Source organism: Microcaecilia unicolor, chromosome 5 (assembly GCF_901765095.1).
Source record: "Microcaecilia unicolor chromosome 5, aMicUni1.1, whole genome shotgun sequence".
In the NCBI taxonomy this organism is placed as follows: Eukaryota; Metazoa; Chordata; class Amphibia; order Gymnophiona; family Siphonopidae; genus Microcaecilia; species Microcaecilia unicolor.
Genome location: NC_044035.1, coordinates 297,284,209 through 297,509,989, shown reverse-complemented (window position 1 = coordinate 297,509,989; position 225,781 = coordinate 297,284,209). Strand labels below are relative to the sequence as shown.

Below are 225,781 nucleotides of genomic sequence, written 5' to 3'. Positions count from 1 at the left end.
GGCATTCCAAGTATCCACCACTCTTTCCATGAAAAATACTTCCTGACATTTTTCTTGAGTCTGCCCCCCCTTCAACCTCATTTCATGTCCTCTAGTTCTACTGCCTTCCCGTCTCCGGAAAAGGTTCGTTTGCGGATTAATACCTTTCAAATATTTGAACGTCTGTATCATATCACCCCTGTTTCTCCTTTCCTCCAGGGTATACATGTTCAGGTCAGCAAGTCTCTCATACGTCTTGTAACGCAAATCCCATACCATTTTTGTAGCTTTTCTTTGCACCGCTTCAATTCTTCAATTCAATTCAATTCAATATGGGTGTTTCTAGCATTTAGCGCACGCTAATTACACTAGCACTCCTTAGTAAACTGGGCCCTTAAACCGCAATTAGCTCAGGCACAAATTTAGATCATTAGAAGTCTGGAGACATGGAAATGTCTACACTACCTGAATGTAACTTGCATTGAAAAAACATCAATTAAATTCAACTGTGACACACACACACTCATTCTCATCCCCCCCCTTTCACACACATTGAGCACGCAGATATACATACAGCTACATTCATTCAGGCAACACAGATATGTAGAGTGTCATCTTATAAAGGATGTGCAGAAGGGAATTCCAGCATCCAAGTCAGGACATGTGAAATTGCCATACTATTGTACAAAAGGATCTGCCAAATGTCAAGTCTCTTGAAAAAGAGGAGCAGGGCTGCATGTCCCAGCTTCTCCATGTCCAGAGGGAGCAGCAATAATAGAATGCTAGATGTATGAGGGGAAGGACAATGTTTCTCTCCCCCTCAGATATGGGAGCACCTTCCTTTGCAAAGGGCATTGATCGTAAGATCTGTGCTCCCTCATAGCCAGCCCCCATCTCCTTCTCTGACAGTACACCTAACTGCCCAGTTTTACAGTACTTCCCTCAAGACATCACCTGAACCCTTCAACATAACAGTTTCCACTCCTAGCATCACCGAAGCCCTGCCACCGACATAACAGATTCTCCTCTCCATATCACCTGTCCCCTCTACCATCACCCAACCACCTGACATTGCTGCCCCCCTCCCGCAGAAGTCTTCGGATGTGGGCACAAGCCCAAACATGGTTACTTCCCTATACTACCTCCCCAGCCCCCCCCCCCATAAAATAGGCCAGGTGCCACAAGCCCCCTTACTCCCCAACCCTCTGACATAGTCCTTGGGCTTACTGAGGATCCATAGTGCCTAGTGGGTTGGGAGTGATGCTCTCTTGCTCCCACCTTGAGGCTGCTGGAAACCAAAATAGCCACCGAAATCTGTAGCCTGACCCCTACATAGAAGTCGCTATGGGGTGGGTGCCACCCCAAAAATTGCCTTACCCCCCCCCCCCTTTCCATCCCAAATAGTACCAGGGGCTGCTCTGAACCAGCACTGGGTTACATAGCAGTTCCTTGTTCTTACAGGGGATAGACCACACAATTTAATCCCACTCTTTGAACCACGGGGCTTTGTCTACGGATTCTTGTGCAGTTCAAACATCATCTGTTTGAAGCAAATGATGTTCAAACTGCACAGAGCTCCATAGACACAGAGGTCCATGGTTCAAAGAACAGGATAGAAATTGTGTGGTGTACTGCATCCCCTATAAGAAGAAGGAACTGCCATGTAACCCAGTACTGATTCAGGGCAACCTCAGCTATACCAGCTTAGGACCATCTGATACTGGTTGGGGTGGTGAGGGGGGGAGAGGCAAGTCAATTCCTTCAGTTCAGTTGTTTGTCTTCATGTCTCTGTTACTGATATTGTGGTCCCTTGTGTCATATTTGTTGAGGGTCTGTCTGTGTTTTTCATGTATGATCAAGATATTGTATTCTGCTAGCATGTAGTATCTTTAGAGATCTGTAGCAGAATTGTTTGTTCTGTTTTCTTACTGGATGATATATTGGCATTTTAGGGCCCAGTGTAATATTTACAGTGCTGCCTTTTCACAGATAAAATTGTTGCTGTTTTGAGTCCTGGGAGTTAGTACTGCTATGGTATGGTAAGAGTCTAACAGGCAGATGATCAAAAGCAAACGCCGGCGCTAGAGGCTGTTAGCACCATACTAGCTCCGGCGTTTGCTACCGCCCCTTGATCAGAGCCCTTGAGCGCATGAAACAACGCACTCGAGGGCTCTTATTGCAAGTAACATGCAAATGCATGCTAAACTGGGCTCTTAGCGCAAGTAGCCTGCAAATGCATGGTAATCAGCGCTTAACGCATTCATCCCCAACGATCAGCATCCAGCGTGCCAAAGATTGGGTCGCTGGCCTCGAGAAACCCTATGCCAGCTCCGAGCTGGCGTTAGAGTTTACAGATCATTGGGGAGGAATGGTGAGCCCTGTCCAGCATGCATTTGCAAGCTGGCAGGCCCCCATTCCCCCCTACAGCAAACCTGCCAGTGAGGGCAGTTGAAGACATCCAAAAATTTGGCTGTTTCTGTGATGGGGCAGTTGAGGACATCCAAATTTTGGACGTTTCTGCAATGGGCAGTTAAGGACGTCCAAAATTGGATGTTTCTATGAGAAAGACGTCCTCAACTGCCCTGTCGCTATACCTCTGACACCCCTTTGAAATTTAGCCATCCCTGCAACAGGGCAGTTGAGGACGTCCATCTTCCGATTTAAAGATGGGCGTTTTTCTCTTTTCATTGGTCTCCAGCCCAGACCTGTCAAACAAGTGCGGGAGGATTGTGCTGAGCGCATGCTCAGGCACAATTCTCCCGCACTTCTACCCATAATCAGAGATAATTGCGCTGCTTAAATTTGCATGCATTATTTATTTTATTTATTTTATTGCACTTGATATACTGCTCTGTGATCATAGATCTAATAGCGCCCCGCGCTGTTCCAGCGCTATTTTAGAGCGCTGTTTGGAACAGCGCAGGGCTTTTGATCATCTGCCTGTAAGTCAAGTTTGTGTGTACTGTTTTGCAGTGGAGGAATTGGGTGTTGGCCTCGCTGAGGTGATATCAAAACTATAATGAAATTTTAGTCTGTCATAGTATCAGACAGGGTTTTAGAACATTTTGCAGGAGCTGATATGTGTTGAGGTGGTTGTCTTTAAAGCATGAGACACTGCCTTGAGAGATTTTAAATACAATTGCATTGTTTCCATAGATGAGTGAAACCTCTTCAAAGTAAGGGAAAGGAGTTGGGAAACAGAAAATTTGATTTACTAGAGTAGACTGTTTGGGGAGATAAAAAGAAGAGTTATTACTGAAACTGCCAGCACTGCAGAGCAGAAGATACAAGCTGCAATTTGATACATCAGTGGGTAACTATTGTTGCATCAGGTCAGAGGGAACAGTGAGTGGGGGGGGGGGGGGGGGACATGCAAATTACTGGTTTTACTGTTGGGAACAGAATCACAAACCACTGTTATTTGCATACCTAAATAACAGAAAATTTTAAGGCTGATGGGTAGGAATGTATGCATTGAAGTATACATGTTGAACAGAGGTGGAAGGAATGAGTGCAATGGGGAAGATAAACTCTCTACTCTATGACTATAAAGAGTAGGATTTTGCCTAACCCCCCAGAGCTACGTGCCAAGTTCAGGAACCCCAAGAAAACAGAACATTTAGAAGTCAGGCATTATACTGTCTTGCTATATTTAGCTCTTGGCAAGTTGGCTCTTTGGCTAGTATGGGATTGGGGAGAAAGTTTCTCTAGGCTGGGCAAGCTGAATTGAAGAGTTATGGACCTAGCAACAAAGAATCTTCACATCTGGAAAAGGAAAGCTGCTACCAGTGCAGGTGTCACTGCAAGGTAAAGTGGCAGATAGAAGAGAGGCCTGATAGCGAGAAGGCTGAGAAATAGCCTCCAGACCAGAAGTAGAGTTTGAGCAAGCACAGCTTTGGGATCAGACAACAAAGCAGTGAAGGCTGGCCAGGTCAGGCACCACAGAAGTCTCCTGGGACTCCAGCAGCCACTGGTCCAGTTGTATTTTGAACTCTGGGTGAGACTTGGCCATGGTAGGGAAGGAGAATGGGGAAGACAATTAGTGATGGGATTGGGCTGGGCTGGGCGGGGGCAAAAAATACAATTTCTTAACTAGTTGGTAATGTTATGTTGGAATGACTACCATAACTTACCTGAAGGGTTAACTGAGGTATGACTGAATGTATTGCATAGGAGATGCTTATTATTCCTTATAATAGGCATCTTTTTTTAGCACTGATATTTCTACTGTTTGATAGACCATTACATAATTTATGTGAGTTGAATAATCCTTTACATACTTTTAGCCTGCCTTGTTCACAGTCATACTTTGGTTTGGATTGTTCCTTGAGAAAAGGGAGAGAAAACCCCACTTGCTGACATCCTCCTTCCTCAGGTGGAGGCACTAGCAGGGGCGTAGCCACTGGTGGGCCTGGACGGGCCCAGGCCCACCCATTTCCCCTCCAGGCCCGCCCATCCGCATCTATCCCTTTTGTCCCACGGAGGCAGCGCTTCCTTCCTGCCCTGTCTTCTCCCCGCTCCGCTGCATCGGTCCCTCCCTGCAAGTGGAATCCTCCTTCGCCGGTCGCGCTGCGCTGCCTGCCAAGCACACGCAGCTACGCTCCTCCCCCTGCCGCATCTATCTGGCCCTCTGTGATGCACTTCCTGTTTAGGGCCGGATGAACGCGGCAGGGGGAGGAGCGAAGCTGCATGTGCATGGCAGGCAGCGCAGCGCGACCGGCGAAGGAGGATTCCACTTGCAGGGAGGGACTGATGCAGCGGAGCTTGGGGAGAAGACAGGGCAGGAAGGAAGCACTGCCTCTGTGGGACAAAAGGGATAGAGACAGCGCGCGAAGGATGCGGATGGGCGGACCTGGAGGAAAAATGGCTGAGCTGCTGGGACATGGGAGGGAGAAGAGGAAGGGGCTGGAGGGAAGGGAGAGAGCTACTGGACATGGGAGGGAGAGGAAGAAGGAACTAGAAGGAAGGGAGAGAGCTACTGGATATGGGAGGGAGAGGAAGACGGGACTGGAGGGAAGGGAGAGAGCTGCTGGGACATGGGAGGGAGAGGAAGCAGGGACTGGAGGGAAAGGAGAGAGCCGCTGGGACATGAGAGGGAGAGGAAGAAGGGACTGGAGGGAAGGGAGAGAGCCGCTGGGACATGGGAGGGAGAGGAAGAAGGGACTGGAGGGAAGGGAGAGAGCCGCTGGGACATGGGAGGGAGAGGAAGAAGGGACTGGAGGGAAGGGAGAGAGCCGCTGGGACATGGGAGGGAGAGGAAGAAGGGACTGGAGGGAAGGGAGACAGCTGCTGGGACATGGGATGGAGAGGAAGAAGAGACTGAAGGGAGAGAGCCGCTGGGACATGGGAGGGAGAGGAAGAAGGGACTGGAGGGAAGGGAGAGAGCTACTGGACATGGGAGGGAGAGGAAGAAGAGGGGTTGGAGGGAAGGGAGAGAGCCGCTGGGACATGTGAGGGAGAGGAAGAAGGGACTGGAGGGAAGGGAGAGAGCTACTGGACATGGAAGGGAGAGGAAGAAGGGACTGGAGGGAAGGGAGAGAGCTGCTGGGACATGGGAGGGAGAGGAAGAAGGGACTGGAGGGAAGGGAGAGCTGCTGGACATGGGAGGATAGGGAGAGAAAGAGGGGAAATGGATGGAAGGATGCAGAGAGAAAGGGGAGAGACTGGAAGGATGTGGAGAGAGAGAGGGGAGACAACAGAAAAGGGTAGAGAGATAGAGACACTAGATGGAAGGATCAGGAGAGAGGGTAGATGGGTGGAAGGATGAGGAGAGAAAGAGGGAAGACACTGGATGGAAGGGTAGGGAGAAAAAGAAGACGCTGGATGCAAAAGAAAGAGGGGAGCTGCTGGATAGAAAGAGGGAGAGGACAGAGTAGGGAAAGACAGGAGAATAAGAGGAAGGGGCATGTGGAGAACAAGGGTGAGGAAAAGATGAAAAGGTGAAAAGATGGTGGTGAATGGACAGGAAACCCTGGCAAGAGAAAGACGAAGGAAAGCAGAATCTAGACTGGGAGCCACACAATGAGAAAAAGTAAATGGCCATACAACAAAGGTAAAGAAAATAATTTTATTTTAATTTAGGATAAAGTAATATGGTACCTGTGTTAATAAAGTTTCAGAGACCAATACTTCCTTCCTTAGGTCAGGAGAGGATACCATAACAGCGTTATGCTGACCTGAGGCAGGAGGTTTTGGCCTCTGAAAGCTCATTGAAAAGGGTGTTAGGCTTTTAAATAAATTTTCTGAAATCTGATGCACTGAAAAGCAGCACTTTACCCCTATGTGACAAATGCATCTGATTAGTGTGACTAAATTTTGCTGGGGAAGGGGGATAGAGAGAAAATTTTGTGCCCACCCACTTTAGGTTCAGGCCCATCCAAAATTGGCAGTCTGGCTACGCCACTGGGCACTAGGCTCCAAACATTAGGGACCAACAGATTTTTCTCAGGGGAGGGGGGACTTCTGCCAGGTTGGCCCTGTTCCTAGGGACACTCACAAAGGACTATTACACATGTATCTGGTTTAGTGTTGATAAGTGCTTGAAATAATTGGGTTTAAACCAGTGGTGTGCAGGGACATTTTTAACAATGGGCTTTCTCTCTCCAGGCAAACCCAGATGCAATTTGGGGAGCCCCTAGGTGGACAATGCATTCCTCTCTCTCCCCCCTCCCCCCATGTGAGCACACTAGGCATACCTTTGCTGGCAGGAATGTTGAGCCCAACCAGCCAAATAAATGGACTACTGGCTGCCACTCCCCACTGCTTGTTTCTGGCTCTGAGCAGCATGTCAGGAATTCTCATACTTGCAAGAGAAGTCCTGGCATGCTGCTTAGAGCCAGAAACAAACGGCAGGGAGTGGTGGCAGTCCATTTATTTGGCTGGTTGGGCTCAGGATCCCTGCCAGTGAAGGTAAAGGAATTCAGAGACAACAAGGGTGGCCCATCTCAAAGCTGGAGATTTACCATCACTATTCTGGAGATTAAAGGTCAATGGCTGAGGTTTATCTTGTGGGTTCCAGCCATGTCTAAAACCAGTTCTAGTCAATGCACATTCAAAAAACTGACACATTCTGATCGATAAATTAAAAAAAAAAAATCGTTTTTCTACCTTTGTTGTCTGGTCATTTTACTTTTCTTATTGTGTTGGTCCCAGTCTCTGGTTTCTGCTTTCCTTTTTCTTCTCTTAACTGTTTTGTCAGATTCTCCTTGTCCATTTGGCACTTCCTTTCTCTTGTCCATCTTTTTTCTCCATCCCTATCTATCTGACCTAGCATCATCCCCTGTCTTCCCACCATGTTGAGCATCTCCCAGCTCTGTGTTCTACTCTTGCTCTGTTCAACATAATTCTTCTGTGTCCCTTTGCCCCCTGCCACATGACAGCATCTCTCCCTCTCTCTTTCCTCCCCTGGGGGTCCAGTAAGAGTTCCTCTTTCTTCCCTCACTCCTATTCTGTCTCCCCTTTGCACGCTCAGCACTTCTTCCTTTCTTTCTTTCTTTCTTTCTTTCCCTGCAGGTCCTGGCACCACTCTCCTTTCTTGTCCTTCCAATCTCCTCCCTAAGTCCAGCACCTCTTTCCCTCTATGTGCATAAGTACATAAGTATTGTCAAACTAAGAAAGACCAAAGGTCCATCAAGCCCAGCATCCTGTTTCCAACAGTGGCCAATCCAGGTCACAAATATCTGGCAAGATCCCGAAAAAGTTCAATACATTTTATGCTACTTATCCCAGAAATAACCAGTGGATTTTCCCCAAGTCAATTTAATAATGGTCTATGAAATTTTTCTTTAGGAAGCCATCTAGTCCTTTTTTAAACCCCGCTAAGCTAACCGCTTTTACCCGGCAAAAGATATAGAGGAATTAGAAAAGGTACATAAGTACATAAGTATTGCCATACTGGGAAAGACCAAAGGTCCATCGAGCCCAGCATCCTGTTTCCAACAGTGGCCAATCCACTCTGGCAATGAATTCCAGCGTTTAATTACACGTTGAGTGAAGAAAGATTTTCTCTGATTCGTATTAAATTTACTACTTTGTAGCTTCATTGCATGCCCCCTAGTCCTAGTATTTTTGGAACGAGTAAACAAACTATTCACATTTACCTGTTCCACTCCACTCATTATTTTATAGACTTCTATCATATCTCCCCTCAGTTGTCTTTTCTCCAAGCTGAAGAGCCCTAGATGCTTCAGCCTTTCCTCATAGGGAAGTCATCTCATCCCTTTTATCATTTTTGTCACCCTTCTCTGTACCTCTGGGAACTTGCCGGGTATTTGTGACCTGGATTGGCCACTGTTGAAAACAGGATGCTGGGCTCGATGGACCTTTGGTCTTTCCCAGTATGGCAATACTTATGTACTTATGTACCTTTTCTAATTCCTCTATATCTTTTTTGAGATGCGGTGACCAGAATTGCACACAATATTCGAGGTGCGTTCACACCAGGAACCCAATACAAAGGCATTATAATGTCCTCACTTTTGATTTCCATTCCTTTCCTAATAATACCTAACATTCTATTTGCTTTCTTAGCCGCAGCAGCACACTGAGCAGAGGGTTTCAACGTATCTTCCACAATGACGCCAAGACCCCTTTCTTGGTCGGTGACTCCTAACGAGGAGCCTTGCATTACATAGCTATAGTTTGGGTTTCTCTTTCCCACATGCATCACTTTGCACTTGCTCACATTAAACATCATCTGCCATTTAGACACCCAGTCTTTCAAGGTCCTCTTGTAATTTTTCACAATCCTCTCGCACTTTAACAGCTTTGAATAACTTTGTGTTGTCAGCAAATTTAATTACCTCACTAGTTACTCCCATCTCTAGATCATTTATAAATATGTTAAAAAGCAGTGGTCCCAGCATAGATCCCTGGGGAACCCCACTATGTACCCTTCCTCATTGAGAAAATTGACCATTTAACCCTACTCTCTGTTTTCTATCCTTTAACCAGTTGTTAATCTACAATAGGACACTACCTCCTATCCCATGACTCTCCAATTTCTTCAGGAGTCTTTCATGGGGTGCTTTGTCAAACACCTTTTGAAAATCCAGATACACAATATCAACCAGCTTGCCTTTATCCACATGTTTGTTCACTCCTTTAAAGAAATGTATAGATTGGTGAGGCAAGATTTCCCTTCACTAAATCCCCCTTCTCTTCCTCATTCCCCTCAGTTAATCTCTTTCTTTCCTACCTAACCTCCCTGTCCAGCACCTCTCTTCCTCCTTGCACCCCTCCTGATGCAGCACATCTGTCTCACTTTGCCCTACTCCTTATGCAGTACCTCTGTCCCTAACCCTCTTGATGCAACACTTCTCTCCCTCCTTGCCCTCCAATGCAGCACTTCTCTCCCTCCTTGCCTCCCATGCAGTACCTGTCTCTCTCGTTGCTCACCCCCTGAATGCAGCACCTCTCCTTCCCTACCCCCATGCAACACCTCTCTCCCTCCTTGCCTTTATGCAGAACCTGTCTCCCTCATTGGTCTCCCCCCATGCAGCACCTCCTCCTTCCTTACCCCCCATGCAGTGCCTGTTTCCCTCATGCCCACCCCCTGACTGCAGCACCTTTCTCCTTCCTTGGCCCCCAAGCAGCATCTCTCTCCTTTCTTGGCCTCCATGCAGCAACTCTCTCTCCCTCTTTGCCCCCTGCAGTACCTGTCTCCCATTTTGCCCACCCACGAATGCAGCACCTTTCTCCTTCCTTGCCTCCCCATGCAGCACTTCTCTCCTTCTTTACCCCCCCCCCCCCATGCAGCACCTCTCTATCTCCTTGCCCCCAATGCAGTACCTGTCTCCCTCATTGCCCACCCCCTGAATGGAACACCTCTCCTTCCTTGCCCCCCCATGCAACATATCTCTCCTTCTTTGCCCCCATGTAGCACCTCTTTCCCTCCTTGCCCTCCACCCCCCCCCCCCCCGCAGTACCTGTCTCCCTCATTGCCCATCCCTGAATGCAGCACCTTTCTCCTTCCTTATCCCCATGCAGCACCTTTCCCCTTCCTAACCCCCCCCCCCCCCCCATGCAGCACCACTCCCTCCTTGCCTCCCATGCAGTAGCTGGTGATGGCTGAACCAGCCATAATAGCAAGCAAACAAAGCAAAAATGGATGGTGTGCTTCACTCATTAAGAAAATTACAGGGTGCTGGTGCTACTGCTTGTCATAGAGAAATACATTGTGCTATTTGGGAGATATTCCACAAGGGAATCCCTGGCAGCACAGGGCACATTTGGAAACAAATAGGAGCTCAGCTATGCTGAATATAATAAGACACTTTAAACTTCATTACCAGGAAATTAAACCAAGCATCTGTGAAAGGAATGCCAAGATTCATGTTTATTGGAAGAGGAGAGGATGTGGCCACTGGACAAATGCCTTGAAGAATGTTAGGTCCAGACATATTTGCCAGCCTCTCACAGTCCAGAGTCATGCATCAGCACTACATTAGTGGTGAGCTGGTGAGTAGAGTACCTGCATTACAACACAAATTAGGAATAATACCCAGTAAGAATTCAATAATGCCCAGCTCTCCCCAATGTTTCATGGTCCACACACATGCATGCACACTTTGTTCCACTCACATACACATTTCACATGCACCACCAATCATACCACACATCATATACTTCCCCACATAGGCCCTGCCACTCTACAGCCATACTTGTCTATGTCTCTCCCTGCTGAGTCCTCCACACAATCCATACTGGATTTTCATAGTGATCTGTTACAGCTGCTTTAAAGATGTTGTCCACAGCCTGGCCATGAGGTGAGAGGAGGATCTAGGAGGATACAAACACGTTTATCAATTTTGACTGGTATCTATGTTCATTTTACATTTTACTTTTTATTTTCTTATATTAGTGGGATTTGGATTTTATTATTTTTGTGTTTTAATTTTAAATGCATGCTATTGTTTATTGTTTTTTGTAACAGACCTGTTTTTGTAACAGACCTCTAATGCAGGCAATAGCCAAAACATGGGTCATGTCAGGTTTGAATAAAAGTGAAGATACTTACCTGTAGCAGGTATTCTCCGAGGACAGCAGGCTTCATATTCTCACGTGTGGGTAGACGCCGATCCACGTCATCCGGTCTGGCATTTATGCGCAAGTAAAACAGAGCTTTGTGAAGCGCAAGCTGCGCTCCACTGTGCATGTGTGAATGCCTTCCTGCCTGCCCTGAGATTGCAGTCCTCTCAGTTTAATTTTAAAGCAAAATCATGAAAATAGAATAATGAAAAAGAGAACTCCAAGGGTAGGTGGGCGGGATTGTGAGAATATGAAGCCTACTGTCCTTGAAGAATACTTGCTATAGATAAGTATCTTCACTTTCTCCGAGGACAAGCAGGCTCTCATATTCTCATGTGTGGGGAATCCCTAGCATCCAGGCTTACCCAAAACAACAAACAGTGGTGAATTGGGCCTTGCAACAGCGAGGACTTAACACAGATTAACCTGAAACTATATACAATCTGTATGAGAATGCAGCCTGGAACAGAACCGGCCTAGAAGAGTGGAGTTAGATTCTAGACCCCAAACAGATTCTGCAACACTGGCTGCCCAAACCGACTGTCAAGTCGGGTATCCTGCTCAAGGCAGTAGTGAGATGTGAATGTGTGGACTGAAGACCATGTTGCAGCCTTGCAAATTTCCTCAATGGAGGCTGACCTTAAGTGGGCTACTGATGCAGCCATGGCTCTGATATTATGATCTGTGACTTGACCATAAAAAGTCAGCCCAGCCTGGGCATAAATGAAGAAAATTCAATCTGTCAGTCAATTAGAAATGGTGTGTTTCACGATTGCGACCCCAAACCTGTTGGGATCAAAAGAAACAAAAAGCAGGGTGGACTGTCTGTAGGGCATTGTCCATGTAAGTCAATGCTCTCTTGAAGTCCAAGGTGTGTAAGCTGTTTTTGCCAGGATGGGTATGAGGTCGGGGAAAGAATGTTGGCAAGACAATCGACTGGTTCAGATGGATCTCCAACACCACCTTCGGCAGGAACTTAGGGTGCGTGCGAAGGATTACTCTGTTGTCATGAAACTTAGTATAAGGTGCATCCACTACTAAGGCCTGAGGCTCACTGACCCTATGAGCTGAAGTAATAGCCACCAAGAAAACGACCTTCCAGTCAAAAACTCGTCCATTGCTTTGACTGGGAAGCAGTAGGCCTTAGGTGCACGCTGTTGATGAGAATGAGCGCGCTGGGGCTGAGCCTGAGCAGGCTGGTGAGACAGAGTGTACCTATGCCTAGAGTAGTAGTAGTAGGGACCACTTCTGGACTTGCCAAAAAATCTCTTAGATGAGGAGGTAGTTGCGGAAGACATCCAGCGGGAGAGGGAAGAGATGGTATCGGTGTGTTTCTTGATCTGGTCAGCGACCTCCTCAACCTTCTCTCTAAAAAGATTATCTCCCCAGCAAGGCACATCCACCAACCGCTGCTGAACAGAATGTTCAAAGTCAGAAACACGCTGCCATGAGTCTGTGCATTGCTATACTTTGAGCAGAGATCCTGGATGCTACATCAAAAGTGTCATATGTGCCCCTGGTCAAGAACTTTCAACACGTCTTCTGCTGCTTGACCAACTGGTGAAAATGCTTGGCCTGCTCCAGAGAGAGCATATTGACCAAGTCAGACAGCTATCTCACTGAGTTCCGCAAGTAAATGCTCATGAAGAGCTGGTATGATTGAATGCGTGAGATGAGCATAGAGTCCTGGTATATCTTTCTCCCCAAAGAATTCAGGGTTCTAGCTTCTCTGCCTGGGGGAGCTGAGGCATAGTCCCTAGTACTCCTGGCTGTTTTGAGAGTGGATTCCACAACCATGGAGTCGTGAGGCAACACAAACCCAGGCTCATCGTGGATCTGGTATTGGGTGTTGATCTTCTTGGGGACAACAGGGACCGACAGGGGGGATGCCCAGTTCCGTACGAGGACTGCCTTGAGTACCTCTTGGAGATGAGCCATCACAGCCTCCTTAGGAGGGAAGGTACAGTTCAGGACCTCGAGCATCTTGGCCCTGGGCTTATCCTCCACTTCAACAGGGAATGGAATAGCATCAGCCATTTCCTTAACAAAATATGGGAAAGAGAGGCTCTCAGGTGGCGGAGAGGGCTCAAAATGGATCCCATAAAACTCGTCGGAAGAAAAGTATCTGGGATGCTCCTCTGCTTTCCATGAGCACTCCTCCTCGGTGTTGGATAAAATCTCGCTACGAAATGACCGAGACTGAGCTTGCATCGATGCCAAGGAACCATGTCCTGGAGAGCGGAGACGAGAGACTGGCTTCCACTTCGACTCCGGCAAAGCTTCCTCTACTGATGTCGGAAGGGTGCTAGCCTGGGTGGCAGTCAACACCTCTGCCACAAGTGTCACCAGTGTCAGAGGCCGCACCTCGGGCTAAGGGCCAGGTGGGGCCACAGTGGGAGGTATGGCAGGAGCAAGCACTCCCAATACCATAGCATATCAATGCATGAGGCCATCCCGCAGCTCAGGCAGCAAGGCCTGTATGCGCTCATCAAGGATCGACATAGGGAAAAGCTGGGGCATCGGCTGAGGCACAGGTTGCAGAAGTGCTGGGGTCAATATGGGAGCAGGATCTTGGCTGCCTGGAGACAATCACATTAGCACCTCCTGGATGGAGGGAGAGTTGTCCTCCTGGCGCTGATGCTTCTCGGGTGCCATGCCCCTCGGCACCCCAGAGCTCCCGGCATCGTGTATTGAGGGTGACCAGTGACGGTGCTTCTTTGCTTTCGCCTGAAGCACGTCACCCATTCTCCTTGGTGCTGATGAGTACAACGTTGAATCCTCATGTTGCCTTGGGATGTGGTCCAATGATAGACAATCCCGGTGGGCCTACATAGCAGGTGGCCTCAAGACAGGTGGAGACCCACTCGATGCCTCACTGCTTTCAGTGTCTTGAGGTCTTGAAGCAGCTATGCTTACTGATACTCCCGATGCCAGTGCGACATTCAATGTCAATGCTGACGCCCCAGACCTTGATGCTGATACCGACGTTGAAGAACCGTACCTGGCTCCAAACATCTTTTCACGTAGAGCCTCATGGGAAACCTGGGTTCTCTTCTTCATACAAAGGCAGAGAACACAGTTAGCAGGGCTATGGTTGGGCCCAAGACAGTGCAGACATAAAGAATGGGTGTCTTTTCCCAAGATGGTCCAGTTGCACCAGGTACAATGCTTGAAGTCACTGAGAGTCTTTGTGGACATTTATGGGATGACCTTGCTGGCCAAATCAAAAGGCTTGATGGTGCCTGAAAAAGGGGCAAAGGCACAAAAAAGGGAGTTCCCAACCAGAGTCGGGGCCTAAAGGCATCCCACATTAAAAAATAATGGAATCTTAAATGTGGGCAAAAGAAACTAAGAAAAATGAAGGGACTTTTTTTCCCCTAAAGAAACAAGGCAAAAGAGGGTACAAAAAAAGGCTGAAAGCACTCAAAAGCTAAAAAAAAACGGATGTGTGAAGAGACATTGAAGAGCGCAGCTTCTCTTCACATGGAGAAAAAGAAACTGAGGGGACCATGTTCTCGTGGTGTGTGGGAAGTCACTTGTGCAAGCGCAGTGGAGCACAGTTTGCACTTCACAAAGCTCTGGTTTTCTTTTACTTGGGCATAAATGCTTGTCCCCAGAGAAATATTACTTCCTTTGATATCTGAGTCTGCCTTGTTTGTCCCATCTGTGGCCTGATACATTTTCCTTACTTGATGATTTTTGTGTGTTGTTATTCCCTTTGATTTGTCTGCCAAAAAATTAGAAAAGGCAGGATTCCAGGTTTTTATGTATGCCAATGATACCACCGATCTTATCCTAATACACACCAATATACAGTGGGGGAAATAAGTATTTGATCCCTTGCTGATTTTGTAAGTTTGCCCACTGACAAAGACATGAGCAGCCCATAATTGAAGGGTAGGTTATTGGTAACAGTGAGAGATAGCACATCACAAATTAAATCCGGAAAATCACATTTTGGAAAGTATATGAATTTATTTGCATTCTGCAGAGGGAAATAAGTATTTGATCCCTCTGGCAAACAAGACCTAATACTTGGTGGCAAAACCCTTGTTGGCAAGCACAGCGGTCAAACGTCTTCTGTAGTTGATGATGAGGTTTGCACACATGTCAGGAGGAATTTTGGTCCACTCCTCTTTGCAGATCATCTCTAAATCATTAAGAGTTCTGGGCTGTCGCTTGGCAACTCGCAGCTTCAGCTCCCTCCATAAGTTTTCAATGGGATTAAGGTCTGGTGACTGGCTAGGCCACTCCATGACCCTAATGTGCTTCTTCCTGAGCCACTCCTTTGTTGCCTTGGCTGTATGTTTTGGGTCATTGTCGTGCTGGAAGACCCAGCCACGACCCATTTTTAAGGCCCTGGCGGAGGGAAGGAGGTTGTCACTCAGAATTGTACGGTACATGGCCCCATCCATTCTCCCATTGATGCGGTGAAGTAGTCCTGTGCCCTTAGCAGAGAAACACGCCCAAAACATAACATTTCCACCTCCATGCTTGACAGTGGGGACGGTGTTCTTTGGGTCATAGGCAGCATTTCTCTTCCTCCAAACACGGCGAGTTGAGTTCATGCCAAAGAGCTCAATTTTTGTCTCATCTGACCACAGCACCTTCTCCCAATCACTCTCGGCATCATCCAGGTGTTCACTGGCAAACTTCAGACGGGCCGTCACATGTGCCTTCCGGAGCAGGGGGACCTTGCGGGCACTGCAGGATTGCAATCCGTTATGTCGTAATGTGTTACCAATGGTTTTCGTGGTGACAGTGGTCCCAGCTGCCTTGAGATCATTGACAAGTTCCCCCCTTGTAGTTGTAGGCTGATTTCTAACCTTCCTCATGATCAAGGATACCCCACGAGGTGAGATTTTGCGTGGAGCCCCAGATCTTTGTCGATTGACAGTCATTTTGTACTTCTTCCATTTTCTTACTATGGCACCAACAGTTGTCTCCTTCTCGCCCAGCGTCTTACTGATGGTTTTGTAGCCCATTCCAGCCTTGTGCAGGTGTATGATCTTGTCCCTGACATCCTTAGACAGCTCCTTGCTCTTGGCCATTTTGTAGAGGTTAGAGTCTGACTGATTCACTGAGTCTGTGGACAGGTGTCTTTCATACAGGTGACCATTGCCGACAGCTGTCTGTCATGCAGGTAACGAGTTGATTTGGAGCATCTACCTGGTCTGTAGGGGCCAGATCTCTTACTGGTTGGTGGGGGATCAAATACTTATTTCCCTCTGCAGAATGCAAATAAATTCATATACTTTCCACAATGTGATTTTCCGGATTTAATTTGTGATGTGCTATCTCTCACTGTTACCAATAACCTACCCTTCAATTATGGGCTGCTCATGTCTTTGTCAGTGGGCAAACTTACAAAATCAGCAAGGGATCAAATACTTATTTCCCCCACTGTAATTGAGACTAGACCTAGAATAGAGATGTGCATTTCCTTGATTAGCAGTTGGATGACTAATAGTCATCTAAAACTAAACAGGGATAAAACTAAATTGCTTTCTGTTGGAGCTAAGGGTAAGAAAGACTTGGATAACTGTAACTATAGATAACATATCATATAAGCTAGAATCTTCACTACAAATTTTGGGTATAATGTTGGATCAGAATTTCAAAATGGAATCCTAAGTGAATTCTCTTGTAAAAAGATGTTTTTGGATTTCACGTAACTTAAGAAGGATCCAGAAATATTTACACCAGGAAAAGTCAGATTGGTTGTGCAGGCCTTACTGTTATCCAGATTAGACTACTGTAACATGGTCTATTTGAGATGTTCAAAGTATTTATTGAGGAGACTACCAACAATACAGAATACTTCCATTCACTAGATCTGTTCACTGAACAAATTTGATAGAGTGACATTGTGCATTCAATTACATTGGCTGCCTGTAGAAGCTGGAATTTATTATATTATTTATAGAATTCAATTTACTGTTTTCAAGTCTACCTCATTTAGGGGCCCTTTTACAAAGGCACATAGGCGCCTATGCACGTCCAACATGCATTAAATTGGCACTACTGCCTGGCTAATACGTGGCCTGGGTGGTAATTCCATTTTTGGCATGTGCCTAAAACACACAGTAGAAAATATTCTCTAATTTCTACCGCGGGGCCCTTATCCAGCGATAATCGGCAGTTGGTGCGCACTGCACACTTATCACCTGGTTATCGTGTGATACCTTACCGCTAAGTGAATGGGTGGTATTAAGGTCTCAGGACGATAATGGACACCCGCTGGTTTTCATTTTGCCGCACATCCATTTTCCGGCACATTAAAAAATCCCCTTTTTCCAGGCACACTCAGGAAATGGACCAGCGTGTGTCCAAAACACATGCCTACACAGGCCACTTTTGGGCGCACCTTACTGAAAGGGCTCCTTATTGTATTTATGTTTATTCTTGGTTATTTTACTATTGTTATGCTGTTAACAAAATTGTAAGTTTTATGTTAAACTGCACCTGCTGTACACCACCTTGGGTGAATCTCTTCATAAGGGTGGTTAATAAATCCCAATAAATAAATAAATAAAAATATTTCAGGCTGTAAAGAAGGGGAGATAATTCATTGCATTACACTCTACATATGCACAGCTTTTTGTCAGTTAGAATTGAAATGTTCCAAGTGATCACAACCTCTTCATTCTCCACAATGTTTTTTGCCACAACAAGGTTATAGTGTTTACAGCACCGTAGTTCAGTAGATAAACAGTGCTAACTTACTGTGTTTTTCTATATACAAGCCTTCATAGCCAGCAATATTATGTGCAAGAGAAGCTCCATGGCTGTTTTACTGCTTTTTTTCTCTGCTTGTTGTGAACCATCTTGTCCCTAGTTCACTGTCCTATGTTGCATATATCAGTCTCTCAGCTTCAAGTTTAGGTTCACCTCTTCTTAACTATTCTGGAGTCAGATTTTGATCAACATATGGTTCCTGAATGAATACTCTGTATTTCCCATTTAATCTGTGCATTTTCCTCTTGTTTATTCCCTTGTATTTTGAATTCTGTTGCTTCTTTTTCTGGCTTCTCACTCATTCCTTGCTCATTGAAGTTTAAGGATAGAGACCAATTCAAGATATGTACATTCATTGACACTTTTTGTACATTGGGTCTGTTGATGCTGTTAAGCATTCCAGAAGGCCTATGATAGTAGCTCTATGTCTAATAGGAATATGCATTCCTTAAAATGCACTTGGTTCGTTTGTGCACCTTAAAAGATTTAGGGCCCCTTTTACCAAATGGTGGTAAAAGGGGCCCTGTGGTGGCATCGGCCCGTGGGTTTGCTGTGCACCAAGGCCCCCCTTTACCACTGCCTGTAAAGGACTTTTGTCCTTTTAAATAAGGAAATGGGTATGCGGTATGTAAAACACTTTTTGTGTGGCCATTTCTTGGGGGAGCCCCTATTGGCTCCTAGTTAGGAGGCAGTAGGGGTGCCAGCAGTTGCGTGCTGCCCAATTACTGCTGAGCATGACCCCAGTGCTACAAAATTAAAAATATTTTCTAGCACCGGAATTGGCACACAGTGGGACTCAGAACTACAGCCGGGCTCCCCTGGGAGCCCAGCAGCAGGGCCGAATTGCCAGGTGCCATTCTGACGCTACCCCTACCACCCTTTTGTAAAAGGACCCCTTAGTGAGCACATGCATTAACCTATGAATTAACAGGTGTAAAGTTGATTTGCATGTATTAAAAAGTCTTATGGGGAGACTAACATTTACAGAGCATTGCTCTGGGTGTCTTTCTGATCTATCCCTGATCTACTCCTTGTGCATTGTTCTCTCAGGGTGAGAGAAGCATCAGTTACAGCTCTGCTCACTATAATTAGCAGTTTCCTTTGTTTCTAGTTGTGCAATAAACTCTGTCTTTGTCATTTCTCTCATGGCATGCTGCCCAGAGAAAAACACATATGGCATACTCACTGCTTAAATGCACATTATAACCACCTACCCTAGCATGTATATCAAAAATTTGCAGTAGGACCTTCATGTCTAAACACCACGTATTTACGAAGACTTTAAAAACAGTTGCTCTACCACTGACCCAGTAGTGTTATTCTACTGGATCAGCCAAACCACAGCATGAACTCTGTTCCCTTAACACTGTCATCAGTGGGCATGATGTGAGTAACTTTATAAGTGACTTGAAACTGTAGAACAACATTTTATATGCTCAGCTAGGTACTGTAATGTAAATTTACTTGGAAGCATACACATATAAAAATAAACACTAAGAAAACATAAAGGGGCCAATATTCGGCCCGTGGTGGTATGTGGCTGGCCAGCCACTTCCAACTTCAGGCTGAACTAACCCTGCAGCTCCTGGCACTGAATATCTGGCTAAGACCTCTGTCCTGGAAGTTATCTGGGCACAGGCCAATATTCAGGCCAGTGTCCGATTACTATGCCAGCTAAAGTTAAGAGAGCTTTTTTGCTGTCCCAATTTTATGCAGTTACTTAACTAGATAGCAGCTGAAAATCACCAGTAACTGGCTAACTTTCCACTCTGTCCGAACACTACCCACAGACCTCCCACAAACAGGGCAGCTGCCCTGGACCCAACAGCTCCAGGGGGCCCCACGGTTAAGGCATCTCTTCCCTTCTCCCCACCACAGTCTATTTTCTCCTCATTTCCTGATCTTCTTTAAAAATTTATTTCCCTTCTCAGAGGGGCCCCAGCACAGCAGCCATCCTCACAAGCTGCCTCTGGCTGTCTCGAAGCTTTCCCTCTCTGCTGCGATTCGCTCCCCTCTGTCGCAATTTCCTGTTTCCACCTGGGCGGATTGTGGGCAGCAGAGATGGAAAGCTTCAGGGCAGCTAGAGGCAGCTTGTGAGGGTGGTTGCTGCACTGGGGCCCCTCTGAGAAGGGAAATAAATTTTTAAAGACCGCAAGTTGAGGGGAAGGGAGATGGACCGTGGTGGGGAGAAGGGTAAGAGATGCCTGAACCGCGCAGTAGCAATGCAGATGGGGAGATCGGAGGGAGGGGAAGGAAAAGGGATCGGGGCCCTTTCCTTAATTTCTGCCCTGGGCCCCACCATGTCCAAAACCAGCCCTGCTCACAGACTAGCCAGTTACAGCATAGGTGGTTAGAGGGGATATTCAGCAGCACTATCTGGTTAAGTGCCACTAAATATCCCCAGATAGCCCTGCACAAGTAATTTAAATGGCCAGGAACCACTTTGAATATCGATCCCAAAATCTACTTTTATGTGAATATACACATTGGCTTTTGTGGGGGAAGGGAATGGGCAGAACTGGGGTGGGATTAGCACTATGCATTTTATTCATACATACACACAGAAAGTTACTGTTCCTCAGAGCAGGAGCTTTCAGGAAAGTGCCTACGTTGCTTTTATAAAACATGCCAACATATGTTTTTTCTGATTAGGTGCCCAATTGTAAAATTACCCTTCCTGCAACCCTCATTGGTCAACAAAACACAAAACAAACTCAGGGCCCTGTTTACTAAGGTGCGCTAGCATTTTTAGTGCGTGCTAAACACTAAAGACACCCATTTATTTCTATTGGTGTCCCTAGCATTTAGTGTGTGCTAAAAACACTAGCATGCCTATAGCACAGCTTAGTAAACAGGGCTCTCAATTTACAAAAGAAAAATTGAACAAGCTCCTTGATGCAAGCTAACACTGGTTGATTGACCAACACCTGCTGGTAAAAGCCCACAGCTCTCATTGCAATAAGCTCTGGCACCCACAAAAATCAGGACTGATCTCCTTCATGGCTTGAAACTAGGGGTGTGAACAGTGGAAAAAACTTTGTTTTGTTTTTTAAAAAATGTGGCTTTTCTCCACAATTTTTGTTGATATGTTTGGTTTGTTTCACATATTTATGCTAAAATATTTTTTAACCATGTTTGAACTATTTTTGTTTGCAATTCTTTTTATTAACATCTATCAAAGAACCAATCATCATAAAGGCTAGTCAAATGTGTGAACTTTCTTTACATAAACTAACGATTATAGCTGGGTTGCAATAAAGTGTAACAATATATCATGATCTACCATATAAAACTACGGCTACCATGCAGACTAGAGCCCAGCCCATCCTAGCCCAGACACACACACACACACACACCCTATGGCATAGTATGCTACATTACAACGCCAACACAATACACAATAAAACATTTTAATAGACAGCATAGGGTGTAAGCAAAGATGGAACATATAGATAAAATAAAGGATTAGTTAAAAAGAATTGTGAATGAGGTCAAAAAGGTGCTTGAACATTATCTTGGCTAGGGTAGGAGTGGATCAACATGTCTTGCTATAATATGTACAGTCGGTGTCATTTACTTCTTCCGTTACAGGCCTGATTGAAGAGCCAAGCTTTCACCTGCTTCCTGAAGTAGAGATAGTCTTGTGTTAAACAAAACCTTTCAGGGAGTGCATTCCAGAGCATGGGGGGCTACTCCGGAGAAGGCTCACTTGCAGGTATCACATCCTATGATATCCTTTAGAAAGGGTGTGGTTAGGGAACTTAGGAGGCCTTTACTAAAGATTAGCTCAAGTTATCTACAGCAGGGCCCATAGGAATAAAATGGGCCCTGCTGCAGATAACTCAAGCTAATCTTTAGTAAAAGACCCCCTTAGTGACCCTGAAGGTGTGTAAAGGAAGATCCTGTTCTTCAAATATTCTGGGACCATGTCCTTTAAGGGCCTTGAAGGTCAAACAGAGAGTTTTAAATTTGGCTCTGTATTGTACTGGTAGCTAGTGAAGTTTATGCAAAAATGGTGTGATGTGGTCACGTCGTTTACAACCTTTTAGTCTTGCTGTAGCATTCTGAATCATTTGAAGCTAGTGCAAACCCTTTGTAGTCAGATCAGTGTAGATTGCATTAGAATAATCCAGTCTTAATGTTATCATGGCATGCACAACTGAGACAAGGCTTGCCTTCTCAATGTAAGGCAACAGGCAGCGTAGTTGTTGCAAGTGAGAGAAGTTGCTCTTGAAGGTTGCTTGGATTTGGTGGATCAGAGTAAGTGTTCAATCAAACTGTATTCCAAGATTCTTGTGATTTGAGGGGGAGTTCATGTTTCCCAAAAGAGATTTTGATGTCAGGTATGTTGCCACGGAATCAAGCGAGTTCCCACCCGGACAGTTCCCATCCACCAATTCCCCCCAGGACAATTCCCACTTATGTGGACAATTCCCACCAAGGACTCTCCCTCTGCCCGGACATTTCCCACCCTCCCTAGCCTTTTTTTTTTTTTTTACCGACTGTAACTTTTCTTGTATCGGATCCCATAAGTCCTGGTGGTGTTTTTTTTTTTCTTTACAGCACCTGAAACAAGGAGGTTAGAGTAGCACATGGATGTACACAGAGGACGTATAATAACGGAATAACTTTTCATAGGTAGATTAGTAATTTGTTATAAACCATAATCAGTGTGTCATTTTGAGGGACTGAATTAGGTTGAAAACTAGTTTGGGAGGGATGTGGGGGCATTGCCCCCCCCCCCCCCCCAACATGAACTGCAGTTTGGATTTATCTATTTATTTATTTATTTATGACACTTAGAACCCAGATTAAACATGAATTTGGTTGAAACCTAGTTCCCCCTCACATATCTGGAAGGGGAAAGGGATATATAAAAGATAATGTTGTGGGGGGGATGTGAGGGGGTACTGGCCCCCCCAAACGATGTGGAAGAGAAAAGGGAGGAAGATTATTTGTCCTAGTGTGTTTTGCATTTTTTGGGTTATGGGTGGGAATTGTCCTCCCTGGTGTGGTGGGAATTGGTTCAGTGGGAATTGTCCAGATGGGAATTGATGGGTGAGAACTATTTGGTGGGAATTGACCTAGAACTGTCCCCACTTGTGTTAGGGTCCCATAGAAGATCAGTTTTACTTGGGTTCAGGCAAAGTTTGTTGTTTTTAGCCCAATCTTGAATTGATGTTAGACAGGTAGTCAGTTTATTCAGGACTGTGGATAAGTCAGGTTCAGTGGGTATGGGTAGCTGCATGTCATCCGCATAGATGTAGAACAGAGTGTCCATTGACTGAATCAGCTATCAAACAGCACAATTTTGGAATTCTCTACCTCTGCCATTAAGAATAGAATCCTCTTATTTAAGATTTAGGAAACTATTAAAATCCTACCTATTTAGGAAAGTCTTAACAATTTAAGTTTTGTTTTTTAAATCAAATATGATATTTGACCACACTTATTGTACAATCAGGGATGATTATTTCTCATTTTTATATACGTTTATTGTAATCTGCACTAAGTCTTCTGCGAGTAGCAGAATAGAAGTTCTCACATTATATTTTACTTGTGCAATTGTTCCTTAAGTTAGTCACTCTTCTTTCTACCTAACTCCTGTTCCTCTATCTTATCTGTCTGCATGTTCTACCTCTGCTGACAGCCTATGCTGTCTTATTAAAAGTCGCCACATCTCAAAAAAGATATAGTGGCATTAGAAAAGGTGCAGAGAAGGGCGATGAAAATGATAAAGGGGATGGGACGACTTCCCTAGGAGGAAAGGCTAAAGCGGCTAGGGCTCTTCAGCTTGGAGACAAGGCGGCTGAGGGGAGATGATAGATGTCTATAAAATAATGAGTGGAGTTGAACAGGTAGATGTGAAGCATCTGTTCACGCTTTCCAAAAATACAAGGACTAGGAGCATGTGATGAAGCTACAATGTAGTAAATTTAAAACGAATCGGAGAAAATTTTTTCTTCACTCAACGTGTAATTAAACTCTGGAATTCGTTGCCAGAGAATGTGGTAAAGGCGGAGTTTAAAAAAGGTTTGATTGGCTTCCTTAAGGAAAAGTCCATAGACCGTTATTAAATAGACTTGGGGAAAATCCACTATTTCTGGGATAAGCAGTATAAAATGTTTTGTACATTTTTGGGATCTTGCCGGGTATTTGTGACCTGGATTGGCCACTGTTGGAAACAGGATGCTGGGCTCAATGGATCTTTTGCCTTTTCAGTATGGCAATACTTATGTACTTATGTACTATTGGGTTGACAATGTAAGTACCATACTGTGCCAAAGTGTGCAATATTATTTGAATATGTTTACTGCTGTAAATGTCTATTCCCTAGGGACCCTGTTTAGCGTGAACTAAATGCTAGAGTCGCCCATATTTTCCGATGGGTGACTTTAGCGCACGCTAATCATTAACATGTTCTAAAAATGCTAGTGCGCCCATACCGCGGCTTCGTATACAGCGCCCTATGTTTGGCTTATTCCTCCTGTACACTGTCTTGGTTGAAACTCTTTCAAAAGATGGTAAATAAATCCTAATAAAGTATCAAAATCATAACAATCTCTTTCTGCATCCAAAAAGGTCACAACCTAAAACTAACCAGATTATTAAAAGAAAGAAGTTGCAACACTATCTTCTTATGGTCTGTGCATTTATTTGATGAAAGAGTTCCAATCCTTATCAAATTGTTCTTTTCACCCATGTAATTTACGTAACCTTCTCAATTAGGTACACTTGTCATGCTTTATTACACCAGTCTGTTATGGTTATACCTAATTGAGAAGCTTATTTATGAATTATGTAGTCAAAAAACAGTTTGATAAGAATTGGGACTCTTTCATCAAATATAAACACAGATCATAAGAAGATAGCTTTGCAACTCCTTTCTTTTAGTAATCTGATGTTAGAACTTTTTAATGTGTGAAAATCAATGGTGCACATTTTAATTCATAAAATAACGTGCATTAAATCACAACTCAACCCTTCCTCCTTATTCCCTGATGTGTTTATCCTACACGAACCTTCTACATTGTCACCCTGTATTTGCTATACCGGAACTGGCGATCGCCATCATGGTTAGTATGTAAGCCACATTGAGCCTGCAAATAGGTGGGAAAATGTGGGATACTAATACAATAAATAAATAAATTTTGTACAAACTTTTTTTTTAAGGTGTTTTAATAAACTGAATGTGTGCTACTGAAGGTGTACCACTACTTGAAATCTCCACCGGTCCAGAGTAGTAGATCACACTGGGGCCACTGAAGCAATGACAACTATCCTCAGATATAAGAGGTGGTGGTCTTTGTTTAATAACTAGGTGTTCCCTTTATTGTAGGAACTTGTCAGTTACCGAACATATTATAGAACAAAAATTAAGATATCAAAAATAGAGAGGGAGAAAGTGCTCTTCCTTTGTACTGTATGTTATGCAGGAATAAACCACAAATTTACATCTCATGCTTTCCACACACAGTATCAAGCTGGCAGATTAGATGTACCCAAATCTGATTACATCAGTACAGTCCTCTGATACAGAATGGAAATTGGTATAATCATCTTTAAATTATTTAGTCTATAGTGCCACCTAATGGATGAAACCTTTGCACACATTTCCAAAAGGTTTTCCAGTCTTTTTAATTTTTGTAATAGGGCACCTAGGCTGTGATGGATATTGTGTTATCGAAACATATGTGCTGATGTACCTTTATAAATAGCCTCCAAGAAATCAGGTATAACCACAATGTCTGAAGTAGGCACAAATACTCTGCCTAAGTGCATGTATGCATGGACCTTGCAATTCTACCCCAGCTTGGCCTAACTTCTGCCCCCAAGGAAGGCCTATATGTAAAAGTTATATGTCAATAGCATGGAATTTTATCTAAGTATACCTCTAGGCACTTCTATGAGATATTTTTGTCTGTAGACTGCTGTTTTACATATATTTAAAAAGGCTTATTAGATTCAAGATAGGCAGAGTAGGACGCTGTATGACAGATCTCCTATCTCCTTTGATTTTTTTTGTCTGCTTAGTTTACTTCTGATCTTTGTGAAATGGTGAAGAGGAAAAGGAGAATCATGGGGGTACCTCCATTCCTGAAAACCAGGCCAGTAGTCCTCAGTTGGTCACAGCCTTGAAGCCAGCTTCTGCATTAGGAGTGAGTCTTGCTATCTGGTCTGGTGAGAGTTCACCAGTCAGACGTGAGGCAACTTTGAGCTCTAAGAGGCAGGAGCTCATCTCCCTGACCAGAGTGAATAATACATTGGTAGCTGTTTCTGCAGAAACCAGCAGTGATGGACTGAGTAAGCAGCTTGTTCTAACCTCACGGCAACTTATTTGGTGTTGACCCTGACCCCGTCTAATCGTGTAACAGCCAGTAGGCTCTCGTCGAGTCAAATGCAATGTGAGGAGGGTGCAAATCTAGTGGCAGCTGTTGGAGGACAAAGAACCGGCTTAATCCATTCAGATCTGGCATGCCCCTCAGCGGGCCAGAGATCTTTGGAGCTGGCCAAACCTGCTGTAATTGCCATCTAGACGGTGCTGATAAAATTGGAAAAAAATGTAAGTCATTGAATTACAATTGTGGAGGGAGACCTTGGTTATTTGTTGAATCAATTCAGTTGAATGAAAAGTGGTTGAACAACATGAAACAATGAGGGATCTAAGAACAGAGGTAACATCTTTAAATGAAATTAAAGTTGTAATGTAAAAAGACTCTTTGTCCCTACATAACACTCTTGACGCTTTGGAGAACAGATCAAGATCTTTGACTTTAAGAGTTTTAAACTTCTCTAAGTCCTCCCTCCTATTCCCCTCTGGTTGTTCAAGAGGTTCTTGCAGGAATCTTTGAGGTTGCCTGAAGGAGCCATTCCACCGTTCCACAAAGCTTTTCATATTCCATATAGGAGAAGAATTGAAGCAAAGAGATCAGATGGCAAATTAAAAGCAGTATCACCAAATAAGCTGCTAAGTTCAAACTTTCTCAAAACATCAACAGATATTTTTCAAGAGAGGGCAATTGCTTGCAACTTTTGTCTTCGAGTCTAATAACCTGTGATGAGACTTTACTTTAATTTGGATCTTCCCAGATGTTTTCAAGCACACACATGAAAGACATAGAGCTTTTCTTCAATTAAAGCAAGAATTATTATCCCTGGATAGATCGTTCTTTTTGTGAGTTCTTGTTAAGTGTCTAATAAAATTTGAATATCGTAGTTGTTTTCTGAGATCCAAAGCAGCTGAGGCTATTTTTAGATTCCAAGAAAAAATATTTCTGTACAGGTCTTGGGGTGAAGACCATGGCTAAGACTTATAGAACTGTTTGTGACTATTTCCTTTCCTTTTTATTTTGTAAGGACAGTTATTTCCAAAGAGATTCTATGGCACAGCAAGTCAACAAGCTTTTCCTGAACATCATAAACTAGGTCTCAAGCCCAGAGCCAGGTAAGCCTTCAAGCACCAATACCCATGGCAGATCTCAATAGCATATCAAAAATATAATTGGTAACCTAAACTATATATTTTCTACACTTGGAAACTAGTGAACAGAATTGCTTGGAATTCTCCCAAGGAATTGTCTGCAAACTCCCTGATACTGCGCACAGTGATTCACAAGCATGTGCTCCTAATGAGCTGGTAAGAAGCTAGGAAGGGAGCATAGCATTTTGAAAAAACTTCCTTCCAAGACTTCAGTTTCTGAGCTTCTCTCTCCTGGGGCACTGAGAAACAAGTCTTGGAACTTTTGGCGCTTTTGAGATGGATTTGACTACCATGGAATGCCGAGGACACTGTTGCTTCTCAAATCCAGCAGCTTTCTGAACTCTGTAAATAGAGTTGTCCTTGCTAATAGATGCTGCAGAGAAGGGGGCTTCCTTCATTCATCTGTATGTCCTTCAGGATTGTGTGAACAGGTACTCTGTCTCCTGGGGGGAAGGGATCAAGGAATTGGGGGTTGCTAATGTTCCTGCCCTGGGTTTCTACTCAGTCTCTAACTTAAATGGAATAGCCTCATCCATTTCTCTTACAAAATCAATGAATGAGAATTCTTCTGGTGGGGATTCTCTTCTGTCATGAGGGAAGATGGGCTCAAATGGCTTTCCATCAGACCCTCTTCAGAAAATACACCCAACTCATAATCAGAGAGTGGTGGATGCTTGGAATGCTCTCCGTGGGAGAGGAAAACGGTAACGGAATTCAAACATGCATGGGATAAACATAAAGGAATCCTATTCTGAGGGAACGGATCCTCAGAAGCTTAGCTGAGATTAGGTGGCAGAGCCGGTGGTGGGAGGCGGGGCTGGTGGTTGGGAGGCGAGGATATTGCTGTGCAGACTTATACGGTCTGTGCCAGAGCTGGTGGTTGGGAGGTAGGGATAGTGCTGGGCAGACTTATACGGTGCCCTGAAAATGACAGATACAAATCAAGGTAAGGTATACACAAAAAGTAGCACATATGAGTTTATCTTCTTGGGCAGACTGGATGGACCATGCAGGTCTTTTTCTGCCGTCATCTACTATGTTACTATGTTACTATCCAGCTTATAATCGAAAGTGATCGCCGGCCATCTTCCGACATAAATCGGTAGATGGCCAGCGATTTCTTAAAAGTGGCGAAATCGGTATAATCGAAAGCGGCATTTTTGACAGCATCGCCGCTTTCCCGTTGCTTCGCTGGCGAAAGTTCAAGGGGGCGTGTCGGTAGATTAGCGAAGGTGGGACATGGGCGGGCATGGGCGGGGCTACCAGATGGCCGGCTTTCATCAATAATGGAAAAAAAAAAGCGGCGTTAAGCAGTATTTTGCCGGCTTTACTTGGTCCTTTTATTTTCACGACCAAGCTTCAAAAAGGTTCCCCAACTGACCAGATGACCACTGGAAGGAATAGGGGATGACCTCCCCATACTCCCCCAGTGGTCACCAATCCCCTTCCAAACTAAAAAAATAAAACTAAAAACCTTTTTTCCAGCCTGTATGCCAGCCTCAAATGCCGTACCCACCTCCATGACAGCAGAATGTGTTGTATCCTCCGACAGCCTTTCCCTGGTTGCGATGTGGCTCTCGGGTGAGTGTGACACCTTTTCTGTTAGGTGCCCTGCAGAGAGTTACATTAGCAATGCATTGTGGTGGGTGTAGGGTACTGGGCTCTACTCCCATGGTGCTTTTCCCCCCTTCTAACTGGGTCAGAGTGTGCCCTGTTTTGTTTCCTGTTGTAGTCCATGCGGTAGTGGCCATTTTTGTAAGCCAGTTTTAGTTCCCTTTCCTGTGTTACCCACGTTAGAGAACGTAGTTCTTACCTTGAATGGTGCTGAAAGAGGGCATTGTACACCATTGTGCCAGCTCTGACCTACTGCTAATCTTAGTACCAGGGGACTCTTTGCCAGTGGGGCACAACCTCTGATCTGCAGTTAACTGTGAGTAAATGTGGTTATTTCAAGAAAGGAATTTTTCAGAGAGATTAGTCTTCAGGTGTGAACTGGTGTGCCAAAGTTATACAGCAGCAATAAGTCCTAGAGGCTGTATGCAGGTCCCTGGAGCAATTTTAGTGGGTGCAGTACATTTGTGGGTAGTGGGTTGGGGGGGCTCAGCTCCCAAAGTAAGGGAGCTATGCACGTGGTTGGAGCTTTTCTGAAGTCCACCGCAGTGACCCCTAGGGTGGCTGGTTGGTGTCCTGGCATGTCAGGGGGGCCAGTGCACCAAAAATGCTGTCTCCTCCCACAGCCAAATGCCTTGAATTTGGCAGGGGTTTGAGATGGCCGACATAACTTTCGTTCGATTATGCCCCTCCACGTTACTCAGATTTAGATCCTGACAAATACTCCAAAGTAGTCTGGGTCTGTGTCTTTCTCTGCATAATAGCATTGGTGTCGGGAAATCCAAGATGGCATTTGGTGCAGACAGGCGTTTGTTGAGCTCCTGAGACTCTGTGATTGAGCTAGACGCAATGAAGTCTTTCCCCATGCTGGATATGGGGGAAAAAAAGGGAAAACCAGGGCTCTTCCCTCCTCTTGCCCTGGAGAAAATCCTACTTTGCATCCAATCACTCTGGAGAGATTCAGCGTTCAGACGCTGGAAGAACAGACACTCGCTTCAATTGGTTCTGCAGTCTTTTCGGCGGATCGCAGCAGAGGGAGTTTCGCTCAGCCGTCCCTCCAACGCAGCTCCCCCACGACCTGGAAACAGATCGGTGACGGCAGAGACACAGCACGGAGAGACGCCCGAAGTGGAGTTGGTCTCCCTTGCTGCAAGAGGAGGACCTGTTGCTACTTCATCCCCAGGGATTTCAACTTCAGAGTGTGCAGGCTGTTCAGCCTTCTTTTTCCCTCAACCTGGGAGCTGCTTCTAGTGGTAATGGAGGATTTAAGAAACCGGCTGTGGTGACTATGGAGTCCTTGTGGGATGCAATTCAAGGTCTGAACTCTACCCTTCTTCAGGTAACTAACTCCTTTAGGGGAGAGGTTTCTGATATAAAACAGTCATACCAGGTTCTGTCTGGGAAAATGGATCTCCAAGTAACTAAAACTGATTCACTAGAAGGTGAAATTAAACAATTACAGAGCTTTGCATTAACAGTTACCAGGGAGAGAGATATTCAAGCTCGGAAGCTTGAATATTTAGATAATCATGGAAGAAGGAATAATTTGAGATTTTTTTCATTTTCCTAAATCACTATTAATTCCTGCTCTGGAAAAGCTGAAAAGATATTTTTGTGAAATACTGGGAATTCCGGCTGAGGGTTTTCCACCCATAGTCAGAGTCCAATATATAACAGGATCTTTGAGAACTTCATCCGTGAATCCTCAACCTGAATTAAATCTGACTGAATTCTTGGAGAGCTCTCTAGAAGTTATAACCGAACAAACTACTCTTCTAGTGACTTTTGCTTTAGAGTTGGACAGAAATAATATATTTCATTTACACTTTTGTCATATGAATGCACTATTTTTGGGATCTAAGGTTCAAATTTTCCCTGATTTAGCTGGAGACACGTAAAAAAAAGAAGACTATAATTCTTGGCTTTAAAACCGAGAGTTCTCACCTGAGGTGGATCTTTTGCATTAAAATTTGCTTGTTGATGTTGTCTCTTAATTTGATTAATTTTCTTATCTTTGACCCAAAGAAATTGCAGGAATTTATTATTTCTAAAGAAGGTGTAAGAGATGTCTCCTTGAATGTTCCCACCTGTTAATAATATGCTGTTTAAATTGGCTGTGAGTGTTTGTTGCTCTTCCCTGCTCCATTTGATTTAATTAATCTATTTATTTCAGTATTTCCTTGTATCTGGATCCAATATATTGTGGACAATGTTTGAAGGCAATTTCTTTTTTAATTATAGGTTAAATCATATTCTTTAATTCTATTGCTGATATTGCTAAACATTTATGTTTGTTACATGAATTTATAATTAAATCTATATATTAAAAAAATAACATTGGTGTCATACCTTTTGGCATGGGCATCAAAACACAGAAAATGACCAATGCCTCATTGAAGCTTCCTCCCCAGACACACTGGAGATAAAGGTGCAGCAAATATAGAGTAGGAGGCTCTCTGAGGTCTCAGTGTTGAGGCCTCCTTTGCAGGTAGTGTGTGAGGCTTGAGGACCAGTTGGATGTCTCTCTGTATCAACATTGCATTGAGCAAAAAAGTGTTCCATTCACTCATCAAATCTCCTCATGAGCTGCTCCTCAAGGGTTGCCATCAACAAAGGCACAGGGAATGCAGTAGGAGTAGCCATGTTCTCCTGAGTCACTTGTGGAGTATCAGAAACCAGGTCTCAGGTCCTTGAAAGCTGTTTCACCTCCCTTCCACAATGCAGATGAGGATGAGCAGTCCTCATGTCAGGGCACTTCAAGGACACCAGTGACCTCAATTCCTTGGCGTCATGCTCTGCTAAGATATGATGCAACTGTAGCTGGCCTCCATCTGGTGCTCAGCACCATGACGTCTTGGTGTTGCTAAAGTCAAGAGTAAATCCTTCTTCTTCAGGCAGCTTTCACATGATGACCAGTCACAATGGTTTTATGAATACTCAATGTTGAGGGTGAACTATGCACTCTTGATGCCAATGCACCCCGTGCCCAATGCAGCTCTAGGATCCACGGAGACTGATGTTTCTGATACCCATGTTGATGGACCAGACTTCTCAGCACCATAAATCAATTTGCACTGCTTTCCTCAACCATGAAAACCTCTCTTGGACATCTGTGAACACAATCTATTAGAAAGATTATGGTTGGGCCCCAGGCATTGCAAGTATCAGTTGTGAGAATCCATAATGGATATGGTCCTATTGCACTGGATGTAATTTTTAAAGCTGATGAGGGATTTTTTTCTGGTACATCTGATCCGAATAAATAGCTGCTGCAAAATCAAATGACTCGATTTTGAACTAAAGTACCCAGACCAGGAGCTCGAGGTCAGAGATCTACAACTGGCTGGTGCAAAAAACAAACAAAACTCAAGCCCCCTACCCCCATGAAACAAACTTGTAGACAGGGAAAAAGTACCACGTGACAGGAACATGAGAAACTTAACCCCCCCCCCCCCCCTTTTTAGCAAAAACACATCACCTTGAGACAAACTCTGATGATGTGCATCTGACCAGCTCCATTGAAAGATGAAAACTGAGGTAGTCCCGTGTGCTAGCGGCAGTCATAAAGTGGCGTGCATGTGTGATGAAGCAACTCAAAAGCTTCTAGTACTTACTAAGCTGGAGAAGCTTTCCTGGGTGAGTGCCATTGGTGACATCATCCATTTAATGAGGATTTCTTTCCTGCTTATCTTCAGAGAAAGGGAATGATGATCCTGAGCAGGGGCAGGATTGAGAGGGGGATAGAGATGCCAAGATTTGATCATTAGCATGTCATTTGAAAGCTCTCTCACTCACACACTCTTTAAGCTCCTTCTTTCATTCATCAGAGCTTCAGTGCCAGTGTACTGATCCTGATCACTGTTTTCATGAGGCAAGCCTAAGCGCAGAAAAGTCAGAAAAATCTGATCATATTTACCTATTTCCAGTCTCTGACTGGTTCTTAGGAGCTGAGTGAGTCAATCAGCTTTAGGAGGTAGGAATTAATGAGCTGGGTTAAAAAGCACTTTTCAAAGGCACAAAAGACAAGAAGGGAGAGTTGAGAAGATCCTAATGCCTCCCTCACTTTTCAATGTGTCTGTCTCACCCCTCCCTCCTTGTGGTTCTACCTGAGCAGTATATGTGTCTGCCTGCCTGCCTGCCTGCCTCTCTTTCCCTCTGTGTATTACTGTGTCTGTATCTGCCTCTCTATATCCATCTGCCTTTGTGTCTCTTTCCATCACTGTATATGCTGGATTCTTTCAGAGACACCAAAGAAAATATTTTATATTGCTTTTTCATTGTACCAGAATCCCCTCCTTGCACAATGCCATAACCTTGGAAAAGGTTTGGAGAACCGTTGTTACATCAAAGGGCAGAGCACAAAATTAAAAGTGCTGCCCTAAAACAGCAAAGTGAAGGAAACTTTGGTGAGCTTTTCAAATGGGAATGTGTAGGTACACCTCTGTGAGATCTAGGAAGATGAGAAATTCTCTTAGAACCATCATGATCACCGACTGCAATGTTTCCATGTGAAAACTTGGAACCTTTAAGGCTCTGTTTACTCTTTTTAGATCTAATCTAGACCTCCTTCTTAGGAACAACAAAATTAAATGGAGTAACTTCTGAAGCACCACTCGGCTGACAGAACCGGAACCATCGCTTGCAGTTGAATCGTTTTTTGCAGAGTGTCCCTGATGGCCCCTGCTTACCAGCAGGAATGACAGGGAGATTACAGAAAAAGTTCCTCAGAGGCTGTTTGAACTCGAGGGTATACCCCTTGCAAACCACTTTGAGAACCCACTACTGATTCGTAGTAATGTGAGTTCATCTATCCAAAGTGGCCATGACGATATGAGTACCATCCAGTATGATAACTGAATTTAGGATCTGTAAAAAAATGAGTAGCATCGCGGATGTAAGAGCGACACAATGGCACCAAAGGAGCATTAGATACTCATCTACGACCACAGCATGTTTCCACAGAATTTTTGCTCAAATAGTTGTTTTATGTGTTAATTTTTTTATGTTTCAAGATGAGCTGGGGTTTTTTTTTTTGTTTGTTTTTTTTTACAAATTTCTGGTGTGGCGATGGGTGCTACTTTTGCCTCCTCAATTGCCAACCTTTATGTCTGCTAATGAGTCCAAATGGGTTTTTGATTCAAGATTTATTGGTAGGATTCTTTTATGGGTCAGATATATAGATGATGTGTTTTTGCTGTAGTTGAGACGACAGCATGATTTACAGGAATTTGTCCAATGGCTTAATACCTGCAATGCACATATTCAGTTTACACACTTTTTCTAGTGAGTGAATTTTTTGGATGTTTGAATTTACAAAATAATTCCTTTAACATCAAGGTTTACAAAAATCCCACTGACTGAAATACAATGTTGCAATATTGCAGTTGTTATCCTGTTAAGTTTAAAAACAATCTCTCTTATTCACAAATTTTGTGATATAAGCGTATTTGTTCTGAAGATTCTGATTTCAAGTTGCAATCAAAATTGTTTTCTGAAGATGTATCTAAAAGGGGGTATCCCTTTTTGAAGAAAGCTTATGAATGTGCCAATTATTGTAATCGTGATTTGTTTAGTCTTGTAATTCTGTTACTTTGGACAACACAGTACATACTTGTATGATATGTTTTTTGATGGGTGTGGAAGCGGCGGCCAAGGTCATCAGTAAAAATTTGGGAGGGGATGAGAACGCATCCTGTTGTCAAGGACCAATGGGTCTGGATTGCTTTTTCCAAGACACACAATTTGAAGGCAATACTGAGTCCATTGGTTTTATCAGTCTTGTAGCAGCCCACTGGACCAATGGAGAGCCACAAACGGTGTGGCAACTGTAGAACTTGTGCTATGACTACTGAAATCTCCTCCTTTACTAATCCTTATGATGGTCAACAATATACAGATGAGCATCAACTACTCTTTTCTGTAGGGCCTATGAAATTTCTTTTGACCATGACATGCAGAGTTCCTACCAACTTTTATGATGAACAACATCAAACTCAGAACCTTTGGACCTTGATACAGGGCAGTTTGTCCAAATTCACTCATGCAGATTTACTCTGCAGGATGGTAGAAGCTCATTATAATTAGCCAATTAATTATTCTAAGAAAACTAGTGGTTATTTTACTATTTTACACACTAACTCTGAATTAGTCCTTTTGTTCTTAATATGTGCATTAATGTGTCTTAGGCACAGACTTAAAAACTAACCCCCCCCCCCCCCAACTGCTTTCACTTAAATTAGGGTACCATGGTAAGAACTTGCAAGTCTCATTATTTAGGGTACACTAACTTTCTCAGTATCTTATATAAAAAGAGGCCTACAGGTTTTTTTGTCCATCCTTCTGTAGCCACATTTGGGTCCATCTCTGCTTCAATGAATTTGGATTCACACCTTTTTAAAAAACTAACCCCCCCCCCCCCCAACTGCTTTCACTTAAATTAGGGTACCATGGTAAGAACTTGCAAGTCTCATTATTTAGGGTACACTAACTTTCTCAGTATCTTATATAAAAAGAGGCCTACAGGTTTTTTTGTCCATCCTTCTGTAGCCACATTTGGGTCCATCTCTGCTTCAATGAATTTGGATTCACACCTTTTTAAAAAAAAAAGTAAACTACTAGATAGGTGAAAAAAAAAATAACAATTTGGGTCAAGAAAATGTTTCTAAAATTGTTTACTTGTTTATATTTTGCATTATAGAGTAGAGCATTTACTGGTTGTACTAATTCTTGAGCTTCCATGAGGCTCCTTAGATACTGATGTCACCAGCCAATCCAGCAGTAAATACTATACTAGTTAAGCTTACACCATAACACCATAGATGACAAATCAGTGCATTAGTATAAAATACAAAAAGCCATAGTTAGAGAGTCCATATAAATATTACACATATTTATAAAGTATGTACTGTATTAGGAAATACAGAGGCAACGGAAGAGATGACATTTGTATTATGAATGACCTCAAATTGATGGAAAGTGAACAAACAGAACAGTTTTGACTAAGAGTTAGGGGTCTCTTACTAAAAGATTAGAACGTTATTTGCCTCAACATCCATTTCTTCCCCATGGGCCCTGCTAGAGATGTGTACTAATCTTTAGTAAAAGACCCCCCCCCTTTGACAATTTTAGGACAAAGGCCATGGAAGATCTGATAGATTCTTTATTGCAGCAATTTGTGAAATAATACACTTGAAGAGAATGGCTTTACTGAAAATGGTAGGTGTACTATTTAATCTTAAGTTGAAGAGTCATTGTACATGAATCAGTAATATGGAAAAGGTTGCTGAAATTATTCAAATACTGCTGTTTAACAACATAAAATGAATCCTGGTTTAATATCCGTAAGTGTAACTTAATACACAAACATTACATGCTGTGATGAAAAAAATCTCACACTATTTTAAAATTACTACATTCTTACATACTGGAGTAGATTTTCAAAGGAAAACAATTTAGTTACCCTATATGGAGCTTCACATTAATATCTGCCTCTTTAAAAATCTACTGCCACCGAGTGTTAAATGTAACTGTCTAGCTATACTTAGCCACCAAAATTCTGGGCAGTCCTATGAGTGGGGTTAGAGGAAGGACTGGCATAAATCTAGCTGGCTATGCTTGGGTACTCGGAGCTGCCAGCCCCCTGACCCGAACACCAGCATTCTGATTTGCTTAAGAATTCCCTTCCCTCTTGCATTAAACCCAGCAAAGTGATAAAAAAACCTCCCCCCAACACAAAGAATATTCTACCTCACAACCCAACACTCCAAGTAACTCCCCTTCAATCTGGCAACAGAACCTCTCTCTCCAGAGCCTATATGGATTTCCCCAACTTCGTATTTGAACAGAAGATGATAAACATATTTCCTACCTCTAAGATGGTGGTATCAGATGGACTAAAAGGGAGATGCTTATATTTCTTTCATGGGGGTCCCGGGGTTTGAAGGGAAAAAAGGGAGAAACTGAAAGAACAATGAATGCCAGGGTTTGATGGGGTGGGGTCTCTCCCTCCCCCCTCCTAAAAAAAGGAGCTACTTCTTAAATTAAGGAGTTATAGGTTACAATTTTTCTAGAAAACTAAATTATAAACTTACCTAGCTATACTATAGCTAGTTTATCTTCACCCACAACCTAGACAGTAAAATTGCAGCTAAAGTTATTCAAAACCTCATAGTTATTTCAGTACAGTCTCTATTATCCGACCATCGGGCATATCCGACAGACCCCCCCACACACAGTGATGTCATCAAATTGCCATTAAGAAGTGTGCAGGTTCTCTTCCTGTGTTCCAGTTTCACACATTGCTGGTTAGTGCTAATAAACAATACTGTATTTTAAATAAAGACAACTTATGCCTATTCTTTATGCATAAAGTATGTTTTCCATGCAGTTTTTAAAGGGTTACCATTGTTTTCTGTATTATCAAACTTTTCATTTATCCGACAATGGCTAAGTCCTGTTTTCATCGGATAATCAAGACTGCACTGGTTATCAGCCGCTCAGCAGCTTCTTGAAAAAAGTCAGCCCCAGTGCTTTTAGTAAATCAACTTTGATAGTACTGTACAACCACAAGAAATCTCAATATAAACCAAAACAACCCGACATCCAAAATATACATATACAAATAAGTTCTATTACAATACTGAATATAATAGTTGTTTACACACAATTAGTTCACAAATTGTCCAATGGGTCTGTAGAAAACATTTCCAGCACAAAATTATTTGGCAACCTGTTGAAAAGACAAACATAAGTAGATGTCATTGAAAATTGATTTCACTGCAGGAAAAAAATGCAATAATTATAGGGGTGTCAGATATATGAACATCATTTCTTAATTTCATAACAAACTTTCTCATGGACTTGCAGCTTAAAAGCAAGTATATGCAAGCAAATTTATATCTTACTATCTAGAAAAAGGTTCTACAAACAATTAGTTCACAAATTGTCCAATGGGCCTTTACATTTCCAGCACAAAATTATTTGGCAACCTGTTGAAAAGACAAACATAAGTAGGTGTCCCAAAGACAAATGCTTTTGTTACTACAAGACTACAGGCTGCTATTAACATTAAAAAATCCAACTCAGCAAGAAGAAATTATGTCTCACCTGATAATTTTCTCTCTTTTAGTCTAATTAGACCAATCCAGACTATTGGGACTAGTTATAAAAACATATGAATAGAAATACTGGGTCAGACCAATGGTCCATCTAGCTCAGTATCCTGCTTCCAACAATAGCCAATCCAGGTCACAGGTACCTGGCAGAAACCCAATTAGTAGCAACATTCCATGCTACTAATCCCAGGGCAAGCAGTGGCTTCCCCAGGTCTATCTCAATAACATATCTTTCCTACTCCTTTGCTTTTCGTCCTTTTTAGGCATGGATGTTTTTCCCCCTTTGGTAATCGCTGTTGGGCATCCAGATTTCATGACCTCCCTAGTGCCGCTCAAAATATACCCCCTTGCTGTCTAGACGCACTGCAGTGTTGGACATCCCTATTTTGCCTTTGCAAAATCAGGATTTGGACATTTCAAGCACATGGACATCCATTATGGCCTTTTGAGACATCGATATGCTTTGAAAATGAGCGCCTTAATGTTATTCTTAACATTTAAGCTATTAAATAATTGTAAATATGGCTACAACTGAAACAAATTAATCAAAAGCACTATGAAGAAAAAATATTTACAAAATCCTTCTCAAATTGCTTACAAACCTTTTCTCCTTCTACTTCTTCCACTCCTGCTTGAGTCATAAGGTCAGCAATATTCTTCTCCAAGTCATCAATGCGGCCACTCATCTCATCAAGTAATGAAGTTAAAGAAAAGAATTTTCTAGCAGCCTCATGTCTTAACTGTCTTATATTTTCTCAGATCCTTGTTTATGTACACAACCAGATTAAGATGCATTGTATTTTGAAAAACCTGCCTTTGACTATTTTATTGAAGTAATTTCTGAGTGAAAAAGGGGGGGGGGGGGGGGCGCAAAGAAAGCATGTGGAGCATGACTCAAGGAATTCTTCCCAATCTCTTGGTGTGTGTTTCTGACCTGTATGTGTTCGGTTTAAAGAATAATAAAAATGAAACCAAGTGTGACAATATCTAACCATTAGAAGTCATTGTCAGATCTCACTCCCCCAAGTATTGCTATACTTCTCCATCCAAGGTGATAGTATACATAGCAGCCAGAAGCAACAGCACAGTCATTAACCTCATAATTCTATAAAAATTGCATGAGAAAATCTGCGCTCATAATTAAATTGAATAACGAGCTAATTAGCACCAATTGGCTTTTTAATGATTATTGGCACTAGTTAGATTTAATTGGCATTTGTGTGTGATCTGAAAAAGGGAGCAGCTGTGTGAGAGCACCACCTTGATAGGTGAAGCAAAGAGGCACAGTACTCCAGAAGCACACCATAAAGCTAAACAAGTTCTACATCCAAAGCACCACCTTGCCTCCCCCCACCCACCAACAATGAGTGCAGAGCTAGAAAATTTTTCCCATAAAAAGCTTACCATACAGAAACATTTCTGAATACTAATATCAACAAAAACTCTTTCATTCCCAGGCATATTGTGAAGGACTACAACTCTAGAATGGGTTCTCAACCCCTTTAAAAAAAAAAATAAAAAATTGGGGGCACACTTTCACCTTCGCCTGATCCTCATGGCACACCAAACCAAATTTCACAAAGCTGTCATATTTGCTAGTCATAGGCTGCATAACTGTGAAGTGCCAGAAAATGCACTTTAAATTAAAGTATACCAGAGATACAGGAGAAGAAAATAAAGAACCATGTGAGGATTTACTACATAAAGCAGTAAAACAAAACTGTTCCTTTGACCCCCAAGTGCACATATCCTGCCTGTTCCACCCCACTCCCCCACAAATCCAGCTTGTATATCTATCTGCAGCCTCTTTCTGCTCCCTCCACTCACACACACAGCGAGCCTATCCCTCTCTCTCAACCAACCTCCCCAGAATTCAAATGACCAGACTTGTCTCCGTTCCAATACACATTGTTGCTTATTTCTGCCTCACACACCTACAGCCAGCATATTCATCTCTGTCCCATCATCTACTTAACACAACTACAGCCAGCATATCCATCTCTATCCCCCACCACACACATACAGCAAGCTTGTCCCTTCCTCTGATCCCCCCCCAAAGCACATGACCAGCCTCTGCATCTCTCTAATCCCCTAACCCAATGCACACAATCACCTCTTTCTGCACTATCTTGCACAAACATACAGCCATCCCATCCCTTTCTCGTCCCCCCCACCCCCAATTCAACAAGGCCAGCCTGTTCCTCTCTTTTGTCCCCCCCCCCCCCCGCCATGCAAACTGCTACCTCTTTCTGCACCACTCTCTCATAAATCTAGAATTAATATTTACAACAATTTTACATGATTCTGTTCCTATGTTAGACATTGATTTTCATTATGTACAATTAATCAGTATACATTTTTTGGTATGTTTTACTCTTAGATTACAAAACATAATGTGATATCAACATCAATTTTACATGATCCAGTTTCTATGTTAGACATTGATCTTCATTATGTACAATTAATTAGGTTAGTCAGTTTCTGCACAACAGTTTTCTGATCACGAGTTAGCTGCTTAAATATTTTTGATGTTCTCATCAGATTTTACAAGTGGATGACCCTATTTGGTGTATGAGGTATTTACACGTTTTTTTTTTATACATATATCTTTTTAAAAATTGATCATTATGATTTGTTAAATTTAGTGGGAGCAAATGGCTGACCCTGTTTTAATAAAAAGGCCTAATGCATTAGCAATCTAAATTCAGGAGAGAAAGGATGGAGATGCACTGTTTACCTGAGACTGAGACCTTGACGGCAAAATGGCAGCTGCTGCCTGAGGAAACCGTGAAGGAAGCTCTGTCATTGGGCTCTCCCCAACTCCAAAATGGCTGCTGTTCCTCCGGTTTCCCGAGAAAGACCATGAGCAGAAAAGAAGGGGAAACTGGCTGAGAAATCAGAGTTGGCAGTTGGACAGCTGATTTAGACATGCCTTCCCCCGGGTCAGCCATGGATTTATTCTGTTTCTGTGCCATTTTACATATAGTGATGCAACATGACATGCAGCAAGAACAGTGCTTATCTGTTTCTGCAGCACCTCCATGGTGTCAGGACCCAAGAGGCGAAGGGGGCGAGGCAGGGCAGAAACAACCGAGAAGGGGAGCCACAACCCAGACACATCAAAAGGAAGAGAACAAACCCAATACTTCAAGACAAAATAAAGCGGACAGAGGCAGCAGAGCAGAAATTTTAGGCAGACTTACCACCAATGCCCTGCTGAATGTTTTCCACAAAGCCAGTCAAGGGGATGAACAAATTCAACTTTGCTGACCTCCTCAGTAATCTGCTGTCCAAACTCTTTTTTTTTCTTTTTTAGGGAGAGGATGGAGCTGACAGGAGGAGAGACAAGGGGAGGGGGTATCCAGAGAGACAGGGAAAAGGGACAGTGACCTAGAGACCTCTAGGTATGAGTCCCAGGTAGAGATGTAGTACCCCAAGCTCAACTGGGAGCTAGTTAACCAACTAGACCTGGAGCACCTCTGTAATCAGGAGCCATAGAGCACATCTTCGACCACCTGCTGGAGATAGAAAATACTGAACAGCGGGAGCTAGATAAAGAATCTTATAAAACATATCACAATTCTGAGTTGTCTATCTCTACCTGCTGGTCAAAGGACACAATACTGGCTTCTCTGGAATAGTCTACAGTGAAAAGGAATAAAACTTTAGAACATTCACAGAACATTAATTGTTGAAGCCTTCAGGGTTGCTGAAATATGAAAATGTACATCTAAAAACAGAATGTTGTGTAAATGTAGTCTGCATCCACCAAGGCATAAAAAGGATATTTCTTCCAATAATCTGGTCCGACATGGTCTGAAATTTGTCCTGCATCTGTTGAAGTAAAGTCTGTACCTATAAAGAGAAAAATACATCACGAGTTGTATTTTGGTAAATTTTTAGAGGGACTGCCAAAACAAATTTATATTGATATACAGCTGAAAATACTGGCATTAATGGCACCTTGAATAATGTGTGCAGGTCTGGTCACCCCATCTCCAAAAAGATACAACAGAGCTAGAAAAAGGTAGAGAGAAGGTAAACAAAAAAAGGAATTAAATCCACTTCTCTACTTAAAAAAAGAAAGAAATACTGAACAGGTTAGGGCTCTTCTGCCTCAGAAGAAATAACTAAATGCTGATTATAATAAATGTCTTTAAAATCAAGAGTGGGGTAGAAAGAGTACGTAATATTTGAAAGGGTATGCATAATATCCCTAACAGGGAAGGGAAATGGGCCTTGATATACCCACCTTTCTGTGGTTTTTGCAACTACATTCAGGGGCCCTTTTACAAAGGTGTGCAGGCACCTACACCTGTCCAACACGCATCAACAAGTGGTAGAAAATATTTTCTATTTTCTACCGCGGGGCCCTTACCTGGCGATAATTGGCAGTTGGCATGCGCTGCACGCTTACCACCCGGTTAGCGCGTGAGACCTTACCACTAAGTCAACGTGTGGCATTATGGTCTCAGGCCAAAAATGGACGCCCGCTGATTTTCATTTTGCCATATGTCGTTTTTCTGTCACATTAAAAAATCCCCCCTTTCCCAGGTGCACTCAGGAAATGGACCAGCGCGTGTCCAAAACATGACCTTTTGGGCGTGCCTTAGTAAAAGGGCCCCTCAAAGCAGTTTACATAGTATATACAAGTACTTATTTGTACCTGGGGCAATGGAGGGTTAAGTGACTTGCCCAGAGTCAGAAGGAGCTGCAGTGGGAATTAAATCCAGTTACCCAGGATCAAAGTCCACTGCATTAACCACTAGGCTACTCCTCCACTACATGAAACTAACAGGTATGCATATAAGAATAAAGGGGGTCTTTTACTAAGCCACAGTAGCATTTTTAGCTCATCGCAGAACTCAGTTGGGCGTCTTGGCTTTTACCGCCAGTTGATTTCTACCAAGCTAAAAACGCTACTGCGGCTTAGTAAAAGACCCCCAAAATTAGAAGTTATGATTACTATTTACAATGATATCTTTGACCTAGGTTCAATAAACCATTAAAAGAAAAATCAGATTTTAACAAACTCATCAGCTTTTAACTACCTATTTTATGGTTCAGGTAAGTATTTTTTTCTTCCTTTGATTTGATACAAAATCTTACAAATGAATCCCAAGATGATCTGCACATATGAGCTTGCAAATCTTGATAAATCTCATTGTACATACATGTTACCCACATGCATGCACAGAAAATGTTTGATCAGTCAGGTCTAAAAATGCTTGCATTTTAGTCATGTTTCAAACAACAGAGAGGCACTTGAAAGAGTGGCATATATAAAAATAATAATCAAGGTAGAACAATCACACCAAAAATGAGAAGTTTTAAAATGAGCTAATAGTTAAGACTAATATTTTCAAACCTTCATATATACATACATACATTCAGCACACCTGCTGCATTCTCTAGTTTTTTTTTTCCTGAGTGCCATCTTGGGGGTATGCTGCTTCTCTCAACTGGTCCTGATGGAAACAGGGGGAGGATGGTTTTCCTCATAGAGATGTGATGAAGGAAAATGCCAGTGGTTTTGCCAGACAGGTTTGTTGATAAGGAGGGCCTTCAGCCCACACCAACTGTTGCAGCAGTCCCTCTTGGGACTGGAATCTGCAACCTCTTTCATTTTCACTAAATCATTGGCAACTTTAAACTACTTTCATCATTTCCACCAGAAAAAACAATTATTCATTTGCTTCAGAATTTCAGAAAGACAAGTGTACCCAACATCCCAATCTGGACAGCAGAATATGGAAGTTTTCTACTGAGGCAGCAGTAAAAGAAACAGGGATTCCCTGTTGAGATTTGGGTACACTTGCCTTTCTGAAATTCTGAAGAATTAAGACTGCAGAAATATGGATGAGCTATATATTGACTATTGGTTTTAACACAATTTTGAAAGAAGTTCAACATACATTTGCTCTGCTTTGTGTTGTGAAGGATTCAAGCAGCAGGTTTTTTTCTTAGACAGTGATGGAGTTTTTTTTTTTAATCTGTGATCATAGAAACCAATTTTTATGATAAAGGGTGCTAAACCCAATAGAAATTACCCATCCCCTGGACACTCTCAAGGAATTTGCACAATATTGGGGGCGCTCAAGCATCTACGGAGGTGGCTCATATGCCTGTGATGTGACCATTTACTTACTCCCTGTTTATTTTCAAAGATTTGATGTTAATTAAGGTGAGTGCACTGAAGCTTTTTCTCCACCATATTTATGTATCTAATATATATTTATATAATTCAAATGAAGTAGTTGCTTATTTTTCACACTGAAAAGTTTTATCAGAAACAAGCCTTCATCGTGCACATGTCCTGAGGACTCACTTCCTTGATGTTTAGCTGCCAGCTTGCCCACTGGTTCCCACTCTTCCTCCCTTTCAATCAGCAGCTGGTGGATGGTATAATGGGGATTGAGGGATTTCCATGGGTAAGGAATTTGGGCAGCATGTATCTGACTTTTTGTTTCTTTTTGTCTATCCTTTGTGTGATTTAAGCATCCTATTTGATATTGTAGTTCATGTGAATTTTTAGACCATACACCACTTTGATCTTCCAAGTGGTAGTTAAAAGCGGTATAGAAAGTTTTTATTAAAAATAATATGGAAGAAGTTGTCAAGGGATTCCCGCAAGAATATAACTGAAATCTGTGGTGACTCTAGGATGAGGCTTGGAATGCACTAGGAAAGGCAACTGGTGCACCAGAATGAAGACTGGAATAGATGGAGAGAGAGGCAGTTGGAGCGCAAGAATGAGGCTTGGAACGCCCAGAGAAGCTGCTGGAACACTCACACTCATTGGCTGAATACTGAACACCACCCAAAAAAAAAAAATCACAGGATGTTGTTGGGGTTGGGAGTAAATTATGGGCTGTGCGCAAGTAAATAGTGTTGACTCCTGCGGGTACGGGTGGAATAGATCTTAGCGGGTACGGGTTTGATTTCATTGAGGATGGGTGACATTTCTGGCCCTGTTCAACTCTGTATTTCATAGATATCTCCCAAATCCCTGGCAGTTCATAAATCCCAATAAATAAATAAAATAAAGGAATACCAGCTCTGCACTAGTGCCTGTGTTTTTGCTGAAAACTGGAAGAGCTATGATGAGACCACAAATATACCTTTTTTGAATTTCATAAAGGTAGCCACTATCTTCCTTCCCTTTTTGTTTTGTTTTATTTCTATCTATTCCCTCCTCCTATAATCCCCTTTTGTTAGGTTGGCCTCCTGCCTTCTTAAAACTATGTGTGGTACCTACACACTGCTTTGCTAGGCACCAGATGAATCTTCTACCGAGTCGAGATGTTTCTATAGATTTTTCTAAACCTCAACCTTCTAGTTAAAAGGCTAAAACAACACTACTCTAGTTTATAAACGCTGTCATTAATGGGGAGATAAGACAATGACCCCCCCCCCCCCCCCCCAAACACCTGTCAGAAAATGAAGAGGCGGGTTCCTGAACCCCGTTTCTTCCTCTCTCACGTTTACCGCCAGGCCCTCGCTACTGCTCAAGCATTCTTCCGAAGACGTAACAAAAAGTGCATCTTCCCCAACTCACCATCGCCGTCATGTCTTGCACGGTCTTGGGTTCAATGTCCGACATCCTTGTGGCGCGCGTCCTCGCCACTCCAAAATACTATCCCTCCTCAAAACAAAACAAACAGCGCGAAGGCTCCAGTGAGAACAGCAGGGAAGGGAACGGGTCGCTGCGATGTACTTCCGCTCGGCGGCTGCGCGCGCTCAAGCGTCAAATGGGTGTGTTGGTGCTGCGCGCGCCGTAGAAGGAAGAAGCGGTGCTGCTGGTGGCGGCAGATGTGAGCAGCTGCGGTTCTTTGGTCTCTCTCGCTTTCAAGCCAGTATGGTGCAAGTATCACCCGAGAACGAACTACCGCTTAGGCCCTGTTTGCCCAGGCAACTTTCCTTCTCCCCGCCGCTAATCCGTAACCCTTTTATCTACGACCTGAAGTTGACGGTGGCAGACAAGCTGAAAGTAAGCACCTTCTTCTTCGATTACTTCTTTTCATTGACTGTACCTCTGGAGTGAGTGAGGGAGGGAAAAAAAAGGGCGTGGAAGGATGAGGACCGACAAACGTGCGCTGTGTATCATTTCTTAGCAACTTCTGTTAGGAGTATGGGAAGAAGAACTGTAGGAGGTTAGCGGGGTTTATGAAAGGGTTTGTCTAAGTCCCCCCCCCCCCCCCCCCCGGTGCTTACTGCATACATTGTTTTGCTGAACCTGGGAAAGGATTGCTACAGGATCTGTTGCACTACTTCTCACTTTAGATCTGATGTAGTCATCTTTTTTTTCTTCCACCATTGTAGCCTAGGTATTACGTAGATATAGATTCAAATTTCCACTTCCTTCTTTGAATCCCTGGTTAAAACCTGGTTTTGCACTCTTTGGCGCAAGGACCTCCTTGGTCTGGAGGGTAGGAATAATCCATCAAAGCCTAAGGCCTACTGATTGCTAGTTAAACAAGGCACCCCAGGTATAGGTATAGTGCTCCCAAACCAAGTGTTTACAGACACTTCAAAAACATTAGTATGAGGTACAGTACAACCTGCTATTATAGTATATGTGCAGAGAAGGTAGCAGTTAGGGTGAGACCTTTCTTCCATGCACTTCTAGGATATCTTTTTTTTTTTTTTTTAATGGTATTAGAGCTTTCCTTGGATTAACAGTGTGCTTCTAAACTCCCCATGGACCTTACAGCACCAAGTGGATAGCTTCATCCTTGATTCGTTTTCACATTTTTTAGAGATTAGAAATTCAGCTTAAAGTCACTGCACTCCTGTAAACGTCTGTTAGGGCCTCTTATATAGCAAATGGGACTTGTAACCAAAGACAGGTTCCCTCTTGTTCAGGCTCCTATGTCCCAAGGGGTAAGCAGACAGACTGCTGATGCAAAAAAAGCTTGCATTAGAGGTATGTGCTGATGATTGAATGCATAGTTTCTATTGCAAATGTAACACCAAATATATGCTCACTAATAAGCTAACCATATCCAACTTTGAAGCATGCAGAACTTGTGTGCTAATCAGGGTGAATGCACTGGACACACGCCTGCAAGGCTCTGTGCTGAGGGTTGTTAATACTATGTGCATATCCAAGCTCTCCCCTCCCACCCCCCCACCCCAAAAAAAAGCACTGGCATACACGTGCAGGTGCTAGAATGTTCATCTGTGGATAAGACTCAATATTGCAAAAACTTGTACATAAAACTTTTGTAATGCTGATATTTATGCACAGAATAATATTCCAGAAAACAGCTGGTCAGTTCTGTCTGCTCAGTGCAGGATCTATTGCTAAATGCTCTTTTACTAGCGGAAGTGTAATGTGGTTTGCTGATTACAGTGAGATTTTTTTCATACATTGGATGAGCTGTTCCTGTGATAACACTTGTCATTGAAACCAGATGGTAATTCCTGTACAAGAGTGAAAACAATTGTCTTTCATGAAAGTGAACAACATCATATGAAGATGTTTCTTTAATCCATTTACTACTTCATATAAATGCTGGCCTTAAACGTGTGTTGCTATCACCATGACAACCTATAAATAGCTGACCAGGGATGGATTTATACCCAGAAGCTTTGGCTTGGAAGGAAAGTTATACACCAAGCAAATATAAACATGCAGGAAATCTTTTGACAACATAAAAGAATACTTTTATAAATATTAGCAACATGGGAAAGAACCACACCAAAACAGGTAGATTCCATTTTGAGATCTACTAGTAGCCTTGTTTCACCTCCAGTTCTAATGTGTGTTATAGAAGCAGTTAGAGCATGTGGCCCTGCATTGAATAGTGTTTGTTAATCATTTTGGTACATGATTATACTCCTGCCACATGATGGTAAGGATGACCGATTTAAGCTCTTTATTTGATCTTTATCTCTTTCTGCCCCCCACCACCCCTTCTTAATTCACATTCTTCTTTCTGCTATACTTTCTGTCAAATTTTGTAGTTCTTTTCAATTTCTGTTTCTATTTTATTGACTATTGTAAGTTGCTTTGCTGTTCTCCAGTGAAAGGTGGTATATTTATTTTAAGAATCTTCTATCATACACTATCTACGACTCTAGGTGGCTTACAACCAAAATACACAATAATTCAAGACAAGACCTGAAACAGAGATATAGAATATAAAGGGCCCTGTTTACTAAGGTGTACTAGCTAAAACTTAGCACACACTTTTATGCTAGAGACACCCATATATTCATATTGGGTTCCTCTAGTGTTTGCACGTGCTAATTTTTAGCGTGAACTAAAAAAGTTAGCACACCTACAGCGCGGCATAGTAAACAGGGCCCAAAATAAGCATAATATCTAAAAATTATTATAGACCTACATGAATTATAGCAACTCAACTGTCTGGCAAAAGCTTGTTGATGGAAAAATACTTTCAGTTGATTTCTAAAAGTAATTATCGATTGGTCTATTGTAAATTCTGTGGCAGAGTGTTCCATAGTTTTGGCTCAGTAACTGTGACAATACTCTGTATTCTTCTTCTAATCTGACTTATTTTAAAGAGGGCACATCAAGGAGACATTTATCCATCAACCTTAAACTTCTGGCAGATCTATAAAGTCGCAGGGTGTTGGTTAGACACAAGGAAAAGACTTCATAAGATCAACAAGGCAGTTTTAAAGTGTATCCTCCTACAACACACTGGCAACCAATGTAATTGTATCAAAATCAAAGTGATATGTTCATGAGGAGAAATTCCAGAAATCATGAATGCATAGGTAACAAGTAAAACATTACAGTAGTCAAACAATGGAAATATAAAAGCCTATACTACCTTATTGTAACCCATAAGGGGTTAATTAAATTAGTGTACCTGGGCTTCTGGTGCTGATGGGGTTGGAGTGGAATGTTGGGGCTGTGTCCGCCCGGGTTGTTGTTGGCGCGTCGGCGCGTTGGCGCTATAGCGAGGAGTCAGGATACAGGGGAACTGGGGAAGACCCGATTGGCCATTCGTGAGCGTCTGACGTCGCGTCATGACGTCAGACGCACGTTTTGAGACGCAGGGCCTCTGTTCTTAAAGGGAACCGGCTCTTTTAATTTTCAGAGCCGGTTCTGAAGAGAGGAGGAACTCAGCGTGGGACAGAGTGGAGGGGAAGTTTGGAGAAGTGCTCCGGTGCCCTTCCCTGACGTTTTTATTTTATTTTTTTATTTAATTGAGTTGGTGGGTGAGTGACTGGGTGGCACGCGCATGGAAGAAGCCACGAGGACGGAGGAAAACAGCTGATGGCACGAGCCGGTTGCTGACTCGTGCCGGAGCAGCAGGAGGCTCGTGCCAGAAGTAAAAGTGGAGATTTTCGGGTTTCAGAGGGAAAAAGGTACTAATATTTATACTTTTAAATAGCTGTGTATTTTTACATGCTTAAAAAGTGTTTAATATAAGGTTTGAAGGCTTTATGTACATTTTGGGAAGGTGTAGAGTTACTGGGGCTCGTGCTGAGAGCTCGAGCTCTGGGCAGAGTGTGATGAGGTTCTAAACGGGGTCTGTTGGCAGTTGGGAGGTGAATTGAGAGCTGAGCAGGCATATAGTTTGGGTTTCTGTTCAGTGCAGTAAAGGAATTTGTTTTAAATAAATTCAAGAGGTTTGTTTAACTTACTGAGAGGGTGGGTATTGTGACTGCAGTGTGACGATATTAAAAAAAAAAAAAAGAAAAAAAACCCACTTGCGTCTCTTCAAGGCTTTGTAGAAGTGATGGTAGGGGTGAATGGTATCTAAACGAGACAGCTCTGGAGAAGGATTGGTTTTGTAATATTTAATGTGGCTCTGTGGAAAATTAACAGATGGCTGTCATTTTGAAATAAATAAATTTAGGGAAGGAGCTGCTGTGAATTCTGAAAGCAGTATCTTGTGAGGGAGACTTAATAGTGCATCCTTCACAGTTGTCTGAAGACTTGTTATTAGATAGGGAAAACTTTTACTGAGTCACATCTGACACTGCAGAAGCTGAGAATTATTTGGTTGAAGGCGTTCTCAGGCCTTTGTGTCCAATGGTCATAAGGTTAATCCCTATCACTGAGCTTAATAACTCCGGTGACAGGACCGGTCAGTGGGGGTTCGTATATATATATTTAAAATATAGCAATTTAATGGGAGGAAAGCATAGGGATACATAATTATAATTTATTTTACCGGGAAAGCTAGATAGGGAAGTGTAAGAACAAATTTTTGGGTCTGTTTTTCTAAGTAACTTTAGAAAAAATTTAGACAGCCTAGGGTTTTCCTTTATTGATTTTTAAAAGATTAGCGCAGTAGGTATACCAGATCTGTTCCGGACTCCTGAACCTGTTTGTGGAGATGGTACCCAACGATACAAGAAAGATGAAGAATTAAACAAGAAAGCTTGAAGGCCAGCGAAGTTAAGCCAGGAGCGACTACAGGAGGAGACTGAGAGAGAACAGCGCTGGGTAAATAAATAAAACAAAATAAAAAAAACCATCAGAGCTATACTTACCTGTTCAGTACTGAAACACCTGTAGAAGAGAAAAGAGAAAGAAACCACAAAGCATCAAATTCTTTAAGACTGAATATCATTGGAGACAGCAATGTGCATATTTTGCAGTATGTTATATTAAAAATTATTTGCCTTATGAACACAAATACGTATCTGATAATAACTGTTGGGAGCATCCATTCTTAGAGAGTTTAAAACCTGTAAAAACAAAACAGAACATGAGTTAATTAATTTAGTTGTGCGAAAATATATATATATGTGCATCTGGAAATAAAAATAGCAAAATTTATTCAATTTTAAACTCATTTTAGTCATTTGTTTCTTAAATTGTTTATTTACTTTGATTAGATTACATTTCCCTCATCTATTTTAGAAATAAATGAGAGAGGCTAGTTTAATGTCTGTGCTTTAACTCTGTCAGATACACGATGCTTTGCCTGAGGTATGCTAAGGGTATTGTAGGGTAAGGTATCGTGCCCAGGGTGAGTTCACAGTTACATTATGAAAATTATTAAAACTCAAAATCACAAAGATTTTGCAAACACTTGTGTTAACTCCTCCCCTCCCCCCAAAAAACAAACCTTGCTGTACAATTCTCTTATGATAACAAGGTGACCGGGGTTACCCCCAGATACCTCATTTCTCTAAAAATTGGAATATCCCATTGTGAGAAAAGGCATCGGGGAAATTCAACAGATCTGTGTTGTTGACAAATTTAAACTAATAAAACCATAAACCATGTTCAGGTGAGATCTGATGCCTGGGGACTACAGCCACTGTTCTGCCTGTTTTCTTTGCCACATAGTTGTAAATAGTGAAAATATGTATGTTCAGAATGCTTTGGTTTCTGCAGCCCATGATACTATTTAGAGAGAGGGTGCAGTTCTCAACATACCTTTAGAGGCCTATTTTCAAAGCACTTAGCCTTCCAAAGTTCCATAGAAACCTATGGAACTTTGGAAGGCTAAGTGCTGTGAAAATATGCCTTATAGTGAAGTAAAAAAAAAAAATACTACCAATTTTCAGCATCATTTCTGTTAATCATTCACTTTGACATCATGAACATCTTGTATTCTTCAATTTCCTTGGTATGAATATCTTTAGGATGTTCAGTAAAATTTGAGAGAATACCTGTGTAAAAGTGGGAATCTCCAAATTGGGCAGCATGCTATTCTAAAATAGTTGAATTTTAATGCCCCCTTGAGTTCAGATTTGGAAAAGCTAAGTATTTGAATTTGAGATTTAATCTAGTATGTAAATAGGTTCTTGGACCCCCACTCAAAGCTGACTTTGTTCAGGATTTCAGTAATAAAATATGCATGATATATTTATACGTGACAGTCTGGTTCTTAAGCCTACTGTGTGTTGAGTACCTCTTTTCCATTTTCATAAGGTTTTCGGAGCAGAGGTATATTAATCTGTGTTGTAGATCTTAGTGGAGTGTTCTAATCTTGTGTCAAATGTTGTGCACTACTATACAGAAGATCTCAGGTTTGTTTTTACATCAGTTCTTCTGCTCCCTGAGTTGGCTGAGGATAGGGATGTGCAGAGGCAGCAGTCGGTGAATTCAAATATTAAACATGTGCAGGTGCTATATTGATGTAAAAACCCATTCCATATCATCATGCTGATCAATCCATAGACTGGTGGGTTGTGTCCATCTACCAGCAGGTGGAGATAGAGAGCAATCCTTTTGCCTCCCTATATGTGGTCATGTGCTGCCGGAAACTCCTCAGTATGTTCTCTATCTCAGCAGGTGGTGGTCACACACAGCAGCAGCTCTGGCTAGGTCTCCAAGCCTAATCCTTAGGTTTTGTTGAGTACCTGGGGTTTGAGGGCTCTTCTTGAGCAAGTGCAAACCTGGTGGTGCCAGGTCCCTCCTTTTCTCCTCCCTCCCGCTGGCTCCGTTAAAAAAAAAAAAATTTTGAACGTCCTTTAAGGGCATTTATTTCAACGTTTATTGCAGCTGCTCACTGGGACACCAGTTCGTTACAGCTCGGAGCGAGAAGCAGGTAATTTTTGCCTTTTGTAGCGGGCAGGGGGTTCCCCGATTGGTCTCCACGTGGCCTATGGCGTCAGAGGGCGAGGGCGCGAAGAATCGCTCCCCGGACCGCGCGTGTGTGCGTCTAGCGGGGGATGCGGGGGTTTCAAAGCCTGAATCGCCTTTTTTGGGCGTCAGTTTGGAGGCCGGTCAGTGTCCCGGTTCTTCCTCCGGTGTGGTGGTTTTTCCCGCCATAAACGCCCATCCCCCGCTGCTCGCCCCCCCCATTTTGGCCGGCCACTCTGCTCGGACGGCTTCTTCTTGGGCCGCCCTCGAGGTGGGAGACGTTAATGCTATGGTCGCCCTTGATTCGGGTGACGGCAAGAAAGCGGCCAAAGTTAAGCGCCGTTTTTCCCGCGCAGCTCCTTCTCGGAGTTTCGCGCCAGACGCCATTTTGGATGCACAGCATGTTTCTCCCCCGCTCTTGAGAGTGCCGGTTGAGGGTGCGTCTAGGGCCGTGGCCCAGGCTGCAGAAGTGCACAGTCTGGGGGGTTTCTCCCCTGAGTTCATTTTGCTGCTGCATCAGGCTTTCCTTATGCAAAATGCTGCCCCTGCTCCCTTGTCCGATAAAGGGGTTGAGGCCTCCGGAAGCAAACGCCCTCGGGTGGATTTCCAGGCCCTAGAGGACTCTGTCTCCTCTGATGTAGATGAGGGCAGCGTATCTGAGTTCTCCCAACGGTCCTTTGGGGATTCCTTGGAGGAGACGGATTCCCGCTCGGATGGAGCGGATGACCCTTCTGCAGCGCGGATCTTTCGCTCAGAGGATTTGCCCAACCTGTTAGTGCAGGCCATGAGCATTTTGAAGATTTCCTCTCCGGAGGATGTCTCTCCCTCAGCCTCTGCTGGCTCTGCCATTATGCTGGGGACGAAGCGCCCGCCTAGAACCTTCCACGTGCATGAGGCCATGCACACCTTGATTTCGGCTCAATGGGATTTCCCAGAAGCGAGCCTGAAAGTGGCTAGGGCTATGTCCCGCCTCTATCCTCTGCCTGAAGGTGAACAGGAGGCCTTTCTTTGGCCTACCGTGGATTCTTTAATCACTGCAGTGACTAAGAAAACGGTGTTGCCGGTGGAAGGTGGCACGGCCCTAAAGGACGCCCAAGACAGAAGATTGGAGGCGGCTTTAAGGTCGTTCTTCGAGGCGGCTGCTTTAAGTTTGCAGGCCTCAGTTTGCGGCTCCTATGTGGCCAGGGCATGCCTGACGATTGTGCAGCGGGCTTCCCCCTCGGATCCTTCCTTGAGGGCTGATTGGCCGGCCCTGGAATCGGGCTTGGCCTACTTGGCAGACTTGCTGTATGATATCTTGCGAGCCTCAGCTAAAGGTATGTCTCAGACAGTCTCTGCACGGCGCTGGCTTTGGCTGAAGCATTGGTCTGCTGACCACGCCTCTAAGTCTCGCCTGGCTAAGTTGCCTTTTAAAGGCAAGATGCTCTTTGGGGTCGAGCTGGACAAAATTGTGACCGATCTCGGCACGTCTAAGGGCAAGAGGTTACCGGAGGTCAGGGCTCGGGCCAGTGGTGCCCGCCCCGGTTCCTCCAAAGGACGGTTTCAGGAAGCCCGTTGGTATCGCCCGGGCAAGTCGGGCTCCTCTGCCCCCTCTTCCTTCAAGAGGAACTTCTCCCCCAAGCAGCATTCCTTTCACAGAGACCGCCGTCCCGGAGGTGCCTCCTCCGGTCCTCCACCAGGGTCTCGTACCCAATGACGGGGCCCTGGTCCATGGCCCAGAGCAGATTGGAGGACGCTTGTCCTCGTTTCTGGGCGAGTAGACCAGGGTAACTTCAGACGCTTGGGTGCTGGAAGTCATCAGAGACGGCTACAAGCTAGAGTTCTGCCGACCCTTAAGAGACGGGTTTGTGCACTCTCCCTGCAAGTCTCCGGTCAAAGCTGTGGCAGTGCAGCAGACTTTGGACAATCTGATCCGCCTGGGTGCGGTCGTTCCGGTGCCAGAAGATCAGCTTGGCAAGGGACGTTACTCCATTTACTTTGTGGTACCAAAAAAAGGAGGTTCTGTACGGCCTATCCTCGACCTCAAAGGGGTCAATCGGGCCTTGAAAGTTCGGCACTTCCGAATGGAGACTCTCTGCTCTGTTATAGCGGCAGTGAAGGCAGGGGAGTTCCTGGCATCCTTGGACATCAAGGAAGCTTACTTGCATATTCCCATCTGGCCTCCTCATCAACGCTTTCTGCGTTTTGCAGTCCTGTGCCGACACTTCCAGTTCAGAGCCCTCCCATTCGGGTTGGCTACTGCTCCGCGGACCTTCTCCAAAGTAATGGTGATCATCGCTGCCTTCCTACGAATGGAAGGAGTACAAGTCCATCCTTATCTGGACAACTGGTTGATCCGAGCCCCCTCTTATGCAGAGTGCGGCAGAGCTGTAGACCGGGTGATTGCTCTTTTGAGCTCCCTGGGGTGGATCATCAACTGGGAGAAAAGCCAGCTGCGCCCGACTCAGTCCCTGGAGTATCTGGGAGTTTGTTTCGACACCCAAGTGGGCAGAGTGTTCCTGCCAGACAATTGGATTGTCAAGCTTCAGGCTCAGGTGGACCAGTTCCTAGTAGCCTCTCCTCTTCGGGCTTGGGACTATGTGCAGCTGTTGGGCTCTATGATGGCCACGATGGAAGTAGTGCCCTGGGCCAGGGCTCATATGAGACCACTACAACACTCTCTGCTGCAGCGCTGGACTCCAGTGTCGGAGGATTACGCTGTGCGCCTTCCCTTGGACCCAGCGGTGCGCAAGGCACTGAGCTGGTGGCTGAGGATAGACAAGTTGTCTGCAGGAATGCCTCTTTTGACCCCGGAGTGGGTTGTCGTCACGATGGACGCCTCTTTGACGGGCTGGGGAGCCCACTGCTTGGGAAGGACAGCGCAGGGGCTCTGGTCTCCTGCAGAGGCAAAGTGGTCTATCAACCTCCTGGAACTCAGAGCCATTCAGTTGGCGCTTTTGGAGTTTCTCCCGGTACTGGCGTTGAAACCAGTACGGGTCCTGTCAGACAATGCCACGGCTGTGGCCTATGTCAATCGCCAGGGAGGTACCAAGAGCGCCCCTCTAGCCAAGGAGGCCATGAATCTATGCCAGTGGGCGGAAGCGAACCTGGAACAGCTGTCGGCGGCCCACATTGCGGGAGTCATGAATGTCAAGGCGGACTTTCTCAGTCACCATACCTTGGATCCCGGAGAGTGGCAGCTATCGGCTCAGGCGTTCTTGGACATCACGAAGCGCTGGGGCCAGCTGAGCCTAGATTTGATGGCGTCATCGGCCAATTGCCAAGTGCCGTGCTTTTTCAGCAGAGGACGGGACCCTCGATCTCTGGGAGTAGATGCTCTTCTCCAACAGTGACCGACACAGGAGCTTCTCTATGTGTTCCCGCCCTGGCCCATGTTGGGCAGGGTGTTAGACCGGGTGGCAAAGCATCCGGGCCGGATAATCCTGGTGGGTCCGGACTGGCCCAGACGTCCCTGGTATGCGGACTTGATCAGGCTCTCAGTGGACGGCCCTCTGCGGCTGCCAGCGGAGCAGGGCCTGTTGCATCAGGGTCCCGTGGTGATGGAGGATCCCTCCCCCTTTGGTCTTACGGCCTGGCTATTGAGCGGCAGCGTCTGAGGAAGAAGGGCTTCTCAGACAAGGTCATCGCCACTATGCTGAGAGCGAGGAAGCGCTCTACTTCTACTGCTTACGCCAGGGTTTGGCGTACCTTTGCATTGTGGTGTGAGGCAGGCTCTCTTTCTCCCTTCACTGCTCCAATTTCTTCAGTGTTGGCATTCCTGCAAAAGGTCTGGGGAAAGGCCTGTCGCTCAGTTCCCTTAAAGTCCAGGTAGCGGCACTTGCTTGCTTCAGGGGTCGCCTGAAGGGTGCTTCCTTGGCCTCGCAGCCAGATGTGGTGCGCTTTCTCAAGGGAGTTAATCACCTACTCCCTCCTCTGCGCTCGGTGGTGCCTGCATGGAATCTCAATCTGGTGCTAAGAGCCTTGCAGAAGCCGCCTTTTGAACCCTTGTCGAGGGTATCTCTGAAAGACCTGACGTTGAAAGCAGTCTTTTTGGTGGCTATCACTTCAGCCAGATGAGTTTCCGAGCTCCAGGCGCTATCATGTCGGGAACCCTTCCTGCAGTTCACTGAGGCAGGAGTGTCTATTCACACGGTGCCTTCCTTCCTGCCCAAGATTGTTTCTCATTTCCATGTGAATCAGCAGCTCTGCCTACCCTCCTTTCTTAGGGAGGACTACCCAGAGGAGTACTCTGCTCTCAAATATCTAGATGTGAGACGAGTCATCATCAGATACTTGGAAGTGACCAATGATTTCCGGAAGTTGGATCATCTGTTTGTGCTGTTCGCAGGTCCTCGTAAGGGTCTGCAGGCATCCAAGCCTACAGTGGCACGATGGGTCAAGGAAACCATTGCAGCGGCTTATGTGGCCGCGTGGAAGATGTCGCCTATCCAGCTGAAGGCTCACTCCACTAGAGCACAGGCGGCCTCGATGGCAGAGGCCGGGTCCGTCTCCTTAGCAGAGATTTGTAAGGCGGCAACTTGGGTATCGGCTCATACCTTCTCCAGGCATTACAGCTTGACTGTGGCTGCTCGGGCGGAGGCCCGGTTTGGAGCTTCAGTGTTGCGGTCAGGGATTTCTATGTCCCCCCCTGGGTGAGTACTGCTTCGGTACATCCCACCAGTCTATGGATTGATCAGCATGATGATATGAAAGGTAAAATTATGTATCATACCTGATCATTTTCTTTCCATTAATCATAGCTGATCAATCCATAGCCCCTCCCAGATATCTGTTCTGTTTATATTCTGGTTGCATTTCAGGTTCAAGTTTAGTCTTCTGTTCCTGTTCAGGAGGATCTTTGTGTTCAAGTTTTTTCGATTTAATTCTTCTGGAGTTGAGACTATTTTGTGTTACAGTGAGCTGCTGCATTCCTCTTCCCTCCGTTTTACGGGGCTGGATTGAGACCTAAATTATGCCGGCGCTCCCTCCCGCTTCGTGCGGCTGTAGGGCAGCTTTGTACCCCTCACGCTTCGGCGGTGTTGGGGTCAGTCAGCTCCTCCCGTGGTTGCGGTTGCAGGATAAGCCAGATCCCCCCGCATCGGCGGGTGTGGTGTCCCTCCCCCGCTGCGCGGGGATGAGCTGGACGGATTCCCCTCCCCCACTTGTGTGGGGATGAGCTGGGTTGATTCCCTTCCCCCGTTTCGGCGGTGGTGAGCTGGGCAGAGTGTCCCTTTGTGGGTGTAATTCTCGAAGTGCTGAGTTCTGCGGATGGAGCTTTGATATCGACATACTGAGGAGTTTCCGGCAGCACATGACCACATATAGGGAGGCAAAAGGATTGCTCTCTATCTCCACCTGCTGGTAGATGGACACAACCCACCAGTCTATGGATTGATCAGCTATGATTAATGGAAAGAAAATTATCAGGTATGATACATAATTTTACCGTGTGGTAATTAGGGATGGGCACCCAAAAGCTTTTTGTTTGTTTGTTTGTTTTTTCTTTTCATTTTCAAACAAATGTCAAAAGTGCACACTATGCACAAATACTCCCAGATTCTATATACTGCATCTAGATTTCTGCGTGGAAATCCAAGCATATCCCATAACAGTGCACATAACTTAGTTAACAAGCCAATAAGCGCTGTTAATTTGATGTTAAAGCAATTTGCATTAATTGGCATTGCAGAACTCCCTAAGTGCATTCTACAATGTGGTGTATATAAATTGTAATGTGCGTTGTCAGAAAGGGGGCGTAGAATGAGTGGGTCTTGGGAGTTCTGACAATTTACGCAGTGTTATAGAATATCCTGCTGAACACTTTATTTAGGCATCTGGATTTACACCAGGTTCTACTTGTAATTCCTCACAACTAAATATAGTAATGTGGATGTCCATCGGCGTTTTCTGTAAACCGTGTGAAAATTTTGTAGAATATGCTTAGGCGAAAATGATTTCTGCATGGATTTTCCAGGCGCCATATATAGAATTTCCCCTATAGTGTGTGCCCTTGAAGAGAGTGTTCTGTTTCCTAATAGCACACACATGTGCAAACTGTTATGCATACTACTTGCGCCTTTAATGGTGAATGGCATTTGTTTCAAAAGATTGGCTATCCCTAGTGGTAATATAGAAATCTTATCTCAAGTATGTACTATTCTTTATGTTCAAGGAGTATGATTATTATGTATGTTGATCCAGCCTGGATTTAAGCTTTTCTTCAACCTTAAGTGTGTATAGCCTTGATCTAAGTTAACTGTGTACCCTGCAATATTTTATAAGTAAGGAACTGTTAATAAGTCAGCATTTGAGACATTATTCCTAATGTGGCTTGCTCTGCAGAAGCTTCCAGCCTAACAAGAAGGCACTGGTATAGGGTACACTTGGCTATTTTTGATTTCCACAAACATTCTTTTCCTCAGTGTATATATTTTATTTATTAGGATTTATTTAGAGCAGTGTTTCCCAAACCTAGTCCTTTCAGGACACCCACAATGAATATTCATGAGAGAGATTTGTCCACTGCATGCAAGTCTCTCATGAATATGCTTTGTAGATATCCTGGAAACCTGACTGGCTGGTTGCCTCCAGGACCAGGTTTGGGAGCCACTGATCTAGAGCCTTTTTGAAGAAATTCACTAGAGGGTGGTGTACAGCAGACAATAGACCATAGGTGGTCAGTATTCAACTATTTGGGGAGACTAGGGTGGGGTGGAACACCTGTGTCAGTAGTAAAGAGACAGCAGGGACACTTTTGAACTCAGCAGGGAAGGACGACTTCCGCCAGTTGCTGCCTCCTAGTATCTCTGTTACTAATGGTATTATGCACACTGAATACATTGCAGGATTTAAGTACCAAAAAATCAAAATAGTTCACACCTAAATAATACAGCATATTAAACAGAATAGTATTTGCAGTATTTTGGAAATATGCAGGTATTTTCATACTTATTTATTTTTATTTATTTGGATTTTGTTCACAACTTTTTCAGTAGTATCCAGGGCTTTTTTTGTGCTGGTACGCACCAGTACGGCGTACCAGCACCTTTTTTTCCTCGGCGAGTCCTGCACCCTTCCTCTCACTCCCCTACTTACTGTATTTTTTTTTTTTTTTTACAGATTCAGCAGCGCGAATGGTGCAGCTATTGAGAGAGGCTGGCAGCAGCGTCGGAGCTTCCCTCTGCGAGTCCCGCCTAGTTTGTTTCAACTTCCTGTTTCCACATAGGCGGGATTTGCAGAGGGAAGTTCCGACGCTGCCAGCCTCTCTCAATCGCTGCACCGTTTGTGCTGCCGAGTCCGATTCTGGTAGCCTTTTTCGCTTTACTGGCTGCCAGGCAGACAATGGAGAAGGAGGATGGGCTGGGGGAAGAAGAATCACTGGACATGGATGAGAGGGGAGGGCAGGGGAGAGAGGAGAATCGCTGGACATGGATGGGAGGGGAGGGCAGGGAAGAGAGAATTGCTGGACATGGAGGGGAGGGGAGAGAGGAGAGTCACTGGACATGGATGGGAGGGGAGGGCAGGGAAGAGAGAATTGCTGGATATGGATGAGAGGGGAGGACAGGGGAGAGTGGAGACATGCTGGATATGGATGGGAGGGGAGGGCAGGGAAGAGAGAATTCCTGGACATGAATGGGAGGGAAAGGCAGGGGAGAGAGGAGACATACTGGACATGGATGGGAGGAGAGGTCAGGGAAGAGATTCGCTGAACATGGATGGAAGAGGAGGGCAGGGGAGAGAAGAGATATCGTTGGACATGGATGGAAGGAGAGGGAAGGGGAGAGAGGAGAATCGTTGAACATGGATAGCAGGGGAGGACAGGGGACATAGGAGAATCGCTGGACGTGGGAGGGGAGGGCAGGGGAGAGAGGAGACATGCTGTACATGGATGGAGGAGAGGGAAGAGGAAGGAGATGCACATGGATGGGTGGGACGGGCAGGGAAGAGAGGAGACATGCTGGAAATGGATGACGAGGGGAGCAGGAGATAGAGGAGAATTGTTGGACATGGATGGATGGAGGGATTGGCGGGGAGAAAGGAGAAATGCTGGACTTGGATGGAGGAGAGGGGAAAGAGAATTATTGCTTTATATGGATACAGGGGAGAGAGGAGAAGTGCTGGACATGGATGGAGGGGAGGAAAGAAAAAAGAAGATGCACATGGATGGAGATGAGGGAAAGCAAAGAGAGGAGAAAAACTGCACATGGCTGGAGAAAATAGGCAAAAGCTGGATCCACGTTATACCTCCTCCAGTCAATTCCATTGAGGAGGACCCAGCTTTTTCTTATGGATGTAGGGCAAGATATGAAGAAGAAAGGAGGAAAGTAAAGAAATATATGGAAAGGAAGCCCTGGAAACGGGGTTAAGAGAACAGATAGAGAGCAGCAGAATCAGAGACTGGGACCAATATGGATAGAAAAACAGTCACCAGACAACAAAGGTAGAAAAAATCATTTTATTTTCATTTTAGTGTTTGGAATATGTCTAATTTGAGAATTTACCTCTGCTGTCTTATTTTGCACTGGGTATACTGGAGCTGTAACAGCTTACAGAAATTATTTATAACGAAAAAAATCACGTTATTTTTTTTCTCCCATACTAGTATAATACAGTTCAAACTGCTTACACATATGTACAGTACTGTTTATTATACGTACAGTATACAGTCTCCGTTAACTGACGTTAGGCTTACTTGAAGTAATCAGTCATAGTCCTCTGTACACTATTGTCTGTGAGTTCCATAGACTACGTCTGCCAGACGGTAAAAACTGTCATAGCACTGACATCCAGTGGCCTCCAGATAGACCCGCACGGTGTTGAGACTCTCCAGTGCTCTTGCAAAAGTGACAGGAGGAGGTTGTTGAATTTTGTCAGCATGTGCCTTGCTGCTCATTTCGTCATCGGTTTCATCATTAGCCGTTGTTGCCTGCGTGTAGGCGCATATCATAAGTACATAAGTAATGCCATACTGGGAAAAGACCAAGGGTCCATCGAGCCCAGCATCCTGTCCACGACAGCGGCCAATCCAGGCCAAGGGCACCTGGCAAGCTTCCCAAACGTACAAACATTCTATACATGTTATTCCTGGAATTGTGGATTTTTCCCAAGTCCATTTAGTAGCGGTTTATGGACTTGTCCTTTAGGAAACCGTCCAACCCCTTTTAAAACTCTGCTAAGCTAACTGCCTTCACCACTTTCTCTGGCAACGAATTCCAGAGTTTAATTATACGTTGGGTGAAGAAAAATTTTCTCCGATTTGTTTTAAATTTACTACACTGTAGTTTCATTGCATGCCCCCTAGTCCTAGTATTTTTGGAAAGCGTGAACAGACGCTTCACATCCACCTGTTCCACTTCACTCATTATTTTATATACCTCTATCATGTCTCCCCTCAGCCGTCTCTTCTCCAAGCTGAATAGCCCTAGCCTCCTTAATCTTTCTTCATAGGGAAGTCGTCCCATCCCCGCTATCATTTTAGTCGCCCTTCTCTGCACCTTTTCCATTTCTACTATATCTTTCTTGAGATGTGGCGACCAGAATTGAACACAATACTCAAGGTGCGGTCGCACCATGGAGCGATACAACGGCATTATAACATCCTCACACCTGTTTTCCATACCTTTCCTAATAATACCCAATATTCTATTCGCTTTCCTAGCCGCAGCAGCACACTGAGCAGAAGGTTTCAGTGTATTATCGATGACGACACCCAGATCCCTTTCTTGGTCCGTAACTCCTAACGTGGAACCTTGCATGACGTAGCTATAATTTGGGTTCTTTTTTTCCCACATGCATCACCTTGCACTTGCTCACATTAAACATCATCTGCCATTTAGCCGCCCAGTCTCCCAGTCTCGTAAGGTCCTCTTGTAATTTTTCACAATCCTGTCGTGATTTAACAACTTTGAATAACTTTGTGTCATCAGCAAATTTAATTACCTCACTAGTTACTCCCATCTCTAAATCATTTATAAATATATTAAAAAGCAGCGGTCCTAGCACAGACCCCTGAGGAACCCCACTAACTACCCTTCTCCATTGAGAATACTGACCATTTAACCCTACTCTCTGTTTCCTATCCTTCAACCAGTTTTTAATCCACAATAGGACATTTCCTCCTATCCCATGACCCTCCAATTTCCTCTGTAGCCTTTCATGAGGTACCTTGTCAAACGCCTTTTGGAAATCCAGATACACAATATCAACCGGTTCCCCTTTACACAATATCAACCGGGTTCCCCTTTGTCCACATGTTTGTTTACTCCTTCAAAGAATTGAAGTAAATTGGTCAGGCAAGATTTCCCCACACAAAAGCCGTGCTGACTCGGTCTCAGTAATCCATGTCCTCGGATGTGCTCTGTAATTTTGTTTTTAATAATAGCCTCTACCATTTTCCCCGGCACTGACGTCATACTCACCGGTCTATAATTTCCCGCATCTCCCCTGGAGCCTTTTTTAAAAATCGTACATTGGCCACCCTCCAATCTTCCGGTACCACGCTCGATTTTAAGGATAAGTTGCAAATCACTAGCAGTAGCTCCGCAAGCTCATTTTTCAGTTCTATCAGTACTCTAGGATGAATACCATCCGGTCTCAACATCAGTGCTGTCTTCAGCTGTTTGTAGATCTTAATCAACAGTTATGTAGCGATGGAACTCCTCTTCAGTAACACCAGCTGGGATGTCAATAACCTCTTCATCTGACGCGTTTGTAAATGCATCTGTTTCGTCTCTCTCCACATCCTTAACAAAGCTTGCCCACTTGTAAAAGTTCACATTGGTTGCCTGTGTAACATGATTCCAGGCTTCTTTCTGCATATGTAGGGAATCCAACAGTGATAGATTACGAGCCAGTTCAACAGCATGTATATCCTTGCCAGTCTGGTCATCCATAATGCTCATTAGACGACGTAGCACAAGAGCCCGATAATGTTGTTTGAAATTGGCTATTATGCCCTGATCCATAGGTTGGATCAGAGAGGTAGTGTTTGGTGGCAGGAAGACCACCTTGATGTTAGACATCCTGACATCATCCATGTGTGCAGCACAATTATCACAAAGCAACAAAATCTGACACTTCTGTGCCCACATTCTAGTGCCTAACTTCTTTAGCCATTGCTTCCACATTTCCCCAGTCATCTATGAATTTGCATTAGCCTTGTATGACACAGGAAGTCACTTAACTTTCTTGAAGCAACGGGGCTGTTTGCTCTTTCCAATGACGAGGGGTTCCAACTTCTCACTCCCATCCATTTTGCAGCAAAGGAGGATCGTCAGTCGGTCCTTCGATGTTTTACCTCCAGTAGTTTCGTCATGTTTGAATGCAAGTGTTTCATCAGGAATCGCTCACTAGTAGAGACTGTTTTTGTCAGCATTGAAAATGTCACAAGGTGTAAACTCATTCAAGATGGTAGGAAGAACTGAAACAACCCAATTTTCAGCACCAAAGTCGTCAGCGTCTTGTTTCTCACCATGCTGTTTCTTGAATTTTATGCTGTTCCTCTCCTTCCATCTTTCCAACCATCCAACAGTGGCTTTGAATTCAGTTAGTCCAAGACTTTCAGCCAGCTGATTAGCTTTCTCCATAAGCAGTGGACCACTGACAGGAAACTCTCTGCTCCTGACTTGAGAAAACCACCGAAGAAGAGCATCTTCTACCTCCTCAGCATTTCTCGTCTATTTTCATTTCCATTTTTGTTGTGGATTTGTATTGTTTTGCCAGTCTTCCAGAAGCTGGTCTTTCTGCATCAAGACAGGTGAAATTTGACTGGGATTGACACCATATTCTTTAACAATAGATGCTTGACTTTGTTTTCTAATTTTTTAAGAGCTTCTATTCGTTCAGCCAGTGTTAGTCTTACTGTTCCACGATGACAACGACCCTAGTGTACACTCTAACAACATTCTTTCGCTTATTCTGCCTGTGGCAGTTAAAGAGGCAGTAAATTTGAAATCTCGTTGGTTGTCAAGCGCCAATTGGCTTCCATATTCCATGCGCGCTTATGCAGAGTCTTTCCTGCAGAGGAGCGGTTTTGAACCATGCATATAAGCGAATCTTGCACTTATCAGTGGTGTGCTAAACCGAAGCTTGTCCCCATAGAAATTGATGGCGCCAAAAACAGGACGGAAGTACGGCATGCAGTTAAGCAGAGCATGCGCTTATCCGTGCACTTAAATGGAGTGCACTGTACTTCATCCTACATTAAAAATAAAATTCCATTTTCTGTCTCTGTTGTCTGGCCATTTACTTTTCTAATTATGTTGGTCCCAATCTTTGGCTTCTGCTTTCTTTGTCTTCATTTAAATCTCTTGCCAGGGTTTCGTGTCCATTTGTCACTTTCCTTTCTCCTCCTTTTTATTTGATTTCTTCAATTTATTTTTCTGTCTGTTCAGATTTAACACATTCTTACTATCCAGTCTTTAATTTCCTTCTTTGCTTAATTTAACTACAGCTTTCCATCTTTTCCCCTCACCTTGGTACTCCCCTATTCCCCTTCCTCTTATTCTCCAGTCTTGCACTAACCCTATTCTCTCCTCCCTTTCTATCCAGCCAACATGTCCCTTTTTTCCCAATCATTCTACCCAGCATCCTCTCTCTACCCCTTCCCTATCCAGCATATCCCTTCTTTCTCTCTCCATCTTTCCACTCATCTTCTCTCTACCCCTTCCCTATCCAGCATATCCCTTCTTTCTCTCTCCATCTTTCCACTCATCTTCTCTCTACCCCTCTTGATCCAACATCTCCTCCCCTTTTTTTTTTTTTTTAAAATCTCCCTCCCTTCTATGCATCATTTGTCTATCCCCCCCTTTCCATTTGATGCTGTTTCTCTTCCTTCCCGAGTCTACCTTTGGCATCTTCTGTAGCAAGGAGTGGGCACGTGCTGTCGGCTTTACCCTGGAACAGGAAGTTGATGTCACTGGGGCAGAGAACAGGCAGAGCTGACAGTGAGCGCCTGAAGACTATGGCCCCATGCCTGCTTCTTTTGTTGTCACTACTGCTGCTGCTAACTGGAAGAAGTAGGTGGGGAAGGTTATATTTGAGGCTGGGGAGGATTAGCCTCTCTATGCCTTTTGTACAGGGCACATATGCAGTAGACAATTAGAGCAGTAAAAATATTCAACTAACAAGGTATGGCATAGTATACTACTTTACAATGTCAACACAATACACAATAAAACATTTTAATAGACAGCATAGGGTGTAAGTGAAGATGGAAAATAGAGTAACAGGATTTAGAAAATAAGGGGACTAATTTAAAGAAAGTTGCACATGAAGTCAGAAAGGTGCTTGAATATTATCCCAGCTAGGGTTGAATTGAATTAGCATGTCCTGCTACAGTATGTGCAGCCAGTATTACTCCGTGGATGTATGTGACTAGCAAGTTAGTTACTACTTTAATTAAAGGCCTTGGTGAAGAGCCAGGCTTTCACCTGCTTCCTGAAGTAGAGATATTCTTTTGTTTTCTGAGTATGGGGGCTATTCCAGAGTATACAGTGAGGACAAGAACAAGGATGATTTCCAGGTTATGTTGCTAATGTATTGTCCCTGGTTAGGCTATTTCTCACATGGTAGCAGAATACAATATTATGCAGAGTTTTTTCCTGCTCTCTTTTGGTGGAAGTCTTTAAATTGCTCTCTCAGCTTTGGGAATTGTGTGTTGCTGCAATCTTTGCATTTTGCACATGGTGGAAGAGGAAATACATTTCAGTGTCTCCAGAGTTGTCCTGCAGACAGTCTGGCTTTTTGCTGTTTTCAGTTCAGTTTTTGTCTCTTTCTATTCTATTTATATTGTAGATCTTGTTTATGCAAAAGAATTAAAGAGGAACAACTGAAACTACTACCAAGAAAGAGAAACATTTTGATATTTTGACTGTGCATTGAAAATATTACTACACAAATGGAAGGATAATAAAATGTCCTTTATGTTCTGGTGGAATTCATTGTTTTATAAATATGAAACTAAAATTGCTGAACAAACCAGTTCATTTGAAAGACATAAAAATTCAGGAACCCGTCATGTTATCTTTACAGAATAATCTTGGGAATATTACAAAAGATGTGTTTATAAGACACAATGGGCCCTGTTTGCTAAGCTGCACTGTAGGCATGCAAACATTTTAGTGCATGCTAAAAATTAGCGCTTGCTAATGCTAGAGACATACATTCCTATGGGTGTCTCTAGCATTAGCACACGCTAAAAGGTTAACATGCCTATAGCGCAACTTAGTAAACAGGGCTCAATATTTATTTACATAAATGTAACTATAACATATATACTTGTATTGATTTTTTTTTTAAAGAAACATTTTACCTATATGTATGGGATAATTCCTGCCTAAAGACCAAAAATGATAGTACAAAAAAAGGCCTAGATCCAGAGCCTGAAAGTGATTACTTTATAATTAGGTTTACTAAAAATAATTTTTAAAAAATTCTCCAAAAGTAAAACAAATGCCTCAGTGATATTTCTTTAAAAAAAACTACCACAGAGGGGTATAACCCCCTTTAACCAACCATATATAGGTTGCCTCTCATGAAAGCCTCCAGAAAAGGCCTCAGAGTACTTATCCTTATAAGAGAGGGCATTATTGGAATCTTCCAGGCAGAAATGATGTGCCTAGTAGCAACCAATAAGTGATCAAGAAAGTGTAAGCTTCTGTTAGAGCCCTACCTTTATTTTTCTAAACCACAAACCAGTACTAAAGGGATTAGCTTGAGGGAATTCAGCGCTGAGTAATCCTGTAAATCCAAAAAATGATTTTAGACCCAAAGGTTTGAATCATTGAGCAGGACCTCTCACCCCACTTGCACTATTGAAGCACAGATAAAAGGTGTTTGTATTTCATAGACTACACCCCTGAGCATATATGTTTTGCCTGTTCCTTTTTATTAGAATTCTTACCAAACTGGTTTTTTGTTAATCTTTCAAATAGAGCTAGTCAGCTCTTTTCAGAGGGAGGGAGAGAGACTGAAGAAGCTCAAAGAAATTCTGGTGGGCCCTCTTGAAGCTTAGTCACCTTTTAAATGCATTAGATAAAGAAATTAAAAATCTAGAACATCAATACACCTTGGGGTCTGTTTACTAAGCTGCACTAGCGACTTCCGTGCGGTATTGCTGACATGGCCCATTCAAAGTGAATGGGCTATGTTGGCACTATCGCACAGCCAGCCACACTAGCAGCTTAGTAAACCCCAATGCTTGACTTCTAATTATTCCACTTTTCATACTTTGTGGTTCTTTTTCCACTTGTCTGCGTAAGTCACGATGTGTTTCAGAATAGGTCTTGTAACAGAAGTTACTGGATGCAAGAGAAAATCACTAAGGTCACTTTCCCCATACCCTTGACTCTTTATAGTGTGTACTCATTCCCTATACTACTCCTCCTCTCCAATGTGGTCTCTTCTACCTTCCTCCTGTCATATTGGTCTTATGCTCTGGAACTCACTTCCCCTGCAGATTTGCTCTGAAGTTCTTTTGATATTTTCAAAATTGCGTGAATTAGGTTGAAACCTAGTTTAGGGGGTGTGGGGGGTATTTGCCCCCCCCCCCATATGAACTTCATGTCTGGCATGGAAAAGGGATGCGTAAAAGATAATGTTGTGGGGGGGGGGGGGGGGGTTGAGGGGGTATGATCTGGAAGAGAAAAGGGAGGGAGATTACTTGCCTTGTGTGTTTTGTATTTTTTGGGTTATGGGTGGGAATTGCCCTCTCTGGTGTGATGGGAATTGGTTCAGTGGGATTTGTCCAGATGCAAATTGGTGGGTGGGAACTGTCCAGGGGGGATCTGACCTAGAATCGTCTAGTGGATGGTTTACTTGCATCTGTGTGGTGGTTTGTATATGCTGTAGATTTTCTGCTCCTCAATTTCCATGCTGTGAGGGCAAGATACAGGTTTGGATGAAGATGGCCCATAGGTTTCAAGAATTAGTGAACAAAATGGGGTGCTAGACCGGTGGAACAGAGTCGGTAACTTGTGTAGACAATGTAAGGCTTCCGCTCTCAGGTGTAGTTTGATGTGGCTCCATCTTTTCATGTTGATCAGGATTGAGAGTGCTTTGGGTCTGAGGTTTTTGATAGTGATTAAATATCTTGTTGTAAAAGCCTCTGTGATACCGATTTTAAAGTAGTGTGCTCTGTGGAAGACCCAGGTTAGGGTGGGAGGGCAGAAAGATGATGCAGTGATCTTTTATAGCGTCCACTTTTATCATCAAATAAGGAATCCCTTCAAGAGGCATATGCCAATTTTGAATGGATGTCCTCAGATAAACTCAATGTGTGCAACAAATTCTAGGTTCCTGGTAGCAACAACGGAAGCAAACTCTGGATGAGCTTTTGAAGGTGGCGTAGGATGTCCATATAAGATGAATGCCACACTCATCCGCTTTTGCCAACATGGGAATTAACTAAGTCTGAACCTGTGATGAAAGGCTAGGTGAAAGACTGTGCATGTTCTACACCATCTAAAGCTGATTGACCACTGTGTGGGCTGGAAGCATGGTCTATTGAAACATTTTCTTGCAAAAGTTATCCTAGTAGGTGTATATGAAGTGAGTAGTATTGGGAAAACTTTCCAGCTGCCTCAACCACAAGAGAGGAGTGTGTGAACCTGGGAATGGTTCAAGAGAGAGCAAGGTTGAAAACCAAAGGGGACCAACTCGAAGGATTTAGACCAGCTATCTGTCTAGTATTGTCTGGGGAAAAGGCTGTGTATCTTTTTTTTATTATTATTATCAATATTATTATTTTGGAAGAATCATCTAATAAATATCCTCTTCACGTTTTGTGCTTTTGCATTTTTGCTCGTGCCTTGTTTTTACTCCAGATTAGGCACGGAAAAGTCTGTCGTCATCCACTAGGACCCTATTTATTTTTCTCTCTGTTCATTGGCTCTTTTTGTTTGCTCCGTATAAACCAGCAGGTACCCTTAACAAATTTTTATTTTGTGCTGCACCTTAAGGGCTAGCCTCACCCCTATAGTGAGAGGTTGGCTACGGTGGTTTATACCAAATGCTTTAAATATGTGGATTGTAGATCAGTATAAAAGCACTACTTCCAAATCAGTCTTGGTATTACCTTGTAGATTGGTTTTGTATTATGAAATACAGCAAAAAGTACAGCATCTAAGGGTTGAAAACGAATATTTACCAGGAGTCATAGACCAAACTCTTTCCTCTGCCACAAATTCAAGAAGAATAGCTGTAAGTATTACCATACTGGGAAAGACCAAAAGTCCATCAAGCCCAGCATCCTGTTTATAAGAGATCTGCCCAAGTATATCTCTGCTTGTATTTTTCTACTTGGAATCTTCAATCAGTTACCCTTCCTTGTCATATATCAGGTTTATGATGCAGCTGCAAGATAACATCTTTGTTTCCTTTTAGTTTCCTGTAATCCTCCAGCTGCTGCTTATAATTTGAGGTCTACAGTTTGATAGCATCTTCTGGCTTGGGGCTAGCTGTGTTTTACTTCAGCACAACATACAGATAGGCAAGCTTTGACAGTCGGCACACAGTGCCTACAGAGCTCACATCACTTCCTAGTTTATATTGCAACTTCTGCTGGTCTACGTGAGTCTCTGTGGATTTGAAAATTAGTCTCACAGGACTGTTAAGGGACACCAGCAAATACTTTTTTTCAGTTTGAGTAGTGTAAACAACTGTTATTAAGGGATTTACTCTGTTTGCCAACTGGCATTAATGTTGACTAAATGCTAATATAATCAACTTCATAGTTTAAATCTTTTCTTTTCTCATAGTAATAGATGAAGATAGATAAGACTAGACTGTCTCATTTAGTCTGTCTGGTTATCTCCTGAATTCTCTGGTGGTTCTCTCTACCATTGGTTACTTCTGTTACTTCTCCTGGTCCTCAGAATGGCCTCTATTTCCTGCCCTTTTGGAACATCGCCTTCTACGGGTTGCCCCTGACTTCTGCCCACGCTTCCTTGCTGCTTGCCCAACCTATCTTCCTCCCAGCTGAGTCCTCCTTTGCTTCTTCCATCTCGTCATTGTGTTCTCCTGATTCTCCCTTAATGGTTTTCTCCTTATTCTTTCTCCTGAATTGCCATTCTGTTAGGCCAAAAACCCTTGCCATGTTTCATCTCGTTTTAGCTAATCCTGGTTCGCTTTTCTTCCTTACAGAGATCTGGTCCTTACGGAGAATAGGTGAAGAATTGGTGCTTGCTTAGTATCTCTCTGCAAACTGCTTTGCCTTCTCTGTACCCCGCTCCATTAAAGGGAGGGGTAGAGGTGTCACCTTCCTTGCTCCATCTGCCTTTCCTTTCTCTGATTATTTCCCATGAGCTCCTCTCCTTTCCAAATTCTCTTGTCCTTCATCTTCACACTTCCCCACTTTCTCCTTTTTGTATCTTCCCCCATATCCTGATAACCACCTGGATTCTTTCTAGCGGTGCTGTCTGATGAGTTCACTCGATTTTCCTAACTTACCCTGGGTGTTTTCAACATTCACTTTTTCGCTCCTTTTAGACCCCTTGACAAACACATGCTCTCTTTCTTCTTAGAGCTCAACCTTACCCAGTATGTTCCTTTCCCGACCCATGAGACCAGTCAAAACCTCAGAGAATCTAAGCTGCAATGACTTTCAGGAGGACAGGACCCATCCTACAGCTCGTCAGTCTTCGGCTCGGGTTTTAAGACAGCAGAAAATACAGGCCTGTCTGGGCACACCTTTGGTCAGAAGGCGCGCTTTCAGCCTAGGCAGCCCTTCTTTTGGGGAGACAGGAAATCTTCTGGACAGACAGGGCAATCACAATGATGCAAGGTCGGCCCACTCATCTGTACCAATCGGGAAGGATGCCTCCGCGTGTTCTTGGATTTGTGGACCACTATTACCACAGACCAGTGGGTGCTGGACATTGTTCATAACAGCTACAGGTTGGAGTTCTCCCACCTGGTCGTTCCTCTCTTCTTACGGTCCCCTTGTTGAGGGGCCATTCGGGTGGCACGGATCAGAGGCACTGTAGAGGCCTTGTTGGCCATCTGGGCTATTGTGCTTTTGTGCCTTCTGAGTGCGATCGAAGGCACTATTCTATCTATTTTGTGGTGCCTAAAAAGGAAGGCACCGTTCGCCGATCCTGGATCTCAAAAGGGTCAGCCAGTGTTTTGCGGGTTTCCCATTTTCAGATGGAAACCCTGCAGTTGGTGATTGCTTCAGTGTGAGAGGGGAAGTTTCTCACTGCTTTTGACGGACAGTGCGGAGGCAGCGGCGACAGTGGGTATGTCTTCTGCAGTCCCTGGATTCAGTGATCAATTTTGAGAAGAGCAGACTGGTCCCGTCGCATCAGATGGAGTACCTGGGAGTGCTGTTCAATACTCGGCACAGGTGTTGTGGCATTAGATTCAAATGTTCCTTCTTCATTCCAGGCCTCGGGCCTGGGATTATGTGCAAGTCCTCGGGTCCATGACCATGGCCGTGGAGGTGGTGCTCTGGGAGAGGGTATATATGAGGACGCTTCAGCAACCCTTGCTCAGTCGCTGGTCTCCTGTTTTGGAGGATCACAGCGTTCAGCTTTCCTGGATGCTCTTCCAGACAGAGTTTGGAGTGGTGACTGAGGACCCAGTCCTTGTGGCTGGGAGTACCCTTTTTGATTCTGCATTGGGAAATGGTGACCACAGATGCCAGTCTGGCAGACTGGGGGGGGGGGGGGGCTATTATCAGGGCCACCTGGCTCAGGGCTCATGGTTCCCATTGGAAGCACGGTGGTCCGTCAACCGCTTGGAGCTCTGGTCTGTGCATTGGGCTTTGGAGGCCTTTGCGTAGTTTCTTGGAAGGGCCCCGGTGTGGGTCTTTTCCGACAATGTGATGACGGTGGCTTATATCAACAAACAGGGAGAAACTCACAGCAGTCAGCTAGCAGTGGAGTCCGGCCTCTTGACGGACTGGCCGGAGAAACACCTGCTCTTTCTCTTGGCAGCTCACATCGCAGGCTCGCACAGCATGGAGGGAGACTTCCTCGATCATCACACTCTGGACCCGTAGAGTGGGAGTTCTTGCAGGATGTGTTCCATCTTCTGGTTCAGCACTGGGGCATGCCAGCCCTGAATCTCATGGCCACGAGGGCCAATGCCAAAGCCTCACTGTTTTTCAGTCACCACGGAGTGCGGGACTCATTAGGTCTGGATACTCTGCTGCAGCCGTGGCCGAGCGAGGGGTTACTTAATGCTTTTCCTCCTTGACCTATGATTGGCTAGCTGTTGAAGAGAGTGGTGGGCCATCAGGACCTCGTGGTTCTGGTGGCCCTAGATTGGTTGTGGCGTCCGTGGTATGCAGACCTGGGTCGGCTCGTGGTGGGGACCCGCTCGGGCTCCCTCTGGGTTGGAGGCTTCTCCATCAGGGACCGGTGGTCATGGAGGATCCCTCCCCCTTTGGTATTTGAAAGGGCCTGCTTGAGGATGAAGGGTTATTTGAACTCGGTCATTACTATCCTGCTTCTGGCTAGACGCATTCTACTTCTTTTGACTATGCTAGCATGTGGCGTACCTTTTGAAGGCTGGTGTTCTGATCGGGGGTTGGATCCCTTTGCTTCTTCTGTTGGGCACATTCTGGTGCTACAGCCCGGGGTGCGTAAGGGCCTGGCATTAGGGTCCTTGAAGGCTCAGCTTGCAGCCCATCCGGATGTGGTTTGCTTTCTTAGAGGAGTAAACTGCTTGAGGCCGCTCTTTTGGGCGTCCTTCCCAGACTGGGACCTTAACTTGGTCCTTCGGGCCCTGCAGTGTCCACCTTTTGAGCCCATATGAAAGGTGACGGTGAAAGACCAAACCTTGAAAACTGTTTCTGGTGGCAATTGCTTTGGCATGGCGCATCTCGGAGCTTTGGGCACTATCTTGTAGGGACTCCTTTTTCCGTTTTTTGGAGGCAGGGTTCTTGCTTCGGACTGTGCCCTCCTTTTTGCCGAAGATGATATTTGCCTTCCATGTCAATCAATCGGTGGAGCTCCCATCTTTTTAAAAGGAAAAGATCTGGGATCAGTTTTCCTCCCTGAGGTTACTGGATGTTCGGCAGGTGCTCATTCGTTACCTGGAGGTTACTAACAGCTTTCAGTGGTCAGGTATGCTCATTGTCCTGTTTGGTAAGCAGAAGCTGGGTCTCATGGCTTCTAAGGCTTCTGTCGCCCGTTGGTTGAAAGAAGCGTTGACTGCGGCCTATATCCTGGAGGGGAAGGCTCCTCAGGTTTTGAAGGTGGACTCTACAAGGCATATGGCCATGTCTTGTGCAGAGGCCTCGTTGTCCTCTCCAGGAGATATCTGCAGGGTGACGAATTGGGCTTCGCAGCATACTATCAATAAGCACTACAGGGTGGACATTGCCGCCCGCTCAGAGACAGCATTTGGGATGTCAGTTCTGCAGGCAGCATGTTCGGCTTCCCACCATCGTAGGGATAGCTTTTGAATATCCCACTCATTCTGGAATAGTGGAGAGAAACATAATGGAAGAAGAAATTAGGACTTACTTGCTAAATTTCTTTCCATTAGTTCTTCACACTATACCAGGAGCCCTCTCATTTTTTTTGTGCCTGTCCCTGGGTGGAGCTCTGTGCAGTATAGGTGGTCTGCTTCTCAGGGCCGAGCCTTTGGGTGCTTTGGTTTTTGCAGTCTGGGTCTGTTGAGTTATGCAGATGCTGAACATGCTCCTGATTCTTTCTTCCTTGCTTTCGGACTGATTCTGAGAAATTGGGCTGATAGCACTGGGCTTAGTTACAGTTAGTTATGCCACTTATAGCCACAAATACCATATTAAATAGTTCACAGCAGGTTACAGCAAGGCAATAGGACACAGTTCGCCTAAGATGTCACAATTTAACAAACAATAATAAATTAACTCATTTAAAAAATATTTCCAATATATTTGATTCTCCGAGGACAAGCAGGCTTCTTGTTCTTACTTGTGGGTCGACGTCCGTGGCGGCCAAGGAATCGGCAAAAATGTTTGCGATCAAAAATCAAAACAAAGTCTTTCCAGAGAGGTCTGTCGCGCGGGCAGGGCGAACTGTTTCCCGCCTGCCGCGCGAACGTGCCTTTGTAGTTTTTTTTTTCTCTGCGGTTAGGTGCGGCAGTGTTTCCTCTGCGTTCCATCAGGCCCAGGAAGAGAATTACTCTTTCTGACTGAATTTCACTTTATTCTTGCTTTTATTTTCTTTTTTAAAAGAATAATAATAATAATAATAATAATTTTTTTTTTTTAAAGTAGTTTTCCTTTAAAGTTTCCTTTCTTTTTCGATGCGGCCGGCCTTTTCCCTTTTTTGTGCTTTTTCTTTCTCGGCACAATCGCGTCATTTGATTTCGCTGAAGCCGTTTTTTCTTCCATGTCATCGAAGACACCCAGTGGCTTCAAACGATGTACTTGGTGCAACCGGACCATCTCAGGTACAGATACCCATGCCTGGTGTATCCAGTGCCTTGGGCCCGACCATAGCCTAGCCGCTTGTAGTCTGTGTCTTCGTGTGAAGAAGCAGACCCAAGCGTCTCGAGAGGCCCAGCGAGAGAAGCTTTTTGGGGCTCAGTCCGGTTCATTGACATTGGTACCGAGATCGGCGGCTTCGACATTGACAGGAGCATCGATGTTGAGGAGAGAGGTAATGGCTGCTGAGAGACCAACTCACGCTGGGAGCAGTGAGGCGTCGAGTGGGTCTCCACCTGCCTCGAGGCCTCCTGTTATGCAGGCCCCCCGGGACTGACCTTCGTCGGATCTGGCCCCGAGGAGACATGAGGATTTCACGTTCTCCTCGGTATCGAAGAGTCTCGATGACAGGCATCGAGCGAAGGCTAAGAAGCACTGTCATCGTTCTCCTTCGACGCATGGTACCGGGAGCTCTGGGGCGTCGAGAGAGTCAGTACCCAAGAAGCATTGGCGCTGAGAGGACCGCTCCCCCTTGGTACAGGAGGTGCCAATGCGTCGGTCTCTTGGCAGCCCGGTACCTGCTCCCGAGCCTTCACGGATTCTGACACCGCCTGTTCCACCGGCCCCGCAGCCTTCTCCGATGGCGGATCTCGATGAGCGTCTCCGGGCCTTGTTTCCAGAACTTCTGGAAGGCTTACTGCAACAGTCAGCTTCGGTGTCTGGCGTGCTTGCGCCATCTGTGCCATCTGCTACAGCGGTGTCTGGCCCTTCTCCTGTTGTGAGGTCTCTGACTGCGGTGCCGCCTGCGGCATTGACGTCGACTGCCACCCAGGTCGATTCTCCTTCGACATCGGTGGAGGGAGCTTCGCCGCAGTCGGATTGAGCGTCGACTTCTCGACATCGCCACAGAGGACATCGTTCCTCGGCATCGAGGCAGGTGCAGTGTTGGAGTACCTTGCAATAGGTTGTATCCGACATTGAGCAGGAGCGCTCATGGGAATCAGAGGAAGATCCTAGGTACTTCTCTTCTGATGAGTCCTTTGGGATTCCCTATTACCCTTCCCCTCTACTGGAAAGAAGACTATCTTCACCCGAGATAGTCTTTTTCCTCCTTTGTCCGGGAAATGGCTACGGCTATTCCCTTCCCTGTGGAGGTTGAAGGTGAGCCCAGGACTGAGATTCTTGAGGTCCTGGTTTATTCTTCTCCACCTAAAGAGGCTGTGACAGTCCCTCTGCATAAGGTGAAGGAAGTCCTTATGCGAAACTGGTCCACCCCTTCTGGCCCTGTGGTTCCCAAGAAGCTAGGACTCTTGACTCTTTTGGGCGGAAGACATATCAGGCCGCTATGCTCGCTGCCAAGATCCAGTCATACCAGCTCTTCACGAGCATACATTTGCGGGACTCGATACGTCAACTGTCCAACTTGGTTGAGACACTCCCTATGGAGCTGGACGATCCTTTTCGCCAGGTGGTCAGGCAGCAGGAGGCATGTCGCAAGTTCGTGGCCAGGGGTACTTTTGACACTTTTGACGTGACATCCAGAATTGCTGCTCAAGGTATAGTGATGCGCGGACTCTCATGGCTGCATGTCTCTGACCTGGATCATTCTGTCCAGCAGCGGATGGCGGATGTTCCTTGCCGGGGGGGGGGACAATCTTTTTGGAGAAAAAGTAGAGGATCTAGTTGATCAAATCAAGAAGTATAATGATGCTATGGATTCTCTCTCCCACCGGGCGACTTCTGCTAATGCCTCCTTCTCTAGGAGGTATTTTGGAGAGAGGAGGAGTGCTCCCTATACCTACTCTAGGCGTAGGTACACTCCTGCTTCTCGGCAGCCTGCCCAGGCTCAACTCCAACGCGCTCATTCTTGTCAACAGCGTGCGACTTAAGGCCCATTCTGCTCCTCAGCAAAAGCAAGGGATCAGGCGACCCTCAGGGGAGGAATGCTGGCTTCGGCCTAACCCCTGGTAAGCCTTTCCTCAGCTGAGAGCTGCCCAGCTCTACCACCGGCTGCCTTTCAGGTGCTGTGGAGGACTTGCTGCTCATCTGCATATCCTTACAGCCTTCTCCGGGGTGACACCCAGGTCCACTCTGATCCACCCAGGGCCTCCGCTCTAGGTGCCCAGCACTCCCACCAGGTGCTGTGGAGGACTTGCAGCCCTTCTGCATTTCCTCACAGCTGTATCCGGGGTGACTCCAGGTCCACCCCGAGCTTCCCAGGGCCCTCGCTCCAAGTGCACAGAGTCTCCAGGTGCTTTTTGGCTAGGATTCCTTTAAACACTATCACTCCCTATGCCTTATCTGCTGCCTGCTGTCCCTGTCCTAGCCTTCCTGCCTTCCTCCTCTACTCCTATCACCTTAGCCACTTCACATCTACCCGCATCCACCTTAGCCCCTATATATGGCCCTTATACATATTCTCTTCTTCGCCCTGCCCCGTCCTAACCTCTTCCCCCCTCCCCTTCCACTGTCTACCTCAGGAACTCACTGCCCACCCTTGTCCCCTCCCGTCCTACTCATTACTCCCCTACCCTACCTCCCCCCACCACCTCCCCAGCTCTCCTGCCCCCCTCGTCATTCCTAGCTCTCAACCTTCTACACTTCCTCCCCACCATTAACCCATCCCCATTCCTCCTTAACACATCCTGTCTTCGTCATCTTCGTCGACCCTCCTCCCCCACCCTCCTCCGCACTTTCTTACTCCTTCTCCTACTTTTCGCAGGTGACATCAATCCCAATCCAGGTCCCCCCCCCCCCCCACCTCTCCTCTCCATATCCACGTAACCGATCCCAGAATGCCTCCAATCTCATCTCTATTCCCCTTCTCGTGTGCCCTATGGAATGCCCACTCAGTATGCAACAAACTCTCCTTCACCCACGATTTGTTCATCTACCGTTCCCTTCAACTGCTCGCTTTAACTGAAACTTGGATAACCCCTATTGATACTGCCTCAATCGCAGCCCTATGCCATGGAGGATATCTTTTCTCCCACACTCCCCGCCCAGACGCACGCGGTGGAGGCGTTGGGTTTCTTCTCTCACCCTCTTGTAGTTTCCAACCCCTCCCCCTGCCACAGTCTCACTACTTCTCATCCTTCGAAACTCATGCCATCCGGCTATTCTACCCGACACCACTCAGAGTTGCAGTCATCTACCGCCCCCCTGATAAGCCCCTCTCTTCCTTCCTTACTGATTTCGACGCTTGGCTCAACGTCTTTCTTGATCCCTCATCTCCATCCCTCATTCTTGATGATTTTAATATTCACATTGACGACCCATCCAACTCCTACGCTTCTAAATTCCTCACTCTGACATCCTCCTTTAACCTCCAACTGTGCTCTACCACCCCTACTCACCGTAATGGCCATTGTCTCGACCTCGTTCTCTTCTCTTCTTGCTCACCTTCCAATTTCTGCACCTCAGTCCTTCTTATCTCAGATCATCACCTAATCACCCTCACACTTCATCACCCTCCCCCTCAACCTCGCCCAACTATAGCCACTGCCTTCAGGAATCTCCAGGCCGTCGACCCCCCTACCCTATCCTCTCACATCTCCAATCTCTTCCCTTCCATCTCGTCTTCCGAATCTGTCGACACGGCTGTCTCTCCCTACAATGAAATTCTCTCCACTGCTCTGGATACCCTAGCACCATCTGTCTCTCGACCCACTAAGCACACTAATCCTCAGCCCTGGTTAACCCCTTGCATCTGTTACCTTCGCTCCTGCACCCGATCTGCTGAACGGCTCTGGAGGAAATCCATTACAGACTTCACCCATTACAAATTCATGCTATCCTCCTTCCAGTCCTCCCTATTCCTTGCCAAACAGGAATATTATTCTCAATTAACTAATTCTCTTGGCTCCAACCCTCGTTGCCTCTTCGCCACCCTCAACTCCCTACTTAAAGTGCCCTCCGCTCCCACCCCCCCCCCCTCACTCTCTCCTCAAACACTAGCTGACTACTTCCGCGATAAGGTGCAGAAGATAAACCTTGAATTCACTTCCAAGCCTTCTCCTCCCTGTGACTTCTTAACCCACTCCCCCAACCAACCTAGCCTGGCCTCCTCCTCCTTCCCTGAGATCACCGAAGAGGAAACTGCTCGCCTTCTCTCTTCCTCTAAGTGCACCACCTGTTCCTCTGATCCCATTCCCACCAATCTGCTTAACAACATCTCTCCTACAGTCAACCCCTCAATCTGTCACATCCTCAACCTCTCTCTCTCCACTGCTACTGTCCCTGACACCTTCAAGCACGCTGTAATCACACCACTTCTCAAAAAACCATCACTAGACCCCACCTGTCCCTCCAACTACCGTCCCATCTATCTTCTACCCTTCCTCTCCAAATTACTTGAACGCGCTGTCCACAGCCGCTGCCTTGATTTCCTCTCCTCTCAGGCCGTCCTCAATCCGCTCCAATCCGGCTTTCGCCCACTACACTCGACAGAAACAGCACTCTCTAAAGTCTGTAATGACTTGGTTCCTTGCTAAATCCAAAGGTCACTATTCCATCCTCATCCTCTTCGACCTATCTGCCGCCTTTGACACCGTCAATCATAATTTACTTCTTGACACACTGTCCTCATTCGGGTTCCAGGGCTCCGTCCTCTCCTGGTTCTCTTCGTATCTTTCCCAACGCACCTTCAGAGTATATTCTAATGGCTCTTCTTCCACCCCCATCCCGCTCTCTGTTGGGGTTCCTCAAGGTTCTGTCCTTGGACCGCTTCTTTTCTCGATCTACACCTCTTCCCTGGGCTCACTGATCTCATCACATGGTTTCCAGTACCATCTCTATGCTGATGACACCCAGCTTTATCTCTCCACTCCCGACATCACGGTCGAAACCCAGGCCAAAGTTTCGGCCTGCCTTTCAGACATCGCTGCCTGGATGTCCAACCGGCATATGAAACTGAACATGGCAAAGACTGAGCTCCTTGTCTTTCCACCCAAACCCTCTTCTCCTCTTCCCCCACTTTCCGTCTCTGTTGACAACACCCTCATCCTCCCCGTCGCTTCAGCCCGCAATCTTGGAGTCATCTTCGACTCCTCCCTCTCCTCCTCTGCCCATATCCAGCAGACAGCTAAGACCTGTCGCTTCTTCCTCTATAATATTAGCAAAATTCGCCCATTCCTCTCTGAACAGACCACCCGAACCCTCGGCCACTCGCTCGTCACCTCTCGTCTTGACTATTGCAACCTTCTTCTCACTGGCCTTCTGCTTAACCATCTATCCCCCCTTCAATCTGTCCAAAATTCTGCCGCACGTCTTATCTACCGCGTGAACCGATACTCTCATATCACCCCTCTCCTCAAGTCACTTCACTGGCTCCCGATCCGCTACCATATACAGTTCAAGCTTCTCCTTTTAACCTTCAAATGCACTCAATCTGCAACCCCCCAGTACCTCTCTCCCCTCCTCTCCCCGTATGTTCCCGCCCGTAACCTCCGCTCTCAGGACAAATCACTCCTATCTGTACCCTTCTCCACCACCGCTAACTCCAGACTCCGCCCCTTCTGCCTCGCATCACCATATGCCTGGAACAGCCTTCCCGAGCCCATACGTAATGCGCCTTCCCTGCCCATCTTCAAGTCCTTACTCAAAGCCCATCTCTTCTCCCTTGCTTTTGGCGCATAACCACCTTCCCCACTCATGATACCTACACTGACTACATAGTTTGTAACCTTTAGATTGTAAGCTCTTTTGAGCAGGAACGGTCCTTCCCCATGTTAAACTTGTACAGCGCTGTGTAACCCTGGCAGCGCTATAGAAATGCTAAGTAGTAGTAGTAGTTTTGTCTGGCCCCAGTTCAGCATAGCCTCTCTAAAAGTGTCTGTACCGGATAATTTGCTGGTAGGGGGGAGGTTGATGTTTTTTTCTCCAAAGGTGACCTCTCATAACCTCCGACTGGTGGGTTCTTCAAATAGTCCGGTTAGGATACACCCTCAATCTGGAATCCAAACCTCCAAATTGCCCACCAGGAGCTCATTCTTACAGCTCCCAGCACAGGCAGGTAGTTGCAGAGGAACTCTCCGGCCAGTGAGGTCGAACCCGTTCCACCAGGGGAAGAAGGGCTGGGATTCTATTTCAGGTACTTCCTTGTGCAAAAGAAAACAGGGGGGATGCATCTCATCCTAGACCTAAGGGGCCTGAACAAATATCTGGTTCGAGAAAAGTTCAGGATGGTTTCCGTGGGCACCCTTCTTCCCATAATTCAAGAGAACGATTGGCTATGCTCTCTGGACCTAAATGAAGCTTACACACACATTTCAATACTCCCAGCTCACAGGAAGTATCTTCGATTTTGGCTGGGAACTCAGCACTTTCAGTACTGTGTACTGCCCTTCCCCCCCCCCCTTTTTTTTTCACAATACTATTGAGCTTGAGGAAAGAAGTGCAAAAGGAACATAAAGTTTCTACATCACCAGGTAGCATGTAGACAGGCAGCATGCTGAGTGCCTCTGACTTTGACTCTGCAGAACTGTTGGAATAAAAATAGTTTTCTTATATGTTCCTGTGTTGGAGTTTATTCTGTTTCATTCTTTGGTCTATAGTGATGCATATGTAAATGAATCCATGACTTTTAGTTAGATAATTGTTAATGTTTGTAAGAGTTGACTGATGTAAAGTATGGTATGTATAGTACTGCCTGTGTTGTTGATCAGCAATGAAAATTCAAAATGTAATAAATGCATTACTCTGAGCTAAGTACCTCCTTAGATAATGCAGGATCCATGATTTTCAATGGAGCATATTGTCTAACATACATTAAATTACATTAATATGTGTTATTACTGCTCAGTGTGCTGCTGCGGCTCGGAAAGCGAATAGAATGTTGGGTATTGTTAGGAAAGGTATGGAAAACAGGTGTGAGAATGTTATAATACCGTTATATCGCTCCATGGTGCGACAGCACCTTGAGCATTGTGTTCAATTCTGGTCGCCGCATCTCAAGAAAGATATAGTGGAATTGGAAAAGGTGCAGCGAAGGGCGACTAAAATGATAGCGGGGATGGGACGACTTCCCTATGAAGAAAGATTAAGGAGGCTAGGGCTATTCAGCTTGGAGAAGAGACGGCTAAGGGGAGACATGATAGAGGTATATAAAATAATGAGTGGAGTGGAACAGGTGGATGTGAAGCGTCTGTTCACGCTTTCCAAAAATACTAGGACTAGGGGGCATGCAATGAAACTACAGTGTAGTAAATTTAAAACAAATCGGAGAAAATTTTTCTTCACCCAACGTGTAATTAAACTCTGGAATTCGTTGCCGGAGAACGTGGTGAAGGTGGTTAGCTTGGCAGAGTTTAAAAAAAGGGTTAGACGGTTTCCTAAAGGAGAAGTCCATAAACCGCTACTAAATGGACTTGGGAAAAATCCACAATTCCGGGAATAACATGTATAGAATGTTTGTACATTTGGGAAGCTTGCCAGGTGCCCTTGGCCTGGATTGGCCGCTGTCGTGGACAGGATGCTGGGCTCGATGGACCCTTGGTCTTTTCCCAGTGTGGCATTACTTATGTACTTATGCATTAACATTTTAATATATGTTACTGCCTGATGCCTGTAATTAGCTGTGAAGAGGTTTCACACATGTAAGGTGTTTGAGGTGTGTGTGTGTGTGTGTGTTTTTTTTTTTTTTTTTATTGCACAGGACCATTTCATCTCATTCCTACAACCCTTTAACATTTTAGATATCATGCAGTCATGCTTGGTCCAGCATACATAAATAAACTTCCAGTCCATAGGACATTTTCTTAAGTCTTGTATAATCTACATACATAATTTAAAAAGGACAAGCAAAATAAAATTGCATAACGTATTAAAAGCATAGAGTGAGTACTCCTAATAGCTTCTAATAGTTACTCCTAAATATATAATAAACAGGAATTCAAACATGCGTGGGATAAACATAAAGGAATCCTGTTCGGAAAGAAGGGATCCTCAGGAGCTTAGCGGAGATTGGATGGCAGAGGCAGGGCTGGTGGTTGGGAGGCGGGGCTAGTGCTGGGCAGACTTATACGGTCTGTGCCCTGAAAATGACAGATACAAAGCAAGGGGCTGGTGGTTGGGAGGCGGGGCTTGTGCTGGGCAGACTTATATACGGTCTGTGCCCTGAAAAAGACAGATACAAATCAAGGTAAGGTATACACAAAAAGTAGCACATATGAGTTATCTTGTTGGGCAGACTGAATGGACCATGCAGGTCTTTTTCTGCCGTCATCTACTATGTTACTATGTTTTGAGTGAGCCTGGTTGCTAGGGATAACCCCACATGTGAGAACAATCAGCCTGCTCTCCTTGGAGAATACCTGCTACAGGTAAGTATCTTCGCTTTATTTACTAATCGCATGTTTGTTAAATAATAAGGTCCTAAGGCTCTTTTTAAACAGGCCATAACTAGATAACAATCTTAAATTAAGCGGTAAAATCTTAAATTAAGCGGTAAAAATTCCCCAAATTTAGCAACCTGATATGCAATTAGACCTGAGAAACGTTTCTTGGAAGTAATATCCCAAGGACTTGGGTAATCAAATGAAAACAGATTATGAGTATTATAAAATTGTCCCACTAATGAATTAGCAAAACTCACAAATGCACTTCCTGGACTTTATATGAAATACATGTGTTTCCACCCAGAACCTTCTCATAGCAGGAGACATCAATCTTCACCTGGAAGATACTAACTCAAGCAATGTACACGAATGCAAAGACTTCCTGCAACTATGGGAACTCCAATGGCCAAACATACAACCTACCCATAAAAAAGGGCATACACTAGATGACATCACCCACAAATTTTCATCAGAATCAAATCTCACACTAATAAACACAAAATGGATAGCCAAGCCATGGGCCGACCACTATAGTGCAAACCTTTCCCTCCACTGGAGCACAAAAAAGACACAACAAACACAAACGCAAAATACTACGAGAGGCAAAATAGACCCACTAACATTCTGGCAACATTTCTACACTGACGAATGGACAATAACTACAGACTCACCCCAATTTCTCCAAGAATGGGATAAAAGATGCAGAACAATACTAGACAATATAGCACCAATGCAAACCAGAACCTCACATAGAAAAAATTCAATACCATGGTTTAACGAAGAACTGAAAAAACTAAAAACACAGGTCAGAACACTAGAAAGAGCATGGAACAAGAAGCAAGACGAAAATGCACACAAAGACTGGAAGCAACTACAAAGAAAATACAAATATACTATCAGACAAACTAAAAGGACCTATTACAAAACCAAAATAGGACCAAATTACAAGGATACACACAAACTCTTCACTCTCGTAAACAATCTTCTAAATACTACCACGGTCACCTCCAACAACTCAGATACCCCATCAGCAACCAACCTTGCAAAATACTTCAATGAAAAAATCATAAAGCTCCGACTTATGATACCCACCAACACAACGGACTACACAAGTATCCTTGAATGTCTAGACCCAAAACCCGAAGAATGCCCAGCAGATCGATCTTGGACCGACTTTGACACGATCACATCAAATGAAATTTCACATTGGCTCGGAAAATACGCCAAATTGCAATGCAAATTAGACATCTGTCCTAACAATCTAATAAGATCCGCACCCAAACAATTCAAAATAGACCTCATGAACCACATTAATCACAGACTTCAAAATGGACTCTTCCCCAGAGACAAAGGAAACATCCTACTCACCCCACTGCCGAAAGATGCTAAGAAAAGCACAATGGACCTAACCAACTATCGCCCAGTAGCATCTATTCCACTCATGACCACACTCATGGAAGGCATAGTGACGAAACAACTTACGGAATACCTAAATAAGCACTCAATTCTGCACGAGTCTCAATCAGGATTTCGGTCGAACCATAGCACCAAAACTGTCCTAGTGTCCGCAATGAACTCATTCAAACAGGCAATTGCGACTGGCAACAACATTCTCCTCCTACAATTTGATATGTCCAGTGCCTTTGACATGGTCAATCACGATATACTAATACATATACTAGAATACTTCGGAGTAGGAGGCACAGTGTTCAAATGGTTCAAAGGATTCCTGACCACAAGATCATACCAAGTCACAACAAACGAGGACAGATCACCCCCATGGATACCTGAATGTGGAGTTCCCCAAGGATCCCCCCTCTCACCAACCATATTCAACCTAATGATGATACCTCTAGCCAAACTACTAGCCAATCAAAACCTCAACCCCTACATATATGCAGATGACGTCACAATCTCCATCCCATTCAAACAGGATCTAAACGAAATCACTAACGAGATCAACCAAAGCCTCCAAATAATGCACACTTGGGCAGATGCATTCCAACTAAAACTTAACGCAGAAAAAACAGTGTCTTGTACTCACCTCACAACATAACACAAAAAACGTCTCCACCATAATCACACCATACTGTTCCCTTCCTGTCTCACAAAACTTGAAAATCCTTGGAGTCACCATTGATCGAAATCTCACTCTTGATACCCACGTGAAAAACACAAGAAAAAAGATGTTTCACGCCATGTGGAAACTCAAAAGAGTAAAACATTTCTTCCTGAGACACATCTTCTGTACCCTGGTACAGTCAATGGTAATAAGTCACATGGATTACTGCAATGCACTGTATGCCGGATGCACAGAACAATCAAAAAACTCCAAACTGCCCAGAATATGGCCGCTAGACTCATCTTTGGGAAATCTAAATTTGAAAGTGTAAAACCCCTAAGAGAGAAACTTCATTGGCTACCACGTAAGGAACACATTGCGTTCAAGATATGCACGATTGTTCACAAAATCATTCACGCAGATGCCCCAATATACATGTTAAACCTGGTGGACCTACCTCCTAGAAACGCTACAAGATCATCCCGCAGATTTTTCAGCCTGCATTATCCCAGCTGCAAAGGACTTAAATACAAGCCGTTGCATGCCTCCACCTTCTCTTACATGGGCACGCAGTTATGGAATGCATTGCCTACAGACTTAAAAACAATCAACGAAACAAAAAACTTTCGAAAATCTTTGAAAACATTTTTCTTCAACACGGCTTACAATGAGAACCTATAGCCTTACCGAACCACCTCATCAATCCATGCAATTATGAACTCCCACCTTACATAACTATCCTAATCACTCCCTTCTTTCCTTTCTACTCCTTTACTTAATCGCCACACATCACTAACTGTACTCGACAAACTGAAATAACAATGTTATTAAAACTATGTAAGCCACTATGTAATTTAACAAAACTATGTAAGCCACATTGAGCCTGCAAATAGGTGGGAAAATGTGGGATACAAATGCAATAAATGTATAATATATAATATAATGCACAAAGGAAATCATATATAATGGTACTATGCCCTGAATTATCTTCCACAAAAGACATCCTAGTTTAAAAGTGATGCTGGTCTCAACACTAAGCCAGTGAAGCTTGAAAATATAACCCATAATTTTGTCTGATTTCTCAAGCGAAAAAATTATACAAACATCAACATTCTGAATAGTTTGGCTCTTTTTCAACAGATATTTCGGTAACTCCAAGTAAATGATGTTGCAGTAATCCAACTTGCTAAGAATCGACGACTGCACCACACGTCTAAATAGTTCTACTGACAGATATTAGCTTTCTCATAGTATAGAAAGAACTTAATGAATTTATCTGTGACTCCATAGATAATGTATTGTCCAGTGTAATGCCTAAGATTTTAATGGATTGATCCAAAGTAAAACATTCCCCATCCCCATCTATAATCAGACCCAATGCCAATTCCTGATTCTCTTTTGTTCCCAACAATAGAAACTTAGTTTTATGTCTTTTCCGTTTCAGATGTAAAGTCATCCAATTTGTAAGAATTATAAAACAATGAGAAACATTATCATACAAGGCCTATAGGTTAATAATAACAGGAAATACTATGGTAAAATGGCATCTGCATAAATATAACTTTCAAATCCTGCTTGCTCCAGATGCTGACCCAGGGAGGACATAAGAACATTAAACAACACTGGCGATAGTGGTGATCCCTGAGGCACACCAGAAGGAAGGAACCAACATTCAGAAATTTGTTCCTGAAATTTAACACAATAAGACCATGAAGTTAGAAATCCCCTAAATCATGATATTGCATTATCGGTTATACAGTATTTGTCTAGGATCTCCAGCAGCACATTGTGATTTACTAAGTCAAAAGCACTGGTTATGTCTAGTTGCATAATAAGGGCACAATATCCTTTGCTCAGAAGATTTCTCACATGATCTCCTACAGTTCAAGCAACTAGGTTTCCATGCTATGATCAGCACGGATTCCCAACTGAGATGTTTTGTAACAAATTAAACTGATCTAAATGTCACTAATTGCTTTGTTACCAGGGTCTCCATTATCTTGGCAAAATAGGGAACTGACGCAATATGTCTATAATTGGCTGTATCTCCCTTAGTACTGTCTATCAGTGGAAGAATAATCTTAGCGAAACCTTTGGGGAAAAGCCTAGATGCTAGATGGTAAGTAGTCCAGTTTAGTAAAATCTCCTTAAAAACTCTAGGCATTAACTTCGTTAGGTCTATTGGACAATTATCCAAACAACACAATGAGATTTTATAAATGTTAAATATATAGATCCAAATCATGCATGGAAATCTTGGTGAAAATACTCCAAGTACAGTCCATTAAACAGCCTTCGTCTAAATATGACCCATTTGTTATGACTGGAGATGTGTGAGCCCTTGTGCCCCGACTGAGCACGGCGAAGATGGAGAGATGCCGTACTCGGTCAGGCAGCCAGACAACCCCTAGCTTCACCTGGGAAGCGACCACCGTTCACAGAGAGTTGAGCCCTCAGCTGCAGGTGGCCACCAGGACTTCTGGAACCAGCGGGGTTGCACAGACCAGGATGGCAGGAATACAGACACAGTCCAGCACCAGAACTCCGAATAGGCAAGAATAGTCAAAAATCAGTCCAGGGTCAAGGCAGGCAGCAAACAAGTGAAATCCAAGAAGTAGCCAAGGTCCGGTGCACAGGAAATCAGGAACAGGAGATAGCCGGCTAACAGCACTCCGACAGCAACTCCTCAGAACAATTGAGGCCGAAGCAAAGAAGGCCTGGAGGCAGTGCTTTAAATAGTGAAGCAATCAGGGCAAACCAAACTCAGGTGCATCCAACATGGCAGCCCCCATAGGAGATCCTCCCACGACCAGATATGGAGTTCCTTCCTGTTCTCGTTTAGACAAGATGGCTGCCCCCTCCTGAGCTAGCCAAGATGGCTGCTGCTCTTGCTCCAAGCCGGATGACGGCTGCCGGGTTAGGAAACAGAAACCGACCCATCCCGGAGAAGTGTAGCAGAGCGTAACACCATTAAGTAATCTATCTGCCCTTCCAGCTGACTTCTCAGGACCGAGAGTTGTTTGATTTTGCTGCATCTATTTTTTAGGGTGATTATGTCCCAAAAGAAGGTATCTAGCGACTTCAAGAGGTGTTCTCTTACAAAAGGACCATGAGGCTCATTTTCAAAACATTTAGACTTACAAAATTCCATAGGCTACTATGTAACTTAGTCTAACTTCTTTGAAAGTATGCCTATTTGTCTGTTAAGGATACTCATTTATGGTGTCTGCAATGCCTGGGACCTGACTATGATGCCTCTTGTTCTATTCTGTATTCACAGATGTCAGAGGGATTTGTGGTAGAGAAAAGCTTTTCAGCGAGAAGAATGATCTATCAGCATTGGCATTGGAAACATTGAGCTGAATTAGATACCTCGACATGGAGCATCTTGGTCACCAGTTCCGATATTTCAACTGACTCAAAAGGGCGTGGCCATTCCTGTTCAGATGCCCCCTGCTTTTTTTTTTATGATAGCCTTCAAGGAGCAGCTCATGCAGAAGTTTGAGAAGTGGAGGAGCACTTCTTCCCTTGATGCAATGCTGTTTTTGAGCAAAGGCAATTCAACCAATACTTTGCATGTCCTACCTGAAAGACATCTCGATACTGAGATCTGGAGAGGGCTTGGAGTTGCAATCAACAACAGCAGTGTCCATTTCCAATGCATTGGGTGAGGAAACTTCACCAAGGCACAAGATTATCGATTTTGCTGTAGGATGCCTAACTAATCTTAGTAGTGAGATGCAAACAGATTCTTACTCAGCCAGCTGAGTTCTTCTATGAGAGAGTCAGAGCTCCCAGGAGTCTGAAGAAGAGCCAGGGTGCTTCTTGTTGGAGAGATCCACTTGGCTTTCTTCTCTGCAACACATGAGATGCAATCCCCATCAGAGGAGCTTTCGTTGTTTTTATATGTGAGAGGGTTCAGGTTGTGCAGTGTTAATGCCCTGGACTCCTCCAACTTTAACTGAAATGGGACATCTTCCAATTTGACTGACTCCCTCTCATTCCACCCAAGAGACTAACTGTGCCTGTTCATAGAATCCTAAAGAATGTGCAGATGAGAGTTGACCTTATTAATAGATGCAGAGAGGAGGGTCTCCCACTATGTTTGGAGTCCAGAAGGCCCTGCGATTCAAGAAGCAGCAGCTTCCTCCTTATTCCACTGTGGTTGAATCCTCTTTCAAATGTGCTATGGAAAGTATATCTTTGGAGATAAGGATCAAGAAGCTGCTGCTCTTAGCAAGAAGCATAGTTGACAACCTTAAAACCCTCTCCATGCCCACTTCTGACCTGACCTCCTCCTACAGGAATATCAGAGTAGAAAGCAACAGAGGTCCCATTAACCTCATAAGTGTAGGTATTCTCCTCCTTCCAGTCTTTGCAGGTTTTTGTTCTTATTCTAGACAGCAGAGGGCCAAAAAGTCCTCAGCCGGCATTACAGCCAAAACAAGGAATAGAATTTTGACTACCTCTTCAAGAACATTAGCCTCTGTTCCCATATCTGTTCCAGATGTTTTACCTGTAGGAGGGAGACTAACTTTTGCAAATGGGGGTCCCCAATAACCTCAGGTGGGTTCTCAAAATAGTTTGAATAAAATAGCATCTTCAGTTGGCAGACAAGTTGCTCACTAAGAGCACGAAGGTTAAGCTCTCTGCTTCAGAAACTACATACAAAAGACCTCTTCCATCTTACAGGCCAATGTGATGAAGCCCATTCTACTGCAGGAAAAGGGGGTATGGATTTTATTCCAAGTATTTTCTGATCACAAAAAAGATGAGGATACTGCCCAATACTAAGTTTGAGGGTCATAAACAAATCCTTATTCCACATTTTCAAAAAGGGGGCTGGCTATGTTCTCTGGATCTAAAGGATGCATACACTTGCATTCAGGTTTATTCAAGCCAAGGAAGTATGTATTTATTTTATTTATTTATTGTGAACATTTATATCCCATATATTCCCACCAAGGCAGGCTCTATGTGGCGTACAATGTTAGGAGAAAAGTACAACATAATAGCAGTAGTGCAAAGCAGAGGATAAAGTAGATAAGGGCCATCTGCAATCATCATAGGGAAACACCACTACCAATATTGCACACTTCCATTTGGCTTCATATTGGTAGCTCACAGGTTCACCAAATGTTTAATGCTTGTCATGTGCATCCCCAGTCTGCATAGATGCACTGTTTCCAATACAGTACAAACATGCCTGTTTGTACTGTATTGGATATGCAATATACATTTTTTGCTATTTCCTGTCCATCCAGTATTGCCGATAGAAAAGGGATATGACTCCTGAACAGGCACACTTGCCGAAACACAGCTGTGTTGAGTCCTCCTGAAATAGGCAATAAAGTTTGTGGAAATTATATGCTTTGTTTCCTCTCCGTTTGTGACCTTACTCTTCGTTTCTGTTGCTGTAGTAAGTTTGACCAAGCATTCTTTCAGAATCTGTTTGAGGTTTGGAATCCAACTCCATCCCCACTAGGCCTTTTCAGTTCCAGGCTTCCTTCTGAAAAACAAACAAAAACAGAAAATGGCCTGTTGGCAACAGAAATATTGGTGTCTGTTGGGGCACCATTTTATTGTGTCTTCCTCTTTTTCTGTTGGAAGGCATCCTGTAGTTAGGGAGTCCCATGTGTGAGGGGTTCAAAGAGTGATTCAGAGACCAGTGAAGTTACCTATTGCTGGTGTTCTCCAAGATTATCAAGATTTCAATCCTCGAATCCTTCCCACCTCCCCATTGAGTCATAGTCCTTTTGTCAGGTTTAGGAGTGCTACAACAGCTGGTGGAAACAGGTGCACATGCTTGTAGAGAGGGCCCAAAAGCCTCTAGAAATTTAATGGGGTAGCTTCCTATGCAGGCTCTGTTTGTTACATCACCCATGTATGAAGATTTAAGTCCTGCTGTCCTAGTGGAACACCTGCTACAGGTAAGTAACTTCATTTTGCTTGCAGGCAAGCTGTAAAGTTTATTTTGTTTTTGTTTTTTTGGCTTTTGTTTTTTAAAGTCCTGATTTGCACAGATAAAAGGCCTTTATACCCACAGAATGGACTTTGAATATTGCCCTCAGAATTTAAATATTAATATTAATTAAATACCCTAATTAACTATGTTCTTGTTAGATATATATTTGTATCTGTTTTAGGAGGCCTTAGATTGTGTGGCTGTAGACACAAGCTGTGGCATTTTGTAAGGAAAATGTATGGGGTTTTTATTTTGTGATATTCGTATCCATAGAAAGGTAAAACTAGCAGATCATCTTCAGTTTAATTTGCTATGGTAGAGGAAGGTTTTAAACATTTACAAATCATTACCAAAGTAAATACTTACAAAGTAAAGCATACTGACAGCTTATATTCTGTGTACATTTTGTTTTCAGCAGTGTTTGATCTACTCCAATGTTCTTCATTACTTTTTTCCAGTGGGGGCCACTTTTGGCAAAATAACATCAATTGTTGGACAAAGTGAACACGCACGTTTGTTGAAAACTTGATGCTCTGCCTTTCAAAATTAAAAACAAAGCAGTTTACAATATTTAGAAAAATAAGAGGACCTAAAAAAGAACTGCAATTCTGATAGTTAAAAATCCCCACATGCACTAAAACATTAAACAGTAACCATCCCGGGAGTCACGTCCGCTCCTGGCCCCCTCGGAAAATGCCTGAATAAAGAGGGATACTTTCACCAGGGCCCTAAATGTTACTATAAGATTGTCCTGATGGTTGGATTATAGCCTGGTACATTGAACAACTGGAGTAGCCAAAAGATGGGTAACTAAGGACCGCAATGTATGAGCAGGGATATAAGGCATATTGAAAGAAGCAAGGTAAGAAGGAATGCCAGTATGCAAAACCTTGTGTGCAAGTGTCAAAATCATGCTGAACATGATAAATTGGTAGCAAATGATGTTTAAGAGGAGGGGTAACATGATGTTTATATGTACGAGTAAGTAACCGTATTGCTGTATCTTGAACTGTCTGAAGCCTTTTTAAAAAATGTAAAGGAAGACCTATATAAACCACATTGCAATAATCTAATTTGGATGGTACTAATGAACACAGTAAAGTAGCACAAGATGTTTCAGTCAGATATGGATACAATGAACGAATCAGCCAGGGGGGACTTAAACGTGACCTGGTAACATTACTAATATGAGGCTCAAATGTTAATGGTAAGTTGAGAATAACTCCAAGATATTTAAGAGAGTTTACTAATGTTATTGGAGAACCCAAAATGGTAGGAGACACAACAAGCAAGTTTGAATGGCCTGTGATCCAATTTGTTACAGGACTTCCCTCTTCAGATATAGCTAGCCTGGTGGCTCCCCTTCTGACATGACTCATGTAATAGAAAATCTATGTCCTCATGTTCTCCCCTCTTTTTTATTTTCTCCATTACACACTCTTCTTCATCCAAAGACCAACCAGTTTCCATTCCCACCAGCCATCTTTCACCATCCTGTCTCTACCCTCAACCCCTTCAAGCTGGAACTCCCTCCAATTTAATCTCTGCCCCCATAGGCGGTCGGTGGCCCAACTGTTTGGGGGGGCTAAAGGGGGCGGGGTTAGGGGTGGGGCCAGTGGTGGAGCTTAAATCCATAATTGTCTGATAACACACAGAAAAAAAAAAGTCACAATTAATACCTTTTATTAAATTTAGGTATTAGCTATGTATCATATGTCAAAGAATAAAGTGGTTGCTCAAAGCATATACTACTACTACTACTACTTAGCATTTCTATAGCGCTACAAGGGTTGCGCAGCATATACTAACCACAATCGCTCAACTGCAAAACACTATGCACAACTTTGTGCAAAAACACACACAGAACCTTACTGTACCATAAATATTACACTGGGCAGAACCTAATACACCAATATACCACCCATACGGAAAATGCAGACTGTCAACAATATGAAACAAGGGATCATAATATCACAATTCTCATGTAGAGCCACAAAACATCCTAATTCATGTTTAATGTGGGATAAAATGCCATAAATAAATATAAACTTTTAATGTTGAGCACCTGATTCTCAAAGTGGACATATTCCAAACACTATAATGAAATGATTTTTTTTCTACCTGTGTTGTCTGGTGACTTTGTTTTTCTGATCATGCTAGCCCAGTATCCGATTCTGCTACTATCTGTCCTCTTAACTCCGTTTCCAGGGCTTCCTTTCCATTTATTTCTTTTACTTTCCGCCTTTCTTCTTCATTTCTGGCCCTCAGCTTCTGCCTATTTTCTTCATCCATGTGCAGTTTTTCTCCTCTCTTCCTTTTCCCTCATCTCATCTCCTTCCTCGCTTTTCCCTTCCCTCCATCGATGTCCAGCATTTCTTCTCTCTCCTCTCCTATCCCCTGCCCTGCATCCACCCATGTGCAGCAGTGACCCTCCTCTCCCCTGCCCTGCACGCACCCATGTCCAGTGACCCTCTTATCCCCTGTCCTCCATCCACCCATGTGCAGCAGTGACCCTCCTCTCCCCTGCCCTGCACGCACCCATGTCCAGTGACCCTCCTCTCCCCTGCCCTCCATCCACCCATATCCAGCAGTGACCCTCCTCTCCCCTGCCCTGCATGCACCCATGCCCAGTGACCCTCCTCTCCCCTGCCCTCCATCCACCCATGTCCAGCAGTGACCCTCCTCTCCCCTGCCCTGCATGCATCCATGCCCAGTGACCCTCCTTCCCCTGCCCTCCATCCACCCATGTCCAACAGTGACCCTCCCCTGCCCTGCATGAATTATTCTCCTCCCTCCCTCCGAATCCTGACTCTTCAAATTCTTCGGGGCGGGCGCCGGGCGGGCAGGCAGTTTTGCCTGCCCGCTGCGAGCGCTGACTCTCCCCCACTGCCGCTGCCGGCGTTCACGCTTCAAAATGGCCTCCGAGACTTAACAGAAGTCTCAGCGGCCATTTTTAAAGGGCGAACGCTGGCAGCGCCAGCGGGGGAATCAGCGATGGCAGTGGGGCAGGCAGGCAGGCAAGACTGCCCCGAAGAATTAGCACACCACCGTCGCTGCGGCTGGGGAGGCTTAGCCTCCCCAAGCCTCCAATACCGGGCGCCTATGTCTGCCCCCCCCCCCCCCCCCCCCCAATATTTTTTGCAGATGCTTGTTGGCTTCAGGAAAAGGTATTGGTTTCTTCAGGCACCATATGACTTTTCAGTGAGTTTGAGCTGCACGGTGCCATGACTACTTCATTGCTCTTTCAGTCTCATGAAAAGTTTGGAAAGTACACGGGTCAGACTTTGAGAGCGCATGGCACAGGTAGAAACAAAACTGTTAATGACCGTGGTGTCAGCAATAAGCCTAGGTATAAGGTGGATCAAGAATGTGTATGGAGGGAGTCAGGGGCCTCTAAACATTATGTAAATATTAAATATTGTGAAGTTAATTATGGCTCCAAAATAAGTGTTACCAGATAGACTTTGACCATTGTGAGTCATTGTTACCATGACAAATTAAATTAGTGCCGCCTTTTCTGAGTCCTATTTGTTTCTCCCTAAAAAGGGCCATATTATAATTTTCAAATTTCCATAGATAGTGTTAGAAAATTTTCCTTATCTGCATTTTCCTTTTCAGATGATCCTACTTGGAATTATTCTGCTGCCAATCCGTCTCATACTCCTTATGATCATTTTGCTGTTAATGTGGCCATTTGTAGCTATTGCAACTGCCTGTTCTCCTATTAAAGGGCCTCAGCCTCTCACACACTGGAGAAGGTAAGAATTCATTAGATAACCAAAAAAGTATCACTTTAGTTTTCCTGTGTCTTAATTTGGCCCTGTATCTGCCTTCTTGAAATGTGATCATGTACCTAGAGCCCAAATGTTTAGGGGTTTTACAGTTTATTTAAGATTTGATATACTACAAAGTAATTTTTTAAAAAACTTTATTTAATGGCTTTTCACAATTTTACATGATACACATGCATGGAAATACAATGAAAATTTTGAAAATAACTCTCAAAGAAATAATTAACAATACTTTTTCACAATCAAATTTTTCATTTCCTTAGACCACAATCTAAATCAAAGGGAAGGCGTGTAAAAGATAAGGAGATCATAATGAAAAATTATAAAGCAAAATTAGTAAATGGCCTGGTCTGTAATTTCCCATTATATACATTTAGTAATCAATTGTCTTACTCTTACTCTTTTAGCTTATTGGATAGTTTTTTCATTTCAAGAAAATTTTTTAGGTGTTCTGGTTCAAAGAATACATATTTATTTCCCATATATTTAACTAAACACTTGCAAGGATAAACTAATAGAAATGTAGCTCCCATTGCCCTGGTCTCTTCTCTTAAAGTCAAAAATTGTTTCCTCCTGTCTTGTGTTGATTTAATAACGTCCGGAAAAATCCAGATTCTTTGTCCACAATATGGTTTTAAGGAAATTTTAAAGTACATTTTAATTATAGAATTCAGATCTTGCTCAAAAACCAATGATACTATTAAAGTTTGACGTTGAGCCACTTCTGAGATTGATTCTTCTAAAAAAGCTGAGATATCTTGGATCTCTTGAACATTTTGTTGTGATACCAGTGGTTGTTTTGAAGATAATGATTCTCCAACCTTAACACCAGCTTCTGATTGTTTAGGTAATGTTAAATAGTAAATCTTGTGTAATTTTGTTTTTTACGCACGTCCTCTATGTGCATTGGAAACCAAATGGTAATCGTCATTCTATGTGCGTAGACAATTACCGTGTGAGACCTTACTGCTAAGTCAGTGGATAGCGGTAAGGTTTCAGACCCAAAATGGACATGCGCCAATTTTTATTTTGCCACACGTCCATTTACGGCAAAAATTTTTTAAAAGACCATTTTTACAGACGTGCTGAAAAATGGATCTGCGTGCGCCCAAAACATGTGCCTACACTAGCGCAATCCATTTTTCAGCACACCTTAGTAAAAGGACCCCTTAACCCTCCATTGCCCTAAGTACAAATAAGTACCTGTGTATACTATGTAAAATGCTTTGAATTTAGTTGCAAAAACCACAGAAAGGCAGTATATCAAGTCCCATTTCCCTTTCCTTCACCTCCACCCCATATTTCATTTCCAGTATGTGTACCACATCATTAGCTGACAGAGCCCAGATCATTTCTCTGTTGTGTTGCTTAATCCATTTGGTTTTGCCTGCACTCCATCAGGCAGGTCTCCAACTCTGCTAGTGCACTCATCCACCAGAAATACGTCTGCTCCAGCAGGCAGGGCCATGGCTCCCTCCCTACTTCACTGCTCGCTATCTTTTTGTCAGAATGCACACTGTACCTAGTGCTGTATGCTTGGTGTAGTCTGTGTTCAGATCACCTTAACATTGACAAATTACTGGTTTTATTATAGTGGGAGGATTATAAATATAAGCTGCATGTACTAACTTAATTTGTTTTCCTTCCCCCCCCCCCCCCCCCCCCCCCCAAGGTTGTTAATTCGTCATTTTATTGGTTTCCTGGCTCAAACTTTGATCTTTTCAATGGGATTTCTAGTAAAAGTGAAAGGAAAGTGTGCAAGTCATTTGGAGGCACCTGTTCTTGTCACAGCTCCCCATTCATCGTTCTTTGATGCGATTGCTTGTATTGTTGCTGGATTTCCTTCAACTGTCTCCAGAATAGAAAATGTGGATATCCCTATACTTGGTAGTAGGTATATGTTTATGCACTAATTTTATTTGTATCAACTATGGGTATTTATCTTTAATTCTGTTTTTAGAACACTAAATATATAAGAAGGACCATTTTTAAAGTCCTTTTCATAGGTAAAGCTATATTTTACCTGTTGAAATGGGCATTTTGAAAATTGCCCACCCATTATGTAGGTAAAATTCTGTTTGTAATTTTACTTGCAGGAGAAGAAAACATTGTAAGGCCAGTTTGCAGCAGGTATGAAACATATCTTGTAAACTTTCTAGTGTGTGTGTACATTATTTTACTCTGAAAAAGTATTCACACAAAAAGAAGTTCAGATATGTGGTTACTTTTCCTTTAAGCACTTTTCAAAATGACAATGCATGCGTGTTTTCACTTTGAAAATTTATGCATGGATTTTGTAGATATACAGGTAGTTTGAAAATTGCTCACATGTAAAAAGAGAGTTATTGTTGTAATGCAGAATTGGAACTGTCATCCACATGGTAACCCACTGTTTTTACTCTCCCCCCCCCCCCCCCCCCCCCCCCCAGTAATCCTTTGACACAGGTTTTGCAGTGTTCACTGTGGGGTTGATTTTTCAAAGGGATCTAGTTGGAAAAAATTAGGAGTTGACTGGCTAGATCAAAACCTTTACTGGCTGATATTCAGCCTGCGGGAGGCAGGCTGGCTATGTCCCGCAATTAGCATTGACCCCAGATATTTAATGCCAGGCCGTTTCCGGTGACCGGCATTGAATATCCAGGTTTTTTTTTTTTGTCTGGTTAAACTTAACCAGCCAAGTCAATATTCATCGCTAGCCTGTTAAGTTTATAGTAGTCAAAGATAGGCCTGCTATTTGGACGGGACTATTTGGCTGCGAAACTTAGCCGGCAATGCACTGCATATTTGTAGCTAGCTAGTTATATCATGCGATATAGCTGGCTAGCCACTAAGCTGTAATATTCAGTAGAAATAACTGGCTATCTCGGTCTGAATATTAGCACTTAGTCTGTTAGTCTGCTGGACTGAGGGTTCAATGCACGAAGGCAACCGTAAAATATGGCTGCCTCAGTAAAACTTACCAAGTCTAAAACAGCAACCGATGCACAAAGGGAATCGCATACAAATGAGATGCATGGATACCCCTTTGTGCATCGGTCATTGTTTGTGACTCAGCTATGAAATGCATTTGACAGCTTGCACAAAGATCCCTGGTGGACCCACTTCCTGACCCTCACCCCCCCCCCCCCCCCCCCGAAACAATTCCCTGGTGGTCCAGTGGACCCTGCACACCTAGCAAAATCATCCTGGTGGTTCAGTGGACCCAGCCCCCCCAACCCAGTAAAGATCTATCCTGGTGGTCTAGTGACACACACCCTCCCCTGCCCTGCCCTTGTCAAGTTGGAGGCAGGAGAGTACGACCTTGGGCTTCCAAAATGGCGGCACACAGCACCTGCCTGGTGCATTCTGGGATGCACTGAGTGGTGGTAAGCAAACTTTTCCAGCACGCTAATGTTTGTGCATCGGGGTATGAGTGACTGATTTGTAGCCAGGTAAATTCTTGTTGACAAATGCTGGGGACCAAGCCAGAAGGTAGGGCTATTAACTCATGGCTCATAAGAACATAAGAGTAGTCATACTGGTCAGACCAATGGTCCATCTAGCCCAGTATCCTATTTTCCAAACAGTGGCCATTCCAAGTCACAAGTACCTGGCAGAAACCCAATTAGTAGCAACATTCCATGCTATCAATCCTGCGGCAAGCAGTTGCTTCCTCATGTTTATCTCAATAGCAGATTATGGACTTTTCCTCCTGGAATTTGTCCAAACAATTTTTAAACCCAGTTATGCTAACCACGGCGACCAGAATTGAACGCAATAGTCGAGGTGCGGTTGCACCGTCCAGCAATACAAAGGCATTATAGTATTTTCGGTCTTATTCACCATCCCTTTCCTAATAATTCCTAGCATCCTGTTTACTTTTTTGGCCACTGCTGCACACTGAGCAGAAGATTTCAGCGTATTATCTACAACACCTAGATCTTTTTCTTGAGTGCTGACCCTCAAAATGGACCCTAGCATCAGGTAACTATGATTCAGATTATTCTTTCCAATGTGCATCACCTTGCATTTGTCCACATTAAATTTCATTTGCCATTTGGATGCCCAGTTTTCCAATTTCTAAGGTCTTCCTGCAACATTTCACAGTCCACACATGTTTTAACAACCTTGAATAGTTTTATATCATCTGCAAATTTAATCACCTCATTTGTTCCTAGTTCCATTTCATTTATAGATATGTTAAATAGCACCAGTCCCAATACAAATCCCTGCGGCACTTCACTGTTCATCCTCTTCCATTCAGAGAAATGACCATTTAACCCTACCCTCTGTTTTCTGTCCAATAACCAGTTCCTAATCCATACCAGAACCTTGCCTCCTATCCCATGACTTTAATTTTCTCAGGAGTCTCTCATGAGGAACTTTATCAAAAGCTTTCTGAAAATCTAGATATAGTATATCAACCAGCTCACCTTTATCCACATGTTTATTCACGCCTTCAAAGAAATGAAGCAAATTGGTGAGGCAAGACTTCCCTTGGCTGAACCCGTACTAACTGTGCCCCATTAAATCATGTTTGTCTATATGTTCTGTAATTTTATTCTTTATAATTGTTTCCACTATTTTGCCTGGCACTGACGTCAGGCTTACTGATCTGTAATTTCCTGGATCACCCCTAGAAACCTTTTTAAAAATCGGCGTCACATTGAAGATTGAACTAGGCTCTGCTGTGCCTGCTAGAGGCTATCTGTTAATGCTGGAGTACAAAGTTCAAGTTTTAAAACTAGGGGGAGAAAGAGTATGGAGACTAATTGATAAAGTTTGTTTTTATATTTTTATTCTGCGTATCATTAACCTACATTTCTTCCTTTAAACTCCAGTCAAGTTCCCCAAACACAGAGCAAAATAATGTTCACTTACCAGAGAAATGTCCTCTTCTCTCAGAACTTCACAGAAAGTTAAGTGGGACCTTTTCTCATTATATAGTTTTGAATCTAAGGGGACTGCTTCAAACAGACCCTTTCAAGCTAAATCAGTAAAAGGATTGCCCTTAAAAACCTTTGCAAATATTCTACTTCCTCAAACCTTAACACCTAATTCAGGTCAGTAGCAGTGCTACCGCTCCAACAGCCAAAGAACAGAAATTAACTGTCTTTTAGAACAAACTATGAGCCTTGCTCAATTTGCGAAGGGTTTTAGGGCTTTCTGGGGGATGGGAAGGGGTAGATTGGGAAGTAGGATAATGGTGGGGCTCTTTGCTCAACATTTTAAATTTATTGAGATGCTCTGCCCTTTAATTTCCTGGAGTCATTTTTTTTTTAGTCATTGCTGTATAATTTTCCTAGAAACTATGATCTACTCCATAACCATCTCTTTCTTTTATACCCTAAAAATAAGGTGATATGCAAATTTCTTTTTCCTTTTTGGAGATATAACTTTTCCTGTTTGAGATTCTGTCAGCTGCTTGTGACCTGCATTGGCCATTGCTGGAAACAAGATATAGGGTAGATGGATCATTGATCTGACCCAGTATGACTGCTATTATGCTATTATGTTCTTTGTGGGTTTTTAAAAATTATTTTTGAGTATTTTCAAGTATATATAGATATATAAAACAAAAACAATTATGAGAACAACAACCACCAGTTGCTTCCATTACAATCAAAAAAACAAAGATTAGGCTAGTCATGGAGTTCACAATCATTGCATATTTTGTTCACAGGAGTCCAGTGGTACCCAGGTTTTAGCAACTGATGAAACATTTTAAAGTTTGAGAGTGAGAGCAGTTTCATATTTTCTAATCACACAAAGGTGACACCACCATTCAGCTGTATTTAATTTGGAGTTATTCTTCCAATTACAAATGTTCTGTTTATGGTGTCCTGCCTCAGCACCTTACTACAAAGCCTATATCAAAAGATGATTTAAGTTTGAGCAGAGTTTTTTTTAAATGTTTTTTAAAATGTTTGACTACAGTGAAATAGAAATCCTCTTGTGTATTTATTTTAAAGGACTACTTCGTGCCACTCAGCCTATATTGGTATCACGTGTTGACCCAGATTCTAGAAAGAACACTGCAAATGAGATAACAAGACGAGCAACTTCAAATGGGGAATGGCCACAGGTAAATTTTAATTACAGATCAGTGTACAGGAAACTACAATCTTATTCATATTGAATAATTATCATCCTGATGCTGAAGTGTGAAAATGGGTCAGGCATTTGATATACCACCTTTCTGTGGTACAACTAAAACGGTTTACGTGTTATATAATGTTTGAGCACATTTTACTTATAGACTTAGGCAACTTAGTTGCATGCTTAGAAATATAGACCTGATGCCTGTAAAAACAAAACAAAACAAAAACCTATGCTAGTGTACCTTAGTATAAAGTTGAGATGACTGTTAACACAGCCTAAGTACTATGACTTAATTTACATATTCTTTGCTACAATATCTACATCTATTGGTTTGTGTTTGTTTATTGCAATGTAAATTCGTAGTTTGTGGGTCAGTCATTAGCTCATTTTGACATTTATGGAGATGTAATAGGAGAAAAGGAATCTAAAGCACTGGAAATGAAGCCAAATAAGAAGAGCACAATGGACCTGAAAGAGTGGGTTGATAGCCAGACTTTTTTGAAGGACCTGACATGGGCCATATTTCGGCAGATTGCCTGTGTCAGGTGTTGTCAATGTCAGTAATACAGCCTGGATAATAGTGTCTGTTCTTTCATTATCAACGGACAATGCCACCACATATAAAGGTAAGAGAGAGCGTTAGGTGAGTTATCTGTCTGTCAGCTGTGAGAGAGAGACAATTCGCCCAACTCTCTTTCACTTAAATAGAGAACCTTGGCAGTGTTTTTTTTTCCCTTGCATTGAGAGAATTACTTACATAGCTGTTGCCTTTTATTTGTGGTGGAATTTCATGCTGATATTGAAAGAACAGAGGATAATATCCAGACTATTACTGACATTGATGTCCCCTGCTGCATGTGTTCTGCCGAAACATGGCCCATGTCAGGTCCTTCAGTAAAATTTTTTGCTGTTAACTCACTCTTGGAGGTCCATTGTGCTCTTTTTGCTTTGCTTATTTATGGAGGTGCACCTGGCACTGTATTATGGAAGCTAGTTTTATTAAGTTGCATGGTTGCAAAATATGTTGATACTTTTGTACTCTCATACCTAGCAGTTTATCTTTTGAGAAATTACTAAAGGTATACAGGTACAAAAGTATCTACATATCGCTGTTCTGAGCAACTGGAGTTTTTTTTTTTTTTTGGGGGGGGGGGGAGACAATATGGATAAAAACTGAAAGTTTATTTATATTTCATATACTGCTCTTCAGCATAATCAGAGTGCTGTATAATAACACATAAGAAGGAAAAAAGCTCCATAATTCATGAGAGTATTTAGACAAGGCAAACAAGGCTATCCGTGTGTCTTCCAGAACAGACGACATCTCCCTCACATCAGGGATAGAATAAGAGGGGAAAGCTCGTCGAAATAACCACATTTTCAAGGAGGATCTAAACTGAGAGTAAAACTGTTCATATTAGAGTTCTGCTGGAAGTACATTCCAGAAGGCAGGGACCACATAGAAAAAGGCATCATGGTGGGTCTGTTCTAGAACCTTTACTTGGAGCCTGTGGTGAACAGTACATGGAATCTGGCAGACTCTCTCCCTTTGGAGCAGGCCGCACAGCTTCACAAGCCGGCCCACAAGCGAATAGGGTGTAGGCATTATCTGGCCAGGTGCACCTATGATACTTTTGATGTTGTGTCCAGACTTTCTGGTGTGGGTGTGGGGATGAGCAGAGTCTCCTTCCTGTCTGCATGTCTGACTGACCTGCAACCACTGGTTCAAGAGTGATTGATGGACATGACCTGCTGTGCTGAGAGGACAATTCGTTTGGAGAGAAAATGGAAGAGGTCGCTGACCTTATTTAGAAACATACAGATACTATCTGCATCTTCAACAAGAAAATTTTTGACCAGGCCTAGTTGGCATTCCTACTACTCTCAAAGGCATAGGTTCCCATCTCCCACTTGCACAGGCGACTGAGGCCCAGCATCCGAGGCCTCGCCAGTCCCATTCTAAGTCCCAGCCGGCTCCCCAGTCAAAACAGGGCATGGGTTTTTGACTAGCTCCAGCAGAGCATATCCCAGTGGTTCCCAAACCTGCTTACCATCATAGTGATGATAAATCTACATCTTTATTGTGCTGTTTTCTTGGTATAATTTGCTGCAAGGCACAGAATTTCAAAACACACAACAATGCTGATCTTTTTTTTCTTATATAACACGAGGAAAAAAGGCCCGTTTCTGACACAAATGAAACGGGCGCTAGCAAGGTTTTCCTCGGAGTGTGTATGTTTGAGAGAGTGAATGTGTGTGTGTGTGTGTGTGTGTGTATGTGACAGAGAGAGAGTGAGACTGGGTGCGACTGTGTCTGTGAGAGAGAGAGTGTGTGTGTGAGAATGAGAGTGTGTGCCAGGGCCCCCCCTCCCCTCCCAGTTCCAGGGTCTCCCTCCCCCCTCTCTCCCTCCCAGTTCCAGGGCCTCCCTACCTCCCAGTTCCAGGGTCGCCCTCCCCCCCTCCCTCCCTCAGTCACCTTTGGGGGCATACCTTACTGCAAGGTCCCTGCCTCACCCTGTACTCTCATCTGACAGGATTCTGTGCTCTCCTCTTGGCTCTCTCATTCTCTCCTCACTTAAAAAAAAAATCTGAGAACCATAAAATTTATTTTAAACAAAGAATTTGCGGAGAGTTAGGGAGTTAGTTCCTATCTGACTGACTGCTGCTGTTCTCGGAGCTGGAGCGTTTACCTTGGCTCCGGCTGTCAGTGCTGCGCTGCAGGGGGGATCAGCTGGTAAGTGCCGGCTTTGATTTTCTTTTTTTGTAGCGGCATGGCAGCAAAAACTGTTAAACGCTGTTCCCGTTGTGGGAAGCGGCATTCAGCGGCGGGAGTTTGTAGTGCTGAGTGTGCTAATGTGTCTGAGGCAGAGGGGCCTTCCTCCATCACGGAGCCGATGTTTTCCCGCGCTAGGAAGGCGAGGGGCTGCCAGAGGACAGGTCGTGCTTGGGAGGGCTGAGAGAGAGAGGGAGGGAGGCGCGGGGGCTGGAAACTCTACAGAGTTCCCTCGTGTGCTTGGTCACTGCTGCTTGTGATGAACCCGGAAGAACGTGACGTCAATTCAGGAGATAGATACAGAGAGCACGAATGCTTCAAGGTTTCAGTGCCACGGAGTCAGCTTCAGAACGTTGAAGGTGCTTTTTATTATATACGATATGGTAAATGATGACAGATAATATATCTCAGATAAGTGATTTGTCTTTCAATAAGATATTCATAATATGTGCATGCAATTCTTACCTGAGCCCCAGTACGATTTCGGGAGCAGAACTAATATTTTGCATAAACATACATCCAGTAGCAATGCGTTTAGATTATTACAGCATCATGTACTGTAACATGGGGTTAGGGAAAGAAGAAAAAACAAAGTTGTAAAATGGGGATTTACTTGTGCTGGCGAACATTCCGCCGGTCAGCAATGTAGCTTGGAAGTTTGAGAAGGGTTTGGAACCCCAAGCTAAAGTCAGGTTTCCTAGTTGATGGGGCTTGCAGGCAGTTGGCAGAGAGAGACGGACAGCAGGAGCGAGAGGGTGTGTGATGCTGAGTAGGGCTGAGGAAGAGGAGGTTTTGAGGGAAAAGGGGTAACGGAAGGATTGGAGTGATAGTGAGAGTAAGGTGATTAGTGTGGTGATGAATGTGCTGTAAGGGATAGATTTATTTAAAGTTTTACTGTGGTTGGGATTTTGGTATAGGTTAAGTGGCGTTTAAGGGGAACAGGTTGAAAGAATCTAATGTATGTCCGTTTGGAAACTTTGTAAGGGGTTTCCAGTGAATAAAAATCACAGCTGAGGAGAAAATCCTTGCTGACCTGGGTATGTGTAGGGCATGCAAAGGAATGGAATGTTTGGTGAAAAGGCTGCAATTGGAATGCTGAGAGTAGTGCTGTGAGACAAAGGTTGACAGTCTCTCTTTTTAGTGCAGGGACTCACAAAAAATACAGTTTAAGCCCAGAAGGATAGGGAATTTTATTTAATTTGTTTTTTTGAAGTAGTTATTTGGCCAAAGTAACCCATTCCATTAGTGAGAATTCTCAAGAAAAATTAGGGAGTGAAGGTTTTGCTTACAGTTCTTTTGGTTAAGCGTTAGGTTTAGGAGGAAGCTGGACAAAGAACCAAGAACGCGTTCCGGAGGACATCGAAGGGCCCCCACGCAAGAAAGTCTACGCTACACACCAACAAAGGAAACCTGTAACAGCTAAGTGACTTTGAGAACACAGAGAAAACCTAGGATGACGACAAGGGGAAAAGAAAATATACTTACCTGAAAGGCTATGTGCTGCTACTTCTGGGGAAAAGGGTTGAAGTTCTGAAAAATAAGAATTTGAAAACAAAGAAACAAATTCTTCATAGAATTTTTTATGGGAGTTCTATAACTTAAACAAGTGAAGGAAAAAAAGTGTAATATTGAAAAACAATACTTATCTGATAGCGATCCAAGGTGGGCTGAATCCTGTGGAAAGAAAATTTATGGGGTTAAAAGAGGTTGATTACATGTTAAACCTTCTGCATTTTACCATTTAAAAAGTTAGTTACGTTGCTGGGTTAAAATATTCAGGGTAATTAAATTAAATTATTGATTACAACAAACTGTAAATTGTGAAATTGTGTTTTTTTTATTCTCAGAAATAGTAAAATCCTGACAGTTTATTTTCCTCTCCCGCTCCTGGAGTGGGAGACGAGGTTAGTTACTGTTGTCCACTCATTCCTGGGTGCTGGTTTCTGGAAAGTCGCCACGACTACTACCATCAGGCTTGCCGGAATCCAGTTTCATCTTACATCACACCCAGGCGTGAGGTGGATTAACAGTACTCTAATATTCTATTCTATCTGATTAAATGACTACAAAACAGTACATATCACTGCTGTTAGGGTTTTGTGTCGGGCTATGTGCTTTGACACCTGTTAAACTTTGATGCAACAATATTAGCTTCCAATCTTTCTTTGAATACGGTATATAGTTCTTACCCTTACTCATAAAATGTTCCACATACTGGTGCTCCATTATCTCTCATTCCTCATAATTATGTGTACTCCACCCTGTACTCTGCATTCATTGCATGATGGCCACTTATGTTCCTTTGGTCTCAGGTACTCATGCTCAACTTGATTGTACAAATAAGTACCTGTATATACTATGCAAACCCTTTGAATGTGGTTGCAAAAACCACAGAAAGGTGGTATATCAAGTGCCATTCCCTTTCTCCTTTTATTCTGTAGCACCTACATCTTGGAATACCCTTCTGATTCTTTTACTAAACTTAAAACTGCAAACTATCCTTAAAACCAGAGACACAGCCGGAACAGTAGAACTAAGATTTGCTATGCTCATTGGCTGAATAGTGAATACCACCCAAAAACTGCACACATGGCAAGAAAGTAGCCCAAAAACTCACAACCCACCAACGCCAATGGAGATGTGCTGGACCTTGGGGTGGAGTAGGGACTGGAGGGAGATGTAGATGTGCTGGACCTGCCAGGAAGGGGAGCACAAGAGAAGAAAGAGACCAGACCGGGGGAGGGAAGAGAGAGACTGGATTGGAGGTTGGGTGGTGGAATGGAGGAGAGACACACAGAAAGGGTTATGACAGATCATGAGGGGAGCAGGGGAGAGAAAGTGAGAGATGCTAGATTATAGGTGTGGGAGGAAGGGCAGGGGGGGGGACAGGGCTCGGACGAGAGATGCTGGGTATGGAGTAGAATAAAGACAAGGACACAGGACAATGCTGGAAAAGAGGTGGGATAGGAACACAGGGACACTAGAGAGCAGATGCTAAATGGGGGGGGGGGGAATGGGGACAAAAAGGAGAGATGCTGGACAGGACAAGTAGGGGGACACAAAGAAGATAGATGGCAGACATGGAGAGAGAAGAAATGTCAAATAGACAGGAGACCCTGGAAAGGCAGGAAAAACAAAGAAAAGCAGACCAAATCAAATGGAAAAATAAAATGCTCAGACTTCAAAGGTAGAAAAAATCATGTATTTTATTTATCAATTGGATCATGTCAGCTTTGGGAAATGTGCATCTCTGATACCTTGTATTTCCATTTGTTTATCTAGTATTGCTGGGGGGGGGGGGGTGCAAACTTGGGTGTCCATGCTGATGGAAGAAGGTGGTGAAGTGGTGTAAGTGTGCTGGGTGCAGGAACTGGGTAGGATTGTGCAGGTGAAGAAACTAAAAAGCTGGAGAGCAGTATTCAGTTTGGGTGGGAGGAAAGTCATCATTGGGAGGTAGCTACTGGGGAGTGTATGCCACAGGAGGTTATATGGGATAGTAGCTGACAGATCTATTAGAGTGTTTGTGCTGGGGGGGGGGGGAATTGGAGAGAGAGCTATGGGGGTGTGTGCTTGTGCATAGGTGCCAGCTCTGTGGATGCTTGAGCACCCCCAATATTGAGTAAATGTCTTCACATTGTTAAAGGAGGGATAATTTGTGATGGGCTTACAACCCCAGTCATTCTCAAGTTAGCTCTTATGTTTATGTGCTTGGGGGGGAGCAGAGAGAGTTAGGGCAGGGGGTGTTGGCACGATGGGGAGAGGCAGAGAGAGCTATGGAGATGGAGGGTGTTTGCATGTGTGTGCTGGGAGGAGGCAAAAAAGAGACCTATAGTGTGTTTGCGCACTGGGGGGGTGGGGAGACAGAGAGAGGTATCCACCCTGGAGAGGCAACCCATGTGGAGCCACCTTGATTGGGAGGATAATTGGAAACCTATCAACCTCAGAAACAACCCTTAAAGAGCATTGTTACTGAGGAAACAATTCTCCAGCAGCCCTGTTGGTGGGATAAATTTAAATTACAGAATCTGTTTTTCTTTGGGAGGGGGGAGTGGGGTTTGAGAAACTACCATTTTGGGGGGGGGGGTAGAAGAGAGATTCAGAGGCTACTATTTTGGGGGGGAGGGGGAGGGTGTGCAATTCAAAACAACTTTTTAAACCATGGACCTTTACAGATTTGTACACAATTTGGAGAGGATAGGTATGAATGGGGATGGCTAGATGGAGTGAGGTTGTGAAATGGGGGTAAAAGAAAGGAGTTGACGTGTGAGAAGAGATTGAGACATGGTATGAATAACTGGGAGGACTAGAGAATGGATGACAGGCATTGAACAAGGAGAGGGAGGAGTTGTGGAGGAGTATGAGAAAAGGAGATGGGTTTCTGAAGGGGCTGTGAGGAAATGGACTAAAGATAGTGAAAGAGAGGAAATAGGAGATGTGGTAGAGGATGACAGATGGAATGGTCTGGAGACAAGGGATGGAAGAGGAGGGTAGGTGAGGGCTGAGAGGACAAGCACAGTAAATGAAAATGTGGAGACTAGGAAGTTGGTGAAAGATAAACGTAGGATAGGAGACTGGGAAGGAGAAAGACAGAGGGAGCAATGGGATTGCTGGAGATGAGATGAGAGGGAAATATATATATATCCCCACCCCTCAACTTCTCGCTGCCTCTAGATTCACCCATGATTTTTTACTCCTCATGCATTCATTCTCTCTCTCTCTATATATATATATCTATATAGATATATATATCTATATATATCTATCTATATATATATATATATATATATATATATATATATATACATAGAGAGAGAGAGAGAGAATGAGAGAGAATGAATGCATGAGGAGTAAAAAATCATGGGTGAATCTAGAGGCAGCGAGAAGTTGGGGGGTGGGGAGAAACAGTGCCAGACAGAAAAGAAAGGAATAAGAGTAAGGGAGAGAGAAGAAATACAAATGTAAACCTGGAGAAAGATCAACATAAAAATGGAAGTCTGGGACCAATCTATTAGAAAAGTATCCAGATAACAAAGGTAGAAAAGAAAATTATTACTTTAAGGGTTTGAATTTTTCCATTTGGGAAACACATCTTTTCTATTTTTGTATTTAGCAGAGTACAGGACAAAATGAATTCTTTTATTTTACCAGCATTGCACTGATTCCACAGTCTGCCTTTTTTGTGGGGGGGTGAGGGGGGGTGCTCTCCATTTCAGTTCTTGTCAGCAGGTTTTTTTTTTTTTTTTTTGGGGGGGGGGGGGAGGAATGTATGTTCCCTGCTCTGTTTCAGGTAAGGGACTGTCCATGTTCTGCATGTGTGACTGAGATGAAGGATTCTGCTATTATTTAGTAATCTGTGTAGAAATCTGTAACAATGCAGCTTGTTCCAGTTTTCTAGTAGCAGGTATATTGATGCTCCAGTGTAATATTTAAAAGCACTTTTTCATATGTGGGTTACTGCTGTTATCATGTGGTAAGCTTCCTATATAGGTTTTTAAAGTTTCTCTCTTGCAGGGTTTTGTTAGTTCAGTGTCTGGGCTATTTGAAAGCAGCCTCTGGGGTAAGGGTTGCCAAAGGTGGTCTTTGTCACCCCTCCCTCTCCCCATCAAAATAAAATGCTCAGGACCAGTGGTCTCCAAATCCTGTAGAGTCATCACACACACAAAAAAACCCATCTGCAGCAGTTTCTGGCAGTGGAAAGAGTATGTATGCTGTTCTGAAGTGATATTCACATTTTGAATATTCTTTCCATGGTGAGCTATGAGGGGATAGCTCCATTGTTGGGGAATATGAAATTTGAAAACGGAACTAGAGCCTCAGGTTTTATATTGATTCTGAACAATCCTGTAAAGATTTGAGATTCTACTCCCACATAGAATAGTTTGTTGAATTATGCTGTCATTATAGCAAATGTTTTACTTGGTAGCTGAAACTGGCTAGGGGTGGAAAGATTTCCTTATGCATGGAAGGTGTTGGTGTTCTATATTACTATTTTAAAAGTGGGGATGAGTGGGGAGGAGTATGATGTGTGAAAATATTGCTTTGGCTCCCCCCCCCATTGTCACCCAAATAGTTGTCTACACACAACACTGCCCCTCACCATACAGTACATGCACAAATGTTGCACATAACACATGTACACACACTCTCACACACAGACATATACAAACACAGATAACAAGCTAGTCTTTAGCTGTGAGGCACTGAATTTTAAATTTATTCAGATTCTCATATTTTTTTTTGTTTTATTTTGTTTTTTAATTGTACTGTGAAATCTCTTGGCTAAAATTTATACGTTTCTTATTGTTGCCATGGGCACAGCCAAATTAACTACAAACTAGGAACGTTACCTAGGGCCCAAAGTATAGGGGTCCTGTGAGATGTATGCAGCACTTGGGCGGTTATGATCGACGACTATCTGGCTTTAAGAATTCTACCTTTGTCAAGAAGTCAGAAGTCCTCCTTCATACGATGAAGCCTTCCTGTTTTAGGATAAGTAGGAGAGGAGATTGTGGATAGGATCCGCCAATGGGAAGGATGTAGGGGCAGAGCATTGGAAAGGTGCTGTAGTCGCAAAAAAAGATGTAGTAGACTGGGCCAAGTTTCTGTATTTGGTGGGAGATGGAAGAAAAATGAAGTATTCTTCCCCTATGCCCCCCCCCCCCCCCCCAAATAGGAAAAGCTGTTCTAATAGCTGCAGCATAGAAATACTGACTCACAGTAACATAGCAATTACAGAATTGTGCCGCACACTTTAATATGCCCACTCAGGCACATACACCCTTCCACTTGCACACACCAAAATGGAGACTTGAGACATTGTAAAACATTTTGAGGGGATGTGTTTTAAACCTTTGTAGTGCTTGAGAATTGTTTCATCAAACCTGTGAAGGGTAGGAAACAACTATGTTGTTCAAGTGCTTCGGTTCCCCTAGTGTTCTTAATATTGTTAGTTTCATTTATTGTTGATACAAGATCATCCAGAAATATTTAGAGGTGCAAAACTATGATTTGCAGGTGGGAGGGAAGGGAGTAAATAGCTCATGTCTTCATTGCAAGGTTTATTCATTCATATAAAAGCATTGCTCATGAACATAACTAGTGATCGTTTGCAGCTATATTAGGCTGTAAAATAAGCTATTTTTTTCAATGTATCATTTTTTTGTTGTTTTAAATGTTAAAACATATTTTATAATAAAGTTCCTTTGTATTTGCAATTCAAGGTACTGATTTTCCCAGAAGGCACTTGTTCGAATCGTTCCTGTCTAATCACTTTCAAACTAGGTGAGGTGTTTGCAATTGTTGCTAATAAATCATGACATAGAATGAAAATAAATATGAAATTGATTTTTAAAATGTTTTTAATCTGTTAGCTTGCATTAAAGGAATATATATTAAGTATTTTTTATAATAGGTATCTGCTGGATCTGTACACTTAAAAGGATTCTGAAGATCTAGACCAAGGTGCAATGCTATTTCCGGCTAGATTTAGAAAATAACTGATAATGTAAACAGATGTATAGCCATGTGACTGCAACATTGAGCTCTGCTTCAGTTGTCTCTAAAGCATCTTTACAGTAAGCTAAGGATTTTGTTTTCATGCCTAATTGAACAGCTTTTCTGAGCATGAGCCATGGAGTTTTATAGCTAGTACTTTGTTTCTTTTTTTTTGTATCATTTTAAAGGTTTTAATAGTAGTAGTAGTAGTTTTGTGAGCTATAGCACTTCAAGAGCATGCGGAGTAGTTACTTTTCTCTGATTCTGACATCTGCCCAGCACAGTAAAACGAGTAATAAGGCTCTCTTAGCCTGTAGAGCTGTCAAACAAGGGGCACCACAGTTGTGCAGGAGTTCTGTTCTTTCCTGGTTTTCTTCTTAACTCTCCCATCGTACTTTTAGCATATACTCTGGTGGATCCTCCTCCACTTCTAACCCACTATCAGTTGGTGTACCTCAGGGATCTGTTCTGGGACCTCTTCTTTTCTCCATCTATATTTCTTCCCTTGGTACTCTGATCTCGTCCCATGGTTTTCAGTATTACCTTTATGCTGATGACTCCCATATCTACCTCTCCACACCAGAAATTTCAGCAGGAATCCAGACCAAAGTATCAGCCTGCCTGGGTGCCTCACCGCCATCTGAAACTAAGCATGAACAAGACTGAGCTGCTTATCTTTCCCCCTAAACCAACCTCGCGTCTTCCCCCATTTTCTATCTCTGTGGATAACACTCTCATCCTCCCTGTCTCATCAGCTCGTAACCTTGGGGTCGCTTCGACTCCTCTCTCTCCTTCTTCACATATTCAACAGACTGCTAAAAACTGTTGTTTCTTTCCCTATAATATCACCAACATTTGTCCGTTCCTTTCTGAGCACACTACTAGAACCTTTATCCACACTTTTAACACCTCTCGCTTAGACTATTTCAACTTGCTTCTCACAGGTCTCCCACTAAGCCACCTCTCTCCCCTTCAATCTGTTCAAAATTGTGCTACACGACTTATATTCCGCCAGTGTCGCTATGTTCATATTAGCCCTCTCCTCGAGTCACTTCTTTGGCTCCCTGTCCATTTCTGCATACAGTTCAAACTCCTCTTATTGACTTACAAGTGCATTCACTCTGCAGCTACTCAGTACCTCTCCACTCCTCCCCGGGAACTCCGTTCACTGGGTAAATCTCTATTATCTGCACCCTTCTCCTCCACTGCTAAATCCAGACTCTGTTCCTTTTATCTTGCTGCACCATATGCCTGGAGTAGACTTTGTGAGCCAGTACGTCACGCTCCCATCTTAGGCCGTCTTCAAATCTAGACTAAAAGCCAACCTTTTTGATGCTGCTTTTAACTCCTAACCCACCCTCACTTGTTCAGTACCCATGTTTTATCATTCCCACCTTAGTATTCCCTTATCTCTTATTTGTCATGTTTGTCCTAATTAGAATGTATGCTCTCTCAAGCAGGGACTGTCTCTTTATGTCTACTGTACAGCACTGCATACGTCTAGTAATACTACAGAAATGATAAGTAATAGTAGTAGTACTCTGTGCTAGCATTGTTGCACAGACCCATCTCAGGTTTTTGTTTCCTTGAGGAGCACTAAAGGAGGGTAAGTCTGTAACAGGATAATGAGGTTTGGAGGTCGAGAAGGTGCCTTATTTATTTTATTGCATTTGTATCCCACATTTTCCCACCTCTTTGCAGGCTCAATGTGGCTTACAATACATCATGAATGGTGGACATATATTAGAAGATAAACAATTAGTGATACGGAAGGATCTTGGGAACATGATAATGATAAAACATGATAGTAGTATAACAAGCAACTATTATAAGACAGTTCTGAATATATGTGGAGGAGTTGTGTGTATTCACATTGATTGATCTTTGTGGTGTGCCTTGTTAAAGAGATGGGTCTTCAGTAGATTGCGGAAGTTCATTAGTTTGTAAATAGTTTTTATGTTGCGTGGCAATGCATTCCATAACTGTGTGCTCAAGTAAGTAAAGTTAGACGCGTGCATTAGTTTGTATTTTAGACCTTTGCAGTTAGGGAAATGTAGGTTCAGGAATGTGCGGGATGATCTTTTGATATTACTGGGTGGTAGGTCTATAATCATATTTTATAAAAATGCATAGATGCCTGTGTCCTTCTATAAAACACTAGTAATAAATTGTTAGTAATCATGGTTCCATATCATCATGCTGATCAATCCATAGACTGGTGGGTTGTGTCCATCTACCAGCAGGTGGAGATAGAGAGCAATCCTTTTGCCTCCCTATATGTGGTCATGTGCTGCCGGAAACTCCTCAGCATATTCCCATCTGGCCTCCTCATCAACGCTTTCTGCGTTTTGCAGTCCTGGCCCGACACTTCCAGTTCAGAGCCCTCCCTTTCGGGTTGGCTACTGCTCCGCGGACCTTCTCCAAAGTAATGGTGGTCATCGCGGCCTTCCTGCGAAAGGAAGGAGTACAAGTCCATCCTTATCTGGACGACTGGTTGATCTGAACCCCCTCTTATGCAGAGTGCGGCAAAGCTGTGGACCGGGTGATTGCTCTTTTGAGCTCCCTGGGGTGGATCATCAACTGGGAGAAGAGCCAGCTGCGCCCGACTCAGTCCCTGAACTATCTGGGAGTTCGATTCGACACCCAAGTGGGCAGAGTGTTCCTGCCAGACAATCGGATTGTCAAACTTCAGGCTCAGGTGGACCAGTTCCTAGTAGCCTCTCCTCTTCGGGCTTGGGACTATGTGCAGCTGTTGGGCTCTATGACGGCCACGATGGAAGTAGTGCCCTGGGCCAGGGCTCATATGAGACCACTACAACACTCTCTGCTGCAGCGCTGGACTCCGGTGTCGGAGGATTATGCTGTGCGCCTTCCCTTGGACCCAGCAGTGCGCAAGGCGCTGAGCTGGTGGCTGCAGACAGACAAGTTGTCTGCAGGAATGCCTCTGGTGACCCCGGAGTGGATTGTCGTCACGACGGACACCTCTTTGTCGGGCTGGGGAGCCCACTGCTTGGGAAGGACAGCGCAGGGGCTCTGGTCTCCTGCAGAGGCAAAGTGGTCTATCAACCTCCTGGAACTCGGAGCCATTCGGTTGGCGCTTTTGGAGTTCATCCCGGTACTGGCGTTGAAACCAGTACGGGTCCTGTCGGACAATGCCACGGCTGTGGCCTATGTCAACCGCCAGGGAGGTACCAAGAGTGCCCCTCTAGCCAAGGAGGCCATGAATCTATGCCAGTGGGCGGAAGCGAACCTGGAACAGCTGTCAGCGGCCCCCATTGCCGGCGTTATGAATGTCAAGGCGGACTTTCTCAGTCGCCATACCTTGATTCCCGGAGAGTGGCTGCTGTCTGCTCAGGCGTTCTTGGACATCACGAAGCGCTGGGGCCAGCCGAGCCTAGATCTGATGGCGTCATCGGCCAATTGCCAAGTGCCGTGCTTTTTCAGCAGAGGACGGGACCCTCGATCCCTGGGAGTAGATGCTCTTCTCCAACAGTGGCCGACACAGGAGCTTCTCTATGTGTTCCCGCCCTGGCCCATGTTGGGCAGGGTGCTAGACCGGGTGGCAAAGCATCCGGGCCGGATAATCCTGGTGGGTCCGGACTGGCCCAAACGTCCCTGGTATGCGGTCTTGATCAGGCTCTCAGTGGACGATCCTCTGCGGCTGCCAGTGGAGCAGGGCCTGTTGCATCAGGGTCCCGTGGTGATGGAGGATTCCTCCCCCTTTGGTCTTACGGCCTGGCTATTGAGCGGCAGCGTCTGAGAAAGAAGGGCTTCTCAGACAAGGTCATCGCCACTATGCTAAGAGCGAGGAAGCGCTCTACTTCTACTGCTTACGCCAGGGTTTGGCGTACCTTTGCAGCGTGGTGTGAAGCAGGCTCACTTTCTCCCTTCACTGCTCCAGTTTCTTCAGTGTTGGCGTTTCTGCAAGAAGGTCTGGAGAAAGGCCTGTCGCTCAGTTCCCTTAAAGTCCAGGTAGCGGCTCTGGCTTGCTTCAGGGGCCGCCTGAAGGGTGCTTCCCTGGCTTCGCAGCCAGATGTGGTGCGCTTTCTCAAGGGAGTTAATCACCTGCGCCCTCCTCTGCACTCAGTGGTGCCTGCGTGGAATCTCAACCTGGTGCTAAGAGCCTTGCAGAAGCCGCCTTTTGAACCCTTGTCGAGGGCATCTCTGAAAGACCTGACGTTGAAAGCAGTCTTTTTGGTGACTATCACTTCAGCCAGAAGAGTTTCCGAGCTCCAGGCACTCTCTTCTGCAGTTCACTGAGGCAGGAGTGACTATTCGCACAGTGCCTTTCTTCCTGCCCAAGATTGTTTCTCGCTTCCATGTGAATCAGCAGCTCTGTCTCCCTTCCTTTCGTAGGGAGGACTACCCAGAGGAATACTCTGCTCTCAAATATCTGGATGTGAGACGAGTCATCATCAGATACTTGGAAGTGACCAATGATTTCCGGAAGTCGGATCATCTGTTTGTCCTGTTTGCAGGTCCTCGTAAGGGTCTGCAGGCTGCTAAGCCTACAGTGGCAAGATGGGTCAAGGAAGCCATTGCAGCGGCTTATGTGGCCGCGGGGAAGGTGCCGCCTATCCAGCTGAAGGCTCACTCCACTAGAGCTCAGGCGGCCTCGATGGCAGAGACCGGGTCCGTCTCCTTGGAAGAGATTTGCAAGGCGGCAACTTGGGCATCGGCCCATACCTTCTCCAGGCATTACCGCTTGACTGTGGCTGCTCGGGCGGAGGCCCGGTTTGGAGCTTCAGTGTTGCGGTCAGGGATTTCTATGTCCCGCCCTGGGTGAGTACTGCTTCGGTACATCCCACCAGTCTATGGATTGATCAGCATGATGATATGGAAGGTAAAATTATGTATCATACCTGATAATTTTCTTTCCATTAATCATAGCTGATCAATCCATAGCCCCTCCCAGATATCTGTATTGTTTATATTCTGGTTGCATTTCAGGTTCAAGTTTAGTCTTCAGTTCCTGTTCAGGAGGACTTCGTGTTCAAGTTTTTCAATGGATTCTTCAAGAGTTGAGACGAATTTGTGTTACAGTGAGCTGCTGCATTCCTCTCCCCTCCGTTTTACGGGGCTGGATTGAGACTTAAATTCTGCCGGCGCTCCCTCCCGCTTCGTGCGGCAGTTGGGCAGCTTTGTACCCCTCCCGCTTCGGCGGTGTTAGGGTCAGTCAGCTCCTCCCGCGGTTGCGGTTGCAGGATAAGCCAGATCCCCCCGCATCGGCGGGTGTGGTGTCCCTCCCCCGCTCCGCGGGGATGAGCTGGACGGATTCCCCTCCCCCACTTGTGTGGGGATGAGCTGGGTTAATTCCCCTCCCCCGTTTCGGCGGTGGTGAGCTGGGCAGAGTGTCCCTTTGTGGGTGTAATTCTCTAAGTGCTGAGTCCTGCGGATGGAGCTTGGATATCGACATACTGAGGAGTTTCCGGCAGCACATGACCACATATAGGGAGGCAAAAGGATTGCTCTCTATCTCCACCTGCTGGTAGATGGACACAACCCACCAGTCTATGGATTGATCAGCTATGATTAATGGAAAGAAAATTATCAGGTATGATACATAATTTTACCTTAAGGTGACTGTGGGATCTCTGTACCTGTATGTAAAGTATGTGCATAAATCTCAATGCTGTCTGGGCATCACCCAAACTCTGCCCAAGAACATGCCTACATGAAGGCAACAAGATGTCTTCCGTTATGCCTCCATAGTTTATTGATGATGAGTAAAGTTTTGTGAAGAGTGGTAGGTCACTTCAGTGTTTTGTCCCTACCTTCTACTACACCTTGAGGTATTTTGGTTGTTTCCAGTTTCCTCTTTTGTGGTGTAGCTGCAGTTTTGCAGTGGTGCATCAAAAACATCTGTTGGGACGTCTCACCATCAGGTCAGCTGATTTCATATCACCTGTTCTTCTGATGTCCTAGAAAGCAATCTTGTGCTCTCTTTACAAGACCAAACAGCATGAGCATTGCTGTTCGGTCTTGTAAAGAGAGCGCGAGATAAGGAAGAAATTGCTCTGGCGCATAGCACGCTTTTTTTGTTTTTTTTTTCCTTTGGCGGCAGACATTGCTTTAATTGGATAATACAGTCTAATCTCCTTGAAAAATTTACTGCCAGCACAGCAATCCAGGAGACTCCTGAGGCAGGCCTTATTGGCCAAAACACAGCTGTGTCAAGTCTTGGTTGTTGTACAGTAAATTCATAGAATCTTTTTGAAGCATCGTCTATTTATTTTTGAGTCATTTTCACTGTTTTCCTGAGTGCTGGCTAGACTGCAAGAACTTGTTTCTTCTGTGAGCTTATTGGTCCTAGAAACCAATGGCAGTAAGCAGTTTCAATTGATGAGCACTGCAGCAGGACCATGTAGTCAAATGCAAAGCACTGATAAGGAAGGTAAAGAGACTTTGAAAAGAAGATTGTGTTGGAGGCAAAAACATATAGTAAAAACTTTTTAGGTATATTAGAATCAAGAAGCCGACAAAAGAATCAGTTGGACCACTAGATGACAGAGGGATAAAAGGGACACTCAAGGAAGACAAGGCCATAGCGGAGAGATTAATTGAATTCTTTGATTCAGTCTTCACTGAGTAAGATGTGGGAGAGATACCAATGCCAGAAATAGTACTCAGTGCTGACAAGTCAGAAAAACTGAATCAAGTCTTTGTAAACCTGGAAGATGCAATGGGGCAATTTGACAAATTGAAGAGTTTCAAATCACCTGGTCTGGATAGTATACTTCCCAGAGTACTAAGAGACTTGAAAAATAAACTTGCAGAACTATTAGTAATATGTAATTTATCTTTAAAATCAAGCATGGTACTGTAAGATTGGAGGGTGCCAATGTAATGCCCCTAACCATATCTCGTCTCCCTCCCCCCCCCCACCTCTTCCTCCCCTTACTGCATGTCACTGGGGGACGCAATGGCTGCTCTCCCAAATGATCTTGCAGTGCCTTCCAGAGATCTATGTACTTTCTCATAATCTTCCCCCTGAGATTGGCTACATGCAACATGGCGCTAAAAGCAGACTCCAAGCCCAAAAGGAGAGACTCATACGTCCATTCGCATGCTACTCTCGGAACCACTTGAAGAACTGAAAGCACCTCAGTCCAGAAAGGTTTTTAGTTTAATTCATTCCAAAAAATGGTGCACCATAGTACCCTTTCCTACTTCACGCTTATCACATATGTCAGTATCCCTGAGTCCCATGGATTTCCCTTTACTCTTAAAAATGTACACATTGCACAAAATCTTAAATTGGGTCTCATGCAACCCCGCATTAGGAGTAACCTTAAAGGCTAGCCCAAAGTAGGCAGACAGATCTTTACTAGTGATTTTTTTCCAAAGTTGGCACTCCACCTCTCCGCCAGCTCTTCAAGGAAAAGGGAAATTCACTGTTCCTTACCGATTCTATACCACACTTGAGAATTTGTTACAAGAGACCGGCATCTGCATAAAGTTTATTGCGGACGAGGGAGCAGAGCTGAGCTGAGCTTACAGATGTCCACTTAAGCAGCAGCAATCACGTGACCCCCCCCCCCCCCCAAAAAAAAAAAAAAAAGGGTTCCAGGGGTGATCTGGGAAATTATAGACCGGTGAGCCTGACGTTGGTGCTGGGCAAAATGGTAGAGACTATTATAACGGACAAAATGACAGAGCATATATGTAAGCATGGATTAATGAGGCAAAACCATAATGGATTTAGTGAAGGGAAATCTCAGTGGTAGGAAAAATAATGGAGTTGCTGCTGAAAGAAAGGATAGTTAACTTTCTAGAAGCCTACAGTTTGCAGGATCTGAGGCAACATGGCTTTACCAAAGGAAAGTCCTGCCAAAGAACTGGATGAAGGATGTGCACTAGATGCAATCTACTTGGATTTTAGCAAAGCCCAGTTTGCAGGATCTGAAGCAAAATGGCTTTACCAAAGGAAAGTCCTGCCAAAGAACTGGATGAAGGATGTGCACTAGGTGTAATCTACTTGGATTTCAGCAAAGCCCAGTTTGCAGGATCTGAGGCAACATGGCTTTACCAAAGGAAAGTCCTGCCAAAGAACTGGATGAAGGATGTGCACTAGATGTAATCTACTTGGATTTCAGCAAAGCCTTTGTTATGGTCCCCCACAGAAGACTCGTAAATAAGCTGAGAGGGCTGAACTTGGGACACAAAGTGGTGAACTGGATAGGAAACTGGTTGACCAACCAGTGGCAGAGAATGGTGGTAAACTGAATCAGCTCGGAGGAAAGGAAGGTTAGCAGTGGAGTTCCTCAGGGGTCAGTGCTGGGGCCGATTCTGTTTAATATATTTGTGAGAGATATTGCTGAAGGATTGGAAGGAAAGGTTTGCCTTTTTGCTGACTACACAAAGATAAGTCAATAGAGTGGATACCCTGGATGGAGTAGAAACAATGAGAAGGGATCTCCAAAAGTTAGAAGAATGGTCAAGGGTCTGAGTTAAAATTTAATGGCAAAAAGTGCAGAGTGATGCACTTGGGGTGCAGAAACAAGCAATACTGGATAGGAGGGGAGAAATTAGTAAGCTCAAGTCAGGAGAGAGACGCTGCGGTGATGGTGTCCAATGATCTGAAGGTGAAGAAACAATGCGACAAGGCGGTGGCTGTAGCCAGAAGGATGTTAGGCTGTATAGAGAGGGGTATAACCAGCTGAAGAAAGGAGGTGTTGATGTCCCTCTACAAGTTGCTGGTGAGGCCCAACTTGGAGCATTGTGTTCAGTTTTGGAGGCTGTATCTTTGCTAAAGATATAAAAAGACTGGAAGCAGTGCAAAGAAAAGCTACAAAAATGGTATGGGATTTGTATTGCAAACCGTACAAGGAGAGACTTGCCAACCTGAACATGTATACCTTGGAGGAAAGGAGAAACAGGGGTAACATGATACAGACATTCAAATATTTGAAAGGTATTAATCCGCAAACAAACCTTTCCCGGGAACTGGAAGACGGTAGACATAGAAGACATGAATTGAGGTTGAAGGGGGGGGGGGGGGGCAGACTTGGGGGTAATGTCAGGAAGTATTTTTCACAGAAAGAGTGGTGGATATATGGAATGCCCTCCCGCAGGAGGTGGTGGAGATGAAAACTGTAACGGAATTTAGACATGCTTGGGATAAACAGAAAGGAATCCTGTTTATAAGGAATGGATCCACTGAATCTTAGTGGAGATTGGGTGGCAACATCGGTAATTGGGAAGCAAAACCAGTGCTGGGCAGACTTCTACGGTCTGCGCCCTGATTGTGACTGAATAGATATGGATGGGCTGAAGTGTAAATTTTAAGGGGCTTTGACGTTAACTTCAGAAATTTTAGTACAAGAACAGTGCCGGGCAGATTTCTACAGTCTGTGCCCTGAAAATGGCAAGGACAAATCAAACTTAAGTATACATATAAAGTATCACATACCATGTATAATGAGTTTATTTTATTGGGTAGACTGGATGGACCGTACTGGTCTTTATCTGTTGTCATAGACTATGTTACTATGTAATGTACTGCATTTCTTGGAAGGGGTGAACAAACATGTCTATAAAGGTAAGCCTGTTCATATTGTGTATCTTGATTTTCAAAAGGCGTTTGGCAGAGTACCTCATGAAAGACTCCTGAGGAAACGGAATAGGAGGTAATGTCCTGTTGTGGATTAAAAAACTGGTTGAAAGATAGAAAACAGAGAGTAGGGTTAAATGGTCAGTATTCTCAGTGGAGAAGGGTAGGTAGTGGGGTTCCGCAGTGATCTGTGCTGGGACCACTGCTTTTTAACATATTTATAAATGATCTAGAGATGGGAATAACTAGTGAGGTAATACAGTTATTCAGATTGTTAAATCACAAACAGATTGTGAAAAATTACAAGAGGACCTTACATAAAATCTATGTTACTGTTTTGGGATCTTGCCAGGTACTTGTAACCTGGATTGGACACTGTTGGAAACAGGATACTGGGCTTTATGGACCTTTGGTCTGTCCCCACATGGCAATATTTATGTTCTTACCAATACTCACAATTGGAGCCTTCCTAGGACCCAAATTCAAGATTTCAAGGTGCATGGGGTGCCAAACGTTGATACCTGGATATGGTCTTAATCATGATATACAAAGAGCTTTTCAGTGCATGTAAGTAAGACTAGGGTAAGAACTTAAGAATAGCCATACGGTCAGACCAGTGGTCCAAGTAGCCCAGTATCCTGCTTCCAACAGTGGCCAATCCAGTTCACAAGTACCTGGTAGAAACCCAAATAGTAGCAACTTTCCATGCTACCAATCCCAGGGCAAGCAGTGGCTTCCCCATATCTGTCTCAATAGCAGACAATGGATTTTTCCTCCATAAACTTCACCAAACCTTTTTTAAACCAAGATATGCTAACCGCTGTTACCACATCCTTTGGCAAAGAGTTTCAGAGCTTAACCATTCATTGAGTGAAAAAATATTTCCTCCTGTTTGTTTTAAAAGTATTTCCATGTAACTTCATTGAGTGTTTCCTAGTTTTTGCTTTTTTTGAAAGAGTAAAAAATCGATTCACTTCTATTAGTTCTACACTACTCAGAATTTTGTAGACCTCAATCATACCTCCCCTCAACCATCTGTTTTCTAAGCTGAAGAGCCCTAACCACCTTAGCCTTTCCTCATTTGAGAGGAGTTCCATCTTCTTTATCATTTTGGTTGCTCTTCTTTGACCCTTTTCTAATTCCGCTATATCTTTTTTTTGAGATACGACAACCAGAACTGAATGCCATATTCAAGGTATTATAGTATTCTTGATCTTTTTTACCATCCCTTTCCTAATAATTCTTAGCTTTTTTGGCCGCCACACATTGGGCAGAAGATTTTAGTGTATTGTCTACTACACCAAGAACTTTTTCTTGGGTTCTGACCCCAAAGATGGACCCTAGCATCAGGTAACCATGATTTGGATTATTCTTCCCAATCTGCGTCACTTTACATTTGTCTGCATTAAATTTCATTTACTATTTGGATGCCCAGTCTTCCAATTTCTTAAGGTCTTCCTGCAGTTTTTCACAGTCTGCATGCGTTTTAACAACCTTGAATAGTTTTGTGTTATCTGCAAATTTAATTGCCTCACTTGTCATTCCGATTTCCAGATCATTTATAAATATGTTATATAGTGCCGGTCCCAGTACAGGTCCCTGCGGCACTCCACTATTCACCCTCCTCCATTGAATGAAATGGCCATTTAACCCTACCATCTTTTTCTGTCGAATAACCAATTCCTAATCCATAGAAGGACATTGCCTCCTATTCCATGACTCTCTTTAATTTTCTCAGGAGTCTCTCATGAGGAACTTTGTCAAAAGCTTTCTGAAAATCTAGATACACTATATCAACCAGCTCACCTTTATCTAGGTTTATTCATGCCTTCAAGGAAATGAAGCAAATTGGTGAGGCAAAACTTCCCTTGGCTGAAACCATGCTGATATTGTCCCATTAAACCATGTTTATATATGTGTTCCATAATTTTATTCTTTATAATAGTTTCCACTCCTTTACTTGACACTGATATCAGGCTTACCGGTCTGTAATTTCCCAGATCGCTGCTAAACCCCTTTTTAAAAATCGGCATTACATTAGCCTCAAAGGACCAGGGGATGCTCTGGTTGCTGGTGGTGCATTGTTATGCATTGATACATCTCGAGGTCAAGCATTAGTAGTCTGTTGGGACAGACTACTATAACAGACTTCTATATAGCAATAATTCTGAAATTCTTCTTCGTTAATATGATTGCCATAATATTCCTATGCACCTTGTCTGTTATATATACTCTGATTCTCTATTCCATCAATGTGATTGTAGTTGTATTATATTGTAAGCCACATTGAGCCTGCAAATAGGTGGGAAAATGCGGGATATAAATGCAGCAAAATAAATAAATAAATGATGCTGTGTTATTTACACAAGCACTGAGGTTTCCTGATTCTGAGTGTTAAGTGAAAATGAAGAGGCATCTGCATTTACTGGATAATGATGATGTGCGCGAGGAGAATTTTAGTAGCAGCCATTTTTCTTTCACAGCATCTAGAAGACTACAACTGCATCTAGTCTTATCTAGCCACTTTCAACCCCTCTGGGAACCTAGGAGGACATCACTAATATTCCTGCATCCCTTCCAGTGCTTGCATTTTCAGTCTTTAATGAAGATCAACACATAAAAACTCTGAAGACTTTGAACCATTATATGAACCAAATCCCCATATGAACAGTATCCAGGATACTGTGATGTGTGTTGGAAGCATAGAGCTGGTGCCTATGCATCATAAGATTTCTGGATTAAAACTGGCTGCCTTAATGTGTACTTCTAGTAGATTAGAAGAATGGAGGGAGGAAGATTTCAGTGAAGCACAATAATTTAGAGCTTAGTAAACAGACAGCATTCTCAGGGAGTTCTACTATCCAGGAATATGATGAAATGTTGTCCCGGGGTTCACTCTACAGATCGACTGGGCTCCCCTTGGACCCCTCTTCAAGAGAAAGGAGAATCTCCACAGGAGAACCTCTCCACCAGTTTTACAAAGCAAACAGTTGAGACATGTTTTATTGGAGAAAGAATAGCCAACATATTTGCCCCTAAGTGTTTTCTGTATCTTTTGACCTCCCCTCTTCCCTTCCATGGATAGCATGACAAAACTTGTTCAGAAGAGCTTTATGGATGTACAAATGAGAATGTGGGAGGACCATCCTTTCTATAGACAAGAAGGCAGATTCCATGTACATAGTTATGAAAACTTTAGGAACTGAAAAAGCAACAGTTGCCACTAGAGTAATGAGTGGGCACGATGTTAGTCACCGAAAATAAAGAGGAAGGACCGGGCAATGTAAAGGTCTGCCAAGAAAGGGAGTTCCTTGTGAAAGGCAGTATTAGGGGGAATAAAGTGGTAAATTAAAGCAATGAACATCTTTCCCATGAGCACGACCATGTCTCTTGAGGCACAGAATTATTGATCTTGTTTCTAGAAAAGGACTCCAAATGTGATGCATTTTATAATGGAGGGAGCGTGTATTTACTGTTACTTCCTCTTTCCTTTTGATCCATTTGGGGCCTTTTAAATTTGTAAACAGCTTTGCTGCATTTTTATGGGATCCACAGTATATCAAAACTGGTCTAAATATTTAGACCAACATTGAGTTGGATATGTTCTCTGGAGGGGTATCAAAGTTAAAACTTGGGAAACACAAGGTCATACCTTGGAATGAATGCTGTGATCTGTGACCTCATCAGTTGGAGTAAGATGAAGCAAGTAGGTACCATGAGGTCAACTGAGAAGCAAAAGTAGAGGAAGGCAAGCCAGAATTAAGGGTTCAGTGAAGTGGGCAATTGGAGTCATCCCAATGAGCAAGTGTCTTGCTATATGTAATGGGTGAAGTGAGGAGGAAATATCACCACCTTGTATTAAGAGTAGCAGTGGTAGGAGAGAGAGAGAACAAGCAATGATCGCAGTTGTAAAGAGTGGATAACTGTAGGACCTGTGAAAGAGGAAGGATAATTAAGGTGAACACAACAGGAACTTGCACAAGGGTTTTACAATGACTCTAGTGCACATACAATATGCTGATTAAAAACAGATGTTTGAAATGAACCAAAAAGTCTAAAATCAGGAAGCATTTCATAAAATACAAAAACAAACTAATTTTTGTTGTCTGTGCACATGCTTATAAAACACCTCTTTCAACAAAATCAGCACCATGATTCTCTCAAAATGCATAGCCACGGGTTTCCTTATATGGGTGGTTGACCAAGAAAGTATTTCAGTTGCTGTAAAAACAGCAAAAGCAAATGAAGAAATACCTCTGCAAATGAACAAAAGTAGGCAAGGAGCAGAGACATCCAGAAAGTCAGTGTTAGATCAGAAGGATTTGTTTGAAGGGTTTTAACAATTGGTGAGTCGACATGGTCATGTTTTGGCGATAGGTGCCTGTGACAGGGGTCCTCAATCTAAAATATAATTTAAGTGTATTATACATTTATAACATATGATATTTTATATTAAAATTAAAACCGTGAGTGCATACAATTTTAAAACTACACTTTAAAATTAAATAAAATAGCATATAGACAAATGCATTCTAAAAACAAACAAAAAAAAACCCCACTTATAGTAAACCACAAAGGCAATACCTCATATTTATCAACAAGTATTTAAAAAAAAAAAAGGCCAGATACTATAAAGAATTATAGCGAAAGACTTGTAATTTATATAACATGGCATTGAACAAAAATGCACACATGCTGTCAGTTAATAAAATGGAGATAAGCCACACATTATGTAGTGCTACTGTACACTCATTAAATTATATAAGTCAAGGCTAGCCCTTTTATAGTTAGAGGAAAATGAATATAGCAGTATTTACCAGATGTTAGATGCACAGAGGAAAACAACTCCTTAAGTATATAATTGAAGAGTCAACGCAAATGTAATAATGTGTACACTTCATGCATGAATAAGAAATCACAATGAGGAATTAAATTGGTGTTAAACTGTCTCTATCCTGTTACCATATTGAAAAGTGGAAGCTTAAATACATTGTGACATATAAAAACACACTTCTGTTTAAATACATTGTCAAACAAACGAAACAGAAATAGTGTGTATTTGTCTCACAATGTATTGAATCATCCGCTTTTTCACATAGTAACAATATATAGACACAGTTTAGCACCACAGGTGGGGGTTTTTTTTTTTTTTTAATTCATTGTGTACTTTTTGCTTGGATAAGTTGTCACATTATTAGAGTTCTTATACATAAAAATTTAGGGGGTCTTTTACTAAAGATTAGCTCGAGTAATTTGCAGCAGGGCCCATTTTATTCCTATGGGCTCTGCTGCAGATAACTCGAGCTAATCTTTAGTAAAAGAACCCCTTCATTTGTTTTGAACACAATTTAGACAATAAGTTGGTACCTATGTATTCTGTCAAATGGGAGCTTTTATTAGAGCTGGTAATTACTTATTGCATGTATATGTATGGAATTTTCTTTCATATAACTATATCTCAGACAACACTCAGTGGATAAAAGCATGAACATTTTGCAGCAGTGACACTACTTGCTCCATAAATTTTCATTAAATGAGATTTGTTTTTATAGGTGCTTTCACTCCTGGAGTTCCTGTACAGCCAGTTCTTCTTAGATACCCAAATAGACTGGTATGTATCATATTTACCGTATATGAATGTTTGAAAAGACCTAAATACAGTATTTAGCTTTGAAAGTATTTTAAGAGTTGCAGTGATTCTCAACCCAGTCCTTGAGATGCACCTAGCCAGGCAGGTTTTTAGGAGTAAATATGCACGAGAAATTTGTATTCAAATCTTTCTCTTGCATATTTGTTGTGAGTATCCTGAATACCTGACTGGTTAGGTGTAACCCTAGGACTGGGCTGAGAACCCTCGGGCTAGAGGGTGCAGATTGTGATATCTTCTTGATATCACAATCTTCTGGGGTGGAAAAGGGATTTGTATAGACTTGAAAGCTCTGTACGTTTTCTTGAGGTCTGCTTTATGCCAAGCTAGGCCTTTACCCTTGCTTCACTATGATTCTTTAAGCTAGGAGTCTTTGGCATGGTTAGCCTTGTGTCATACTGTGCGGCTTTCTGATGCTGCCTGGTGGACAGGCCATCCAGCACTACTTTATCACAAGTAAATACTGATACAGATCTCTTGATAGGAAGGAAATCCAGCTCCTATCTAGATTGTAAGCTGTTTGAGCAGGGACTGTCTTTTTTTGTGTATAGTGTGCAGTGCTGCGTATGCCTTGTAGCGCTATAGAAATGATAAGTGGTAGTAGATAAGGTGATCATCTTCCTCCATTACAAAAAATACTGTGTGGTTGCTAATACTAAGTTCAGAATCCCTTGGGTATTCTTGTGTTGCCAAACTGTGATGACATGATATTACATTGTTCTAAATGGAACTTGTAAAATACACATTATACATCATATCTGTTCCAGCATAAGGGTTGAAGAGAATTTGTGCCCATGAGTTAAAGTGAAGAGGCCACTGGCAGTTGATGTGGCCCCTTTTAAATTACTTTCTGCCCTGTCCTCTACAATTTTTCTGATGCCCATGGTTGCCTGAGCCCAGGAGAAAAGTAGGTCCAGTCATTCTGTTATCTTTGGCTCCTGTGCACAGGAGTTCAGGGACTCTTAATTGTTGTTGAGAAAGCAATGTTGTCTTAGCATTCTATACTTATTCGGCAAATATTTTTGTTTGTCTTCTATAGGTGCTCAAACACTGAAGTTTACCTTTTTGCATGCACTGAATTTTTATGTGCAGATGAGCCCAGTGGGGGGATACACATGAAGTTTTTCAATAAAAAATTAAAAATTAAAAAAAAAAAAAAACTATAGTTCATTGAGGTGTAGTAATTTTATTTTTCTTAATTGGTCTTCAAAGTAGATTTCATGTTCAGCTTTGCCACATGTTGGTAAGCTGCTTTGCTTAATTTTTATATCACAACAATACAACCATCTGTTTTACTAGAATGTTGCACACACTAGTACAGTGCAATCCACTTAAGTGCAAGGGTCTGGGACCAAAGAAATACATGCAGTTAACTGGAGCGTGCACTTAACCGTTGTGACCCAAAGAAGCTTGACATCTATGTACAGTACTGTTTATTATACGTACAGTATACAGTCTCTGTTAACTGACGTTAGGCTTACTTGAAGTAATCAGTCATAATCCTCTGTACACTATTGTGTCTGTGAGTTCCATAGACTATGTCTACCAGACGGTAAAAGCTGTCATAGCACTGACATCCAGTGGCCTCCAGATAGGCCTGCACGGTGTTGAGACTCTCCAGCGCTCTTGCAAAAGTAACAGGAGGCATATCTGGACATCAGTGCTGTCCTTCAGCTGTTTGTAGATCATAATCAACAGTTACGTAGCGATGAAAGTCCTCTTCAGTAACACCGGCTGGGATGTCAATAGCCTGTTCATCTGACGTTTGCAACAGCTGCATCTGTTTCGTTCCTCTCCACATCCTTAACAAAGCTTGCCCGCTTGTAGCAGTTTACAGTGGTTGCCTGTGTAACATAATTCCAGGCTTCTTTCTGCATATGTAGGGAATCCAACAGTGATAGATTACGAGGCAGTTCAACAGCAGGTTTATCCTTGCCAGTCTGGTCATCCATAACGCTCATCAGACGACGTAGCACAAGAGCCCGATAATAGTTTTTGAAATTGGCTATTATGCTCTGATCCATAGGTTGGATCAGAGAGGTAGTGTTTGGTGACAGGAAGATGACCTTGACTGACGTTAGACAGCCTGCCATCATCACTGTGTGCAGCACAATTATCACAAAGCAACAAAATCTGACGCTTTTGTGCCCGCATTCTAGTGTCTAAGTTCTTTAGCCACTGCTTCCAAATTTCCCCAGTTATCCATGAATTTGTTTTAGCCTTGTATAACACAGAAAGTCGCTTAACATTCTTGAAGCAATGGGCTGTTTGCTCTTTCCAGTGACGAGTGGTTCCAACTTCACTCCCATCCATATTGCAGCAAAGGAGGATTGTCAGTCTGTCCTTCGACGTTTTACTTCCTGTAGTTTCGGCTTGTTTGAATGCAAGTGTTCCATCAGGAATCGCTCGCTAGTAGAGACCGTTTTCGTTAGCATTGAAAATGTCACGAGGTGCAAACTCGTTCAAGATGGTAGGAAGAACTGAACAACCCAATTTTCAGCACTAAAGTTGTCATCGTCTTGTTTCTCACCATGCTGTTTCTTGAATTTTATGCTGTTCCTCTCCTTCCATCTTTCCAACCATCCAACAGTGGCTTTGAATTCAGTTAGTCCAAGACTTTCAGCCAGCAGATTAGCTTTCTCCATAAGCTATGGACCACTGACAGGAAACTCTCTGCTCCTGACTTGAGAAAACCACCGAAGAAGAGCATCTTCTACATTCTCAGCTTTTCCCGCCCATTTACGTTTCCTGTGTGGATTTGTAGTGTTTTGCCAGTTTTCCAGAAGCTGATCTTTCTGCTTCAATATATGTGAAATTTGACTGGATTGACACCATATTTTTATCCATAGATGCTTGACTTTGTTTTCAAATTTTTTTAAGAACTTCTATTCATTCAGCCAGTGTTAGTCTTACAGTTGCGCGATGACGACAACTACTCCAGTGTACACTCTAACAACATTCTTTCACTTATTCTGCCTGTTGCAGTTAACCAATGAGATTTCAAATTTACCACCCCTTTGTCACGTCCCAATCGGCTTCCATTTTCCGTGCGTGTGTTTATGCGGAGTCTTTCCTGCAGAGGAGCGAATCTTGCACTTTTTCAGTGGTGCGCTAAACCAAAGTTTGTCCCCATAGAAATTGATGACGCCAAAAACAGGACTGAAGTGTACAGCATGCAGTTAAGCAGAGCATGGGCTTATCCGACGTGCACTTAAATGGAGTGCACTGTACATGTGAAATTTCAAAACTGCAAAGGAGAAAATTCAGATTCTGCTTTGCATATTAAAAGACAATTTAGCAAGCATTTGCCCTTTTCATACATTGGTCTTGAGGTCTGCATTTGGTTGTAAACAGCATGATAGAAATGGATTATTTTTTACAAAAATAGTTTAGCTTCCCTGATGTGCAACTTGGATTAAACCTTTTCAACAATTCGAAATGCACCACCTGCTCTTCTGATCCCATCCCCACCAACCTACTTAACATCATCTCTCATACTGTCACCCCCGCCATCTGTCATATCCTCAACCTCTCTCTCTCCACTGCAACTGTCCCTGACACCTTCAAGCACGCCGTAGTCACACCTCTCCACAAAAAACCATCACTTGACCCTACCTGTCCCTCCAACTACCGCCCCATCTCCCTCCTACCCTTCCTCTCCAAAATACTTGAGCGTGCCATTCACAGCCGCTGCCTTGATTTTCTCTCCTCTCATGCTATCCTCGATCCACTTCAATCCGGTTTTCGCCCTCTACACTCGACAGAAACAGCACTCTCTCAAGTCTGTAATGACCTGTTCCTTGCCAAATCCAGAGGCCACTACTCCATCCTCATCCTCCTCGATCTATCCGCCGCTTTTGACACTGTCAGTCATGATTTACTTCTTGCCACACTGTCCTCATTTGGGTTCCAGGGCTCTGTCCTCTCCTGGTTCTCCTCCTATCTCTCCCACCGCACCTTCAGAGTCCACTCTCATGGATCCTCCTCCACCCCCATCCCGCTATCTGTTGGTGTTCCCCAGGGATCTGTCCTTGGACCCCTTCTCTTCTCAATCTACACCTCTTCCCTGGGCTCCCTGATCTCATCTCATGGTTTACAGTATCATCTCTATGCTGATGACACCCAGCTGTATCTCTCCACACCAGACATCACCACGGAGACCCAGGCAAAAGTATCAGCCTGCTTATCCGACATTGCTGCCTGGATGTCCAACCGCCACGTGAAACTGAACATGGCCAAGACCGAGCTCATCGTCTTTCCACCAAAACCCACTTCTCCTCTTCCTCCACTTTCTATCTCAGTTGATAACACCCTCAGCCTCCCCGTCTCATCTGCCCGCAACCTCGGAGTCATCTTTGACTCCTCCCTCTCCTTCTCTGCGCATATCCAGCAGATAGCCAAGACCTGTCGCTTCTTCCTCTTTAACATCAGCAAAATTCGCCCTTCCCTCTCTGAACACACCACCCGAACTCTCATCCACGCTCTCATTACCTCTCGCCTTGACTACTGCAACTTACTCCTCACCGGCCTCCCACTTAGCCACCTATCCCCCCTTCAATCTGTTCAGAACTCTGCTGCACGTCTTATATTCCGCCAGAACCGATATACTCATATCACCCCTCTCCTCAGGTCACTTCACTGGCTTCCAATCAGATACCGCATTCAGTTCAAGCTTCTCCTTCTTACCTACAAATGCACTCAGTCTGCTGCCCCTCACTACCTCTCTACCCTCATCTCCCCTTACGTTCCCGCCCGTAACCTCCGTTCACAGGACAAATCCCTCCTCTCATTACCCTTCTCCACCACTGCCAACTCCAGGCTCCGCTCATTCTGCCTCGCCTCACCCTAAGCTTGGAACAACCTTCCCGAGTCCTCACGCCAAGCCTCCTCTCTGCCCATCTTCAAGTCTTTAATTAAAGCCCACCTCTTCAATGCTGCGTTTGGCACCTAACTCTTTCAGGAAATCCAGACTGCCCCAATTTGACTGCCCCTATCAGACTGACTGTTCACGTATCCTTTAGATTGTAAGCTCTTTGAGCAGGGACTGTCCTTCTGTGTTAAATTGTACAGCGCTGCGTAACCCTAGTAGCACTTTAGAAATGTTAAGTAGTAGTAGTAGTGGTTTATCTCACTTGAAAATTATAAGGTGAATATAAAATGTTCTCTCATTGTTAGCATTATTTTGAAGATTTCTACGACTAAGCTAATTTATGGTTTTACTACTACTACTTATCATTTCTATAGCGCTACTAGACGTACGCAATGCTGTACACTTGAACATGAAGAGACAGTCCCTGCTCAACAGAGCTTACAATCTAATTAGGACAGACAAACAGGGCAAACAAGAGATAAGGGAATATTAAAGTGAGGATAATAAAATAGGGGTTCTGAACAAGTGAACAAGGGTTAGGAGTTAAAAGCAGCATCGAAAAGGTGGGCTTTTAGCTTAGATTTGAAGACGGTCAGAGATGGAGCTTGACGTACCGGCTCAGGAAGTCTATTCCAGGCATATGGTACAGCAAGATAAAAGGAACCGAGTCTGGAGTTAGTGGAGGAGAAGGGTGCAGATAAGAGAGATTTACCCAGTGAACGGAGTTCCCGGGGAGGAATGTAGGGAGAGATGAGAGTGGAGAGGTACTGAGGAGCTGCAGAGTGAATGCACTTATAGGTCAGTAAGAGGAGTTTGAACTGTATGCGAAAACGGATAGGAAGCCAGTGAAGTGACTTGAGGAGAGTGCTAATATGAGCATAATGACCCTGGCGGAATATTAGTCGTGCAGCAGAATTTTGAACAGATTGAAGAGGAGAGAGATGGCTAAGTGGGAGACCTGTGAGAAGCAAGTTGCAATAGTCTAAGCGAGAGGTGATAAGAGCGTGGATGAGGGTTCTGGTAGTGTGCTCAGAAAGGAAAGGCCGAATTTTGCTGAATTTTGCTGACAGTTTTAGCAGTCTGTTGAATATGTGCAGAGAAGGAGAGGGAGGAGTCGAAGATGACCCCAAGGTTACGAGCTGATGAGATAGGAAGGATGAGAGTGTTATCCAGGCAGCAATGTCAGACAGGCAGGCTGATACTTTGGCCTGGATTTCGGCTGAGATTTCTGGTGTGGAGAGGTAGATCTGGGAGTCATCAGCGTAAAGATGATACTGAAAACCATGGGATGAGATCAGAGTACCAAGGGAAGAAGTATAGATGGAGAAGAGAAGAGGTCCCAGGACAGATCCCTGAGGTACACCAACTGACAGTGGGATAGAAGTAGAAGAGGATCCACTAGAGTATACAGAAGAAAACCAGGAGAGATAAGAAGAAAACCAGGAAAGAACAGAGCCCTGAATTCCAAGTGAGGTTTTGTATTCTTTCTGGTCTAGTTTTGTTCTAGCTTAGTGTCTTTTAAAGAGAAATTATTTTGTAAGATCATAGCTATGTCTGTCACCTCTGACTTGTCCTGTTTGAACAACGCATGAGCTACTTGTCTAGTTTGATTCATATCTGAGCATATATGATTATTGTGGTTAGAAGCTTATTGCTTTATACACTCTGAGGCATGAACATGTAGGACACATTTTTAAAATTTAATTAAATAGTTGCATTGACCACCAGAAAAACTAATATAGATATAGATAGATATAGATAGATATAAATGAGAGAGAAAGAGAATGGGGTGGAGTAGATGATGGATTGAGTGCATAGGGCTAAAATCTGCTTGTTATCTGTTGTATTTTAGACAGTGAAAAGACAACACAATGGCTGTGTTACATCCCCCAAAAATCTTGGGTTTAATGTTTTAGTAATTTAACATAGAATCTCCCAGTTTGAATTTAGAAGCTAATGCAGCTTAGTAGATTGGCCTTTGACGATGGATCTTTTTTCGTCGGTACTTTTGAACTGTCTTTATAAATACCTAACTGGCTGTCCTCTTGTGATGCATCCAAAACCTGACCACCATATACCCATACCCCAACTGATGCAGTACCTTATAACCCCAAATTAACAATACTTCATTGGCTGGCAGTGTGATTCACTGTTGCCAGCCAATGAAGTATTGGCGAAGCATGATGCCTATATGGCCAGCCAGAACCGAAAGCTTAGCTGCAGCATTCTGAACACATTGTAAGCACCTTAGCTTTGGCCTTTATATCCCTATACTCTTGTTTGTCCTGTTTGTCTGTCCTAATTAGATTGTATGCTCTGTTGAGCAGGGACTGTCTCTTCATGTTCAAGTGTACAGCGCTGTGTACGTCTAGTAGCGCTTTAGAAATAAGTAGTAGTAGTACATTACAGTTGTCCAGATATGATAAAATTAAAGCATACCCAATGGCTCTAAACTCTGCCAGAGTAAAAATAAATAAGCCTCTATTTGGTGAAGGTAACAAAAGAAAAAATACCACAAGACATCTGCTTTTCGAAGATCAAATTCTCATGTAATGTAAGCACCACATGAAATTACTAACTCGTTATAGATTGCTTCACATTCTTCCTTTCTGGGCAACATCTAGCCAAATCTATCCTTCATTTCCTTTTATATCAAAAGAATTCAGTTATGGTTGGTAGTTAGCTGTCAAGCTGTAAGAAGGAAGTAAAGGCAATTTTGTCTTAAGCAAAAGCAGAAGTTAAAAAAACAAAATACTAATTCATGTAGTAACATACTGACAATATCCATCTTTCATTTTTCAACTGGGCTATCAGTCACATCAATGATTCTGAAATATCTTACTATTTCCAAGGAATCATTGATCAATTGTTAACATAACATTTATTATTTTATTATCAGTACAACATTGTTAAAATTCCTAATTGAACTTTCAGCTAGCTGACTAGATCTGCTTTTTTTGTATTACAGTGTAAATTAAACCAAAGAGTTAAAAGCCCTAAGCTAAATATAAGTGTAAATGCACTGTCTTTAACTGTACTTAAAACATAGAAACATTAGAAAAATAAAGGCAGATGATTATATGCCCCATAAAATCTGTCCATCCATGCTATCTACTCTCCACTCTCCTTTTCATTCCCTTAGAGATCCTATGTACTTGTCCCAAGCTTTCTTGAATTCAGATACAGTTTGTCTCTACCACCTCCATTGTGATGCCGTTCTACAAATGCATCACCCTTTCCATGAAGTATTTTCTCAATTTATTTCTGAATCTGCCCCCTTTCATCTTCATCCTATACCCCCCTCATTCCAGAACTTTCCTTTAAATTGAAAGCGATTTACCTCCTGTGCATTTATGCCACATAGATATTTAAATGTCTCTATAATATCTCCCCCTCCTGTCTTTCTTCCAAAGTATACATATTGAGATCTTTAAGTCTAGCCCTGTATGCTTTTATGATGAAAACCACTGACAATTTTAGTAGCCACCTTCTTGACTTACACCATCTCATTTATATCTTTTTGAAGCTGTGGCTTCCTGAATAGTACATACTAATTTAAATAAGGTCTCACCAGAGTCTTATATAGGGTCATCATCACCTCCTTTTTCCTACTGGTCATTATTCTTCCTATGCACCCAAGCATCCTTCTAACTTTTGCCATCGCCTTTTCTACCTGTTTGCCAATTTTAAGATCATCACATACGATCACACCCAAGTCTTACTTCCCTTTCATGCACAAAAGTTCTTATTTCCTTAAACTGTACCATCCCTTTGCATTTTTGCAGCCAAAATGCATGACCCTGCATTTTTTGCATTAATCCAGACCATTCTTCAAGCTTTTCTAGGTCTTTTCTCATATTTGGTTACCCTATTGCAGATTTAGGATCATTTACAAAGAGGCAAATCTTACCAAACAACTCTTCAGCAATATTGCTTACAAAAATGTTAAGAACTGGCCCACAAACTGAAACCTGCGGCACCCCACTGGTAATATCCCTTTCTTCAGTGTGTGCTCCATTTACCACTACCCTCTGTCACCTTCCACTCAACCAGTTTCTAACCTAGTCAGTCACTTTAGGGCCCATACCGAGGGCAATCAATTTTAGCCACCTATGCAGAGCAGTGTCAAAGGCTTTGCAAAATTCTAAATATACCACATCTAGAGCTCTCCCTCGATCCAACTCTCTAGTCACCCAGTCAAACAAATTAATCAGATTTGTCATTAAATGTAAAAAACTGGAATGTTTTATTACCTGGTTTCTTGCTTTTATTCTATATCTCCTGCTTTTATATTGCGCTTTTCTGTTCTTTTGGAATTGTAGCTCCCTTTCTTTCTTTTATTGATTGTTTTAATTTGTACACTGCTTTGCCGGTACATATGAAAAGTGGTATATTAAACCTAATAAACCATAAAATGGCATGGTATTACTAAAATAAATTAGGTTACCTAATCTGTGGCTAACGAAAGGAATAACCTGCTCATGTTAACATTGAATAATTGATTCATTATCAGATGCTGTCAGTTTGCACAGTCCTGTTGAATATAAATAGCACAAGGCTTCAAACCTAAAATTTGTGGAGGAAAGCTGTATTGAATTAGTAATTTATTGTAGAATGGTTCAAGGTTACAAAAGAAGGATATGTGAAATTCAAATCTGTTTCATAAGTTTTCACAGCTGTATATTCTAATCACAAAGACCTACTTCTTTGCTTTTGGAAAATTTTCTTTGAACTTATATGACAAATATCCTCTTTTTTTATTTATTTTTTCTTTTTAGGATACTGTGACCTGGACGTGGCAGGGCCCTACATTGTAAGTTGTTTTCTTTTATTGGTAAATGTGTTTGAGCATGCAAACATGTCACACAAAAATTAAAACTTTTGCTGACATAAGTTGAAGTATAGACCATGTGATCATGCAGTGATAGTTTCCCTTGCAGTACACAAAAAGGTATGTCTAAATATAGAACACCAGTCAAGATTCAGTAGTAATAGCTGCCTAGAAAGCAATTTAAATTCCTTGTATGGTAAAGCTTTAATATTGTAAAGATATTCCATTTCCTGAAAAATAGGCCTCTCCCTTTACTAGAACATAAGAAAAACCATGATGCGTCAGACCAGGGTCTTCTGAGCCTAGGATCCTGACTCGATGGTGTAGGTGTATATTCTTATGATAGAAAATCACACAAATAGAAATTAACTTTGACTCATGTGGCAAGAGGTATAACTGCACCTATGTGGCATTAAGGTGCAAGCTAAGCTACCCCCAATGAAGGAATAATGCCAGTGTGAAAATACATATTATAGATAATAAAAATAAATAATATGGCAGGCAAGATACAAAAATATACTGGGCACCAAAATATACTGAGGAATACACCAAAATAGATTACATCAATATACATTACTATCCTAAGAAGAGATTACAACTTAGCAGCTATATTAGACTATAGACCATATGTCTGAGTAAAGACCAATCCTTAGCTAGCAAAAAGACAAGTAACTGGCTAACCCTCTGAACTCGAAAAGGAATTCCTTTCTCTCACCCTTAGAGGTCCGCAGCTTCGACGTCCAGTGAGTGATGAATTGGCTCCTCTTCAGGGCTCAAGCTGATTTCCCAGTGAACCCCCTGATAGTATCAGATATAGATCGATGTGTCCTTGCTCTGTGAAGCAGCTGTATACTCGTCATTTGGAAGCCATAAATTAGCTCCTGAATCCTTCCTTGTGCTGAGCTTAGCACAGATAGATACAGTTCATAGGTGTTACTGGCAATTCAGTCCCTCTCCTTAGAGATGAATACACCATCAGATCTTCTCTTCTTTCCTTTACTAGCCTAACTCTTTCCCAAGCCCCCATGGTCCACAGGTGATGATCCGGGTCCAGTCTGGAACCATAAACTGTCCAGCAGGTGTCCTACAGTCACCACAATGAAAGGGTCTTTGGGCTTCCAGAAGGACCACCTTATCAGTAGTAGTCTCTCGCCAACGAGATAAACAAGCATGTCCTTGTCCCTGGCTTTCTGTGAAACTCCATCCTCCATAGCTTCACATGAGATTACTGGAGGGCTCTTTGTGCCTGTGAGGCTCTTTCTGTTCTGCAGTTCCTAGGCGATAGACTAGAGGGCAAATGCATGTAAACAGCATGTCCTTAAATGATGTCAGCTAGTACAGTGCTTCAGGAGTCATGCAGAATTCATGTTGGTATTGTTCAGCTAAGATGGCCTGTACAGGCCTCAAGCCTACGAAAGGCGAGATATAGGGGATACCCCTACAGTGACCAATCCAGGTTGCAAGTACTTGGAAGATCCCAAAAAGTACCTCACTTTCCCAAAGAATTGAGTCTTTGATTTCTTGTTTTCAAGGGGATCCAGCTGCTTCGGTATCTTTATCTTTATTGATGGTAGGACATAGTTGTCATCCTTCTAAACAAATTCAAATCTAATGGGTCTTGCTGTTCTATGGCAGAGTGATCTATTGTCCATATTCTCTAAACATTCATGGGGTCAATCTCCAGATTAGTCAGGCGGAGAAAAATAGACCCTTTTCAGTTGTTACCCAGGAGTATCTTTTGGCCAGAGGGCTTTCATAATACAGTTGCCTTGAAGGACAATCTGCAGGAACCGAATGCACAAGAATATCCTTTGCTTACTTGACTGTCAGTCTGATTCCAGGCCTTTGAGATTAATTGAACTCATTGTTTATTGGTATCCCTTAAAGTGGAGGAGAGGTTATGCTCGGTGCCTGCAAAAACTGGCCCAGCTTGTTGACCCAATGACCTGGCTACCTTCTGGCCCTCTGCCATGATCTCTATGGTTGTTGCTGCTGCAGTCTGTTTTTCAAAAGGACAGAATGGTCCTCTTGGGTAAATATTGCTTCTCATAAAGAGGAGACTGTATATGCATGGAGGATGATGGGTTTTCTGTGACTGATGAAGGCACCTGAATCATAGAACAATGCTGTTTAATATGGTGGCTGGTCTCCTTTGCTTTAATCCCAAATAGATTGAAACTTGTATGAGATAAAACTACCAACTTGTGCATGTCATCTTGACCCTGTTGCTATAGCAGAGGTATTACGAAATTATTGTGTGCTTTGTAAGATGACGTGATGAGCCATTTCCTATACACTTCTGCTTCAGTGAAGCCATCTAGTGAAAGATACAGAAAGCAGGAACCATAGTATCATCTATTGCCAATCTTTGTCCATACCCACTGAAGAGAGTTGTATCAGGGTCCTATACCTTTGCTGTGCACCGCTCTCTGGAAAGTGTTGCAAAAGAACAGTGTGTTCGGTTAAGCAGTGCAAGGATTTGATCACCCATTCCCACCCCCTAGTCTTCAGTTTGCTCCATTGGACTGAACTTAAATAAAGGCAACCCTAACATTGAGATTCTCCAAGGACAAGCAGCATGCAGGTAATCTGCGTGACCTCGTCCAATGAAGCTCAGCATGGGAATTGCTCCCCAGCAACCATTCAGTGTTGTTTTTTTCTACAGAGCAGTGTGGATGTGCTTCCTCCAACTCAGCTTGCATCTTCTCTGTGGTTGACTAGTCTCCTTTAGGCCTTGGGCACCTGTTCGTGGACTTTTTCGCCATTGACCTGTTTAATTTTACCTCACCTATTTTTCCTACTATTTCCTGGAAATCTCCCAGTGGTTTTAAAAAGTATACCTGGTGCAGCAGGACTGTGTCCTATATGGACACCCATAATCTGTGCCTGCAGTGCTTGAGGCCTGATTATAATCCCTATTCTTGTAAACTCTAGTCATAGATGTCAAGAGGCATTTAGAGGTTGTGAAAAACACACAATTGGATATTTTGGCACAAAGAAGTGAAGTCCATCAACGTTATCATCAGTCATTGGTCTCTTTCTGGCTCCATGAGCTGTGTCAGGCACTAGTGGTGCATTGGCATTGAGGTCCTTCCCCCTTCATCAACAATCATTGATAGTAGCCACTGGGATCAGATGTTCTTCAGTTCTCTCCCAAGGGTGAGGAAGGGTGTCTGCAAAGGGATTCTGATTCCAAGCATCATGTGGAGGCCAAGAAGCATCAGCATTGATCCTTATTGAAGCATGACATCGGGCACATTGATAGTCTCAAAGCACCCCCAAAATAAGGGCTGCTCACCCTCTCGTGAGTCAGGCAGGGCACAACAGCTTCCATCGAACCTAGGCTAGGTTCTGATACTACCTTGATGACATTGAAGGATTAACCACTCTGGCTGAGCCCCAGCCTTTATTGATGGCGCTCTTGGAGTGGCTCAGAGCCATGCTTCAGAAGGTGAGGCTATTATTTGCCCAGCAAGAGGCCATGGCATCAAGGGCATCAGTGCTGGCTTCTCAGGAGCTCCAGCCTGTCTTGGAGGTCCATGCACTGCTTGTGGAGAACACACTGCAGTTCTCATGGTGAAGTCGCACAATAGAGCGATCCAGAGGCCTGCGCCAAACCAGTGTCCATCTCCAGTCTCTGGGAGATAGCCAAGGGTCCCCAGTATCTTGATGCCCACACAATAGGCCTGATCAGGTGTCAAATGTCTTGGGAGGTAGGCAAAGAGTCAGACGTCTCCAGGTGAGTACTTTTGAGTCTGGTCATCATGTCTCTTGGATGTCTGAGGAAGCTATCGCCGCTCACCCTGTATGCAAATGACATTTTAGTTTTAGCAAGCCTGAACACACACTCCTTGAGTAGTTTTTTCATATGTATATTTAATCACCTCGCTCGTCCAGATTTCCAGATCATTTATAAATATGTTAAATAGCACCGATCCCAGTACAGATCCCTCTGTATCACTCCGTTTGCGACCTCACCTTGATCAGTTTGTCACTGCATCTTTAAAAAAAAAAAAAAGTATATATAGATAGATAAAACTTAGAAAATGTGCAAAGAAGGGCAACAAATGACTAAGGGACTGGAACTTATCTCATATGAGGAAAGGCTAAAGAGGTTAGAGCTCTTCAGCTTGAAGACAAGACTGCTAAGGGGGGTATATGATGGAGGTCTACAAAAGCCTGAGTGGAGTAGAACGGGTTAAAAAAGTACCAAGATTTGGAGAGATGTTATGAAGTTACAAAAATATATATATTTTTTCCACTCAATGTATAGTTAGCGCTGCAACTCATTGTTGGGAGGATGTATAAATGCAGTTGATATAGCTGCACTTAAAATTGGTTTGAATGAGTTTTTAGAAGTTAAATTCCAAAACTATTATGGTAGATGCAGGGAAACCTACGGCTTATCCCTGGAGTCAATAGCATCAAATCATGCTGCTACTTGGGATTCTGCCAGGTGTTTGACACCTGACTTGGCCACTGTTGGAAGCAAGATACTGGGCTACATGGACCTTTGGTCTGACTCAGTATGGTGGTCTTTATGTCAGTATGAATGTTCAACAAACAGTGTCACTACTACTACTACTACTTATCATTTCTATAAAGCTCCTAGACGTACGTAGCGCTGTACACTTGAACATGAAGAGACAGCCCCTGCTCGACAGAGCTTACAATCTAATTAGGACAGACAAACAGGACAAACAAGAGATAAGGGAATATTAAAGTGAGGATGATAAAATAAGGGTTAGGAGTTAAAAGCAGCATCAAAAAGGTGGGCTTTTAGCTTAGATTTGAAGACGGCCAGAGATAGAGCTTGACGTACCGGCTCAGGAAGTCTATTCCAGGCATATGGTGCGGCAAGATAAAAGGAACGGAGTCTGGAGTTAGTGGTGGAGGAGAAGGGTGCAGATAAGAGAGATTTACCCAGTGAACAGAGGAGTGTAGGGAGAGATCAGATATTGAGGAGCTGCAGAGTGAATGCACTTATAAGTCAATAAGAGAAGTTTGAACTGTATACGGAAACGGATAGGAAGTGTCAGGATATGGTTGAGGACAAAGGGGAACATGTATTGGAGAATCTTGACTGCCTGAATTAGAATAGCAGCAGAATGACCATTCTGCCCCCTCCTCCACCTTGTTACATAGGCACTACATTGGTCATACTACAGACTGCTATGCCTTCTAAGCCTAGGCTCGAGCTCTGCACTCAAATCAAGATTAATCAACTTCAAAAAGATCTTGAGACTCAGAATGCTCTTCGCCCTCAAATCTCAATGCTTATGGTGATTTTTGGTTGCTATAACTGATGTTTTTCCTTCCATGTCCACAAAGACTCCTTTGGCTTCAAGCATTGTACCCGGTGCAGTGGTACCATCTCGGGGAAGGACATCCATTCCTGGTGTCTCCAGTGCCTTGGGCCCGACCATAGTCCTGTCAACTGTGTCCTCTGCCTTCATATGAAGAAGAGGAACCAGGTTTCAAAGGAGAGACAACGCAAGAAGATTTTTGGAGCCAGGTCCAATTCGTCGACATCAGCAACGAGGTCGGAGGTGTCGACATCGAGCGTCGCATCGGGAGACACCCTAGGCATGGCTGCTTCGAGAGCCCGCGACACTGGGAGCAGTGAGGCGTCAAGTGAGTCTCCACCTGTCTCGAGACCTCCTGCTGTGCAGGCCCCCTTGTACCGTCCATCATCAGACCCGGCCCTGAGGAGACGGGAGGATTTGACATCATCCTTAGCACCGAGAAGCATGGTTGACGTGCATTGGGCAAAGGCCAAGAAGCACCATAACTGGTCTCCCTTGATCCATGGTGCCAGGAGCTCTGGGGCACTGCGGTATTCGGCACGCGAGAAGTGTTGGCGCCAGAAGGACTGCTCTCCCTCCATCCAGGAGGTGCCGATGTTCGTGTCTCCAAGCAGCCGAGATTCTGCTCTCACATCGGCCCCAGCTGACGCCACAGTCTTTCCCGATGTCAGCCCTCGATGAGTGCTTGTGGACCTTGCTCCTTGAGCTTTCGGGTGGCCTCATGCAGCGATGTTCATTGGTATCAGGAGTGCTTGCACCTGCCATACCTTCTGCTGCGGCCCCACTTTTCCCTCAGCCTGCGGTGCAGCCTCTGGTGCCACTTGTGGCCCCGGTGTCGACTGCTACTCAGGCCGGTACCCCCTCGACATCAGTGGAGGAAGCTTCACTGGAGTCGATATGGGAACTGATCTCTCGATGCTGCTCTTGAGGACACGGGTCCTCGGCAGCGAGGCAGGCTCGGTCTCGGATATCCCTTAGGGAGGTTTTATCTGACACCGAGAAGAAGCGCTCATGGGAATCAGAAGAGGGTCCTAGGTACCTTTTCCTCCGATGTGTTCTATGGGATCTCTTCTGAGCCCTCTCTTCCACCTGAAAGGAGACTGTCTCCACCTGTGAGCCTCTTTTACATCTTTTGTGAGGGAAATGGCTGATGCTATTCCATTCCCTGTTGAAGTGGAGAATGAGCCCAGGGCCAAGATCCTCAGTCCTGAACTATGCCTTCCCTCCTAAGGAGGCTGTGACGGCTGCTTTCCATGAGTTGCTCAAGGCAGTCCTCATACGGAACTGGGCATCCCCTCTGTCCCTGTTACCTCATGATTCCATGTGGTGGACTCCGCTCTCAAAAGAGCCAGGAGTACTAGGGGCTATGCCTCGGCTCCCCCAGGCAGAGAAGCAAGAATCCTGGATTCTTTTGGGAAGAAGATGTATCAGGCCTCTGTGCTCATCTCCCATATCCGGTCATACCAGTTCTTCATGAGCGTGTACTTGCGAAACTTGGTGAGACAGCTGTCAGACTTGGTCGATGCTCTCCCTCTGGAGCAGGCTGAGCCTTTTTGCCAGTTGGTCAAGTAGCAGAAGGCGTGTAGCAAGTTCTTGATCAGGGGTGCTTACGACACGTTTGATGTGGCATCCAGGATCTCTGCCCAAGGTATAGCAATGTGCAGACTCTCATAGCTGTGTGTTTCTGACCTGAAACATTCTGTTCAGCAGAGGTTGACGGATGCCCTTTGCTAGGAGGATAACCTTTTTGGAGAAAAGGTTGAGGAGGTCACTGACCAAATCAAGAAGCATATGGATACCATATGTTCTCTTTCCCGCCTGGCACCTTCTGCTACTGCTTCCTCGTCTAGGAGATTTTTTGGTAAGCCACGGAGTGCTCCCTACTACTACTCTAGGTGTAGGTACACTCCTGTGACCCGCCAGCCTGCTCAGGCTCAGCCACAGTGTGCTCGTTCACATCAACAGCGTGCGCCTAAGACCCTTGTGCTCCCCAGCAAAAGCAAAGGACAAGCTTTTGACTGTCTCCAGCAGAGCATAACTGCAGTCAAAGTGTCCAGGACGACTTGCCGGTTGGAAGGAGGTTAAAGTTCTTCACCAAAGGTGGCCTCTCATAACCTCTGACTGGTGGGTTCTTCAAATAGTTCGGCTCAGATGCGCCCTCAATTTGATTTCCAGACCTCCAAATTGCCCACTGAGAGCTCATTTCTTAAGCTCTCAGCACGTGCTTGCAGAGGAACTCCCTTCTGAAGGCCCATGCCCACCAGGGGAAGAAGGGCAGGGATTCTATTTCAGGTACTTCCTTGTACAGAAAAAAAACAGAGAGGCTGGGTCCCATCCTAGACCTAAGGGCCCTGATCAAATTCCTAGTCTGAGAAAAGTTCAGGATGGTTTCCCTGAGCACACTTCTTCCCATTATTCAGGAAAATGATTGGCTGTGCTCTCTGAACTTGAAGGATGCATATACTCACATCCCAATACTTCCAGCCCACCGGAAGTATCTTCGATTTCAACTGGAAACGTATCACCTTCAGTACGGCGTGTTGCCTTTTGACCTCGCATTAGCTCCCAGGGTCTTTACCAAGTGTCTAGTGGTAGTTGCGGCGTCGCTACGCAGACTTGGGAGTCCATGTGTTGCCATATCTCGACAATTGGCTGGTGAAGAGCACCTCGGAGGACGGTGCTCGGGAGTCCATGTGGATGACAATGAGTGCTGGAACTACTAGGGTTCATTATAAACTACCCCGACCCATCTCCACCCTGTTCAACAATTGGAGTTCATAGGAGCCCTGCTCGATACGCGGATTGTTCGAGCTTATCTTTCAGAGATGCAAGGGGAAATTTTATTTCCTTAGCGACCAATGTTTGAGCTTCATAGCAGGTCACATCTCGGCAGAATTTGGGCCACATGACTTCCACAGTGTACATTACACCCATGGCATGCCAGCACATGAGATCAGCTCAGTGGACCTTGGCTTCTCAGTGGTATCAAACCACGGGGGTTCTAGAAGATGTCTTGCAAGTGTCCCCAGAGCTTGTACGCTCTCTTCAGTGGTGGACGATTGTGACTCTGGGACTTCCATTCCAAATTCCTCAGCCGCAAAAATGCTGACAACGGCTGCATCTCTCCTGGGATGGGGGGGGCTCAGGTAGATGGGCTTCACACTCAGGGTGCTTGGTCCCCCCAGGAAACGAATCTTCAGATCAACCTCCTGGAGCTTTGAGTGATCTGGAATGCTCTAAAGACTTTCAGAGATCGGCTGTCTTGTCAAATTAGTCTAATTCAAATAGACAATCAGGTTGCAATGTATTACACCAACAAGCAGGTTGTGTAAGGAAGCCGTCCAGATGTGGCATTGGGCTCGCCAGTATGGCATGTTTCTCCAAGCCACTTTATCTGGCGGCTGTAAACAACAACCTGGCTTACAGGCTGAGCAGGATAATGCAGCTGCATGAGTGGTCTCTTCATATGGGCATAACCTTCAAGATTTTCCGAGCGTGGGGCACCCCCTCATTAGATCTTTTTGCCACTCAGATCAACCACAAGGTCACTCAGTTCTGTTCCAGGCTTCAGGTCCACGGCAAGCTAGCATCAAATGCCTTCCTTCTCGATTGAGGGATGGGCTTTCTGTATGCGTATCCTCAAATACCTCTAGTGGTAAAGACTTTGTTGAAACAAGCAAGATTGCGAAACCATGATACTGATTGCACCATTTTGGCCACGTCAGATTTGGTTCCCTCTTCTGCAATTGTTCTCTGAAGAATTGTGGAGATTGGATTGCTTTCCGGCCCTCATCACGCAGAACGAGGGGTTGCTTCTTCATCCCAACCTCCAGTCTCTGGCTATCACAGCTTGGATGTTGACAGCCTAGAATTTGCTTCCTTAGGTCTTTCGGAGGGTGTCTCCTGGGTCTTGCAGGCTTCAGGAAAGATTCCATTAAGAGGTGTTATTCTTTTACATGGAGGAGGTTTTCCGTCTGGTGTGAGAGCAAGGCCATAGATTTATTTTATTTTATTTTATTTTATTTATTGCATTTGTATCCCACATTTTCCCACCTTTTTGTGGGTTCAGTGTGGCTTACAATATGATAGATCCCCTATCTTGCCCTACATAGACCCTGCTTGAATACCTTCTACATTTATCAGTCTGGTTTCAAGACCAACTCAGTAAGGGTTTACCTTAGTGCAATTAGTGCTTATCAACGTGTAGAAGGTAAGCCTATCTCTGGACTGCCTTTGGTTGTTCGCTTTATGAGAGGTTTGCTTTTGTCAAAGCCCCCTGTCAAACCTCCACCAGTGTCATGGGATCTCAACATCGTTCTCACACAGCTGATGAAAGTTCCTTTTCAGCCACTGAATTCCTGCCATCTGAAGTATTTGACCTAGAAGTTATATATATATAACTGGGACTTTTTTTCACAAGAACCAATAATGAATTTATGTTTAAGTGAAGAATTAATTCCAGCTTAGCCATTAAGTAATAATCATACTGAAGGTCATTGGCAAGTTTAACATAAAGCACACCTAAGAGGTTTGAGACTATCAACAAAATTAAGCCTTCCCACTTCATACAACTTTAACTTTAGCAACTCAACAATATTAAGATGCAGCCAGGATGGTGGCAATCCAACATTAAGAACAGAATAAATTATGATCATCTACTAGGTGATGAGAGGTTGTGTGTGCCCTGCACCTGAAGAACAAATTTGAGTTGCCAAAGAGCCTTAGTCGCCTTTATGAAACCCTGAAAGTGCAGCCAGCTTTATTTTTGATCGAAATTTAGATCTAGAACGACAGTAACCAAACACATTATCTAAAAAGATAGCAGGCAGCATTTTTTTTTTTTTTAGTTATGCCAAGGCAGGCTTACCCTTCCTTTCAGGCCTTGCTAAAAACTCATTTTTTTCAAATTGCATTTAACACAGACTGATGCAATATTTTTTTCCTTTCACTCCTGAATTGATACTTGCAATTTGTTGAAAGTTTTTTTTTTTTGGTTAGATAATGTGCTTTGTATGAAAATTAATGAATGAATGTTAGATGATTGTGCTTTCTTTCCTATATTTTAATGGAGTTCTTTTAGGATTTTTTTTTTTTAATTTACCTAATGTAAACCATTTTGATTTGCTTCAGCAAGAATTGATGGTATAGTAAAATACAATAAACAATATAAGGGCTTATAGGGTCATCTGTAATGGTGTCTGACCCACCTGTGATCAGCTTCCATGGAAAAGATCTATAAGATAACTGTGGAGTTTTGTGCAAATATTCACAGCTCATTGCTGTTGGATAATTACTCCCAATGCAACAGTAGGTTTGGTTTATATATTTTGTATAGTTAGAATTGGAGTCTAAACTTCAATCTTCCTTTTGTTTGAATTTCCAATTGCTTTCTAAAAAAAATAAATGGATGGTACTATTCGAGATCCTCTGCTCAGTACTTGTAACCCAGATTGACTACTTTGGAAACAGTGTACTATACTTGATGGATCCTTGCTCTAACCCCAGTTGGGTCTTATTTTTAAAAAACAGTTTACTGGGCATTTTTGGGGTCGCTAATTAAGCTCTTTTATTACAGAACGTTCAAAGAATTGGTTCCAAATAGTAATTTATACTTAACTTTCTCTGTTTCTTACCCTGATTGCTTCAGACTTTAAGATTCAACAGAACTGTAGGCACGTAAACAGTAGTACCAAAATTATAAAATTCAGTTCACCTAAATGAGGAGCAAATTGTGAAGTAGCTAGTGTTACGTGTGTGGAAAATATTGCAGTGAAATACATTTTATTCATGTACAATATTTTACCTCACAAAGAAGGTATCATAGCTTAAAGCGCCTCTGTCATTTATCTAGTAGTACTGGTGTTTGGAAGGGTGATAACCAATGATGTTACAAGATATATATTTGTGATTTATTTACTGTTTCAAGTGAGTACTAAAATATATTGAAGATTATAGAGATCGTGAATCTGTGACTTGATTGCTAAACAAAATATATTTTAAAACTTTGCTACTCTGAAAATTTATTAATATTAATTTTTCTCCAGTCGCCAGCTTTTTGTGATGACCATGTGCCAGCTTTTTACAAAAGTGGAAGTAGAGGTAAGAATTTTTTTTTTCTCATAGCATTTGTCTTTAAACAGTTTAACCAGCTAATATGGCAGGTAGCTGATATAAAACTGAGTAAAAATTCTTTCCCCATCTGACCAGAATAGTTGAGTGCGTGCATACAAGTGGTCTAAGAAGGGGCAGTTGGGGGTGGGCAATATACAGCACTAAGCAGCTAAAATTTAAAGGATAAAGGTGGGTATTGCAAAATCAGTCCTAGCCAACCTCTGAGGCAATACATACTTAAAAGAAATATATAGGGCCTTGGACATATTTGCATAAAGAAAAAGAACTACTCTAGCAGGATTCCCGTATCCCCCTCCTCCATATGCTTATTTTGACTGGCTAGATTTAGTGCAGATAGGTGTCCCCCAGCTATATTCTCTGTAAAAACATGAAACAAAATCCTTCTCTTCTTCCTTGCATAGTTCAAATTTTTTTTTAAAAGGTTTCCCATCCCAAAGTGCTAACCACCCCCCCCCCCCCCCCCCCCCCACCACCACCACCAATATCTTCACACAGATTTTTAGGTTAAAAAGTGACCTCTTAAAAGATCAATGCTCTCTTCTTGCCACTTTGGGTATGAGAGCTTAATAAAGGAGGGAGCTATTTTTGAACTGGGTGAAGGACGAGGCAATTCATTGTTGCTTTTGCAAAGGGAGAAAACTGGCTGTCCTGTCTTCAAGGCAGTGCCATATCCCTTCAAGGTGCATGTTGTATATGCACCCCCTGTCGGTTCTTCCCTTCTCCCTCTTGCCACATTACTCCCTTTCCAATTCCACAAAGCTCTGTTTTCTGAAGGGTGGGACAATTTAGAGAGTCTTGTTGCAGACTGCAGGCAGCCTGTGAATGCAACTGGTGCTGCCTGAGCAAAGACTGGAGGTGACTGTAAGGTTAGGAAGGATGTGTGGCATGAGACACTCCCTGTCAAAACGCCTGGCTATGCCATTGTTTCAAAGGACATTTTCTGATCTAACAAACTCCTCTATAAATCTGATCCTCAGGCCTTAGAAAACATGCATGCAAAAACTTACTGATGTACCATGCAGCAGGAAGAATTTTTTTTTTTTTAGAAATATTCAAAAGAAGCAAAAAGGAATGAATTGAATGGAATCGAATAAAATGCAACTTTTTTTCTAATGCTTCAGGCACAATCTATTTCCACCTTTGATCCACCCAGTCATCTGTTCTCTTGTGCTCATAGATCTGACCATATTTCCTCCCCTTCTTGCTTACCATCATTGGCTCCCCATACATTTTTGGATACAATTTAAGATTCTTACTCTGGATCACAAGGTCTTTATATGCTGGAAATCTTTCCTATATATGTGCTCTTATTGCTTCCTACATGCTTTCCAGGACTATTAGCTCTGCTTTAGCCTTTTGTTTTTTTTGTTTAACCCTTCCCCCCCTGTTAACTACTCCCATCTCAAATCAACCCATCACTCTGTCGCCTTCTGTGCTGCTCCCTTTCTTTGGAATGCCTTCCCCATGGAGCCCCAGAGTGAGCAATTTAACTCCCGATTTCAGGTTCTCCTTAAGACCTACAAATCAAAGTAGGGTATACACAAAAAGTAGCACATATTATCTTGTTGGGCAGACTGGATGGACCATGCAGGTCTTTTTCTGCCGTCATTTACTATGTTACCTTTTCTCCCAGGCTTTTCCCTCTTTCTCCCACTTGATCTTGCCTCATGGGCTGTCCTGGTCTTTTTGTCTCTTCCTCTCCTGTTCTGTTCTATCCCTCGCCTCTCATTTTGTAGTTCCTTTCCTTGTTCTCAAATTTTATTGTACACTGCTGTGATTTTCACTGAAAAGCGGTTTGCCAAGTGCTTAATAAACTAAGCTAAACTAATATTCTATAACAAAACTATATTCCTCAAAAAAGTTATTCTCCATAGTGTTACCCCTGGATAGCAACCTTAGAAACTGAAAAACCACATATGTGGTAGCTTTTGACTTACCCTAGAGCTCATTGCTAGAATTCTACACTCCATACCGGAAAAATAACCTGTTTGAGGGAAGCTGAGGTTTTACATAAACTGTTGTTCCCTGGTAACTTGAGATAGTTGAGTCTCTTGATAGTAAAATAATACTTTAAATGATGATTTTGGGGAATCCTTTGAAAGGGAATATTTTCCTTTTGATTACCAGAAAATGCTAGACAAAGGAACACTATTTTCGCTCTTGCAGACCCAAATAGTTAGCCTCTACCACTGTAGAGTACAGCATGGTTTCTATTCAGAGAATTTCTTGGTATCTCAGAAAGCTGGTAGATATAGTTCCATCCTAGATTTAAGGATCTTGAGCTCATTTCTCTTGAAATAAGTTTAGGATGATTTCTTTGGGAGCACATCATCTTATAAACAAAAGTGGTGGTGTTTCCTGGATCTGAAAAATTGTTTATCATCTTTGTTTTATTTCAGATTCTTCTTGTGACTAGGATGTATCCCTAATTAATGCTGGAAAGTGCCATCTCTAGTAGTACACTCTGCACAGTTTTGGCTGCAATTAGTCTCTCATGAAATGCTTGATCCTTTGTAGCATATGTGCAAAGTATGGGTTTGTTTTATCCCTCAGACTGAGGCAAGCAAATCCATGTGTAAAACTATCTGGGTGTTGGGAGATGCTTGGGTTCATTGTAAATTATCCCAGATCTATTCTGAATCTGTCTTCTCAGTTGGAGTACTTTGGGGGTCTAAGTCTGATTTCAGGCAAAACTTTCACCCTGGAAACAGTATCACTGAGTTAAATGTCTATGGTGCTAGGAATCATTTAGTGTCAGCAGAGATCAACCCATGACATATTGAAGATGTTAGCTCATTTAATTTCAGTTGTTTGTCATGTTCTTGGCACATCTTCATATGAAAGAGGCCCAGTGGACCCTTTTCTCATTGGTATAGAGGCCGATCGAACCTGGTAAGCAGGAGGAAACCGAATCTGTGACTGAAATTGTTCGTTTTGTTTCACCAGAAACCAAAAGTGTAACTGCCCCCGCACACACACACACACACACACACGGTGGCCCAGCTATCTCTCCAACCCTCCCCCCCCCCCCACCCCCCCAATCACTCTCTCCCACCAGTTGGCCCTCCTCGGGCCTACGTTAGGAAGGTCTGGTGGTCTTGTGGAGTCTTTGGGAGCAGGAACAGACCCCACTTGTTCCTGCCCCTTGTCTGCCAAGACTTTCTGCAAGCAGCCTCACAAGACTGCTGCAGGAGTCCTGGCAGCCATTTTGCAATTGGAGACAGCATGGACAGGAGACTCGCATTGTTGGCCTAAACCTGAACCCATATTTCGGTCCAGTTTCAGTGCCGAATCCGAAACTGAAATTTGCTGAGCCTCGCCATTGAAACAAGCAGTTTGGGGACTAAGATCTATCTGTGTCACAGGACAATTAAGACTTCTGTCTTTGTAGCTTATCTATGTTAGTTTAACCTGGGATTTATTTCAGATTTCCCCAAAAATTAATCTGACAACAGATACCTCCACTCTGGGCTGTGGAACTATCAGACTTCATACTCATGGCCTGTGTTCAGTTCAGGAAATATTCTACTTCATTAGATTTTTTTTTTTTTTTTGGGGGGGGGCTTGGGGGTTACATAAGTGGGACTTTTAGCAGTGCTTATTAGCATAAGCACACTCAGTGAAAACATCGAGCCCAGGCTCACTCTCTCTGTGCCAATTTATTCTGCAGACCCTGTCGCAGCACAAGCAGATTACAAACAGATACAATTTCGTATCACCTTATTTAAGGTATGATGCAGCACATGTACAACGTCACTGATAGAATACTTTCATCCTGCTTATGATCCCCAGATTTAGTGATTGGCACCAATGAATGCCTAGGTCTAGTTGATTCCAAATTAGAATTGATACACCAAATTTGTAGTCACTCCAGGGTTGGCTAGTTGGCCTCTTTTTTTTATTCTAGATTTTTTTTTGACACTGTGTGTGATTTGTATTCTTTCTTTAAAAAAAATAATAATAATAATAAAATGTGTGCATCTGAAGAGTAGTTGTCTCCTCAGACCAGCTCAACACAGTGATTATATGAACAACTCATGACAGCCAATGGTAATGGTCTCCTGATTCTTGTGAACAAACAAAAAAGGAAGAAGTAGCCTTTGCACACACATGCAGAAGCACAAACAGCAAAGGTGACACACAAGTCCAACAAAACAAATGGTGTGGTGGAACAATTTATTCTAATATCAAAGACAGTTATCAATGACTAGACACGGGCCGTGTTTCAGCCACAAAGGGCCTGCCTCAGGAATTTACAAATTAGAAATATAATCATACGTATAAAATCAATAATATAAGAACACATGTAAAATAAAAAATTGTGTGCATGAATATATGTAAGTATAAAACATAATATAAAGAAATAAAACATAATGATAATAAGAATGAAACGTCCATGATCAGTCACAAGTACTTGTACTTCTGTATTGTAATGAAAGTAGGAAATGAATGACCATGCCAGTAATAAAGTTGCAAATGCTCTCTATATGGCTTACAAATGAATAAAAAGTAATGTCTCTCTAATCCCTATTCAAAAAAAAAAGCGCCAGGAAAAAAGTATACCTATTGTCCTAAGTGAGAACCATTCATACCATTAAGTGTCAAGAAATGATCAAAACGCAAGCACAGCTGGGGAAAGACAGCACAAGTGCTAAAAACAGCTTAAAGACGTTAGCCGCATGGAGAGAATTGAATCCGTTATCTCTATATAAAATGTCAGGAAAAAGAGTGCATCTGTTGCCCTAAGTCAGTGATGGGCAACCTTTTGAGCTTGGTGTGTCAAAATTCGCCAAAAAACCGAGCATAACTCGGGTGGTGTGTCACTTCGAGAAAAAAACCCATAATTTTGCGATATTTATAGTTTAAATAACAAAAATGTATAATTGTAATATATAACTGTATTTAATAAACCAAAAACTAATTATTTAACTTACCTACTTAGTGACTTCTTTGTTCATCTGTCAGTCGGTTTCTTTTGTTGGTCTTGATATTATTTAACTTGTGTGGGGTGCCGTGAACTAAGATAAGTGAGGGGGAGGGGGAATTCTTTAACTAATCTGCCTATTAGTGACTTTTTTGTTGCTGAATTTCATTGGCTAAATCTTCAATTGATATTTCTACTGAGTGGTAACTCAGATATTCTCTTAATAATTGCATCATTATTCTGCATATCGTGAAATAGAACTGGTGCACATCTTAGGAGAGTTTCTTTAATAAATTCTCCCTCACTGAGTGCTTTTCCATGCTGAGCTATGGAGTGAGCAATGCTCAAACTTGCAGATGTTAAATTTGTAGAACCTTTTACAAATTTAAGGATGGACTTAGATTGGCTCTTATAAAAGTGTAGCTGCCTGGAAATGTATTCCTTCCTTTCATCCTCACTTTTTTTCAAGAGCTGGGAATGATTAGTTTCAAAATGTCTATTTATATTCCACGTTCTGCTTACTACCGTTTCAGTACATAGAACGCAAAATGATCTGCCATTTTTTTCTATAATGCCATACATCTCGGTCCATGTCTCTTGAAAGGGTCGGCTACTGCTACTACCACTTCCTTTACTTAACCTTGGTTTTTTATTTTTTGGGTTCTCCATCAGGGGGGCAGTGACAGAAGATAGAATTATAGATAGCCTGTTAGCCCTGCAGGCAATTAGGGGTTAACTAGCCTAACTGACCACCTTATGTAAATTAAGATGGCTGCCGCTATTTCTAATGGCGGGAAACAGCACCCATAGCACATGCCCTCACCTCTCCCAGCCTCCCCCTCACCTATCTCAGTAATGATGGTCAATTACAAATCCACGACACCCCAGAACAGTAGATTGGATGATGGTTGCTGGTAATGGTGATCACAGGGCCCTCAGAGATGCGTCCCCCACGGCATTCCGCTGCTCTCTGCTCCGCCGGCCGGAAGTGAGGTCAAAGATCCCCTAACGGCCGTGCAGGAGCCGGGGCAGAGGGAGCAGCAGGGAGGGAACAAGCGGAGGACTCGGAGGGAGCCAATAGGAGCGCACACGGCACCCCCCCAGCGGGTAAACATGCACCGGGGGGGGTGATTTCGCCGGGGGGGGGGGGGAGGTCGCGCTGCACCTGGGGGGGGGGGGCGCGCATCGGCGATCCGCCCCGGGTGTCAGCAAGGAACTCCGCTGCTTCTCTGTATGCGGCCACATGCGGCCGCGTGTCACCGAAAATGGCTACGCGTGTCAGTACTGACAACGCGTGTCATAGGTTCGCCATCAGGGCCCTAAGTGAAAGTGCTTAAAAGTGTACCATTTAGAAAGTATGGACACTGAAAAAGCATTTTACATACCCAACCAAGCATAAAGTATTTTGTCTACCTGAACGTAAAAACAGAAAGAAACAAAGCTTAATCATACTCGTAAGTGCAGGTTATTGAACCAGTGTCTTCGTATGATACTCTGCACTTACGAGTATGATTAAGCTTTGTTTCTTTCTGTTTTTATGTTCAGGTATACAATATACATTGTGCTCGGTTGAGTATGTAAAATAACTTTCATTACATTAACATTACAGAAGTACTTGTAACTGATCACTGGTATGTTAACTCATTATTCAATCCTGTTAGAACACACTGATCAAGTGGAATCATTGGTATTGGTATGTTTGTTTGTCGTTTTTAGTGCTTTCTTTATTCCATCCTGTAATAACATATTGACCAAGTGCATTTATTGGTATTGGTATGTATGTTTTTCCTATATCTTTGTCTTTTGTATTCATTCATAAATGAACTACACCATTTTACATAATATATTCTATTTTACACATTAATCAGATATGATTGTAATTACATTATTTGTCATTTTACTTATTTCATATTGTCTTTTTATTTTCAGGATTATGTTTGATCTGATTTATAACTATTTGTTATAATTAGTATGCTGCTACAATTTTTAATTGCTTATCTTGTATTGTTTTATTTATTACTTATTATATTATGATGTTTTATACTTAATAGCACGCAATTTTTGATTTTACATGTGTTCTTATAGTGTTGATTTTGTTTTTTGCTTTATATATTTATTAGTTTTAACATTTACATTCATACATAAATATTTAGGCAATATCCATAAATTCAAAACACTAAATATAGACAGAAATCTTCCTTCTTAAATTTGTCCACAGCATAAGATTAGATCCAAATACTAGGCAAAATTTAAAAGGCAAAAAAACAATAATATCATTAGAACAAGGAAGAGCAAGAGAGTACTCGCAATTCGAACTAATAGCATATTAAGTAGTGGGTCAAAGAAAATATAATTATTAGTTTGTAGAGACACAAAACATCTACAGGGAAATTTTAATCTAAACAGTGTTCCTAAGTTGAGAACTCTTGGTTTATACACCAGGAATTCTCTTCTTCTTTTTGGTGTGTCCCTGGCCAAATCTGGGAAAACTTGAATTTTGCTTCCCAAAAAAGAGCATTAATGTGATGAAAACAAGCATGAAAAATATTATTTCTGTCCGGTTATAGAGCGAAAGTCACCAGAAGTGTAGTTCTTTCTGTCACCACTTCTAATGAACTCTCCAGTTAGTCCGATTCTCTTGGACACTGTTCTAATTACTCTGACCGATCAGGTCAAAATTCTTGGTTTCTCCTTGACAGTGCATTAACCTTCATCCTGCAAATCCCCTCAGTAATACGTCTGGCATTTTTTCATCTCAGACATATCCGATCCATTAGATCATTCCTCTTGCCTGCTGCAGTAACGATCCTGGTTCACTCATTTGTCGTATCACAATTAGACTACTGAAACTCTCTTTACAATGGTCTTCTTCAATGTGAGCTCAGACACCTACAATTAATTCAGAATACCTCAGTTAAACATCACTGGTCACAAGAAATATGATCATGTCATTCCACTCTTAAAAGATGCACACTGGCTACCCATTCAGTACCACATTCAACACAAATTACTCTCTCTGGTCTATAAAATCCAGAGTACAGACGATCCTTCCTTTCTTTTTGTGCTTCTTCTCCCCTACATTCCCTCCCAACCTCTACACTTCTCAACCCAGGAACTTCCAGCTGTTCTTTCCTTTCATGAAATTCCCCTCACAACGTTGCTCCATTTTCTTCGTACAGGGCCTGCAACTCTGGACCTCTCTCCCACAGAGCATAAAAGCTCTCTCCACTCTCTCTGAATTTAAAACTGACCTGAAAACCCACCTATTTTTGAAGGCTTATGAAACTTAGCCTGAAGTCCATAATGGCAGATCTTCTGCTATCCCACTGTTTTTTCCTTCCTCCTCTTTTTCTTTCCTTTATGATATTGTAGTTCTCCCCCTTTACCTCGTGTATTGGTTTGTCCTCATAGCTCAATATATGTATGTGTCTCTCTTTTCCCCTTTAGATTGTAAGCCACTCAGATACCAGTTGTTTGGGTTGGGATAGTAAGCCCATAATAAACTTGAAACTTATAGTGCCCCCTCCGACTCTGTTTATTTTCTACTGAGAATGTGGGCCTATGACCTTCCTGGGAGCAGCCTACTTATAATTGCTGCTCCAAACCACTTGTCTACACCATATGCTGGAGGCAGGCAAATGCTGAGGAGCTGAAGGGAGCACCAACCCTCTTTATGAGTTTTGAAGTCAACTCTGACCTTTTAATTTCTGTCTCTATCTGCTAGCAGGGGTACACAACTCATGGATGATTTTGATAACTTGAAAAATTTTAAAGAAAAAAAATTAAAGCCAATATGCTTTGATAGAACTCGGGTTACTAGAACTTAAGAATAGCCATACCAGATCAGACCAATGGTCTGTCTAGCCCAGTATCCTATTTCGAGCAGTGGCCAATCCAGGTCACAAGTACCTGGCAGAACCCCAAATAGTAGCAATATTCCATTCTACCAATCCCAGGGCAAGCAATGGATTCCCTTTGTCTGTTTCAATAGCAGATTATGGAGTTTTTTCCTCTAGGAACTCGTCCAAACCTTTTTTTTTTTCAAATCCAGATATGCCAACTGTTGTTACGACATCCTCTGGCAACAACAAGTTCCAGAGCTTAACTATTTGTTGGGAAAAAAAATATATTTCCTCCTATTTGTTTTTAAAGTATTTCCGTGTAACTTCATTGAGTGTCCCCTAGTCTTTGTACTTTTTGAAAAAGTAAAAAATCAATTCACTATTTTTTTTAAAGATTTAATAGTGTTACTTTCAAAGAATAAACATAAATGTATCAGCAAAGACAGGATTACAGGATTTATTGAATTTAAAGAAAATTAAGGAAATATTCCTTCAAACGTAGTCAAAACTTAGTCCACAAAATTCTTGACCAAGATACAATGAAACTAATGAAAATACTTTGATTAATCTAAATCAATTATGCAGCAGGAAAAAGTCAAACACTCGCAGCCAGTTTGTACAGCATATTATATCAAGAGGGTTCATTCAAGGAAGCATTTCTTTCACCCTCCTTATGAGAAATAAAATTGATTCAGTATAACTTGTTTTACACCACTGGGAGATAATCACACGTGGTTAAATACAGCTAGGACAGATTGATTTTAGACCCAGTAAACAAGCTGTTACCTAACTTGTTTTGTTATGCTGTTAAAAAAAGTTTCTTTTCAAATGAGTTATTGTTTTAATCTGTTGTATATAAAAAGGTTTTGTTGCTTCAGTAAAAAATATATGAAAAGAGAACAATTGGAAAGAGTTGGAAAAACTGTTTCTAAGACAGTACCTGTGTTTTGAATTTTGTTAGTGTAAATAGAGTTAGGTACGCTATACACGAAATATCCTTTTGTGTGTGGTGATGCTTCAGGGATTTATAGTACACAAGATGTTGGGCTAAGAAATAATATAGGGGGAAATGTCTATCATTAAAATAGTAACCTTTCAATTTTATATGTATTACTATAGGCTCCTGAGGCAGGCAGTTATGCCGAAACATGTCTCCATGTTCAGACTTTAGATTTCCTGGTATATGTTGGAAGAGCCCCCTTTTACCTTTATAGAATGCTAACACAGATCCTGCAGAAATGTGTGGATAGTTTGAAGGCATAGTATTGTATATTTTGTCATTTGTTAATATATTATACATGGTTCTGAAACTGTCAGATTGTTAGGACATATGTTTTATTATGCTCATGATAGTACTGAATAATGCAAGAGGAAATGAGATTTGATATACTGCCTTTCTGTGGTTGCAATCAAAGTGGTTTACATATTAAATAAAGGTATTCATTTGTTCCTGGGGCAGTGGAGGGTTAAGTGACTTGCCTAGAGTCACAAGGAGCTGCAGTGGGAATGGAACCCAGTTTCCTAGGTTCTCAGGCCACTGTGCTATTCATTAGGCTACTCATAGATAATTTGAAAATGTGTACCTGAGCCATTTGAATCAGCAAATATATAAGTATTTTAAATTATGGCCAGTTCACTTGTCATTCAGGTATATCATGCATTTTTAAAGATGTAGGTTCCTCTTGTCATCACCATTGTATTTAGAAAAGCTGCTGTACTCCCCACTGAATCTTAACTAAGCAAATATGAATAAATAAACCATATACTATATTGCTGCATATGTATAATCATACTATATTCTCATTTATGAAACTGTATTATAATATTGGATTCTTACAACAAATTACTTTCTTATGCATTAATTTTTGTTATGTATCCTATACTGTTTATTGTAAGCCACATTGAACTCAAACTTGTTTGGAATAATGTGGGATATAAATATCACAAATAAATTCTTATTTGTTTTACTGACTACATTTTAAGCTTTCCTTATCCTTTTTTGAACTTTAGTTTATGCCTGTTCATTTTCCTAATGAAGAAGAGAAAAATAATCCACTTCTGTTTGCCAATGGAGTCAGAAGTAAAATGGCAGCGTAAGTATCAAAACAAAAGCTTAAAACTACATTAAAATCACATTGTGATGAACTCTGAAATTCCTTGGAACAATGAACTTCCCACTGAATCTTTCTGTGCATTCTAAGAATTCCAATGGGGGCCGTAGCAGGAGCGTTCATGCCGTGACCCCTGTCAGATTCCTTGAATCTGCGAATCCTGCTGAAAACATATTGCTATAACTCTGAATTACAGCAAAGAGAAGTATTATCATCAGTGTCACTCTAGAAAGCCATCTAATCCTAGGCTTAGACATCATATCCATCATATGTCAGGGTAAATAGCCACAATGTCTCCTGGAGCTACATTGCAACTGATGAACTGTAAGTTAATTGAAATGTAGATGCATACTAATATAAAAACTGCTTTGATTTTTAACCACATAAAGGAGGTATATCAAATCCCATCTCCTATCCCTATCAGAATTTAATCCTATACAGCTAAGTCCCTATCATTGGCAGCAGCTTGAATCGAGGCTACAACTGATCTGGTAGTAGTCAGCATCAATATAACTGGTTTTTACAGTAGTTCATGAATAAGACCAGTTTTGTGTACATGATTGTTCAGATCAGTGCTATCCTGCCTAAATTATGGCTGAACATTTGATAATTATGCCTGAGTAGTGGACAAGATGGATAAAAATTGTGAACCAACATCCCCTGTCCTCCCTTCATTTGGTGGGCCTGTGAACCTTTAAAAAACTCATGATGATCAGAAGTAAGGGTTCTTGTATAACAGGGTGCCAAGGTTAATAGACTGCAAGAAGGACACACAAGCATCTTTGTGTCTTTATAGAATGCTGTAAGGGTAAAGAAACACCAAGATGGAGGAACAGGAACTACTACGAACGTAGAGGAAAGGTCTAGTGAAGTAGGGTAAAAGGTTCTCCCAATATAAGCAAGAGAATCGAAAGTCTGTCGCACACAATTATAATCCTTTGTTCATGGTTATTTTTAATTTTGTATTTTTAATTAATTTTTGTTCTATACATTGTATTTTTATGTGCACAAATTTGTATTTTTTTAACTTTTCAATTTTTATATGTATTACTATAGACTCCTGAGGCAGGCAATTATGCCGAAACATGACTCCATGTTCAGACTTTAGATTTCCTGGTATATGTTGGAAGAGCCTCCTTTTACCTTTATAGAATGCTAATACAAATCCTGCAGAAATTTGTGGATAGTTTGAAGGCATGGACAATTATGTCTGCTTTTGAGCAGGTGTAAATTTTAATACATACTTTTTTTTTAATAAATATGTGTAAGTTGCATCTCTGCCCCAAGCTCCCTGCAGTACAAGTACATGCCAACTTGTGTTGCATGTACATTTAGGTGTAACCTAATTTTTCATGAGCCCATTAGCACACGTAAAGCATAATTTTACATGTGAAAATGGCATATAAAATTATGTTCTGTGTTAGTGTGGGGATCTTAGCCAATGCTTGCTCAAAAGCCCATTCACTCTATGCTTTAATGCAGGAAACCAGGCCTGTGACAGTACTTATGCTCACATCCTGCTTCTGATATACCATTGAGCCAGAGCCATGAAACCCATTTTAGAGGTACTTGGGAAAGGAAAGGGATTAAAGAATAGGGGAACTGGTTTCTCAACTTAATTTTGCCAAAAGTGTGGTAGAGAACAATTAGGAATAGAGAACATTACAGGACCAACACATCCATATAGTCTATCCATTTGCTTCTTTAATTTTTTTTTATTTATAACAATTTTTTATAACATTTCTCAAGGTTATACACTTGATCCAGAAAGTGTTATTACATTTTAAAAATACTCAAACAAAATAATATAATATAGGTACTTTTTAATACTCAAGTCCACTATAAATCGATCCAAGATTTCAAAATTCAGGAAAGTCAAAAGGTAATTATCAGAGGTTAATCAGCACTTAGTATAGGACAGAACATTTTTAAAATTAAACTCCTTCTGCTCTCTTAGTTGATATGAAAGATGACAAACATGAAAACATATTTAAGTGAATTCAAGCGTATGATACACTTACAGGGAAATCTTAAATAAAATACTCCTCCTAGTTGGAGAATGGCGGGTTTTAACAACAAAAATTGTTTACACCTTTTCTGGGTCTCTTTTGAAATATCAGGAAACATATTTATTCTTAGGCCCAGGAATAATTTATCCCGGTTCCTAAAGAATAGCCGAAAAAGCCATTGTTTATCAGGAATTAAAGATACAGTTGCTACCAGTTTCCAGAAATGCGGTCAAGTCTAAAGAATCTTTATTTTCTTGTTGAAGCAAATCCTTCTGTGGGATGTAATACACCTGATTAAAAGGTGGTATATTTTCCTCAGGAATCTCTAATACTTCATGAAGATGTCTTTTCAACATATCCATTGGTTTCACCAGTTTAATCTTTGGAAAGTTAATCTTACATTGTTGTTCCTCAAATAGTTATCATATATTTCTGTTTTTCTTCTTAAATTAGCAATATCTTTTAGCATTACTACTTGTAGATTTTCCATTTCTGTAACTTTTTTTCTCTATAGTCTCTCTTTTTTCATTTGAGGATTTTATATCCAATTCAATTTTTACCATCTTTTGTTCAACTCCAGTTACTTTCTCAGATATAGAGTTAGTTTTTTGAGAAAAAGATAACATAAACTGTGAAATTAAATCCCACAGAGAATCGAGAGTTACCTCTGTTGGCTTCTCCAGCATTTTAAGAGGAGTATTATCTGAATGTTCTGGATTCTTCTCTAATTCCATACCTTGTTGTCCCGTAGTCTTTGTAGCAGGACTGCTCGTTTCAGGAGACCTTAATTGGCCCTCCGAATCCCCCTCAAGTTGTAATTGAGCTTTAATCGCTGGTTTCTCCTTCTCGCTCCTTGGCGGGAGCCCCGTCGATCCTTCGAAGGGGGAGCTGCTCAACTGCGGCTGCGGGGTTGGAGTTCATTGATCGGGGCTCAGAGTGATGTCATGCCCCGAGGACGCCGATAGCTCCTGCATTTGATTGGTGCCTTCTAGGGGACCGCTCCCGGTCTGTCGAATCTGTCCTAAAGTGCTCACAAAACGGTCCATTGGACCTAAAGGTAATGGGGAGGGTGGTTGCGAAGCGCAGGCTGCCGCCCTTTGTCTTTTCAGCATTTCGAGTAGCAAAAATTGTGAGCTCCTCTAGCTACCTAAAAGTGCTGGTGGCCATCTTGGATCGTGTTAAATGTCCTTTCTCCATTTGCTTCTTTTTACAGTGCTGTCTACCTTTCTTGACCTCTGGCATACCTTCATTTCTTTATAATTAAGGGTTTAATATGGTTATCTCATATCACCTTGAATTGTATGACTGATTTTGCCTTCCTTTCTTTCTTTCTTTCTTTCCTTGGAGGCTGTTCCTTACATCCATCATTTTTCTGTGAAGTAAAATTACTTCTAAATCTTTCCTTATGATCCTCACTTATAGAATTTCTCAAAGTAAAAAATACTTCTTGCTTGTTCTTTATTTTTACCTTTTGAAGTACTTAAATATCTGAAAATCATATCCCTTTTATCTTTCCTCTTCTAATCTATCTCATTTCCATGCAGGTTTACTGCAGATTCTTCACTATTTTAATGGCGTTTCTCTGAACCATCTGTTTTTGCCATCCTGATAGAAGCATGGCCTCCAAAATTGAATGTGGTTTTACAGATTGGCTGTCATTAATGACTTGTACAGAAGTGTTCAGTCTTCTTTCCTTGAAGGAAACTCCCTGTCACTACACTGCTGACTCATAACCTAGTCAACCACCTTGGGTCATATCTCTTGGTTATTTTAGTCTCTTCTGATGGTTATTATCTAAATACCCCCAACATGGGCTTACTGCTCACTAAAAGAGAAGTACTGCCAGGCTACCGCAGCAGCCTGGCAGTAGTTCCCACCCCCTGGGTGCACCATTTCTGGCGCTACATTAATATTTTTATTTTTGTAGCATTGGTGTGCACCCAGCAGTATTTGGGCAGTGCCACTTGCTGCCCGGTTACTGCCGGGGTAGCGTGGGAGTCCTTACCGCTACCTCAGTGGGTGACAGTAAGAGCTCACACCTTAAAAGGGCACTTAGCACGTGCTTCACTTGCCATACATCCATTTCTTAAAAAAAAAAAACCTGAAACCGCCTTTTACCCACTGTGGTAAAAGGGGGTCCTCAGAGCATGTAAAAAAAAAAAAAACATGTGCCAATGCCAGCGCAGGCCCCCTTTTGTCGCAGCTTCTTAAAAAGACCCCTTAATGAACAGCATGCATTTAATACCCAGAATGTACTTCTGCTCTAAAGTTTTGGTCACCTAATCAAATTAATCATATTTGATAGTTTTCATCTGATTGGAAAAATGCAAACTGTCTTGGCTTATTTCCTTTAGTAAAATATTATCTATTAATTTACCCACCACAAAGATCAGAGTAAGTTTCCGCTTTCCATCCTAATTCTGATTTTCACTTTTATGAAAAGGGACATGTACCCTTTTCCAGTCCTCTAGGACTATAAATATCTCAAATTTGATTAAAAAAAAAACAACTTTCAGTGGAGAACCTCTTTGAGCTCCCTAAATATCCTAGGATGTATCTCCCATTTGGCCCCATAGTTTTGTCCATTTTTAGTTTTGCTTGCCCTATGATAGATTAACCAAGCCACTATTAATGGTCTGCTCCAGCTTTTCTCCAAATACTGAATTATGTATTTAATCTTCTTTCATATCCATCCACACACTTTTCTGTCTTACAATCCAGTCTCTATTTTACTTACATGTATGAAAAGTCTAGTCAGTTTGGTTTACCACCTTAGCTATCTTTTATTCTGCTGTAGCTTTTGCAGCTCTGATTACTTTCCGTTTCAGTTTTTATAGGTTTCCTTCCCTTTCTGTTCCTTTTACTTTGTGCTGTTGTAGAATCTGCAGAGTCTGCAAAATTGTAATTTAAGTATGACTTAGCTAGCGCACCAATTCCATTTAATTTCAAGAAAGTGGATTTGAAGGGATATGCCAGTAACCTTTTTGTCGTTGTTAGAATGATTAAACCAATGCTGAATGTCAATCAAGGGCATACTTTAAATAGCAAGACATGAAAGTAGTAGTTGTAGAGAATAGTATACTGCATTTGAACTGTAATCTGTACCCTCAAGAATAGCTGAGATTTCTGGTCTGGGTAACATATGCACAGAGAAAATCAAGCAGTTCAAAACAACGATAAAAAGCAATGAATTGTGTTGTTTGACACATGCCCATACATGTATACTGGTCTTTAGTTCTTGAGATAAGAACTATTGTGGTGCACATATGCAAGAATGCTGTAGACCTACATTACTGCTGTCACCTTTATATAACACTTCATTCTAAACACCTGTCATTTCAGAATTTTGAGTACAATGAATCTATCAGTCCTTTCTTATCTTATTAATGTAATGCTGAAATAGTGGGAACCTAAGTTTTTACATTATTGCATGTACGAAATCCTGCAGTGATACAACAGCCAATATTCACCTGGCCTAGTAATGTTGCAATAGGTTATAAATATATGTTTAAAAGTACCGAAAAATAAATTACAGCCTCCCATGGAAAAGGGATTACTGAGTTCATTTAAAGTAGTATTTTTTAAAAAGCAGTGTATAGCATTTATCTTTTAAAACTCTTCCTAACTAAATTGGTTTATTGCTTTATTATATTTTATTTTTGTTCTGTTCTTCATAGAGCTTTGGGTGTGCCAGTTACAGATCATACTTATGAAGACTGCAGATTAATGATCTCAGCTGGAGATTTGACATTGCCTATGGAAACTGGCTTGGTTGAATTCACTAAAGTTAGCAAGAAGCTAAAGTAAGCAGTTTTGCAGTTTAAGTGTAATACAATCTGTACATCTGAATAATATGCACAGTTTAGACTTGGATCCCCTTTATGGCCTTCTCTAATTGTTTTGAAGGTTACTATTTTTTTTCCATGTATGTAGATTAGTAACATTCTGGGTGCACTGTATATTAAGTTTGTGCTAAGATATTTTGTTGTCTTATCATGGTAAAAAAAAAAAACAGAATTGCTGTGCTTCATTGTTTAACGATACTTAACATAGGAATGTGTTATGCTCTGAAAACTTTGTAGTTCAAATGAAACAACCTAATGCCCAAATGAAACTTAGTTGTTATAAATATTAGAAACTTAGGCTCATGCAAATTTTATAAGACCTCAGCGGTGACTTGTTTCACAAAGACCACTCTACCCTTGACTCGCCTGCCTCTTCACAGATCTACAACATTTAGAACTTCTTTCAGTTTATTCATTTATATCCAAACTTGTGATATTTTTTCAAAACCTTTTTATCATTTCACTTGAAATATAGAATCAATGCTACTTAACTTTAGCTTGTAGATTCACTTGGTGTAAGACCGCTGGCTGACATGCGGAATGTTTCACATTAGCTGCATCATGGTTTGGTCCATCTCCAACACATGCACACCAGCTGATAGTGGAATAGAAGGGGAGGAGGATCTGCCGGAGTATACACTAAAAGTGCAATGGGAGAGATAAGAAGAAACCCAGGAAAGCACATAGCCCTGAAATCTTGAATAGATATGGATGGGCTTGAGTGTAAATTTTAAGGGACTTCGACATTAGCTTCAGAACTTTTAGTACAAGAAGAGTGCTGGTCAGATTGCTACGGTCTGTGCCCTGAGAATGGCAAGGACAAATCAAACTCGGGTATACATATAGAGTATCGCATACCATGTAAAATGAGTTTATCTTGTTGGGCAGACTGAATGGACCATACAGGTCTTTATCTGCCGTCATTTACTATGTTACTATTGGGCTCATTTTCGAAAGAGAAGGAAGCCCATCTTTCGACATAAATCGGAAGATGGACGTCCTTCTCCCAGGGTCATCCAAATCAGTATATTCGAAAACCGATTTTGAACATCCCCAACTGCTTTCTGTCGCAGGGACAGCCGAACTTTAAGGGGGCGTATCGGAGGTGTAGCAAAGGCAGGACTTGGGCGTGCCTAACACTAGGATGTCCTCGGCCCTTAACCTCTACTCACTTGCCCTGTCCTTTATCCTCCCCTATTTTCCCTTACCCTTAATTGTTCTGTCTGTTTACCTGTCTTATCTAGATTGTAAGCTCTTTGAGCAGGGACTGTCTCCTTTTGTGTATGGTGTACAGCGCTGCGTATGCCTTGTAGCGCTATAGAAATGTTAAATAGTAGTAGTAATCGAAAGAAGCAAGGACATCCCTGACGAACACTTGGACGACTTTACCTGCTCGTGTTTTTCTTACAACCAAGGCACAAAAAGGTGCCCGAAATGACCAGGTGACCACTGGAGAGAATCGGGAATGACCTCCCCTTACTCCTCCAGTGGTCACTAACCCCCTCCCACCCTCAAAAAATATGTATTTATTTATTTATTTGTAACATTTGTATCCCACATTTTCCCACCTATTTGCAGGCTCAATGTGGCTTACATAGTACCGTAGTGGCGTTTGCCAGTTCCGGCATGAACAAATACAAGGTGTTATTGTGGTAGAATAAGGTTCATGTAAGGTAGGTATAATGGCGAACTTAGGGAGGAGGAGAGAAATTGGGGTGTGTCCATTCCGATCTTTGGTTTTGTTGTGTTGCAAGTGCTCAGGCTTTTATGTTGGGTCGGTGGGATATGCCTCTTTGAACAGGTTTGTTTTTAATTCTTTCCAGAAATTTAGGTGATCGTACGTTGTTTTTACTATTTTTGGCAGTGTGTTCCACAGTTGTGCGCTTAAATAGGAAAAGCTGGATGCATACGTTGATTTGTATTTGAGTCCTTTGCTGCTTGGGTAATGAAGATTCTTTAAAAATATTGATTACCAGCCTTAGATGTCATACTCAGCTCCTTCACAGCAGTATGCAGGTCCCTGGGTCCAGTATGCAGTTTTAGTGGGTTCAGTGCACTTCAGGCAGGCGGCAGGCATCCCCCCTACCTGTTAGGTTTGTGGAGGAAACAGCGAGCCCTCCAAAACCCACCAGAAATCCATTGTACCCACATCTAGGTGTCCCCCTTCACCCATAAGGGCTATGGTAGTGGTGTACAGTTATGGGTAGTGGGTTGGGGGGGTTGGGGGGCTCAGCACACAAGGTAAGGGAGCTATGTACCTGGGAGCAATTTATGAAGTCCACTGTAGTGCCCCCTAGGGTGCCCAGTTGGTGTCCTGGCATGTCAGGGGGACAAGTACACTACAAATGCTGGCTCCTCCCATGACCAAATGGCTTGCATTTGGTCGTTTTTGAGATGGACGTTCTTGGTTTCCATTATCGCTGAAAATCAGAAACGACCAAGTCTAGGGATGACCATCTCTAAGGACGACCAAATTTCATGATTTGGGCGTCCCTGACCGTATTATCGAAACAAAAGATGGACGTTCTTGTTTCAAAAATATGGGTTTCCCCGCCCCTGGATCAGGACGCTTTGCGAGGACGGCTCTTTCAATTATGTCCCTCCATGTAATCCAAGTGAGGAAAGCGTATCAAGGAGTAAGCGATGATCAACAGTGTCAAAAACAGCAGATAGATCAAGAAGGATGAGGATAGAATAGAGACCTTTATATCTGGCCAAGAACAGGCCAATCGAGACTTTAGCAAGGGCTGTTTTAGTTGAGTGAAGAGGACAAAAGCCAGATTGAAGTGGATCAAGAATAGTTTGAGATGAAAGAAAGCACAACGGCAGTGACCAGCATGTTCCAGTATCTTAGATAGGAAAGGGAGGGGGAGATGGGGTGATAGAAGGACAGGTTGGGGCCAATGAAGGGTTTTTGAGGAGTGGAGTAACTATTGCATGTTTGAAGGCATCAGGAACAGTTGTAGTGGAAAGTGAAAGATTGAGGTATGACAAATAGAAGGGATGACAGTATGAGAGAGTGCTAAGTAGATGGGTAAGAATAGGATCACAGGAACAGGTAGACAGTTTCCTCTTCAGTGATTTCAGAAAAGGAGATGGGTTGAAGGGGGATTGAGAGAATGGACTGAGAGAAGGAGAGGTGAAGGTGACTTGGTTGAGAATTCAAGGGTAATCTTGTGAACCTTATCATGAAAGTACTCAGCCAGAGTCTGGAGAGAAAGTGAAGGGGGAGTCGTCGGTGAAGACACTTTGAGGAGAGAGTTTAGTGTGGCAAAAAGACACCAAGAGTTTGAGCCAAGAGAGTTTGTCAACTGGATGTGGTAGTGTTGTTTGGCAAATGAAAGAGCAGACTGGAAGGAGGTCAGTAAGAATTTGAAATGTATGAAGTCAGCATGGGCACAGGATTTCAGCCAAAGGCATTCAGCAGATCAAGCACAGGAACATAGGTAGCGGATTCTAGAGGTCAGCCAAGGGTGTGGTTTGGTACGCCTTACAGAAAGAGGAATTGGAGGAGTGAGAGTAGTCAGAACAGAGGAGAGAATAGTAGTATAAGAAGAGACAGCCTCATTGACAGACTTGGATAACATATAGGCATATTTTCAAAGCACTTTGGGAGGCTAAGTTCCATAGGTTTCTATGGAACTTTGGGAGGCTAAGTGCTTTGAAAATGAGCTTGATGGTGGTTGACGAGAGGTTTGAAATATTGGAGGACAGAGTAGAAGAGTCAATAGCCTGAAGATTCCTAAATGTAAATCCATAGCTCTTTCTTTCTTTCCTAAACTTCATTCTAGCCCTGGAGAAATAGATTGCACACTTTAGATTCTGAAGAGCTTTGCTTTACTATCTAGCCTGGACCAAGGATTTCTTCAAGTCTTCCAGCTATTGGTAGGTTTTCAAACTCCCTCAAGGGCCACAGTGGGCTCTCTTAAAGCACTCTGCCTAACTGGATATTCGAGTACATTGCGTTTTTATTATCAACAGTCCATCTTGCCTGCTCCATAATTTGTTGCAGCTCATAATCTCCAAGCCAAGGCCACTTTTGTGACAAATTATGAGATTGTCCCCACTGTCTGGAATTTGTAAAACAGCCACTTGGACTTATCTACCTACTTTTGCCAAGTGTCTAGATGTTTTTTTCTAGATCAAATGATATATTCAGTCAGACTGTTCTTCAAAACCTTTTTGCATCTTAAGCCTCCATCCACCCTAAGTATATTTTGTAAGTTTCTATATGGAAGAAATGTTAATTCAAGAAACCCTAAGCTTTGGAGCCACTGTCAGTGAGGCTGCTTGGTCTATAGAGAAAGCAAGATTATTTACCTATAATGGGGGTTTTCCACAGACCCCAGCCTAATGTAGACATGCTATCCCTCTAACCTCTCTCCCAAGTAGTGTTATGTGAATTTGAATGCAACTAGTTTGAAAACAGAGGGAGCAGTGGAGGCAGCATGGGAGAATGAGAACATGCTCAGCAACATCTTTGAAACTTGTTTTGAGCTTTACCAAGTAGCTGTCAGATTATGTACTCTAGCTTTCAGCATGTCTCCATTAGGCTGAGGCCTATGGAGAACCTACCATTACAGATAAGTAATCCTGCTATCCCTCTCATGAGCACTTATCCAGGTAGGAACAGCTCCTACCCGGATAAGTGCCTTTGAATATCAACCCCCTTGAATCTAGCTTTTGCGCATACCAGTAACCAGTGAAGCTTTCATACCAGGAGCAAAGTAGCTCCTGAAATTTGTTTGAATTCTTGGTTTCCAAAAAGTTCTTGATGTCCACCCAGTAGTTTCTTCTAAAAATGCTTGATGACTGTGACCCAGCTGTACACAACCTCTTATAGCAGCTTGCTCCGTGAATGGAATCCTGTAATGTGATTTCTCAGTACAGCTTGGCCAACCAGCTCCAACAAATAGGGTATCCATATTGCAGAATGTCATGTTATCAACAGTCACAGGTATTGATACTGTACACAGTGAGGCTTTCTTAGGAACCTGTGTTCTTTTGTTTTTATTTTTTTTCAGCCTAAACTGGGATAATATCAGACAACAGCTTGATGAATTTGCTGAAGCTGCAAGAGCATCAAAGGGAGGAAGGATTAAAATTGAGGAGTTTGCCAGTTTCTTAAAGATCCCTGTGTCAGATGCTCTCAGAGAATTGTTTGCACTCTTTGATAGGGTAAATATCTTTGAATTCAAATTTTGTGGTTTATAGTCTCTCTCTTTCTTTCTTTTTTTTTTTTATGTGACGTTTAGACATGCTAATTTTTGTGTTTTGTGGTCAGCAAACACAGTGCATAGTTTAGGGGCTCTTTTACTAAGACGTGTAGGCACCAACACGCATCAAATTAGAATTATCGCCCGGCTACCGCGTGCCCCAAGCGGTAATTCTAATTTTGACGCTTATCCAAAATGCACCGCAGAAAATAATTTCTATTTTCTACTAGGTGGCGCTAACCAGGCAGTAATTGGCAGTGTATCTGCGCTGACGATTACTGCCCGGTTAACACGTGAGACCTTACCGCTAAGTCAGTGGGTGGCAGTAAGGTCTCAGGCCCAGAATGGATGCATTCTGATTTTTATTTTGCCGCACATCCATTTTCGGCAAAAAAATAAAAAAGGCCTTTTTTGCAGGCGTACTGAAAAATGGACCTGCACACGTCCAATACACGCACCTACACTAGCGCAGGCCATTTTTCGCCACACCATAGTAAAAGGGCTCCTTAGGTTGTAGGTTCATTACCCTAAACACCAGCAGCTGGTGACTTCAGCAAGCTCCTCAAGCCCTATCTGTGTTAGAATTTGGTCCAGTTTGTAGTTTTCACCAAGTTGATTGGAATTCCAGGTTTGCTGCTGTCCTGCACATCAAGAAGCATGTGGAGGTTTGTTGAAATCATGTGTTACCAGCACTAAAGAAATCAGCAACCACTTAGAAGGAACCATCAACAAAAAAAAAATAGTGGGGTAATATTTTCACAGAACAGTTTGCTCTATAAAATAGATTGGTGTGAGAGAGAGCCTGCAAGTAAGGTACCACCAGAGGGTGATGAAGAGGGACTATCACCTGGTCAGCAGTTCATGAACAGATGGGGAATGTCCTTTTTTTTTTTTTTTTTTTTAATTGTGGAGACCAAGGAGGTTAGATTGAGAACAGGAGAGGGGATTGCTAGCAGTAGGCATAGATTGCCACCACACTGGTTCACCCAAAACAATAACAAATGCTATTGAAAACAAATAGCAAAAGATTATTAGAAATAATGGACTGCCTATTCGTGGTCCATCTGTAAAAAGTCAAAAGCTGTTCCCGTTGAATAGGCAGTGCCTTAAAGGTGGAGGACAAAAGATTCTTTTTTTTTTTTTTTTACTTAAGCTTTCCATGTGTATAAATATCATGAAATAAAAACTGAATAGCACTAAAACAACTTCAAAAATTATTGTAGCTGGTAGAAACAGGACTAATAAAGGCTGTAATTTGTGCTCATTTTTCTACACTGTTCTATACAATACAGTAATACATGGCCAAATTTTAGTGAGGATATCCTGTTTCTCCGAGGACAAGCAGGCTGCTTGTTCTCACATGTGGGTTGATGTCTGCGGCGGCCCAGGAATCGGGAAAAATTTTGCAAGCAAAATAATAGTCTTTCCAGAGAGTTTCGTCACGTGAGCAACCTGAATGACTTCTTGCCCGTGCCTCTTTAGTTCTTTTATCTCCGCGGTGAGGTGCGGTTCGTTTTACGCGTCGCTCCTCTCTCAGGCCCAGGAAGAACTTCTCTGTAAGAATCGCTTTTTACTCGTTTCTGTTTTTTCTTTTAAATATTAAAAAAAAAAAAAAAAAGTTTAGTTACAAGTAGTTTCCCGTACTTCTTTTACTTTTTCCCCTGTTAGTTTCCTTTCTTTTTCGACGCGGCCGGCCTTTTGGTCACGCGGTCGGGTTTTTCCCCTTTTTTGTGCTTTCTTTTTTGGCACAATCGTGTCGTTTGGTTTCACTGAAGCCGTTTTTTCTTCCATGTCATCGAAGACACCCAGTGGCTTCAGACGTTGTACTCGGTGCAACCGGACCATCTCAGGTACAGATACCCACGCCTGGTGTATCCAGTGCCCTGGGCCCAACCGTAGCCCAGCTGCCTGTAGTCTGTGTCTTCGTATGAAGAAACGGACCCAAGTGTCTTGAGAAGCCCAACGGGAAAAGCTTTTTGGGGCTCAGTCCGGACCTTTGACGTCGACTTCGGTACCGAGGTTGGCGGCGTCGACATCGACAGGAGCATCGGCGTTGAAGAGAGAGGTAATGGCTGCTGAGAGACCAACTCACGCTGGGAGCAGTGAGGCGTCGAGTGGGTCTCCACCTGTCACGAGGCCTCCTGATATGCAGGCCCCCGGGACTGGCCTTCATTGGACCCGGCCCCCAGGAGACATGAGGATTCCACGTCTTCCTCATCGGTACCGAGCAGACTCAATGACTGGCATCGAGAGAGTCAGCACCGAGAGAACCGCTCCCCCTCGGTACAGGAGGTGTCGATGCATCGGTCTCTTGGCAGCCCGGTATCTACTCCCGAGCCTCCACGGATTCTGACACCGCCTGTTCTACCGGCCCTGCATCCTTCTCTTATGGTGGCTCTTGACGAGCGTATCCGGGCCTTCTTTCCAGAACTTCTGGAAGGCTTACTGCGACAATCAGCTTCGGAATCGGGGGGTGCTTGCGCCTTCTGTGCCATCTGCTGTAGTGGTGTCTGGCCCTTCTCCTGTGGTGAGGTCTCCGACTGCTGACTGCGGTGCCGCCTGCGGCATCGGTGTCAGCTGCCACGCAGGTCGACTCCCCTTCAATGCTGGTGGAAGGAGCTTCGCTTCAGTCGGATCGTGCGTCGACTTCTCGACATCGCCACAGAAGACATCGTTCCTCGGCATTGAAGCAGGTCCAGTATCAGAGTACCTTGACACAGGTTGTGTCTGACACTTAGCAGGAACACTCATGGGAATCAGAGGAAGATCCCAGATACTTCTCTTCTGATGAGGCCTTTGAGATTCCCTTTGACCCTTCTCCTCCGATGGAAAGAAGACTATCTCCACCAGAGAGTCTGTCTTTTTACTCTTTTGTCCGGGAAATGGCTACAGCTATTCCCTTCCCTGTGGAGGTTGAGGATGAGCCCAGGTCTGTCATGCTGGAAGTCCTGGATTATTCTTCTCCACCTAAAGAGGCTGTGACAGTCCCTCTGCATAAGGTACTGAAGGAAGTCCTTATGCGAAACTGGTCCGCCCCTCTGTCTGGCCCTGTAGTTCCCAAGAAAGCTGAGTCCCAATACCGGATCCACAGTGAACCTGGATTGATGAGGTCCCAATTACCCCACAATTCCATGGTGGTGGATTCCGCTCTCAAGAGAGCTAGGAGTACTAGAGACTATGCTTCAGCGCCCCCAGGCAGAGAAGCTAGGACTCTTGACTCTTTTGGGAGAAAGACGTATCAGGCTGCTATGCTTGCTGCCAAGATCCAGTCATACCAGCTCTTCATGAGCGTACACTTGCGGGACTCGATAAGTCATCTGTCCAGCTTGGTTGAGGCGCTCCCTACGGAGTTGGCCGAGCCTTTACACCAGGTGGTCAGGCAGCAGAAGGCATGTCGCAAGTTCCTGGCAGGGTTACTTAACACTTTTGACGTGACGTCCAGGATCACTGTTCAAGGTATAGTGATGCGCAGGCACTCATGGCTGCATGTCTCTGACCTGGAACATTCTTTCCAGCAGCGGATGGCGGATGTTCCTTGCCGGGGGGACAATCCTTTTGGAGAGAAAGTAGAGGATCTCGTTAATCAGATTAAGAAGCATAATGATGCAATGGATTCTCTCTCCCACCAGGGCGCCTTCTGCTACAGCCTCCTCATCTAGGAGGTTTTTTGGAGGGAAGAGAAGTGCTCCCTATTCCTACTCTAGGCATAGATACACTCCTGCTTCTTGGCAGCCTGCCCAGGCTCAGCCCCAGCACACTCGTTCTCGTCAACACTCTGCTCCCCAGCAAAAGCAAGAGATGAGCTTTAGACTGGCTCCAGTTCAGCATAGCCCCAGTAAAAGTGTCTGTACCGGACGACTTGCCGGTAGGGGGGAGGTTGATGTTTTTTCACCAAAGGTGGCCTCTCCTAACCTCCGACCGTTGGGTTCTTCAAATAGTCCGGTTAGGATACACCCTCAATCTGGAATCCAAACCTCCAAATTGCCCACCAGGAGCTCATTCTTACAGCTCCCAGCACAAGCAGGTACTTGCAGAGGAACTCTCCACCCTTTTCTAAAGGCCAGTGTGGTCGAACTCGTTCCACCAGGGGAAGAAGGGCTGGGATTCTATTTCAGGTACCTCCTTGTGCAAAAGAAAACAGGGGGGATGCGTCCCATCTTAGACCTAAGGGGCCTAAACAATTATCTGGTTCGAGAAAAGTTCAGGATGGTTTCCCTGGGCACCCTTCTTCCCATGATTCAAGAGAACAATTGGCTATGCTCTCTGGACTTAAAGGATGCTTATACACACATCTTGATACTCCCAGCTCACAGGAAGTATCTTCGATTTCGGCTGGGAACTCAGCACTTTCAGTACTGTGTACTGCCCTTTGGTCTGGCGTCTGTGCCCAGAGTGTTCACAAAGTGCCTGGTGGTACTCGCAGCGTCGCTAAGCAGACTGGGAGTGCATGTGTTCCCTTATCTCAACGATTGGCTGGTGAAGAGCACCTCGTAGGGTCAGTGAGCTTCAGGCCTTGGTAGTGCATGCACCTTATATCAAGTTTCATCACAACAGAGTAGTCCTCCGCCCGCACCCTATGTTCCTGCCAAAGGTGGTGTCGGAGTTCCATCTGAACCAGTCAATTGTCTTGCCAACATTTTTTCCCCGTACTCATACCCACCCTGGTGAAAGCAGTTTACATACCTTGGACTGCAAGAGAGCATTGACTTTTTATGTGGAGCGGACCAAGCCCTTCAGACAGTCCGCCCAATTGTTTGTTCCTTTCGACCCCAACAGGAGGGTAGTCGCCATCGGAAAACGCACAATTTCTAATTGGTTAGCGGATTGCATTTCCTTCACTTATGCCCAAGTTGGGCTGACTCTGCAGGGTCATGTCACAGCTCATAATGTTAGAGCCATGGCTGCGTCAGTGGCCCACTTAAAGTCGGCCTCCATTGAAGGCTGCAACATGGTCATCAGTCCACACATTCACATCTCACTACTGCCTTCAGCAAGATACCCGATGCGACAGTCGGTTTGGGCAGGCGGTGCTGCAGAATCTGTTCAGGGTTTAGAATCCAACTCCACCACCCTAGATCCATTTTGATTCTGTTCCAGGCTGCACTATCAGTTAGTTGATTTTGGTTTCATGTCAATCTATGTTATGTCCTCACCGTTGCAAGGCCCAATTGACCAATGTTCATTGTTTTGAGTGAGCCTGGCTGCTAGGGATACCCCACATGTGAAAACAAGCAGCCTGCTTGTCTTCGTAGAAAGTGAAGATACTTACCTGTAGCAGGTATTCTCCGAGGACAGCAGGCTGATTGTTCTCACAAACCCACCCTCCTCCCCTTTGGAGTTGTTGTTTTTCTTGTTTTTATGCTTTTTGATTAAATTAAAGAGGCACACTCGCGCATGCGTGGTTCGCGTTGCTCACGCGATGGAACTCTCTGGAAAGACACTATTATTTTGCTTTTTAGACTGATATAATAGGTGATTCATACTTCTTAAAATCAGTTTTTTGCCAAAAACATTTTGAAAACCTTAAAAGATCCTTCAGATTTCCATTGTTCTTGACTACCTAATAATAGTCAAATCACAAAAGGGCATTTGTCTTAATTGTACTATTCTTCATGCTAATTTGTTTAGAAAAGCTGCACATATAATTGGTGGTTTAAATCTGCTAGGTAAGACTTTCTGAAACAGATATCTGAGTGGATAAACAACTGTTTATTTCACCACTGTCATCTTTTTAAAGTCGATCAATGGCTAAGAATATTGATTCTCCCAAGGAAGCTCCATGTCAGTCAGAAAAACTTTATTTTAGATCCTTACATAAGTTTGTTTCTGATGGTGCTATTAGTGTGTTAATCAGAGCTAAAATGTTGGGCCTTTGTTTGATGATCTCTTATGAAAATAAGCCTTAAATACTTCTGTTTCTATTTTCACAGCTGACATTTCTAAACTTGTAGCTTCTTTATCCTGATGTTGATTGAATCAGGAAGGCATGAGGAAGTGATCTTTAACCACTAAGAAACGCAAACACACGACATAGCTTTTTCAGTGTTCAGATGTGCAGACAACCCATCTGTACCCTTTACACTAAGTTAATGCTAGTTCTAAGTTTAAACGACATTAATGAAAAGGAAACATCTTTCTGTCAGAAGGAATTTGGGTTTTTTTCCCCATTTCTTTTCTTTTTAATATTTCATACACATAATTTTTTTATGGAGCTTATTTAGTTTACAAATTATAACCTTAAATAATTTCAAATGTGTGAAAGTATAGTAGCTGTATTATACATATCATATAAGCCCCAACAATATCACAGTAGGTGAACATGAACCTACCCAATCTTGGAAGCTAAATAGGACTGGGTCTTGGAAAAGATTAAGGTGCTGTGGGCTTCAGAAGGGAATGCAGATCATGTAATATCTTGTGAATTCCATCATAGTAATGTGGTAAGTCATAATAACTAAAGTTTGCAAAAAATGGCCAAGGTACTTACCACCACTGTACCTTTGTTCATTTTAGCAAATTGATAAGTATGCTTATTGGTTTCTCCATATTTTGTAGATTAGGGATGATGATCTCATAGTTTTAATGTCTATCAAATATCAAGCACATTAGTTACAGCATATAATGGCATCCTCAGCTCATCAAGAATATCAGCAATTCACTGGAGCAAGTGTTGCTTCCAGTATCATCTCTATGCGGACGACACCCAGCTGTATCTCTCCACACCAGACATCACCGCGGAGACCCAGGCAAAGGTATCGGCCTGTTTAACCGACATTGCTACATGGATGTCCAACCGCCACCTGAAACTGAACATGTCCAAGACTGAGCTCATCGTCTTTCCACCAAAACCCACTTCTCCTCTTCCTCCACTTTCTATCTCAGTGGATAACACCCTCATCCTCCCCGTCTCATCTGCCCGCAACCTCGGAGTCATCTTCGACTCCTCCCTCTCCTTCTCAGCACACATCCAGCAGATAGCCAAGACCTGTCGCTTCTTCCTCTTCAACATCAGCAAAATTCACCCTTTTCTCTCTGAACACACCACCCGAACTCTCGTCCACGCTCTCATTACCTCTCGACTTGACTACTGCAACTTACTCCTCACCGGACTCCCATTTAGCCATCTATCCCCCCTTCAATCTGTTCAGAACTCTGCTGCACGTCTTATATTCCGCCAGAACCGATATACTCATATCACCCCTCTTCTCAGGTCACTTCACTGGCTTCCAATCCAATACCGCATTCAGTTCAAGCTTCTCCTTCTTACCTACAAATGTACTCAATCTGCTGCCCCTCACTACCTCTCTACCCTCATCTCCCCTTATGTTCCCACCCGAAACCTCCGTTCACAGGACAAATCCCTCCTCTCAGTACCCTTCTCCACCACTGCCAACTCCAGGCTCCGCCCATTCTGCTTCGCCTCACCCTATGCCTGGAACAACCTTCCTGAGCCCTTACGTCAAGCCCCCTCCCTGCCCATCTTCAAGTCTCTGCTTAAAGCCCACCTCTTCAATGCTGCCTTCGGCACCTAACTCTTACCTTCAGGATATCCGGACTGCCCCTATCGTATTGTCTACTCGCTTGTCCTTTAGATTGTAAGCTCTTTGAGCAGGGCCTGTCCTTTTATGTTAAATTGTACAGCGCTGCGTAACCCTAGTAGCGCTTTAGAAATGTTAAGTAGTAGTAGTAGTAGTTGTTAAATTGACTTTGGAAAGTTAATTCTTCTGTTTTATTTTATAGAATGATGATGGCACCATAGATTTTAGAGAATATGTGATTGGTATGGCCATAGTTTGTAATCCTGCCACTACTGAAGAAACTATTATGATGGCATTTAAGGTAAGTTATTTTCATACCAAACAAACTGAAAATCACTGATGTTCAGGTGGAAAAATAATTTTGTCATTAACGAGTAGTGAGAAGACCCAATTCCTGGGGATCTAAGGTGCAGCAGCAAGGAGGGAGGGCAGAGGAGGACCTACTAACTGGGTGCCAGTTAGTGACCTAGTTCTGTGCCTCTGTGACATTCAAAGTGATGACAGCTCACTGTAAAAGCACATCTGATCCATGGTTGCATAGCCAAAGGGGAGAGCCCTTTGGAGTGTATCAAGGAGTTTCTTGATCATTCAGTGTCTCTCATTTGGGTAGTAGGATGGGGAAAAAGAAGAGTAAAAATCAAGGCGATTGGGGAACCTAGACTCTTTTATTATGGTCTCTTGGACTGTGTTGTGTCCTGTGGCATTTAGCATCTGGGGATAATTTGTCTATTGCTTGGAGCTCCTGGGGAGGTTGAGCCAGAGCGATTGGCAGAAGAATCTTCTTGGAATCCAGTTCCTCACTCACCACCCCTGGCACCAACTATGGTTTTAGACTTGAACTCTTGGTTCCAACTCACAGGGTGTCTGGTGGTAACTAGAAAGAACAGAACTTAAATCTATTTGTTTCCAGCAAGGAGAGTAAATAGGAGCATCTTTTAGAAATTCATGTTCCCAGGGTAGGGTTACCATACATCCCGTTTTACCCGGACATGTCCTCTTTTTAAGGGCATATTCGGGCAGGCGGGCCTCAGGGTGTCCTATCCTCCCCTCGCCTCGACCTTAGTGTGGTGCCCTGGTAGTCTAGTGACCTTTTTGAGGCAGGAAAGAGCCCCCTCTTTCCTGCCCAGCACGTCTGCAGACTGCCTTTCTCCCAGCACTGATTCAAAATGGTTGCCGAGTTCAAGTTATGGCCTCGTGAGACTTCCACCAGGGCACCACACTAAGGTGTAAAGGAGGGGAGGAGTAGTAAATGGAATCATGGGTGGAGGGAGACTGGAAAATTGGGGAGGGGATCTACATGGGGGGGAGAGAGGGAATCTGGCTTTCCTTTGGAGGGGGGCTCAAAGTGATAGGGGGTGGGGTGCAACAGGTGGCGGGGTATTTATTTTTATTTTATTTTTGTTACATGTGTACCCCGCGCTTTCCCACTCATGGCAGGCTCAATGCGGCTTACATGGGGCAATGGAGGGTTAAGTGACTTGCCCAGAGTCACAAGGAGCTGCCTGTGCCTGAAGTGGGAATCGAACTCAGTTCCCCAGGACCAAAGTCCACCACTCTAACCACTAGGCCACTCCTCCTTTTTTCTTTTTTTTCTTAGGGCAAATATGGTAACCCTACCCCAGGGTCTCTTTAGAATTTAAGAGTGAATGGGTTAATCCACGAATGATGGCTAGAGATGAGCAAACTTCTCCTCATCAAAGTCCTTTGAAGTCTGTCGTATTTTCTGGATGTTCAGGCTTTGAAGGTCCTTTACTCTTGAATTCTCTAAGACAAGTAACTAATCTTCAGATCTGGTAGATGGTAACCAAGATGGAGGTTGTTCTATCTGGCTGCCCATTTTCTGGAGAGACTTTAGTGAAGGGTAATTTGGTTTTAGAGAATAAGTTGTAAATGGTAGAAAATGTTTATATCAAATCTACATTAAATGTTTTTACCTGTAGTATGCCGCCATCTTAAGAGTTGCTTAAGTAATATCTTATTAGATGTTCTCCATTTCGATCCTGGCTTTCTTCTTGCTATTAGATCTTATGTACCAGATATAGTGAGGAGAGGAGTGTTCAAATCAAATTTACTACAGTTGCTTATTATACTGATGTAAATGTTCAGAAATGCATATCACAGTGGCTTACAATACTGAGCAGAGCAGCAGAAAAGGTCTGGTAAATTTAATAGCCCTTCTTGAAACTTATTCAGGAGTTCACCAACATAACGGTGACTACCTTTGTAGCAGCCAAATAAGGTCATGTAAAAAGCAAACCTATCTTTGCCTGCTAAGTTAAGTCTGAATATCGACTTAATCATTCATGCGCTAGCCGGCGTTGAAAAGCCCGGATATTCAGTGCCGGTTGCCAGAAATGGCCCAGCATGCAGCCATTTCCTAACTGGCTAGGTTAGGGGTGGCATGGGGCAGAGTATGGACAGAACAACAACTTATCTGGTTAGCGGTGATCTAATAGGTTTTGGTACCCTTTTACAAAGCTGTGGGAAGGCGAATGAACAGGTAGCACCCACCAAATCGGCACTACCACCAGGGTAGCTCATGCGCCCGGCAGTAATTCCGAGTTTAGCGCATGACAAATCCCACGGTAGAAAATATTTTTCAATTTTCTATCGTGGAGGGCGTTCCTAGCGGTAATTGGCAGTGAGGCCACTTTGGCGCGTGCTGCATGGTTACTGTCTGGGTAGCACGTGAGCTAAGTCAGTGCCTGGTTGTAAGGGCTCAGGCCATAAATAGGTACGCACTAGTTTTAATTTTTGTGCATTAAAAAATGGCCTTTTTCCCAGCTGTGGTAAAAAGTGGCCCAGCTCACACCCGAAAGATGCGCCCACACTACTTTTTTTAAAAATTTTATTTATAACTTTTTCAATTATAGTCAAGCAAAGCTTGTTTTGAAAAGCAATACATTTCACATATAGTTTAGTCAGGAATACAATATTATTAAAGCAACAGTTTTGAAATTTCTCGCTCAAGTCCACATATTTGGAGCAAGATATTAGGAAATGGCATATATATTAGGCAAAAATTTCAAGATTAAAGCAAACAAAATGCTAACAGGTAACATTACACAGTGTTAAATTTCTCAATTAAAGGGAGAATAACATTTTAAGCACCCCTATTTTGCCTTGATGCTAGAAACACTGTTAACTGAGCTGGGTCAAAGAAAACATATTTATTCGATTGGTATCTCACTATGCATTTACACGGATATCTCAAGCAAAATGTAGCACCCAGCTGTATGACCCCTGGTTTCATTAGAAGAAATTGTTTTTGGATAATGTGTTGAGAGGCTTTTTTTTTTACGGGAACAGCTGATGCTTTACCATAGTCATAATTCATGTCTGTCCTGAGGTTTCTCCTCCTGTCCAGGCCAGTTCCAATCTCAAAATGGCTGTTGCATCTCATGAGACTGCTGCTTGATCATATGGAAGCCATTTTGAGCAGGAGCCGACCATATGCAGATGTGCCTGGGTACGCTGCTGCCCACTACCACCACAGTAGGCCTAGGAGGGGGCTGCCTCCAGCAGGTGGTCTTGGAGGGGGGCTCTTTTTGGTTAGGTGGGGGTTAGGGCCAGTTTCTTTTTCAGCTTTGGTTTCTACTGAAACCAAGTGGCCAATTTTGGTCGCAAATTATTTTGGCAGAAACCGAAGATCATGGTTTCAGTTGGGCTCTACAGTGCACTAGTGCTTCATGATTGGATAAAATAATTACTTCTGCTGATATAAAATTTCCTACTCCATACCAGTTAGCCAACTTATCCTTTTGCCTGGCAAACACATATATCTACCTTCCCAAACCATATGCGTGATTGACTCACCTTTGTGATTGACTGTCCTCCTTCTTATATCAGACAGATCTCTTTCCTCCATTCCAGTTGGTTTCAGATCTGCGAGCCAAGACTGCTGGCGCAGGATGTTCAGGAGTACGATTACTTGTCTCCACTCAGCCAGGAATGTCTGAGTTCTCCTGTGTATGGGGGTCTGAGGCACCACCATAAATCCCCTCTTGTGCTTCCAGCACTTGTAGTCACTTCTGCCGTGTCTTCTCTATTCCTGCACAGTCTTTATACAAAGACCGGGGGGTGAGGACTTAAGTTTCCTGATGTTGCACTGTGTCTGGTGTGTCAGACATCTACAAATCTACTAATTCCTTCTTATAACTCCTCCAACTATCTGTTTGATGACAAACAGGACAGGAACAGCTTCTCCGACTAGCTGTGACACTGGATCTTCACTGCACTGATCAGGGGTGAGAAATCCAGTTTATGATAGTCAGTCCAGATACTTCTCACTGTGTCCAGGCTAGAACTAGTTCTTACTGGTGCAGATACAATAACTGGGAACAGTGGACAAAGATGGTATTCAGTCTTCAGCCAAGCAGCATGTCCTTGATAACTCAGCACAACTTCCCAAAAAGCTGCAAGTCAGGGAATCTTGCAGGAACCATGACGGTATGTTAAAAACATGGTTTGGGGTATAAATTAGATCTCAGGCCCACAAAGGTGACTTAGGAAACAGCTGTAGACTATCATAGGCCTCCAGGCAGTGTCATGAAATCTAAATGCACAAAAAGTGTTGAAATATGACAGTAAACATCCAGAATATCTGATGAGTAAATGGAAAGAGAATCCACATAGAAAAGGACAGATTTGGCAAAAGAGGAGAGCAACTCTTCAAAGAATTAGATCAGCAAATGAGGAAAAACAAGTGACATGCATAATACAGTGATTTGTTGATCAAAACTGGACATATGAATATTTAAGTTGAACTGAAACCTAAGGATGATTGAGTGAGCAGTTGCAGCCTAGGACAGCAGATTACAGATGAGAATAATTTAAAAAAAAAAAGTACAACAGACTAGAGATTGGAACCAGTATAAACAGGAGCAATCTGAAAATGGCTGCTACCAGGACCTCCCACGGCAATCTCGGCGGCCATGTTGGCTGAGGAACTGGCGGGGACAAGAGCAACTGGGGATCACTGTTGCCCTGAAGAGGCTAATAGGCTACCAGGAGATTTGAAATGTATCCCTGGGCAGCCCGAGGGGGGGGGGGGGGGGGAACTACTAGCCCACCAAATGTAGGCTCTGGGAAGGCCTTTGGATGGTGGGAGAGCAGAGAGAGTCCGGAGGGTAGCAGTGGCTGCTGATCTGGGGGGAGGGAGTGAGAGGAGGAGCCTTTCTCTTGGTAACTTTTGGTCTTGCACAAATTCTTTTAACAGTGCTAAATGGTTATTCTGTGAATTATGTGGAGAGAGAGAGAAGATACTCAAGTACCAAGAAAATGTGGTAGAAAGACACTGAAATATTCCTTAGCTTATTGAGTGCTACAGGCTTGATTTAAAAGGAACTTTCAAGCATACCTTGATAAGTTGCTTATACTTGTTTTATATCTTATTAACTCTAAAAGGAAGCTCTTTTTAGCATGATGCAAGTACTACAGTGAGCTTCATCAGTAAACTTTGAGAGACTAAGATCATACTCCACATACCCTGGCTTTGGAGTAAGGTTCATCACTGTCATGGTATGTTCAAAACTAAATGATCTGAAGACATTACCCCTGAGACAAACACATCAAATTTAAAAAGAGAGCTCATGTACTATCCCTTTTATCCAAAGTCTTACATACAGAGAGGAGAAATCTTGGATTAATCATCTTTGGTCAGATCCGGTTTTATTATGTTATGACCTGTTGACCAGACACCGAGTAATCTAGTGGAATGCCTTTGGTATTCCAGGACAAGGAAGGATATACTGCCCAAACCACCAGTTGCTAGTGTTAACAGCATGGATGGTGAATGTTCATTTGTACTGTAGTAATCTCCATCTTCCTTTAAAAAACAGTTCTTATTTTCCAGAAAACAATCCTCTAGAACATAATACAGCTTCAAGTGGCAAATATTCTTAGTGCTACTTAGGGAACCTTACTTGTTCTTCACAAAGCCTACTTTTCATCATCTCATCTAAGTGTCACCTCGGTGAATGTGCAATTCATTGTGATAAGTTTCTATTGATGATGTTACAGTATGCTGCTATCACTATCACTTCCTCCTGTAGTTCAAGTTCATTGAAGGGTTATGGTATTCAAAATATCCAGTTGATCTCCTGTATCATGAAAACACAGCATGATTCTAGGTCAGCTCCAGGAACTCTTTGGTACCATAGAAACAGCATAATTAAAATAAGTTCTTAGTAGCTGTGGCAGAGTAAATGAGCCTCAAGCTATCATCTCCCCATGTCAGCAGTTTTCTGTGACAATACCAGCTGCCCATCTTTACTATCTTTCTATTGAAAAAAATAGTAGTTAAAACATGATCTTGCATTCATACTATCCCAACCCACTACTGTATTGGTATTTTTGTACAAGCAGTACTTTGGGCTTTTTCAACGGATAGAAAGCTTTCTAATCAATTCAATCTGGGTGTGTTAAAAAAGCAAAAAGTAAATAAACCGCTGTGTGATTTCCATTTCTCTGAATGGCTTTGTCTTTCTACGTCCTTATCAAGATACGTCCTTCAAAACTGAACACAATACTCTCATGTGCAGCCTCACCAACAACTTTTACAGGGACACCCCTGTACCCCCCTCTGTGCATCCTAGCATCTTTCTGGCCTTGGCCAGTGCCTTGTTTCATTGTTTCATCACCTTGAGATCCTCAGACACTATCAGCTGAAGACCTCTTTCCTGAGTTGTGTTTATCAATCTCTCTGTGCCTATCTGGTACTTCACCTTTTGGATTTCTGCACACCAATTGTATCACTCTGCACACCTTTGCATTAAATTTTGACTGCCAGACCTTTGACCATTCTTCTAATTTTTGGAGCGCTCTCCTCATGATTTCTACTCCCTCCGGGGTGTCCACCCAATTGGCTAACTTTGTGTCAACTGCAAAGAGACAAACATTTCCTTATAACCCTTCAGCAATGTATCTCACAAATATATTACCCGACCCCTGAGGCACTCCACTACTCACCTTCCTTTCCTCCAAGAAAATTCCATTTACCACCACCCTCTGTCGCTTGTCTGTCAACCAGTTCCTCATCCAGCTCACCACTTTGAGTCCTAAGTTCAGCCCTCTCAGCTTATTCATGAGTCTTCTGTGAGGAACCTTATCAAAGGCTTTGCTGAAATCCACGTAGATTACATCTAGTGCATGTCCTTTATCCAGTCCTTTGTCACCCAGTCAAAGAAATTGATCAGATTCATTCGGCAGGATTTTCATTTGGTAAAGCCATGTTGCCTCGGATCCTGCAACCCCATTGTATTCTAGAAAGTTAACTGTCTTCATTTTTCAACAGCAACTCCATTATTTTTCCTACCACTGTCATAATGCTTACTAGCCTGTAGTTTTCTACTTCTTCCCTGTCCCCGCTTCTGTGTAGAGGGACCACATCCACGTGTCTAATCCCATGGAATCCCTCCAGTCTTAAAGATCTAATAAATACCTCCTTAAGAGGTCCTCCACAGTATCCTAGGATATATCCCATCCGGCCTCATAGCTTTGTCCAATTTTAGATTTTCAAGTTGTTTATAAATGCTTTTTTCCGTGAATAGTGCAATTCCCAAGTATACCCTCGTCAGCCAACCACAGCCCTCCTCCAGGATTTTCTTCCATGAACACTGAAGAGAAGTATTTGTTTAGCACATTCACTTTATCCCCATCAACGATTAACTTTCTATATTTTGCGTTTCTAAAAACTGCTGTGAATCTTTGTGATAATTCAGTCTTTTTGATGTATAGCTTTTAGTTTATTCATATTGAGGGGCATTTTGGAATGGATGGTTTAAGTTAAAAAGAAAAACAAATACACATCTAAGTCAGGACACCTGAAGTTCTAATACTGTTTTAGAACAAGATCTGCTGACATAGAACCTATTCTAAAATGCAAAATGAAATGGACATCTATGTAGCATGATCATCCATTTTAGAAATAAAAATGTCCAAAATATGGATGACCATAACATTAGCCACATAAATGTTCTTTTCACACAACAGTTGAACTTCAACATTGTGAAATAACAACCATTCATAATGCCCCAAGCTGTCGCATGATCCCCCTCTTGAGCACCCTGATCTACCTCTTGTTGCCCCCCTCTTGAAATCTCAATCCCCAACCAGCAAACACCCCCCCCTCAAAAAAAAGTGTTGCTCCCAAGTCTTACCCTCACCCACCCCTCTCATCCTCTCCTACCCACCCAGGATGTACTTGGATTGCAGTACCGGGCCGTAGCAGTTGTGCTGTGCTGCTGGCAGAGAGGCCAGCTTCAAAGACCCAGGACTGTAGTTCACCTCAGAAGTAGGTCCTGAGGAGGTGAGAGAAGGGTTGGGTGAGGATAAGACTTGGGGAATGGTGTTTTTATTTTTTAAGGATAAGATTTGGGGGGGGTGTTTTTTTTGGGGGGGGGGCTGGTTTTGCTATTCGGGGATTAGATTTCAGTAGGGGCAAGAGGTGCATCGGAACCAACAAGAGGAGATTGGGAGGCTAAAAACAATATGAGGGTTAGGACAGGGCTTTAGAATTGCCAGTGGGCCAACCAGAAGGGGGGATGTAAGGTTTGGGGGTGCCTGGGTGCACCACCTCACTGAGGATGATAATGGGGGCTCAGCATGCCCTATGCAGTGTATACAAGGCAGATGCTGGGCACACTCCTGCATGTACCACACAAGGTTTGCACTTAGCAAGTCACTTAACACTCCATTGCCCCTGGTACAAAATAATTCTCCGAGGACAAGCAGGCTGCTTGTTCTCACGACTGAGTGACGTCCGCGACAGCCCCCACCAACCGGAACAAAACTTCGCAGGCAGTCCCGCACGCAGGGCACGCCCACCGCGCATGCGCGGCCGTCTTCCCACCCGTGCGCGACTGTTCCCGCCAGTCCTTTCTTTTCCGCGCCTGGAGAGAGACGTGTTATCGCCTCTCTGGTTCTCAGTCCCGGAAACCGGATCGCGTTGTTCGCGTATCTTCGTTATTTTTTTCATTTAACTTCATTACCGTGTTTTCCCTTTAGTTTTTCCAAAAAGAAAAGAAAACGCGCTGTACTGTTTTTCCCTCGTCTTCTAGCGGGGGCGTCGCGTTGCAGCCTTGTGGCCGCGCGGTCGATTTCTTTTCGAGGTGTGATTTTACCGCCACTATCGACGACTTTGATTTCACTGACGCGATTTTTCCGTCGATGTCCTTGAAGGTCCCGAGTGGATTTAAGAAGTGTGGTCGGTGCGGCCGGCCTATCTCGCAGACTGACACTCATGCTTGGTGCCTCCAGTGCCTCGGGCCGGAGCACGATACCAAGTCGTGTACTTTGTGTCTTGGTCTCTGGAAACGGACTCAGGTAGCGAGGCAAGTTCTTCGGGACCGTCTTTTTGGAACTTGCGCCGGCCCCTCGACGTCGACCTCGACGGCATCGGTATCGACGGCCGGTTCTTCGGTACCGGTATCGATGTCGACGAAATCGGCACCGATGTCATCGACCCCAAGAGCACAGGTCCCGTCGGCCCTCCGGTGACGGCAGGGGTGAGAGGCCGCGTGGGCAGTCGGCCCCGGTCACTCCCTCTACCCAGGGCCCTCGGGACCGAACCCTGTCGGACCCGGTCCCTCGAGGCCGAGGGGGATCGACCTCCTCCATCCCACCTAGCGCCGATGACGGGCATCGCAAGAAATCCAAGAAGCACCGTCATCGGTCGCCATCAATGCATCCGGCCCCCGGTGCCGGAGAGGAGTCGACGCCGAGGAAGCGTCCGCGTCGAGAGGAGAGGTCCCCCTCTGTAGTAGAGGTACCACCGCGTCAGGGTCCTAGCACTTCGGTGCAGTCTCCTGGACCCGAGCAGCTTCTGGCACCGACGCCTCTACCGGCCCCTCCGTCTTTCCCGGCAGCGGGCCTGGACGAGTGCCTCCGAGCCATCCTTCCGGGGATCCTGGAAGGGCTGATGCGCCAGACTGTGCCGGCGCCGGGGGTGGTTGCGCCCTCGGCGCCGTTGACCGTGGCGCCGGCGAGCTCTAGCCTGGTGCCGAGGCCTTCGACGCCGCTTGCGGCGCCGGTCTCGACCGCCACGCAGGTGGAGTCGACGTCGATGGAGGGAGCTTCGTCCCCGCCGGCGCGGGAGTCCACCACTCGACGACACCGAGGCCTCGGTGCCTCGACGTCGAGCCGGGCCCGGTTGAGGACTCAGCTGCATGAGCTTATGTCCGACACCGAGGAAGAGGCCTCGTGGGGGGAGGAGGAGGACCCCAGATATTTCTCCTCAGAGGAGTCTGTGGGCCTTCCCTCCGACCTTCACCAGAGAGAAAGCTCTCCCCTCCTGAGAGCCTCTCCTTTGCCTCCTTTGTCAGGGATATGTCTATCTGCATTCCCTTCCCCGTGGTCTCTGTGGATGAGCCGAGGGCTGAGATGCTCGAGGTCCTCGATTATCCATCACCACCTAGAGAGTCCTCCACGGTGCCGTTGCACAATGTCCTCAAAGAGACACTGCTTCGGAACTGGATGAGACCATTATCTAATCCCACCATCCCTAAGAAAGCAGAGTCCCAATACAGAATCCACTCGGACCCAGAGTTAATGCGGCCCCAATTGCCTCATGACTCAGCGGTCATGGACTCTGCTCTCAAGAGGGCATGGAGTTTGAGGGATACCGCCTCGGCGCCCCCGGGGCGGGAGTCTCGCACTCTGGACTCGTTTGGGAGGAAGGCCTACCAATCTTCCATGCTCGTGACCCACATCCAGTCGTACCAGCTCTACACGAGCATACACATGCGGAATAATGTGAAGCAACTGGCGGACCTGGTTGACAAGCTCCCGCCGGAGCAGTCCAGGCCTTTTCAGGAGGTGGTCAGGCAGCTGAAGGCGTGCAGAAAGTTCCTGTCCAGGGGTATATATGACACCTGTGACGTGGCATCTCGTGCTGCGGCCCAAGGTATAGTGATGCGCAGGCTGTCATGGCTGCGTGCCTCTGACCTGGACAACCGCACCCAGCAGAGACTGGCCAACGTCCCTTGCCGGGGGGATAATATTTTTGGTGAGAAGGTCGAGCAGCTGGTGGACCAACTGCATCAGCGGGAAACCGCCCTCGACAAGCTCTCCCACCGGGCGCCTTCAGCATCCACCTCAGCTGGTGGACGTTTTTCCCGGGCCCGGCAGGCTGCACCCTATGCCTTTACCAAGCGTAGGTACAACCAGCTGGCCCGAAGGCCTCGTCAGGCACAGGGACAGCCCCAGCGCGCTCGTTCTCGTCAACAGCGTGCGCCTAAGCAGCCCCCTGCGCCTTCACAGCAAAAGCCGGGGACGGGCTTTTGACTGGATCCACGGGAACATAGCCGCCCTCAAAGTGTCCGTACCGGACGGTCTGCCGGTCGGAGGGAGGTTAAAATTTTTTCACCAAAGGTGGCCTCTCATAACCTCCGACCAGTGGGTTCTCCAAATAGTGTGGTGCGGTGCGGATACGCCCTGAATTTGGCCTCCCTGCCACCAAATTGTCCTCCGGGAGCTCAATCATTCAGCTCCCATCACAAGCAGGTACTTGCAGAGGAACTCTCCGCCCTTCTCAGCGCCAATGCGGTCGAGCCCGTACCACCCGGGCAGGAAGGGCAGGGATTCTATTCCAGGTACTTCCTTGTGGAAAAGAAAACAGGGGGGATGCGTCCCATCCTAGACCTGAGAGGCCTGAACAAATTCCTGGTCAAAAAAAAGTTCAGGATGCTTTCCTTGGGCACCCTTCTGCCAATGATTCAGAAAAACGATTGGCTATGTTCCCTGGATTTAAAGGACGCATACACTCACATCCCGATACTGCCAGCTCACAGACAGTATCTCAGATTCCGCCTGGGCGCACGGCACTTTCAGTATTGTGTGCTGCCCTTTGGCCTCGCCTCTGCCCCACGGGTGTTTACAAAGTGCCTCGTGGTGGTAGCGGCGTATCTACGCAAGCTGGGAGTGCACGTGTTCCCATATCTCGACGATTGGCTGGTCAAGAACACCTCGGAGGCAGGAGCTCTCCGGTCCATGCAGTGCACTATTCAACGCCTGGAGCTGCTGGGGTTTGTGATAAATTACCCAAAGTCCCATCTCCAGCCAACCCAGTCTCTGGAATTCATAGGAGCTCTGCTGAATACCCAGACGGCTCAGGCCTTCCTTCCCGAAGCGAGGGCCACCAACCTCCTGTCCCTGGCTTCCCAGACCAGAGCGTCTCAGCAGATCACAGCTCGGCAGATGTTGAGACTTCTGGGTCATATGGCCTCCACAGTTCATGTGACTCCCATGGCTCGTCTTCACATGAGATCTGCTCAATGGACCCTAGCTTCCCAGTGGTTTCAAGCCACCGGGAATCTAGCAGATGTCATCCGCCTCTCCACCAGTTGCCGCACTTCACTGCACTGGTGGACCATTCGGACCAATTTGACGGGCGTCCATTCCAAATTCCACAGGCCACGAAAGTGCTAACGACGGATGCATCTCGCCTGGGGTGGAGAGCTCATGTCGATGGGCTTCACACCCAGGGACTGTGGTCCCTCCAGGAAAAGGATCTTCAGATCAACCTCCTGGAGCTCCGAGCGATCTGGAACGCACTGAAGGCTTTCAGAGATCGGCTGTCCTGTCAAATTATCCAAATTCGGACAGACAATCAGGTTGCAATGTATTACATCAACAAGCAGGGGGGCACCGGATCTCGCCCCCTGTGTCAGGAAGCCGTCGGGATGTGGCGTTGGGCTTGCCAGTTCGGCATGCTCCTCCAAGCCACGTACCTGGCAGGCGTAAACAACAGTCTGGCCGACAGACTGAGCAGAGTCATGCAACCGCACGAGTGGTCGCTCCATTCCAGAGTGGTATGCAAGATCTTCCGAGAGTGGGGCACCCCCTCGGTGGACCTTTTCGCCTCTCAGACCAACCACAAGCTGCCTCTGTTCTGTTCCAGACTTCAGACACATGGCAGACTAGCGTCGGATGCCTTTCTCCTTCATTGGGGGACAGGCCTCCTGTATGCTTATCTTCCCATACCTTTGGTGGGGAAGACCTTACTGAAGCTCAAGCAAGACCGCGGCACCATGATTCTGATAGCGCCCTTTTGGCCCCGTCAGATCTGGTTCCCTCTTCTTCTGGAGTTGTCCTCAGAAGAACCGTGGAGATTGGAGTGTTTTCCGACTCTCATTTCGCAGAACGACGGGGCGTTGCTGCACCCCAACCTTCAGTCTCTGGCTCTCACGGCCTGGATGTTGAGGGTGTAGACTTCGCTTCGTTGGGTCTGTCGGAGGGTGTCTCCCGTGTCTTGCTTGCCTCTAGGAAGGATTCCACTAAAAAGAGTTACTTTTTCAAGTGGAGGAGGTTTGTCGTTTGGTGTGAGAGCAAGGCCCTAGAACCTCGTTCTTGCCCTGCACAGAACCTGCTTGAGTACCTTCTACACTTATCAGAGTCTGGCCTCAAGACCAACTCAGTAAGGAATCACCTTAGTGCGATTAGTGCTTACCATTACCGTGTGGAAGGTAAGGCCATCTCTGGAGAGCCTTTAGTCGTTCGATTCATGAGAGGCCTGCATTTGTCAAAGCCCCCTATCAAGCCTCCTACAGTGTCATGGGATCTCAACGTCGTCCTCACCCAGCTGATTAAACCTCCTTTTGAGCCACTGAATTCCTGCCATCTGAAGTACTTGACCTGGAAGGTCATTTTCTTGGTGGCAGTTACTTCAGCTCGTAGGGTCAGTGAGCTTCAGGCCCTGGTAACTCATGCTCCGTATACCAAATTTCATCACAACAGAGTAGTGCTCCGCACCCACCCAAAGTTCCTGCCGAAGGTGGTGTCGGAGTTCCATCTTAACCAGTCAATTGTCTTGCCAACATTCTTCCCCAGACCGCATACCCGCCCTGCTGAACGTCAGTTGCACACATTGGACTGCAAGAGAGCATTGGCCTTCTACTTGGAGCGGACACAGCCCCACAGACAGTCCGCCCAATTGTTTGTTTCTTTCGACCCTAACAGGCTAGGGGTCGCTGTCGGGAAACGCACCATCTCCAATTGGCTAGCAGATTGCATTTCCTTCACTTATGCCCAGGCTGGGCTGGCTCTTGAGGGTCATGTCACGGCTCATAGTGTCAGAGACATGGCAGCGTCGGTGGCTCACTTGAAGTCAGCCACTATTGAAGAGATTTGCAAGGCTGCGACGTGGTCATCTGTCCACACATTCACATCACATTACTGCCTCCAGCAGGATACCCAACGCGACAGTCGGTTCGGGCAGTCGGTGCTGCAGAATCTGTTTGGGGTGTAAATCCAACTCCACCCTCCAGGACCCGAATTATTCTGGTCAGGCTGCACTCTCAGTTAGTTTCTTCTTCGTAGGTCAATTTCTGTTGTTCCCTCGCCGTTGCGAGGTTAAATTGACCTGGGTTCTTGTTTTGAGTGAGCCTGAGAGCTAGGGATACCCCAGTCGTGAGAACAAGCAGCCTGCTTGTCCTCGGAGAAAGTGAATGATACATACCTGTAGCAGGTGTTCTCCGAGGACAGCAGGATGATTGTTCTCACCTACCCTCCCTCCTCCCCTTTGGAGTTGCGTTTCATCATTTTTGCTTGTCATTCAACTGGCGGGAACGGTCGCGCACGGATGATGAAAGTCCATGAGTTAATCCCACCCATGCCCTGCCCTAAACACACCCAGTCCACGCCTCTTGCCATGTGGACATACAGCAATTTCAGACATCCATATCCTGGTTTTATAAAATCAACACGTGGATGTCCATGCAATATTGACATCAAAATGCCAATTTTCAGATGTATAAAACACGAATAGGACCTCTAAAATAAGCAGTGATGTTATTTTAACAGGTTTTCAACCCAAGTTTGTCTTGTCTTGTTTTGTTTTCGAGATATCAACATTGAATATGCATGAAATAAATTTGCATGTACTTCATTGTATGCAAATCTGTCTTTCATATTCATTGTAGGTAACCTGAAGTACTGATTGACTGGGTGTGTCCCAAGGACTGGGTTGAGGACCACTGCTTTAACGTGAATTTTGAGTTCCCTGTTGCATTGTAGTACAGGCAAGTAGAGTTGTGCTATTGTACTAATATATTTCCTTTCTTTTGTCTTTAGCTGTTTGACATTGATGAAGATGGCTACATAACAGAAGATGAGTTCAATTCTCTTTTAGGGTCATCATTAGGATTGCATAATATTGGTGCTTCAAAAATGTTTCATGATATGGATGCAGATGGCTCAGGAACAATTTCCTATGGTAAATATCACCTTTTTAAAGATTTGGATTGATCTACTTTTAACTATAGCGTTTTTATATTAGTTTATATTTGTTTTTACTTTCATTGTAATATAACTGACATTATTTGATGGACTAGACCAGTATAGCATATAACCACTTTCATAAGCTTCTTTTACCTATCACAGTTTTGAGTTCTTTTTTTGCTCAATGAGGATCTTCTCAGTCTTCTCCTACAAGGAAAAGTTTTCCCCTTCCCCCTCCCCAACCTGCTCCATGAAAATTGAGTTTAATCTGACACACATGATGACAGATGCTGACAGTGGTTTTAAGAAGTATTAAGTGTAGGTGGAAATCCTCCATCATGAGCTATTGCATGCCTGCTATGGATATCTCAAGCCAGACGATGTCCCCACTGCACAGATGTTGCCAGAAATGCATGGATATAGGGCCCACAAGATGAAAGCTTTATTCCTTCCATTGATCCCAGCCAAGGAAAAGGCAAAATCAGCAACGAGGTGAGCAAGACAAAAATGGTCATGCTTCACAGAGCAGCCAGAAGAATAAAAGCTGCTAGGAAGAAGTGTTCCTTGAGAAACAGATTTGCACAAAAAGGTGCTATAGAGCACAACCTTCCATGAAAAAGATTGGATCCTACTCTGTCAGGATCAACACTGAAAATGGCCAGAGAAGGCTGGGAGCAGTTGGCACAAATAGTACCCTCGAGCTGGTCTTTGATGCTCAAAATTACATTGCTATGACCACCTTGCTTTGAACTTCTAAGTTTGGCACTTTTTCATTATTGATACACCGTTGCCTCCTCATAATCAACTTGTTTGGTTTCAAACTTTTGATAAAAAGTCTTTGCTGCCAGTGTTAGCCATTTTATTCTTAGAAGCAGCTGGTTCCTTGACAGGTCCCTCTTCAGTAGCTCACCAGAAGGTGGGAGCATCTGGAATAGGTTTCTGTAAGATACTTGTGACCTGGATTGGCCACTTTTGGAAGCAGGATACTGGGCTAGATGGACCATTGGTCTGATCCAGTATAGCTGTTATGTTCTTATGTAAACTTTCATGCAGCTTGATAGGGAGGTGTCAGGCCTTTGTCCCCACAAGTGAGGTAGTATTAAGTAATGACAGTTAACAATGCAGTTAACAGATATTTTTCGTCTGTTATTGGAACATCTCTAACAGCAAATGTGTAAGTTTCATGCTTCATATTTTAATTTTGCCTGATAAAATACATGTCAAGCCTTAATGCTGGTTAGTAAATAGGGCCCATGATACTTACTGGAAATTTATTCTGGGAGAAAAGCTTTCCTCCTAGAGATGTAGATTCCATGAATGAGAAAAGACCATTTTAAGTATAGTGAACCCTCTTAGGCTTCGGGTGGTGGAAGGAGTGAGTGAAAGAAAGACAAAAGAACATAAAATGGCAGAGTAAAACAGGAAGAAAGGCTTAAGCATCATTACAGAGGAGGCCATGCAGGCAGCTCAGATACAGGTTTCCAAAGCCCTGGACTGCTTAAGTGTGTTTTTGACCTGCTGTGGTCTTTGGACATTTTTTAGCCTTTGATCTGTTGGCACAGGTTTGGATGAAATAAGCTGCTCTTCTCTAGTCTGATGGAATGAACCAATGTGTTAGATACTACAAATGATTGCTCCAGCAATCCTTTTGCAGTAGTCCATAGTTCATGAGACAATGGCACTATTGATTGCTACTGAATTTTTCTTTCACAGTTTACCATAAAAGCATCAGTTGTGTGTTTTGGATCAGACCAAAGATTCATTGATACCAAATCATAAGTACCCAATAGAATGCCAAAGAATTAATGTTATCTCTTTAGACATTACTGGGCTTTTCCACAGGAAGTATAGGGTAGTGCTTCAGGATATGTAAGGTCTGTGATGCCACTTCCACAAATAACGGTTCAGGAGATGTGGAAACATCCTCCTTTCCTACAGTTTATGCCCTTTCCCCTAATTCCTTTCATTTGCAGTCTTCCCTCTTTAAGAATATGTCATACTGGGAAAGACAAAAAGTCCATTAAGCACAGTGTACTGTTTCCAGCAGTGGCTAATCCAGGTCACAAGTACCTGACAATGTACCAAAAAACAGATTTTATGCTGCTTATCCTAGAAAAATGTAGGATTTTTCTAGGATAAACAGTTTATTCTAGAAAAATGTATGGATTTTTCTTTTAGGAGATTATCCAAACTCTCTTAAACCCTGCTTTAACCACATTGTCTGGTAATGAATTTCGGAGTTCAATTGCAGGTTGAGTGAAGAAATATTTTCACTGATTTTTTTCTAAATTTGCTACTTAGTAGCTTCATTGCATGCCCCCTAGTCCTTGTATTGCTGGAAAGAGTAAACAAGCGAATCACGTCTACCATTTCCACTCCTCTCAGTATTTTATAGACTTCTATCTCATTTCCCCTCAGCTGTCTCTTCTTCAAGATGAAGAGCCGTAGCCTATTTAATCTTTCTTCATAAAGCTGTCATCCCATCCTGTTATCATTTTCATTACCCTTCTCTGTACCTTTTGTAATTCTGCTATATCTTTTTTGCGATGTGACCAAAATTGCACACAGTATTCGAGGTGTGGTCTTACCATGGAGTGATACAAAGTCATTATAATAATCTCAGGTTTGTTCGCCATTCCTTTCTTAATCATTCCTAACATTCTGTTTGCTTTCTTAGCCACAACTGCATACTGAGTAGAGGGTTTCAACATATCATCAATGATAATACCTAGATCCATTTCCTGGGCATCGACTCCTAATATAAAGCCTTGCATCACCTAGCTATAGTTTGAGCTCCTCTTCTACTACTACTACTACTATTTAGCATTTCTATAGCGCTACAAGGCATACGCAGCGCTGTACAAACATAGAAGAAAGACAGTCCCTGCTCAAAGAGCTTACAATCTAATAGACAAAAAATAAATAAAGTAAGCAAATCAAATCAAATTAATGTGAACGGGAAGGAAGAGAGGAGGGTAGGTGGAGGCGAGTGGTTACAAGTGGTTACGAGTCAAAAGCAATGTTAAAGAGGTGGGTTTTCAGTCTAGATTTAAAGGTGGCCAAGGATGGGGCAAGACGTAGGGGCTCAGGAAGTTTATTCCAGGCGTAGGGTGCAGCGAGATAGAAGGCGCGAAGTCTGGAGTTGGCAGTAGTGGAGAAGGGAACAGATAAGAAGGATTTATCCATGGAGCGGAGTGCACGGGAAGGGGTGTAGGGAAGGACGAGTGTGGAGAGATACTGGGGAGCAGCAGAGTGAATACATTTATAGGTTAGTAGAAGAAGTTTGAACAGGATGCGAAAACGGATAGGGAGCCAGTGAAGGGTCTTGAGGAGAGGGGTAGTATGAGTAAAGCGACCCTGGCGGAAGATGAGACGGGCAGCAGAGTTTTGAACCGACTGGAGAGGGGAGAGGTGACTAAGTGGGAGGCCAGCAAGAAGCAGATTGCAGTAGTCTAAACGAGAGGTGACAAGGGTGTGGATGAGGGTTTTGGTAGAGTGCTCGGAAAGAAAGGGGCGGATTTTACGGATGTTGTAAAGAAAGAAACGACAGGTCTTGGCGGTCTGCTGGATATGAGCAGAGAAGGAGAGAGAAGAGTCAAAGATGACCCCAAGGTTTCGAGCTGAGGAGACAGGGAGAATGAGAGAGCCATCAACAGAAATAGAAAACGGGGGGAGCGGGGAGGTGGGTTTGGGGGGGAAAATGAGAAGCTCGGTTTTGGTCATATTTAATTTCAGGTGGCGTTGAGACATCCAGGCAGCAATGTCAGACAAGCACGCTGAAACTTTGGTTTGGATGCAAGGTGAGATATCAGGGGTAGAAAGGTAGATTTGGGAGTCATCAGCATAGAGGTGGTAGGAAAAGCCATGGGATGAGATTAATGAACCAAGGGAAGAAGTGTAGATAGAAAAGAGGAGGGGACCAAGAACAGAACCCTGAGGTACACCGACAGGCAGAGGGATAGAAGTAGAAGAGGATCCACCAGAGTGAACACTAAAGGTGCGGAGGGAGAGGTAGGAAGAGAACCAGGAAAGGACAGAGCCCTGGAATCCAAGTGAGGACAGGGTATCGAGAAGTATGCTGTGATCGACAGTGTCAAAAGCAGCGGAAAGATCAAGAAGAATGAGGATGGAATATTGACCTCTGGATTTAGCCAGTAATAGGTCATTGGAGACTTTAGTAAGCGCAGTTTCAGTTGAGTGGAGAGGGCGAAAACCAGATTGTAGTGGGTCAAGAATAGCATGTGAGGAGAGAAAATCAAGGCAGCGGCGGTGAACAGCACGCTCAAGTAATTTGGAGAGAAAAGGAAGGAGGGAGATGGGTCGGTAATTAGAGGGACAAGTAGGGTCAAGTGAAGGCTTCTTAAGGAGAGGTGTGACCACAGCATGTTTAAAGGAAGCAGGGACAGTCGCAGTGGAAAGTGAGAGGTTGAGAATGTGACAGATAAAAGGAATAAGAGTAGGAGAGATGGCATTAAGAAGGTGGGTGGGAATGGGATCAGAGGAACAGGTGGTACATTTTGAGGAAGAAAGGAGAAGTGTAGTTTCCTCAATAGTAACTTCAGGAAAGGAGGAAAGGGAATGAGGGGAAGGAGAGAGAGGGGAACGGACTAGTGGAGGGAGAGCTGGTGAGGTAGAGAAAGCAAGGTTTATCTTTTGAACCTTGTTGTGAAAGAATTCAGCAAGGGTCTGAGGAGATAATGAAGGGGGAGTTGGGGGGGCACCTTGAGGAGAGAGTTCAATGTGGTGAAGAGAAGTCGAGGATTAGAGCCAAGAGAGTTGGTCAGTTGGATATAATAATCCTGTTTGGCACGTAAAAGAGCAGATTGGAAGGAGGTCAGCATGAACTTAAAGTGTAAGAAATCAGCAAGGGCCCGAGATTTCCGCCAGAGGCGTTCGGCGGAGCGGGTACAGGAACGTAGATAGCGGATATTAGAAGTCAGCCAAGGTTGGGGTTTTGTACGCCTTACAGGGCGGGTCATCAAAGGTGCAAGAGTGTCTAAGGCAGAGGATAGAGTATTGTTGTAAGAAGAAACAGCCTCGTTGACAGACGTGGATGGTGCCACAGTAGAGAGGAGGTTTGAAACATGGGAGGATAGAGATGAAGGGTCAATGTCGTGAAGATTCCTAGATAAATTAGATAGGATAGGACGGGACTGGGAGGGAGGAGATTTAAGTGTGAAAGTTATAAGATGGTGATCAGAGAGGGGAAGATCGGAGGCAAGGAAACTAGAGGGTGAACAGTTGGAAGAGAAGATGAGATCAAGACAGTGACCATTTTGATGAGTGGGGGAGGTGGAGCATAGTTGGAGATTAAAGGACGACGTTAAAGCGAGTAACTTGGAAATATAAGAGTTGGAAGGATCATTAGCAGGAATATTAAAGTCACCAAGGATGAGAGAGGGGGAGGAAGGATCATGGAAGAAGGCAAGCCAGGCATCAAAGTCACTGAGAAAGGATGAAAGGGACTTATCAGGGGGACGATAAATGACCGCTATTCGAAGAGGCAGAGGAGAGAAAAGGCGGATAGAGTGGACTTCAAAGGAGGAAAAACAGTGAGATTGAGGTGGAAGAAGGGGTTGAAATCTGGAGGAGGGAGAGAGAAGTAGTCCAACACCGCCCCCACGGCCAGCAGAGCGAGGAGTATGTGAAAATAGATAACCGCCATGGCACAGGGCTGCGACTGAAGCAGAGTCATCAGGGCAGAGCCAGGTTTCTGTTATGGCGAGCAGATGGAGGTGACGCGAGATAAAGAGGTCCTGGATATAGGGGAGTTTGTTACAGATAGAGCGGGCATTCCATAGGGCGCAAGAGAAGGGCAGAGAAGAGGAGGGGAGTAGAGGAATAGAGATGAGGTTAGAGAGGTCACGGTGAGATCTGTAGAGTTTGGATAATAGTTGGTGAGGAGGGCCAGGATTGGGATTGATGTCACCAGCTGAGAGTAAGAGAAGGAGTAAAAGAGAGCGGAGGAGAGTAGGAGAGGTGTGGCCACGAAGGCGTCGAAGGCGAGAGGTATTTAGGTGGAATGGGGAAGGCAAAATGGAGGGAAGAAAGAGACGGAGATTAAAAGCCAAGAGGGAGGAAGAGGGTAGGAGAGAAGGTGAGGTGATGAAGTCAATGGATGGGAAGTGAGTTCCTGTAGCGGAGAGAGGTAGGGGGTGAGGGAAAAGATTAGGAAGGGACAGAGCTAGGAAGAGAATGTGAATAGGGGCCATAAATGATTAAGGTACTTTAGCAACTGGAAAAAGATTAGATACAAAGAGAAAAATGCCCCGCGCGCCGTTAGGCGCGCGGCACCTAGAGCGGAGGCCCTGAGTGGATCGGGGTGGACCTGGGTGTCACCCCGGAGAAGGCTGTAAGGATATGCAGATGAGCTGCAAGTCCTCCACAGCACCTGAAAGGCAGCCGGTGGTAGAGGTGGGTACCTCTCAGCTGAGGAAAGGCTTACCAGGGGTTAGGCCGAAGCCAGCATTCCTCCCCCTGAGGGTCGCCTGATCCTAGCCAAAAAGCACCTGGGGAACTCTGGGCACTTGGAGAGAAGGCCCTGGGAAGATCGGGGTGGAACTGGAGTCACCCCGGATACAGCTATGAGGAAATGCAGAAGGGCTGCAAGTCCTCCACAGCACCTGGTGGGAGCGCTGGGCACCTAGAGCGGAGGCCCTGAGTGGATCGGGGTGGACCTGGGTGTCACCCCGGAGAAGGCTGTAAGGATATGCAGATGAGCTGCAAGTCCTCCACAGCACCTGAAAGGCAGCCGGTGGTAGAGGTGGGTACCTCTCAGCTGAGGAAAGGCTTACCAGGGGTTAGGCCGAAGCCAGCATTCCTCCCCCTGAGGGTCGCCTGATCCTAGCCAAAAAGCACCTGGGGAACTCTGGGCACTTGGAGAGAAGGCCCTGGGAAGATCGGGGTGGAACTGGAGTCACCCCGGATACAGCTATGAGGAAATGCTTGCATCACTTTGCACTTGTTAACACTAAATGTCATCTGTCATTTAGATGCCCAGTCTCGTAAGATCCTGTTGCAATTTTTCACAATCCTCTTGTGGCTGAATAACTTTGTGTCAGCAGCAAATTTAATCACCTCACTAGTTAATCCCATCTCTAGATCATTTATAAATATGTTAAAAAGCAGTGGTCCCACTACATGCCCTTGGGGAATCCCACTATCTACACTTCTCCATTAAGAATACTGACCGTCAAACCCGGCTCTGTTTTCTATCTTTTAACCAGTTCTTAATCCACAATTTGACACTGCCTCCTATCCCATGACACTCTAATTTCCTGAGGAGTCATTCATGAGGTACTTTTCCAAATGCCTTTTGAAAATCCAGGTACACAATATCAACTGGCTCACCTTTGTCCGTATGTTTATTCACCCCTTCAAAGAAATGTAGCAGAATGGTGAGGCAAGATTTCCTTTGACTAAATTCATGTTGCCTTTGTTTCACTGATCCATGTCTATGTAGAGGTTCAACAGGTTTTTTTTCTTTATAATAGTCTCTACCATTTTTCCCGGCACCGACATCAGGCTCATCAGTCTATAATTTCCTGAGTCACCTCTGAAACCCAATAGATCTCCAGAGTCTTGTAGCAGCATGGTCTCTGGCTTTTATACTTGACTCAGATAAACTACCTGGAAGTGTTGACTTTTGCTTGGTAGGACACTGATCTATTTTTAAAATCTCATGAGCTTGGTATATAGTAAAATGTTACCCAATTTTCTTTTCGCTGGATGACTTTAGTGAGTCTCAAGTGGCAACTTTAAATGTAACTATTTCACTTTGTTCATCTGCTTGTTTTGTATGTATATATATATATATATATATATATATATATATATTCAAGTAAAAACGTTTCCTTATACTCTGCAGCAGATGAATCCAGGAACTGATGTGTTGTATCTACCTACCAGCAAGTGGAGATAGAGAAATTCAGTCTAAACTGAAAACAGTGACTCTGGAGGTCCAGCTACTCTGTTGCAACCTTGGCCAGAGAAGAAGCTGCTGTATGTGTTTCCCTCTTGGCCTTTGATCGGCCGGGTTATTCAAAAATATGGCTTCACCGGGGTAGGGTCATTCTGGTAGCGCCAGATTGGCCATGTCAACCGTGGTATGCGAACGTAGTTCATCTGCTGCTGGAGGAGTCCTTTTGGATTCCATTGGTGCTGGACCTTCTTCATCAGGGTCAGGTGGTCTTGGAAGATCCTTCCCGCTTTGGTCTTACGGCTTGGCTCTTGAGTGGTCTTGATTTGTGAAAGAAGGGCTATTCCGATTCTGTCATAGGAACTTTGCTGTGGCTCAAAGCATTCCATGCTTACGGCATATGCATGTCTTTGGTGAACATTATTGGCTTGGTGTGTTGCTCATGCTTGGTCACTTCTTTAGGTGTCAATTTCACAGATGTTGGCCTTTTTGCAGGACAAACTGCAGAAGGGTTTGGCTTACAACTCACTGAGAGTCCAGGTCGCAGCCCTGACTTGTTTCCTTGGACGGTTCTTCGGTTGAGGCTCATCCCGATGTGACTCGTTTTCTGTGGGGGGGGGGGGGAGCCCTGCACCTTTGTCCTCCACTTCGGAGTCCTTGCCCTTCTTGTAGTTTAGGTTTGGTGCTATAAGGACTGCAGAAAGCGCCATTCGAGCCATTGCACTTAGCATCAGATAAAGGCCATGACGTCTGCAAGATAAGTGTTGTCATGTTGGGAGCCTTTCCTGCAGTTTTCGGAATCTGGTTCTCCATTTGAATGGTGCCTTCCTGTCTACCGGAAGTCGTGTCTGCTTTTCATCTGAATCAACAGCTTTTCCTTCCTTCCTTTCAGACGGTGGATTTCCCCAATTCTTTTGCTCAGCTGTGCCGGTTGGATATGCGTAGGGCTATTTGACGTTATTTGCAGATGACTAATCACTTTTGTTACTCAAATCACCTCTTCATGCTCTTGTCCAAACCCAGAAGGGGTTATGCTGCTTCCAAAGCCACGATAGCTCGGTGGCTGAAGGAAATGCCTACTTCAACGTATATTGTGGAAGGACGGTCTTTGGAGGCTTTGCGAGCACATTCGACACGTGTGCATTCGTTATCGTGGGCTGAAGTGAGTTTCTCTTTCCTTGCAGGAGATTTGTCAGGCTGCTACTTGGGCTTCACGTCTTTCTTTTTCTTTCCTTTAGTCGCAGCAGATGAATCCAAGATCCCGCCCGGGGTTACTTGCTGCAATTGTGGTCACTCTGTTTTCCATCAGGTCTTGCAGATGCAGTGGTAAAAAGGAAAAAAAAACCTATATATATATATATATATATATAATATGCATTTTTCAGTTTTATTCCCTAGAATTTTATCCTCTGGTTTTTTTGTTCTACTCTCGTTATGTGGAAGGTTGGCATGTTATGTAAAGTTGGCATGCTACGTTTCTATTATTCTGCTTTGTGATGCGATATATACTGAAGGACTGAGGAGCTTTAAGTCCAGAATCACTGTCTTCAGTTCAGTGTTTCTCTTTCTCCACTTGCTGGTAGGCAGATACAACCCACCAGTTCCTGGATTCATCTGCTGCTGCTAGTAAAGGAAAGAAAATTATCAGGTAAGGTAAAACTTTTCCTTGTCATTTTTGTACAACAGGTTGGGCAAATATTTGGGCTTCAGAGCCACATTGGGGGCCCAGTCTTGGTGGAGAGGGGAACAGTAAGGGTTTCCCCCTGCTGATTTGCATGGTGAGAAGAGGGGTCCATTGAAGTTTGAGGTTTGACAGATTAACAGTGACATTTGTTTTTTGCCATGGGCTCAGGACCCCATTCACCTCTGATTAGAAAATGTATAAGTGACATGGTGTGGATAGTGGTATGTTTTAAACACACGTGTGCTAGTTTCTCAAGTGTAATTAACAATCTCTGTTAAATATTAGATTTGGAGTTTGAACTAATTGTGTTGTCTTATTTCAGATGAATTCAGAGACTTTGCATTGAAACATCCTGTATATGCCAAGTTATTTACTACGTACCTAGATCAGCAAAGATACTTTGTGTATTCACCTGAGAGCAGAGAAAGTCCAGCTATATTACCTCAAATTATTAGCACTACTATCTATTCTGGAAACAAAGACGAATTTTTAAGTTCTTCTGACAAAAAAGAAGACTGACTACTATTCTCTTTTTGAGAGAGGCAAGACTGTTTTTTTGGTTCTTTCTTTCAAACTTACAAGGAGCTACTTACAATTTGAAACCATGCATCAAATTAAAAGATCCAAAATTTTTACTTTTTATCGTTCACCATTTGTAGTTTTAGGGGGAATTAGTTACTGAATTTGGACACATTTTTGACAATATGCTAATCAAATATGACAGTAAAAATTTTGTGGTAAGCATTATTTAATAGAGATTCTACCTTTTGTTTTGCAAGGTCTATATTGTTAGGCCATGGTTAGAATTGACCATTAGCTCACTTTTTGTAAGGCTGTCATAGTTACTTTTTTTTACTACACATTAAGGCTTAAGATCATACTTTCAGCATCTGATTACATCAGGCATTTACATTCTTATGTCTGTGGATATCTGCTCCTAAAAGACTAACCCAACATTGCATTCATTTAAGTGATTTTAACCAAAGGACTGCTATAAATTACACAGTAGACTCATCTTTAAAAGAATGTGCTAAGAACTTAAAATGTTCTCAAAATCAGAGTATTTTTTTTGTTACATTTGTACCCCGCGCTTTCCCACTCATGGCAGGCTCAGTGCGGCTTACATGGGGCAATGGAGGGTTAAGTGACTTGCCCAGAGTCACAAGGAGCTGCCTGTGCCTGAAGTGGGAATCAAACTCAGTTCCTCAGTTCCCCAGGACCAAAGTCCACCACCCTAACCACTAGGCCACTGAGCTGGGACTTCTGTGGAAATTCAGTAGTTTATTCAGAAATTACCATACCAAAGAAAGTTTGGTGATTAAGTAATGTGGTGGTTATAGATCAGTTAGTTTCATGCTTTAAAGATAGAAGGATCAAAACAAATTTTCAGAATTGCCCACCTCCACCATATGTGGGTAAAAGTGCAACTCAGTTTCATAGCATACATAATTTTACCTGCACATAGGAGGAGTATAATTAGGTCAGAGTGAAAATACACACATTTCATTTTCAGGTCTCTACATACAATTCACTTTTCATCTGCTTCAAGGTAGATGCCAAAGTATTTGAGTGTAAACACATCCATATATGCAGCAGCCCTATTTTCAAAGGGAAACTCCACAAGGCATTCCCTGTTGAAAGCAATTTTGATATTGTCTGCAGGGCATGCATGCTTACTTTCAAAGTTACTAACACAGTCATTCTTCAAACTGTGATATCATTTGTAAAGGTCAATTTAGTGTATAGTTTTTGTCCCAAATATTTAAGATACCTGCTAAATTCATTTTAGTTAAATTGGTCTTTTGTATTTCTTTGCACAAGTATTAGTCAAGCAACGTATTTTATATATAACCTTTAAATTAGTTGGTATAAAAGTCTTTTCAAAAGTGCAAGAATAAAACTTGAAGACAAGTAGCATTGATTGTACAAATGATATTCCTCTGAACCCAATGCTCAGTAAATGAGAGATTCCTTATTGTTTAAAGACATATTTGTGAGAAAAATAAGTAGTTCTGTTTGACCCCTTATGTTTCTAACATGGCTGTACTAGAAGGTGCATATCAAAAAACTTTAAATTCATTCAAACTTCTCCCTTCTCTAAAGATACACCCATCTCTTATTGATTTTTATTTCTCCAGTAGAGCTTTATATGCATAAATTTGTGCATTAGTAGTAAAATAAATCTTGTAGGACTAAACAATGTCTTATTTTTGTACCAAAGTGACTTTATCCAGATCATTTACTAAAAATAATGTAGAGTTCTCTTGGAAGTAAAATATCTACTACATTTAATAGCTACCACCATAAATTGCACAGCTGACCCAGGATCTTGCCTTACGTATCATAAAATTGCTTAACACGATCAATGATTTCTTCTTAATATGAATCAGCACATAATTTAGTACATGTACATCACTATTATATACCTAGAGACTGATAAAGCAAGCAATAGGTCAGTGAGTCAGACAGGTCAAAAAAATGGATGGGTCAGATGGGCCATGGGTCGATTAAAAAAAGGGGGGACAGAGGTCACCTTTTGAATATAAGTAGGGGCATTACCTATTCAAGCCTAATTTCAAATATTTCTTCAGTTATCTATTAAATTGGTCATTTTGAGTGGGGGATACATGGGAATAGCTTTCTCATAGTTAGTGACTTGGCAGAATGCTTGGTAATAGTGTTTCCCTTGTTAAATGTCTAAGTCGTGACTTATTCAACAGTTACAGAAGTAATTCATTGATTATGTGGATAATGGGTTATGTAATGGATCGGTCACGGGTTGCTGGTTACATGGGTAAACTTGCATGATCCATTGTTGTCTCTTGATAATGATTTGCTTACTATTTATAATCATATGTTGTATTGCAAAAGGGTCCTGTGAGAGCAAAGCTTGAACAGTTTCATTTGATATCATCAAGTCCTCATTATATTAATACTGTTAAAGCAAGTGTACTTAGAGCCGTGTATTATCAATTGTTGAGATGCAAGGGTCCAAAGACCTAAGGAGGCAAGAGTACATCTAGAATCCTGTCTTCTATGGAGGCAAGTGAAGCCGGGAATTGATTGCAAGTAAAATATAATAAGGTGCAGAAAAAGTGATTTAAACGGATCACTATTTTCAAATATTCTTCTAGCTTGAATACATCAAGAAGCATCATGTAAACAAGGAAAACACAAGATTTGGACAAGTTCCTGGAGGATACGTCCATAGTCTGCTAAAGAGACAGACATGGGGAAGCCACTGCTTGTCCTGGGATTGGTAGCATAGAATGTTGTTACTATTTGGCTTTCTGCTAGGTACTTGTGACCTGGATTGGCCACTGTTGAAAACAGGATATTGGGCTAGGTGGACCATTGGTCTGACCCAGTATAGCTATTTTTATGTTATGTTCTTAAGGATGTTAAGGGAAGTAATATACCTAGATTCTTGCTATTTTTATAATTTTTTATATTAAATGGGATATATTTTATATAGTATATGCATGTGTAATACTAGAGGTATGATCACTGGGCTTTTGCTACTGTTTATTTTCGTGTTGATAGATTCTCCAGTGATATTTAAATAGTGTTCATGTTCATATTTCACTGATACCAAAGATAAATAAATCTTAGTCATGTTCAAATTATAAGGCCTTTGTATACCTGTAACACTTACAAAAACCACTACTGGGGTGCATGTTAATGTGCTGTTTAGCAAGCCTTTTAACATGGGACAAAATGTCTCCTATGTAGCACATAGGCAGGTATTCTAAATTGTAATGTACCTGCATATGCAAAATTGTAGAGTAGCAGGGTAGTAGTGTTTGCTAAAGCCTTTAATGCATGATTTCTAGCCCATCAAATTTAGCATCTGGTCTTGGACTTTAGTGAACTGTTTAGCATCCTTACTAGAAATGCTAGCAGTTTATAAATGAGGTGAGAGCATATCCTGGGCCTCTTACTAATCTACACTTAAGCCCAGAAAAAAATAAATGCCCCCTCCCCCAAATATTTAACCCACAAATTTCTTCTAAAACATCCAGTAACACCCCTAGACCCTTTCTACCTTTACCACACCCATTCCAAGTCAACAGAAGGAACGTTTATCTCCTACTTTCTCATCTTCTGTCAGTTTCAGATTATGGCTGGATGCCGAGCCAGTAAGAGGGAAAGGAATGTCTTGTTGGCTTTGCATGGGGTAAGATAGAGAGGAATCCAGAGGGGTTATGGAGCTTTTCCAGTACTTGGAACTGACTGTAGGGTTGTCTCTTTCCATGTCATGGGTAAGGAGGGGAGAGGATTGTACCTTTACAGGGCAGGGGCAAGTGAGCACAAGAAGAGTTTCTTCAGGCTAACTGGCCTGCACTTTTATTTTGGGCCCAACTGCCATGGGGAAACAGGGTTTTTGACGATAATTCTATAAGGTTGTGCCTAGATAAGGTGCTAACACATTAATCATGAGCAAATGCTTTAGTGAAATTTTAGGAGAGCATAGGCAGAGTGTACAAGTTTGTTAGTGCATAAATCATAGTATTTCACAATGTACATTCTTGCTAACATCTGGGTGTGGGCGTTTATACCAACCCTTGGACTGGGTTAAGTGATCGCATACTAAATAAACGTGCATTTTTTGGCCAGCTACGCTAGTATTTTATGAAGCAGTAGGTATCTGTTTTTTCTGTATTAAATAAGCTTAAAATATAGCTTTTAGTAGTGGCCTGTCATGAATTTTATCCTCTTTATGTAGAGCATGTCAGTGCTAAAAGGGCCATGATCGTTTTATCATGGCCATAGAAAATAATGCCCGATTTATTATGCGCACAGTTTGAAAATACTACACTTGGAGAACTGCTTACAAAGTAATTTACATGATTAAAAACATTTTTTCTGTCAAGCAAGATTAAGACAGGCATGCATGTGGGTGACATCACATATCGCCAGGATGAAAAAGTTCTCTCGGATCTCAGCACTGTATAAAGTTCTCAGCATGTGTGGCCCTTCCTGTGCAGGTTGGTCTTATCAGTTTTGTTTCACTCTATCGAATGGACACTAAACAAAGCTGTCCTGAAACATTTTTGGTATATATTTAAATTATCATGTTCTGTTTGTTAACTTAAAAAAAAAGTCAAGTGCTGGAGTGAGTTCTGTCCTTGGTGTACCAGATTTCTCCAGAACACAGAGCCTAATGTCTTCTGCTCTGTCTCCTACTTTCCAATGGGAAATACCTACTTTATCCATATACTGCTTCAATAGCTTTCAGACTTGCAGGTGGTATATAAGAAATTAAATAAATGGAGTGCCTCAATCAGCTGTAATGATGCAGAGACAAACTTAAACTCAGGGAATTTTTGTCAATGAAATGTAACAGAATAGGAGAGTCTGTGTAGAGGTCAGCTGACTCTGCTCTTTGCTCACTTCTGCTTCCTAGAGCAACCAACCTTCTCTCTGTGTAGTGGCCTTTAAAGTGTGTAAGTACCTTCATACTACTTTAGTCCCTCTGGGATTCCATGCCTGTAATGTATGTCTTCACAGTGCTTGCTTCAGCCTGAGGATAAGGTATCCTATTATGGGCCCTCAACAGCACAGACTGTGGAGCATAAAGTAACAAAGATGACGGCAGAGAAAGACCTGAATGGTCCATCCAGTCTGCCCAACAAGATAAACTCATATGTGCTACTTTATGTGTATACCTGACCTTGATTTGTATCTGCCGTTTTCAGGGCATAGACCGTAGAAGTTTGCCCAGCACTAGCCCCGCCTCCCACCACCGGCTCTGCCACCCAATCTCCACTAAGCTTCTGAGGATCCATTCCTTCTGAACAGGATTCCTTTATGTTTATCCCACACATTTTTGAATTCCGTTACCGTTTTCATCTCCACCACCTCCCGCGGGAGGGCATTCCAAGTATCCACCACTCTCTCCATGAAAAAATACTTCCTGACATTTTTGAGTCTGCCCCCCTTCAATCTCATTTCATGTCCTCTAGTTCTACTGCCTTCCCATCTACGGAAAAGGTTCATTTGCGGATTAATACCTTTCAAATATGTGAACGTCTATATCATATCACCCCTGTTTCTCTTTTCCTCCAGGGTATACATGTTCAGGTCAGCAAGTCTTTCCTCATACGTCTTGTAACGCAAGTCCCATACCATTCTTGTAGCTTTTCTTTGCACCGCCTCAATTCTTTTTACATCCTTAACAAGATACGGCCTCCAAAACTGAACACAATACTCCAGGTGGGGCCTCACCAACGACTTATATAGGGGCATTAAAATCTCTTTTCTTCTGCTGGTCACACCTCTCTCTTTACAGCCTAGCAACCTTCTAGCTACGGCCACCGCCTTGTCACACTGTTTAATCGCCTTCAGATCCTCAGATACTATCACCCCAAGATCCCTCTCCCCGTCTGTACGTATCAGACTCTCACCACCTAACACATACGTCTCCCGTGGATTTCTACTCCCTAAGTGCATCACTTTGCATTTCTTCACCTTGAATTTTAATTGACAAACCTTAGACCATTCTTCCAGCTTCTGCAGATCCTTTTTCATATTTTCCACTCCCTCCTGGGTGTCCACTCTGTTACAAATCTTAGTATCATCCGCAAAAAGGCAAACTTTACCTTCTAACCCTTCGGCAATGTCACTCACAAATGTATTGAACAGAATTGGCCCCAGCACCGATCCCTGAGGCACTCCACTACTCACCTTTCCCTCATCTGAGCGAATTCCATTAACCACCACCCTCTGGCGTCTGTCCGTCAACCAGTTCCTAATCCAGTTCACCACGTTGTGTCCTATCTTCAGCCTGTCAAGTTTATTCAAGAGCCTCCTGTGGGGAACCGTGTCAAAAGCTTTGCTGAAATCTAAGTAGATTACGTCTATAGCACGTCCATGATTCAATTCTCCGGTCACCCAATCAAAGAATTCAGTGAGATTCATTTGGCACGATTTACCTTTGGTAAAACCATGTTGTCTCAGATCTTGCAACTTATTGGCTTCCAGGAAATTTACTATCCTTTCCTTCAGCATCGCTTCCATTACTTTTCCAATAACCAAAGTGAGGCTTACCGGCCTGTAGTTTCCAGCTTATTCTCTATCACCACTTTTGTGAAGAGGGACCACATCCGCTGTTCTCCAATTCCACGGAACCTCTCCCATCTCCAAGGATTTATTAACCAAATCTTTAAGAGGACCCGCCAGAACCTCTCTGAGTTCCCTCAGTATCCTGGGGTGGATCCCGTCAAGTCCCATGGCTTTGTCCACCTTTAGATTTTCAAGTTGTTCATACACACTCTCTTCCGTAAACAGTGCTATATCCACTCCATTCTCATATGTACTTTTGACAGTCAATCGCGGTCCTTCTCCAAGATTTTCTTCTGTGAAAACAGAACAAAAGTATCTATTTAGCAAATTTGCTTTTTCTTCATCATTATCTACATAGTGGTTCGCAGCATCTTTCAGTCTCATAATTCCCTTTTTAGTCTTCCTCCTTTCACTAATATACCTGAAGAAATTTTTGTCACCCCTCCTTACATTTCTAGCCATTTGTTCTAATTGTGGTAACAATTCAACAGCTTCTTTGCTGTACTAATGTCCAGTTTCTGTCCTCATCGGAAGACAGATGGCCGGTGCTCTACCTTCAACACCTTGAATCTGTTCCTGTGCAGTTGCAGAACCCTTTCTGCACAGATGTCCATATCCAAGAGTTGCCAGCACAAACATCATAGAAGTAAGTCCTGTGCTGTGATATCCAAGAGTTGCCAGCACAAACATCATAGAAGTAAGTCCTGTGCTGTGAGACCTGCACAGTCTCTTTTATGTGCTAGCAGTACTTCAATTACATAGCGCATATCATCGTCTTGATCCACTGCTTACTAGTGGGCTATCTGATAGAGTTTTTTTCCAAATTTAGCACTGGCCATTCTGATTATTTTAACCTGTACTTCTTCCTACATACTATTTCTTCAACATGTGCTTTCCATCTGATAGATTTTAGCAGGATCTGCTAGCCATACAACAAGACGACCAGTTTCAGGTGTGGCTGTGATCATTTAGAGACTTTTGAGAAAGGCTATATTAGAGATGGATAAATTATACATACCTCTCTTCACATGCATACATTTTGAGAAAAAGGAAGGTTTTCTTTACCTAACCTAAAAAAAAGTTTTATCTCGTGGGTAATCCAGTTTAGTGTTCTTGCAGAGATACCTGACTTCTGTTCGCTAGTTTTTCTTCTGTGTTGCATTGCATAAGAGAAAATTATGGTGTATGCCTTTTTGAACTCTTCCCCCCTCCTATTCCCCCAGAATGTTCTGCATATTGGTTTAAATCCACTGAGCTGTGTGGTTTCACATTTATATGGTTCAGTCTTTGCATAACATTATGGTAGCATGTTGATTATCACCCCCCCCCCCCCCCCAGCACTAAAGAGCATAAAATCCATCCCTTCCCCCTTAAAAAAAAATAAAACCTGCCAGTATGGTTAGCAGAAAAAAAGAACCTTCTTCCTTTATCAGAGCACTGCAACAAGTGCATTCCTCTATTAACAGAATAGAAATCAGTTAAAGCAAAAAGCATTTGCTAAACTGAACAAACAGCCTTTGGTCACAACCACTGTTTCTTCAAATATACAGTCCCCCTCCCCCGTAGGGCGTTGATTTTACTACCTCTTTCTCCACCAATGCTAGCAAGTTGCCACCTATGCACTTCACTTACAGCAGGTTACCTACCATCTGAGTATTTTTCCCCTCACTCCTTTGAAACATCTTTTACAATGGTCTCATCTCTTTAAATAGAAAAGTCAGTCATGTTTATTTTTCAGTATTTTACAACTAGTTCCCGTCTTCCAAAGTATCAAAGCTGCTTTCTCTAGCTACTTACTAATTCTCAAGCAAATAGAAAGTATATGCCCAATCCTAGATCATAAGAACCTTGACTTCCTTCTTTACAACAATATATTATCATTCTATCCAGGCTAACGTATGTAGTCTAGCTGACTGCACTGTATCTCAAGCACACTTTTGTATCTTATCCAATTTATCCCTTGTTTTAGAAAATACCTTTACTTATTTTAGGTGGACCACTATTGAAGCTAAGATAAGTCAAAAAGAACAAACTTCAGCTTCAGTATTTACAAATTGTCTTCCCACTTCCTGGAGCAAGATTATCTTTTCCCATATTTTAATTGATATTTAGCCGTTTCTTCAGAAAGCCTTGCTTAAGACACCTATTTCAGAGTCTGGGTTTTCATTATCCTTAGGAAATCCACTTTTCACTCTCAAAAGACTTCTTTTCTCAATAATATTTTGGACACAGTGTAAGAGCGTGTACTAACAGGTAATCACTCAAATAGAGTCCAGAGTAATTACTTATTACTAGAGGTATGACTGCACCTAAATTTGCCCTTACAGTCCTAGCTGTGCTGTCCCCAAAGAAGGAATAATGCCAGTGTGAAGGCAGATAGATAGTAATAAAAGATAATAAAATATACTGCACAAAAATACAAAGGATTACACCAAAATAGATATCTGGCTATATATGTACATATGATTACACAACTACAATACTATCCTGAAAAGAAATTACCAACTTAGCAGCTGTATTAGGCTATAGACCATGTGCTTGAGAAATAACCAATCCTTAGCCAGCAAAAACACAGGTCAGTAACTAGGACCCCTGACTGTAGAAGAAAATCCCATTCTCTCACTTTGTGGTCTGCAGCATTGGCTCCTCTTCAATGCTCAAGCTGTCTCCCAGTGAACCCCTGTAATCAGGTGTTAGTCCAACATGACCTTGTCCAGTACAAGCAGTAGATTCTCAGTCTGGCAGAAGCCAATAACTCCTGAATTCTTTCTTGTGCCAAGCTTGGCACCAAAAGATACAATTCATGGGTGTACTACCAATTCAGTCCCTCTCCTCAGAGAGATGTGTACACCATCAAATCTTCTCTTCCTTTCTTCTCTCCACTCTCCCAAGTCCAGGGTTGGCACTACCCTCCAGGGTCCCCCAGGTGACGGTCTGGAACCAATCAGGAACCGTATACATCTGTCCAGCAGTTTACATACAGCCATCACAATGAGAGGGGCCTTGGACTTCCAGAAAGACCACCTTATCAGTAGTAATCTTGCCACCAAGTTAACCAACATGCATTATCTCATTCATGTCTTACAGTGCAAAACTGTCCTCCACAGTTTACGCAAGATACTGGATATATTGTCATCCTCTGTACCTCTCTCCTCTGCTGCTTCCCAGAGGCTAGTGCAAGTAAAGTATGTCCTTGGATGAAGTCAGCTGGCATGGTTCAGGAGATCATGCAGAATCCATGTTACTGTTCATTAAAGATGGCTCATAGCCTAACCAGATCTCAGGCCTACCGAAGGTGAGATACAGGGGATACCCTCCCTAACATCACATGCTCGCAATATACAAAACCTCACTCGTTATCAGGGCTAAGGTTTAGTTGCAAAGGCTAGGGCCATGTAGCCACAGTTGTCCATGTAGTCCCCTTTACTTGACTGGAAATCAGAGAAGTTAAACTCGGTAACTCAACCAAACAGGCTGAGTGCATAGAGTGTTCAAGAGAGGGGTTTGAGTCCCTGTAATGGAACGTCAAGTTACAATTCAGTTAGCATACTAAATCTTCTTGATCCTCCTCCATCTTTGGGTTCAAAATCAAACTAAGATGTAGTGCTAAACATACAAAACCGGTCTCACTGTATGTGTTGAGTTGGCACCATTTGAATATTAATGTCTAACTCGAGATACATACAGCCCTGGATGGGGAGCTCATATGCATGCCCCCCGCCCCCCACACAAGAACATGTGACGTTTTCTCCTCAGTCACCTGGAGCTCCAAGCCATACCATTAGTCTGTATTCATATGTTGTAGGACAGTGATTCCCAAGTCCAGTCCTGGAGTACCCCTTTGCTAGTCAGGTTTTCAGGATATACACAATGAATAGGCATGAAGAAATTTGCATATAATAGAGGCAGTGTATACAAATCAAGTTCATGCCTGTTCATTGTGGATGTCCTGAAAACCTGACTGGCAAGGGGTTCTCCAGGACTGGACTTGGGGAAACACTGCTGTAGGACACCAGTTTCACCTTAACAAAGTTGCTATATTTGTGAACAAACAAGAGGTATTAAAAATCAGGATTTTTGTCCTAGCCAATCCCATCCAAATGTGTATATTACTGGAGTTTATAGACGCATAGCTGACAAGATCAGAGTTCTGTGGTTCACTGCCCCCTACATGCAGCAACTTTATGGAGAATATTTCAGGATTGGGGAGCACCCTCAGGCTGACATTTTTCATCAGCACCAAGACCACAAAGCTCTTTACTGCTCAATTCTGTCCTCCAACCATCTAGCCCCAGACACGGTAGCATTTCCCTGGACTTTGCCACCTCTTTAGATATATTCTTCGTCCTCTCCACCTGATACTTATAGCACAAAATCCAATAGAAACCAACCGCCAGGATTCTCATAGTACCAAACTGGCCTCTACATAACAGGTTTTCTTCTAAAACGGCTCGGCAGCTCTTCCTCTGTGCAGATTCCAAGTATTTTGGATGTTAATTATTCAAGGGGTGACGGTTGTCTTTTGTATTTCAACTTGCAGCTGATAGCTCTCACTACATGGAAATTAAGTTACTCTCTACTCCTGACTGGAAGTGTTTTTTTAAAGACACGCTGTTATCATTAAAAGAAAAAAACAACCTCCACCAGACTTACGTACATGTTCAAGTGGAAAGTTTTTGTCATTGTTTATTTTCCAAAGAGACACAACCCTATTGTCAGCTTATTCCATGTTCCTCTGTTTATACCACTATATATGTTTGGACAACATATGTTTCCCATCAGGATACATGTTGGTGCTCTCTTGTTATCACACTCTAGTGAGTAGTCTTCCAGCTTCTCAATGTTCCATCATTTCACACTTCATGAAAGGGTTTCTCCATTTCCAGTTGTCAATGCAATACTTCCTGTACCATAGGGCCTTAATGTGCTCTATGAACCTGCCATTAGCAACACTGTTGTACTCAACATTTTACTTGGGAAGTTCCCTTTGTACTAGCTGTTAACCTCGGACAAATAACTGAACTCCAACCACTGGAAACCATTTCTATATTAATGAAGAAATAGTGCTTTATACAATTCAGTCCAAAGGTGAAACGATCTAGGCAAGAAAGTCTTTCAAACTGTAAACAGGCTGGCACAAACTACCTCAAAACAACCTAGTCAGTTAGGAAGTCTATGCATCTATTTGTCTCCTTTGACCAACTTTTAGTGCCAAGTATGCAAATTCTATGCTAGCAAATTGACACCCTTCATCCAGTTCTCTTTTAGACAAATTGATACACGTCTGAACACGAAGGTTAATCTCATCAAATCGGAGCCATTGCAGCTACTGTAGCTCTCCTAAAGTCTACTTCACTGGTTATAATTTGTAAAGCAGTGACATGTTCCTTCATAGTTCTTCTTCACACTGCTGTTTGAAAACAAGCCACAGTAAAGAACCTTTTGTCAAACTCTGATGACCAATTTCTGTTTGTAATGTGGTCACTCAGGTTTTTTTGTTGTTTTGTTTTGTTTCTTTGTTTTCAGTCTGTTCTGCTCCTAAATATGAGAGTCTGTAAGGTCGAGCAGCTCTAAGCATGGTGTCCCAACTTGTGCGCCTGTCTCAAACCTGCCTGTGGACAGCAAAAGAATTGTTGCTCATTTGTAACCGGTGTTTTTCATACATAGCAGGATTGATTAGGCACACAGTCCCTCCTGCCTCCTCAATTCTTGAGCTTTGAAACTGAGGAGACCACTGTTTGCGGGAGAGATCATGCATGCTCAGAACCTTTGCTTTGGTTCTAAGCTGTGAGAAAGCTGTTCTGTCTTGGTGGTGTTCAGTGTTACCCACTTGTGTGCCTGATGGGTCCTTTCTGTGGAAAAAAAAAGAAGAAGAAAAAACTATTACAGGTGAGCAACAGTGCTTTTCGTGCAGTGTTTCACTGTCACGCACATACCCTTAATGATTCTTCATGTGCAAATTGAGTGCACCTGCTATTAGCATCATTGTTGCACATGTAGCTCTGTACTGATTTCAGAGGGGTAAATTTAATGCATGTGGATTGCATTTATAGATTTTGGTGTATACCTGTCCAGCAAAACTTTACTTTAAATATTTACTTGTACCTGGTTTTTTTACTTTGTACTTGGACCAATGTTAGATACAATGAGACATAAGGCAGAAATTTGCAAGGGGATCCCAAATTCTGCATGCATGCATGCTGAGCCCCTTATGGCATGAGGAATCTGGTTGCATCCTCCTAACACTTGCCCTGCTTTGTACCCACAGAATGTTTCAAAGTGAAAGTAAAAGCATATATTCACTTTGAGAAGTGGTAAAAAGTATATGTGGTCTTTGTCTCAATGTGAACAGTTTGGAAATTTTACATATTATAACCTCAAGGCCATCAGCATACCTCATATACTATGAATGTATTTGTAAAGCAGATATAAATTAAAATAAAAAAAACTCTCAATCAAAATCAAATTTTACACTGACGTAGATGTTCAATATAGGGGTGCCAGAAAATAGCTATTCATGCTGTCTGGATTCTGTGTGCTTTTCATACTGGAAAAAGATAAAGTTTTGCTATTTCCATTTAAATATTCTGTACATAAGTACTTCCTGCTAATGATTTAGAACATTTTATTAAATATTTTTGCTGCATGTACTGTATTAAGATTGCAATAAAATATTAAGATATTTTTTCATCATGGAAACTCAAATACCAGTTTTGTCTATTTTATGTGGTTATGGTTAGTTTACTTGTGACAAAAATAGTGTAACAAAATACTGCATTTAGGAATTTAAGAAAGTTGTTACATTTTTCTTTTTATGTTTTGTATAATGTACAGTACTATCAAAGCTATTAAATATTTTCTTATCCTCAATAAATGAGCATATTATATAACACCATTACCTCTGTTCTATTGTCTTCTCTTATTAGTCCTAAACTTCATATTGTAATTGAATATTAGTATCCAGATTATATTAGAGCATTTTGGGACCTATTTACTAAGCTGTGCTAGCTTTAATGCAAAAGTTAATGTATGATGATAGATAACATGTTTATGTGGGTATTGTAGCATGGTGGGTACTGTTTGGACTCTGGGTTAGTGTTTCCTCTTTATATGGACCAGTGAGGAATTTTAGTGGTAGTAAAATAGAATCTCTTGTTCTTGTATACCCAATGTCTGAAGATCCACAAAAAGTAAGCAATTAGAGAATTGGGGGATTTTACTTCATGTGGTGCATATCTCTGTGTGTGTGTCATTATATCAGTTCCTGGACACAAGTAAAATACTAAAAATACCGGACTACCATAGAGGGTTAATGTTCTTAATCTAAATTACCTCCAGGTTCCCCAAGGTCCTTCTAGGAGTTTCTCTCTCCAGTCTTTTTCTGGCTTGTCTAGAAATAGTAGTCCACATTAAACTCAATAGATTAAACAGATTGTGCCAGGGGTGTAGCCAGACACCCAATATTGGGTGGGCCTGGGCCCAAAGTGGGTGGGCAGAAGAATTCCGCCCTGTCCCACAAGTGATTTTGTCTCTCCCTCTCTTGCCTGCATGCCATATGGTTTCTCAAACATCCCCCTCCCCCCATACCTTTTAAATAGCAGATTTTCACTGGCAGCAAGTAATACACACTGCTCATGTTGGTTCCACAGCCTTCCTTCTGATGCAACTTCCTGTTTCCGCATAGGCGGGAATACATCAGAGGGAAGGCTGGTATGTAGGAAGGACAGGAATTTTCAGCTGGTGGGGCTTGGGAATCCCCGCCAGACACTTCATAGGTATGCTGCTACTGGCCAGCCTTGGCTACGCCACTGTTGTGAACTAATCAGCTTAGTCTTGCAGCCTTGACTGCAGTAGTACTTTGCAAAACTCAGTCCTCCCAAAAGTCTCAGATTGCAATTCAGAAGAACTCCCAATGTCCATGCAATCTTCCCTTAAAGAAGCACATAATTGTTTGAAAGACGTTTATACATACCTTTGCAAGCCTTTCCAACAGGGTTTTAAACTGCAGATTAAAAGAAAAACCCATGCTATTAAGTAGCTTGCCTGCCACCATCCATGTATTGCTTTCATCTAAGAAGCCACTTCCACCTACTCGTGGGTAATTAAAAAAAAACCCTCTTTATCGAATAAGTTATCCTTTACCTTACCTTCTATTTTATCTGCAGCCATCTCTTTGGTGTCCTAGGCAGGGACTCTTCCTGCTTTTCTTCTCTCTTTATATAGAATTGTGGACCCATCCTTTCCAGGTTCTGCCTTCTGAGTGCCTCAGGAACCAATCATACATTACAGGATGCAATACTGAGTTCTTGGTTTGGGATTTTCTCCCTTATCTCTCTTGTTGTAAGTTATGGAATGTATATCCAGCCACAGATTTGCAGGCTAAAAATGTTTGTTTAGTGTCCCGTATTATTTATGGGATTTTTCATTTTATTTGGGTTTCTAAAATGTTTATTTCAGGGTACAGTGTTGTAAATAGAGCATCATATTGAGGGATAGGGTGCATTATTGATGACAGGAAAAAAAGGAAATGTGGGAGGTTCCTGTCAACTTGGGTTAAAAATGGCATGGAGACATACCATCGATATTTCCCATATGCATTATTTGAAATGATATCCTTAGTTACTTCTGTGCTAACAGCTAATGTGCAACAGGGTGGAGAATGAATGGGTCCTGCTTCTTAGTTAACGCAAAACACCTGAACGGGTATAACTAATTATGTTTGTGTTAATCTGCCATTCAGTAAAGGGCTTTAATGTGCATTATCTAGGGACCGTTCCCAGCATTTTGCATTTATTTTAATTTTGGTTAATAACCCATGGTAACTGCAACATTTTACCATTCTTTAGTAAATAGGAGGAATAGCCTAATAGAGCATTAGGCTCAAAGCCAAGGGAACCTAGTTCAAATTCCTCTGTGGCTCCTTGTGATCTTGGGAAGTAATTTAACCATCTATTGCTTCAGGTACAAACTTAAGAGCCCTTTACTAAAGGGCACTAGAATCTTGGAACACATTTGTATGCAGGATTTTACTGCATGCTAAGCATAGATAGAATGGCATCTTTTTGGGGCATGCCTTCTATCTTTTATTGCAGGTCATATATTAATGTTACCATTAGCACATGTTACCTGCTAACAGTCAACATGGGTACAGTCAGAGGAATGAATTTTTGTTCATTATGGGATTAGTCCAGCTGTCGCATTCCACAGTTTGAAAACAATGGCCTCACTGTGCACATGCTTTATGGACCCCTAAAAGGGAGTAAAACATAGCACATTAGTTTAGTAAATTAGCACCCCTCCTGTACACAATGCATGGACCCACTGTGTATGGATATAATATGCCAATGTTTCTTGAGAATTTGATACATGAGGCTAGATTAGAATAACCTTTAAAAAAAACATAGATTTGTCCACAAACTCACATGGGGATTTGTAAAAGCAGTGATCTTTAATCAAACCATGCTCTAAGGAATGCTTGATGTATAATCATGAAAGGGTAACCCCTTGGCTTTAATGATAGGCTAGTAACTGAGCATGATGAAGAAACCTTCTGTGGAGCAAATCCTTAAAAATTGACCAGTTTGTGTAATGCTTTCCACAATGACCTAGGATGATGACTTTGAAAACTAAGTAGAGTATTGCAGTCAACTGTTATCCTATAGACTGTAGTATTCAGAAATGAGCCCTTTTGATGACTAAGGCAGTGGTTCCCAAACCTGGTCCTGGAGGCACCCCAGCCAGTAAGGTTTTCAGGATACCCACAATGAATATTCATGAGAGAGATTTGCATGTACTGCCTCCACTGCATGAAACTCCTATGAATATTCATTATGGGTATCCTGAAAACCTTGCTGACTGGGGTGCCTCCAGGACCAGGTTTGGGAACCAGTTGGCTAAGGTGTCCAAGAAAATTTTCTGATGATGCACTGATGCCAAAAACCTATAGATTTAGTGTCCAAAGAATTTAGCCAACTGAAGTTATGTTACAACATGCCTTATAGCCCGACTTCAGCTATTCAGTTCAGGACAGATAACATGCTATTGTGAAGAGTTCCAAATTTAAACAAAAATCTATAAATCTCTTCAGTAAAACAATGACTAAATCATTCTGATACCTATAGATAACAAAATAAGAAACATACAGATTGGCTACACTGGGTGTCATGGCCATACCCATGGCTACTCCATGTGTCTGCAAATAAAATTAATCTTCAAAGTAGTTGCGAGTTAGTACTAGGTAGCACAACTGTTACAACAAGTTTATTGGAACTTTCAGAAACAAAGCAGTGTTGTAGTACACTTTATAGAACTTTTAATGCTGATCTTTGAGGGATATTTGAGTGTAAAGACTCCGCATCCAAGGTAACCAAAAGCATAGATAATATTACCTGTATTGGTAATATTCAAAAATTGTGTTGCATTGTTTAGTTAATAAATAGACTGCCACATATGTCCTCAAAAATAGGCTACGAACTTGGATAGAGATTCCAAAACTGAATCTCAAAGGGACACAATGTACTCATGAACTTTTGGAACTGTATGAAAAGCTGGAATTTTTGGGTGGGAAGGTGTAAAAAATGCCATCTCTCATTTTGTAACAAAACCCTTTGAAAAGGTGTCTTCAAAAATCTGGAAACTTTCTGCTTGTAATTCACTGATAGGCTCTACTTCCAGTCTTCTATAATGTTTAATACCATTGAGTTAACAGTAACCTTCCACTAAATATTATTCCATGCCATTGAAGCCTTTTCCCTAAACTTCATTAGTCTTTAAACCTTTATTGTCTTCCTCTTCTCTCCCCCCACCCCTTCTTTATTTTGTGTGTGTTTGTGTATCTTTACTGTCAATTAATGTTGTTCCTTTCCTTGTCTTGTTGTATTGTAGTCTGTACACTAATTTGCTCTGTCTGATAGTAAGGGCGGTTTAGCAAATATCAATAAATTATAAACTTTGAATGAGTATAGAGCCACATCCAGTGGATAAGGGTATCACTAAAGATGAATCTGATATTAGTTTAGAATTCCCCCCATTCTTCATATGTCAAATTATGTACATAATGTGGTCTTACTAACTTTTATATGACTAAGGTCCCTGAGGGCTAAGGCTTTGAACATGGATATATGAGCATCCATAGGACCTGAGGGATTCCATCATGATTTAGAAGCAAATAAAGAATTCCATGGAACTTGACTTGTTCTGAAAAGGGTCATGAAAAACAGCCACTGTACAACAAACCTTTATTCAACAGATTACTTTGGTATTCAGTTATTTGATTTATAGACAAATTAATGACATTTGAAACGCTGTTAGCATCTAAAGAAAAGGCTGTCAGAGATTGTGAAACTCTGGATACGAATCCTCATATTGTTCTTGTGGATCATGTAGATGGTCTCGAACATTCCAAAGACCTTGTTTGAGCCTTTGCCATTTGACTAATCTGCCTCGATGTACTTCTTCCTGTTGACCTCTTCTTAAAAAGAGGAGGAAGAATGTTTTATTGATCCAGAATTACCATTGCCTTGCTTCCTGAAGAATCATCAGATGCTAAAAAGGTGACCTGTTTGCTTATCGGTTATATTCAGTGGATTTCAAGAGTAAACTGGACCCAACTAATAGTCCTTATCTCTCTGAAATTTGTTTATTTTAATCTGTATGATGGAATACTTACACCTCTCTAGTTCTTGCTTAGACATTTGGAAAAATTCTTCAATATCTGTAGGTGAATTGATGGATCAAATCTGAGTAGCCAGGGCCTCAAACATCTTTCTGCATCCCCTGTTTTCATATGCTGTATCGATAATCAAGAGCATCAAATCCAATGAGCATTTCTTTAGTATAGCAGCTCATTTTTCCAAAAATGCCCAATTCTCTAATAAGGGGTTCTAATTTACAAGACAAACCGGTGTGCTCTGTTTTACCTCCTGTAGAGACACAAGTCAAGATCGGGAGACTGGGCTGGTGGTTGGGAGGCGGGGATAGTGCTGGGCAGACTTATACAGTCTGTGCCAGAGCCGGTGGTGGGAAGCGGGACTGGTGGTTGGGAGGCAGGGATAGTGCTGGGCAGACTTATACGGTCTGTGCCAGAGCCGGTGGTGGGAGGCAGGGATAGTGCTGGGCAGACTTCTACAGTCTGTGCCAGAGCCGGTGGTGGGAGGCGGGGATAGTGCTGGGCAGACTTATACGGTCTGTGCCAGAGCCGGTGGTTGGGAGGCAGGGCTGGTGGTTGGGAGGTGGGGATAGTGCTGGGCAGACTTATATGGTCTGTGCCCTGAAGAGCACAGGTACAAATCAAAGAAGGGTATGCACAAAAAGTAGCACATATGAGTTATCTTGTTGGGCAGACTGGATGGACCGTGCAGGTCTTTTTCTGCTGTCATCTACTATGTTACTATGTTACTTGGGATCATAAAGCAGAACTGGTGGAACTATTGTTAGTAATATGTAATTTATCTTTAAAATCGAGTGTGGTACCAGAAGATTAGGGGGTAGTCCATGTAAAACCGATATATAAAAAAAGGTTCCAGAGGGGATCCAGGAAATTTATAGACCGGTGAGCCTGACGGAGCCGGGCAAAATGGTAGAGATTATTATAAAGAACAAAATTACAGAGCATATTCAAAAGCATGGTTTAACGATTTCTTTGAAGGGTTGAACAAACGTGGATAAAGGCAAGCCGATTAAAAATCCAGATACACAATAACAAAAGGTGTTTGACAAAGTACCTCATGAAAGACTCCAGAAGAAATTGGAGAGTCATGGGATAGGAGGTAGTGTCCTACTGTGGATTAAAAACTGGCTAAAGGATAGAAAACAGAGAGTAGGGTTAAATGGTCAGTATTCTCAATGGAGAAGGGTAGACAGTGGGGTTCCCCAGGGGTCTGTGCTGGGACGACTGCTTTTTAACATATTTATAAATGATCTAGAGATGGGAGTAATTAGTGAGGTAATTAAATTTGCTGACGCCACAAAGTTATTCAAAGTTGTTAAATCGCGACAGGATTGTGAAAAATTACAAGAGGACCTTAAGAGACTGGGAGACTGGACGTCTAAATGACAGATGATGTTTAATGTGAGCAAGTGCAAAGTGATGCATGTGGGAAAGAGGAATCTGAACTATAGCTACATAATGCAAGGTTCCACGTTAGGAGTCACCGACCAAGAAAGGGATCTCGGCAGCGGCACTGAAGATCAGTTTGAAACTCTCTGCTCAGTGTGCTGCGGCAGCTAAGAAAACAAATAGAACGTTAGGCATTATTAGAAAAGGAATGGAAAACAAACGTGAGGATGTTATAATACCTTTGTATCACTCCATGGTGCGACCGCACCTCAAATATTGTTTTCAATTCTGGTTGCCACATCTCAAGAAAGATATAGTGGAATTAGAAAAGGTACAGGGAAGGGCGACGAAAATGATAAAGGGGATGGGACGACTTCCCTATGAGGATAGGCTGAAGCATCTAGGGCTGTTCAGCTTGGAGAAGAGACGGCTAAGGAGAGATATGATAGAGGTCTATAAAATAATGAGTGGAGTGGAATGGGTAGATATGAATCGTTTGTTTACTGTTTCCAAAAATACTAGGATTAGGGAGCATGCAATGAAGCTACAAAGTAGTAAATTTAATACGAATCGGAGAAAATGTTTCTTCACTCAACGTGTGATTAAACTCTGGAATTTGTTGCCGGAGAATGTGGTAAAGGTGGTTAGCTTAGCTGGGTCTAAAGGAAAAGTCTATAGACCATTATTAAATTGACTTGGGGAAAGTCCACTGCTATTTCTGGGATAAGCAGCATAGAATGCATTGAACTTTTTCGGGAACTTGCCCGGTATTTATGACCTGGATTGGCCACTGTTGGAAACAGGATGCTAGGCTTGATAGACCTTTGGTCTGTTCCAGTGTGGCAATATTTATGTACTTATGTAAGCATGTGGACAGTGGAGTCATAGTGGACGCGCCAAGTGATGTACAGAGAACACAAGAGTTGCTTGAAGACAAAAACTCTTTCAGCTCCAATGGTGTCCTACTGTCTGTTATGCTGATTTATCCCCCTGTTTACTAAACTGTGTGGCAATGTTGACACAGCCCATTCAATGTGAATGTGCTGTGTTGGCATTACCGCACCGGCAGCTGCTAGTGTGCCTTAGTAAACAGGAGGATTCGTTTGGTTTATTATCGGCCAAATACCCATTCTTCACAGGGGAGGTGATAGAGATCTACTACTAACTATAAGCGAGCAAGTTTAGATTTTTGAGGCTCAGTCACAAATGCCCCTGGGCCTCAATATGGACATTGAACAGTATTTTGTGATAAGACTGGGATGGTGGGATTTTTCTTAATAGTATTTTTTTTTCTTCCAGTGACACTTTGGTGCTCATTTTCAGAGCACAGAGATTTACAAACTTACATAGTAACCACTGTAACTTTGTAAGTCTATTGCTTTGAAAATGAGCATCCACATCTAATAAGTGATTTTCAATACTGGTTATTTCAGGGAAAAAGTGGTGGGTAGATGCATGGAATGGCCTCCCAGTGGAGGTTGTGGAGACAAGGACTCTGTTGGAATGTAAGAAAGCAAGGGGCAGTCACGTGGGATCCCTTAAGAATAGGAGAAACTAATGGTTACTGAGGAAGGGCAGACTAGATGGGCCATTTGGCCCTTATCTGCCATCATGATCCTATGTTTCTATGTTTTTAATATTGCTTTTTCTTACATTTCTTTGCAATTCATGAAAGAATGTGGGAGCATTTACCACCTCCTATTTAGGAGTTGCTTAGTGTTCCTACATTAATTCTGATGAATTTACAACCTTTTGATGAAAAGAGGCAAGAGATGGCATTCTAGTCCTTCCCAAACAGCAGCATCCATTGATTGGCTTGTATGCAATTGATGTGTGAGGGATCAGTCCGGAGGGGATTGCAATAGGGAAGGATATTGGGAGAGGGAATTTGGAGATCTAAGAAGGCATCAAAACTGGGGTTTGATTTTGTGTGGGGGGGGGGGAGGGGTAGAGTTGTGCTCCTACGGCAGAGCTTATGTTTTATTTTATGTTTATGTCTGCAGGTAGCGCAGAAGCACTTGCACTATTTACAGCAACATCTAACATGGTGCCCGCATAGGTTTGGCACGTGTAGAGCAGATGCTGGGTATACCCTCTGCATTTTACCACAAAGGCTTTGCACGCACTGCATGCTAGTTTTGACAACTAACTTGCAGTAAATACAAAACCTTCCCACACTTTGAGTCTTTGGAAATTTTGGACTACTATCGATTTGGTTTTCAGAAGGTACATAGTGCTGACACTCCCCTGCTTTGTAGTGTAGATGTTATAAGACATGGCTTTGATCATTTTTGCTCTTTTCTTGTTTTTATTTGACATATCTCTGCCTTTGATACCATTAACCTACCAGTTCATCATGTTTGGTTGGCAAATGGTTGCCTCTGTAACTCTCAGATGGGAATCACCAACCACATTAGTTGCTGATTATGCAGCTTTGAGGTTTGAGCTCTGATTTTTCCTCCTTTTTTAAATGATTCCACCTCTTCCATTGTTGGGGCTGCATATCTCTCTTTATTTTGAGGGAAGGTGGAGCTAGGCTGTTCATTCTACTGGCTTTAGTAATCTCTATCCAACTGTCATATTTCTGTCCAGTTTCAGCTTTCCCTTTACTGGTGATCTTTGATGAAATGCTTGTTGAGTCATTTACATAGTTCTCACAGTTATGAAACTTTTCAGCCTCACCACTTCCTCATTTCTTGTAATTTACTGAAGGAGTCAATCTGCAGGTATCTTTCACGCTGAACAGTTTCCTCACTGAAGATCAGGTTGTCAGTCTAGAAAAAGGCAAAAGTAGAGGCCATTCCTACTATGTAAGGAAAGATTTCCTTTGTGTGTTTTTTTAGGAGTTTATCAAGCTTATTTTCGAAAGAGAAGGGTGCCCATCTTTCAACACAAATTGCAAGATGGGCGTCCTTATCACAGGGTCGCCCAAATTGGCATAATTGAAAGCCGATTTTGGGCGTCCTCAACTACTTTCCATCGCGGGGACGACCAAAGTTCATGGGGGCGTGTTGGAAGCATAGCAAAGGTGGGACTGGGGCGTGCCTAACACATGGGCGTCCTCGACCCATAATGGAAACAAGAAGGGCATCCCTGACGAACACTTGTACGACTTTACCTGGTCCTTTTTTTCTTACGACCAAGCCACAAAAATGTGCCCTAAATGACCAGATGACCACTGGAGGGAATCGGGGATGACCTCCCATTACTCCCCCAATGGTCACTAACCCCCTCCCACCCTCAAAAAATTTTTTAAAAATATTTTTCCAGCCTCTATGCCAGCCTCAAATATCATACCCAGCTCCATGACAGCAGTATTCAGGTCCCTGGAGCAGTTTTAGTGGGTACAGTGCACTTCAGGCAGGCGGCCCCAGGCCCATCCCCCCCACCTGTTACACTTGTGGTAGTAAATGTGAGCCCTTCAAAACCCACCAGAAACCCACTGTATCCACGTGTAGGTGCCCCCCTTCACCCATAAGGTCCATGGTAGTGGTGTACAGTTGTGGGGAGTGGGTTTTGGGGGGGGCTCAGCACACAAGGTAAGGGAGCTATGCACCTGGGAGCAATTCTGAAGTCCACTGCAGTGCCCCCTAGGGTGCCCAGTTGGTGTTTTGGCATATGAGGGGGATCAGTCCACTACGAATGCTGGCTCCTCCCACGACCAAATGGCTTGGATTTGGTCATTTCTGAGATAGGCGTCCT

The 225,781-nt window shown here is 43.2% G+C and overlaps 2 protein-coding genes across 3 annotated transcripts; one reads left to right on the top strand and one right to left on the bottom strand.

Moving 5' to 3' along the window:
• Window positions 1-35,979: 35,979 nt before the first annotated feature.
• On the bottom strand, window positions 35,980-45,658 carry LOC115470785 (heat shock factor-binding protein 1-like). 2 transcript variants are annotated; one of them, XM_030204310.1, is made up of 4 exons: window positions 45,509-45,655; window positions 41,739-41,805; window positions 38,553-38,644; window positions 35,980-37,565 (listed from the first exon to the last, which is right to left on the bottom strand). In XM_030204310.1, the coding sequence occupies exons 1-4, from the start codon at window positions 45,551-45,553 to the stop codon at window positions 37,554-37,556; spliced, it is 216 nt and encodes a 71-aa protein (XP_030060170.1). In that variant the 5' UTR covers window positions 45,554-45,655; the 3' UTR covers window positions 35,980-37,553. The 2 variants fall into 2 exon arrangements, with proteins under 2 accessions (XP_030060170.1, XP_030060172.1); XM_030204312.1 differs by lacking the exon at window positions 35,980-37,565 and adding an exon at window positions 37,795-37,824 and having other exon boundaries at window positions 45,509-45,658.
• On the top strand, window positions 45,648-203,080 carry LPCAT2 (lysophosphatidylcholine acyltransferase 2). The gene is made up of 14 exons (XM_030204309.1): window positions 45,648-45,940; window positions 94,795-94,934; window positions 96,640-96,857; window positions 100,919-101,031; window positions 111,042-111,102; window positions 126,421-126,479; window positions 136,164-136,198; window positions 147,567-147,621; window positions 158,431-158,513; window positions 164,218-164,343; window positions 169,410-169,563; window positions 177,342-177,440; window positions 192,209-192,350; window positions 202,280-203,080. The coding sequence occupies exons 1-14, from the start codon at window positions 45,662-45,664 to the stop codon at window positions 202,474-202,476; spliced, it is 1,761 nt and encodes a 586-aa protein (XP_030060169.1). The 5' UTR covers window positions 45,648-45,661; the 3' UTR covers window positions 202,477-203,080.
• The last annotated feature ends 22,701 nt before the right edge of the window (window positions 203,081-225,781 follow it).

What these genes read in the sequence shown, in the direction of transcription:
- LPCAT2 (XM_030204309.1), top strand. Translation starts at nt 45,662, where the DNA reads ATGTACTTCCGCTCGGCGGCTGCGCGCGCTCAAGCGTCAAATGGGTGT. An exon ending in TCTAATCACTTTCAAACTAG is followed by an intron (nt 111,103 to 126,420) that starts GTGAGGTGTTTG and finishes TTGTTTTTATAG; the next exon opens with GTGCTTTCACTCCTGGAGTT. An exon ending in GTCAGAAGTAAAATGGCAGC is followed by an intron (nt 158,514 to 164,217) that starts GTAAGTATCAAA and finishes TGTTCTTCATAG; the next exon opens with AGCTTTGGGTGTGCCAGTTA.
- LOC115470785 (XM_030204312.1), bottom strand. Translation starts at nt 45,553, where the DNA reads ATGTCGGACATTGAACCCAAGACCGTGCAAGACATGACGGCGATG. An exon ending in TGCAAGACATGACGGCGATG is followed by an intron (nt 41,806 to 45,508) that starts GTGAGTTGGGGA and finishes TTCTCTTTATAG; the next exon opens with GTACAGACTTTACTTCAACA. An exon ending in GGACCAGATTATTGGAAGAA is followed by an intron (nt 38,645 to 41,738) that starts ATATCCTTTTTA and finishes TAACTTCATTAC; the next exon opens with TTGATGAGATGAGTGGCCGC.